At 46.1% G+C, this 252,463-nt stretch overlaps 2 protein-coding genes across 4 annotated transcripts; one reads left to right on the top strand and one right to left on the bottom strand.

The window, feature by feature from the left end:
- The first annotated feature begins 13,759 nt into the window (after positions 1–13,759).
- GJD3 (gap junction protein delta 3) lies at positions 13,760–24,197 on the top strand. Its single transcript, XM_084804626.1, has 2 exons — positions 13,760–13,834; positions 20,388–24,197. The coding sequence occupies exon 2, from the start codon at positions 20,393–20,395 to the stop codon at positions 21,308–21,310; it is 918 nt and encodes a 305-aa protein (XP_084660752.1). The 5' UTR covers positions 13,760–13,834; positions 20,388–20,392; the 3' UTR covers positions 21,311–24,197.
- A 20,219-nt stretch (positions 24,198–44,416) lies between these two features.
- Positions 44,417–219,663, bottom strand: RARA (retinoic acid receptor alpha). 3 transcript variants are annotated; one of them, XM_084804624.1, is made up of 9 exons: positions 219,364–219,663; positions 170,862–171,362; positions 62,863–63,011; positions 60,095–60,236; positions 53,011–53,171; positions 50,635–50,811; positions 50,209–50,413; positions 45,868–46,026; positions 44,417–45,411 (listed from the first exon to the last, which is right to left on the bottom strand). In XM_084804624.1, exons 2-9 carry the CDS (start codon positions 171,037–171,039, stop codon positions 45,197–45,199), a joined length of 1,386 nt encoding a protein of 461 aa, XP_084660750.1. In that variant the 5' UTR covers positions 171,040–171,362; positions 219,364–219,663; the 3' UTR covers positions 44,417–45,196. The 3 variants fall into 3 exon arrangements, with proteins under 3 accessions (XP_084660750.1, XP_084660749.1, XP_084660751.1); XM_084804623.1 differs by lacking the exon at positions 170,862–171,362 and having other exon boundaries at positions 219,364–219,649; XM_084804625.1 differs by lacking the exons at positions 170,862–171,362; positions 219,364–219,663 and adding an exon at positions 102,421–103,112.
- Positions 219,664–252,463: the final 32,800 nt, after the last annotated feature.

Raw genomic sequence — 252,463 nt, 5'->3', positions numbered from 1 at the left:
AGTCTGGACTTTCATAGGAAGTGATCCAAACCATATGGACATCATGCAAGACATCAACAAATAAAATGGATGAGATGACGTAGAAGGTTTTCCAGTGGTAGTATAAAGTGGCTTATAGGACCAGCATTAGCCAGTGGGTGAGGAACTGTATTTCCTTGGTATGTTCACCCCAATCCCATTCTCCAGTGGGTATCACAGCTGCATCAACAGCCATACATACTAATGCACCTTTGGGGGGCATCTGTAGGGAAACCACATGGGCAGCTCCTTTGACATTCATAGGGCACTATAATTTGTGCCTGCACAGGCTTCCTTTAGCTGAACAGTTTTGCAGTAGGTTCTATAATATTTCTGGTGCCACTCCAGACAGGTATACTGCTATGGGACATCCCATTCCTGCTTGATCCATTCCCTCACTGACCAAGAATAGACAGTTGGACTTCCTATGAGGTGGTGTTCTGATCAGCGATGAGTGAGTCAGGCAGCCGCAACCAGATATGATTAGGATGTTCTTCTTTGAATTGGCCTGGGGAAGGACAATATTTATTTAGTTAGTTACCATGTTTATATATCTCTCCACATCAAAGATTTTGGAGCGGTGAACAAGATAAAACTTTAGCAGGAAGTTCTGCAGGAGGTTCTCAACTTCTAGTTCCAAAGAGGCTTCCTGAAAGCCCCTCCATGGGACAACTACTTCTGTAAATTCCAGTTGTTCATGATGTCATCCTGATCATGACTGAGAGCTCCTATCTTTCTAATGAGAAAAAATATAGTGGACGTTTAGAGTTTATTGAAGGAGTTTATTCCTGGGGAGGAAGTCATTGCACTCTTGCCCAAGAGAGGGGGTTCCCGGTACTTCAGATGCCCCTGTTCCTGACTATAACAAAGCATTACAGGTAAGAGAACAATTTTCTGGCTTTTATTGGTGGTTCCAGTTCTGGAGATTGGAAAGGGGCTGTGTTGAGGAATGAGTACTTGTATGATACTTTTTTGGTTCCCTTGAAATAGGATTGTGTCCAGATGCATGTATGCTACGCATATAGCAAGTCTATGAAAAGACACACATGGTATTATTAGATATATTGATTTAACTGACAATGATAGAGCATTATCATATTGTGCAATAAAACATAAATTGCAAGGTCTAAATCCCCTTAGGTTTGGAGTTATTTTAAATTATATCTTATCAATATTTTTCTGAGGACAAGTCTTCAATCTAGAAATATAAAGGTTTTGAGATCTCTTATAGTCTATGAAAAGCAGATTGTCAATTTTTAAAAAAATCCTCAGAGTATGATTGTGAACTGGAAAAAGTAAAAGAAATGGTAAAATGAGCTCAGGGTGTTGGAGGTAGCATACTTGTGCAGGTATAGCAACATCTTTGGGCAATCAGACATTATTTTTCCTCAAACATGGAAAGTAGAGGAGATTGTTAGAAGATGATTCCTAGATGGTATGTTACTCCCCTACTAATAAGTAGAATAAATAGAAATATAGTTAAAATGTCAGGGCTTGAAAGATGATTTTGACCATCTGTGTTTGAGTTGCTCGTGAGCCAACAAATACTGGAAAAAAATAAAAATTATAATAGAAAAGAGTTGGGATATACTATATAATTAAACCTGCTATTGGTGGTAGTTCTGTATCTTTAGGTATACTGCATATCTTACATGGTTGTGGCAATGAGGACTACGTATGCCAAATATTAAAGGCAATACCATCTATTAGAGACCAGCTAAGCAAGTTGTGGGAATATGCAAAAATCACCAATTACATTAAGTATCAAGGGAAAAAATATATAACATTTCATATATGTAGAAATAATTGGACACCTTTTAATAAATGTTTGTAGAACCAGCCAATTATATATACATGGGAGCCTCTCTCGATATTGGCCTGCCCGTGCTTTAAGATAGTCACAACAACGGAGAAAGCCCTGTCTGTTGTGGTGCCCTGATTGTGGAACCCCATGGTGGTGTGACTGGTTCCAACACACATTTGTTTTGGTGCCAGGTCAAAACCTATTTGATTGGCCAGGCATTTTAAGGTGGTTTATCTTGAGCTGGTTCATGTGAGCTGTCTATTTTATGTGTTTCAATACTAAAACATATTTCAGATATGTGTTCCTTAAATTGTGCTTATCCTGCAGTGACTTACTATCTAATGTGGAATTTTCAAGGAGCTACTGAGGTTGAAGGGAAAAAAGAGAGGTCTTGAAAGTGGTGGGAGGAGCACTCTGGAAAGGAGGTCATCAGGGATGCACAAATCCAGACTCTCAGTCGCTACCTCAAACAAGGTTTGTGGTCCTTTCAGACTGATGCAGGTTCGAAATCCATGTAGCTAGAATTCTGTTCTCCAGTGACAGATGGTATCGGAGAGCTTCAGCTATTGGGCGGTACAGAAATGAAAGGAAATAAATAAATGAAATAAATTCTGCCCATACACATTGACTTTGAACAGTTGTTTCCTAAATGTCTGATAGCTGAGGCACACGTCACGCTCACACTCTAAAAGTAGAACATCGAGGGAAGAGTATGAACGATTTACCCACTCTGAGGAACCCTTCCCTATGCCACCAAACATTTCTGCATGCCACACATGTCAGCGCACCTCCTGATTGGAAGGAAGCAAGCCCAGACAGCAGTGATGCATGTAAATATACAACAGGTAACCCGGAGGGTGCATAGTTCTGCCACACTGCTGCATTGTGAGTGACTGATCATCACACCTGATGCTATGACCTGGCAGAATTACTCCGCCTGCTGAAGCTGATTGGAAGCCAGCCAGCCAGCCACCCCAGAGCAGTGAATTGTGCATTGATAGGGCAGGCACCCTCCCTCCCAAAGTGACTATGTCAGGCTCATGGGAGCATTTGATTAATGTGTTTCTCATATTAATGCATGCAGTTTGGGAATTCCTGGGCTGGAACATGTCTCCATTGGGGAACAGGGAAAACATGGGAAAGGGGAAAGCTTTCACTCCTCTTCAGGGTTTAAAAGAAGAAGAAGCAGGGCATGCACCTTTTGGGGTAAAAAGCAGGGTGTGCATCTTTGGGGATAAAAAGCAGGGCATGCACCTTTGGGGGTAAAAGGCAGGTCTTTGGGGTAAAAAGCAGGGTGTGCACCTTTTAATTCTGATTTCTTTTCCGCTTGTATAAATCTTTCACCATTTAAACTGTATGGATGCAGAGTGTGATGCTGCCTGACAAGGCCCGTTGGTGTGGCCCCCTTCCCCTCCACCCAACGCTGATCATCAAAATGACATTCCAGGGCCCTGTATCAGTAAGGCCAAAGTGTTTATTGGAAAGCAGTCAAGTGCCGAAAGAGCTGTCAGATTTTCCACTGGGGTGGCGGGTGGAGAGGGATGACTCTGCATAGGCTCAACTGACACTTTAGTCTCCCTGGCCTGGCCTGGCCTGTGCTATTTAAAGGCTTTCAGATTGCTATGAAAAATCCCAGTGAACGAGCCTGCCTCAGATTTGAATACAATTTATGGAGCTGGTAGTTGTAAAAATTCAGTGTGTGAGTAGCTGTGTTACCCTGCTGTAGTTAACCCTATGAACGCTCTGTAGAACTCGGTGAATAACACTTGTTGGCTCTGAATGTTGCGTTTGTGTGGCGGGGTAGAGTCCCACGGAAGGGAGTTGTTAAGCGTAATGCAAGAAAATAGCCATGTTTGAAACAGGTCCTGAAGAATATGCTTCTTTGCGCAAGCAGGCATCATATTAAAATGTACACAATCAGTTGCTCATGGACACTCTTGCCACAAGAATGCATCTCAAAGTTGTGAGAAGTTGACACCAAATTAGGGCGCAATTCTATCTGGATGCCTGTCAGCCTCTAAGCTCGGGCTGATGGGCAGCCTACTCGGAGCAGGTGGAGCGTAGAGGCGATTGTCACCTCTGCGCTTCTCCCCCTCTGCATTTTTGCTAGATGGGCATTTTTGCCCATCTAGCTGGGGCTCTGTGTGGGGGGAGGGAAGAAAGGTAGGGGAGAGCTGGGGAGAGCTCATATCCCTGCTTCCCCAGTACCCTCCCCTCCCCGCCCACAAAACAGGAGTTGGGTCCACGACTCCTGGGTCTGAGGTCGGAGAGCTGCCTTCAGCCTCAGATCCAGGAATCCAAACTATCCTATGGCCCCCAAGATGCTGTCTAGCATTGGTCTCCCCATCATCTTTTGTAAAAGTACTACGCACACCATTTTTAAAGAATTTTAGATGTTTGCAGAGCTAATTTTCTCTAAGCCCAACGATCTTAAAATGTTGTCTTCCAAGATTTCGCATGGACATTAAAGAAGTGTTGTCAGCCAGATGCACAAATGATTTGTACATCCACCTGGCAAGATTTCTTGAAGGAAAATTCATATAGGGTGTGGACAAGCTGCCCCAGCATCTAAAGCTTACTTCAGTCGCCACATTAAATTTCAAATTTGCACAGGACTCTTCTTCAGGTGTTGTTGTTGTTGTTGTTCAGTCATTAAGTCGTGTCCGACTCTTCGGGTCCCCATGAACCACAGCATGCCAGGCCCTCCTGTCCTCTGCTGTCTCCCCGAGTGTGCTCAGGTTCATATTCATTGCATCGGTGATGCTATCTAGCCATCTCATCCTCTGCTGTCCCCTTCTCCTTTGGCCTCAATCTTTCCCAGCATCAGGGTCTTTTCCAGTGAGTTTTCTCATGGTTCAAAGTAAAAATCTGGAAACTCAGATCCCTGCTCAACAATGAAACCTTCATGAAATGTCATTCAGCTTAATATGCATCTTAGAAGGCAAGCAAAGAATATATTGTTATCTTCAGGTTAGGTAGAAGGAGGAAAAGTGCTTACTATAACACAAAAGCATTAAGAGAAAGAAGACGAAAACATGAGCTTGGAGTGAGTGTGTGGGGTAGCAATATAAGCGTTAGTCTCCGCTTTCAAAGGGATTGGCAGTTTTCCTCAGTCCATTTGAGGGTCAAGTCCTTTACCACCTATGACAGAACTTTTTATCTGTTCTAGCCCTTTTGAGCCACAGGTGAGTCCTACAGGGAGTTCTTTGTGCCGCCTCCAGTCTAATTTTAGTCTGAGCTGGGCTGGCTTTGTTTCTCTTTTTAAACTGCCTCCCTTTGGCACTCACTGACCGGGTTTGGATGCCATGCCACAACTCATGGTGAGTTATCTAACCGCTCCCCAGGGTTAAACAACTTTTGTGTAACCCTAAAACAGACCACGGGGTATGCAAGGGTTGTTTAACACTCGCATACCCATGCTTGCTGGGTTCACACAACACAACAACCCCGAAGTGGGGGTTGTATATTCATAATGGTGGCCGCATGCACCTCACACACGCTGCAGGCTCACCATGGGTGACATAATCCACAGTGGGCTGTCGTGTCATCCAAACAGCCCCTCTGTCTCCTCCTCTGCACCTCACCACACCCTTTATCCACAGTAGCAGTCAGGGGTGCTGAAACTCTAAAAGGTTAATGTTTTTCTTAGAAGTCATGGTGCTCCCCTCCCACCCGGCCACTGTCCTTGCTGCACTGCTGCCGCGCAACCCTCCCAACACTGTCAGGGAGAGAGGGATGTTGGCGTGGTAGCAGCGGCGGCAGGAACTTTTTTCTTTTCTTTTTTCTTCCGTAAATGCAATCTCAAACTATGGACGTAATTTGTGGAACATCGCATTTACAGGGGGGAAAAGAAAAGAAAACAAGTTCCTGGACTTTGGGATCAAACCCCTTGCTCGGCTCGCAAAGGCCAGCCGAGGCGTGTTGCAGGAATCTGTTGGGCCCTAAAAGGGCCAGATTTTTCCTGCAACAGGCATCCCTAGCCAAAACCCAGGAAGAACATACTGCAGTCCAAGGTCAGGGACAGAATGGCTGAGGCCTTGGAGAGACTCAAATGCAAACAGTCTACGCTTAGAACACTGACAACTGAACTGTTGCAAAAAATAGAATGTGGATTGAACAAACTTAAACTTAATGCAGATGTATAAATGCTTAAAGGAAGTTTGAGTCAGCTTGCAGCAAAGGAAAAGATTCTAGAAGAGCTTGATCAGGACATTGAAATTATGATGACTGAGCTGGTTGATTTAGAGAGAGGCAGAGGCCACACAGAATTATAAAGGTTGCATTGTCGCATGGAAGACTCGCGTGACAAAAGCAACTCGTGAAAAGGCAGAAAGCATCTTCTCATATTCTTCAGGAATAAGAGAGGTAAACTGCCAAAAATTCTGATTGACAGATTTTATGGTGATACGAGCTGCTGGCAAGGGTTTTGGAGCCAATTTGAAATCTCAATTCATGAGAATACCTGACTAACAACGGTAGATAAATTTAATTACCTAAAATCCTATCTGAGTGGGTCAGCAGTGGCAGCACTCCCAATATTAGAAGCAAATTATGAGGCAGCAGTGAAGATTTTGAAGGACGGATTTGGGAGGAAGGACTTAGTTATCACTGCTTACAGAGGGTGAGGCTTCAAGCAAGCTGGCCTCACAAGGTGGGTGATCACACATGAGAGGGCCTTCTCTGCAGTGGCCTCACACCTTTGGAACAAGTTGCCATTGGAGATCCGCTGTGCTCCATCATTGCAGGCTTTTCAGAAGGTCTTGAAAACATATTACTTTACCATGTAATTGACATGACTGCTGTTGTTGCTGTTACTGCTGTTGCTGCTGCTGCCGGTTTTATTGTTTTTATCTTTATGTGTTTATCGCTTTTAATATTATAACTGTTTTTATGTATTTTATTGCTGTAAGCTGGCTTGGGAGGTCTTCTGCCCTGAAAGGCGGCCAAGAAATGTTTTAAATAAAAAAAATTAGGCCGTGTTGATGTTGATTTCCTCTTCTTCTCAGTAAATTGAGAGTGGGACGAGGTCTCGTAGAAGTTATGTGTAGGCCTTCTCTGGCCCAGGCCCTATTGATTCCCCCCCTCACCTTGGTAGCAAGGTGGAACAGAGGACTAAGAGTATGCTAAGAGAGAGTTCAGGCATGGGTCACCCTGGATAAGTTCTTGAAGGCTGCCATTTTGAATTGCCCACTGATGGAATCCTTCTCTCCCATGATATTCTGGTGTTGGCCAGCTCTAAACCTCTCCTTTCGCCAGTTCTCTCGCACTACAGTGTCCCTTAGCTCTTCACACTGGAAATGAATCGCAGCTACGATGGAGAGTGTCAAACAGGGGACACAGAAGAGAGCAAGCTGAAAAAATGGTAATGGCCCCAAGACCTACAGATGGCCCTATCATAGAATCATAGAATCGTAGGGTTGGAAGGGGCCTATAAGACCATCAAGTCCAACCCTCTGCTTAATGCAGAAATCCAAGTCAGAGCATTCCTGACAGATGGCTGCCCAGCCTCATCTTGAAGGCTGTGGGAGAGCCCACTACCTCCCTAGGGAATTAGTTCCATGGTTGCATTGCTCTAACAGTCAGGAAGGTTTTCCTGATGTTCAGCTGGAATCTGGCTTCTTGTAACGAGAGCCCATTATTCCGTGTCCTGCCCTCTGGGATGATCGAGAAGAGATCTTGGCCTTCCTCTCTGTGACAACCTTTCAAGTCATAGAATCATAGAATAGTAGGGTTGGAAGGGGCCTACAAGGCCATCGAGTCCAACCCCCTGCTCAATGTCCTTGAAGAGTGCCATTCTATCTCCCCTCAGACTTCTCTTCTCAAAGCTAAACATGCCCAGTTCTTTCAGTCTCTCTTCATATATTCGTACACCTCAGTATAGCTGGGAAGACTGCAGCCAGGTGACCTGTGTGCCTTTTGCTCAGTCCTGCCTTGCGGAAGAGCTAGGATAGCCTGATGACCAGCCAAATACCAAAAATCCTGTCATTAAGGCCTCTCCCCAGAACACCCCTTGGAAGAAACTCTGGAAACGGTAAGTGGGCTGTTACGTTGGTAGCCTGAAAAGTAATTCTTACTAATCTGGCATGACTCCGTCATGCTGTCAGTAGTTCAGCCTGTTGTCATGAGCTGCGCCCGAGGCACACTCTCACATTGCTGCCAGAGGCCAGTGGCTACCAGTAGCCCTGTACTGACAACCACATTTCTGTTAATAGCGGACTAATGGCAGCTGCCAGGAGCAACAACCGAAGGTGAAAAAGAGGAGTAGAGCCAGAACCTACACAGAGAGATTTGGCAGATCTCATCTGGCTATAAACCACCTATTGAGGACCAGGGCACTTTGTGGTAGCTGAATGGGAACAGAATCTGGATATCCAGCACCAGAGCTGCTGTTGCTGCAAACCCTGTCCCTGTCCCACTGCCAGCCTTGGGGAGAACCTGTCCTAGTTCCCCCACCTTTCGCTCTTTTTCTTGGCTTCAGGCGGATGGACATGAGGGAAAAACAAGTACCTGCAAACCCTGTCCCTGTCCCACTGCCAGCCTTGGGGAGAACCTGTCCTAGTTCCCCCACCTTTCGCTCTTTTTCTTGGCTTCAGGCGGATGGACATGAGGGAAAAACAAGTACCTGCAAACCCTGTCCCTGTCCCACTGCCAGCCTTGGGGAGAACCTGTCCTAGTCCCCCCACCTTTCGCTCTTTTTCTTGGCTTCAGGCAGATGGACATGAGGGAAAAACAAGTTCAAACATTGTGTTTATGAAAGGAAGCACCATTTTTGCCTCCCAGGTGGGAGGCACAAAAGCTCCTAAAGCTATGCTGTGTGGTTGGAGGGAAGAGCAAAGGGCTAGTTGGCTCATAGATTTATTTTTTTAAACAATAATGTTTTATTTAAAAAGAAAAAAACACAACACAACAGCAACGTAAACACCCAATACAAATACACTAAAATATCTCAAGATTGTAAGATATCTACCTTTGGCTCCCCTTACACAACAAATGCTTATTATTCTCTAGTTCTTAGTTGTATATCATACATTGAGTTCAGAGACATTATCTCATTTCTCTCCTAATTTTAACAACAACAACAACAAAAAAGAGAACCAACCATCTCAAAGTTCAAAATCCGCATACATAGATATCATTTTTCTCTGTTTCTTGTACAAATTCTATAAAAGGTTTCCAATCTAACATAAATTTAGTTGTTGATCCTTCTTTAATTATAATAGCAATTTTTGCCATCTCTGCCAGCTCCATCATTTTCATGATCCACTTGCTCACAGTTGGTCATGTTTCATTCTTCCACTTCTGTGCATACAATAACCTTGCAGCCGTTGTCATGTAGAGAAAGAGGGTTCCCCCCTTCTCTTTTACGTGTTTAACTGTTAGCCCCAATAAAAAAAGTTTCTGGCTTTAATTCTATAGTAGTCTTTAATATTCTTTGAGCTAAAGACTGTATTCGTTTCCAAAATGTTTTAGCTTTTTTACAAGTCCACCATAAATGGTAAAACGTTCCCTCTTGGACTTGCTCATAGATTTATTTGAAGTAATAATTATTTGAAGTATTAATTATTTGAAGTGTTTTTATGCTGCTCCTCAGCCAAAAAGGCTCCCATTGCGGTTTACAAATAATCAATTAAACAAGACAGTCTTTGCCCGCAGGCTTACAATCTAAAAAGATACGATACACAAGGAAAAAGGAATGAGGAGGGAAGAGAAGAAAAATTAATTCTTTCAGCAGTGCTGGTGAAACGGCCCTGCTCTCCCTCTCATCTCCATCAGCTCAGGCTGCTGGAATGGCAGTTGAGGGAGGAGGAGCCTTCATGAGGGAGGCTACGCTGGCTGGGAGTTGTAGGAAATTTCTGTCCAAACATGCATCGGAATTTACCCTAATTGTATTATTTTAATTGATAAAATCTGCATCAATTTGCATATTAATAAAATAATAGTTTTGAGGGGGAAAAGCCATTCTTATTTCCAGAGGGCACATGTATGTGTTTCAGCAGGCATCATCTTTTTTCTTTTCTTTTTTACAGGCATTCCTTTTTAATGTGTGAGAGGGATGGAAGGATGCCGCTTTTAGGATGGTGCTTGGCATTTGCAGTTTTAGAAGAACTTATATTAAAAATTAAAACGTGTTGACCAGTTTATGGGAGTGGGGAGAGCACCTTTTTAGCTGATCAAAAGGTGTTTAATCGATTAATCTAACTGTGACGGTTTGAGGCCTACAGAGGCAAAGGGGAAAAAAGGGCCAGGCTTAGAGGCCTGGTGTTTTCTGTTGGGAGGGGGTAACCCTGAGAGAAGTAATTTTATTTCTCTGGTTAAGTGTCAGTTTAATTTCTGCACTTAAGTTTCATTTCTTCAGGTTTGAAGCAGTACTTTCAGTTTTGAGGGAGGTGGGTATATAAAGACAGTGAGAGAGCCAGTAACAGCAGAGACAGCCAGAGCCTGAAGTGAAAGCAGAGTCTGAAGAGTGAGCAGGAAGAAGCAGCCTAGAAAAGTCTAAGGAAAGCTAGGGTAAAGGAACTTGCATTTCGTAACTTTTATTTTCTTTTAATGCCTTTTGTATCACTCAGCTCTATTACGTAAATACCTTTATTTAAATTTGCGATTTGCTTGTTTTAATTTTCTAGGGGAGTGCTGTGGTTAAACCCTGAGTCTAGAGTGTTAATCACCCCATGTCTACAGCCTAAACCCCACATTACTGGGAAGGGGGGATTTAAAAGATGGAAGGTGGGACTCTTAAGGAGGCAAGAGATCCTTAAGGAGTTGCCCAGGGGGTCCACGTCATAAGTGGAACCTTGACACTAACTGATTCAGTTGCCGAGATATTGCAGCCCTAAATGAATTTAACAGCAGAAATTGATATCCTCTACTGCAAGGCTTAGGCAGAAGGTAGATCCCCAGATGTTTTGGACTTCAACTCCAAGAAGCCCCTGCTAGCCTGGTTAATGGTTAAGAATGCTGGGAGTTGAAGATACTTTTTTGGGGATACTTTTTGCCCATCCCTGCTCTACAGCAGGGATGTGGAACCTACTGCAGCCAATGGAGGTTCCACATCTAGCCCACGGAACCTCCTTGGTTTCCTTCAGCAGTGTGGCTTGGCCTCCAGCAGGGCCGACCCTGCCATGAGGCAGAGTGAGGCAGTCACCTCTGGCAGCAAATTATGGATGCTCTAAAAGGGTGGCAAAGTATTAGTTATTTACCTTGTTGTTATTGTATTCCTACTGCCATGGAGGGGGAGAGGTGCTTATGGCATTTTCTGCCACACGTGCCAAAATAATTCAGCTAACACTGCATACTATGCACCTTGACTTGTGCAGGTGGGGGCACCATTTGCTGCTCTGCCTCGGGCAGCAAAATGTCTTGGGCTGGCCCAGGCCTCCAAGCCTCACCTCCCCCGCCGGGAGGAATCCCTCTCTGATTTCAGATAGCAGGGATTCCTCAGGGGCGATTTGGCCGGCGTAGTTGGGTCCTTTAGGAGGGTGCATGCCGCCTGAAGTCAGGGGTGTGGCCAGCACTGGCTGAGTTCTTTTGTGAGGCATGCAGCCCCAGCCGGCACTAGGAGGAATAGCCTCTCTTCCAATTCTGTGCCTCTCCCAGCCTGGAGAAAGGCAAAATGGTTGAGGGTGGGGCAATGACATCAGTGGACGTGCCCACAGCCACTGACATCATCCAACTACGGATGTCAGAGAATTCCGCCACGGATCTTGGTGAGGCTGAATGCCAGTGCATTCCGCCCCCTGAAATCCGTGGCGGAACGAAGCCCTCCGCCCCCCCCCCCGAAATGGGCCCGGAACGGAGCACCTACCTGCTGCCATCCGCTTCTTCCATATAGCTGTGATAGGCTACGTAAATACTTAGGTAGCCTATCACACCATTTGCGTCCCTGCAGAAGCTGTGATAGGCTACGTAAGTATTTATGTACCCTATCACGGTAAAACTAAGGGAACACAAGTGGTGGAGGCTATGGCGGCCGCCATTTGCGTTCCCTTTTTTTTGCCGTGTGATAGGTTATGTAAATATTTACATAGCCTATTACGACAAAAGAGAGAGGCGCAAATGGGGCCGCCATTTGCGTTCCTTTTTTTTTGCCGTAATAGGCTACATAAATATTTATCACGCCAAAAAAAAAACCCCAACAGCGAACACAAATGGCGGCAGCTACGGCGGCCGCCATTTGCGTTCCTTTTTTTTTGCCGTGATAGGCTACGTAAATATTTACGTAGCCTATCACGGCAAAATACAGGGACGCAAATGGCAGCTATGGCAGCTGCCATTTGCGTCCCTATGCAGGCTGCCCAGCGGCTGGATGTCTGGCTGCGGGCGGCCCTGGCCAGCGGCTCCGCGGAATCTCCGCAGAGCGGAGTCAGCCGGAGAGAATTTCGGGGGGAGGGACAGAGCGCTTCCCCCCCACTGTGAATGTCACCCTTCAAAACGGTAAGTGACTTTCGTACATCCCTACATCCAACCCGCAGAGGTGGGGGACAGTTTAGCCCTTCACTTGAAAATGGTTCTGCACCCCTGCTCTACAGGAAATCAGGCGTTTATTTGCCGTTTTGGCCCAGCAAAAACACATAACCTCTACAGGAATTCCATTTTCAGTGCTTGCTGTTGGACAGCACTCCATGGGTGCCCTTTTAAGTCTCTTTTTATGCTGGAGGACTTCCTTCCCTTTGTAGATCTTCAATCTTAAGATATCTGATGGGCTGTCGCATAGATGACAGAGCAAATTTGTTTTCAGTTTCTTCACAGAGCAGAGCCTGCACTGGTGGGTTCAAATGATAATTTTAGAAATGTGATATTTTTAATGTTGAATTTTATTGTATGAACTATTTTTATTGTTGTACATCGCCCAGAGTGGCTGGGTGACCAGCCAGATGGGTGATTAATAAAATAAAGAAAGAAAGAAAGAAAGAAAGAAAGAGGAATTCAACTAAACTTTGGGGAGAACAGACTTCCTTGGAAGACGGTGGGTGTTCCTTCATAGAGGTTTGCAAGGAGAGGTTGAATAGCCATTTATTGGGGATGGTGTAGTAGTGGATTTCATGGGGGTTGGAGTAGATGACCTTTGAGGTCCCTTCCAACTCTATTGTTCTAGTGTTAGGGAAATCCCAGGATGGATTTCATGATTCAGGGGGTTGGATCCAGACTTAGTCAGGCATAGAGTAGAACCACTGAAATTAATGGGAGTTAAGGGTGCAATCCTATGCATGTTTAGACGGAAAAAAAGTCCTACAACTCCCAGCATTCCCCAGCCAGCCATGCTGGGAGCTATAGGACTTTCTTTCTGTCTAAACCTGCATAGGATTGTTAGACAGAGGTAAAGTACCTGCTCTGCATGCCTAAGGTGTTCAGTTCTTGACATCTCTAGTTCGAAGGATCTTGATTAGCAAGGCTAGGAAAGATTTGTCTTTGAGGCTTTGGGGACCAAGCAACTCATCGTAGCAGCTTCATAAGTGCATGTGAGGGAGAAGAAAAGCAAGCAACTCTGAGAAGTAGGAAGAGCCCAATTCCTCCTGAGACACACTGCTCTGGTCCACTTCTAAATGGTGAGGAGAGGAGTCTCAAAGCAGAGGAGGGTAAGAAGGAAAAGAGGACAATTGATGTTGTTTTTCTTAGCTCTGTCCTGGGGTCTGTAGCTGTTCTGCTTTATTGTAAGCCACTTCTTTTTTAAACAGCGCGTTTGGTTTGTGTTTAAAGTGGGATTAAAATTAGGTGGACATAACTCTTGCCTGTTGCCCCTGGAGCCTGAGACGGTGCCTGTTGCTGGCTCTCCTCCTGGATCGAGTGGGATGGGACTGGCGATCCACTTGGGCCCAGGGGAATGCCACGCCGCCCTGTCACTTTAAAAGCTGCCAGACAGAGCTAAAGGGAAAGCCCTGCCTCTCTCTCTCTCTCTCTGTCTGTCTGTCTGTCTCTCTCGTGCGCCACTGTCCTGGCCAGAGCTGGAGCAAGGGCAGAACAAAAGAGATGCTGCTCTAGAAGAGACGGCAAAGTTGGCAGGAACACAGGCAGCAGGTAATGGGTGGGCATCTGGTGCCTCTGGGGGGAGACTCTGGGGGAGCGCAAGAGTCGCATTCGCCCTTTGGCATTCTGCTTCTGCACATGCATCGCGCACTTTGGGGCTGGGGAGAGGAGCCCTTCAGCGTCTACAGGTGAAGCACAACCTCACGGAGGGAGGGAGCGCATCGCCCCGCTTCAAAGCCATGTGCCCCTTCTGCATCTCTTCTTGCAGTGGGGATGATCCGAGGCACAGGTATCCTGAAACGAAGGGGCGGGGGAAGAGCCGTCCCCCTAACCCTACAATGAATGTCAGGCAATTATTCTTGCCACAGGGACGCCTCCAATGCTCCGCTCTAGAGTCGATGGCATGCGGGGCAGTGGGGCAGGCAAACAGGGGATCTGGATAGTGGGGAGGGTGATAAGATCGGAAGGGAACACCACGAAGGTGCCACCAGCATGGGAGCGAAATGTATACCCTGCGATGGTAGCATCATCGCTAAGGGCTGGGCAGCAGGGGAACGGTAGCTAAACAAGGGCGCAATCCTACGCAGGTTTAGGCAGAATAAAGTCCTACAACTCCCAGCATTCCCCAGCCAGCTATGCCTGTCTAAACCTGCGTAGGACTGCGCCCCAAGAAAGGAACTGTAAATGATTATGTGCACCAAAAACTGCTGTAGAAATTTAGTAATAACCATGTTATAATCAGCCTTAGAAGAACCAATTTCATTTAGAAGTTTATACAGCTGGTTAAAAATAACTCTCTGCCAGAAACGTCTTTAAACACACACACACACACACTTATTTTTAAAAAGATTTATATAGTAAATATGTAATTGCTGTATTATTTATAATGAGAACATTTTAACCTAAGAAAATAAGACTGTATGAGTTGAAATAGACCTTTGTGCTGTGCACTGTGAACTAACCGTAGCTAGATATAAAATTATACATCAGGGCTGTCAGATGAAGAGTTTTAGCTGATATAACAGTTGAGTGCTCTACATGTCTACTCAGAAGTAAGTCCCATTGTGTACAATGGGGCTTGCTCCTAGGTAAGTGGGCATAGGACTATACTCTAAGAATCTGACTTAAATTAATCAATAATTACATCTGAATAAAATATAGATGCTTTTTGAAACTGATAGAAGGGCATAATTTCTCCATTGAGAGAAATAATGTGCAATTTAATGAACAAAAGCAACCCTTCATTAGGGGAAATGGCTCTTGTTTAATATATGCAGTTTTCATCCATTTAAGCATCGTGGGTATAGAATATTCCCTGTTATAATAACGCAGCAGAGTGAAATGGCAAATAAAGAGGAATATGATAGTGATGTACAAAAGTATGCATGGTGTGAAGAAAGTAGAGAAAGCCTCTCTCAGAATTCTAGAATTTGGAGTCATCCAGTGAAGCTGACTGGTGGGAGAGTCAGGCCAGAAAAAGGAAATACTTCTACACACAGCGCATAGTTAAACTATGGAATTTGCTAGCACATGATGTGTTGATAGCCACCAACGCAGATAGGCTTTGGCCTGACCCAGCAAGGCTCTTAACATTTTTATGACTTAAAACATTTTCAAATTCAGCAGTAGTGTGGGATACTGAAGACCCAGGTTTAAAAGGTATATTTACACTGATTTCAGCTAACTGCTGTCACCTTTAGTTGCCTGTGACTTTATTGCTAGAAGGGAAGCCCTGGTTCCTTGTTTGCTTGTTTTTTGTTTTTATCCCATCTTTCCTCCAAGCAGCCCAAAACAGCATACATGGTTCCTGCCTTCCCATTTTAACCTCGCAACAACCCTGTGAGGTAGGTTAGGGATGGTGACAGGCTCAAAGTCACCCAGTGAGCTTCATGGCTGAATGGGGATTTGAACCTAGCTCTTGGAGCCATCTTTAAGGGGTTTGTTGTTGTTGTTTTGAGCAGGGGCGGGGGGGTATAACAGTAATTTGGGTTTGGGAAGAGGAACTGTCTGTGCTGTCTACATGGCAACCCAGCCAGCCATGGCAGCCCCTCTAATGACTAGGTGGTGGTAGATTTTGATCTGCAACTAACACTGACCAGTCTACTGATTTTAAATCGCTAACAGCGTGCAGCCTTCATATTGCAAAGCATGTTGAAGGGGTTTTGTGTTCTTCCAGTGTTGCGTTACACCAAACCCAAGTAGAATTATTTTCTAAAAAGGAAGTGGGAGAAGGAAGCAGGAAGGGGAATCAAGAACACATTTTTATTTCTACCAGGATGGGACAAAATTTTGTAGGAAGGTGTGCCCCTTCCCTCTCCCTTGTTTAGGGACACCTTTAAAAATGGATGACAGCAACACAACAAATGAAGCATTCTCCTTCATCACATCCCCATGCTGAGAAAAGCTGGATCGGCTGAGTTTGTGTCTCTCATACAGCAGTTAAAGGTCCAGCAGTGCAACCAGAAAGCAGCTACCTTCTCCCCATCGCACACAACTTTTCCCCATCCCTGCCTCTATGATACCTCCCCTATTTACAGTCTAGCCTACTTATAAAATATAAGCTGCACTATATAGTACTGTCTCAGTAATTCCCAAACTGCGGGTCAGTATGCATTGCTGTGCAGTAACAGAACTGATAGTGTGCGTCATGAGAAAATAATTGATTAAAGGCTTTTGTGAGCTCAAACTTGCCAATTCAAAGAACGGTTGTCTGCTGAATCTCTGCATGAATTACTGCTCTGGCCTTTGCTCCTTCTACTCTGCCTCTGTTGTGGATGGGCAGTTTTGCTGTGGTGCTGCATCCAAGGTGATCCCAGCATCCCATCACTCCTGATGCAAAGACATAGCAGAATCACTTGCTCTCAGAAGAAGCTGCCTGTTCTATATCTCTGCATGAGGTACTGTTCCAGGCTTTCTTTTTGCCAGTCAGGAGGCATGCCCAGATGAGCGGCTCATGCAGAAACCCAAGGGGTAAACTCTTTAGTGGTTAATCCTTATTATCACATGCTCTGAAAGTAACCCTGTTCAGGTACAAGAGTGCAACATGCCTCTAGGTTATTTATTTTTATTTACTTATTACATTCTGGTTAAATTCTGAAGATAAGTGTGCCTCAGTTATCAGACATTTGGCAGGCACTGCTATATATTATACGCATTCATTTTCTCCAAGGAAGAAGAATGAATGTCCATTTTCTGCCCAGTCCTCAGTGGAACGCACCCTTCCCCGTCTGGTACACCAAGCTGTCCGCAGCAACAGTTCACGCACTCAGCCAGCCTGAACTGGTTTGAGCTGTCTGATTTTATCTTCCCCCTCTCCAGATAACTTGGCAACAGACATAAAACATCCACCAGCACCCCCAACCTCTCTTGGTGTTGCCAAGGTCATACCCTTTGCACCTCCTATTCAGAATTAAAATGTTCTTGCTTAGAGGGGCGGGGGGGGGGGCTCTCCAGTGTAAAGTGTTTTCTGGTTGAGACTCTGAGCATCTCTACACCAGCCTAAAATCCTGCATTTAAAACGGGGCTTTCTGCTTCCGTTTCAAATGCAGGATCACAACTGACTCCCTTTACACGTGCTTCCTTTCCCCCCTCCCCTTCCCCCTCCTTCTCCCCACATCTGAGTCTTCCATTGTCTTTCATTGATCTTGCTCCTCTTCTTGCCGTTTTTCCTCTTTTCACGGAGGAAACTGAAGCGGAACACAGCAGAGTAATTTGATAGCTCATTATCTGCGATCTATTTAAAAACGGAACAAAGGGCATTTCGTGCAGGAGACACCTTGAATGATCACGGCGACATGTAAGGAGCCCGCAAACTTCTGTGAAGGAGCCATCTCAACAGCAGGATAAAAGCTCCGTGTGAAGGAGCCCTCACAGCACCTTAGAGAGAAAAACAGAACTCTTGCCCCATAACTGCATGTACCGACCCTCAGTAGACTCCCGAATCTACTGCTCCTTTATGACTAGTGTCCTGTCCTAGCAACTTTCACTGTGGCGACAACTCAGTGTGCAGTTGCTGTGAAAAAGGCAAACTCCATGTTAGGCATAATTAGAAAAGGAACTGAGAATAAAACTGCCAATATCATACTGCCCCTATACAAACCTATGGTGCAACCACACTTCAAATACTGTGTCCAGGTCTGGTTACCACACTTAAAAACGATATTGTAGAGCTGGAAAAAGTGCAGAAAAGGGCAACTAAAATGATCATGGGACTGGAGCATCTCCCCTATGAGGGAAGGTTACAGCAGCTGGGATTGTTTAGCTTGGAATAAAGGACGGTAAGGGGAGACATAATAGAGGTGTACAAATTATGTGTGGTGTGGAGAATGTGGATAGGGAGACATTTTTCTCCCTCTCTCGGAATACTAGAACCTGGGAGTCATCCCATGAAGCTGATTGGTGGGAGATTCAGGACAGATAAAAGGAAGGACTTCTTCACACAGCACAGAGTTAAACTATGGAACTCACTACCACAGGATGTAGTGATGGCCACCAATTTGAATGGCTTTAAAAGGGGGCTGGACAAATTCCTGGAGGAGAAGGCTATCAATGGCTACTAGTCCTGATGGCTATGTGCTACCTCCAGGACCAGAGGCAGTGAGCCTATGTACACCAGTTGCTGGGGAACATGGGTGAGAGGGTGCTGTTGCACTCATGCCCTGCTTGTGGGTTCCTGGTCAACAGCTAGTTGGCCACTGTGTGAACAGAATGCTGGACTAGCTGGACCCTTGATCTGATCCAGCAGGGCTCTTCTTATGTTCTTATGACAGCTAAACCTTTTGACAAGGATGGCACAAGTCTCATCTAAAGCAGAAGATATAGTGCCACTCTGTTGTGCAACACATGCACACAGCTGGTTTTCATGCCAGTGCTCAAATTTGAAACGTGTAGTAAAATATATGAAGCAGCACCTAGGCAGGTGCAGAGTGCATTTCCCTCACCTGCCCAGGGGCACTTCCAGCTAGAAAGAGAGAGAGAGAGAGAGAGAGAGAGAGCAAGCAGGGTTTTGATCCAGGCAGCATGCAAGGTCCCCCTCTTTTATCCTCACCACAACCCTGTGATGACATTTAGGCTGAGAGAGAGTGAGTGACTGGCCCAAGGTCACCCAGCTGGCTTCATGGCTAAGAGGAGATTTGAACACAGGTCTCTCTTGTCATAGTCCAATGTTCTAGGCACCATACCACATTGGCTCTTTAGTAGGAGAGGCTTCCTTGGTAAGAGAGTCATCTGTCGAAACATACTCCAGACATAGAACCCCTCTTTCACTTGGCAAGTGAAACCACAGTTTTACTGTATGTTTGGGATCGTAACCAGGGTTAAGAGAACACACCATGGATAGCGCTAGTAAGTCACTTTTACCTCCTTGTTTCCAGAAGGGTCCTCCCCCGTAGCGTATGCATTTTGTTAATGTAATTTAAGGAGCAGTCTTCCATAAGCTCCTGGGGAGGGCACTGGAGGGGCCTTTGGATGCTGCAGACCTCCCTCGCCATGGTCAGAGGGGGAGATCTGCTGCCAAAGGCCTCCCGGTGCTGCAGCAGAAACCTCTGCTGTTGTTGCAGTACCACCTGGTGTTGCAGTGCTCTGCAGGTGGTGGGGCCAAAATGTAGGTTCCAGGGGAGGCCCTGTACCCACCAGACCCACAGACCTCACCCACATTCCCTTGACATGCCCCCAGAACAGCTGAAGGGGTCCACCAGCCCAGTTGGAGTGCCACCACTGAGAAGGCCCTTTCTCCTGTAGACCCTTGCTGAACCTCCAGTGGCAGAGGTCCACCAGCCCAGCTGGAGTGCCACCACTGAGAAGGCCCTTTCTCCTGTAGACCCTTGCTGAACCTCCAGTGGCAGAGGTCCACCAGCCCAGCTGGAGTGCCACCACTGAGAAGGCCCTTTCTCCTGTAGACCCTTGCTGAACCTCCAGTGGCAGAGGTCCACCAGCCCAGCTGGAGTGCCACCACTGAGAAGGCCCTTTCTCCTGTAGACACTTGCTGAACCTCCAGTGGCAGTGGTCCACCAGCCCAGCTGGAGTGCCACCACTGAGAAGGCCCTTTCTCCTGTAGGCCCTTGCTGAACCTCCAGTGGCAGAGGTCCACCAGCCCAGCTGGAGTGCCACCACTGAGAAGGCCCTTTCTCCTGTAGACCCTTGCTGAACCTCCAGTGGCAGAGGTCCACCAGCCCAGCTGGAGTGCCACCACTGAGAAGGCCCTTTCTCCTGTAGACCCTTGCTGAACCTCCAGTGGCAGAGGTCCACCAGCCCAGCTGGAGTGCCACCACTGAGAAGGCCCTTTCTCCTGTAGACCCTTGCTGAACCTCCAGTGGCAGAGGCACATGAAGAAGGACCTCCATTAAAGGTTTTAATCCTTTGGCAGCCAAAATTTGCATTAATGATTAGCAAGACTGCTGTCATTCTCAGTACTTCACTTTGAGCATAGGTACGTAAAGCTTCCCAAACGTCCATTGCTTAACAGCTGGCCTTTGAAAGTGAGCCCTTTGGCTGCCCTCCCCCTCCCCGCTGCAGTCACGGCACACGCTGGCCTTTTGCGAAGTCACTTGCTCTGGAAGAGAACCCCAGTGAAGCTGACCTCTCTGCTTTCCCTTTCCCCCTGCAGCAGCCATGGGCGAGTGGGGGTTCCTGAGCTCCCTTCTGGATGCGGTGCAGGAGCACTCGCCCATGGTGGGACGCTTCTGGCTGGTGGTAATGCTCATCTTCCGCATTCTAATCTTGGCCACGGTGGGCAGCGACGTCTTCGATGATGAGCAGGAGGAGTTCGAGTGCAACACGAAGCAGGTTGGGTGCAAACAGATTTGCTACGACTTGGCTTTCCCCATCTCCCACTACCGCTTCTGGGTTTTCCACATTGTGGTGCTCTCGGCCCCAGCTGTCCTCTTTGTCATCTACTCCATGCATCAGACCACAAAAATCAACCGTGGCCTGAAGGAAATGGAAGTGGGAGAGGAGGAAGCCAAAAGGGCAGGGAGGAAGGCCCAAGCCCAGTTTGGGCTCCAGCCCAGCCAACGCACCCAAAACATCCAGACCTTCTACATAGTCAATGTTGTGATGAGGATCTTGGCTGAGATAGGCTTTCTTGTGGGACAGTGGATGCTGTACGGCTTCCAGGTGGGATATCAGTACATCTGCAAGCATCATCTGTGCCCTCACCTCATCGATTGCTTTGTCTCTCGGCCAACTGAGAAGACCATCTTCATCCAATTCTACTTCATGGTGGGGCTGGTTTCGGCTTTGCTCAGCCTGGTGGAGCTGGCCCATCTTTTATTCAAGGACCGATGCAGGAGGCGCCGCACGATCTCCCCTCCCACCACGGCGTCTTATGAACAGCAGGACAATTGGTCCAATCAGAAACAGGAGAAATCGCAGCACTTTCTGGCCCCAGCCGATGGGGCTGCCAACGGGGTGCCCTCTCAGGGTGGGATTCCCAACCATTATGAACCCAAGGCCCACTTCCACCATAAAAGCTCCACCAAGAGCAGCCGGTCTTCCCGCTCTTCCGCCAGAGCTGACCTGACAGTGTGACGGCTGGGAACTGCTCCTCATCCCCCTGTTTGGTGGTTCCCTGGATGAGCTGGATTCCTCCAGGGCGGGAATAATCATGGACATAGGCTGTGCCTGTTCTCATCCACTGTCAAATAACACAGATCCGATATCTGATGGTCCCTTTTAGCTTGTAACGGGAACTACTCCCACCCTTGGTAATTCATGCTTTGCTTTCATGTATGGCAGGCAGCTATGCGGGAGGCTGTTAGATCTTATGAACAGGGTGTCTCAAAGGATGGCATTCATAGACGTGTAACCTATAAGAAATGGGTTGGTAAGCTATGGACATCAAATATTTGGAATAAAAGGAGTGGAAAGTAGGCGACGACTTTTCCAGCAATACAGGATACTCCTGCCTAGGTGAGCAATTCCCACTTGAATTACCAAACACATTGGATCTTACCTGGCTATACAGGAGCATGAATGTTAGATGAAAAGCAGAATGTTAGATGAAAAGCAGATGTTTAACACCTTCCTTGGGCTAGTACTGATTAGATTTGTTAAGAGCAGAAAGTCTGCAATAAAAGGAACGACTTTTCTTTTTAAGGCAAAGAGGCGCAGAGCCTATTTTGGCTCGAGGGCTGAATTCCATTTTGGAGAAACTCCTAGGGATGGTGGGCAAGACTGCAGGCAAAAGGCGCGGGACCTCAAACCAAAAAATGCCGGCGTGTTTTAGCTTCAAGCTCTTACAGCCAGTAATGAAGCCTTAGGAGAGGCATTTCAACCTTTTAGAATGGGGGGAAAAACTGCTCAAAAGTCAGGAAGCACCAAAGAACTGGTGTTTGGGGGGAAGAGGGCATGGCCTCCTGGGACCGCCAGAGGGCCGGACTGGGACCTCTAGAGGACTGGATTTGGCCCCCAGGCCTGGGGTTCTGCACCCCTGTTTTGAGATGATGCACAATGGAGCTGAAAGATGTCATGACAGAGAAAATCCAGTTTTAGTGAATTAAACATGATCAGACAAATTTTAGACAACTTTGGCTAGAGGAAGGGAGCAGAACCAGTTTTGGGTGGGGGGCCAGATGACCCCCCCACCCAGCCCTCTGTGGGCCATATGACATCAGGTGGGTGTGGCCACAGCCCCCTGATGTCACTTGCTTCCTGGCCCAAGCACTGAGTGGATCTTCCAGGTGGCTCTTTGGCCAGGGCCTAGGTTTTGCTGCGTGTGGCTTTCTGCTGGAGGAGTGATGGGGACTAGGCCAGCTCTGCCCATGACTCACAGCGCAGGGACATTATGCCTTCCAGGAAAGTGGAGACTTGTCTGTTGGTGCTGGATGCATTTGGACCCTCTGCTGTGCCAAAGCAAAGGGCCATGGGGCTGAGAACTCCTCCTTGTCTTAAGCAAACCATACCTGCCTAGGCTGTGTCTCGGTCTTCTGGGGGCTGGCCTACATTACTGTCTCCCACTGTACAAACTCCCATGGCATTCGGTTTCAAAGACAGAGCCAGCCCTACACTGTCTCTTTCCTCCTTCGTAAAGTCAAATCACAGCCAGACTTGTGTTTACACAGCTATTCCAGGTCAGATATGGCAGGAACTGGCTGGCCTTCCTTGAAGGGAGCGGCTCCTGACCCAAGCCTCTTAGGGGGTCAAGCTTCCCGGAACCAGCCGTCAGAGAGATGGAAGAGCTAACAGACAAGGAGCCTGTACATGTGGGTGTGTGGTCTAGAAGGAGATTTTTTTTTTTTAAAGAAAATTGCCGTCCTCAAAGGAGACATTGAGGAATGCAGAATATACTTCCAGACAGATATTTATATCTTGCTAATGGACTTTCACTGGGTTTTCCCTCGCTTTCTACAGCATATATCCGAAAGAGGCCTGGAGTCCGAGGCATCTGCTTTTAGTCTGCTACGATGTCTGTGCCTCCTCCCTTGGTCCATGAGCCCCATGTCAAAGAGAGACAAATGCGCCAGCCGTAAACCAGTGTGTTCACGGCGACTTCGTGTTAAATGAACATTTCATCTCTGAAAAGTAACTCAGAGTTGTCTTTCCATAAGAGCCCATTTTCCTAAATCAGATGAGGCGCTCCTAGTTATGTCAACCATTTTCAGTGATGCTAGCTTTAATTCACCAGCTTCATATTAATCTGGGCTCACATGCTACATCCTGTACCAAAAGCAGATAATTTCGGGGCTTGCCAATGCCCACGCCTTCCTCCATCCTGATGCTCTGCTACCCTTTTTCCATGCCAAATGCTCACAGGGAAATCACACAGAAATACACAATTGTAGAAAAGACCTGATCTGAAGAAGGGGGAAAGAAACCCAATCCTCGACAGCATACCGGGTGAAAGGAGAAATGGGCTTCCTGGGTTCAAGAGAACTTTTTGTGCCAAGTGGAATTGGACAAAGATGTTGGTGAGACATAAATGAGAGGGCGTAAACAGCAGACTGTCTTGGCCAATAAACAGCAGCTAGGACAGCCTTAGGTGGGTTATTTTGGCTGTGTCTCTGCACGTTGTGTTTTCCTTTTAACTTAAGTCTTAGTGGGAATATTTTCCCTTTCTTTAAAGAGGGGCACCTTGAGCCAAGTGAACATATCTTCCACTGACCTTTCCCAGATTTTTTTGGTGTAGGTGCTACAGATCAGCCGCTCTGTAAACCTATTTCAACTTGACGCTAACCAGGTATAAATTCATGATGTAAACAAGCTCTAAGTATATTCAAAAAGATTTTTTTTCCACTGACTATACAACTGGGGGACTTCAATGTTTAAACTGTCATTTTCTTTTTACTTTGTGTGTGTGTGTGTGTGTGTACATTTCAGTTGGCACAAGGAGGAGAGAGGCAGCTGTTCGTTTTCTTCTCTGCAAAGATGCATAATCAGCTATGGAGATTTTAAATATGGGAATGTTAATTTTTTTGTAAATGGTAATAAGAAAAAGTGTGTGCACTTTGTTTTGTTTGTCAGAACATTTTCACTCTTGGACTGAAGGTCGTCTCAGTCAGGGAGGTTTCTCTGGAGGTAGTCTAGCCAAACTCTTGGTATGTTGCCCCAAAACGCTCTGCCTTTCCAGGAAGATATTTATCCAGAGTATTTTTAACATTTCCAGTGACAAATGGTTCTCGTCCTCCTCCCTTGGGAACATATTTCCCTGTGCAACTGTTATTACATTGAGAGAGTTTTTCCTACCATATTAGCCACTCCTTAGCAGATTCAGTATACCTTTTGTTTGCTCTGACTGTGACAAGAGTTAACAATTGTCTTCATTCTTCTAGAGGAGAATACTTCACCTATTGTGGAGTGGTCAAATGTTCAGATGTACATCTGCGTGAACAAGAGGCGTTGGGTTGGAGCCAGGTTTAGGTGCCTGCAATGGGGTTGGCGGAAGCAGACTTCTCCACCCCCTCCTCCCTATGGGAGCCTCTCTAAACTCCTGAAAATGCTACACAGAGGGCTTGGGGAACTGCAGAATGGGGTGAGCTGTGGCGGTGGTGGGGAGATCTCTGAAAATCGGGCAGAGGCAGTTTCCACAAGCGAAGCCCTTTGGTCCACAGAAGGCTGATCCTGGATCCAGCCCATCTTGTTGCTTAATCAGTTTACTTCCAGACTGAGAAGGAATTACATAGCAATGCAGGAGCCAACCCAAGCCACAGTGAGCACAGAGGCTCCCGAATTTACTCGCTCATTCTAGGAAGCTTCTCTCTTTTTAACATCTCTCAGAAGTATGAAGTTTGTTTTAAATTTTAATTATCCAGATTGTTTCCAGCCTTCAAGTGATGAATCTATGACTTCCTCTCTTCCAAAAAAGAAGCTAGGAGCATGTAGACGGGTCTGGGAGAGTGCCTGCTTGCACATCTCTACACCAGCCTAAAATCCTGCATTTAAAACGGGTCTTTCTGCTTCTGTTTTCAATGCAGGATCACGACGGACTCCCTTTACACGCACTTCCTCCCCCCGCCCTTTCCCCCCTTATCTGAGTCTTCCATATGTTTCACTATACAGCCACTAGATGACGCTGTGTCTAGCTCCTCGTATTGCGGCCTTTCTTTTTTCACGAGGGAACTTAAGTGGAACTCCAGCGCTGTAATTCGATAGCTCATCATCTCAGATCTTTTTAGAAAATGGGATAAAGGTCATTTAGCGTGGGAGATGCCCTGGAGGTTGACCACGTCATCTAAAGGACCCACAAACATCCGTGAGTAACCAATCTCAATACCAGGGTAAAAGCTCTGTGTGAAGAAGCCCTCTGTCTCATTCTCTGACTCTGACTTCCAACTGCAACAAAGAGAGTTAGGGTGCAATCCTATGCATGTTTAGAAAGAGAAAAGCCCTACCATTCCCAGCACTGCTTCTTGGGGGATGCAGGCAGCTCTAGGCCTTTTATCTGTCTCATGTTGTATAGGGTTGCACCTTTAGGCTCATTTTTATATGCACAGAACTGTTCGGCCCATTTTTATTGGGATGACTTAGAATTCATTGCTCTGAGTGGCTGCTGTGGAGTTGCCTGTGTCTGAGCAAGAATGACTTGCAAGGCTTAATTTGGATCCAGAGCTCAGCTTTGGAATATGTGAACGTATACAAGAGAAGAGATTCCCCCGAGCATATCCCTCTGGCATATCCCATATCCCTCTGGCATATTCCCCCTGAGATTCCCTCTGAGCATATTCCCGCTGGCCATGGAATTGTATCCAGCTGTAATGCCTGCTTTTGAAAAGAAATAAAAGGCGCTCAACCCTGGCTCAAAGCTACCACCCCTTGAGGAAGGAGCTTTTCTCTGTGGTGAGAGGAGGAATGCTGCACATGCTCAGAGGCTCTCCTGTCTTACAGCTTCATATTTTCATGTCTGATCCTTAACTAAAAGTGGGTTCCAGGGGTGAGCCCTGGCACAACTTCAGCCCCCAGCCATCTGCCATGCTTTTGAGGTCAGAGGGAAGAACTCCCGGGTTAGAGCTGATAATTACTGGATAGGTTTAAACCCGGGTGGCACGCTACGTTTTTAAAAAATGAAATGCCGATTATTTGTATCTAGTAATCTAGACACATGCCTTGTATAAACCTTGGGTCTTGTCGCTTTTATCCCATTTTGCCTGATGAAAGGAGAGGTTGTAGGTAAAGCTCAGATGGTTGTGGACCTCAGTTTGCAGAGCAGAGGAAGCGGCAGCATTCGCAATAACAAACAGCTTCCCTTCTTTGTTTCTCTTCTTCTTTTGCTGTAGGACCTGCTCGTGTGGGTGCCATGTGGGGCTGCCGCAGTGCCCACCAGAGCAGGCGGGGAGAGGCTGGTGGCCGGGGGCCAAGCGGGGTTGTTATCACCTGCTTCCTGTTGCGGATGGGATGGGACCCTCACCAGTGAGGTGGCTGGAAAAAAACGAAGAGAAAGAAAAACAAACAGGGAGGGATGTGGAGCCTCTTCCCATCCTCCTTCTGCCTCTCCCGTTAACCCCTTCTTACTTGACACGGGTACCATGTGTGATTTGAACAGGAGGCTTGGAGGGCCAGCTTGGGTATCGTGGTCTCAGCTGTAACCAAAGAGGGCGCTGGATTTTTTGATGTGTTTTATCAAATCAGGATGTGACCTTACTCCCTCTGCACTTTCTTGGCCTCCATTCTCCCCCGTCGCTCTGCCTCTCTGATCTCATTCCCATCAACAGCTCACATCCCTGGCTGCCCTTAAATCCTCTCAGTAAGAATTGTCTTAACAACCATTAGCATCTAACAGTGCAATCCTATGCATGTCTATTCAGAGTCAGAGCTGTGCGCAAATGGCCTCTTGACATTCTCCACCGTATTTGTGGGCAGAGAAATTTGGGAGACAATTTATCTGAATTTCTCCAGGGGGAGGAGAAATCCCAAACAGTTCCTTCCAGGGAGGGCTCCCCACTGGCAGGGGTCATAGCACAGCTTCCTTCTTTTTCGTGAGGATTGGGGGGGGGGTTGTGTTGCAACAGCATCAACTGTCTTGGCGGGCTGCCCACCCCCACCTGGTTTGCATCCCCCACAAGGCAGGTGGGGGCAGTGTTGGGTCCAGCTCCAGGGATGAGGGGGAGTTCGTGCTCTATCAAAATTTATTTATTTATTTATTAAATTTATTAATCGCCCATCTGACTGGTCACCCAGCCACTCTGGGCGATGTACAACCCACCATAAACAATTTAAAACAATAAAATTTTACCAAATTTTTTTTTTTAAAAAAAATACCCTAACCCACCCCAAATGCCTGCCTGAACAACCACGTTTTTAATGCACGACGGAAGCTCATTAAAGAGGGGGCATGACGGAGTTCCCTAGGGAGGGAGTTCCACAGAGTGGGGGCCACCACAGAGAAGGCCCTCTCCCTCGTCCCCACCAGTCTAGCTGTCCTGGCTGATGGGACAGAGAGAAGGCCATCCGAGGCTGATCTTGTTAAGCGGCCTGTCTGGTGTTGCTGGAGGCGCTCCTTAAGATAGGCTGGGCCGGAACCATATAGGGTTTTAAAGGTCAAAACCAACACCTTGAATTTGGCCTGGAAAACAACTGGTAACCAGTGCAACTCCTTCAGCACTGGAGTGATGTGATCTCGCCGGCGGCTGCCTTTAATCAGGCGAGCCGCCGCGTTCTGTACCAGCTGCAGTTTCCGAACCATCTTCAAGGGTAACCCCACGTAGAGCGCATTACAGTAGTCTAAACGAGAGGAGACCAGGGCATGTACTACCGATGGGAGCAGATGGTCGGGAAGGTAGGGGCACAGCCGCCGTATCAGATGGAGTTGATACAGCGCTGTCCGGCTCACAGCTGACACCTGAGCCTCCATGGACAGCTGGGAGTCCAAAATGACCCCCAGGCTGCGGACCTGGTCTTTCAAGGGTAGCTGTACCCCATTCAACACCAGGTCAACATCCCCCAGCCTCCTCTTGTCTCCCACCAAAAGTACCTCGGTCTTGTCAGGGTTGAGCTTCAGCTTATTCCTCCCCATCCAGCCACTCACCGTCTCCAGACATTTGGACAGGGATTCTACGGCCAACCTTGGTGAAGATTTGAAAGAGAGGTAGAGCTGAGTGTCATCCGCATATTGATGACACTGCACCCCAAACCTCCTGATGATAGCCCCCAGTGGCTTCACATAGATGTTAAATAGCATCGGGGAGAGGATGGAACCCTGTGGCACCCCACAAGTAAGTGGCCACGGGTCCGAAACCTCCTCTCCCAGTGCTACCCTCTGGTACCTGCCAGAGAGGAAGGACTGGAACCACCGCAATACAGTGTTTCCAATGCCCAACCCCTCCAGGCGATCCAGGAAGATACCGTGGTCAACGGTATCAAAAGCCGCTGAGAGGTCGAGGAGAACAAGGAAGGAGCATTCACCCCTATCCAGAGCCCTCCTCATATCATCCACCAAGGCGACCAAGGCCGTTTCTGTCCCATGCACAGGCCTGAAGCCCGACTGAAATGGCTCTAGATAATCAGTTTCTTCCAAGTGTGCCTTCAACTGCACCGCCACCACCCGCTCAATCACCTTGCCCAAAAATGGCAGATTTGAGACTGGGCGAAAGTTGTTCAGAACTTGAGGATCCAAGGAGGGCTTCTTTAAGAGCGGTCTTATCACTGCCTCCTTGAGGGCTGATGGCATCACTCCCTCCTCAAGGGAGGCGTTCACCACCGCCTTGATCCCCTCACCCAGTCTCTCTCTGCAGCTCATAATGAGCCAAGATGGGCAAGGATCAAGTAAGCAGGTGGTCGGCCTTACAGATGAAAGCACCTTGTCCACTTCATCAGGAGGAAGAAGCTGGAACCGATCCCACAAAACCGGTTTGCCACAGGCCGCCTCTTGCTCACTAACTGTATCCACAGTGTGCAGAGTAACACACCTAATCTGATCAATTTTATCTGCAAAGTGCCTTGCCAAAGCTTCACAGGAGGCCTTAGAATGCTCCAGTGGTTCCGGAGCCACAGGACCGACCAGGCTCCGGACCACTTGGAACAGCCTCCTGGGGCAGCACTCTGCAGACGCGATGGAGGCAGCATAATATTCCTTTTTTGCTGCCTTCACCGCCACGTGATAGGCTGAAGATATAGCTCTAGCCCGTGTCTGATCGTCTTTGGAGCAAGACTTCCGCCACCGGCGTTCTAGCCGTCTCACCTCCTGTTTCAGAGCTCGTAACCGCAGATTGAACCATGGTGCAGTCTGAGCCCTGTTCAGGGGGAGAGGGCGTTTCGGAGCCACCCGATCTAATGCCCCAGTGATTGCGGCATTCCAGCCACCCACCAGGGTCTCGACCGAGTGGCCGTTGGCATGCCCCAGAGAATCCCCAAGCGCGTTCAGGAATCCATTTGGATCCATAAGACGCCTGGGGCGGACCATTTTAATGGGTCCTCCACCCCTGCGGAGGGGTTGTGGAACCGAGAAGTCCAACATCACCAGATAGTGATCTGACCATGACAAGGGGGTGGTGGATATACCCCCGACTTCCAGATCACTCCCCGCTTCTCCAGAAACAAACACAAGGTCTAGTGCATGACCGGCTACATGGGTGGGCCCAGTTAGAATATGGTGCAGCTCCCAGGAGGCCATGGTCTCCATGACGTCCCGAGGTGCTCCTGTGAGGATGGCCTCCGAATGTACGTTGAAGTCCCCCAACACCAGTAAGTTAGGGGACTGTACACGCACATCAGAGACCACCTCAAGCACCTCGGCCAGGGAGTCAGTCGTGCAGCGGGGTGGACGGTACATGAGCAGAATCCCCAGACTGCCCTTCGGGCCCAACCTCCAGTACATGCACTCAGCAACCTTGGTCTCCCGGAGAGGGGGTCTGGTGAAGACCAAGGACTCTCGGTAGATAACAGCCACTCCCCCTCCCCGATCCCCAGCCCTCGGCTGCTGTGCATACGAAAATCCAGCTGGACACATGGCCACCAGAGTTGGAGCAGCAGCCTCGGCCAGCCAGGTCTCCGTAATACATGCCAGGTCTGCACCCTCATCCAGGATCATGTCATCTGTCCTTCAGTTTCCTGAAAGTTTTCTTCCCCCATGGAAGGGGCTTCCCTTGTTCTGCCCCATTCGGGATGTTTCATCATGTATTTTTGTGGTGTTTGGGGGCTTCTCTAATCACAGCGAGCCTCCCAGGCTGCCTGCACATCCCAAACTGAAAAAGCTCCATGGGAGGAATTACCTCATGGTGCCTTTGATTGAAGTGTAGGAAGCTGTGGAGGCCACAGGCTGCCAGAGAGATGATGGTGCAATGCAAAACAGGACCCTTGCGCTCACTCCTCGGCCAACTCCTAAGGAAGGTAAGTCCAAGAAACCCAAACCCAACCCAGGAGAATTTCTCCAAATTTTTTTCACCATTGAATTTCTTTTCTATCTCTTCTATCATATTGAATGAGAACAGTCGGAAAAAATGTGGGAGAAATTTTTGGCACTACGCTAATTCAGATGTAAGTCTAAATGATTTAAATGGGGCTTACTCCCAGGTAACTGTGTGCAGGATTGCAGCCTTAGAGGTCAAAAACACCCTGGGTTGGATCAAGATGTAGGTGTATGCAGCTGGGCTGGCAGAAACATCTTCCCCGCATCATCCTCATCCCCAAAGCAGACCCCCCTGAAAATGCTACACAGCAGGTCCGGAGACCCTGCTGAATAGGGTGAGCTATGGGCGGGGGGGGGAGTGGATCCCCCTAAAATGGGCAGATGCACCTTCTGTGAGCAGAGCCCTTCTGTCCACAGAACACAGATCCTGGATGCAACCCCCTTTTTTTCCCGAGTGCCCCCATACTGCCACTTTTAGCACTACCCATGCATTGCTCTTCTGATGTGAGCTAATGCAGAATTGAAATTCACTTCCCACTCTTCAACAGGTAGAGCCCCTTTTTGGTGTATGCCTGCATTACATTCCATCCATGCTGGTGGGTGTAACATAGCCCTGCAAGCAAGCTGGGGCAATGTACCCTGAGCACAGCTTTTCAGCGGTATGGGTTTTTGTAATCCGTCTGTACATTTGCACTAAATCCTTTGTTCACCTACATTTTAAAAATTAGTGCGTTGTTCACCTGATAACACGTAATTGTAATTGTTCATAGGTTTGTTTGGGGGCTGGGCCGAACCCCCCACTCTGATAGGCTGATTTGTCTGCAAAGAAAACACAGGGAGGATATTATTCTGAGACTTTGGGGGATAGGTAAATTTGAAGAACGTTAGTCTCATTTTAAATAAGAGGTGGCCAAGGTTTTTCTTTTCCTTTTGTTTCTTTTAAGCGATAAAGCGATCCCACCGGTACAAGGGGCGGCCTGGCTGCTCCGGCTGTGTTCCTAAACCAAGTTCCCCTGGAAATGAATTGACTTCATGATGTCGTGGCATCTTTCCCAGAGACGTTCTGTCCCAGAAGCATGGCCAGAGCAGCCCAGCGGCGGCGATGCTTTTTGTCTGCCTGCATGCGCTCTCGTGCGCTCTTTCCTTGTGTCAGCCAGTGTGGCTCTTCAGAGAGTCACAGAATTTGAAATGCCTGGCTCTAAGGTGACTCTTCCTCGGAGCCAGGCATTGACTGGAGGGGTGACCAATGAGATTGCCTTTCCTGCAGTCCAGCTCTGGCTAAACAAAAGACTGGGTGCCTGCTCCAGAGAAGGGATGTCCTGGGAGATCTCCTGCAGCACGGGCGATCTCCTTGGACACCTCTTATTTATTTATTTATTTATTTAGCGCCAGCCAGGCAATGCCTCACTCTGAAATAGGGCCCCCTCAGAGCCAGGCATTGAGGCCTAGCTGGCGCTCTGGAGAGCCATGCCGACCACTTTCTCCACCTGACGTGGCTCTTCACAGAGCAGCCCCACCAGCTGCTGTCCTGCTGTGGCTTTTGTGGCAGCAGGCACAATGACCTGCTAGTGTCATTGTCTCGCTCCACTCTGCTGTTCCACCACCTGAGGCAGGGGATTTACCCAACTCATGGGAGGGCCGGCCCGGATTCCCAACCTCCTCTTCCCATTCCCTTAAATCTTACTTTTCATCTACTCTTCCTTCACGTGTCTGTTCCTCAGTCTGCTGCCTACTCTGCATCCTTCCTTCAGCCTCCATGCCTTTACGTTCCCTGTCCTTTAGATTCCTTAGGTCCCAGCACTTCTTCCCATTGCTCAGTAATCCCTGTGGGAGATTTTAGTCTCAGCCAAACTGACCCTTGTTCCTTTCCTAACAGAAACTGCATTGCTTCATACTCTATGCAACTGAATATTCCAAACCACCACAACTTCTCAGCCGATCAGTATCAGAGGCTTCAGTACTATAGGCACTATACTGGGGTGGGGGGAAGATTTGAGGTTTCTGGGATCTACTTTGCTTTTACTAGAACCTGAAGGTGCAAAATAGTGGCTCAGGGCAAATATACGCTGGGGCAGATTGCATGACCTAACAGCCTACAATGGGTTATCTAACCCAAGGTGAGGCTGAGTCATGCCCACACTGGAGGATTCCTACTCTGTGGAGGAGCTAGAGCTCCCAGAGGCAGACAATGCCAAGGAGGCACTCATGTCAGGAGCCATGTCCTCGCAAGAAGAAGGGAGCTCCATCTTTGAGGCAGAGGCTGGGTGACCACTTAGCCCCAGACAGGATTGTCGCCTCAAGAGGCAGGCCAATAGGACTCCTTTGAGAAGAAGTGTTCGACTAGAAAGGAGGGCTTCTCAAGAGGAAAGGACTCCTCATGAGTAAGACCCTCCTCCAGAGTAGGGCTATTGCCAGAGGGCCTGTAGTGCACTGCAGCTGAACCCTGGGTGGGATCGGGAAGCTCTGGTTATATAAGCCTTCAGTTTCAGCCTAGCTCCAGTGCCTTGTTTCCCAGACCTTGTCTTGTGATTGAACCTCTGTGCTACTGACCCTTGGACTCCTGCCTGACTCTGCTTCCTGAACGACATATTCTATCTGACTGCTTATCTGTGTTTTGACCTCAGATCTCTCTCCTGGAAACCACTTACTTGCCTGGTAACACTGTGCTTGACCATTTACCTGCTTTCTTGACTTGCCTTTTGGATTGCCCTGTAATTTGCCAGAACACTCAGTCTGATGCAGCCGCAGTGAGACAGGCTGCGGTGTGTGTGGCTGCCATTTTGAATATGCAACCCCTGCTTGTGGGTTGTTGAGTTCTGTGAACCCCGTGGGTTATGCAAGGGTGAACCTGCCCTCACCGAGCCACAGGGTGTTGTCCGAACCCAGTCACTAAGTAGAATTCAAGAATGGTGCTGCTGAGCACAATGTGTTCTCGGTATCAGAACTGAGCTTGCAGCCCTTTCACACAAAAATCCGCTCCTGGTTATTCCCAAAGCGCGCTCCATTTCAGCGGCCTAATTTAGGTGAAGTCATTTTGTTGTTACTATTGTTAAACAGTTTGGAGTCAGAAACCCTTGTCAATCTACTGCCAGGAGATCGAAATCTGGATCCTAACCTACCTTTGTTGTCCTGCCCTCTGCCTCACAAACACTATACAATTCAGTTTTAAAAGAAAGAGATTTTTCATTACTTGCCACGTCTGACCTTCAAGCGGAATGGGAGAAAGCCCAAAAGATAGCCTAGCCATTCAGGGGAAATTGGCTGTGCTGCTGAGGAAATCTGGAAGGGGTGGCATGGAGAACTGATAGCTACACTCAGTGTGACAATGGAGATGCGTGAGTAGCTCTGTAGCGTGTTTAAATGTGTGCAAGCACGAGCCAGCGCGTGATCTGGATGAGGGCTGCAGTGCTGGGGGAGGGTTTAAATCGCCCCACTCGCCTACATTTTCCCAGTAACCCCCCAGCTGCTCCACACCCCATTAGGAAAAGCATGCATGCATCCTCTTCCGCTGTGCTGCGGTCCCAGTCCAGATGCCACTCCCTCCCACAGCGCTTGTTGTGGGGATCTTCTGCCCTATCCCGTTCGGCCCTCTAGAGCACCTCTTTGCAACTCCTGCTACAAAATTCTAGGGATGGATGAATGTCCCTTACCTGGTCCCGCAGCTTGCTTCGCGGTGGGGGGGGGGAGGCACTCTGTCCCTCCCCCTGAAATTCTGGGCGGGGGGGAGGCGCCCCATCCTTCCCTGCCGAAATTCTGGCCGGGGGGGAGGTGCCCCGTCCCTCCAGCCGAAATTCTGGCCGGGGGGGAGGTGCCCCATCCCTCCGGCTGCGAAACCTCTTCTCCTGCCGGGACGCAAATGGCGGCAGCCATAGCCGCCGCCGTTTGCATCCCTGCAGTCAGCCATGATAGGCTACGTAAATGTTTACGTAGCCTATCACGGCTGACTTTGGAAAAGAAAAAAGAAAAGCCCATGGGCGCCGCTATTTGGGTTGCCCTTATTTTCGCCGTAGTCTACGTAAATGTCTACATAGACTACACGTGTCCAAATAAGGAACGCAAATGGTGGCACCCATGGGCGCCGCCATTTGCGTACGCGCTTTTTTTTTTCCCCCAAAGTCAGCTGTGATAGGTTACGTAAACATTACGTAAACGTGAATATCTAGCCATGATAGGCTACGTAAATCTTTACGTAGCCTATCACATTTGTTGGTTGTTGTTGTTTTCACTTGGAAATGGTGGCGGCCGCGGCGGCCGCGGCGGCAGCCGGTCAGAAGACCAGCCGCCACCGCCACTGAAACGCTGCCGGGAGCCACCGCCACGAGGGACATTCGCACAAGGTAAGTCCCATCCCGGGGGGGTGGCGGACCGTTTCTCCACCAATTTCGGGGGGCCGAATGCATTGGCATTCGGCCTCCCGGAGATTCGTGGAGAAATTCTCCGACATCCCTACAAAATTCTAGGGATGTCAGAGAATTTCTCCACAAATCTCCAGGGGGCAGAATGCCAACGCATTCGGCCCCCTGAAATTGGTGGAGAAATGGTCTGCCCCCCCGCCCCCCCCCCGGGATGGGACTTAACTTCGGCGAATGTCCCTCACGGCGGTGTGGCGGCGGTGTGGCCGCGGCGTGGTGGCGGTGGCAGCCGGTCTTCTGACCGGCTGCCACCGCTGCCATTTCCAAGTGAAAAAAACAACAACCAACAAACGTGATAGGCTACGTAAAGATTTACGTAGCCTATCATGGCTGACTTTGAAAAAAAAAAGAAAAGCGTGTATGCAAATGGCGGCGCCCATGGGTATTTTTGCACGGGTAGTCTACGTAAATATTTACGTAGACTAGACGTGCCAAAATAAGGAACGCAAATGGCGGTGCCCATGGGCGCCGCCATTTGCGTACGCGTTTTGTTTTTTTTCCCTCAAAGTCAGCTGTGATAGGCTACGTAAACTTTTACGTAGCCTATCACAGTGTTTTTTGAAAATCTAGCCATGATAGGCTACGTAAATCTTTACATAGCCTATCACTTCTTCTTTTTTTTTTACTTCTTCCTGGCAGAAGAACTTTCATGGCCGGAGAGGCGGGGCACTCCGCCCCGGCCAGAATTCCGGCGGGGAGGGATGGGGCGCCTCCCCCCCGCCCCGAATTTCGGAGGGGAGGGACGGGGCGCCTCCCCCCCTGCCCAGAATTTCAGGGGGAGGGACGGAGCGCCTCCCCCCCACCGCGAAGCAAGCATTGGGATTAGGTAAGTGACTTTCGTCCATCCCTACAAAATTCATTGTTTGGAACTGGCTCTTTGCTGACTCCCAGTGGCCAGAAGTGAACTCAGCTGCGAGAAACCCTCATTTGCCTGAGCTTGCTGCGTACTGGGTTGGTTGCAAACATGAAACACGGGCCGTTTAGGACTAAACTGCATGTTCCCTTAAATGCCTGCATGCATTTAACACATCTTCGTAAAAAAAAAAAAAGCACTGCACAGAAGTTAGCATGAATAAGATCCCAGGTTTGTGCTGCAGCCTCTCCTTTTGCAAGGATTTGTGTAGTGGGGCTGAGAAACATCTCAGCCTGAGATGTGGGAGAGCCACCACCAGGCATAGCAGACTTCACTGGACCAATATGGACCGGCTCAGTATAAAGCAGCTACAAATGCTTCATCACACAGTCTTTTAGCTTGTAGTACCAAAAGCAACAAAACGTCTTCTGGCGCTCTGTTAAATAACATTATTATGCAGCACCTTGGGCAATTTAGGTGGAAAGGCAGTATAGATTTTTTTTTTAACTCTAGTAAATGTCTAGCAGATTTATTGCTTCTATATACCAGAGCCTACTGCTGCAGATGCATGGAGTGAAAAGTTTTGGAAAGTTGGTAGGCACATGCACACACGTTCAGAAGTGTCCCTGTGCTGAAGCAAGAGAGGATGCTGCCTCAGACAGCGCCTTTTTGACACTAGTAAGGGTGGCAATTCTTCTGCACAAGTCCCATGGAAGAGAACTGGTGCCGTGCAAGAGCACGTGATTGCGCTCTTGTACATTTCTCAAGCATCTGAATGAAGCCTGCTCAGGAGAACATCTCGGGGGATTGTGCCCTGAGTTAATTTGTGAGAGGATAAGCTGCTTGGCTCTCCCATCTCAAGCCCCCCCCACACACACACGAAACTATACTGTCCAGCAATACCCTTCCTCATGGCCAAGATCTTTCTGTAACATTTGCTCAGAAATAAAGCCCACTCAGTAAAGGTCTTTCTCAATGATAATTGAAGTTTCCTGTTTGCAGGTTCTGCGCATTTTATTCCTTTCTGTTCAGAACATAAGAGCCCTGCTGGATCAGACCAAGGGGCCATCTAGTCCAGCATTCTGTTCACACAGTGGCCAACCAGCTGTCGACTGAGAACCCACAAGCAGAGCATGAGTGCAACAGCACTTTCCTGCCCATGTTCCCCAGCAACTGGTGTACATAGGCTCACTGCCTCTGGTACCAGAGCCATCAGAACTAGTAGCCCGTTGATTGTGGCTGCGGGGTAACTGATGGAGATCTTCATAATTGCCCCTTGAATTGCCCCTCTTAATTGCCTCAGTGTTGGTTTCTGTGCCTACACTTAGGGGAGGGGGAAGATTAATTACTAGTCTCCTTGCACTGTGTTCTTTTCATTTTTTATAGAGTGAAATAGCATTTTTTTTCACGGTAAACATTAAAAGAACTGGAAAGAAACTAATAATTAATGCCCCACCCCCTCCCCAATGTTGATGCAGAAACTGACACAGAGGCAATTCAGAGAAATTACTCAAGCGGCCATTGATAGGATATTCAACAGTAATAAGAAGCAATGACATGGTCAGGACTTGCAAACAGGAAACCTTTAGTTAAAGGAAATGTTGAAAAGCCCCACAGGACATCGTGCTGCTGCAGTCGTGTTTTGCTGCTGCAGCAACAATATATTCACAAGACTGAAAAACATGGGAGGATAAACACAGGCAACAGTGACCTGCAATGATTTGGCAATGATGTTATCTGGATTCTCATTAAGAAGTGACGGAGCAAAGGATGGCAATTCCAGGGAAAAGAGCTAGTGAGGAACCAAAGACAAAGTGTTTGTTACACAGCAAGGCTTAAAAAATATAAATTATGCATTTCTTTCTGCTTTTTTGCCACTTAGCCTCCCAACCTTTCCCTCAATTATATGTTTTCTTTCTGTATATCCAGCCATCCTTGTGTTTACTTTAAACACTTACCTGGTAGCCATAGGTGATCAGGAATTCCATGCAAGTGAATGCTCCATCCCATCTCTGTGCCCAGCACAGCTTTCTGTCCTTCCTCTGTCAGTCCCCAGCAGGGTCATTTTTTAAAATGTAGGCTAGTAACTTGTGGGCTAATTTACAAGGCCGAATCACATGCTAAGCAAAGAGAGCAGTTGCTTTGGGCACATACACAGGATGCAAGATGGCTGCATAGTAAAAAGGGATACTCAAGAGCCATGTTGCTTGCCCAGTAGCTCCGATGTGAGGATGCTTGTGAACATGGCCTCAGATGATTTGGGACTGATGCCAACAAGAAATTCTTGGAAAAAACAGAAACACACCAACACTTCACACTCTTGGCTCAGGAATGGCACACACAGAATGCCTAGGCAGCACACAACACATCAACAGTAAGCGAGTGTAGCTGGCAGCTAGGAAGTCCCTGGTTCAAACATTGCCACTGCCACCACCTACCCAGGCTGCCTTGTGCCTCTGAGAAACTCGGCTTACGAACGTTCAGGCCACAATACATGTGCTAGCTTTTAAGATGCCGTGGGGATCTTTGCGATCTTCTGGAAAAGCCCTGACAGACTTCTCAATCTCTTCTCCATACTAAAGGGAGTCATCTGCCCACTCCTCCCCCAGCCAGGTCCAATTAGCCTGGTGATCTGTGGCAGCTCCAGCGCTCCACAGTTGGGCAACCCAAACACAGATCTCACAAAACACCTTGCCTTTCCAAGGCAAACACAACTCTTGCCACATTGCGTCCTCACAGACAACCTCCCCATTCCACATGTCCACAAATAACTGTTTCTGAGGTGGCAATAATTTCCCCAAGAGTTACCCACCCGCTGCAATCATTTCCATCATCCCATGTTTTCCTTTGTTTTCCGCCCTTCTGCGGAAAACGAGCTTCCATCTGCCTCAGCTCATCTACCCCCTCCTTCTTCTTGCGACCCATTTCTTCCTGAGCCACCATTATCTTCCTTGTGCTTCTTCCATGGCTTGCTTGCCCTCAGATTCCACATGGGGGCTGAATCTGCCATTCCAAGAATCTAAAGGCCAAACTTCGTGTCATGTAACATTAGCGCTATGGCTGCTTTTACACGGCAATGCTTCATTGGGAGCGGGAGCGGGACGGGGGGATACAGCTTGCAACACACACACCCTCTGCTGCTTTTACTCTAGCCAGGGTTCTAGTAAGCAAGTCTAAGAAGGTGAGAAGAGCTGAAAAGGTGGGCTTGAAAGCTAACATCTGGTTTCTTTACTAGTGGTGAAAGGTGCGCAGGATTCAGCTTGCCTTCTGACCTGGGAGCTCCGCCCATAGTCCCAAATGTATACCATGGGCCCTTGCTGCACAATCTCAAGATACATGCTTTTTACATTGCCTCTTCCAGTGTGGAGCTGAAGCATGCTATCAGTTTACAGAGAAGAGCCTTGACTCAAATGTAGCCCCATAAACAAAGATTAAAGGAAGAGAACTCAATGACAGCTTCCTGGCTATCATTGTTGCTATGTCCCAGCAGACTTTCCATGACCTAGCAGTAATTCTTCCCATGCCCGCCACATAGCCCAGATACGACTCCTATTTGTCACCTTGACTTATAGGAGCAGAGTCTACGTTCTCACTGCTAATTTCAGTTCTGGCAAACCCTAAATGCTATGTGGCAATGGTAAGGGATGTGTTTTTTTTAACGAGTGGCACATAGCTCCTCTCTGAACGTGGTAGGGTGGGTGTGTTCCCATGTTTGCCAGCAGATCATCAGATAGGAGCACTCTTGGCCACTTCCCCCCCATGCCACTGAGTAGGTGGCCACACCATCGCATCCTGGACTTGTTTCTTGCGGGAGAACAGAGGTGGCCTAATAGAACTGTCCCATGAAGAGGCGGCAAAGTGGTAGATCTGATCCACAAGCCACAATTCACCATGTTCCAGCTACTCTGAAATGAATGGGAACTGCGCAATAGTATATGTATTGTGCCACGTTAACACGCACGTGTGCGTGTGTGTCCATCCATGCACGCACCAAGCATGACACTGATGGAAGGGGGAAGGTATTATCAGAAATTATCGTGGAGTTCTGGGATACATACGCACCCAGAATTTCAGAAATATTAATCCTCTTAGTGACTGAAAAGAGGGGCAAATATCCCGTGTGTGTGAAGCTCATGTGAACGATGTACGAGTGTTGATCTTTTTTTCTCCACCTTTTCGGTTTGCCATTTTTTGCAGGACAACTATCCATATGCCATCAGCAGCTACACAGCAGGCAGACCCTTCAACAGATGAAATATTCCCCATCACATACCTTCTACACTGGGGAAAGCTACGCTCATTGAATTTCTGACTGCGACGCAGTCCCTAAAGGCCCAGGGAAGCAGGCCACAACATCATGGCCACACAGCCTTATCCCCTTTACAGATCCATATGAAGGAAGCCAGCAGCAGCATTTAAGAACACAGCCTGATTCTTGATTGTATGATCAACCCCTTGAGTGACAGTGGAGTATACTCTGCTGTGTTCAACAGGTTCCTTGGGGTGAATGTTTTTCTATGAATTTCTTCATCAGATTTCAGCTGTTTCTGGAAGTGAGAACACAAAGCTACCAAATTCCCTGTAGTTTTAAGGCAGTTGTTTTTTGTCCTATGATGGAAGCGTCAATAAATTTGTTTTTCTTTGGAGAGCTTTTTAAATATTTGAAAAATGTTTGCATCTCTTCTCCCCCTAGGGCTTCTTTCCTCTAGGCTAAATATGCTTAGCTCCTTCAGGTTTTCCTTCAGAGATTTGCTTCTCAGCCCCTTGTCTTAAGGTAGCTGGTCAGACTAGCCCCGAAGGACAGAAGATGTGTCTTTAGAACAATCTAAGTGGGCTGTGCAAACCTCGGGGCGTCATAGAAACCTTCATCAGGCAGAATCTGATAAAAATTGTCTTGCTTAGCAATAGGCAAAGTCCTTCTACGGCCAGGCAAATGTTCCAGGGAGTTGCAAGCGTGGCATGGAGGTGGCCTCCCAGCACCTGGTAATCAGAGGTATAAGACCTGTGGATGTGCTACCCTTTTCTATCATGGCTAAAGCGATCAGTAGACCTCTCCTCTAGGACTTCAGCTAATTCTTTGGAAAAGCCAGCTAAGCTACTGGCTATCATGACATATTGCACATATCAATTCCGTAAGTTGTGTGTAAAAAAGTATTTTCCCCGTCACTCAACTTTGTTGAATGGCACTGAGTTTTCATGTGTTTAGAGAACCTTCTGTTCATTCCATTTATAATTCTTAAGACTTTTTTCTAAATTAAAAATCATACCATTTTCAGTCCCATTCCGGATGTTGAATTTGCCTTCTTCACTCTCCAAAAGCATAAAACCAGGCAGCTGCTGCCTGTGAGCTTTTTACTATGATCCTTCTTTCTCTACAGCAGTTACAGCCAATTGAGAACCGACTAATGTATATGTAAGCCCTGATATTTATGTTTTGCCCCAACATACATCACTTTGCATTTACTTCTAATGAATCTCCAGCACAGAAGATGCCAGAAAATAAACGAAAAGTGTACAGTGCAATCATATACAATAGAACGTACTCCCAGGGAAGTGGGTATAGAACTGCAGCCTTAACTTCTCCCCCAGGGCCGCATGAGGAGATGGATGGATCTGGAGAAACCTCATGCAGCATATATAATCTCCTGCTTTGCATCTTCTGTCCTTTCCTGTGTGTCAACATCCTTCTTGAACTGTGGTGTCAAGAACACAGGATTCCAGATGTGGTCTTAGCAGTGCTGAGCAGGCTGGTACATTACTTTCTAAGTCTTTGAATGGAGGTTTGGGTCAAAAGGCCTGTGTGCGCCACACTACATATTGGAGTTTATCGCATAGGATACATATATGAAGTACCTCACGGGCTTGCAACAAGATCAATCTAGTTCTGCATTCTGTTTTCGCAGGAGCCAGCCATATACCTTCATAAGCACAATGTGACAGCAATAGCCTGTGTTTGCTGTTTCTTCCTGTACTCTATACATGGAGGTTCCACTAAATTACTATGGCTAGCAACTGACTTGACTTATCCTTCCATGAATGTGTCTAATCCCTTTTCAAAGCCATTTAAGCAGCTGACCATCACCACAGCATGGTGTTTAAAATTTTAAAACCCACAACAAACCTCACAACCTACCCACCCAATGCAGCAATTATGGGAGGATTTGAACTCACCAGTATCTTTTTATATGAAATAACAACAGCTTTATATACATATCTGATGTGGAGCACATGCCCTCCAAACTGAGGGAGGAGTGTCTGGGGGAAAAAATGTTCTGGCTTCCCCCCACCCCCTGCCTCACTTGCAATTTTGTTTTAAGTTTTATGTTGTAGATTCTAAGACACTAAAATCTCAAGAGAAAAATAAAATCAATAAGAAATTGTGTGTGGAAACACCCTCCCCCTAACCCCCCACCCCAGTCTTGGAGCTGGTCACATTTTTTTCTTCTAAGTGTGGTGGATAGTTTTTGTTTTAATCTACAGATACATCAGCAATATTCTTTGCAGTTGTTTTGAAAATTCTGGGCCAGGAGCCAAAGAACCTTGGAACTATTTAGTTCTAAGAACCAAGAGGGCTGAAGGTTGCAATCGTATACCCACTTATCTGGGGAACAAGCCCCATTGACTTACTTCTGAGTAGACATGTATAGGATTGCACTGTTAGAGAACAATCCTCTACATGTCTACTCAGAAGTAAATCAACGTGGGTTACTCCCTGGTAAGTGAGAAAAGGAATACAGCCTAATGGTGCAATCTCATGCATGTTTACTTAAAAGTCCTATTGTGTTCTAGAGGAACTAATCTTGTTCTTCTTGAAAACCAGCCTCCACCCCGCCACCAACCCCCAGCTCCCAATTCTCTCCATGTCGCACAACAAGCAGTTTATAATACAGTATAGGGGTGAGGGCGAGCTGTAAAAAGAGAACAAGTAAAAATTTCTATTGGACCAGTGCAAGCCCCCAGCCCTGGCTCTTTAGATCCTGGCCCGTATTTTCCTGCCCTCAGAAAAGGCACAAACTATTATGTCCAGGAAACAGTGATATGAAAAAGGCCAAAGAATTGAGGGGGGGGGGAGCCATTTTCCCACTCAGATTTCTGTGAATTACAAAACCAAGTCTCACTTCTAAAATATTTAAAAATGAGAATCAAAGTTGGGGGGGGGTTGTTTTTTTGTTAGTCAAAACATGAATCAGTGCAGAGGGTTTTTTGACATATACCCTCCAGAAAATTGGAAGCTTTTTGCTCAAAAGAACACTTTTCTCCCAGCAAACCTACCTGAATTCTCAAATTTTCATCTGCACCAAAACAAAAAACAAAGCTTGGGTACTGCCACATTTTAGCTCTGTATCCGAGATTGATCCAACAAGATCTGCTATCAATAACAGCAGCCAACAACCAAAGGACACAAATCCAGCTAGCACCGGGCATCTTTAAGTCACACTGTCTGCGTTTGAACAAAATGCCACACCAGAATTGTTTAGAATTCTGGCTTATCGGTGGTGCTGGTACACACTCCCCAGTCACTCCCACTTGGCTCCTCCTGCAAGCTGGAGTGGCTAAAGCAGCCAGAAACTTACCAGGGCAGAAAAGCTGAGCATTTCATCTGAATTCAGACTCTGACTTATTGCTCCGCTAACAGGGCTGGCCCAACCGTGACACAGGCTCATGCGCCCGCACCAGGCAATGGAGCTGGAAGGCAGGAAACTGCACTGCTCCCCATCCCCACTGCCCCAGCCAGGAGGGTCTGTGTCTACCACCTCCAGCGGGTGACTCGGAGAGCCCTGCCAGTCGCTCTCCCCGTGCAGCATTTGCCGCAGCTGGCAGGACTGTCTGGAGCAGCCTCTGGCTGTCTATTACTCTGAGCGAGAACCACGCAGCCAGAAGAAGCCATCTCAAGAGAAACCCCCCAAGAGCCCAGCTGGGCCTCACAGTATCACACGGGAGCCCGGTCGGATCTTGTGAGATACCACAAGAGCTTGGCCAAGTCTCCCGAGACCAGGGAGGCAGCTTCCTCCAGCTGCAGGGTACGACAACAAAGGGGCGGGGGACACGGCGGCGAGACAGAGGGCAGTGAAGGGAGGTGGTGCAAGCCTGCCCACTAACAAATCTGGATCTATAAACCAACTTCAAGCCTTGGTTTCAAACTCTGGCTTGTCATAACAGAGAGAAGCCAGGAGTCCAGGTTTGGATATAACACAAAGCTTTTACACCCCGGTAAGTTTCTGGTCTTTAGAATCTAAAGTTTAGATGCTCCTGCTTGCAAGAAGAGCCAAGCAGGAGTGTTTGAAAATCAGGCACCAGCATGCTGCTCATTACCAGTATACCAGAATTCTCAGCAATTCTGGCTTCGCATTTTGTGCTAACGCAGCCACTGAATTTAAAAGTGCTTAACTCTGGCTAGATTATAGGTTTTGCATTTAAAAAGAAAAGTGTGACCAACCCCATACAAGAATCTTGTTTGTTCTGGATTTCTCCTTGCCAACCGCTTCCTAGAAACCCTCCAAATTCCAAACTTTTACAAATTTTTCTTTTAAAATGTATTTATATATATTTATATATATATCTATATATATTTATATATATTTTTCTTCTTTCTTAAATGAATCCTTCCCTCCTTGTTCTATGTGTACTTTCTTTTCTTTCTTTACCTGAAGAACTAATTTTACTTTTATTATTTGCTGGTGATGTTTTTAGGCATGTGTAAATGGACAAGGAGTGGTGGGAGGCAGGGGAAGGAGAGAAAGGTAACTTTGAGGACAAAAACGGGGTTTGAGCAATAAAAAACCCTAACAGAAAACATTACACCCTTTCCCCTGAAACATTTGAAATGCAAACTCAACCGAAAAAAACACCACTTCATTTTCACTGCAACAAGAAGCAGGCAACCCCTTCGTGGAGGTGTGTGTATGTGTGCACAACAGGATGAAGGGAAGAGTGCGGGGTGCGTGCCGCATAGGAGGTGATTTTCTTTTGTAATCGGTTGGGTTTTTTTAATATATATATATGTTGTGTGTGTGTGTAAAGTCTTGCTCCTAGTTTTGAGCATGTCCTGCAGATCTGCTTGCTGCAGAGAGTTCAGAACTTCCTGTATACGAACGGTGACTCCCCGGTGGGAAAATGGGTCTGCGCGCTGGAACAGTTGAATGAAAGAGAGTGTGCTGGTATGGAACAGTACGCGGAGGCCACCCTCTGGAGCCCGACCTTGGCTCATGGGGCCTGGGGCGGGGCGGGGGGGCATGCTTGCAGCAGCACCCTGTCCCATGGCTTCCCCCTTACCCCACCCCTGCTCCTCAGGCATTGTCCAGGCAGACCCAGGGCACAAAAGACCAATGTGTGCAGGAGGGGGATCAAGCAGCTTGTCCTGGCAGCCGGCGTGGTCACGGTGAATGTGTGGCAGGGCTGCTTCTGTTGGAACTGGGTGAGAGGCTGGGGCTGCAGCTGCCTGGAGGTGGGGCTAGGCTGCCTATGCGGGAGGGGGCTCCCGTTGGGGCCCCCAAAGTGTCCATGCCTTCAGAGTTCTCCAGCATCTCCTGGATGAGCGGTGGCATAGATCCAGGGATCTCCATTTTCAACGTGATCACTCTTTCAGCACCTGCAGAAAGGAAGACAGGCAACTTACAGGGTGCGGTATGGAACCTGAGCACACACCCCCCCCCGCTAAGCCTCAGCTCAAGCCCTCCCCTCCCCACCCAATACAGGGTGAAGGCAAATGCCCAATATCGGTCTCTTTGGGGTTGATACAGGGCCATTTCACACATTACTGCAGCTGCAAGCCCAGGGGTTGCCACCACATGTAAGCTCATCAGGGAGCTGCAAATGATCTCTGACAAGCGTAGCTGTGTGATTACGTGTTTTCAAATACCTGTCCTTTGCATTCACAATGCTGCATTCATTGGTATACATTTTACATCTATGCCTCAAAATGGTCCTGTGTGAGACACAGCCCTTAGTGTCCGAGTTTCTTCTCCAGACTATGCCTTGCCACCTACAGATGGTCTTAAAGGACAAGAAGAGACTCTCTATGCACCACCGGGAGCCCAGCCCTCACCCTTGGCGCTGATGCTTCGCAGGTCTGTGATCTTCATCAGCATTTTGGGGAACATATGGGGTTTGCTAGGCCTCCTCTTCCTCACGTAGATTTTCAGGGCCTCCAGAAGCGGCTCCTGCAATTTATCCACTCGGTCCGGCTGTTCCAGGTCTTGTCGATCTGGGGAGAAGGGGGCAGTCAGAAAAGCAGAGGGGTCAGCTGGCACAAAGTGGCCTAAGCAGAATGATGCACACTCAGCACAAGCACAAACGCTGTGCCAAATCAGAGCCTGTTTCCATGAGGCCAACACGCGTCTTAATTATGCATGTATTTATTTATTATAATTTTAACCTGTCCAATAACAAAAACCTTTCCACATGGATTAACGTGAAGCTCTATCTTATCTCTGCAGTCTGCACAGAGACATCCACAGAAACACTTTGTGTCAAGGGGACTGTTTTGTATTTGTTGAAGGGTGTCAGCCACCTTGAGCATCTCTTCTGAGACAAAGCGTGGGCTATAGATTATCAAAATAAGCAAAGAGATATGTACCACACCTCCCTGTAGTAAGAGTCCTTTTTGTGCTTTTTGAAAGTGACATGGAGACACATCAGGAATGAGCTCGTGAATGACATGGAAGTAGACTGATCCGTCCATCTCTACTTTATAAAGAGTAGGGATGCTGGAGAAATTCGAGACGGATGAAAATGAGCTCGGATTTCTAAGAATCCAACCTGCAGAATCCGCTGTGGAGTGATCCCCTTAGGCCCTGCAGAGTCCGTGGACTTTCCGACGATTTTCTTACTTTCCCGAAATTTACGCATGTAAATCCGTAGAAAATAATGTAAGTTTCTGCTGAGGAATCGTAGAATGGAATAGGGGACAATGCACTAAATGTTATGCACTGGGGTAAATTATGTAAATACTTACGTAAATTTCCACACGATGAAATATTTCTGTATTTTTCTGCATGATGAAAAAAAAATATTCACATCCGTCTGCGGGCGGATGATGGAACGAAAGGCGCCTGACAATCCACAAAACACAGGCGGAGCGGATTTTACACAGTCTGTACACCCCTACTTTAGAGTTAGGGTTACTTCACACCCCGTGGCTGCTTCAGACCATAATAGGTTTCCTACAGCAAAATCACTGCTGTGTGGGAAATGTTTTGAGAACCACACATGCAATTGCCTCACGTAAACTATCACACCACAGGTCTATTTTTGAAAAATGTTCTCCTAGGGAAGCTGTGATTGTTAGCGGCTTTTCAGTGCCTGTACACCATCTGCACACAGCAAAACAGACGCTGTGTGCAACAGACGCATTTATAAACAACTACCCATGAGCCTCGTGTGGCGCAGAGTGGTAGGCGGCAGTACTGCACCCGAAACTCTCCCCACGACCTGAGTTCGATCCCAGCAGAAGCCGGGTCTCGGGTAGCCGGCTCAGGTCGACTCAGCCCTCCATCCTTCCAAGGTCCGTAAAATGAGTACCCAGCTTGCTGGGGGAAAGGTGGTCACGACTGGGGAAGGCAATGGCAAACCACCCCGCTATAGTCTGCCACGGAAATGCCAGCGCAAGCAGTGTCCCTCTAGGGGTCAGTAATGACCCGGTACTTGCACACACACCCAATGACAACTGCACCTGTGGTTTTCACACTCTTTCCTATAAAGTAAATTCTTAGTATGTGATGCTTAAGGACAGCATTGTCACCAAAATGGAGATTCGTTTTCTTCTAACCCTTTAGTCAGAAATAGGACTACTTGAAATTATTTCGGATCCCCCACTCCCCGCCATTGTGCACACCACCACCATGGCTTTCTCATTCATTAAAAGCTTTTAAAAGCACAAACTTTCATGCCACCCACCAAAAGAATGTCCTGCCACTTGGTGGTGCTATTGAACAAGGATGCAGCACATGAGAGGCACTCCCCGGCACGCTTTCTCTAGCATTAAGAGACATGTATAAAAAACAGAGATAATCACGCTGGTCCATTTGAATAAAACAACCCACAATCCATAATTGGGCAATACCGACATTAAGTCTAACTAAACTGCCACAGAAGAGTGTGCAAATTTTTGAGTTCTGCAGAACTCTTCAGCAGGTACAAAAAGCAAGGAAAAAAAGCAAAAAAAGTTAGGCCAGGTCTTGTGGCCATGTGGCCTGTAGTTTAAATTCAGTCTCAAGATGTGCAGACTGAATGAATTAGTCCCTTATAGGTGCTACAGTTATCAAATTTAGTCAACAAACAAGCAAAAATGTTTCTAGGTCATATGATTGGAGAGGAAAAGCTTAAAAGTATGTGGACAATAGCTGGTGATGGCTGAAGGAATATCTCACTACACAAAAACCCTACTCTGGTTCAACCGTTTTGGGTTCCTTCTCTTCTTGCTTCCAAGGCCCCCTGGAAACTGCCATTTGTGTGAAAGAGCACAGGACTGTCATGCAGAGAATTCTCAGAACCTTCATAAAGTTAAAATGTCTTGGGCTGAGGAGAGAAGCCTGATCAATTAAAGAAGTGGCGTGGGTCTGCAGAGTCAATGTAATCTTAGCAAACAGAAGGACCGAGTGGATTTGTGGCTTCTAGAGTTTCCCGCGTGTGTGTGTGTGTGTGTGTGTGTGTGTGTAAGAGAGGGAGAGAAGTGGGGAAGAACGAAATACTTTGCCCCAAACTTTGTTATTTTATGTGTCTTAAATATAACATTAGCCATGTATATAACCTGTGAAATTGGTCAGGCTAACCACTATCCCATTCATCTGGCTACTATTCGGCCTTGGGAGAATCAAAATTAAGGCCAGGTTTGAATGATCAGCAGGGAAAACAATGCAGCGTCAGTTGTTTCCCCCACCCCAGCATGTGCTGATCGCACAACCGGAATTACCTAATTATCCACGCCACATTGCAGGTTGCCGTGTCGTCCGAACCTGGCACACAGTGTGTGTAGTAACTTTTCGCCCACTCTACAACCCCTACTGGAAGCCATGGGCTGTAGGTGGGTGAAAGTCACTACACCCATGCCGTGTGCCAGGTTCAGATGATATGGCAACCCGCAACGCAGCGTGGGTGCATGACCAGTATGCTTGGGGGTGGGGGAAACAACTGACACTGCACTGTTTCCCCCGCTGATTGTCCGAACTTGGCCACTATCTCAGGGTGAGGTATTTAACATTCAGTAGCTTCAAGTGGCAAAGCTTTTCCTGGTATGTACCACTTCATGCTGCAGGAGAGGAAACGGTTCCATGCTTCAATGTTCCCTTACAAAAATAAAATAAAATCCGTGTACGTGAACAAATGGCATGTCCGAGAGAACTAAGCTGAACCCTTCTTGATGCACTTGGTCTATACATACAGGGAGTTACCAAAAAAAAAAAAGACCTGGGAGAGCATTCAAACACTGACATTTTAGGCAGAAGAGTCCAGGAGAAGTTTTACCACTTGATTCTACTGAATGTATAAACTGACCCCCATTGTATCTTCCATAAACCATTTTTATTTAAAGCGAGCAATTTGGGCCGCTTCCATCATTTCAAATGTTCACTTCAGGGAACACTCGCAGAATGAAGATAACAAAAAAAACCCAACCAAACAATGGGCCAGTTTGCACATCATGGTGGCAAATTTGCCTGGACAGTGCCCTGCAGAAGTTGCTTCCGCTTTCTGTAAACAAGCTCTGATCAGACTAGTCAGAGGTTATGAGCATGACATGAGAACCCGGATCACTGGGTTGTTAAGGGGCTAACCAACCCAGCAGTTAACCCAACAACTAGGTCTCAACCCCTAAACAAACCAGCAGTCTGGGTTCACATGTCACATTCACAACCTCCAACCAGACCAATTCAAGGTAGTTTGCAAAAAGTGGAATTGGCTCACACGCATCCCTGCAAATCATGGGTTAAATACCCCACGATTTGACGCTGTGATGTGCAAACCCCATCATTGTTGGGGGATAAGGTTTATGCTTCCGCAATCAAGTTTGACAAGGAAGATCTGATCAGTTCCCTCCCTATCTGCTCTCCAATTCCAGGTCAAGATGCTGTTATTATTTCAGCATGCTTTTGGCCTGGCCAGTAACAGATGCTGTTTTGTCCTCTTAGCATGGGCTTGTTTCTTGTTTTGCTGCAGATCTTTATAAATTTAGCTGGGATTTTCTTTGTCATATGGTTGATGTATATTTATCTGTTGGTTGTTTTCATTTTTATGACTGACTTAGATGCCTTGAGGGTCTGCACAAACAGAAAGGCAAAAAACTATTTTAATGAAGAAATAACGGTGCGCCCAAAATTTGGCAGTAGCTTGGCAGATTCTTAACCTCCCTGAGAAGGTAAAACCCGTGTTTTCTCCCTGTGACGGTGCTCACCTCCGCATATGAGACAGATCGCACTGAGGAGCCCTGTTTCGGCATCATCCATCTCAAGTGGCAGTAGCTGGTTGGCAAAGGCGAAGACGAGGTCTGTGAGGGGCCCGAAGCCTGCATTGTGCATCTGCGTGCGGTTGAGCGTCAGGCCATCTGAGAAAGTCATGGTGTCCTGATCCGGGGTGTAGCGTGTACATATCCGCAGGATCTAGCAGGGGAGAGGCATGCATCACATTTGCTCCCATTCCACGTTCTACCTGCACCATGCTATGAGTGGAGTGGTACGGGTTACTGTGTGGTGCAAATGTGGGTTGTGTGACTTCTCAGAGGGCAAGAACCAGACGTCCTAAGACTCCTCCAGCCCCCACAACTCAAATGATTCCAAAGACGTCCTGATTCGTCTCACTTTGGCCCTGGATCCCAACTCACCAGGATGTCTAGACAGGCGGCTTTGAGGAGCGTGATCTGGTCAGCAATTGTGAGCGTGGTGAAACCCGGCAGCTGCTTGGCGAATTCGACCGTCTTGATGATACACTTCGTAGACAGTTCACTGAACTTGTCCCACAGGTCAATGTCAAGGGAGACCCGCTGATCTGAACTGTTGTTCTGTGAAGAGTTGCAAGAGCAGTGGGGGAAAGGACACCAGTAACTTAGGGTGAGAAGATGGCATTTGAGACTCAGGAAAAAAGGGGTGTACCTGAGCCCTGGGAAGAATTTCCTCTCTTGGAAGACTGAGTGAGGGAATTTTGGTTCACATTCGGAATTCTAACAATTTATTGAAGAGGCTGTTAAGAAGATGTTGTTCCCAAGCCACGTGGACTGGTCACCTTGGGAACATTTGCTTTCCCACAGAGCAGGGGAGGGTAACTCCCAGCCTGCACTAGGGCCCAGTCCAGCCCACGGAGGGCTGAGCACTCTCCCAGATCCCACCTCCTGGGGAGAGGAATCCCCATGCTATCTCTGACTGGAGATAACAAAGGGATTCCCCTTTCAGCTGCCCACCTTCCATCAGAGGGCAAGAGGCACGAAGGGGATCCCTTTGTCATCTCCAAGCAGAAACTGGAGATGAACTGGGGATTCCCCCGCACCACACACCCTCTGATCGGGGCACAAGCAGCAGCTGAGCCCCTTCTTGCCCCACTCAAGCCCCGCTTGGAGCATGAGCAGGGTAGGAAGGGGGCACTCAGTCGGCACTGGCAGGAGCTGGCTCCGTAAGAAATCAAAACAGTCACAGAACATCTTTTCTAATGTGAGAACAGTAAAGTCAAGGCTGGCAAACAGAACTAAGGGGCTTCTCTTGAGAAACTCAGTTTACTTTAAAACAACAGCCGTGCTGGAAGCTGCTTTGTGAGGAGATCATACTAAAAGTTGGGACATAATTATCTACAGTAAAAACCCCAACCCAAACCAAGAAGCCAAGCAGGTTTCTCGCCCCCATGGCTGAAGAGATGAGCTTAGAAAAAGTTGGCGTGTGTCTGGCGTAGCCAAAGGAAGCAAGTGGAGTGGATCTGCCTAGCCCAGCCAGCAAGAGGAGAAGGAGCCACAGCTCAGTGGTAGAGCCCTTTCTTTCATGCAGAAAGTCCCAGGTTCAAGCCCTGCGACCTCTGGTTAAATGGATCAGGGAACACGTGATGGGAGAGATTATGAATAATAGTAATATCTGCCAGAGATCCTGGAGGGCTGGTGACCATCAGAGTAGATGATTCAGGGCTAGATGGGCAAAAAGTCTGACTGCTGGAGTGCTTGCTTAATAGTGAACATTGACACTTATATGGATTACCAATATCACAGTACCACCTGTGATATTGGTAATCCATATAAGCGCAAACCAAGCCATGTTGCTTACCCGTTCTTCATGGAGCCTGTGTCTATAGTAGTGCCCCTTTGCAACTGGGGTAGGTTTGGGGGTATTATGGTTGTTATTTTTCCCTTCCTGAGAACCACAGTATGTTTTTGTAACACATCTGTAAACACTTCCACTAGGTATGTGGATTTGTACAAGCACAGGTTTTCAACTGCTTGTCACCTATGTCCTTGTTGAGGGGATTATACTGCTTTTTAATGGCTGGTCTTGTTTTGAAAATATTGCATACGTTTACATTTTTATAACTTTTAACCGTTTGTAATCATTAATTTTTCTTTATTTTGCAGACACTACTGATATACTAGTGTTGGTATATTAAACTTGGCAAATTGGGCTGAAATGCATTGCCCTTGATGTGGTATGTGAAACTGGGATCATTAAGCCTTTATTAGACTACTAAGGAAGACCGAATATAGTCAAACCACATTTGGTTGTTTGTTATATCTCGAGTGATCCATATTCATCTGCCCAAGAGTAGCTATTAGTGGGAGGTTTTGTTTTATATGAAGGGATTTATGCATTACTTGCCTTAAAAGTTGCCATTAGGCTGTCTGTTTTTAATTTTTACCGTTATAAAATGTATGAAGTGAATTTGTGGACTTCGTAGTTCTTCACATTTTGAATATCCCAACTTGTTCAGTATATGGCAGCTTCATAAGAATACCTTCCACAAGTGTGGGCAAATGTGACCACTTAGCAAAATTTATCCACCGGGCTTCTGTTTGGGGGCAGAATTTGAGGGGCTTGTTAGCACAGGGTACTCATGACAGCGGTCACAGTCTTTCCACAGATCAATGGATGCCTCCCAATTACAACTTATAGCCCCTGGACCAATCACCGCTTTGGCCACCTGCCATTCTACCAATTCCAGCAGCACAGTCTGTTCAGCTTTCCCACCCCTCCCTTGCCCTTGCCCTTTGTCCATCTTGGCTGCCACTCACCGTGGTATACTTGCCCAACTGGCAGAGGGCAGGGAAGGTCTCCTGGTGGGCCTTGCGCACTTTCTCGATGAGATCCTCCACCTCAGGTGTGATGATGTAGCTCTCTGAACATTCCTGCTTGGGGGCATCTTTCTTCTTTTTGTTCCTGTCGTTCCGGACGGCTGGATGGGCAAGCAAACGAGGGCACGAAATGAGTGGGGCTCTCTGAGACAGTGAGAAACCAACAGCCCTGAACCCAGAGCCCCTCCCCTGACCACTGCCACTCTTCATTGTTTATCGTTACTTCGTAGTAGTAGCAGTACTTTAAAAAATGGAATTGATGGAGTTAGCAAGGGCCAAAGAGTTGTTTAGGGAGTAAACAAAGGCAGTCCGATAAAGGGACAGAACAGAGGTGGTCTGATTTTAAAAAATCCCCCATGGATCTGAAGCATTTTGCAGCTGCAGTTGGAGTGAACCCAGAAAACCACAAAATCATTTTCCTTTTCGGAAGCAGTTATATATTTCTCACCTCACTGCCTGCTACCTATCTGCTTGCCCCATTCTCCCTTAGTTAACAGAGACAGAAAAAGTATAGGCTGCAGTCCTTGCTGGCATTTCCAGTCTCAAATGGAACTGGTTTTCCAATCTAACTTTGAATGCAAAGTATCTAGGATTTCACTACAGAGATGCCAAGGGATGGAGAAACACCACTCTGGGCCGACGGAGAACTGTGATCAATGGTGGCTTTCGGTGTCAGACTGAGGCCCAGTTTGGATGTAACAGTGACGTTCGGTAGCAATTTGTGGGTTAACATGGTTTGTTCTTGGGTTAACTTGGGGTTGTTTAACCCGTGAACACCCCCAAGTGCCCAGGTTTGGACGTCATAGAAACAACCTAGGAACATCACATTCATAGCTTGCCGCTGGAAACTGGAAGCAGCTCATGCGCAATGTGCATTCCTGCAAACCATAGGTTAATTAACCTATGAATTGCCAATGAACGTCGCCGTTAAGTCTGAACAAGGTCTGTGTGTCGCTCTTTTTCTCTCGCTCTGTGCCCTAGCTATGGGCTTAGGTAATGTGCTGTGATGGACTGCATGCAAAACCCCCAAATGCTGGAATGTATGTGTCTGCACTAGAATGGTCACAAACAGTGCTGCTTCTGTGAGGGAACTGAATGATTAGTGTGGCTGGGGAAACCTCAACAGGGCTGGGGAACTGAGGGCCACCTACCAGAAGGACAGGACAGAGGTGGGACAGATGAGAAATTGGAGTGCTGGAATACAGAATAGGAAGACTATCTAGGAAGTAGGGAAGCTAAGAGACAGAGAGGTCAAATGTTGGTTGACGAAAGAGGGAAAACTAGGCACAGCGCTGAGAAACTAAAACATGAGAAAAAGTGGAAGAAGCAGGGGGCTGAGGGAAGGGAGGACAGCAGAGATTACAAGCTGAGAAAAGGAAGGACCAGTGAGAAAGGCAGGTTGGGAAGGAACTCGGCAAGGGTCAGGAGACAGAAGAAGCTATTTGGAAGAGAGCGGAATGGGGGGGAAAGGAAATGTGCTCTTAAAAGGGAACATGGAAGCCAGAGCTACAAAAATCCCAGACAACTCTTTGCCCAGGCCCCTAGAACTGGGATGGTGGCACCTAGAAAATGTGAAACACTTTTCTGAAGTTGTGCTGAAGAAGCAAGTGTAGAACAGCAAAGTGCTCTCTAAAGAAAGGAGAATCAGAACCCAGGACAAAATGTGACTGGGTTATTTTGCAGTGTGCTTACACAACCCAGCTGAAAGGATGTCTGCACAGCAGATGTGGCATTCAGCCATGGAACCAGAAATCCAACATGGGGAATACACAGCAGGTGCTGATCAGTAATGTCTCTGATTCACCTCAATACTGTGGTCATCCAAGAACCAAATGCCAGTGCCAAGATGGCTCTGGGTTTACACAGCAACACACTCGACCACCGTTGCACCTCTTATCTCTACGTTCTGCTACTGAGCTAGAAGAGGACCAAAATGCTCTCCAGCTCCATTTCAAAGGCAGAACTGTCCACTCTACTCTAGATCCCATGACAGCTCAAGCTTTCCAGCCTGGGCCACCGTGTACCATCACGGAGGGTAAGCATGTTACAGAAGGGTGCTGTGCAGCAAATGGCTCCAGAACTCTCAAGCAAGCAAGCCCAACTACATTTGCTTCTTCAACACAACACAACCTGCCTTTCTCACTGGTCCTTCTTTTTCTCAGCTTGTAATCTCGGCTGCCTTCCCTTCCCTCAGCCCTCTGCTTCTTCCACTTTTTCTCATGTTTTAGTTTCTCAGCGCTGTGCCTAGTTTTCCCTCTTTCTTCAACCAACATTTGACCTCTCTGTCTCTTAGCTTCCCTACTTCCTAGATAGTCTTCCTATTCTGTATTCCAGCACTTCAATTTCTCATCTGTCCCACCTCTGTCCTGTCCTTCTGGTAGGCGGCCCTCAGTTCCCCAGCCCTGTTGAGGTTTCCCCAGCCACACTAATCACTCAGTTCCCTCACAGAAGCAGCACTGTTTGTGACCATTCTAGTGCAGACACATACACTCCTGCACTTGGGGTTTTTGCATGCAGTCCATCACATCTCCCCTGCCTGCATCTGTAGCCAATCAAATTCCTTCTCAATCCCACATATGTCGATTAGTCAGACCTAGAATGCAAGCAAAACCTATTCACCCCCCAAATGATTTTACTGGGTGTCAACACATGATGCCGTACATCTTTTCTCTACATGGTAGACATTAATGCCCATGGGGAAGCTGGGAAAACACAATCTGATCTTATGATGGACATGTGTGTGTGTGTGTATGTGTGTGTGAGCGCGTGCGTGTGCCCCTTCCTGACCCCAGTGAGCTGCAGCTGAGGCAACAGAATAGAAGCCATAAGATAAACGTCATACGTTTATCTAGCTAAAGGAGGCTCTTTGTTCTCACAAATATTTCAGAATTCTGTCCATTTCCAATCTGAGTTTATTTATTAATTTTAGCACTTCTATACCGTTTCCCTACTGCCAAAAGCAGCACCTGAAGAATAATGAAAACTGTCACATTAAACAAGTTAAAAATCTATTCTAAGATCAAAGAAATACACGTAAAACGACAAAGCCTGAAAAAGCATCCTCAAAATATCAGTATAAAAGCCATCAGCCGTCATTAAAGGCCTTCCTGAACAATGAAACTTTAAGCAGCTCCTGAAATGCCAAGGGGGAAGCAATATAATGTGCGTCCAGTCAAGGCACATATCCCAGGGCGCCACCACAGAGAAGGCCTAGTGACTCTGCGCCCTTGTAGATCTCGTCAATAAGACACTGGAGCACGGAGCAGAAACCTCCATTCAAGTACTAAGGGATGATGAGAGAGGAACACATGGAGGGAGATCTGTGGTTCCTGAAAGTACAGATGCCACAGACCTTGAAGGATCATGCTTTGAACTGGACCTGAAAGCATATAAGTTGCCAATACCGTTGGGCCAGAATAGGTGCAGCAATCAGCACTAGCTGCAGCTGTCAAGCCAATCTTCAAAGGTTACCTCAAGTAGCGTATGTCACAGTAGTCAATACATGAGGTTATCATGGATGGCTTAGGCCAGATATGTACGTATTTATTTATTGATAACATTTGTATACTGCTCAACATCTAAACAGATTCTGGAGTGGTGAACAACAAGAGATAAAATGAGTGAAAGATAAAAAGAAGAATGAAACATATTAAAACTATTCTTAAAAAATAAAAATAGAATGCCAATAAAACCAAGGCTGGTCAACCAAGGAAGGCTTCCTGGAAAAGAGCTGTTTTCAGGAGGTGCCGAAATCAACGCAAAGTTGGTGCCTGCTTGACCTCTGGAGGCAGGGAGTTCCATAGGAAGGGAGCCACCACACTGAAGGCTCTTCTCCGAGTGGACTCCAGGCAGGCCATAAGTCCATGTGGAACCACCAGGAGCAAGCCCTCTGATGACCTCAGTGATCGGGCAGGTTGGTAAGGTAGAAGACACCCTCTCAGGTATCCTGGTCCCAAGTTGTTTACGACTTTGTACACTAGTACCAAAATCTTAAACCTGGCCTGGTAGCGAACAGCTCACCGGTCCAAGCTAGTGAAATGCATCCCTAGCCACTGCTGCACCTGAGAATGCAGCAAAGGAGGGCCCAGGAAAAGCACCAGATGGCATTCCTTTTCCTTCAGGGGAAGTGTAACCCCATCCAGGATAGGGAGAACCCACAAACCCCCATGCCTGTGTTGGTATCATAAGCACTGCCTTATTTGTTACTGTTCTGACGACAACTACCAATTCTTGTTTTCTCCACTACATTAATGTGCTCTAGCACTACCCAAGGGCTGCCCTCTCATGTGGACCACCTATTCACCAAGCTAGGACAGCAAGAGCAAGCTGGGAGGGAAGTCTTAGAGCTGCAGAACTCCCTTCCATTTGAGACTCACCAGTGCCTGAACATCTTCAGGAAATGTTGCAAAACCACTACAACGTGAGCTCTTTATTGGTGTGTGGGGGTATGTTAGCAAAGGGAGTAGAGTTTCAACATGTATTGTGCTGTATCCATTTTCATTTGAAAATTGACATTTTAAATGAGCCTTCATTGTATTTTTAAAAAAACTTACTAGAAATCTTATGAATGAGACAGGCTTCAAATTCAAATAGACAAAAGAAATGCAAACAACAGCCCCTTAACAAATTGGAATGTACTTAATTAACCTACAGAGAACAAAACGGACACAAATTACAATATTAAGGCCCACAGGCCACAAAAAGACAGGGGCACTCATGTCAGATTTGTGGTGCTGCCTCTCTGCATATGGGATTTATTGAGGCAGCACAAAGCCTTGTGTATGTTTTTGTCTTGGTTGTGGTATATCATTGCACAGAACCCGAATGAAGGCATCCCGGAGGAGGAAGGCAGGCTTTTGGGACTACAAGGTTCCTGGGTCCTTTTTGGGATTTATTCTTTAGGATAATCCTTCCTTTACAAAAACAAAAAAACAAGTCATGAGGCGGTGGCAACGCCAGATGCGCCTTTTGCTCGCAGTGGGCTGGTACATTTCACCGCCCTGCCTGAGGGAGGAGGTGGGGGATAATTCGGAAATCAGTCATGTCTGCCTGGCAAATTCAATAAAGCGCAGTCCAGACAGGCAGTTAGGGAGGGGGGAATACTGCATCCATCATCACATAGAGGTTGGGGGGAGAAAAAGCAGCTGGCAAGAGGGGAGGCAAAAGACGCCAAGAGAAATGGTGAGAGAGGGATTCAAAAGCGTTGTGGGGTGTGGGGCGCATCTTAAAAGCAGGTTTGGGAAAGGTGGCCCACAGTCTCCATTTGTTTCCTACTACACACACACCCCACACTCATATTCCAGTTTGGCTTACGCATGAACGTCTCCCATCCCACTCTCCACCCTAACTCCTGGCCAAAGGGTGGTTATCTCCACCCCATGTAGGTCCTCTAGCTTCCCAAAACAAACTTCACGAGGTCCTCGGTTACTGTAATGCCTTAGCCCTGTATTCCGCTTGCTCAGTACACTTGCTTGTTAATATTTGGGTGGCAAAGTCAACTTTTCTCTCCCGCTTCTTCTCTCCACAGCATCTTTAGATCTGACAGGACACCCTGCTCTTTTCTTAGAGGTTTCCAGCCTCCTGGATCCTGTACCGCAACTCAGCTCAAATGGGTGGAGAAACAGGGCCAGGGCTGGGCCAGAATCGTGCTTGATCTGCTGCTTCCCCACCCCAAGGGTTTATTAATCTAACCCTTGGAGTTGTCATGGCAAAGTGGGGGTCCCTCCCCCACCCCGTTACAGTCGGGAGCCATGACAACTAAGCACTGCAGACGCCACGCCAGGAGGGCCCTGTCTGCGTCATTTATCTCTGACATCATCAATCACCGGTTGCCGGGGAAACACCCTCAAAATTAGAACAAAGCAGAGGGGGTGAGCCCCACACGTCACCTCTTTTGGGCGAAAACTGGAAAAATCCCTGTGTATCGACAGTGACTGAATTTTGTTTTTTGGGGGGGGGGGTGTTGTTCGGCAGAAGAGGTTAACGCTGTTATCTGCAGCACAGTTCCTCCAAGTACCGACCGGAGAGAGAGAAAACTCTCCTGAAATCTGTTAAGACAAAACCTCTAAATACTGACACAGAAGTAACACCAGACATTTTTGTTCGTCACGTTTCTTTTCTTTTTTGCAGAAGCCGCCATTCCTTTTTTTTCACAAGAGGTGTGAGGCAGGATGAAAGATACGTGTAAATGGAAGCAGAGGATTTATCGGTAGGAAAACAATGAACATCACCTGAAACTGCAAGGATGGACAGGTAGAGCTGCATGGCAAAGATCAGTCTTCTCCAAACTGGTGCCCTCCAGAGGTGTGAGACTACAACTCCCATCATTCCCAGCTAGCATGGCTGCTTGTAGTCCAACAATCTAGAGAGCACCAGGCTGGAGAAAGCTGGCCTGCTTGCTAAATAAACAGCAGAACCTTTTGCAAACTTAAATATATACCATCACAATCATGAGGACTAGAAATTTGCTTTTCATAAAACAGAAGCTGGACTATACTGGTTCTTTCATTTCCTCTTATTCCCCTTTTTGCACTCTCTGCATAAGTGAATCTGCTGATAGCCCAATTTCATTGCACAGAACCACAGAAAAGTAGGGTTGGAAAGGGCCTACAAGGCCATCGAGTCCAACCCCCTGCTCAATGCTCAATTCTTCAACCTGCATCAGCTTCTCCCTCTCTGCTGATCCTGTCTTATTCCTCTTGTCCTCACCACTTTCCAGGACCGCAGTAGCCCTCACCTTTTGACCTCTGTATCACAGGGGACTTTCTGTGGCACTCTGGTTTGAATTATTATATGAAATTGCTTTATGATGCTTAGGTGAGACAGAGTTTGTGACTTGATCAAACAGGCTGGCCGGTGACCTTCGTAGACGAATGAAGATTTAAACCAGATCCCAAATCCACTGTACCACCAACTGGCGCTTGTGAGTTTCTAATAAGGGATTTGGGATCTGCTACTGTGAGAAGATGCTGGTAGCCAGAAACCGCCCTTCCCCATCTTCTTTCTCCTCCTCCCCTTCACTCACATTCCTTGGACATGCCAACTTCAAAGCACTTCTGCAGACGGCAGTACTGACAACGGTTTCGCGTCACCTTGTTGATGATGCAGTTCTTGTCACGGTGACAGGTGTACACCATGTTCTTCTGGATGCTGCGGCGGAAAAAACCCTGTAGAGGAGAAAAAGTGGCATGAGCAAGTCAACCCTTTCTCCCCTCCTTCGCAGCGAAGCATGGCTTGGCTTGCGCACTTGGATGGCCTGCCGCTTCATCGTGGCGTGCTTGCTCTCCAAGAGCAGATGTCGTGAGCGCTGGCGAAAAGTGAAGCTGTCCTCAGTTCAAGCCCCAGCCACAACGTCTGGCCTCAGATACTGGGTTGTATCCAGATTTAGTTATACTTAAAGTAGACCCATAGAAATCAATGGGATTTAGTCATGACTAACTTAAATCCCATTAATTTCTATAGTCACGACTAACTTTAAATCCCACTGATTTCTCTGGATCTACTCTAAGTATGACTAGATCTGGATACAACCCACTGTCTCTTTTCTCAGCCTCATACAGGGATAGTAAGACAGGTCTACTGCACAAGGTTGTTGTAAAGGCTTTTGAGATCATGAACATGACGCACTTTGAACATATGGAAGTGCTGTATCAATAGTGACAGCTGCTTGTGGTGCTGTGTTGCTGTTGTGGGGAGGGGGTCTGGTTTTTCAGTTCCTTTCAAGTCTGTAAGTCCTTCTTCCAGCCACCACCAAGCCCCTGGTTTCCAGCATTCTTGTGCAGATTTGGCCAATGCTACATATAAATGTCAAACCAGCCAGGTTTAAAAACTGGGTACGCTGCCTGTCATGAGACCTTGAGAATCAAGGGTGGTGTTAAGAATTAATAATAAGGATATCTTTCTTTCTTTCTTTCTTTCTTTCTTTCTTTCTTTCTTTCTTTCTTTCTTTCTTTCTTTCATGGAGGGCACAATCCAGTGGAGATAGTCAGCCACCTCCAAACTCAGAGGCAACCGACTATTGAATGCAGGGCGGGTGGAGCGCAGAGGGGAGCTTCTCCTCCATGCTCCGGCCACCCTGCATTTGTGGCTAGATGGCCGATTTCAGCTGTCTAGCCGGGGCAGGGGGGAAGGAGGCCATACGGTGCTTCTGCCGTCGCCTCCCCTCCCCCAGGAATGCCCCCTTTCCCCCCACTCCGCACTGCTCTTCCGAGCGCGGAGCTGAGTACAAACCACACTGCCTATAAGGCAGCAGGGGAGACAGTTTTCTGGGAACTGACTTCGGAGCACTGGCTCCAAGGCTGGTTCGGGGAAAACGAAAAATCCTATGGCTGTCTAGCCACTCTCTAGTGGCCATAGGATTGCACCCCAGGTATGTCTACATTCTACCTTTCTTCCATCATGGAACTCAAGGGGGCATACATGGGGGCTCCTAGGTGATTCCCCATCCAGGTGCTGACCAGACACAGACCTGCTTAGCTTTAGCATCATGTGAAGGTAAAAAATAATAAATTGGGATAAGTCTCTTTCCTAGCATCTCGAGTTTTTCCCTCTTGTTTGCTTGCTAGTAGTGCTTTCCTAGATTGTGTTTGTTTTGCATCATGTGAAGGCCAAACCTTTTTCTGCATATGAGGGTTAAAAACTTTTTCTTTAGTTATAAAGTTCAGAAAATGCAAGCTGTTTGAAACTGCAAGCCCCCCCCCCCCCGTGCAGAATACATTTATATATGGCCCTACTTATAAGTACCTTTTACCTCATTTTCAACACTCAAAAGAACAACACATCAACGGCTCTCTTTTTCTAAACCAAATTAAGGCTGCTGTTGCAACAGACTGGGTAGGGATATAGTTAGGAGAAGTAGAGGGTCATTGGTTTGGGGGTGGCCAAGGGAGAGGCCACGCTGTTCAACTGCACAGGGGAGCGAGGACAACATCACCACGTCCCCCTAATGAGATTACGGGACTCCTGGCGGGGAAGGAGAAAAGCCTTTCTTCTAGGCAACCAGAGGCACAAAGGGCCTCGTGTTAATGAGCCAGAGGGAAGGGATTTGCTGTGGGGACCAAGTCGGCTTGCCCAGGCGGGTGATCTCTGCCAACCCACAAGGTCACGCTGCCAGCCTGGTGCAAGTGGGGGCATGTGCACGAACAGGTATAGCAACAGCAGCATAGATGCACGAGGGAGGAATAAATGGATTAAAAAATAAATAAATGAGAGAGTTTATAATCAGGTGGAAGAAGGTATAATTAACTGCATACAAAGGCTGAATATGCTCTTGTGTATATACTAACACACACACACACACTTGTGCCCTCGCCAGCTGCCCCCATCCTTAGAGTACAACCAGAGCAATGGGCGGGCGGGGGGGGCACAAAGTGCACCACTATTTCCTGCTGGGGTGGAAGCATCAAGAGTTTGGCATCCCTCCTACATCCTTCCAGCTGTGTGTGAATACTGTGCTGCCACTCCGCACCTTTATGCTCATGGGACATGTGCAAAACCCGAAGTGAAAGTCCCAGATGATTGATTATAGGACACTGCAGCAGTACCAGTTCTGAAGCAGATGGGAAAAGGGTCCTGCTTGCAGGAAAAACACACAAAGTTGATAGCAGAAGGAGTGAAATTGTGCGCTGTCTTTTGTTGTCCCCACTGCATCACAGTACCTCTCTCAGAGTTCCACATTCATTGTGCCTCTTTTTTTAACTACCTTGGATCTCTCTCACTGGCTAAAAATGGTGCCCCAACAATTTCCCTGCAGTGTGGGTCTCCTCTGTTCCTTGCTGCCATTTCCACTCTCACCTTGCATCCTTCACAGGCGCTGACACCATAGTGATAGCCGGACGATTTATCCTGGCACACAAAACAGGGCTTGTAGATTCGGGGCAGTGGGGGTGGTGAAGGAGGGCTGGGCACGATCTCTTCAGAGCTGGTACTCTGCGTTTCAATGGCTGCAGGGAAAGAGAGACAGAGAGAAAGAATATAAGCCAAAGGGGACATTTTAGGGCTAAATATGTAAACTGAAGAGGTGGCGAGGTTTTGCGTTTGCCTCGAATCTGTGTGAGGAAGTCACTTGACCAATTCACTTTAATTATGACACCTCTGGGCCTGGTACACATATACACATCACTTGATTCCCCTATTTATTTATTGCACTTATTTACTACATTTCTATCCCACCTTTTTTCCTCTTGCAAGGAACTCAAGACAGCTTACATTATCCTCCTTCTCTCCATTTTATCCTCACAACAATCCTGTGAGATAGGTTGGGCTGAGAATCTGTGACTGGCTTAAGGTCACCCAGTGAGCTTCCATGGCTGAGTGGGGACTAGAACCCGGATCTCCCAGCTCCCAGTCTAACACTCTCGCCACTACACCACACTGGCTCTCGGTGCATCCTGACTGCAAACCTGACTGGCAACTGAATGTGTGAATTGACTCTATCTAGAGGCATTACGTTTGAGGTGCTGTGAAGAGAAATCCAAGCCACGCTCTTCGATCTGCGATGGCCCATTCACACATGTAGGTTTGTCACCTGACGACCTGCATGTGTCCCTGGTCTCTTGCAAAGTGGACATAAAATGAGGAAGGACCTGGAGCAGGGGGATGTGCTCTTCAATTATTTGCATCCCAAAAGAGCTTACTTCACCAATACCACTTTATGATCTCAGGTTATTTTAAAAATGATTCTCCAAATTCTCTGCAAAGGAACAGTAGCAGACATGACACAAGCAGGATAAAATTATGAGATGTTGCAGTTTGTAATTCAAAGGTACTATTTGCGATGAACCTGGGGTTTCTGGAATGAACTTGGGAATTGAGGGGTTGGGGGAGGCCCTGCAGAGCATAGAAAGGTTATTGATCAAAGGCAATCTTGACAAAAATGCCGGCTGGCCTCTTGGAAGAACCATTCTGAAGTTTTAACGGCATTATTGGCAGGCGAGCCGCCCCAGCACTTTGTCCTGGGGGGCTGTTCTTCAGCAACTTAGATTTTGGTTGGACAGATTTTGCAACCAAAATGCCTTTACATAAGACACTCTCCATAAGAAACATTGAGAAGGGGGGAATGGAGCCGCCCAGGAAGGAAGAATAACCTCAAATCGGTAAGCCCAAAGGCCTCAAAGCTTTGGAAGCCGCCTCCAGCATGCTCTCTGCAAGGGTGGGATGGCACCGCTGCGAGATGCAATTTGACATTTTCAGGCCAGAGAAATAAAATGTGGGATTGAGCCAGACACAACCAATCCCAGGAGCGTTACATGCTGGCGCTGCAGCTCAGCTGAAGTGGGGGGGGGGAGGGAAGGAGGGGAAAAGTCAGGCAGCGCATCAGTTACTGACACTGCTGGATTCCCAGCTCTGGGAGGGTAAGGGTTTGCTTTTGGGTGTGGGAAAAATAATGCTACCCAGACTCAAGGCTTAAAAAAAACCCTGATATGCACATTAGTCATTGAAAAGGAAGTGCCTCTGAGCTTGTACAGAATGCATTTGCCCCTCAACAATGGGGTAAACAAAAAGGCCCGGAGTTTCTAGGTCAAAAGGACTGTTTACAGTTACTCCATGGTTATTACATGACAGTGTAGTATTCTGTGTGTGAGACAGTTAGGGGACCATCCATAAAGGGGGAGGGAAGGAAAAGATAGTAAAGTTGTGAAAAAGGAGACATTTAGTATTAGTTAGAAATGGGACAGAAGTGTGGCAAGCAGAGGGAAAGAGGGTTTTAAAAAAAGTCTTTAAATTGTGATATATATCCTATGGAAACTCTCTCTCTCTCTCTCTCTCTCTCTCTCTCTCTGCTCTGTCTTTCCTAAAGAGAATCCTAGAGAATATATATCCTAGATACAGTGATATATCCTAGAGAAAAATGGGCTAGGAACCTAGATTCCTGTCTTCACATGCAGAAGAAAGCACATCCAGGCTGGTTAAAACAGAATGTGGCTAAAGAACCTGGAAGTCTGGGTACTATCCCCACCTCAGAGAATCATAGACTCATAGGGTTGGAAGGGGCCTACAAGACCATCGAGTCCAACCCCTTGCTCAACGCAGGAAGCCTGATTCCCAAGCGGTCTCCCATCCAAGTACTAACCAGGGCTGACCCTGCTTAGCTTCGGAAGTGGGGTCTTAAAGGGTTACAGCAAATGGGATGGGAAGCCAAAATCCTGAGGTCTAAATTTGCAGGATTAGGTAAGGGGTGGGTTCTACCAGTTAAAACAGGAGTGAGATTAATTTCATTAATTAATTAACGCGAGATTAATTTCACTGAATCAAAATTTGTGGGTGTAAAGACATGTCCCAGAACGCTCAAATGGTGGCTGTGATGAGGGATGATATTTCTGTACAGCTTCAGCCGGTTAGTCGGTGTGGTGCAGTGGTTACAAGTACTGGACTAGGACCAGGGTTCAAATCTCCATTCAGCGATGAAGCTCACTGGATGGCTTTGGGCGCCTCTCTCTCTCTCTCTCTCTCTCTCTGACTAACCCACCTCACAGGGATGCTGTGAGGATAAAGAAAGAGGCAGCGAGCTCTGTTCGCCACTCTGAGCTCCTTCAAGGAAAGGTGGGGATAAGAATGTCATAAGCAAGCAAACTGCAGCCCTTCCTGAAGAAGGAGGCCTGGCCACTGTCACGTATGCTTTGGTCATATCCAGGTTAGACTACAGCAACGAGATCTACGTGGGGCTGCCTTTAAGGTGCATTCGGATAATACAACTGCCACAAAATGTTGGTGCTGGGGGTTCATTACCTGGAGCATATTACGCTCATACTTTTGGAACTGCATTGGCTCCCAGTTTGTTTCCAAGCCCAATTCAAAGTGCTGGTTTTGGCCTTTAAAGCTGTAAGCGGCCTGGGCCCAGGGCATCCATGACACTGCCAACTTCTTGACAACTTTGAAGGGGGCTCTACTCTGTCTCCTGCCACTGTCTGTGGCAAGGCTGGTTGAACGGGGCTTTCTCCCTTGGAACTCCCTCCCTAGGGAGGCATGTTTAGCCTGGCATGATCCTCTCTCCAACAGATGGAAAAGACCCTCTTTTCCATTAGGCACTTTATGACAACTGAGTTTCTTGCTCCAGCTCCTTGCTTTTGTGCTTCGACAGTTTTTTCAAACGTTTACAGGATATACAGCTCTTTTTACAAATTCAGTTTGTATTGTAATTCATATTACCTGTTTTATGTTGTAGTTTTAACTTTTGTGTGTACTGCTTTGGGGGACTTTCTGAACAAAAAGTGACATAAAAAGAAACTTTAACCTAAAATAACGTACCTGCAGGCACCTAAATGCCCCCTTCAACTTGTGTACCACAGAATGGAGCCATATGCAATCTTTTAAGGGAAATCATTCCCAACAGAGATCTGGGCTCAGACTACCCTACAAACTTCTAGGCTGTCATCAGGCCTATGAAATGCACACACACACCCGCCCCAGTTTATTGACAGACCCTCCTCTCTGGCACAACCGGTTTCAAAAGGTTTGGTTCCCACAAGTCATGGATTTGAGACACAGTTCTGGAGAGTGGGGCACGGAGACAATTTTTAGAGAGGACCAGCCTTACTTTTCCAGCTTGGAAAAGTAGATCCCTGCTGTGATCTAGAGGATCGGAGCAGGGAGCAGGGGAGACCAGGAACCAAGATGTTTGGGGTTTCACAACGGTTTTCAAAACGTAGTGTGGGTTTCGGTGGCTTGCTAATAAAAACACAAAACAAGAAACTGCCTTGGGTGAATTTGGAGGTTCATTTAGACATGCGTGCACTGCAGCAAAACATGGATAACAACAACAAAACTACACAGCCTGCACATGTGTGATGTGTTTTCCGCTCCCCCAGGCATGAAAAGGTTAAGGCGCCTGGCTGCACACCCATGGCCCCTTTCCTGTAGGATGTCTGCCGATGTTTTTCTTCAAGCCAAAGTCCGGAGTAAACCAGTCAGACAGGATATTAAAAGGCCTGGCCCCGAACAGGGTGAACGGGCCTTCAGATGGGAAAGGCCTCTAGGCCAGTCCCCCAAGGATGGGTTTGATTAGCTCCCCCTTCTTCAGCAAAAACCACACACACACACACACACAAACACACACACTATTCGCAGGGAAAAGAGCCAGGATGTGGCCCGGCAAACAAAAGGGCTGGCAAACAAAAGGGCTGGCGCATGCCAGGAGATTAGACATGAAAGGGGTTTCGTTGAGTGGGGCCTCTGCTCAGGAAGAGGCTCACAGCCGGGGAATGCACCCTGAGGACTTTGCACCAAGTCACGGCCCATGACGTCCCCGCCCTGACAGCGCAAAACACAGGGCCTCACTAGGATGATCCCTCCCCCACCACTACACACACACACACTCACTCTGGTGTGGCCCAAAGCCAACGGCAGGGGAGACACAGAGGCATATGGCTATGCAACAGAGCAAGGCAGGCGCCTGTGTGACTGGAGTCCTGGATCCTTTTCCTAATTTCAGGAAGGGCAGCAGTGCCTAGTGGGTTGGAGCCAGTGTTTAACTGTTAAAGGGAGAGATGCTAGAGCTTGTCTGATCTGGGAGCCCCTTATGCGCAATCCCAGATGTGTAGGGAATTTGCTGTAGTGAAACCAGTGATGAGGTAAAAGTGCTCTACGTATGCTCGGAAGCACTCTTCTCTATTGTTTCAGATGTTCTGCTGCTTAACTACGGAATTAAAGCAGGTTCTGGGACTAAGTTCTTGCTCAAAATAACTAGCTTGTTAGGAACCATTATTACAGCAAATGTAACCTGATTCCTGGGTTGTTTTCTCAAGTCTGGAAAGAGACTGTTGGATGGGGCTAGTGAATAAAACAGGAAACTAGGCTGGAAGCCAAGATGGGATAAAATGAGGGCCAAGTTATACATTTCACAGAATCAAATTGTAAAGCTTTTCCTGGATTATGCAACTTCAGGCGGAAGAGTATGTCCATGTGTGGTATGTTAGAATGTTCCCTCCCTGCACATAGAAAGGTAGCGTGTCAGGGAACAGGGCAAACAACCATTTGCTCTAACATGTTTGTTTGTATGTGCAATGTTTTTTTTTTTTTTACCTTGTTTTCATTTAAAGCCAGGAGAGCATTGAAATATGTGATTCCCCCGCCCTCAGTCTGAAGTAGTGGGAAAGCTTTACCATTTATCCTGCTGAAGTATAGATTAGGCCTTGGTTGGTTGAAGGGCGCTGGGGCCTGTTTCTAACTTTGGAAAGGGAGCTGGTTGAGGGTTGGATGGAGGACAATGAGGCCTCTGAGGTTTAAGACGGCAATGGTGCATTCTAGTTTAGAGAAAGCAGGGCTTTGGGGGAGCTAAGATAGCTGGGTCCTGGTTCTAGTTTTGGGAGAGTTGACTCTGTGAAGTTGCAGTGCAGGTGGAAGGAAGGCAGGGGAGTGGGCCCAACAGCTAAGCTCCGAGGATCCTGTCTTTACCCATCCTTTGTGCTTTCACCTGAGTCCTGGTTGCCAGCTCTCTCTCAGCTGGTAAAAGAACCTAAGAATCTTGAGGTGAACATGGAACACTCTAAAACAAGAGCCCCCAACCTTTTTTCTGTCAAGCGGTGCATTCCCTTGGGGGTAATTTGTCAGGACCCACTTGCTGGCAACAAGCAGAGCGAGAAGTGGGTGGGGGCAGCCGTTTTCTCTCTGACCTGGTTCGCACAACACGGTAAGGCACTATGGGTTAATCCATCCGCAAGGGCTCTGTGCCTACTGCCATTTTGCATGTATGTTCCATATGTCTCCCAGGCCAGCAGTCTATGTCTGTGGATTAAAGCCAATTTGGGCATTTTATGCCTCCCACCACTCTGGACTGTCCTCAGTCTCTCCCTCTCTCTCTCTCTCTCTCTCTCTCATTCATATGTCCTGAATTGCCAGGGATGTTCGCCACTTGAACGCAATATATACTTAAGCCATCCCTCATTTCCTTTATAATGTCTGCAATTTTGCCATGTGCACTGCATCTCTGGTGCTGGCAAAGTAATCATGAAACCCCTTTCGACATAACAAGTTCATTTCTGAAGGTGTTTTAAAAAGTACAATGTAGAGGTAAAATCCAACATAAGCCCTATTTAGAGTAGAGTCGAATGAATAAACTTAAATCACGTTCATATCAATGAGTCTACTTTAAGTAGGATTTACAGTGGATTTTACTCTTTTTATTTAAAATATTTTTTTTTTAAAAAGCTACAAGCTATCATCCCCTTTAGGGAACAGTGCCTGATCCTTACGATGTGTACAACCTATGTTTTACATGAGCACATTCCTGTTCTACAGACCCCCACAGAGACCTAAGGAAGAGACACTCGGTTCTTACCAACTTCCTTCTCTTTCAAAGCTGACCTCATCTCACCAAAAGACCCACCACCTGCTATAAAATCTCAATTCTTTTCAGTTTCCTGCAGAAATTTTTGACGTCCTTCATTCCAAGATGTTTTTGTCCCTAAGTTTAAGAGCCAACAGCTGCCCCCCAGCTTGCCCCATATTTGCAGGATCTTATTCCTCAAAACGGGGCAGTTGCTGTAAAAGCAAAACCCACCCCAGCACCTCACAAGCAGGCCTGGGCATCGGAACAGGGAATGTACAGTTCACAATGGATTGTTCCCAGCCCCCCATCGCCTGGGGCAAAGACAAAAGGGAAAGCCAGTAGCTAGAACAAGGAGTGACTGTTCCCCTTGCCAACAGGACGGCTGCCGGGTCGCCCAATTATGCCCACAGAGGCGCAAATTAACTCCTCTCCAACATGCCCTCACTGGGCCAGAGCCCAGCATGCCCACCTCCCACCCGAAGGCGGCAAACAGAGGTCGTATTCTTTGGTGAAATCTGCAGGTGGGGGCGGGAGGTCAGTGCTTCTGGACTCTCTCTGTAAAGACTGGGAAGGAAAAGGGGGCATCACTCCCCCCCCGCCCCGCCTCACACACGGTCACACTCTGACTCCTCCCTTAACTAGCAGAATTTAGAAGAAAAAATGGTTCCACGCAAAGTTTTCATGATTCCCCCACCCACACTGCAAAAAGTATTGCCACCATGAGCACACACAGCATTTTTTTAGTGTACCATGGCAGTGGCGAGATAAATAGAATAACCCTTTTGCAGATGCTGTCCATCTTGGCCTCTTCCGTTAGCCACATCCATTTAGCCCCACCTGCTCCCATTTCCGTCATGCCCTTTCATTAAAGAAACATATTAATAAAAAGAGTAATTCTGAGCATGTACAAACTGCCCTTTCCTCCTCACTGAAGCCTGATCCTAAACACTTAGAATTAAGGACCAAGGCTTCCTTCCAGAGCAGAAGGCAGAGCCCCAATACATTTAGGATTGCCCACATACTCCTTGACAGCATTTGGAGAACACTTTAAAAGTTTCAAAGTGTTTCCAAGAAACCTTTGAAACTTTTAAAGCTGATGTTGGTACTCCCACACCACTGTTAAAATTTATGCTCACCCTCCAGGCCACACACACACGGTTTCACTATGGGGGTGGGTGGCAGGGAGACCAAAAGTCACAAAAGGTCACTTCTCTTAAAGAAAAGGCCCTAGAAAACAACAGAAGAGAAAGTGGGGAAGAGATAGGAAGAAAATGCCCTGGAGGCTTGGAGGTGTTTCCCATCCAGCAGGAAAATCCAGCAGTAGTTTCCGGTACCCCAGTTAAGGCAGCATTCAAACAGCACAGCTCTTGGGTGCTTCCAGACAGAGGGTTCCTAGCACTGCCAAGCAAAAGACACAGTGGTGCTATTCCATTTTCCCCTGTTAACAGAAGTTCTTTTAACTTCTGCAGTGCAGACGGGGAATAACATCATTGTGCAAAAAGAAACAAAGGAGACACCACGGACGTTAGTACAGGGGTGGAATCAGGACGATGGCCATCACATCATCTTGCAGTAGTGAGTTCCATCAGTTAATTAGACACTGTGTGAAGGGGGACTGCCTTTTGTCAGTCCTGACATAATCCCAGCCAGTTTCATTGGATGAGGCCAAGTTCTTCCCTCGGGAAGGAGAAACATTTCCCTGTCTCCACACCATTTGTAAGTACACCAGACATACAGTGGAGAAGTGATCTCTCCTGGCTGACTCACCCCTGCAAAGTAGCCAGGACTAGACTAGGACGAGGGAGGTGGAGGTGATCAGCAAAGCTGCCTGGAAGCCAGGAGTAGGGGAGTGGAGGCATTAAAAAGGGCACTTGACAAAAGACGCAAACTGCCAGCAGCACAAAGGCATTCATTGTGGGACCAGTGGGTCTCGACAAGGGACAAACTAGAGGGGAGAGGGGGTCCTGGCAGCAGTGTCAAGGGGAGCCGGGCTGGGCTTATTATCTCCCTCAGCCAGAAATGCCTGATAATCCAAGGATTGCCTAGTCTCACCCATCTTCTGTACACGTAATATTTGAGCCACATAAGCACAGCCCTTTGCAACACCCAACTCACTGAAAAGATAACACACACAAACCATGATCTACTCCAGCACACGGACACACCAAGGCAGAGTGATATTCAAAACACACTCTCCAGAGAAAGATCCGTGCAAAATGTTGCCCTTTTGTTTCACTTGCTATGGGAGAGTAGAATTATGCAAGAGTTGTATAATGAACAGGATTTCATCTGCATTAATATGCATTTAAAAGTCCACAATGAGTGCAGCACCTGTGCCTGGACGGATCCTTGGAGGGTTTAACACAGCTTTGCACCAGCCTTATATGGGAAGGAGAGGCTTGTGTGTGCCTCCCCATATCAGAGCTCACGTTCCTTCACCAAGGGGAGTGGAGAGAACTGGGCAGGATTCAGGAACAGGGGAAGTGGCCTTCCATTCTCTGGCCAGGCCTGACTACCCATGTGCACCCACTGATGAGGGAGAGAATGGGCCATCTTGCATCCCATGGGGGTTCCATGCGTGGGTACTGTGCCTGCTGTGGGAAAAATAGAACCCGGTATATTTATTTATGGCACATTCCAGCAAAAACATCTCCTGTACATCTTTCATTCATTTAAAGGACACTTGCACAAGAGAACTTCATGGTGGTTGTGCATTTAAATATTTTTAACCCCTCACCCCACCCTTTGCAAACCAATTGCTCAAGGCCGCTTATCATGAGTACATATTAAAATGTCAATATCTCTACAAAAAACATCTCTATGAAAAATCTAACATCAGTTTTTTCAGTCTATCACAAACAAAATAACATAGGAAGCTGTCTTAGTATACTAGGTCAGATTATTTGTCCATCTAACCCAGTATTGTCTACTCTTGACCAGCAGAATATCTCCAAGAATCTTCCCTGCCCTGCCCCCTGCTCCTTTGAACTGGAGATGCTGAGGACTGAACCTGGAGTCTTCTGCCGGCAAAGCAAGTGTTCTACCACTGAGCTAAAGTACCACATTTTCATAAAAGGCCTTCAAAAGCCTGGGTGAACAAACTGTTTCACAGACCATTCCACTGAACCCTTACATTATTGGTTTGGGGAACAATGCATCATGTTATTCTTTAAATATATCAGATGCAGGAAACCAGCTAGGGAGGCAGTTGGACCACTGGATAATCATGCAGTTAAAGGAAGATAAGGAGATTGCTGAGAAGCTGAATGAATTCTTTTCATCTGTCTTCACTGCAGAAGATATAGGACAGATACCTGTGCCTGAACAAATGTTTTCAGGAAGGAAGTCTGAGGAACTGAGGCAAATAGTGGTGACAAAAGAAGTTCTCAACCTTACTGAGAAATTAAAAGTAAAGACATCATCAGGCCCAGATGGTACCCATCCTAGAGTTCTTAAAGAACTCAGATATGAAATTGCTGATCTTCTAAAAACATATGCAACATGTCCCTAAGATCAGCCTCTGTATCAAAGGACTGGAGAATAGCCAAAGTAACAGCAATTTTTAAAAGAGGATCCAGGGGGGATTAAGGAAATTACAGGCCAGTAAGCTTAAAGTTTGTTCCAGGAAAATTGGTTGAAAGTATTATTAAAGATAAAATTAATAAGCATATAAAAGGACAAGCTCTGCTGAAAAAGAATCAACACAGCTTCCGCAGAGGTAAGTCCTGTCTCACTAACTTTTTAGAGTTCTTTGAGAGTGTCAATAAACATGTGGACAGGGGTGATCCAATGGACACTGTTTACTTCCAAAAGGCTTTTGACAAAGTCCCTCACCAAAGACTTCCTGAGCAAACTTAGCCTTCATGGAATAAGAGAAGAGGTCCTCTTATGGATCAGTAAATGGTTAAAGAACAGGAAGCAGAGAATAGGAATAAATGGTCAATTCTACCAATGAAGGGATGTAAACCGTAGGGTCCCACAGGGATCTGTATTGGGATGAATGCTTTTCAACCTATTCATAAATGGTCTGGAATTAGGAGTGAGCAGTGAAGTGGTCAGGTTTGCTGACGACACCACATTATTTCAGGTAGTTAAAACAAAACAGGATTGTGAGGAGCTCCAAAAAGATCTCTCCAAACTGGGAGAATGGGCAACAAAATGGCAAAAGCGGTTCAATGTAAGCAAGTGTAAAGTGATGCAAAAAATCCCAACTTCAAGTAAGCTGATGAGATCTGAGCTAGTGGTGACTGCTCAAGAAAGAGATCTGGAGGTTGTGGTCGACAGCTCGATGAAAATGTCAATGCAGTGTGCAGCAGCTGTGAAAAAGGCAAATACCATGTTAGGTACAATTAAGAAAGGAATTGAGAATAAAATGCCAAGATCATATTCCCCTTATGCAAATCTATGGTACAACCACACTTAGAATACTGTGTACAGTTCTGGGCACCGCACCTAAAAAAGGGATATTGTAGAGTTGGAAAAAGTGCAGAAAAGGGCAACTAAAATGATCAAGGGGCTGGAGCATCTCCCCTGTGAGAGAAGGTTACAGCAGCTGGGATTGTTTAGCTTGGAAAAAAGGCAAGTAAGGATGTACAAAATTATGCATGGTGAGGACAAAGTGGATAGGGAGACATTGTTCTCCCTCTCTCATAATACTAGAACCTGGGGTCATCCCATGAAGCTGACAGGTGGGAGATTCGGGACAGATAAAAGGAAGGACTTCTTCACCGAGTATATAGTCAAACTATGGAATTTGCTACCATAAGATATAGTGATGGCTACTAGTTTGGATGGCCTTAAAAGGGGATCGGAAAAATTCACGGAGGATAAGACTATCAATGGCTACTAGTCCTGATGGCTATATCTAGTATCGGAGGCAGTTGCCTATGTACACCAGTTGTTGTGGAACATGGGCAGGAGGGTGCTGTTACACTCATGTCCTGCTTGGGAGTTTCCCCGTGGTCAGCTGGTTGGCTACTGTGTGAGCAGAATGCTGGAGTAGATGGACCCTTGGTCTGATCCAGCAGGGCTCCTCTGATGTTCTTATGTTATTCTGAAAACAGGTAAAGAACTGGAATCAAGTTTGATGTTTGATCTTCTCTTTCTTTCACTGGCTAAATTCCTATTTACAAAATATTGGAAAAACAATAAAACATCAATAGAAGACAGCCTGACAAAGTTACAAGAAATATGGGTTATAACTGATATAACGTAAAGTAAATGTCAAGATAATGTGTTTAAGGGTAACTGGTCTGTACTGGGGTGTTTCTGGAGCTTGAAAGAAAATATTAACTGTTTCAGATTACTTAAGGTCCTTGATTTAAGCTGCAGCTTATTTGTAATTTTAAAGTCTTGTAACGACTATAGAGTTGGTAAAAAAAGTAAGCAGATGACTCCTGTTATTACAGTCACAATGAATATTTTCAATATTCAGAAAGATGTGTTTATCCCATGTACCTATGAAATTTGCTTTCTCCCAACACATACACAGAGAGAGAAACATTTACATACACCACTACAAAATAATCTACTTTAAACTATGACACACAGCATACAGCTCACAAAATGTACACAGACAAGGAGGCACCGACAGATCAAAAGGACACACCTCAAAACATACATGATATGCAAACAAATAGCCACGCTCATAGAAGAGTTAGACTGAATGCTGAGGGGAGAGAGAATATCCCCAACCATTATGCAGACGTGATACAATCTACCACATAGTATACCTTACCCACACCCCAATTTATACCAACAATATGATGGTAAATGTGTTTCTTTGGGAGTCAGCCTCTCCTGAACTGTATTTCCTACTAAATGTGCTTAGGATTGCCACCTTAGACCCAAAGTGATATGTATGTAACAACAAAACAATGCATTCCACAGAAACATTGACAAAAACATAAGCCCACCAACAGACACGACTCTCATCTTCAAGTCTCTGTTGTCGGCATTGTTAAGTGTAATTCTAGGACTGTGTTTGTGCTTTTGTATATCAAGCATGTTTTATGGTGTGTTCCTTTGATCCGCTGTGCAGCCATGGATACAGACATTGGTTCTCCTCTTACCTACATTTTGGCAAAAACATGACTAGAAATATGTACATGCACACATCTATTGATACAAACAGAGCCTTATACTGGCTCAGACCCTTGGTCCATCTAGGCCAGTATTGCCAACACTGACCGGCAGCAGCAGCTGTCCAGGGTTTCAGGCAGGAATATGTCCAGCCCTGCTTGGAGATGTTGGTGATTGAACCTGGATCCTCCTGCATGCAAAGCATGTGCTGTACCACTGAGCTATGGCCCTCCCCAACCAATATGCTCATCTATGTATTTTATCTATCTAAAATTATTTCTACGTCGCCTTTAAGGGTGGAACCCCCTCAAGGTAGCGTACAAAATAAAGACCACACAAAGTGGATACAATAAAAAAGTTCTCATTCACCACACACACACACACACACACACACACAGCAGACCCAAGCCGACACATAACCATGCAAACTCAGACACACAAGGGCACCCACATACACACACACACAAACAAACCCACAAAGTATGCCCGCTTTTATATACTCATCATCCAGATAAGGTATTCCAGAGGGGTAGTAGTACAAGCCTGTTGTAGCAAAAACAGCACAGTCTTTTTGTGACACCTTAAAAGACTGACAACTGTATTGTGCCATACGTTCTCATGGATGAGATTCACATTTACAGGCACACAGAGGTGGGGGACTTATGGAGAATCACCTCACCTGCACTTCCTCCAACAAATATGCTCCATGAGCAGGCCTCTGCATCTTTCTAAGTTGCTATTCACCAGCATGCCTTCTTACCAAGATGTGGAGGAAAAAGAGATTCTGCTATAATAGACAGACCAAAAAGGTAACAACTTTGTAGACAGACAACACAAATGGCGCGCTCCCCAGTCAAGACCCTCTATTTCAGCTGCTGAGCTCCAGATGATTTAGATGACAACTCCCAGCATTCCTGACTACTGGTCATGCTGGCTGCAGCTGAAGGGAGTTGAAGTCCAAAACATCTGGAGGACACCAGGTTGGGGAAGACTGCTGTATTCCAAGCCCCTCCCTTTAAGGCAACTCCCTTCACATAGTAAAACCACACTCACATTATAGACCAAAACCCCTACCATGAACACCCCACAAGAATAAACACAGCTCATTTGGATTGCTGGTTTTGCAGTAAAGCGGGAGCAGGCATAAACAAGGCATTCACAAAGCAGACAGTCTCAGATAACTCAATAACTCAATAAAATGAGCCAAGCCACATGCTACAGAGCAAGGCAAAACATTCAAGGGTTAGCAGCCAATTTGAAGAAAATTCCTTCCTGATCACAAACACAGAGCATCTCTATACCAGCCTAAAATCCTGCATTTAAAAACAGGGCTTTCTGCTTCCATTTTAAAAGCAGGATCACAACAGACTCCCTTTACATGTGCTTCCTTCCCCCATTTCCCCCCCCTTTCCCCCCTTATCTGAGTCTTCCATATGTTTCATTATACAGCCACTAGATGGTGCTGTGGTCCAGCGCCTCTTATTTCTGGATTTCCTCTTTCCACGAGGAAACTCAAGCGGAACTCAAACGCTGTCATTTGATAGCTCATTGTCTCCAATCTTTTAAAAAATGGAATAAAGGTCATTTAGTGTAGGAGATGCCCTGGAGGTTGACGACGTCATCTAAAGAGTAAGTAACCGATCTCAATACCAGGATAAAAGCTCCATGTGAAGAAGCCCAGCGTCAATTCATGGGACCAAACTAACATGGCGAAGTGAGCAGCAAATCCACACAGAAGCTACCTATAGTGCAACAAGGCTGAATTTTTGATGGTGGCACAATTCTATCAGGGAGAGCCACTGCTGCCAGTCAGTGTAGACAATACTGAGCTAGATGGACTTGGTATAAGGCAGTGTCCTAGGTTTCTAAAAGTGCTTGTTTACCCAGGATCCTAAAAACGGAACACTGACTGTTAGGGACAGGACACATTTTTCCAGCCCTGCCTTTGGAGAATTGTTTTCTTGCAGAAAACAAATGCCTGACTCCCACTCCCAAATCTCTACTTTCCTTGCTTCAGGAGGGTAAGACCTGACCTTGAAATGACAAAGCTCAGGCCGAAACTGCTAAGGGAGGTGGTTATTCTCCCTCTGCACAAAGGATTCTGGGAGCCCTCAAGTAAGGCTTTTACCTTTGTTTATAGAGTACACCTTTGTTTGACAAAGTGAGTCAACAGGGATTCTTCCCCAGGCTTGTTTGGCCTCCAGCTTACAGAGGAATGAAATAGAAATTTATTGGGGGAAGGGAGAGAAAGAGGAGTGTTTTTTAGGGATGGGGCAGCAAAACATTTTACAAGGCAAGACTGTTGTCTTTAAATCTAGTGTATATTTGTTGGTTTTTAGGACTGTTTTCTCAAGGCGCTCAACAGGGTCATGCTACTTTTCTTCCTCAAAGGCTTGAGCATGCATTATGCTGCTACTGATCAAGTGTTGTATTTGCACACATTTCAACATTTGGCAGAGGAAAATAGGCGCACCAGGAGTTCATGATACAATCATAGCTTGGACAAATGAGTTGGTTGTTTCTACGAGGTCTGGCTGGCATTTTCTGAAAAGATCTTTGAAAAAGAGGGCTGTTGACCAATTTAATTTTTTAATTGATTAATGATCTGTAGTTTTACAAATCAGTCAATTAAATTAGTTGATTAAGTACTTGTGCATATTACCAAAACATTAATAAAAGTTATTTTTTTGCAATACCAAAGGAAGAGTGAGAGAGCCTATATTAAAAAACACACACAATGACCATCCACTGTTAAAAAGGGGAGCCATCCTTAATGGTTTTTCATGCCCTTTTACAGCAACACAGCAGATGCAAAATTACTTCAGACAGGTGTCTTGTATTTTCAGCCCCGTCAATTAAAATTTGCCTTCACAGTATTAAAATTGCCCCCCCCCCCGCCCCAACAAATCAACCAACTATAACCTTTGAGGATTAACCTTCTGATTAAATCTTAAAGCCCCACTAGAATACACACATCGCCCTACAATCCACGATGCTTATTCGCACATGTAAAGTAATGTGCTTTTATATTCCGCTGGCCATTCAGCCTTTGATTGCTTTTTTAGGAGAGAGGTACAGTGACTCCAGTCTGTCTGAAAGGTATGGAAGATGGCTGTAGTTATGCAGTTATGAGGGAGAGACCCCTTCCTTCTCTTTTCTTAATCATCACTTCACATTATTCCAGAGCTAAGCTCTGGTACTGAAAATCGGTTCTAGGGTTCAGCCATGTCTCTACTTACAACTGCAGGGGTATCTGCAGTTCTTCTTTACGTAAGGAGGGGGATTGTTTTTAGAAGCACCTTTGTTCAGAAAAATCTAGTAGCATGTGCAGAGTGTGGAGAATCTAAGACTGTATTGTGCCCACATCTGAGGCCTTAACTACATGTTATGAGACTACTGTCTCACAACGCTAATGCAGGGGTGGTTGCAGGGGAGAACTATTTATTTACAACATTTATGTACCGCTCCACATCTAAACAGATTCTGGAGAGGTGAACAACAAGAGATAAAATGAACAAAAGATACAAAGAATGCAACATGATATTAAAATTATTCTTTAAAAAACAGAGTGCCAATAAAACGAAGGCTGGTTAGCCAAGGAAGGCTTCCTGGAAAAGAGCTGTTTTCAGGAGGCGCTGAAAACAACCCAGTGTTGGCGTCTGCCTGACCTCCAGAGGCAGGGAGTTCCATAAGATGGGAGCCACCACACTGAAGGCTCTTCTCTGGGTGGACTCCAGTTGGTCCACGTGGAACCACCAGGAGCATGATTCTGATGACCTCAGTGATCGGGCAGGTTGGTAAGGCAGGGTAGAAAGGAAGATGCGTCACACTCCAGTTGGAAAACTCACTCTGAAGGGCAGGATATAAATCCCTTCAAACTAACCAACTAAATAACTAAATAACCCTTCCCCTGGTCTGCTGATACCCTCCTGTAAATCCTGCCCTGCAAATGCTAGCTGTGTTATGGTAGCTCTGAAATGAAGCTTGGGGGGGGGGGGGATTTGGGTGTGGCATGGGCAGAGAATTGGTGGGCACAGGAAGGGTTAAGCACCTACCTCTCCCATCCACTGATTCCTCCCTGCAAATACCTCCCCCACATTACCTCAGCAAATACAGGTTTGGGAACACATTTGCTGAGGTAACGTGTAGTGATGCCTTGGGAACAGGGGGGGAAAAGAGAAGGGTAGCACCCTACATCCTTTGCACAGCAGAGGCTTCCACTCAGCACAACCCCAACTAAGGTGCAACTGAGGTAAGGGAGCTGGGAGATCCTTGCCAAGACTCAACAGAGTTCACTCCAATTCCCAAGACAACTCAGGGTTGAAAATATTGGCTTCAAGGGGCCATTGGCTTGTGTCTGTCCACACGAGAAGACTCCTCATATCCTAAAACAGCATTCATGGAAAACTCATTATTTCTTTAGCCAGGGGGCCTCCCCATCTATCTCACTGCCTCCCCTTCTCTGCCCACACCCTGCACAGCAACGAAGCTTGCGCTCTTTAAGGAAGCATCTATTGGCTCCAATGGGAGTTTTCCCCCCAAGCTTAATTGCAGTGCAGATGTGTGTGAGAGCGTGACTGAATGTGTATGTGGTGTGTGAGAATGTGCATGCGTGTGATGTATGGAGATGCATGAATGGGAATGGTAGTGTGTGTGTGCATACCCATATGTGTGAGAATGGGGCTGCCCACTTTTGCTTTTATGCCATCACTTTTTGATTTTGCTGTCCACCACTGGCACATGGCCCCTGGCAGGGTAGCCATGAGGGGATGGCTAAAAGGCTCCCCACCCCTCGCTTAGAAGCTTTCTCAGGGGTTCTTCAGAGAGCATTGGCAATGAACATAGGGGAATAAGTAGAGATCTACTAGATCATGCCAAAGACCCATTTAGTCCAGCATCCTGCCTCCAACAGTGGCCAACCAGATGCCAATGGGAAGCCCACAAGCAGGACATAAGAGAATAGGCATTTTCCACTGATGTTCTCCAGCAACTGGTATGCAGAGTCATACTGTCCCTGCTACTGGAGGCAGCATGTAGCCATCATGACTAAGAGCCATTGAGAATGTTATCCTCCAGGAATTGGTCTAATCCTGGAGGATTAAATTAGCCCAACAGGATTGGTCTAATTTAATTGGTCATCAAAGTTGGTGACCATCACTACATCTTGTGGTAGCAAATTCCAGTTTAACTATGCACTGTGTGAAGACATACTTCCTTTTGTGTGTCCTGAATCACCCACTGTTCAGCTTCCAGGTAGACAGACTGCCTTGAAATACAGCTTGCCCGCCATTATGAAATGTTTGACCTACCTTAGCACACCCACCTGCTCAAACTGTCTGAGGATACCTCCATACTCTATCCATCCAGTACACATTTCATTTGGAATAGAGGCTGGGGACTGTGCTTCCATGGCAAGGGTAGGAGCCATTTTCTATGCGCAGCAAAGCCAAACGTGCAGCACTTCCTTTGAACACCCTCCCACACTCCTCCAGGCCTGTACACTGAATAAATCACAGCTCCCATTTGAGCAAGCGGATCCATTAAAGTGACGGAGAGAGAGGTGTCAATAATTTATCGCCTCTTTTATATAATTTAAGAACTTCCACAGCGGAGAGCAAGCACTGGCAAAGTACGGACTTGACAAGATTTTGATGCGTGATGGTGTGCTGCTGGAGGGGGGTGAGTGGGGAGAGGAAGGATCTCCTTTAAACGGGGGGGGGGAAGAGAAAAGAATAAGTATTTTGTTTGCATATTTGGCATGGCTGCTTGCAGAAAGAAGAGGGATGTTGGGACATTCCCTCCGCCAAACAGCGGCACAGAGATATTATAGAGAGTTGCAGGCCAAGTATTGTGCACAGTGGAATTTGGACCAAAATGCACAAATGCTGTTATCAGAAAGGCCTTTTATTTGAAATTGCCATGTAAGAACACAAGAACAGTCCAGCTTGATCAGACCACAGGTCCATCTAGGCCACTATTCTGCTTCTAACAGTGACCAGCCAGATGCCTCTCAGAAGTGTACAAGCAAGGCATGAAGGTGCAGTCATGTCCCCCGCGCGTGCACACACACACACACACCATTATTTGACCACCACCACTATCCGGCACCCAGCGGTATACCCCTCCTGGAGGTCCCATGTGGGTATCATGTACCCCACTCTTCCATCTCGGCCCCATATATCGGGGCTCATTCATTTGTACTTCTAAAGTGATCTACCCAAATATACAACTTCTCTTCCTCACCCAAATGTCCTTGCAGGATTTACAGAAGGTAGCTAAAGGGTAAAAGGAACAGGTAACCTCACACACGCCTTGCTCAGACATTGGTTTCATGGTAGGGAGTAAGCAAAACTATGACTGGGTTTTGTGTACTTTGTGCTTAAAATAACAATGTAATTCTGAACCAAGGTAATCAACATACTTCTGTCACTTGTATAAATTTATGTAGATGTACAGGTACTGGCTTATTTTTGCATAAAGAGATCTTGGGGTTGTGGTGGACAGCTTGATGAAAATGTCGACCCAGTGTGCAGCTGCTGTAAAAAAGGCAAACTCCATGTTAGGCATAATTAGGAAAGGAATTGAGAATAAAAATGCCAAGATCATATTGCCCTTATATAAATCTATGGTGCAACCACACTTAGAATACTGTGTTCAGTTCTGGTCACTACACCTAAAAAAAGATCTTGTAGAGCTGCAAAAAGTGCAGAAAGGGGAAACTAAAATGATTAAGGGACTGGAGCAACTCCTCTATGAGGCAAGATTACAACAGCTGGGATTGTTTAGTTTGGAAAAACGGCAAGTAAGGGGAGACATGATAGAGGTGTACCAAATTATGCGTGGTGTGGATAATGTGGCTAGGGAGACATTTTTCTCCCTCTCTCATAATACTAGAATTGGGGGTCATACCGTGAAGCTGATTGGTGGGAGATTCAGGACATATAAAAAGAAGGGCTTCTTCACACAGCACAGAGTTAAACTATGGAATTCGCTACCACAAGATGTAAGTGATGGCCACCAAGAGGTGAATTCCTACCTCACTTTCAATGTTCACATGTATGTAGGGGCAATGGGACTTGTCATCTGCCTAAGGAAACAGTAATAGTTAGACATTTTGGACTAATTTAATGCATAGTATAAATGTGCAGGTCATGTGTGTGTGCATTTGAGAGCGGATATGACTAACTGGCAGTGAATTGGATCTGGGAGATTTCCTTGGCAGAAACTCATTCTGTGGCCTATGAGGCTCAGCCTCATAGAATCACAGAGTTGGAAAAGATCTTGGAAGTCATTGTGCTCAATGCAGGGTACAACTACAGCATCCCTGACAGATGCCTCTCCAGCTTGTGCTTATAACTTCAAGCTAAGGAGAGCCCACCATCTCCCAAGGCAGGCTTTCCACTGTCAAACAGCTCTTCTAACTGTCAGGAAGTTTCTCCTAATATTTAGCCGAAATCAACTTCCCTGAAATCTTCTCTACCGATTGGTTCTAGTCCTCTTGACATCTGGAGCAACAGAGAACAAGTCTTCTCCATCTTCTTAACGAGAGCCTTTCAGATACTTGAAAATCGCTATCATGTCCCCCCTAATCTTCTCTTCTCCGGGCTAAACATACCCAGCTCTTTTGGCTATTCCTCACGCTGGTTTCCAGACCTCTCGCCATCCTGGTCACCCTCAATTTCTCTCTCTCTCTCTCTCTCTCTCTGTCAAAGGGGGACAGGCAGTGGCCTACCTCTGTCAAAGAGGCACACACTGAAAGACTATACCTGCACTTTGCCAGTCCAACGGGAGACTGGAATAAGTAGAGTAGAACCCAACACGACAAGGGCTATTAAAAGGTGCATTCCCTCTTCACTGCTTGATAAGGACCCTTATCTGCCTCAGCACTTGCAAATGTGGAACCAGGTGCAAGATATGTGCAGATTACATAATCAGGAGTGAACGAGGGACTTTGGTGTATGTGTGAGATGTTTGTCCCTGGAGGATCCCCACATTCTCCGCTTTTACCCACTGGGCTGCTGCTTCTCATCTTTCTGCCCCCCAGCAGGTAAGTGGAAACAGAAGCCCGGCTGTGAATCAGATGTTAATGCAACATTTGAGGGAACCCTCCCTTCCTTCCAAGGTAATGGCCATCTCATTCAACTGCCTGGAATCCACACTGCTTTGCTTTTGTTGAGCCTTTCGCACAGGAAACCTGGTCAAACACACTCCAGACATCCCCACAGGAGGAGGGCTCCTGCTGAGCTGCACACTCCTTCTCCCACCCACCTCCCCAAAACACCCACCTCTTGAGCCAGCAGGATGCCACTGAATAAATAGGAAACTTCCCTACTGGGACTCTACATCTCCCAGCTGGGTCAACAGATGCCTCTCTTCGCAGCAGTCTGCACGGCCCGTCTCAACTTGCAGTCCCTGCACTTAATCCATACCCAGTGGCAGGCTTGGAGCTAGGCCAGAGGAAAGGCAAACAGCTTGCTTAGATCCAGTGCTTAATGTAATAGAAGTTATTATTTATTAAAGCACCTATAAATTAAGGGGGGTGTTCTCCACTCTTGCTCGCCACCTCTATAGCCTGGCAAAGCAACCCATGAACAATCCACAGTTCTGGGTCCACATGTAACAATAATCCATAGTTTAAACAACCCAGAGTTCACAACCCAAAAACAAAAAATGGGTTCTCTTTCTGGGTTGTTGGTGGTTAGCAAACCATGGCTTCTTAATATGGCTGGGTTTGCACATCACCCCTAAATCCCAGCAGTGAGAGAGCTGGCTATGATTAATCAGTAGTAAAGGAACTTTGCCCAGGCTCTAAGGAACTCAGTGGTAAAGGCACTTTGCCTAGGCTCTATGACACTCACGTCTTCACTGTTGCTGTTTTGAGCATTCCAGGTCGACTCCTAGGACTGAAAAAAGGTTCTTGGGCTATGCCCAGATCAAACTGAGCCTAAATTGCACAAAAGAGAAACCGAGACAGAAGCACAGAGTCTGGACTCCCATATTCCTTAACTGTAACTCAGCCTTGCAAATAAGCCCACACAAATTCAATGTATTTAAAGTATTTATAGGCCCTTTTTCTGTCCAAACAATACTCAGTGTAGCTTACAAAAGATAAAGACAACATTCTAACCAATAATATGCAGCAGCAAAGCTACTAACCTGCACACATTTTTACTGCCTTCACATACTGTTTGGACCTGAAAAAGGAGAGGGGGAGTACCACACATTCCAATTTATGGGGGGTGGGGAGAATCCCTACTTGATTGCCTGGAGGCAATCCTTATTTACAAGCCTGCTGTAACTCACTAACCCACAAAACACGCACAGGCACCTCTCCCCCACCCCCCACCCCTGGGCTGACAGTAGAATGGGGAGCTTCTACTTCCTTGATACAACTCCACTAAGCCCCCCATTCAAGACAAAAAATTCAGGCGCCCCGGTTCCTTTAATTAGCTTATGCTCCCCTCTCAGAACACAATTCAGACATCTCCAAACCCTCTTGAGAGCAGGGCACAAAACCCAGGAGTCCTGGTTCCTAATTTTGCTCTAATCCACTAGATTAGAAGCCCTGTATTATAAAGCCCTACATTTTAGATATAAACAAAACACACACAGCTACTTTGCAAGGTTTATTTTCTTTTTAAAAAATCACAGGTGCTTGGGTTCAAGTGGACCCCCTTTAGCCTTCCAACACCACAGAGAGGAAAAGCTTATGCTTACTCAGTGGGGAAGTGGAAAGCTCTCGATTACTACTTCAGGCTGAGTTCTGGCATTTGAAAATAGATTCTGCATCCATAAAACCAAGGGTCAAATTCCACTTATCTTTTTTCAGAAGATACTGCGAAGAGAACCCAGGAGCCCAGGCTTCTCTACTCCTACCCAACCCATGTATCTCTACTAATCATTTATTTATACTACTTTTAATTTGCGAATTGATTAAAAAAAAAAAACCCTCTCATGCACGCTCAGCAACTCTGCAAGTATCCTGCTTTTCAACTGAAGTCTTCGGAGTGGCTCACACTATTAATAAAATGCAATAAATACATTATAATCCATACATTTAACATAAAACAAAACACTATAGATTTCCTTTCTCTATATAGGAATTGATACTGAGAGACGGTGGCCACAGCAGGACTTGAATCCTCAAGGCCAACCCTTTTAAAACTTTGGACTATATGGTTGCTCGCTAGATTTTTAAATCAGTACTATGTTCGCCTAGTCCACCCAAGTCCTTTCCCAAAGAACCCAGCCAGAAGGATCAAGAAGCAGAACCTAGAGATGGAGGACAAAAGTCCTTGTTTTGGGTTAGGGGGAGGAAGGCAGGATTCCTGGGTCTCTTCCCTCCATTTCTGGCTCCTGTCAGCTACATCTCAGGGTGTGGCTGGGAGGCAGCGGCTGTGTGCAGCTTCCTGAAGATAAGATCTCGGCAGTGAAGGGCCCCACCATGCTTTGAATTCCTGAGCTGGCTGGAAAGAGAGCGAGAGAGCAGCACTCTCTTCGACAAACAGCAGTGAACAGATAACACAAGCAGGAGAGGCTGGAAAGATCTTTTCATGCAGTGCCTTTATAAGCCACCACCCACAGGACTAAGTACCATCCCTCTAAGACTTTGATCTGAGCCAGCGGTTCAGCCCAGAGTTCATTTCAATGCTTGGGCTCAGTCCGAGAGCATGTGAAATAAATGCCTCTGAGCAAGTGCAGAGAGAACTTCTATTATACATGTGGGATTAGGGGGCATAATTTCCAAGCCTACAGCTGCAGCTTCCAGACAGGCTGGAACCCCAGCACCTCTCTTATTAGAAACTAACAGATGTACCTGGTAATTAAGGTTTTCCACCAATGTGACCCCTCCCCGCGCCACTTCTTCAGCAACTGTATTTATTACGAAAAACTTTTATTTTCTAATTGTTTACTTGTGACACAAAATCCTCTGTTCCATGATTAGGTGACCCAATATACGTAATATTTATTTCATTTTATTTAATATCTACTCCCCACCCTTCTTCTACAGAGGTTACAGCAGTCATTTCTTCCATTTTATCCTCACAACAAACCTGTGATGAGTTAGGATGGCAGAGAACAAGGGTGAGTTCATACGTAACTCAACATAATCCAGTGTTACAGGCACGGGCAGGAATAAGCCTGCCAAAAACGCCAGGCTCACGTGCCCCTCCTCCCACGTGACCAGGAGTAAACCAGAATTTAGTTTCACTTTAGCAAATTCCTAGTTTCTTGTTACATTTGCACCAGGAGTTGTAGTTTACAAAAGAAACTCTAGTTTGCTAAACAAACCAGAAGAACAATCCAGGATTTGAGGACGGCTTGTTTAGCAATTGACTAGACAATGACCTGGTTTGCAAGTAAGGGCAATGCATGGGTTGTTTAACCAATGAATTGCCGTGCCTGCGCTAGAGCCATTCTGCGGTTGTTTGATGCGATGCATGAACCCAAAACTCTGGGTTGTTGAGAGATGCACAACCCAGAGGTTTAACCTAAAAACAAACCACAGGTTGTTCCTGGGTTGTTGATGAAACCAGATGCAAAGCAGAAGTGGCAAGCACGTACAAGGCAGCGCGCTCACTCTTGTATAACCCATAATTAGTTGTTACATGTGAACTGGGCCTTACTTTTAAACCAGAATTCCTGCCTCACAGGTCACAACAACTTAGCAATATGTTCAAGTGAAACAAAATCGTTATTTATTCCTCATCCTGGGTGCTGAGCTTACTGAGCTTCACCATCACCCGATGTAAATAGCGTGTACCCTGGAGCACACATCAAACTCCCCATGCTTGCATACTGCAGGGAAACATAGGTAGCGATGGTGGGCAAGTTGTTTTTCATGGAGGATTGTCTGCCATTACTGATCTTCTTATTGAGAAACTCCCAAATTCCACAGAGTACCATTTGAAATCTACCGGTCTAGAGAGTATTGTAGCTTCCCAAGAGCTTCCAGGTCAACAATTCAAGTGTCTGCTCCACATTAAAAACAAACAAATGCTCAAGAAAAGTCTAATCCCACAACATCATACCTTATACAAATTAAAGCATACATTTGCTTAGGGTGCAAACTCTATCCTGGTTCTGCTATGAGACAAAGAGCTATGCAGGGTAGTGCTATGCACTACTAGTGCTATGCACTACTATGCATTACTGCTAGCTATGCACTACTAGAAATTCTGCTCTGCCTTCAGAGATCTTACCACATATTGCCTATCGATTTTCAGTCTATCTTATTCTATTTAAAAACAAACAAACAGAATCTGAGATCCATGGGACACTTTAATTTTGCATCGAACAGGACTTCAGAATTGCGACATACCCACAATCTTGCCTACCGACCCACTAAATGTCCCAGGCAATACATTTCTTAGGCAGCAATCCTAAGCACACTTACATGGGAGCAAATCCTATTTAACACAGTGAGGCTTATTTTTCAGTAAACACGCATAGGTTTGATATCCTACTACAGTCCCATGTGCACCTTCCTAATGATACCATCCACACACCACCTGAATAGGAGTCCTTGGTAGCCTGCTCCACAATGATAAAACACCCTTGAGCTGCCAGAGTTTCTATTTTCCATTTGGGTGGGCAGCTGAAGGAGAACCATTATTTACATTGTGCCACAGTGTGTTTATTCTTGCTATTTCTTCCTTTAAAAATACACACCATTCTATTACAAGAAATATTTCAGTACACACCTTGCTCTATTATGAGAAAATCAGTCAACAATGAGATATGGCCCCTTTTAAACGAGCAAAAAGAGAGAGAGAGAGATAGAGAGAGAGAGAGATGCAAATGAACAAAAGAAGGAACATCTTCAAAATTAACACATGTGCCAGGTCAGGATAGAAAACTAAGGCCTCAACCCTAAACACACTTACTTGGGGGTAATTCCTGTTCAAATCAATTTAACGATGGGGCGTGGGGAGCCCTCTTCTATTTCAAGCCCTTTATGTCTCAGCTTTAAATCACCTTCCCAATAGCTCTGTACTAGTCTCCCAACTGATCAAGCTGCATCACACCTATTGCCCACCATATACATAAGAGTGTTTGTAAGGAGGGTCTAGGCACTAGCAACCTTATTAGATCTCATCAATTTGGTGAACAGCTTCCTCCCAATTCTCCACCGAGAGTCATCCAACATGCAAACAAGCTGCATTGCTTTAATAGCCAGTGCACAGGTCCCAAGGAGAGAATTTGTTTTCTCACAAATAGCACTTTTAATTTCCTCTTAATTAAATGGTGTGGGGTCTTTTTGCCTGGTCACCATCCAGCTAGACCAGGCCCAAAATACACATACACACACACACACACACACACACACACACAGATAACATGTTTCAGTATTTGTGTTTTATCTTTACAACCTCTCCTGTGTAGTACCAAATATTCCTAGTTAACAGATTAAGAACTGAGGCTGGCAGACAGATCTGGGGCAGTTCACACAATCAAACAGCCCACCATGAATTATTTAAGCCATGGTGAGCTGCTGCACGTGCTGATGCATGCTCTTCGACATTTTGCATTCTCACCTGGCCCCCCCCACCATGGGTTGTTGGGTCTTGTGAACCTGGCCAGCTGGGGATATACTAAGATTAAACATACATGGTCTGTTGCAGGGTTATGCGAGGGTTGTTTAACCCTCGCATAACCCCCAATGGCCTGGTTCGCATGACACGACAATCCATGGTCAGGGGCTGAATATGCAAAGTGCCAGCTGGCATGCACCAGGGCCCACCGGGGCTTAACCAACCGACAGTAGGCTGTTTTATCATGCAAACCAGGTAATTAACTTGAGTCCATGCCATGAGCCTACAGCAGAGGTGAGCAAGGCTTTTGAATGACGCTGTCTTTCCCCTGGCATGGAACCCATTCTTCAGAACTCTGTGCCCACATAACTCCGTCATATCATCATAACACAGTCCCGTCACTATACTTCCTGTATCCCTCCCTATCCAAAATCCAGTGCAAACCTAACCTCATGTTTACGTCTTTCTACGTATATGTTGCTACAGCTTCTATATTTTTAAGGTTCATGAAGGACCAGTATGATAAGAACTAGAAAAGAGCAAAGAAGCAATGTGATCCCTGTCCACTGCACTTTATCAAGACTTTTTAGAAGGTAGATCAGGTTCTACTGGTAGCTCTCTGGCCAATTTGCAGTGGATCTCTGAGGGTTTCTGAATCACAATAGTTTAAAAGTAGTAAGTAAAACTGCTATATCTATATCTGTCTCATGGCTGACATACTAATCACTTGTCTTTCTGCCTCAGTGTACTTCATCTGAAATATGAGTATCAGTTGGTTGCTGTCCAGTTTTAGTTTGTGTCTAAATCTGATTACCTCCCCCTACCCCCTATTTTACTTGTCTCTGACTGGAGAACATCTAGGTTCTAGTAAAAAAATAAAGTAGACCCCTTGAAGTCTGGCCACTCCGGTCTATATTAGATGGACAAGGCCCAGCAGGTCTTGAACCTTCCCCAACCTGGTGCCCTTCAGATGTTTTGGCCTACAACTCCCATCATCCCTCACCATTGGCTATGCTGACTAGAGGCTAGTGAGAGTTGTAGGCCAAAACATCTGGAGGGCCACAAGTTGTCCACTCCTGCTCCAAAGCAATATGTTGCACTATTTCCTCTTTAAAAAGCAATGGAGAAATCTGGGAAATCCTCACTCCCCTTTCCACTTACAGAGAGTAAAGATTGTGCTTCCGCATGTAAAACGTGTGCGAACCATCAGTGCTTAAATTTCAGGGAGGCCAAAATAGGCCTAGTTTTCTTACCTTTTGTTCTGGCTCCCGAAGCTACTGGTTTTAGAAGGCCACATGAGCAGGCTTGATTTGGATAAAACTGGGTGGCGGTGGAAGAGTCAGAAGGTGGGTCTTTTGGCTATCATTCAGGTCCCACTCCTGCATTTTCACTCATAATTTGAACGCTATTAACAGTACAGGTATTCTCCTCGCTCCCAAATACTAAAAGGTTTTCCTTATGGTGAATGCAACAGCTCTAGATTTCAAGAAAGACCATGGAATAGACATTCAATTTGCACACTGGCATTTCATCAAGAAGCCATGGGTTTAAATGTGGTGGGGGCAGGGGTGTTAAATTTGAGAGAGATCAACCCAGTGCAAGTTCAAACCATTTACAGGGGGGAAAACATAATGGTATATGGGATAGATCAGATAGAAGGGGGTCCAGTCTTAGAAGGCCAAACTAGAAAGGCTCAGAGGATCCCTTCCTTTTCAGCTATTATGTTTTTCATGTGGAACTGCCTCATTTTATCTTAACAAGAATCCTGTGAGGTAAGTTAGGCAGAGAGACCAGGGCTTCCCCAAGGCTGCACAGCATTATGGCCCCAGTGGGGAGGGGAGTTTGAATCTGAGGCTTAATTCTTACTGAGGTGATACATTTGTGGCATCTGGCTCATTTCAGACAGCAGGTGGGGCTCGAGTGACTGCAGTCTCCTCCATACAAAAATAAACAAAATTTCTTGCACACCTGAAAACTAGATTTCAGGGATAAAGATTCTAGCCTAGCCTTTCCCCTAACATGCTATTTTTCCACGTTCAGGGAATCTTTTGTCTGGAGGACTATTCAGGAATGTAAACCCCCACTTGTAGTCTGAAATAGTACAACTAAGACAAAGGTTTATCTTTTTAACAGTGAGAACCTGGCCCAGGTTTACAAAATACAAACTCAACACTCAAGCCTGGTCACTGCACAATACCAGTTCTTTGGTTATACATGCCCTGTCCCCTCCTAACTTTGACAGAAAACAGAATCTATGAGATCTATTGACCATTTCCAGCAGACCCTCCCTTTGCAAGAAAAGTACAGAATAGCTCAAAATAAAATTTAAAAATACACACACACACACACACACACACAGAAAAGTCCCTAATTACTTCAAAGTAGTACAAAGCTACTGTGGTGCATTTGCTGTTTCTTCCTACATCACCCCTGAAATATGACAGTTAATATTTTACAGAAGGAGGCAGGAAGGGCTGGAGTGGTACCAGATGTCCACGCATCGCCTGCCCCCTGAGAAAACTAGTCTCCAAATTATTAAAAGGCGGGTATTTAGAACATTGCCTTAGGCAGTGAAGTGATGTTTTTGTTAAACCTCAGGTGGATAAGAACAAAAAATTAACCCCAGAGACAATGGGGTTTGTGTTGATTATCAAAATGAGGATTTGCCTTGGGTTACAGGAGATGGCCTTGAGGGATAGGACACCACTTGGAGAGCCATGTGATTTGCATACTTTCGGTATTCCACAAACCCGCCCCCTACCACACTGATTTGCCTGTAGAGGATTCCCTAGTTGATGCAGAGGATTCTGGGAGATCCACAAAAGGCGCTGGCCAGTTCTCTTGGGTTCATTGTAAGGTGTACTCTTTGTTCATGTTCAGCAAGATAAAGCCCAACACTGTTTGCAATTCTGGATCGCAGTCAAATATTAATATTAATGGAGAAGGAAACTTTTATTTTATTTACTTGGTTTATATAGCTGACCTATAATGTAAGTTCTCTGGGTGGCTCACAAAGCAAATACAGCAACTATTAAAACCAATACACAATTAAAACACCTTATTTATAAGGCCTGGGTAAAGTAAAAAGGGTTTCACCTGGTACAGAAAAGACCATAAAGATGCCACCAAACAAACCTCTGTGGAGAGACTGTTCCATAAGCAGGGTGCCTCTACCAAAAAGGCCTTCTCCCTAGCTGTTACCTGCCTCACTTCATTTGGCGGGGGCACTTCATTATGGAAGCTTGTTCAACATTACTAAGCTTTCAGTGAAGAATCCCAATAGGCTTCTAAGGAAGCGCAGTTTCCCAAGAACACATTTTGAAAACTACTACACATGTCGGGCCGGGGAGGGGGGGAGGAATCTTGCCTTGTTATTTGCATATATCATTGCTACAAATACTATTTTAACCTGTCTTTGATTGACTTTGATACTTACAAACAAATTGTTCTGTTAACAGCCGCAGCAAGCCTCTCTATTACCTAATTAAGAATGAAGACAATGGACAGACCTGCCTAGTCACATATGTTAATCTGAATTTGTTTGAAAGGATAACATTAACAATAACTCTTGCAGTGGGGGCCTTGTAAATTAGTTTGATTCATTTACTTAGACATGGTCCAATATTGACCGAGGTCAATGCCTCAGATAAAAATGCCCATTCTGCCTCATCAAACGCCTTTTCAGCATCAATGAAATATAATACAGCTTTATTATTTATTATTATTTGCAATAATTAATAATGTTAAATATCCTTCTAATGTTATGGGCTAGTTTCCTGCCCTTTAAAGAGACTGATTGGTCTCTATGTGTATTCTTAGATATAATTTCATTGAGCCATTTAACCAATATTAATATTTCATAAATCAAGAAGGAACAAGGACATAAGCTGGTATGAGTCAACTGATGACGTGTTTTTTCCATACCTAAGAAAAACAAACTCTACAATATTCTATCCTTTGTAATACACTCTGGGGAAAACATCTGTTAATTTATAGGCTAATCTATCAGAACACATTTTATATAATTCTGATATTATGCAAGACCTGATGGTTTATTAATATTCAAAATTTTAACAGCTTCAAATGCTTCTTGTTCAGAAACTGCATGATCAAGTTCTTATTTATCATTTTCTCATGTTTTTTGGCAATTCTATTTACTCATGGTTGTATTCAATGAGAAATTCCCATTGTGCGAATGGAAATCTGCTCACGTAATGTTAGATTGAATTCAGCTGTTTTAATAAATTGGAATAATATTCCATAAATTGATTTAAATTTTCTTTAGCCATTTGTATATATTGATCTCCAGACTACTTTACTTGAGGTGTCATCTGTTCCATAACCTGCTTTAATTTTACTTGCTTTGTTTCTCTTCTAAAAATATTGTTATTAATAACAATAAATTAAACAAACTGTTAAATAACAATAGTTTTTAAAACTCTAGAGCTCTTTCTTGCTAATATGCATCTATAATTCTGTCTCTGCCTCACATTTTGCAACCCATACTATATTTCCTCTTCACCTATGTCTCTGATGAATGTCTAATTTCTCTATTCCTGTAATAATTTCTTGTCTTTTCTCAAAAACGTGCCTTAATTTAAATTTATATAGCACTCTCTCAAAAAAGCTTTTAAAATTTTGAATACTAATATACCTGATATCCTGAGCTGGTTTTAAAATACAACAATCTGTTGAGATCTTTCATTTACTGTACAATCCTATGTATATTTACTCAAAAGTAAATCTAACAATTTTTAATGAAGCCTACTTCCTAGTAAGTATGTTTTAACTTATTCACTATTTTATGACTGTATAACAAGAAACTATTAAATCATCAGCTTGTTAATGGGATTTTGTGGATCCCATTGCTTCTTATAAGTTATCTATTTAAAGCTCAAACAGTAAGGTTGGCATATACTGCTATATATTCTTGTTTACATCAGCTGAACATTTAAACAGGAGATACATCTACATGCAAATATGGCTGATGTGTATCTGAGTCAACTGTATAGTACTTGATCCTTTTGATTCCACTCAGGAATTCTCCTGAAGTTGTTCCTTTAAAAAAATTAACACATCTATTTATATCCTTCATATCTTATCTTTCATTTTGTACTGTTTATTTATATAGGACTGACTATAAAAAGAACTAAGCTCAATGACCTTGTTTGCCCATAATGCTAGCCCATGGTTTATTTAACCCATGGTTTACCCATGGTTTGTTACCCTACTCTTATCTGGCAGATGATTGAACAAACCATGGTTTGTTTTCTCAATGCCTGGGTTGTTTCCCTCTTCCTTTGCCTACTCCCTCCCTGTATCCTTACTAAGTTGTAGCAAGGCATGCAGAGTGTCTGGTTGTTGTTTTTTTATCGGTCTTGCCTGCCACCTCTGTAGTCTGGCAAACCAACCCATGAACAATCCACAGTTCTGGGTCCACATGTAACAATAACCCATAGTTTAAAAAACCCGCAGTTCACAACGCACCAACAAACCATGGGTTCTCTTTCTGGGTTGTTGCTGGTTAATTCGGCTGAGTTCACACATCACAACAACCCAGAATTCAGCAACCCATGGGTTAGCGTTTTGTGTGAACTGTTTTTGGTACTGAAGGTAACATCTAGCCATTATGACTAATAAGCATTTATTTATTTATTTATTTATTTATTCATTCATTCATTCATTCATTTCATTTCTATACTGCCCAATAGCCGAAGCTCTCTGGGCGGTTCACAAAAATTAAATCCAAACAACACACAATAAAACAATTTAAAATATACAGAACATTAAAACCACAATATAACAATACAACCACAATAAAACTTAGCAGCAGTGCAGAAGTTTAGAATACAGATTTAAAACAGCAAAGATAAAAATTTAGAAGGCTAAAATGCTAAAATGCCTGGGAAAATAAAAAGGTCTTCACCTGGCGCCGAAAGGAATACAATGTAGGCGCCAGGCGAACCTCACTAGGGAACTCATTCCAGAGCCAGGGTGCCACCGATAGCCTTGTCCTCCATGAATTTGTCGAGTCCCCTCTTAAAGCAGTCCAAGCTGGCGGCCATTGCTACATCTTGTGCTAGTAAATTTCACAGTTTAACTATAAGCTGGGTTGTTGTGAAGTACACATCACGACAACCCAAAATTCAAAAACCCATGGGTTAAATAAACCATGAGTTAGTGTTACGTGCAAACCAGATCACTATATGGAGCTCAGTTACACTGAAAGCAATGGGGCTTGCTCCTATGTAATATATTTTAAGATCAATTGCCATGTTTATCTTAGTCCATCTCTCACAACAATACAATGAAGTGGGTTATTCAATACGTCAGTTTTAATAGTGGAAGGAACTAAGGCTGAGATCATTATACGTTATGATGAATTTGTATGAAATATTTTGTCAGAACGCCATATCTATTTGCTCCTATCTGATCTTACCACTGGTTGTGATTTCCCCCCATCCTCAACTAGTGCGTTCATGGTGCAGCTATGATTTGAACGTCTCCTAGTCATATTGTCAAAGCTCATCCAATGAGTTCTAGCTGGAGACACAATTGCTTGTTAGGCAAGCAAACTGGTTTCAGTCAGTCCCACCCCTTAGTAACTACAAACTGTTAATACACAGTGGGAAATACCGTTTTCCAACTCCATCCTTACAGATCAGTTACTACCAAGAGAAGGGATTTAAACCCATGTTTTCAGAACTGGAAGAGTACTCTGGGTGTAATCAGTGTGCATTACATATGCCCATACGAAGACTGCAAAAATTACAGAACCTGGAATGTAGAACTAGATTTAGCTCAGCTTCCTTTAAAAGAAGAAAACAAGTTTCTAGTCCTTTTCTTTGGAAATAAGCTTGAAAATCTCAGAAGATGGGATTGGACAAAGCTTCCTGAGGTCAGGAGAGTGTGCACTGATTACCTGTGTGCCTCTTTTGCCCCACAGCTGCTATTACCTGGCCCTACAAGTCCTAGACCTCCACACCTTTCTCCCCTATTGCTGCCCAGTTCTTGCCTGAAAATTCCAAGCCTGCACCTTTCTAAGCAGAATATGTTATGCAAAATTCACTTAAAACACAGTTTATTTCAGTTGCAGAATTCTGCTCTTTTGGGGGTAGAAATAGGGTTATCTTCTTCCATGATTTGGACAGTCCCAAATATGATTCTATTTTTAGGGGATCTGGATCTAAAATACTACAGTGAGGGGTGTCCAAATGAGCTTTGTACATGTGTGAAGGTGCCGGGGGGAGAGGATGACAAAGGAGGGTCTCTACTATTCAAATTTAATTGTTGGGTTGGGGAGCTGGGGTAGCAAAATCCGGGAGTCAAGGTTGCCTGTATGCACAGAAAAATAGATGCTGGCTCTTTAAATATCTCACATGCTTCCTAACCCCAACTGCACATTTTCTTAACAAAGTGCCCCATTGCAAAAAAACAGAAAAATCAGGGCCAGTCTGGAAACCATGTTTGCAATACTTGCTATAAAGCCCTGCTGTCTCTTTTGGTGATACAGGGCTCCCTCTCCCATTTAAATCTACGCCAAAAGGATTTCCCTTGCGAGCCATACGGAACTGCTGGAGATTTCCCTTCTGCGCCACGCAAAGCTCCAGGAAAGGCAGCCTTGGCTATAAATAACCCCTTTGCAGACATCCCTGACTTCCGGTTCTGCAGCTCTCCCCTGCTGCCCGTCCCATCCTCCCTCCTCTTCCCCCCCACCGCTCCTCAAAGGCAGGGACTAAAATTACCAATGAAAGCAAGCGTGCAAATTCCCCAGAGGAAGCAGCCAGAAATGGGGCTTCTGTATTCTCCTCTCCCCAATTTTCTCATGGGAAACACTTAAGTCAGGCTAGCCTTCACACTTGGCAGGGGAAGGAGCGTGGAGCGGAGGGGGAGAAAGATATCTCCCACACACACACACATACCCTGAGCCTGAGATTCTATGGACCATCTCTGGAATCGATCCAAACACCCTACAATAGTAGAGATTCCGGAGCGGGTGTTTTTTTCCATGCAGAACAGCAGGCACACTTGCAATGCAGGGGGACACCTCCGTGGAAACCAGCAAAGCAACGTATCCCATGGGGGTAACCCTCTTGCTTCATTCTCTTCTCTACTCACAAGAGAAGGGAACTAAATTACCAGCGGCAAAGAGGAGAAATAACAATAGCCCAGAAAACAAACCTGAATGCCGAAGAAGACATGTGGGGTGGAAAGAGAATTCCCCTACTGATCCAAGGGAGGACTGAGGGGGCGCCAGGCATTAAGGGGAAGGGGTTTCCCAAAGCTGGCTGGAGAGAGAGGAGATTCACAACATTTAATGAGCACACTTGTGGATTAAAGACCAAAGGGAATCTCTAGGGAAACTGTTAGATGCAGGATTTGCTTGAAATACTGTTAGACCAGGTTGTGTGAAGAATGTGGCCCTTTGGAGAACTACAGGAGTTGGTTTGATTTGGGGGGTTGGGGGCATTTGGGAAAAGGAAGAAGGGGAGAGAGAAGAGAGGAAAAAAGCCAGCTAGGAATTTCAGACACTGATGGTAAACAGCAGCCGGATATTGTGCCTTAAATTCCTCTTCCCCGCCTCTCCCCCACAAAAGAAGAAGAAAAAAGCAATGTTATGCATGTGAATTTTCTCTGTTCCTCCATGCTCTGCCTGGAGGGGGAGGGGGGAGAAGAGGAGAGTTGTGCAGCAGCAGATGTTTTTCTCACTTGTGTTGGTACACCATTAGTTGCGTACATGTTTGTGTTGAACCATCAAGGCAGATATGACTGTGTTTCAGCATGCTGGATTCCACATTTTATTGTCACTCTGTTTCTAAGCTTAGCTGCATATCAAGCTGCTTGAGGGTGTGGCTTTTTAGCTATAGGTTCTTATACAGACATATGTTACTCTCAACTTGCACACTTCTCATTATGTTCTCTCCCTCCAATGCTATGTGTGTGTTTTTTAGGTGCTTGGGTCCCTTTGAATGCACTCCCTTAATTCTCTTTCTGTGTGTGCGTGCACATTTGCTCCAATTTCCTCTCAAAGCCTGCAGGAATATGAGTTTCAGAAATGCTGGCTGAAATAAAGGGAGTTCTGTGCATTCTATGGAAGCATGGAATGTATTAATATGAGAGTTCCATTACTTCTATGGGATGGTACTGGCCTGGAGTTGGAAGGACAGGCCTTTTAAAACAGGGAAGATAAAAGCAGCTACTGCACTGCAAGAGTTCTCTGTGAGAGATGGGCCTTTTACGGAAGCATGAGCTGGGGAGGATTCTTCTTGGATTAAACCTCTACATTTTCTCAACTTTGCAGTGGGACAGGAAAGAGTACATGGACGGATCACTCAGTATAAACATGAGAGCCAGTGGTTAGTCTGTTGGCAAACTGGGTTCAAGCCCCAGCTCTGCCAAAGCTTTGGGGGAACCAATTCTTAGCTTTGCCCAAGTTATTCAGTATAAAATGCAAACAGAGACTTTCCTCAGAGGGTTGATGAAAGGGGAGGGGCTGCAGCAAAATTATTTATTATTTTCACATGTTGTCTGCTGCCCTTCTACCAAGGACTTCTGGGTGGCTCACAGGGGATTATGCCATTTTATCCTCCTGTCAACCTTGTTTTGATCCTGTGTTATCTAACGCGCTTTTAAACACTATCACATCCCTGTCTTGATGATTCAATACAAATTCAGCTACTGGCCTAAGCACATAAGCTGAGGGGGGGGAACGTACTAACCTGCGAAATAGAATGACAGTGACTTGGGCCCACAACAGCCTACTGGGAGTTGTGGAGATCTGAACTCTTCCATCCCCCGTCGAATCTCAGAAGCCACGACATCATCCTGGCTCTCATCATTCCCATTTTAGCTGGCAGTAGGATTAGAACTCCAGCTTCTCACTCCCTACCAAAAAAATTCCACAACCCTCTTCCCCATTATGCAAAACTGGTAATTTCTCCACGCTTTTTGCCACGTGTGTCTACCCAGACATGTGCTGCTACATCTGCATGCCAGCTGTCCCCCGGAAAGTGCAGTGATGCCCTGAAATGTGCATACATTTCACCAGAGTCCACAAGAAGCTTTCTGAGGTTGCTGCTCTGCACAGAATGGGGAGGAGATCATCTGGCAATAATGTTTGAGCGGAGTCAGTATTAATATGGCACCCAGCAGAACAAGGTACATCCAGACTGGTTTTGCTGAGGGCCAATAAAAATGCCTACATTTTGAAAAGGAGTTATCTTTCCTGGAGACATTACACTAACCAATGGACATATACGCAGCTTTGCTCTCTCCCTTTCCCATTTCCACTGGGCCCAGTAGAATCTGCTAGCCACATTCTTGTTTTACCTTAGGCTGTATTCACATGAACAGAGGTATAAATCCAAGTGCGTTATAGTAACCTGTAGTAGTTATTCAGGGGGATGTGCCTTACATCTGTGATGCAGTACCTAAGGATCAGTGGCTGGAACGTTCCTAGTTGGAATCTCACCTGAGCCATAAACCCACTGGCTGGTCTTTCTCATGGTATGAAGGAAGTGGTTAAGAAGTCTCTCTCTCTCTCTCTCTCTCTCTCTCTCTCTCCCCCCACTAGAAGCCAAGGTCATCCAATGAAGCTGTGGTGGGAGACTTAGATCAGATAAAAGAAAGTACTTCTTCACACAGCAGAGTTAAACTATGGAATCTACTACCTCAAGATGTGGCGATGGCCACCAACTTCGATGGCTGGAAAAGTGGATTAGACAAATTCATGGAGGATAAGGCTAGCAATGGCTACTATTCATGATGGATATATATTCCCTCTGTATGCCAGTTGCTGAGTGGACCATGAATGGGAGGGTGCTATTGTGCTCAGGTCCTGCTATGGGCTTCCCACAGGCATCTGGATGGCCGCTGTGGGAACAAAATCCTGGACTAGACAGGCCCTTGGCCTGATTTATCAGGGCTCTTATGTTCTTAGGCAAGCTGCTATCTCTTATTTTCAGAATTTGCATCTGTAATATGGGGATAATAATATTGGTCGGCATTTCATGGTTTCTGTTTGTATTGCTGGGAGTTGATTTAAACACTCAGCAGAATCAAATAGTCAAAGTTTCTCTGGACTGTTCCACTACAGCAGGAGAGTTGCATACATGAATGCTCTCTATGCGGGGAGGACGAGTGGAATCCATCTTCCTCCACCCAGCAAAATAGCGTATCAGGGAGAAAATTAAGCTAGAATTCATCTCTCCCAGACATGCTGGTTTTCTATGTGCAGAAAGGCATCCTCCCCCCTACAGGAAAGCATTACAAAATGCAAGACCTCACCTTCAGCTTGAACTGGAATAGTCCAGGAAAATCTTTACCACTCAGTTCTGTTGACTGTAAAAACTGCCCCCACTTCATGTGCATGAAGTGCTTTGAATGCACAAAATGTTGTTGATCTTTTCTGTTCATTTATTCTCCACTTTCAAGAAGAAGCATATTCTTAAAGAGATTTCCCAGTTTTCCTCTGCCCATCTTTCCAGACCTGAAGGCACTCGGGGAAAGAACGGAGTGGACCCTATTCTGTTAACATCCATGTAGGAAGAAAAAAAAAGCTAGGTGCAGGGTGTATGTTTTTAAAATGGAATCCGAGTTCCTAGTCCTTCCTTGATTTGTGCCATCTCCAGATGAGAACAGGAGGGTTTGTTAAATCAGAGTAACCATTTATGTGAAAAAGGCAATAGTGGTGTTCGAGAAAGTATTTCCTCCTCAACTTTAGTGGGTGGCTCTCTATGGGAAAGTTGAGATATGTTACCATTCAATGCCAGACAACCATTTCTGATATTTAGATTTAGTTACCAAATCGACAGACCAGTATATCTAAGTATGTAATTCATAATTAAAAAAAATCATTTCAAACTCCACCGTCAGCGCTGCTTCCCAGAGGAGAGTGGAAATTTGGTTCAATCATGGGTCCCCCACCCTGCTCCGCTGACCCTTTGCAGAAGTAATTACGGTTCAAAACCAACACTTCTGTGCTACATCCCTCCCTGGGAAAGAGCTAAAGGAAGAAAAATGGGAAGGGGGGAGGGAACACACATAACTCAAATCCAGATCACAGACGGATTAACAACCCACACGCTCCAGGAAGGGCCTGGGATAGCAATTAGGGAGGAGTTTAGGAAGAACAATAAGGTTTACTTGGACAAGAAAGAGATTTGGAAGGAAATCACACAAGGAATTGAGGGGGTTTTGGATAGAAAGACCTGTGCTTTTAGTAAGCCTTGTTCATTCCACGGGTGGGGAGGTGCAACACTTAAAAAAATTATTCTGCAAAAGGTCGTGAAGGATCCACACCCAACATTCACTCTCCCCCCCCCCCCGCCACCACTATTCCCCTCGGCTCATTCACCCACCCACTCACCCACAGAGAGACCGTTCGCATATGTATATATAGAAAGATTAAAAGCTTGGTGTACTATTTAGTTAATTGGATTTTGTCAGAGACCTTATCAGGAACTGGGAACTGAACACCCAGCTGGAAGGGGGGTGGGTTACTTGGCACAGAAAACCTCTCCTGAGTTTTCTTCCCCAGAATTGGCTCAAATTTACAAAAACAAAAACACCCCCCTCGAAATGCAGCTCCAAACTGTTACCTAGAAACAGTGGCTTAACAACAGATAGAAGAAATTAAATAGGCCGTGGGGCTATGTGTCCACCCCTGGGGAGTTGAAAGGGGGAGGTGAAGAAGAGGAGAAAGCAATGACATGTTTATATGGAGCAAAGACATATTAGAAGTTTGCCTTGTTACGAACATGCATGAGTGTATATTTGATTTCAAAAGTGATGGTGCCAGAGGATTTCACAAGAATGAGGAAGGAGAGGCCAACCAATGTATACTGGGGTTAAACACCCCAGGACTGTTCAGAAGTCCCCTCACTAACCCAAATGTAAAAGTCACTCTTCCCCCCACTGTGGATTTTGGAATTTGTCTGATAGACCAAAACTGCTTCCTTTGCTTTTCATAGAATGGAAGCACAACCAACTAACCAATGAAAAATTAGATATATTTACCAACATCAACAGATTAACGGGAAAGCCAAAGAAAGGTGAGAATTCTCACAGAGAATTCTAAAGCATTTACAGGAGTAAATGGAGTGGGAAGTCCTGTGTCTTGGTTCCCTCGAGAAGAAAAAGAGGCAACTTGCAACACAAAAACCCAGCGAGCGAGCGAGCGCACGCATACACATACACACACACACACACACAAATAAAAGCACCGCAGACCTTGATCCTAAGCCCCCATCCCCGCCCATCTGTATCACAACAGGGTAGGTTTTCAATGTCCATAAACCAACCAAGGCTTTCAAATCCCAAAGATGACAGTTCCCATACTATCAACCACCACCACCCAACCACTGTACAGCTTTCTTAATAAGGTCGCCTTAAAAGCTGGCAACAGAGGAGGAGGGCAGTGGGGTGTCACCCCAGCTGGGTCAGGCGCAAAGGAGATCACATTATACGTACAGTGGTTGGAACTGTTCCAGTGCTGGTTGCGGACAGGGATGCTGTAAGGGTTGGGGTTCCCGGGTCCTTTGTCCTGGATCAAGCACGCACGGTTCTGGTTGTAAAAATCCATCATGAAGAAGGGGTTAGGACTGCTGTTTAAACCAGCTACATCCACACTTTCGTACATCTTCTCCAGGCAGAACAAGGGGAAAGAGGGTTGGGGGCTAATGGGGGAAGGGAAGGAGGGAGGAAGAGCAAAAGTTTGCTTTACGAAGGGCCACAGAGCAAGATCCTACAGCGGTGACGAATCCAGAGGGATGAGGGGGACGACTGTCTGGTTGTTTTCTGATCTCTCTCTCTCTCCCCCCGTTTCTTGATCCCTAGTGGGGAGGTATTTAGGGAATCCAAAAGTGGCTGGGGAATCCGCCAAACAGACCGGGCTGGCCACCAGTGTTTTTGCTTAAAGTAAAAAAACATCCAATTTGAGTCTTCAATCTTCTATTCCAGATGTGTCCCTTGGGAAGCAGGCCGGCCAATCCAGGCTGAGATGCTTCTCCCGTTTCAAGACCAAAACATATTTATAAATCCAAAAAGGGGGGGGGGGGGGAATGGAATTCTTACTTAAAAAAAAAAAAAAGAATAAAATCCAAGCCACTCAGCCTTTCCAAAAGCAGAATTCTCTGTAGAAGTAGGTTTCCTGGTATTTAGATAGCATTTTGGTCACATTTCCGCCTCTTGTTCAGTTCCATGATTCTCTCTCCTTCTCTCAAACTAACAAGAGGAAAGAAGGGAAAGGGAGGGGAGTATTCTTTTGCAGCAACTCTTTCCAGAAAAAGGGGAGAAAAAGTTTCACACACACACATACAAAATTCCTGCTAAAATTCAAGAGCTTTTCCTGTCTGGCAGATGACTGAATGCTACACGCAGAAACTGTGCTCATGAGTTATATATACATATATTAAATTTACGTCTCTGTCCCCCGCCACAGAAAGGGGAAGAAAGGGGAGGGTGGGGGAAGAATAGAATTGTACAAATGTGTTGTCAGGTTCTCAATGCTTGGGAAGATGCCAGAGGCCTGGAACCCTTGGAGTCTCCTTGGATGCAGAAGGATTTTTCTCCGGCTGCTTGGTCCTTCTCACCCTGGGAAAGAGAGAGTACGCGAGCGTGTGTGTGTGTGTGCGTGCGCCTGCGTGCGTGTTTGTGTGTTTGCGAGAGAGAGAGAGAGAGAGAGAGAGAGAGAGGGAGAGAGCGTGTGTGTGTGTGTGTGTGTGTGTGTGTGATGTACAGGACTGATAGATTAAAGGCAGCACAAAATCTTTCCTGACACGAAAAGTCGGCTCTCAACTGGCTTAACTCTTTCCTTACCTGCCGCTGCTGTGTCTTGCGCAGCCCCAACCAACTGCGGAAAAGCACAGACTGGGGGAGGAGGAGAGAAAGAGAGAGAGAGAAATGAATGAACGAAATAAAGAAAGGGGAGGAGGAATGGAAGGGAGGGAAAAATGACAGGCATAAAAACAAATGCCACTCCAACAGCTGTCTCCAGCTACAAAGCTGCGGACACTGCATCATCCTGTGCTTTCTCCATCCCTGGAGCGCCGCAAGGAGAGAAAGCAGGAGGGCCCCTCTTTTTTGTTGTTTGAAGGAACCGGCCAGTGCGGGCCCTTCTGCCTGCATCACCCCTCTCCGAAAGGGAGGTTTCTGCTGCTCCTCCAGCCGCCCCTCATTTGCCTAATGTTATGCAGCTGAACTCCGCCTGAACTCTCCTTGCAAAAAAGCTTCACCTCCAAATGACCCACTCACAGGCCTTCTCCTTCCCAGTGACATCACAGGGGCGCTCCCCTCCTCCTCCTCGTCTGCCAAGGGCTGCCACTGGCATGCCGCCGCCGCCAGGGCTCAGCCCAAACCAGACCCACCACTAACCGATGCAGAGATGCCCAGTTACAGAGGACCACTGAGGAAGAGAAGCCTGTGCATGTTTAAAAAAAGGAAGGGAAAAAAAGGAATGCAACCAAGGCATAAAGGCCAGCGCCCGCGCACGCACCCTTCCTGCCAAAGGCTGTGGCTTTGAATCCCAGCGGGCCCAATGCACCTGCCAGCTAACTGAGGGTTGAGGAAACCAAGAAGTACTGCAGACTTTTGGATACCTGAAATATTTTCAATATGTTAGCAGCCACTTTGGGCCCTGCAAAGTAAGAAACACGAAAACACACACGATTCAATCCCTTCAGCTATCCTGACTAATGTTTGAAGTGCAGGATGAAAGCTTTCAAGCCATACAGGACTCTTAATCAAGCTGATGTTTGAGAAATAAATACCCTCATAAATTTTGTGAATTATGAGTTATAACTCAAATTATGAGTTATGAACCTCGTATTTCATAAATACTGAAAAAAACCTCATAAATACTGAAGAATTTATATAATTATTTTAATGTGCTCGAGCCATTTACATACATTATCCCAGTGATTCTAAGAACCATACTGTAAGGCAAAGCAGAATTATTATCCCCATAGTATAGAATTCAGGGGTGGGCTTGGGGGGAGGGGTGATATTTGCTTAGGCCACCTAGTTGATTTGTAGCTGACCAGAAATCACAGCTGGAGACTTCCACCTCACAGATCATGCTCTTAGTTACTATGCTACATCAGCTCATCTGTTTTGTGGAACTGGGCTTGGTTTTTGGAACAAACAAGACTTTAAAATGATACATAACTCTCTCTCAGGGCAAAAGAGTTGTTCTAAGGAAAAGAAACTAGTGAATTGGAAGGAATCTAAGAACCTAAATGACAGAGGGCAGAGGGCAAAATATGTCCTCCATTATAACATCTAGTTGCTCCCATGGAGTTATAGTTGTCATTTAAAAGGTAGAGCAAGTTTCTAGTCCTTGGAGTTGTAGAGTTGTATGGACACAATTATTAGTAACACACCCAGGGCACATTCCAGCAAGATGTTTGTCCTCTACAGAGCAATATCAAGTGGAACAATGTATGTAAGCACATACCCTCCAATATTTCATAAACAAATGCATGGACACTCATGTATACTTTTAACACATTTATTCTCACATGAGGAAACACTGCCTGGTCCACACAGAGAGACATTACATATTGCTGAAAGTCCTCTGCCTGTTAGATTCATTTATTTTGCAATAGCATGTCCTGCATTGGCTTCTGAAGCAGGGGGTGCTAATAAAGTGACAATAAAATGTCATTAAAAAACTTGAATGTTTAATAGAAATGCTTAATCTGCCCATACCCCCTATACTACAGGGCCTAAAAAATAGTTACCACTCAAAATGCATTTAGCAACTTTTAGTATCTTGACAGGAAATTATCAAGAGAGGAAGCAGTGTACAGTTATCTAGTGTTTAGGCAACCAACAAATAATTAACCTAGTCACAGCTTGGATCCGGTCATATGCCTTAAAGCAAAAAGAGTGATGTTCTAGAAAAACATAGCTCTTCCAATAATATATTATCATATAATTTAAAATGAGCCTTGCCAGCTGCAAAGTGTGAAATGGCAGGCCATCTTCTGCCATAGCGTTCATGCTATGGCATTTACGTGCCTGCACATTAGTGAAAAGTACATTTGCTCCCAGCTTTGAGATTTAACTTCTAGAGACCAGGTGAAGGAAGATGAAACTTCTATAATCGCAATTCTAGTGCATATGTGCTAAAAAAAATTAAAATAAAGGCAGTTCCAAAATATCCTCAAAGGGCAAAAATAGAGACAGTGGTTTATCATAGGAACATCGAAAGCTGCATCGGTCCATCTAAGCCCAGTACGGTAAGCACTGACTGGCAGCCGTGGCTCTCCAGGGTTTCAGGCAGGAATTTTTCCAGCCCTACCTGGAGGTCCTGGGAGCCTTCTGCATACAAAGCAGGTGCTCTTCCAGTGAGCTATGGCTCCTCCCATATTAAGCTGTCTTATACTGCCTCAGACCACTGGTCCATCTTGTTCAGTATTGTCTACGCCGACTGGTGGCGCCTCTCCAGGGTTTCAGATAGGCCTTTCCTGACTAGCGATGGGAGAAATTCCACCACGGACCCCAATGAGGCCAGATTCCAAGAATCCGGCCCCATCCGGGCCTGTGGCAGAACGGAGCACTCACCTCCACCTCCCCTCAGAATCCATCCAGGTCAGATCCATCTCTGCATCAATCCTGCAGAGCCGGTCACCTGCTCTGCATCACTGGCAGCCATTGCTGTGCTGTATCGCTGTGCTAAGTCTCTGGACGCAAATGGCATGGTGGGCGCCATTTGAGGCTGTAAAGCTGGTAGATTAACCTAAATGCAGACGTAAATGGCTGCATTTAGGCTAATCTGCCAGCTTTATGGCCGCAAATGGCGCCCACTACGCCATTTGCATCCGGAGACTTAGCACAGCGATACGGCACAGCAATGGCTGCCGGCCATACCGCCATTCATCAGCGATGCAGAGCTGGTGGCCGGCTCCACAGGATTAACGCGGAGCGGAGCCGGCCTGGACGGATTCCGGGGGGAGGGACGGATCGCCTCCCTCCACAGGCGGATTCCCCCCCGGAATGACAGGTAGGGAATCCGTCCATCCCTATTCCTGACACTACCAGGCTATGCTGGGGATTGAGCCTGGGACCTCCTGCTTACCAGGCATGTGCTCTTATGAGCCCTCGCCGAGATTTCCAAACTCCCAATGTGTTTAAAATATATCTCAATTAAGGGAACATAGGAAGCAGCCTTCTACCGCGTCAGAGCACTGGTCCTTATAGCTCAGGATTACCTACACCAGGATTTCAGACAGGAGTCTTTCCCAGCCTTAGCTGGAGATTAAACCTGGGGCTTTTTGCACGCAAAGCATGGCCTCTACCATTGAGTTACAGCCCTTCCCCAATCAGGAACAGATATCTCTACAATAGGGAGCATATAGACAGCAGTATTTGTAGCCACCACTATGCCTACTTTGGAATTCTGCCTAGGAATTCTGTCTAATGGCAGAATTGGATATTGGTCTTAACAATCATCCTGAGGTTCTCTGGTTTCATTTAAAAAAAAAAAAAATAAAAGCAACGTTGGAACCCTTAAGTTTGATAAGCTGAAAGTAAGTGGGCAATGCTGAGTGAAGCCAGAGTGGTTGCTGAACATAATTTTCAGCATTCAAGAGATGGGGCATCCGTTTTCTACCTACTACTTGCTCCCACCCATGATCAGCCTAGTTAAAATAAATTACAGAAAGTAAGTAATTGAAATAATTTCCTCATTTTGAACAATGTTAGACAGGTTATCTTTGCATTCAGATATACTGGGTGGAGACTTTTGCAATCCTGTGTATACTTGGCATGGATTTTGCAGGAAATATCTGCAAGTAGAACAAGTCAAGGATCTAGTCTTCCGCTCTTCTTGGATTGTTCTCACAACAACAGCAACAACAACAACAACAACAACAATCCATTATCAGTTTTGCATTCCAGGGTCACGGCTGAACCCTAGAAATTAAGAGCAGTGTGGTCAGAGGGGGAGCGGCTTCTGGAATGAAAAATGCGTACACTGCCTTTACTCTGCATGCGTTTCATTGCTTGCCTGCCCATTACTTTACTCCTCAGCTTCTACACACATAGAAAATGCCTCAAATGCCATGAAAGACAAGCCTCCTTCCCTTATTACTTGCTAGGCAAGATCTTTCACATATCAGCCACATAATTCGGACCACATAAAGTGGCAGAAGCAGAAATCAAGAGTAACACCGAATGCAAAACAGCTCTAGGTTACTTAAGAAAGTGAGCCAAGCCATATGCTCTGGAAAATCTCTTCTGTGTTGCTCTCTTTCCTCCACGTTTTCTTAGCCAATCTCACTCAAAGAACAACTCATTGCCTATGCTAAATATTATCCCTCAGGTTCTGAGCAAAAGCAAGAGTTACATCACCCCCCTCTACAAACCTTTCACTGAGGTAGATATCTGGGGTGGTGGGGGTCACACGTGTGTGCACGCAAACATGCTGACATGGCAGGACATGCACACTTTAAGACCTCCCACAAATAACTGACTGCACATCTCCGGGCAATGTTATATGCAGGATTTAAATTGAGTCACACTCACCGTGGGTCAGCCTGGCATCTATTTGCAATGCTAGGGTGCTATCCAGGGTCACAGGAAATAAGAACAAATGAAAATGCCCCTGAACAGGTGCAGAATAGACTTCCTTCACCACTAAGTAAAAAGACAATGCCCACGTATCAGGGAATGGAGAGGATGGGTTGCTAGACAGACAGATTAGAACCAGCGCATATATATTTCTTCTAAAAATTAAACACTTAGTATATAGGTGTATGGCTGTTAAACCATCCTGTCAGGATTCAGGGATACAGAAGAAGAGACAGGCTGCAAAGTACAGGATCACACTTTCACTTTCAAAAGAAATCTAGAGTTGGGAGGTAAAAAACAATCAAAGCCACAAACACAACCAGAAAATTTTAAAAATCATTGCACATCATCTAGTAAGGAGACTCCTTGTGGCTTTTTGTCAAAAGCTACTTGATACAACGTGGAAACACTTTTATAAACACCTACACGCACGTGCACGCACGTGCACACACGAGCGCGCGCGCCAAAACCTTTCTATTTTTCAAGCCCTCAGGGGATGAGATCTCTGCAAAGGTACACAGTAAAGAAGAAACACACAACAGCACACTCTACACCCCATTCTCCTTTCAAAAGAGAAGTGCTTGCATGAAATATACATCCTGAAAAGGGGGGGGGTGTTTATGGCAGAGAACTGCTTAGAAAATGCCTGGGAGGGGGCACTTTGGTGGTATTTTCTCTGACAGGACAATGCCATTCTGGTAAAACAGTAACTGGTAAATAAATAGAGAGCAATTCGGGTCTTTGAAAGTTCTGTCATCCCTTCTTTAAAAAAAAACTTTAAAAGGTGATAAGGTCAGGGATCAAGCCTCCCCCCGCACACACACACATTTACCTCCCCCCATAAAATCATTCAAACCCCTCTCTTTCTTCCAGCTCTGTTTTTTGCCCCTGAATGTGTCAAAAGGCCTTCTCACCCATATTTTAGCACTGGTAACACTGAAATAACCAAATATTCTGACCACCAAAGGCGTTTATCTTCAAGGAAGTCTGAATGGTTCCACTGGACCTTGGACTTTCACATCAACACATTAATTTCAGATGAGGGGCTAAGGCCATGTTCACCATGGGGGCAGGGACATTTCTGATTAATGAACATGTTTAATCAGTGTTTTAATGTCTCATCTTTTCAGGACCTAAAGTGAAAAGGAGCAGGAAAACAAGTCTCTCTTTTTTATTATTTTAAAATTAACAGCAGAAAAAAAATTCAAAAGTACAAACTATACAAAACTAATGTCCAAGATATCTGTTAAATCCAGTACCAAAAAGAGAGAGAGAGAAGAGGGGATGGATTAATAAGGTTGATTACATTAATCAAATTGATGATAATATACGCAATTCTACAATATGATTTAGAAATCTATTATACTAGTATATTAAAAAAGGTTCTTAGCTGTCATAAAAAAGTCATTAGTTTAAACCCTTAATGTAGACAATTAAAATACTTCAATTTGTTCATTTCCATCGCAAGTTCTATTGAGCCATGGAATAATTGCCTTTTACCCACAGCCACACACACACACAGTTAATACGGGGTGGGGGCTCTTTCATGAGGAATACACACCCCTTCACCTTAACAGATCATATGAACGTAGAATAAGGCCCTTAGTGGTCTTTCACAGGAGACACAAATTCACCAGAGCCACAAATCTGCCAGACACGCAACCTTCTCTAAAAAGGAGAGCAGAGGAAGAAGGACTTGATTAAATGCAAACTTCCATTTTTGGAGAGAGTGGGTTAATGTACTTACAACACACATAAGAGAGCAGAAGACACTTGCTTTTAAATAACCTAAACAGAAGCACCTCACCACATTCATCTGAATGCAGCCTTAAGCCAGTTATGTGAGCCCAAGTAGTGCTGATTTCAAACGAATAACAAAGTAAACATATAATCTACATGTGCAGGATTGCAGCCTGAGACTCTCCCCTAGTTTCTCTTCTCTGGACCTTCAAAATGTGTATAATCCGATACCCTCTTTGTCTCCCTGCCACTAACGAAAAAGTTTGGTAGGACTGCAACTATTATTTTAAGAGATTGAGTTTTCAAACCTGCCCCCCACCCTGCAAAAATTGGCAGTTTGTGTGCGCAATGTGTGTGCGCCATGCCAGTTCAAGAGAAAAAGCTCAGTGGGGCCTGTTTAAATAATAATAGAAAGTCAGAGGCTCTGCTTAGCCAGCAGCTTTTCGAACAAAAGCCCCCATACTTCCTGTAGGGAACATGACAAATGTCTGTTTTGACTCATTTAGTAAAAGACTGTGATGAAAGAGAGAGGGGAAAACAGACAAAGAAAGAAAAAAAGAGCATAAGAAAGAAAATAGAGCATAAGTCAGAGGCAGAAAGAAAGATTAAATATGGGAAGAGAGGGAAGAAATGCATGAGAAAAAAAGCAAAGCACAACATATATGAGAATGGGGGGGGAGGCGAGTAAAAGAAGAAAAACAAAAGAAAGAGAAGTGTACCCTAAAGAAGAACAGAAGAAGGTAGATGAAGGGGGGAAAGGTAAATAATAGCAAAATGAAAACAAAACAAAATGACAAATTATAAGAAAGGAGAAGAAAAAGAGAAGATGATATCTCAGAAATGTAGAGCAGAGAGAAGACATAAATATGGAAGAAAAGAAAGCAAAGAAAGAAGGCTGAGAAACCTACTAACCGTGGGCCCTGTTTTTAAAACTATCGGCACAATCCAATCAAAGTTAAGCGCTTTCAAACCCCTTGATTACAATGGAAGAGAATTAAGCTCATGCTTTCCCACTAAAATTAATGGAAATTCAAAGTGCCTAACTCTTTCTGTGTGAAAGGACTTGAGAGCTCGGTTCTGGTGCAGATCTCAAATTCCTGGGCTGAGCATGCGCTCAGAGACACTTGTTCATAAGATCATAAAAGCAGCCCTGCTGGATCAGAGCAAGGGTCCATCTAGTCCAGCATTCTGTTCACACAGTGGCCAACCAGCTGCCCACGGGAGACCCACAAGCAGGACAGGAGTGCAAGAGCACTCTTCCACCCATGTTCCCCAGCAACTGGTGTACATAGGCATTGTTGTTGTTGTTGTTGTTCAGTCGTTCAGTCGTGTCTGACTCTTTGTGACCCCATGGACCATAGCACGCCAGGCCTTCCTGTCCTGCGCTCTCTCCCGGAGCATGCTCAAGTCCATATTCATTGCATCAGTGATGCTATCTAGCCATCTCATCCTCTGCCATCCCCTTCTCCTTTTGCCTTCAGTCTTTCCCAGCATCAGGGTCTTTTCCAGAGAGTTTTCTTTTTGCATTAGGTGGCCAAAATATTTGAGCTTCAGCTTCAGTATCTGTCCTTCCAATGAGCAGTCAGGGTTGATTTCCTTTAGGATGGACTGATTTGACGTCCTTGCAGTCCAGGGGACTTGTAAGAGCCTTCTCCAGCACCACAGTTCGAAAGCATCGATTCTTCGGTGCTCAGACTTCCTTATAGTCCAGCTCTCACAAACATACGTTACTACTGGGAAAACCATAGCTTTGATTATGTGGACCTTTGTTGGCAAGGTGATGTCTCTGCTTCTTACTATGCTGTCTAGGTTTGCCATAGCTTTCCTCCCAAGGAGCAAGCGTCTTTTAATTTCATGGCTACAGTCACCGACTGCAGTGATCTTGGAGCCCAAGAAAATAAAATCTGTCACTGCTTCCATTTCTTCCCCTTCTATATGCCAGGAAGTGATGGGGCCAGATGCCATGATCTTCATTTTTTTGATGTTCAGTTTCAAACCAGCTTTTGCACTCTCCTCTTTCACCCTCAACAAGAGGCTCTTGAGATCCTCTTCACTTTCTGCCATTAGGGTGGTATCGTCTGCATATCTGAGGTTGCTGATAATTCTCCCGGCAATCTTAATTCCGACCTGTGATTCATCCAACCTGGCGTTTCTCATGATGTACTCTGCATATAAGTTAAATAAGCAGGGCGACAATATGCAGCCTTGTCGTACTCCTTTCCTTTGATAACAGAGGTGGCATATAGCCATCAGGACTAGTAGCCATCAATAGCTCTCTCCTCCAGGAATTTATCCAGTCCCCTTGGCCATCACTACATCATGTGGAAGTGAATTCCATAGTTTTAACTATCCACTGTCTTCCTTAATTCTTAAGATATGTCTGCCCACTCATACCATGATTTTGCACTTGAGCTGGGCAATCTCAGGGTTCTAACAAAATAAAACAAAGTAGATCCTGCAAGCCCACCCCAGATTACTTAAGACAGATCCCTCTCTCCAAGAATGAGTGAATACAAACTCCTCACTTGGAAATGAATTTCAGATGCTGTCTCCAGTGATTCTAGCCTTCCTTCGACTATGGAAAACATAATACAGAAAGTGGTTGCGAGTGAAAAGCAGGAATAGACTAGGCTCCCCCACACACATCTGCCCCCCCCAATCCGCCCCTGTGTGAGACTGTTAAGACATATGGATGTGTGAACACACCCCAGCCCAGCATGAATCCAGGGATGCATTAGTAGATGTATTCTGTAATCACAGCACCAACGGAGAAAAAAAGGATTTCTCCGCTTGGCTGCAGTCAGGGACTGAGAGTAATTTTGGCTGCCCTCATTCTAAACAGGCATCTAGACAAATGAGAAGGAAAAGCACACACATATACAAGATCACGTAGCATGCATTTGTTTACACACTCTTAACTACCCCTTTGCACTTGCCATCAGGACAGCTGATGCAGGAGTGCAAAAAGCAACTTGCTTAGTTCTGTGGGCTGAGAAGCAGTTGCCTCTGGCCAAGTAGACAAATTAGGATGATCTTTCGGATCGGGGGATAGAGAATACTGTCTTTAGGAAATGGATCACTGGGCTAGGAGAATGTGTTCTCCAGCCCTGGGTTTGAGGTCAGTTGCTTGAACTGGAGTTGGGGGCTTGAGCTGGAGTCTGAACTGCAGCAGGCAGAAGTCACTCCGCTACTGACCCTGCAAGAACAGAAGGCCGTGTCCCTAGTATTTATACCTAGCCAGTCCAATCCTGAAGATTCCTACTGCCTGCCAGCTACAGGGTCCAATTCCAAATGGCCCTATAAAACTTCCTTCTGTGCCGGATGGGTGCTCTGAAGCTGAGAACACACAGCCCCTGGCAGCTAAACCAGCAAGTATAAAAGTAGCACAGCTAGGCTAGAACCTCTGTCCTTGATACATTTGCTTTCTACTTGCAGAGATGTGGGATGTGTTGTTGTTGTTTTAATGCAGGGATGCATTAAAAATTGTACCTCCACCTGCAGATTCAACTGGAGCAGTTGACTCTACCACAATGTTCTGCTGCCAATGGAGACCAGGCCTCACTCTGGCTGGGAAAGATAGTGCATGCAGCTGCAATACCACCACAGCATCCTTCATACAGGACAGTAAGATGATTGCGCAACACTGCTGCAGCCATCTCTCTGCTGGACCGTTAGTCCCTACGAATGGCTGGTTCCATTCACTGCTCAAAAGAGTGGGCTGATATGGTTAGTTAAGTCATGGGTTTGAACACTGGAGAGCTAGCTTCGAATCTCTCCTTAACCATATGGCTCTCTCATAGGGTATCTCGTTAGTCAGTGTCCCTCAGCCTAACCTGAGAGAAGAGGGTGAATATATACATAAAGTTTTATCTATATAAGACTTTGTTAGTGTAATACTTATTACTAGAGATCTACCAGGCCGATTTTGCTCATTTTTTAAAAAAACCTGAAGCTTGAGCAGTGTAGACATGCAGAAAATTTTGTAAGTTCAAAAAAGTTCAAAGCTTGAATTTCAGTAGCCAAATGGTATGTTTCCACACCCTGTCCAGGAGCCTGAAGTAGTCAGGGAACTACAGTGGCCAGGAGCCTGAAGTAGTCAGGGAACTACAGCTCCCAGGTAGCTGTGCACCGTGCAGGGAGAAAAACACAAAGGTGGGGATGGAGGGAGGGCCTTGGACTTTCCAAGTTGAGCCCACTCTAGGAGCAGCCATATTGGTGGCAAGGATGGTGGTGGAGGTGGCGGCAAATGCTCTGGAGGAGGAGGAGGAAAAGAAGCAGCCCTAGGAAAAGCTGGGTTTCAAAATGTGGGGGAAGTGGGAAGGAGGTGGGCTTGAGTCCAGAGGGGAAGAAGCAAATATCATTCAGCGGTGACAGGTGTGAGGAAGTGAGGGTCAAAAGTCTTCAGTTGCATTGAAGGAAAATAACCTCCATACAGCTTTTGGAGGGCTGACATAGCGGCAGTCAAGGAACAGTATGTTTTGCTCTCAGACTACTAGTGCCCATGGCGACATGGGCTTTACACTTGCATTGAAAGAAGGCTGTAGAAATCTTAAAAAAAGAAAAGAAAAAAACGTAATGATAATGGAGTTGGATATCAAGACAGTTTTCCAAATGGTAAGAGACAGAGCCATTTTCACACAAGAAGTTACTTTAGTCTAACAAACCCTTAATGCATTTCAAGGGCATTTTTACACATGACACTAAATGCACCTTTAAGCTTCTCTCACGCTATTTGTGCATACATGTGAATATTTTTAACAGAATTTTAAAAATGAAGAGAGAATTTTTTTTTTATATCAGATGCACATCCTAGCTAATGCGGATATTAACAATAACATTATGGCTGCACGAAATGCAAAAACCAACTAAGTTTCACTTGGGGGAAAAAACAGCCTAGCTCTGTATTGTGTTAACTGATAGAGGAGTTAAAGTGAGGCCTGCACAGGAATATGCATCTCGACTCCTACATTATTTGCGGATGTGAACACTGCATGTTCGACCCCTTCGCAAGATTCCTCTGCCCAAGGAAGAAGACAATTTCATCTCCAGAAACAAAATACAGAAGTCTGGCACAACCTCCCGTGAGTTCACCGGACGTGGATCACCACTGAAATGGGAGAATCTACTCCTGTCCATAAAGAACAGAAGGTCCACCCTTCAGAATTATCCCCTACAAGGGTATCAAATGGGGTTTGCTTTTGTTTCAGGCAAAAGCAGGGTCAACTGAGCAAGGAACACAAAGTTCCAAGCAGAGACTCTCCTTCCCCAGGTGATGTTAGAGAGAGGCTGGGAAAACATGTCAAGCGTGGCTAAGTTCCAACAAAGACACCTTCTGGGCTAGGGCAAGTATTAGGGGCTGGCCGGGGCTGGCCCTAATGAGGCCACAGCTCTCCTGGAGGATTCACCGGTGACCCCAGCCCATAATCACAGGAGGAGGAGGACTCTCTGCTACCTGCCTTTGGTCTCTGGCCAGCAGAGAAGATTCAGCCTGCAGTGGGAGCCGCCCATCCAGCTCCTCAGCATTGTACCCTGCCTGTGGCTGGGTGGCTCCGACTCCTTCCTGACCACTGAGAACAGGGAGAGGCCAGGTGGCGACGGCTGCTTACCCCGCCTGGCCCAACTGATGGGAGAGCAAGGAGTAGCAACAGCTGCCATCTCATCTCCCTAACGGTGCCAGGAGGATGGAGAGGAATCCTCACTGCTGCCTGGGACAGAGGGTAGGCGAGCGAGCAGGTGGTGGCAGCTCCTTGTGGCCATCCCAGCTCACTCACCTGTCCATCTGGGGACCTGGGGGGACCGCCAGAAGGTATCTTGCTGTGGAACCCCCCTAACTTGGAGCCAGCCCTGCTTTGAGCAAGGGAAAGCATTAACTTTATTTAAAAGCCTTCCAAAACAGGACTTTTTATATCAGGAGCGGGCGAGTTCCAGAAGTTTGTGGGTCTGCATTGCCCCTCGGAAACCCAGCGGCTGGACCCATGCTGGCGTGAGCTGCAAATGAAAAAAAGCCCCTTTAATAGCAAAATTGGTGGTGTGGCAGCAGCAGCAAAAAGGGGCTATTTCGCTTTACTTACAATTTAATTTTGCTTTAATTCCACCAATTTTCCTGTTAAAGGGTGTTTTTCCCCTGCTGTCACACCGCCAAATTTCAGCAGCGGGGGAAGTGAGGGTCGCAAAAAAGGCACGTGGGGCCCACAGTTTGCATGTTGCCAACCCCTGGTTAGAAGCAGAAACATCAACTCCATCAGACAAGAACTAGATCGTGTGTATTCCATACTGAGCACAGAATTCAACATTCTGTTAGCCCCAGCCTGACTGGAAGAGGAGAGTGGAAGAGATAAGATAGCTAAAACAAGTTTCTAGTCCTTACTGCTGGAAACAACAGCTTGAAAGTCTGCAACCCATGCCTGGTGAGATCTCAGAAGTCAGAGAAAGGGCAAAGAAAATGTCTAGTAGTCAGAGGGTGGGGCTTCAGAATCCTCTAGATGCCTTATCATTCCTTTCCATGGCTAGGATAAAACTGAAATTAATTATTTAAAGCAAACAGATATATGCAGATTTGTGTGATGTACATAATTTATGCCAGACTTGCAAATAAACCCTAGGACACGCTGCCCCCCAGTACATCAGTCTTTTGTGTCTGGTGAAAAGCCACAAGAAACAGAAAAAAGCAGTTGTATTCCAAGCTAAAAAAAACCTTCCTTGCTTGGTTGCAATTTTACTTGTCACAGGCAACCAGGCAATTGAGTATTTATAAGCCTGATTTAGGTATCACAGAATTGGTCTTCTCTTGGTGCAGAATTCCTCTTTGTTTATTTAAAGCGCAGAGCATATACGTACTTAAGTACACACATACACTATTTAAAGCACACAGTACATACGTGTGCACACACACTCACACACACCAGTCAGTGCTTCACTATTCTGCAAAAATGCCTTGTTTATTTCATTCAAACATCCACAGACTTCCTTTTCTAAAGAGCTGTTCTCTGAGGCTCTTAAAATATGAAGCACTCTAAAAGCATTTTTATAGTTCACTTCCTAGGGAGAGAAAAATGAAATGGAGCCCCTTATTATCGGGCAAAACAATGCGAAGATGAAAATTGGTATAGGGAAAAAAACCTGGATAATCAGAGAGAACACCACAAGCCAAACTGCATTTTGATCTTGTCAATTTCAAAGCAGTCTCTTGAAGCTAATTTTTAGAGGATGGGAGCCAAAGGCCTCTTACTCACACTGGATAAAACAAACCCACACTTGCCATGCCAGGTGTGATAGGAAAGCACTGTAATAGATGTTATACTGAGCTATACAAAGGAAAACAGAGTGATTAAAATAAAATTAAAAACCCTGCTGGCCCCTAAAAGTTCCAGCTGGGTACAAACACTAACTTCAGCCCTTAAGACTCAAGAGCGGAGAACGTCCTCTTAAATTGTCGGTGCACCAAGCCCTTATCACAAGGGTAGATTCAGGAAACCAGAAGCTACTGAATAGCTTACTGCAGACAAGATAGGTGTCTATAGTCTACAGTCATGTGGGTCAGCCCAGCATTAGTGCTCATCAAAGCCAGTCTGGGCTTGTACCTGACTCCAGACCTGGATCTATAACCCAGGATCCCGGAGATAAATTGCTGGCGACAGAAGTACATCTTTGTTGAACAGGCAAGGGCCTGTTCAACAGAGTAGCTGGCTAGGTTCCTAATATTTATATCAGGTCTGGCTAATCCAAGGACCTCATGGCGCTTGCCAGTCACAAAGGCTGATATTGCACAATGCTATTTGGTGCCTGACACACAGTCCCCAGGGAGCTGACTAGGCCAGCCTCACGCCCCAAGGCACTGTCTCTGCTCCCTCCACTCCCTGGCGTTTCCGAGCCACTGTGGAAGAAAGGGTGGCCAGTACCCACCCAAGTATTGAAAGCACACACATGCCAGTGTAACTGAGCCATGCGAAGGGAGCGCATGCACAGAGGGCTCCTGTACACAAGGGGGAAGCCTGAGTAGCGCAATATGGAGGGGCCCTACATGTGTATGTATGTTGGTATGCGTGTACGGCCCTTTCGCATGGCTGCTGAATGAATGGCTGGTGTCAAAACCCTGCAACCCCCTCGTGCTTGCCTTCAATCTGCAAGAGGGTTCATCTGAACACTCCTAATGCTGGGCTTTGCCACACGGTCCCAAGCAGGCTACAGCTGGCAAGTCTCTGATAGGAACATAAGACGCTGCCTTATGCTAAGTCAGAACCTTGGCCCATCCAGCCTATTACTGTCGACACTGACAGGCAGCAATGGCACTCCAGGGTTTCAGGCAGGGATTTCTTCTACCCCACCTGGAGATGTTGGGGATAGAACCTGGGACCTTTTGCATACAAAGCATGTGCTCTACAACTGAGCCATGGCCAGAAAGAGGCATGGAAGATGGTTTCTTTAAAGGCATACTGTGTGATTCTTCTGAATCTACCCACAGAAAAACACTCTTGGAGGCTGAGATAACTTCTTGCTCAAGCAAGAATGAGGAAACATGTAATTGTTTTTACACTTAACTGGGTGAACTGGACTGTTATTGGTGCTGCTGCCTGGTCCAAGACCTCAAGCTAGGGCATTTATGAAATGCGAAAATAAGGGGATGAGGTATTTCTCACAGGATTGAGCAAATGGGGTTTGGGAGAATCCCATCTTTTATTCCCAAGAAAGGGTGGCAATGACTTGAGTTGGAGATTTCTACAAAAAGCACATGCTGTGCATGCTCAGAGGCACTCTTGCCCTCCAGAGAGCCTGTATGTTGAGAATAATCAGGATATAATATGGAAGAAATCAATATTTTGAGGCCTCTTAAACAATGCATGCATATGTCCCGAGCACTTTACCCAAATATCATCCCCTCCCCTTGTGAAAATAACAAGTATTCTAACCTGTTTTCTCCACTCACACAGTTGTGAAGTAAGAAAATGCCTGACTGACGAGCTACTGGTTTGGAGTTGGGGGAACTGGGGAATCCCTTCAGTTTTACTAATCTGCCATCAGTTAGATTACCACAAAACCCTGTAACGCTCAGCTAAGCCCAGCTGCAGGAATTCAGTTCCCAGGATCTCAGCTGCCCTACATCTGCTCAGAACCCCCTTTTCATGTTGTCATTTAATCACTGTGGAATCCATATAAAGCGTCTGGAGGAATTTGTATGCATTTTTTTCCAACCTATAAAGCTTGGGAACCTGGAGAGAGTTGGGAGGGGATCTGTCCAGCCCCACCACCCTCCTCTTCATCTCCCCACTGCACAAAACACAACACCCCCCAAGCTTGCAACAATCCCACATCCCCAGGAGCCAGCCACACACACACACACACACACACACACACACCAGTCCAAAGATAAAAGTCTTCCAAGCTTTCCATTTAAGACTTAAAACTAGGGCAAAGTCAAAATCCTGACCCCAGATGTGTGAAATGTAGGAGGGGAGGGGAGCTTTGCTCCAATTTGCTCTGGGCTTTTAGTCAACCAAGGTCGTTGCAGAAAAAATAAAAGCATGAAAGGGGAGAAGCATGAGGAAAGGAAGAAGAGCATCAGAGAGAAGGGAGGGTTGAGGATCTCTCTCATACATTGCCTAGCAATCTTACAAGCTAAGCTTGTATTGCCAGTTCACGTGCATGACTGCCAAAGATCTCAATCCGGTGTCAGTACTGGGGCGTGTGCACCCACTGGGAGAAAGAGAGCAGCAGTGGAGAAAGGACCAAACAAAATACAGGTAAAATTTACTTCCTGAAGATTTCCTAACCCAATCAGAGTTCTGTGCTAGATGCAGTGTCTTGAGGACAATCAATGCGACACCACCATGCCGGTGTCACATTGATTGTCCTCAAGCCTAGAAGGTGCTCCAGTCTATGGGATGGTTCATCCACACGTGGCTATAGTCTGATGACTGCAACATCAAGCACAGGCCTGCATGAGTGAATGGGCCATCACAGATCACAACACACCACAGAGACAGCTTTCATACTACTGGTAGCACAGTGCTTTTCAATAGCGTCAGATCAAACATTCAACTGTTGGTCATCAGGTGTACAGAAATCAAGTGATGAGCATGCATGTGTCCACCAGGCCTGTGATTCTGTAAACATTTTTCCAGAAACATTTTCCATAAAAATCTCATTAGCTATCTTTTAAGTATCAAACTGTTTTTTTCTCCAGAGCATCTCCAAAGAATGTGCTATTTAAACAACTCCAATATAAATTCCTTCAGAGGACAGCTTCCTTCCTTCTGTCTAACGTAATAACCTTAGAAGGGGTGTGCTGGATCAGACCAAAGATCAATCTAGTCCAGCGTTCTGTCCCCACAATGGCCAACCAGATTCCTACGGGAAGCCAACTAACAGGGCATAAGAGGATAGCCCTCTCCTGCTTGTGTTCCCCAACAACTGGTATTCAGAGGCATACAGACCTGGTTTGCACATACCACTACGCCATGGTTCTTTTAACCCATGGTTTGTTATCCTACCCAGGATTTGTCTGGAAGATAATTGAATAAATCATGGCTTGTTTTCTCTATCTGGGTTTATTTATTTATTACATTTATATTCCGCCTTTTTTCCTCCTTAAGGAACCCAAGGCGGTGTACATAACCCTTCTCCTCTCCATTTTATCCTCACAACAACCCTGTGAGGAGGTTGGGCTGAGAGTTAGTGACTGGCCCAAAGTCACCCAGTGAGCTTCCATGGCCGAGTGGAGACTAGAACCCAGATCTCCCGACTCCTAGTCCAACACTCTCACCACTACACTACACTGGGTTGTTTGTTTCCCTCCTTCACCTGCTTCTTCCCTGTATCCCAAATGCCTTTGTGATGCTGTAGTATTGGCATGTCAAGGGGCTGTATTTTTTTTTTTTAAACAACTCCTGCCCACCACCTCTGTGGCCTGGGAAAACAACCCATGAACAACCGACAGTTCTGGGTTCACATTTAACAACAACTCATGGTTTCAACAGCGCAGAGTTTACACCCAACAACAAATAGTTCTCTTTCTGGTTTGTTCATGGTTAACAAACCATGGTTTGTTAATATGGCTGGGTTCGCACACCACAACAACCCAGAATTCAACAACCCATGGGTTAGTGTTATGTGTGAATTGTCTCTGATACTGAAGATAGCATGTAGCCATTATGACAAGTAACCATTCATAGCCTTATCATCACTGGATTTGTCGAATCCCCTTTTAAAGTTGTCCAAGCTGGCAGCCACCACGAGCTCTTGTGGTAGCAAATTCCATAGTTTATGTTTATAGTTTAGTTCTGATCCAGAGTTCTAATATTATGGGAGGGAGAAAAACCTCTCCCTACGCACTTTCTCCAGACCACACATTATTTTATACACTTCTATCATGTTCTCTTCAACCACCACCCAAATAATTACCCTTTTTTCTAAGCTAAAAAGATCCTTATAGGGGAGTTTGTGATATAATTTGTGATCCAGCTTGTGATATAGCTCCCCCGAAAATGCCTAAGAAATGCCTTCTTAGACAATATCATCTCTGGGAGATATAGTTCTGTCAAGGATTTCTTGTGTGGCATTGAGGAAGTCGCCCTCCCTCAAATCTGTAAAATGGGGTTTTGGCAGGCACTGAAAACCTTGTTCCCAACAAGTAGGATCATGGACAAGTTTTTGACCCCTGAGTCAAAACTTCATTTTACGGTTTTGGAGCGAACAATAGCCTGAAACCATAAGCAGGAGACACACTACACCTCACTTACATTTCACGTGCACATCATGTCTTAAGCTTTGTACCGCTCGGACTCCCATTAGTTATTTATTGCATTTATACCCCACCTTTTTTTCTCTCTAGGAACCCAAGGCGGCGTACATTATCCTCCTCCTCTCCATTTTATCCTCACAACAACAACCCTGTGAGGTGGGCTGGGCTGAGAGTCTGTGACCGGCCCAAAGTCACCCAGTGAGCTTCCATGGCTGAGTGGGGACTAGAACCCGGATCTCCCAGCTCCTAGTCCAACACTCTTGCCACTACACCACACTGGCTCTCATGACATTCTCATGACATTCCCATGACATTCTGGTTTGAATTGTACAGAACTGAAGATGCACAAAGTGCTTTTCCGTCCCTGTCTCCCCACCCCCACCCGGTGGCATCTTGCTGGACCACACACACACCCTACCACAGGTCAATACACATAATCCACCAATACATACAAGCAGAGAGCAAACAAAATCAAACTGCATGCCTCCGCCCGCCCCCCAGTATTTACACAGCATAAGGATCACTTGAGTAATAGGGAACTATCACAATTCCCATTTTACAGATAAAGGAACTGAGGCAGAACTTGCAACTGCACTAGGCTAATGCCGATTTAGGGAGAATGTTGAGCTGGTGTGCTGGAAAAGAATGCCCAGTGAACAAAGCTTGTAACTCCTCCTTGAATGCTTTGAGTGGGATTTCCAGATTCATCCGTTTCAGACATCATGAATTTATTTATATGTATGTGTGTATATACAGAGAGAGAGAGAGGGAGAGGGGGAGAGAGAGAGCCCTTGCTAGTGAGCTCTATAGAGCCCTTGGGTTGGCTTGATGTCTGAATTTCAGATCCTAACACACATGCCTCTGGGCTGTATTGACCCCAAGAATTCTAGAGACTTCCTCAAGGCATCTTTGCATTGTTCCAAATAGGGAAGAAAATTCCAGGCACCGTTTACCCCAAAACAGCTAACCTTGCAAAACTGAGGACCTCTGTCACCACATTTCACCCCCAAGAAGAGGCCACACCAATTATCTCATACATACACACCAAGAGTGAAAATAAAAGATGATGCTCTTTGTCCAGATCTACAGGAAGTGTTTCCCATCCAGAGAAATCCACTCACAACAAGTGGATTGTGACTTAAGTGTTGTGACTTAAGTGGATTAAGTCACAACACTTAAGCCTCCCACCCTGCCTACAATAAATATTTAACTCAAAGCAGGAATTGGTCAGCAAATGCATGGTGGTACCCTTCCAACAATGCCTGCTGGGGACTATTGTCATGTACCACTCATCTCCTCCTCTTTCTTTCTGCTATGCTTAAAAAAAAAAAAAAAGAATGGTCTCTGATGAAATATTTTGGCTTTTGTTCCAGGGACTCCCCACTCCTGCCTGCTGCTTTCGTCAGCTTCCCCTCTCTCCCTCCCTTTGCACCCCCTCCCAAAAGAGAAACTCATTTATCCAATTCAGCAAGCCCCCTTTTAAAGGCGGGCAAATTCCAAGCTGAGAATAGGGAGGTCGTCCTGTACCACCAGCCGCTGACAGAATGATAAAAAGCCATCCTTCTATTAATGGGTATTTCCCATCCGCTCAGCAACCCAGCTGGGGAAGACCAGCTATAATTAATCTTTAACTCTGCGTCAAAAGGCAGAAAAGCAGGTGAAGGGGGGCGGCAGCAGAGGAGAAAAGGGTAGAAAACAGAGCAGGGGAGAATCCACCACTTATTCTCACCAGCTTTCGCAAAAAAATTAACAACAACATGGAATATTATTTTCCTACCTATAGTCTCATCATCCAGCAAAGCCTACAACAAAAAGGCATGGGGGGGGGGGATATGCTTGGTTTTTTCTTTTCTTTTTCAGGATTTAAAAAAAAAATTAGTATACTACAATACCAGCTTACACACAAATCAGCTTGTCAGATAGTCTTCAGAGATAAGGCCCATTTAGATTTGGTCAGAAGTCCAAGTCTTGGGAGTAGTATACAAAATGAAGATAGCTTTTGCACAAAAAAAGATGCTGGGCCCGTTCACACAATCAAAATAAGTTTATTTAAATTGCAGTGCATGCCGGGCGTGATTTCCATAATCGCTGCCAGGGCATGGCTTGTCATGTCATCCGAACCCATGCAGCTTTTTACGTTCTTAGTGTCTTCACTGTGACATCACACCAGCCCGCAAATGTTAACTCTCTCACGGTCTAAGAAACGTCAACCATTTTTTAAGTGTGGGAAGTGCCATACGCCTCCTCTTTCCTGCCCAACCACCCACCAAACACAAATATGGCTGCCGCATTTTTCTATGGTCAAAATGGCAATCATTGGTTGATGATGCTCGCCTTTACGGTCTTATCTGTTCACGGAACAAGGAACACGTGCTGCCACTGGATCATCTGGATTAAAACAGGCACATTTAGGGCGCAATCCTTCACATGTTTAGGCAGAAAAAATGTCTTAGAACTCCCAGCATTACCCAGCCAGCATGGCTTGGTAGGGAATGCTGGGAGTTGTAGGACTTTTTTCTGTCTAAACATGCATAGGATTGCACCTTTAATCAGTCAACTTCAAAATGGCCATCTCTGAGTCATGTACCAACTCAGCCAAACTGGAAAAACTAAGGAAGTTAGCTAGAGCCAGAGTCTGGAAGCCTTTTAAAATGATCAGTTTTAAAAAGAGATTATCTGAGTACATTTTTCTTCTTGTTGTTGTTACTTGACTGCCTGGCTTTAAGATCTTATTGGTTTAAGGATGTATAATGAGAGGATATTAATATGCTTTACTTATTGTTAATAATGTTTACTGTTGAGAAAATAAGAACATATGAAGAGCCCTGCTGTATCAGACCAAAGGTCCATTTAGTCCAGCATTCTGTTCACACAGTGGCCAACTAGCTGTCAACCAGGAACCCACAAGCAGGACATGAGCTTAACAGCACCCTCTTACCCATGTTCCCCAGCAACTGGTGTACATAGGCTCACTGCCTCTGGTACTGGAGGTAGCACAGAGCCATCAAGACTAGTAGCCATCGATAGCCTTCTCCTCCAGGAATTTGTCCAACTCCCTTTTAAAGCCATCCACATTGGTGGCCATCACTACAACCTGTGGTAGAGATTTCCATAGTTTAACTATGCGCTGTGCAAAGAAGTCCTTCCTTTTATCTGTCCTGAATCTCCCACCAATCAGCTTCATGGGATGAGCCCAGGTTCTAGTATTTTGAGAGAGGGAGAAAAAGTTCTCCCTGTCCACATTCTCCACACCATGCATAATTTTGTACACCTCTATCATGTCTCCCCTTACCCTCCTTTATTCCAAGCTAAACCATCCCAGCTGTTGTAACCTTCTTTCACAGGGGAGATGCTCCAGCCTCTTGATCATTTTAATTGCCCCTTTCTGCACTTTTTCCAGCTCTACAATATCTTTTTTTAAGTGTGGTGTTGTCAGCAAGGAGCTTAGCTACCTTGGATTTCTAAAAGGGCAAGGTATACTCACTCACACATTTCAAGTGAAATAATCACTCCCAACTCTGGATGTGTTCTTTGTATCACTTGTAAACACAACTCCAGTGCCACACAGCCGAGGCCCTGGGGTTGGGGAACCTTTTTCCTATCAAGTGCTGTTGTCCCACAGGAAAGGTGGATCACAGCAGGCAGCTGATGGTGGGCGGAGAAGGGGCCCAAAATGGGCACAGCTTGCAGCATTGCATTGCTGCTTCTCTCTGTCCTGTCCCATCTTTTCTCGACCTACCTCTCTTTTGCACATGCACGCACACGCACACACCAAGCAGAAAAGGAAGCAATCCCCAAAGGGATGGTTGGAAAGGCACGGGTAGCTCCTAGTGCTACCAATCAAAGACATGGTGCAGCAATTTCACCTCTTCCTCCTTAATGGATTCTCTGTGAGAAGACAAACTGTGGAGGAAGCTGTGGGAAAACACAGGAGGGTTACAAATGGGAGATCTGAACCCCTGTAAAATTCTGTGAATGAGGCAAGGGACTGCACAATAAAGGCCTCGTCAAGAAGCACCCTAAGAGTGGGCCTGCAGCAGCTGCAGAACCAGCCATCAGTCCACATGTTTCCCACCCCAGTCCTAAGGGAAGGGAGATCAAGAGCATCACCACATAATTCAAACACTACCGGATCTATGAGAGATAAACCTTTTTTGCTTTAAAATTAGAACAAGTTTTTAGACCAATGTTTGCCATAGACAGCCCTGCTCAAATGACTGTGTGCCTGGACTCTGAGACTCGTCCTGGGAGGGCTCAGTTGTGGTTCAAACTCCACTAGTGCCCACGTATGGAACCAAGAGTCCTGGATTCCCTCCTGAGAACCTGGAGAACATGAGGGTATTAGCAGCCGAAGGGACATGAGCCTGGAAGCGCAAAAGCTGGATCTCGCTCTCTCCATAGCTACGTAGATGGGGAGAGGGGCTGGGAAGAGAGCTGTATTTACTGAGGGTGCAGGGGACTAGAGAGTGGTGAAAGGCAAGGAACCACAACATTCGGAGGACCACAAAACGTCTAAGAATGTGCATGGAATGCCTGCGAAAGTGAGAGGAGGGGGTTAAGCAGTGCTGGGGGGTAGCCGGATGGTATCCTCGCAGGCAGTTAAGCCCTTCACTCTTGCTTCTTTCTTCCACAGCTGGACTGGGAAGACAGCAGCTGGCACCACTGCGGCTTGGGGGGGGGAGTTTGCAAGTGCTGGCAGTAAGTGTGAAAGGAGAGGGGAAGGGTGTTGACAGCAAAAAAATCAGGGGTGCGGACAGGAGGCGTTAATGGACTATGCTGCTGTTGACCCCCAGGAAACAGGAGCGTGTGTGCGTGTTGATGGGGATGGCAGCAAAAGGAGAGAGCAAAACAACCACTAGGAAGGACTTATTTGCCATCTTTTCTTTCCCGTTATCTATTTTGGGGGCAAAGAAGTTAAGAGACCAAGAAGTGGCCAAGGTTATATATGCTGTGATTCTAAAATTGCACTAGGTACTCACGGAATGTGATTTTTTGTGTGCAAACATCACCATCCTGAGAATCTCAGCTTTCTTTTCCTTGTTTTTTCTTAGTAGCAAGCACAACACACACAACTGGATAGCCAGGACTATGGCTGGCTATGGGCTTGCATCTATTCACTATATTTATTTATTTATTTATTTATTTATTTATTTATTTCTATACCGCCCAATAGCTGAAGCTCTCTGGGCAGTTCACAAAAATTAAAACCAAACAACACACAATAAAACAATTTAAAATATACAGAACATTAAAACCACAATATAACAATACAACCACAATAAAACCCAGCAGCAGTGCAGGAGTTTAAAATACAGATTTAAATACACTAGTCTCTACTCCACCACCAGGGCTTTGAACAAGTGAATGTGCACAGAATTCTAGGTGCACTTTTGAGAATATCAGTTCTGTGATGCTGCTGCACCCAGAAGCCTAATGGTTAGACTCTATCAAGCGTGGGATAAGTGCCCTCAAAAGGCCTCCTTTACTTCTTCCATGGCAGTTCCACAAATGTTCCCCATGTATCTCTCACCCAACTCCATCCTTAATTAAGAGGCAAACATCCTCCCCCCCCCTCTTCATTTCTCTTTGCCCAGCAACAATCACGCAATGCATGGGAGGTCCTGAATAATGGACGCTCAGTTCGAAGCACTCTCTAAGCCTTGTAAGAGAGCGAGAGAGATGAATATTTTATCGGTCACGCTTGGCTGGACCCCTTCTGCCGTGGCAAGAAAATAGCCCTGGCAGGGAACAGAGGGGGAAAGCATGGGGGGGGGGGGAATTACATGTAATCCAGTTGGAGGAGGGAGACATGCTACCTACTTTCTAAGCAGAAGCTGGAAGTATTCTGGGCTTGATGAGGTGGGGTTCTCTCTCTCTTTCTTACTCAGACGTACACACCCACATACACACGACCCGTCCTACCGACCAGTCCTACCGTAAGGACGCAGAGCATGGTGGCCGCCTCAGGTGACAGACATTAAGAGCACAAGAACAGCCACACTGGATCAGACCAAAAGATCCATCTATTACAGCATCTTGTCTCCCTGCAGCAGCCAACCAAATTCCTCTAGGGAAACCCGCAAGCCACTGTATGCAATTAAGGGATGACAAATCACCAGCTATTAAATTATTATATTTTTACTACTGGCAGTAAGAAGAGATACTATTTGACTTTCTGTATCAAGTAGCAGCCGTGCAACCATTCTGAAGTTGGAGGGACTTAGCATGACAGAGTAAAGGATTATGGGAGTTTGGATTCTTCAGTTCCAACACCAGTCCTGGAAGGGGATTGAGGTTTAAATGAATATAAAAGCTAAGAAACCGACAGCCAAGACTTCCAAGTCTGTAGGATCTATTGAATTATTACTGCAGGGCTCCAGGGTTCATTCAGCCTTCCACGAACTGGCACTCTCCAGATGTTTTGGACTACAACTCCCATCAGCTGAAGCCAGGTTGGCCAATTATTGGGGATGGTGGGAGTTGTAGTCCAAAACACCTGGTAGGCACTAGGCTGGGGACAGCCAATGGATAGAAAGATTAAGAGAACCAATGCTTTTGTTTTCTCTTTCAGTTGTCTCCTATTTTGTTTATTTCAACATTTAACCCGAGTTCCTATGATAAAATTAAACTCAAGGCAGTTTATAAATAAAAATATTGATTACAAAAAAGTCCCAATCCTAACAAAGTAAACAAAGATCAATAACAATATCATCATAAAAATCATATCGGCAACAGCAGACTAACAATGTATCATCAGAGGCTCTGGCTAAAAAAATACTCTTCTTCTGTGCACCAGAAGAAGAGTATTAAGAGCCCATTCAAAAGTGCTCAAAGAGAGGTTCAAACCTCTCTTGGGAGGCAAATCCACAATTCAAGTGCCACAGCTGAAAAGGCCCTGTTCTATTGGCCTCACCAATCACATTTCTGAAACTAGGTTCATACAGCCAGTTCTCAGATATGGTTTTCTTTAAAAATAAAACTAAAAATAGAGTGGCGGCACTCCCATCCCCCTCTTCACTCCCTGCCATATAGCTATAAAATGCTCAGGTTTGGGATTGGCAACCTTCTAGGACTATATAGCACCGCAGGAAAAGGCTGGCCGAGAAGGCGGGTGGGGGGTGCGGAGAGAAAAAGGTGTCCTTTATTTCCTTCCTGACTTCCAAAACTCCTCCCCCCATGCCTTAGTTGGGGCTGGAGAGGAAAATGTGTATTTTATTCCCTTCCCCACTTCTGAAATTCCCCCCCATATGCCTGAACACCACTACTGGATGGAGCCCTGAACAGGAGCACTCCTCTCTTAGCGGTTGGAGCTATACTGCAACATTGTGTTGCAGATCCCACTGGTGTCTTCTAAATGCTTCATTATGTAATAAATATGCTGCATGTATGGGTATTATGAGCCCTACTCAGACATTACTCGCGTGTAGGTCAGCTCTGTGGTGAAGCAGCTGTGGGACCCTCTTCCTGACATCATGCTCCCACGCGAGCCTCGCCCTCCTGCAAAAGAACCCAAACATCACATGCAGGGGCTCCATGCGACCAAGAAGTCTGTGCAACCGGGTGCTTCCATCACGTGCAGCCCCTACACATGAGCAGCTGTCCGTGTGCGGGGCCTCCTTTGCAGACAACCACACTCCTCCCACAGGCAGCGGGTGGGGCTAGCGTGGGGACAGGACTCCAGAGACAGAGCCAGGAGCACAGCCCCATTCCTGCTTCAAACCATGAGTGAACACAAGCACAATGCGAACAGGTCTATATACATGCCTTCATTCAGCCTTCCCCAACCAGGTGCCCTCCAGATGTTTTGGACTACAAGACCCAGCATTCCTCACCATTGACCATGCTGGTGGGGCTGATGGGAGCTGCAGTCCAAAACATCTGGGCAGCCCAGGTTGGGGAAGGCTGTGTAATCTGCAGCTGGGCTCCTCTGTTTGAATTATGCACATTTAGTTCTTGCTTTGTGCTGGTGATTCCATTGGGGCGTGTACAGTCTTGGGTTGATCTGTGCTGGCTTGGCGTGGTGTATGGATGTATTGCTTGGTGACAGGGGACTTATTATTTATTTATTACATTTATATCCTGCCTTTTTTCCTCCTTAAGGAACCCAAGACAGCATACATAATCCTCCTCCTCTCCATTTTATCCTCACAACAACCCTGTGAAGTGGGTTGGGCTGAGAGTCTGTGACTGGCCCAAAGTCACCCAGTGAGCTTCTATGGCCAAGTGGGGACTAGAACCTGGATCTCTCGACTCCCAGCCCAACACTCTAACTATTCCACCACACTGGCTCTCACTTGCAAACACATGCAATAGCAGTAGGCCTTAGATCATGGACAGGGAACTTGTGGCCCTCCAGATGTTGTCGGATTCCTACTCCCATCATCCCTGACTACTGGGTGAGCTGTTGCTCATGCTGGTTGGGGCTGATGGGAGTTGGTGTACGACACCTAGAGGGCCGCAGGTTCCCTACCACTGCCTTAGATGAACACAGCATTTAATGCTGGGCTCTGCCCTGGAGAGCATAGCTCCACCCGGGCAGGATTGGGTCTCTCAGGAGTTGGCAGTTCCACTCATAAGCTATGCGTGAACACTACAAAAGTTAAAGCATCCTCTCCAGAGTCATCTAATGCTGGACGTGTAAATGACAGCTGGGGATAAATCCCCGTTTGCATATATTCATGTGAGCAGGCCTCTTGTCCCATGGCTACTGCCTGGCAGCAGCTCGACAAGGTCTCAGGCAGAAGTCTTTCCCTACGTTGTTACCTGATCTTTTTCACTGGCGATGACAGGGATTAAACCTGAGACCTTTGGCGTGCAAAGCAGGTGATCTACCACTGAGCTAGGCCCCTTCCCCAACGAAGCAGCCTTTGCGTCCATGCTGGTTACTTAAGGCTGCTGCACAGGCACATAGCAACCGGGCAGCTGGTTTGCACTGCAACAGTCTGCTCCCCCTCCCTGCTACCACCACCCAGCAGCACCCACCAGCTCATAAGGGAGAGGGCCTTTTTGGAGGTGGCCCCTAAATTATGGAATGATCTCCCCAACGAGGCCCGCCTGGCGCCAACATTGTTATCTTTTCGGTGTCAGGTTAATACCTTTCTCTTCTCCCAGGCATTCGGCAGTGGATGATAAGTATTTAATCGATCCTGGAATGTCTTATGGTTATGTTGTTTGCTTTTGAGATTGTTTGTTTGAAGTTGTTTTAGCTATATGTTTCTTTTGTGTATATTGTCTGTTCGTGTGTTTTTTATGTAAATGGTTTTTAATCTCTGTATATTGTATATTTAATGTTTTTAATCTTTGTAAACTGCCCAGAGAGCTCCGGCTATTGGGTGGTATAGAAATGTAATAAATAATATATGAACCTGTACCCCTTGATTGCTGTGCAGTGGTGGTGGTTACATGGTCAAGCCCTGCTTGGTCACAGCCCCACACTCGCTGCCACAGGGAACCACTGTGGTGCTCCCCATACTACCAGTAAAACACTTTCATGTACCCCGGGCAGTGCTATCACTTCTTGAAAATGCACCCTTACTGCAGAACATTGCCACTTAATCCAGAGAAAGTGCTACATGGGCACTGGCTATGTCTGGTGGGGAAACAAGATCACACCAGCCTGCAAGCCAGGTCTGCTTGTCCTGCCAGAAGAACACACACAGACTTAATGTTGTACATAGATTCAATGCACATATGCCTAAACTACATGGTTCTTAACCCACAAAAATTCTGAGAACTGTCTTATAGGCCCCTTCCAACCCTACTATTCTATGATAGGCCTCAGTTTCTAGATATCCAGCAGTCTTGGAAGCAGGACAGGCATGCTCAGTGGCAGGGTAGGGGACTGCATTCCTCCATCCATAAAATGGGCAGCCATAAGGAGCCTCTTATGGTTGTCTCCGCAAGTTCTCTGCCCGCCAATAAGGTGGAAAATTTGAAGAGGTCATTTGTGCACAGCTCTAGAAGTAAGGCACTAAAGTCCTCTAAATGCAGAGCAAGGTAGTTTGGATTTGATGGGCATAAAATGCTTTAGACACTCTAGACCCTATGAATACCCATATATCCTCCAAAGACAACCCCTCTGCCCACCCATCTCAAAGACTCAGTTCCCCATGAAGGATAGCTGAATTTAAATGTTTAAGTCAAGCATTCAGTGGTGCAGAGCTAGATAATTTTAGACCCTCAACTTATTGTTCTCGGGGGGGCGGGGGGGGGGGCTTTAGACAGCCATGTGTATTACTTTAGTGGTGAAGTGCACAGCTGACATTTCTCCCCTTACTGCCATTCCATGCTTCACAACTGCTTCTATGCTCTACACGTGTGGTGTAGTAGCTAGAACGTTGGACTGGGAGCCGGGAGATCTGGGTTCTAGTCCCCACTCGGCCATGGAAGCTCACTGGGTGACTTTGGGCCAGTCGCAGACTCTCAGCCCAACCTACCTCACAGGGTTGTTGATAAAATGGAGAGGGGGAGGAGAATGTAAGCTGCCTTGGGTTCCTTGCAAGAAGAAAAAAGGCGGGATATAAATGAAATAAATAAATAAATAAAATACATGTAAGAGCAAAAAACCCCTCTATAACTATTGTTTGCCAACCCTGTAAAAAAGAAATACTCCAAGCATGTGCACTGTTTTATTTTAAACCCACTTAAATCATAGCAGCCCTGGTTAGTACTTGGATGGGAGACCGCCTGGGAATCAGGCTTCCTGCACTGAGCAGGGGGTTGGGCTCGATGGTCTTGTAGGCCCCTTCCAACCCTATGATTCTTTGTCTATATCCTGATGCTGAACACATTTACTTGGGAATAAGCACGTTTTTGTTGTAAAAAAAGATAGTATCTTTCCAAACTAAAAATAACAAAATGAGCATCGGTAACTCTATACACGCACAGCTGGCCACCCCGACTATAAAACATTTTTTTTAAAATAAGGAGGAAGGGAGGACGCTGCAGTAACCAGCGTCATCCCCACTGGGCCTGTTTGCGACAGCCTCCATCACCTGCCATCCTCTGGATGGTCATTTGGAGGCGCCTGGGCTGTGAGGGCCCTGAGCAACCACGGCAAGCATTTTATGCCCATCAAATCCAAACTACCTTGTTCTGCATTTAGAGGACTTTAGTGCCTTATTTCTAGGGCTGTGCGCAAATGACCTCTTCAAATTTTCCACCTTATTGGTGGGCAGAGAAATTGGGGAGACAACCTCACCGCGTTTCTCCAATGGGAGGAGACAATTCCCAACAATTTCTCATAGGTAGGGCTCACCGTTGGCAAGGATTGTAGCACAGCTTCTTTCTTCTTCTTCTTCTTTTGCAAGGGTTTTTTGCACTGCCACTGCAAGTGGCCACAGCACCATCTGTGTGGGCAGCCTGGCCTCCATTTTGCATTCTCCACAATACCCCATACCTAGCACTGTTCCAGGGCACTGGGTGGGGGGCCAGAGTCAAGGTGAAACCCGCCAAAAAATGAGGAAGAAAATTTGGGGAAGTTCTACAAAGCGGCCTTTTATCTCTAGTGGGGTACGAAAAGAAAAATCTCAGGGCATTTCTGAGAAAAATGTCTTCTGAGAAATTTTGGCTCAGCCCTAGGTGTCATTCTTTAGGGCTCAGCAGCTTCCGCAGGATCTTCCAAACGAATAACATTTCTGAGGATTGTGGATACATCTTGTCTCCAACCCAGATGCAGAGAGATGATTGTACAATGGAAGACAGGACACTCGTACACACTCCTCAGCCACCTCATAAGTAAGTTAAGCACAAGAACCCCAAACCCAACCCATGAGCATTTCTCTGAAATTTCTTCCCCTTTGAATTTCTTTTCAAAAGCCATTTCTTTTCTGTCAAATTGAATGAGAATAGTCAAAAAAGATGTAGGAGACATGGCACAGCACTACTTATTTCACTGTTCAGAGAGGCATACACGCAACTCCTTGTCATATTTTTCCCCTCCAATTCCTGCCCCCACTGCCTCACATTTCAAGCCGTTCTTTTCCACCACTGCAGCCCGATAAGCCCCTGACCTACTTTCCCATGCCAGACCGGTGCCACACTCCCCCTCCCTCCCCTTCGTGGTTGCGGCATCAGCCTTCCTCTCATCCCCCCCACCCCCAAAGTCATTTTCTTGGGCTGGTGGAGGAAGTAACTCTACCAAGACATCCACACAGAGTCCCGGTCCCCAAATACCAGACGACGTCTCCGTCATGCACCGTGGCCTGCCCCATGCCCAAGCTTCGCCCAGCCACACCCCTACGACAACACGTCACGGTGCCCAGTTCAACACACAAAAGAGGAGGAGAGACAGCTGTAGATTCAGTGGCGAGATGGAAGTAGATGGAAAGACTGCTGCGGCATAATATCCCGAGAGCCAGTGTGGTGCAGTGGCAAGAGTATTGGACTGGGAGCCGGGAGATCTGGGTTCTAGTCCCCACTCAGCCATGGAGTGACTTTGGGCCAGTCACAGACTCTCAGCCCAACCTACCTCACAGGGTTGTTGTTGTGAGGATAAAATGGAGAGGAAGATGATAATGTAAGCTGCCTTGAGTTCCTTGCAACAGGAAAAAGGTGGATATAAATGCAATAAATAAATATGCCTTCCTATTACATGATAACTATTTGACAAAATGCCTCACCACCGCCACCACCAACTTCTCTCCCTCTTCCCATTTCTCACCTTGCGAACATAGTTTGCAAACTTTCTGGACAAAGATCATATCGCTTATGGAATGCCTTGCCATAAGATCTGGCAATGGGCATATTCATAGGCAAATTCATGGAGAACAAGCCTATTGGAACTATTGACCTTAACACCTGAATGGAACCTCCATGTCTAAAGGAAGTATACCTCTGAATACCAGATGTTGGAGACAAACTGACAAAGGAGGGCTGTTACTTTCATACCCTGCTCAGGAGCTTCCCTGAAACATCTGGCTTTTAGAAGCAGAATGCAGGACTAAACGGACATGTGATCTAACCCAGCAGGGCGGTTCTTGCATTCTTATTGCATACAACACCTGGCACATCATTAATGGAGCTAAATACATTTAAGCAGCAGTAGAAATAGGCTGTTCTGGGGGACTCTGATGCCCCCTCTGTCTTGTCTACATTTATCCCCACCCTCACCCTGGTCAGACCACATGGGGAAGAGATGAGAGGGAGATATACCCAGGTTGTGGGCCTTTAGGGAACCATATGTTGCCAATAGGCCCATTTTCTGGCTTCTGCCCAGGGGGAGGGAGGGAGGAAGTAAGATAAAAATAGAGCCAGCTGCCAATGCCCATCCCACCCACACATGCATACTGCAGTCTGTCTAGCCCCCCGCCCCTTGCCGGCAGCCAATTCCACCAACCCCGCACATTCCCATGCAGCGCCCACACTCTGGCCAGCCCAAGAGATTCACTAATAACGCCCCCTGAATGCAGCTGACAGCTTGGATCATGTCAGATGTTCAACTGGCGACACTGAAGTGTCGCTGACCTGGAAGGGCGGATGGAACCAGAGAATTAACTCAATTCCAGGCCGTGTGGTGGGGGTGGAGGGGGAGAAGGGATGGCAAGAGGGTGAGCTAAGATGGGATGGGTGAAGAACAGGGTTCTAAGAATTTACTAGCTGAGTTTCTCCACCTCCCTGAAAACTACGATTTCTCCCAATATGTTAGACCTCTGAACCCACTCGCCACCCACCAAAACCACCACCACCATCCCACACACACACAAAATTACACACACACAGAGAAAGTAACAGTGCCACCACATAACCTTTTCTCCCTAGCACAGCTACGGTGTTTCCCCCAAAGCCTCATATCTCCATCACTCATGCAGTCATCTCCCATCTAAGCTCCAAATCCCCCAGATTTTAAAGACACATATATACAACCTTGACCCTGCATCCCCAAGAGAATAGCCTCAACTTTGCTGTCAGAGCCTTCTTCTTTCTAGGACAGCAGCGTTTACTCCCTTTTTGCCCCAGCCACTGACTCATCCCCTGTCCCACCAAAAACACAAAAGAGGCAAGGCTGAGAGGTACAGCAGTTCTATAACAAGTAAATCCCAATGGGTTGCACATATGTTCGTGAGGAGAATCTATAGGCCATACATAAACAAATGTACATTAAACACCAACCACAACTTTAAAAATTCAAAATCATGATTTGAATCCACAGAATAGCCTTACTGTGCTTCTCACATCCCTGTATTGATACAATTATATGATAAGGCCCAAAGAGTTGCTAAAGGGCAAAAAAGCCCATTTCCCCAGTAAAATCTACAACAAGCAGGGTAAAGGCAGATTACTGGTGCACTCACAGCCATTTTTGTTTGTTCACCAAAAAAACCCCCAGTCACACCATTACCCTCCTCTCTTGCCCCTGCAGATGCTCAAGGAATTTCCCCGGGACTCTGGCTGTTTAGTGCTCAGGTTGACTCACAACCTGAGCAATCCAGGTTGTGAGGTGTTTCTCCCGAAGTTGACAAATGGTGGGGCAAGGGGGTGGGTGCAAAGAAACGTGCACACGTGCTCAGAAATACCATCCATGCAGTGAGAATGCACTATCCTGGTTCCCTCTTCTCTCTTTTAGGGCTTTGTGAAGACAGGTCACACTTGTCAAAAGACAGACAATGGTCATCAGCTGGACAGGCACAAGGCAGGGGTTCTGCCTGGTGTGGCCTCTGCAAAATTTAATTCAATCCAAAGTTTTGGCTTGGACTTTCTTGGCACGGCACAGCATAGCAACACAGGCGTTTTGAGGGCCAATGAAAAGGGCAAGGGAGGAGGAGTTAGGCAGGCCTAGGGCTCAATTCCACAGCATGCACCTGTGAGATTGTGCATAAAACTCAGAATCTTGAGAAACTCAGCTTTATCATCATCAGATGCATCATTACCATCATCCTGATTTTAAAAAAAAGCTTCTCGTCCTTAAGGCTGGTTCTTAAGGCTAAGAATTTGGGCTTGAAATTGCTTGGGTAGCGCCTGGTGAAATCGCAGAAGTTTAGGGAGGGAACTGAGGGTGGGCTGGACAGTGCATTAGTTCACTGTATAGCCCTTTGCTCTTTCCTATGACTAACAAAAGCAAAGTAAAATATAGACACCATAATTCATACACATCGAATACAACTTGTTTTAGCACAGAATTTATTTTACCATAGTGTGGAAAAGCGATTTTAGTGCATACTTCTATGCCATCAAAGACATGTCTGAAGGGGACACACCAGTGCTTAAATCTCATTGCTTCCCACAAAAACAGCCAAGCTCAAGGTTCTTGTGAATGGAGCAAAGATACCTCAAGCTATTCTGGGTCACTGCCAAGGAAGCACCTGCAGGGGCTCAGACCCCTCAGAGATATTCCAGAAACCTTCCTTGAATTTTCAGCTTTCATTTAAAAATAAGAAAAACTCTAGCCCTTTTACTCCCAGAATTACAAGGGGAAAGATGAAAGCAGTGGTTTTCAAACTGCTTTCCATGGAACCCAGGGGGGTCTCCCAACGAGAAGATCAGTGACAGTCAATAGGTTTGCCCACTGCTATCCATTTACAAGGGTCACACTTTCAATTCATGAGGCAAATAAGTGATACCCAATAGGTCTGGGCGTGTCCTGCACAAACTGAGCATATGCCACAGAATGCACACCAGAAGCTTTGCAACGAGTTGGGGTTCCGTGATAAGGCAGATGAGCCTGTGATGGAATACGTTCTCTGAAGGTATACGGTTTGAAAGCCTCTGGAGAGTAAACCTGCTTCTACTTTATGTGAGTGTGTTCTGGCCAACCATAAAAGAGCATGGGATGGGGGATGACCGACACGCTGTTTGCACTATTTTTTCTTAAACAGCATTTTATTTAATTTAGTACATAACTTACACTGACGTGTATGTGACTGTATATAAATTTCTGCTCTGTATTTGCTTATGATGCACCCTTCTCCTGAGCCCCCCGCCCCACCAAACATTCTGGCTACAGGCCCGAAAGTATCTGGACGTGGTATATATGCCCCAATACAAGCACACAGCGCTTGTGAACCCACCAGACATCTACTTTGTGGCCTGCTTGGGACTGCTACAAAATAAAGGGGCAGGGACTGCCCAAACCTGGCAGGCCCCAATTAACAGCTGGTGGGCTACTTTGACTTGGTGAATCACAGGATGTACGGGCCTGGTTTGGGATTATTTATTTATTAAGGCCTACTCTGAGATTATTGATTGATTGATTGATTGATTGATTGCACTTATATCCCACCTTTTTTTTCCTCTTACAAGGAACCCAAGGCAGCTTACATTATCCTCCTCCTCTCCATTTTATCCTCACAACAACCACCCTGTGAAGTAGGTTGGGCTAAGTGTCTGTGACTGGCTCAAAGTCACCCAGTGAGCTCCCAAGTGGAGACTATAACACGGATCTCCCAGCTCCCAGTCCAACACTCTAACCACTACACCACACTGGCTCTCAGTGGGTTGGATATAGGCTTAGTCATATTCACAGTATGACTAAGTAGACCCACTGAAATCAGTAGGACTTAAGTTAGTCACTTAACCCACTTAAGCCAATGGGTTTTGCTTATATACAAGGTCCAACTGATCGCCATATTGGGGGGGGGGGATAATTTGTATCCTGGGTGAGATTGGCTGGTGACCCCCCACCCTAGGATTCGAGGGTGAGGCTTCAGAGTTGTTTCACATGCCTGGAGTAATGTGTTCTGCAAGCACACTGGTAGGGAGCCTAAACTTTGTTCCTGGCCTCTGCACATGGCATAATGTGGCTTGAATCATATGAGCATAATCTCAGGTGGGGTGGCATGGCCGGCCGAAGACACTGTGCTGTCTGAGGCAAAGGACAAGAAAGGCCCCCCTCCCATTCCATATACAAAAGCTGACAGGACTGGCAGATGGTTCTGTCTTAACACTGATGATAAGACAGCATCCTCCACTGTACCTGACACCATCAGGCCAATTTAGGAGGCACAGAGCAGAACACATGACACACAGGTCTCCCCTCCAACACCTTGCTGCCACCTCCCAGCATCTGCCGCCTGAGGCAACTGCTTCACTATGCCTAATGGTAGGGCAGGCCATGTGGGATGGAAGATCCTGCCATGCAGCAGGAAGCTGGAGTGAGCGTCTCTGCATTCCCCACACACACACACACACACACACACACACAGCCACTTCACACCAAAGACACTTACACAGGCATATATAAGCGCTACAGACTCATACCCATCTTAGAATAACAATGCTGAACTGTCATGACTGCCCCAAAGAATTCTGGGAATTATACTTTGTTAAAAAAGGAAATTCTCAAGGCACAATTACAAACATTTCCAACAAGACAAAAAAGCAGAAGACAACAGAAGAAGCCAATGTGGCTTCACAAAAAGCTTAGAGATGACCTGAAAACAAAAAAGGACACATATAGGAAGTGGAAGGAAGGCCAAGCAACAAAGGAAGGGTAGAGGCAGGTAGCACAGAATTGCAGGGATGGCGTCAGGAAGGCTAAAGCTGAGAACGAGCTGAGGTTAGTGAGGGAGGCTAAAAGCAACAAAAAGGCTTTCTTCAGCTACGTGCATAGTAAAAGGCAGAGGAAATAAATGGTGTTATTAAATAAAAGGATGGCAGAATGATAACAGATGACAAAGAAAAGGCAGAGGTGCTCAATTCCTACTTTGGCTCAGTCTTCTCCCAAAAGAGGGTCTATGAGCCCCCTGGCAAAGGCGAAGTACAGGCTGAAGGGGCAGGATTGCAGCTTGAGATCGATAAGCATATGGACAAGGAGCACCTAATTTCTTTGAATGAGTTCGAATCTCCAGGGCCAGATGAACTGCATCCTAGAGTAATAAAGGAACTGGCAGAAGAACTCTCAGAACTGCTGTCTATTCTCTTTGAGAAATCACGGAGGACGGGGGAAGTGCCAGATGACTGGAGGAGGGCAAATGTTCTCCCTATCTTCAAAAAGGGTAAAAAGGAAGAACCTGGGAACTACAGACCAGTCAGTCTGACATCAACCTCTGAGAAAATTCTGCAGCAGATGATAAAGCAATCCATCTGTAAGCACCTTCAAAACAATGGAGTGATTACACAAAGCCAACATGGATTTGTCAAGAACAAATCCTGCCAGATGAATCTGATCTCATTTTTTGGTCAGGTCACCTCCCTTGTGGACTGTGGGAATGCTGGGGACAACATATACCTTGACTTCAGCAAAGCTTTCAACAAAGTGCCCCATGATATCCTGATGAGCAAACTAGCTCAAAGTAGGCTAGATGAAACAACGATCAGGTGGATCCACCGTTGGCTACAGGATCGGACTCAGAGTGCTTATCAATGGGATCTTCTCAAACTGGAGGGAGGTAATGAGCAGGGCACCGCAGGGCTCAGTCCTGGGCCCAGTGCTCTTCAACATTTTTATTAATGACTTGGAGGAGGAGGTGCAGGGAATGCTGATCAAATTTGCAGAGGACACAAGAGTGGGCAGGATAGCTAATACCCTGGAAGACAGCAACAAAATTCAAAGTGATCTCGATAGGCTGGAGCTCTGGGCAGAAAACAACATTTTATTAATGCCAAGTTCTGCACCTAGGAAAAAGAAGCCAAATGCATAGTTACAAGATGGGGGATACTTGGCTCAATAATATTATGAGAGAGAAGGATCTTGGAATTGTTGTAGATCACAAGCTGAATATGAGCCAACAATGTGATATGGCTGCAAAAAAGGCAAATACTCTTTTAGGCTGCATTAACAGAAGCATGGCTTCCAACCAGGAAGTACTAGTTTCCCTCTACTCAGCACTGGTTAGTCCTAATCTGGAGTACTGTGTCCAGTTCTGGGAGCCGCACTTTAAGAAGGATGAAGACACGCTGGAGAGGGTTCAGAGGAGGGCAACGAAGATGATCAGGAGACTGGAAATAAAGCCCTATGAGGAGAGACTGAGAGAACTGGGCATGTTTAGCCTTGAGAAGAGAAGACTGAGGGGAGATAGGATAGCGCTCTTCAAGGCCTTGAAAGGTTGTCACAGAGAGGAAGGCCAGGATCTCTTCTCCATCATCCCAGAGTGCAGGACATGGAATAATGGGCTCAAGTGACAGGAAGCCAGATTCCAGCTGAACATCAGGAGAAACTTCCTGACTGTTAGAGCAATGTGACAATGGAACCAATTGCCTAGGGAGGTGGTGGGCTCTCCCACACTGGAGGCATTCAAGACGAGGCTAGACAGCCATCTGTCAGGGATGCTTTGACTTAGATTCCTGCAATGAGCAGGGGGTTGGACCCTTCCAACCCTACTATTCTATGATTCTATGAGACAGACTTTTTAACAAACAAACAAAAATTAAGCCCTAAAATTTGACAGCATGCAAACTTGCTTCTCTGCAAGAGACCTGTGGCCCTCTATCCTCACACAAGTTCCCAGGTTTCCCTAGGGAGAGGGAATGAGGGTTAAACCAGTTTAAGTCTGCATTGCAAATATGCCCTTAGAGGTCAATCTGACACTTGGGTTTTTCCACTATGTGGTCTGCTCAAGTTTATATATGCTGCTGGACAGCCAGAATCAACCAAAGCTTCACACCATAAGTAAGTATACAGTCCCAAAAGGCTGCCTGTAAGCTCTTCTGATGGGATGGATCTACAGAGTTTTTGTCCTAGTTCCAGTGTTATAACATGTAGTGACCCACAGTTGTTGGGAGAGGCTCACATCAAGGGATGCAAATCTCAGTTGCCAAGTGATTAAAGGCTTAATCAATGAATCGGTTTGCCATCAACTGATCAATTAAATTAACTGGGGGGGATTAATACTACAAGTATTCAGTGCATGTAATATTTCTTGCAGCTGGTTAATTAAGAATAAGATCAGTTTTTCTGAACTGAACACCACAAGCAAAGAAGTTCAATCTCTGGATGATACGATAAACAAAGTACTTGAAACCCAGAAATGTCCATAAGTTGCAAATAAGGATCTCTTTTCTTTAACCTATTTCTGTTGTTACAGAAGCAAGTTAGTTAAAACAGAGTTTTCATCAGGTACGATGAAAACGTTTTAAAAAAGGTATGTGCTGCCCTTCAATACAAAATATTCCCAGAGCAGCTTACAGATAAAAAATAATAAAATAGAAAAACAGTAGAACAGCTACAAAAAAATTAAAAACAGCAGTTAAAACAGTCCGAATATAACTAAAATGAAAAGACCTGGAAAAAGAAAAAGGTCTTCATCTAGCACTGAAAAGACTCCAAACAAGGCACCAAGTGAGTCTCCCTAGGGAAACCATTCCATAAACGGGGGCCATTACCAAGTAGGCCCTCTCCAAAGTTGCCACTTCCTCTCCTTAAACATGTACACATGAGTAGGTGATTCCGCTCAGGAGCTGCGGTTGCCTTAAGGGAGCTAGTTTAAGTTACTACTTTGCCTGCCTCCGAACATCTGCACCTCACTCTCATTTCAATTGTTTAAACAGACTATGAAAGCATACACTTTCTATTGAGCCTTTGACCTCTGATCTCTCCTCCATTCCCCTTCTTTATTTAACCCCTTCCCCTTCCATTATGGTCTTTTCTTGCCTTGAGTAAGGCCGTAGCAGCCAGGTAGGGCTTGTTTTTCTCCCCAGTTAATTACTGTACAACGCCTAGTCTCTATTTTACTTTCACTGTGTAACTACAGATGGTATGTATATACACTAAGGTGTAAAGCTGGATTCATAGTCTTTTCCTTTCCCCACTTTTCTTTTTCCTTTCCCCTATTAGTCTGTGATGGGAAGGGGTGGAAGAAGTTGCCTATTAGGGATCACTACCAGAATTCTCAGCACCCCCATCAAACTACAACTCTAAGGGTACTAGAGGAGAAGCCATGGCAGTGAAACTTGTTTAAAACAGCTAGTGGTTTGTAGTGTGGATAACACCCAAAGTCTTCATGCTTCAGGGATTTAAGGGGGGGGACAGGAAATACTTTCAGCTCAGAAGTCAGTCGTATTCTTTTGATCCAAAGCATCTCTTTTGCTAGGAATTAAAGACTACATATTTTAAGCAGTTTTTAAAAAATAAAAATCAATTATTATAAAAAAAAATTCTTCATTGCACTGATTAAGAAAAAAACAAAAAATGCGGGGGGGGGGCTTCTTATCAAATAAAAATAATGTATTGTTTAAGTAAACAGTCATTACGATACAAATAAAACAGGGATTGGCATTCCAGGAGAGGCTGGGGTCTTTTTTCCATCGCCTGGTAGTAGGAGGTACAGCTACTCCCACAGTGTCTTTGGAAATACAGTACGAGCACAAGGGGGGGGGGGAGAATCCAGCAAATGATATGGCAGAGATCCAATTCCCATCACTCAGCCAAAAGGACAAAGAGAAGCAATCTCATCGGCCCTTCAACCCCCCTGCCACCCCGAAATACATCTCAGAAATGGGGAGGGGGGTTGAAAAAATGAAGGGAGCAAGGGGAATCAAGCTCACTTCAAGACAGTCAGGGTGTAAGTGGCTGCACTGGGCTATGTAACTTACTTCTACAGCCAAAATAAATCGTGCAAAGCAAGGTGATTTGAATATATGCATGATTGTTTTGAATAATTGATTCTGCTTCTGCTAGCAAGGGGGGCACCAAAGCCCCACCCAGTGGAGGCGGTGAATCCGTTCCGGGTTTCAGTCCCAACTCTTCACACCTTGGACAGCTCTTTTAGCGTTCTGACTTTGGTTCTGACTGAAACCTGGAGTGGATTTACCGTCCACTGACACTGGAGCCACCAGCTTCCAGTGGCCCGACAACCAGAAATCCTGCTCAGCCCACTTTCAACAGGCATGGCCCCACAAACCTTTAAACTCATCTTTACAGCGGTAAGGGCTAGAAACATTCTTAATTTACAAGAGAAAACTGTGGCACCAGATTCACCGCTCCATGTTTGCAGTGCGCGAGTACAAAAGCATATGACTTGCTCTGCTTGAACAATCTAAGGCCAACGCCATGCCCCATATCTAATGCTGAACCTGGCTAGCAGCAAAGTTTCAAACCCCTGAGTTCTCTTGGGGAATCTCAGGCTAGGACCTTCGCCACTGAAAAACCATGTGCTTTCGAGGTGATGCCAGGTGACATGAAACCTCTGTCTGTAGAGTTTGATCTGCGATGGCTCATTCACACACAAAAGTCACCACTTGATGGCTGCCATCACTAGATTCATTCAGAGGATCACTGAAAACATGGGAGGTTGGGAGAGTGTCTAATGCTCCCATACATCAACCAACAGAGCCTGAGCATGAGGACATGGGCACCTTCCTCACCCACCCTCTAAATGAATTCAGTGATCACCTGATGAGGGCTATTAGAACTAATGACTAGCAAGCATGAATCAAGAGCTTTCTCTTCAAAGGCTTCAGTCCCTCTTTTTGAAGTGAATCTTTCCGATACACAGGGGAATGGCTGTTCTTTCATAATTAGAACTACATGGATTCGACTATTACACTGCAGGGGCACAGAATTCTGTATTGGAATCAGAAGCTGGCATCCTCAAATCTTCCAGTCCCCCCACCCCCGCCAAGACAAGTTTCTAGCCCTCAAGGTTCTAAAAGCATAAGCTTGAAAGTACATAAGTGACAGGTAGTGAAAGTGGGTGGGGGACAAGCTTCCAGCCTCCTGCTTAACTCTTGATCCCTTTCCATCACTAGCAGAAGCAGAATGTCTTTATACACATTAATGCAAGTGTATGCAAATATGCAACATTTATACCGAGTGCAGAATTCAACTATTTCTTGATGCAGAATATGGGTAAGTTTACTGCTTAACTATTGTTTGTTTGTTTGAAGCATTAATTATACATGCCCTCTCCTAATGCCTCATTTCACAATAGGGAGTTGTTCCCCTCCTCCCCTTGCACTGGATAAATGGAGTGGAGGGAGAGCTTTTCAAACCACTTGCCAAGACAAGCAAAATCCAAAAGGCAGCTGCAGCCTCATCTGGCCGCAGCTGGAGTGCTTGGGGGGAAGGAGGAGGGAAGCTAATGACTTAAGTGACACTAAAAACCAGAACAACGAGACACATCAAGTTTCTCCAAGCAATAAGTTGCTTATCTCCAGTGCCAAACATAAACACCCCCATTTGACCAAAAAAAAGAAGTTTACTAACTCTACGCATTATTTGCTTAGTCCTTTTCTTCCCCAAGTGCTCAGAATACTTCACATACATTATCTCAGTAATCATTACAAAAACCCTATAAGGTAGGCCAGAATTACCTCCATGTTGCAAATATTAGGACTGAGTGAATGACTTGCCTAACACCATCCTTGTTGAGGGAAGATTTGAACAAGGGGCTTGCCAACTCGTAATTTATGCTCTTATCCATATGTGCTACATGGTTATGTGAAATTCATGCTACGTTATATTCTGCATTAATTCCTTTGTCAAGAGTAACTAATATCCCCCTGGTTCTGCTCCTACAAACACTAGCAGAGATTAAAATCCCTGTTCCCCATATTAGGTCCCATCTTCCTATCATCTGTGCAGGCAGATTAGTCAAAGAGTGTTTAAGCCAAATCTAGTCCCTTCTTGTTCATACAATCACCTTACTTAAAGTGAGGTAGAAGGAATTGTTTACCTCCCTATATCTGCTCTCAGAAATTTGCCACAAAAAATCTTACTGCACAGAGCAGGCATTTATTGATTTATACTTTGATTTTTTTTTCCATTTTCTTTTTTAATAAATGGAGGAAGCGTCCAGTTTACTCCAACCCCCAGTCCTCAATCTAAGTTCAAGCATCCGTGAGGATTATTAAAAGGCCGTTATGTCAGTGGTGGCAAGGTGGGCACTCCATCCAATGCGCCTATCAATAATTGAGGATCTTAATGAACGAATCTGGCGAAGAAGAGAGTCTCCGTCAGCATGGAGACAGCTGGGATCATTTGCTCACCAGTCACCACTGGTGACAACGCGCTGAAAGATTTCTCCAGGCCCACTGGAACCTCCCCGCACTTCAGTAGGTATACAGAGGGGTTACAGCTGCTGTCACCCACCCAGCCTGGCCAAAGGATCCTGTTTGCAAACCCAGCATTGAATATCCAGGACTTCCTAAGTGGCATATGAATATTGTATTGGCAGGTGACACCGTGCTTTGGTGGAGAAACAGCTTTCAGCGTAATGAGTTTAAAGAAATTAACTCCCCCACTACGTATCGCTCTCCCCGCCTCTGAAGCACGGCTCATTCTGCATCCCTGTGGCTGGGCTCAGAAAGTGTCCACAGTGGCAAATTCCCACTGGATAGGGTTAGAGAAACTGCAGTTCCAGAGGACGAGAAACTGGACCAGACTGCTGCAAATGCATGTTTGCATCTCTGTGTGTGTATGTTTGTGTGCAGGCATGTATACAAGGGTGTGCTGTGGAAATATCAGCTGTAGAAAGGCCCCAATCCTGATTAGGACCATGGTGCAGGTGGGAGGAGGAAGTTAACTCCCCCTCCCACTCCCCACTCCGCGCACATGTAAAATATGGCAAAGGGAACAAGAAGAAAATCCAAGATGACCCCAAAAGAGCCACCCATGAGTTAGCCACAGAAAACAATACCAGCTTTCTAGACCCCCTCACTCCAGAGAAAAGTCTGAAAACGTGCAGGTCATATGTGGCAAACCAGTGGAAACTAGAGACGTTAAAGGGGGGCAGGGGGTTTGTAGGAAATTTAGTTCAATCCTTTGCTTGATGCAGAAAATCCAGAGCTGGAGCTTTCCCAACAGATGGCTGTCCAGTCTCTGCATGAAGGCCTCCACTAAGGCAGAGTAATCCACACACATTCACAGGTAATTGATTCCATTGGCAACTTGCTGGCTGGACTTTTTGTTGCATAGAGGGGGACGGGCTTGCGTGCCTAGGATAGCAGTCCTGACCTTCACCAGGGGGTGCTGACTTCAGTCCCTTCCCATGCCACACGACTGCTTCACCATCCTCTACGTTGCCAAGATCAAACAAAAAAATATATTTAGAATCCCGCGTGAGTGTGCACACGCCCTCCCCCGCAACACCCCCAACACCTATTGATAGAAGAAGCTACTCACCAAATTAGCTAACTTGCATCCATTACAAATGTTCCAAATCTACAGAATTTAAATGTCCTTGGCAAATCCAGGGTGAATTTTCCTCTTTTCTTTTCATGCATTGTGTAAAGTGTTACTTATCTATTACTGTTCTTCACTGTTTATTGGGGGGGCGGGGTTGGGTCAATGCTGTATTGTTTTACTATATTTTATCGCTCGTACTCTGTTTTGGGATTATTTTATAATGAAAAGTGGGTAAGACATTTCTTAAAGAAATAATAAAATGGCAGTGATAGGGAACAGACAGACTGGGTGGGTGATAGGGAAAAGGAAGAGGGAATGGGTTAGGGGTTGCAGGATGCATTTACATTTGCACCCATCTTTGCATCCTAACCTCTAGAAACCCATTCAAGTGTTCTCTTGATTCCTGTTCCTTCAGACAGCCAATGGCCTTAGGTTTTCTACCTCTCACACCCACACAGAACGATGAGGTCTGTTAACTTGTTCTTCAGGTTTTGATCAAATATGTCATTAGGGCCATGCCATTTTCCAGGCCTCCCAACAGCAATCAACCAAGATCCTTTTCCTTACTCTTTAGGCAACCTACAGCAAAAATCCTAAGAGCCTAGAAAACTGAGGCAGACATCTAGGAACTTGAAATATCTTTTTTCCAGTCCTGATACTGTGCTCTCCCCTCCCCCAGAACACCCCAATTCAATAAATAGCATTATCCAAATGACAGCTACTTCATAGATTAGCTTTGCATAATTTATTCTGCCCCCAAGGTTCAGGTTTTCAGATGATTTAGAATTCCTTTCTACAAGGACTGAGATGAGAGAGGAGAAGGAAAAGAAAGGGGAGATGACAAGTGGGGAAGAGGGACAAACCGGACTAGGGATGTAGCAAATTATTCATCTACAGAAGAGGAAGTGATCTTTTGCCAACAGGCTCTGGGTTTAAAAGACTGTCACAAGTAAAGGCCAGGAAGAAATTTCCACCCAGGTCAGATTGGTGTGGCACAGAGTGATAGGTGGCAGTATTGCAACTGAAACTCTCCCCACGACCTGAGTTCGATCCCAGCAGAAGCTGGGTCCCAGGTAGCCGGCTCAGGTCGACTCAGCCTTCCATCCTTCCGAGGTTGGTAAAATGAGTACCCAGCTTGCTGGGGGAAAGGTAGTCACGACTGGGGAAGGCAATGGCAAACCACCCCGCTACAGTCTGCCATGAAAACGCCAGCAAAAGCGGCGTCCCTCTAGGAGTCAGCAATGACTCGGTGCTTGCACAGGAGGAACCTTTCCTTTCCAGATTGGTTAGGAAACGCTGTGAATTTTTTTTTAGAAATATATTATTTTTAGTATTCATTTATGTGCGGGGGGGGGGGTTGCCCTCTAACATAAGAAGAGGCCTTCTGGATCAGATCAAAGGCCTATCTATCCACCGTTATGTTGCCGACAGCAGCCAGCCAGATGACTCCAGAAAGGGAAAACATGGATATCTGCTGTTGTATCAGGTGTTGGGAACAAACAACAAGGTATGTTGCCTCTGAACACGGAGGCTCCTTTAGGTATGATGGCCAAGGGGGACCAGCAACAAATGTTGGGTGCTTTTGTTCAGGGTTCCAGATGCTGCTTTACATCCTCCCCTCCCACCCACAACATTAAGTTACCATTCTGTGCCTACTGAGCCTGTTCAGTCCTTACTTGGCTGCTTTGGGTTTGTTTGTTTTAAGATTTTTTTTTTAAAAAAAATCCAAATGTCAGGGTTCGTAGGTGGTACCATTTTGGCTACATAAGGACCTCTACTTGGAGCACTGAAATTGATATTGGTATATATGATAAGATGTATATCCTCCATTGGGGCCGCGGTGGCTTATGGGTTAAGACGCTGAACTGCAGACTGGAAGGTCGGCAGGACAGCAGTTTGAGACCCGAGTGCCGCGTGATGGAGTGAGCTCCCGTCTTCAGTCCCAGCTCCTGCCAACCTAGCAGTTCGAAAGCAAGAAATTGCGAAGTAGATAAATAGGTACCGCCTCAGCGGGAAAGGTAACAGCGTTCCGTGCACCTCGGTGTTCAGTCATGCCAGCCACATGACCACGGAAGCGTCTTCGGACAGCGCTGGCTCTTCGGCTTAGAAATGGAGATGAGCACCACAGCCTAGAGTCGGGCACGACTGGTCGGGGACACCTTTACCTTTTTTTTTTTTATATCCTCCATTAACTTTTCTCATCCATTTTAAAAGCCATCTATGCCAGTGGTCATCCACCTATCTTCCATCAGTAAACTAAGCCTTATGTGAAGAAGCATTTCCTTCTCTGTCTTGAAGCTACTACAGTTGGTTTCGCTGGGTGACGGAGAGCTGAGTGTCACATCAAAGGGTGAAAAATGTATCTTCCCCGCTGCGCGCAGTTTGGGTCACTTGCTCAAGTTCAGTGGGGAACACACTAGGTGTCCTAGTGTCAGACCTGCGTCTTCAAATGCAGGCCTGCCCCTATCCATCTGAAAAGGAGGCCCCAACTTAAGGAACACAAGGGGCGCATAACAAGTGCGCTAACCCTTCCGCTGACCAACACTTACCTCCCTATAGCCTCTCATTCCAGACGCTTTTCTCCCCAAAGTGAGCCAAGCTGAGAAAAACAAAACATTGGGCGGCGGGATGCAAGGAAGTAAGTGGCAGGTGTCGCAGGTTCAGCACAAAAACACGCTTTTGCTTAAATGGGGTTTTGCCGCCGCCGCCAACGCTCTCCATAAAGGCAGTCGCGCGTGAGTGTGAAGAGGCAAGGCCTGCCACTGTCATCTCTAGCTTAGCCCTGGAGCTATTTGCTCCTCAGGCACCTCTGTGCAGAACAGCTGCGCTCTGTTTGTGGCACGCTGAGACCAGGGGGCTACGAGAGGGAAGGCTCTGCTTTCCCAGCCCCACCCCGTGTGTGTGTGTGTGTGTGTGTGTGTGTGTGTGTGTGAGAGAGAGCGCGAGAGAGCGAGAGAGACACTCACACAGAGAGACAGAGAGACCTTTGAGTCTACATTTCTAAACAGCCAATTTACACTTACGAGACAAGTGAGTCTGGTGTAGTGGCTATCTGGAGATGTGAGTTTCCCTTTCCATTGCAAACACAGGTGTACATGTGGCAAGTATATGTGAGCCAGCTCCCACCCGAAAGGGGGATCCGTCTGCCTAAAGAACTCAATCACCCCGGCTCAGCAAGCTGTCTCCTCTGCCCTAGACTGCTGGACTGTGACCACCACACCAGCCCTAATTTCTCCCCCCACCCCAGTGGAGGCTGGTGGCACCGGTGACAGTGGCACGGTGAATCCAGTCCGGGTTGAATCCGCTCTGGGTTTCAGTCAGAACCAGTCAGGACTCTAAAGGAGCTAGAGTTCTGACTGAAACCTGGAGCGGATTCAACCTGGACTGGATTCGCTGCCCCACTGATGTCGGAGCCACCAGCCAGCCTCCACTGCTCCACCCCGAACCACAATTCCTCGGGTCACCCCAGTGTCCCTTGCACAGGAAGGCACGGAATGGCCCACCAGCTCGCCCTCTCATTCTCACCTCTACCCTCATTTGCTCAAAAAGCAGAGGCAGCCTGCCCCCCCATATCCTCCTGTTTCTCCCCACACACTCACATACATACACACTTTGCAGACCCTTCGCAGCGTGTTTGTGATTATCCCAGCCTCTTGTGATAAACGATGCTGTCAGGAATAAATTTAATCAGAAGCAGACAAGATTATTGTATTTATCACTTTTTACCGATCGCGGCTTCCAGGGGCCCAGAGGCGAGCAGACGCTGGAGTGTGGGGGGAGGTGCTAAGTGAGGGGGGGCACTATAGGTTGAACAAAAGACACCATTAATAACCACCGAAGTCCTGGGGCATCATTGGGAGGGGAGAAGAAAGAGAACGTTACATTTTTTATTCGCGGGAGTGGGGGTTCTGTTTTGTCCATCTCTGTCATTTGTGCAGGGCATGGAGTTTTTATCAAAGAGTTTTATCATCCCAACGTTACTTGCTCTGGGCTAAATTTATTTTACACATTGATTTAAAGGCATAATTAAGGTTTTGGGGTCTCCCTCACTCCTCTATGTACAAGGCTTGGTGGCATTACTTCTTCTTCTTCTTCGCCTCCCCACTCAATTTAAATAACGGAAAACAACAATAGCAGAGGAGAAATGGCCTGTGGATTTTTCTCCCCCATCTCAGGCAGAGAAACACACACATACATGTGTGCAAATTCTGAAATTGCCATCAAAACAGAAGCATGATGGGAGAAGATAAAGCAGAGGAGGAGGGGAGAAAGGAAATCCATCAAATTATTTTAAAAAGAGGACTTCATCAGAACTTTAGGGGAAATACAAGCAAGAGAAATAAGCTCCAAGTTAGGTGGAAATAAGGGGAACAGTGATTCTTTTGAACAACCTTCCGGTGTGTCATGTTCATCAGCATCAACATTTAAATCACTGCTGATTTAGACTGCTTTTTATTCGATAATCTTTAAATAGTTCTTTGCCTGCTCAACAATCCTGTAAGGCAGGGGTCCCCAACCTTTTTGGGTTGATGGGGACATCTGGACTTTTGAGTGTCGTGGGCACTCTCATAAAATGGCTGCCACGGTGGGCACAGCTGATCACAAAACACTTGTTTCCCAGAAGGAAAACTGGTCAGACTGAAAGAAACGTAACTTGTCCGAGAACCTACGTATAAGGCAAAGGTGGGGGGCTGAGCTCCATAAAACAAAACCTCTCTTTTGAACCCAAATAAAGATGGTACTGGAGGGCAGCCCTTTGCTTTGCAGCATGCCTGCCTGTCTCCCAGGAACTTTTTGTTTTAAAATCTTAAGAAGTAAAATAAAAAACAGGACAACAGGGAGCCTGGTAGGTGCCCAGGGAGATGTCTGCAGGCACAGTGGTGGCTGTAATGCATCTGAAGGAACAGGCAGTATCCTACAACAGTTTGCGCCACCCACCACAGATATGCTAGACATTAAAGTGGCATAAGCCTCTTTATGGCTTTCCCTGTTTGGAATTCTGTGATAATTCCCATTTCACATACAGAGAAAACTACAGACAGGACATGCCCATATGAATATCTAGCCAATTCACAGATGAGCAAGAATTTAAACCTGGATTTCTTACATTTAAATCTCTGAACCATACTGAGTAGGTTTTCATACATTACAGCAGGGGCAGGCAGAAGGCAGATCGGGATCTATCTCTGGATGACATGCAGGAGCTCAGCCCCCAAGAGCTTCTCCAAGATGCATCCCGGCCCTTGAGCTGAAAGAGGTTCTGCACTCCTGCCCCACACCGTTGTCCACCAGCTGCACCCCAGCCCTGCCCACCTTCAGAACATCAGAGGAGCCCTGCCGGAATGGATCAGGGTGGGTGTAGCCAGCCTGCCTTTCCTTCTCCAGCTGTGACCAGCCATGGGGGTGCAATGGCAACAGCCCTGGGCTGTGGTTTGCCCCAGTTCCACGCGCCTGCTGCTGGTCTGTCTGTCCTCCCTGAACTGATCCGGCCCTTTCTCTTTTTAATGAATGATCGTCACCCTACCATGGTAGCAGCCAATGGCATGAATTATTTGTTGCATGAAGCGGTGCTTTCTTTTGCTGGCCCAAGCCGTTTCTCTTCAATACTCCGCATGTGGAAAAGGGGTAACTCCACCTCTTAAGGAAATGCCGGGCCAGGCAGTTCCACAGAGAGAGGAAGCCCTGGGATGGTGTTGGGATGTGGAGGCTGGTTTGCCAAACAGGTTCTCTCTCCAAGCTCCACATTTTGTCCTGGTTTGCCAAGGATGTATGAGAAATTTGTTTCAGTTCATTTTCGATCAGGATTTACCCAGTGCGTGCCTGCCAGATCGGACATAATCTGCGGTTGAAGCTGATACATTTCCATGCTGGCAATGTGATTCAGGGATCCCAAAAATATGGAAGCCAGATTCCAGCTGAACATCAGGAAAAACTTCCTGACTGTTAGAGCAATACGACAATGGAACCCATTCCCTAGGGACGTGGTGGGCTCTCTCACACTGGAGGCAGTCAAGACAAGGCTGGACAGCCATCTGTCGGGGATGCTCTGACTTGGATTCCTGCACTGAGCAGGGGGTTGGACTCAATGGTCTTGTAGGCCTCTTCCAACCCTACTATTCTATGATTCTATGATTCTATGATTCTAGACCAACAAGGGTTTCCAGCTCCCAATGGTTTAATAATAGACACAATAAAACACCTTATTTTCCTCCTAAATTAGGTTGTTCAAATCAAGAAAGCTTGGAGGGGGGAAGGAAATAGGAGCAGATATTTGTGTAGAAGGACTTGGCATGCAAGCTCCAATTCTGGTGCTACTGAAAACAAGTTTGTGGGCTGAATTTGTGCTCCAAGATACCTTGTTCTGCAAACCTATGTCCACCTTCTTGAGCTACTATTTTGTGCCTGGGATTGGTGCACCTCATGGCTCTGCCAGTGAAAAACAAGTGAGGTCCCACAAGCCTAAAATCTGCCTATCCTGGCATCACAGTTTCTAGATATGCATCTATGATTTGTTTTAATTGCACATCTAAAGATACAAAGCATGAATGCAACAAACGGATGTGTGGTGGAGTGGGTGCTTTGCATGATGAAGATCCCAGGTTCAATCCCCAGGAATTCCAGTTAAAAGGACCTCCAACAGCAGGGCTAGGAAAGACCACTGCTGGACACCTTGAAGAGCCATTGTCTGGCAGAACAGACTATAGTGGGCTAGATGGACTACCATGCCCAATTCAGGATACAGCAGCTTCATAAAAAGGTAAAATGGTAAAAAGATAAAGGTGTCCCCAACCAGTTGTGTCCGACTCTAGGGGGTGGTGCTCATCTCCATTTCTAAGCCGAAGAGCCAGCGCTGTCCGAAGACGCTTCCGTGGTCATGTGGCCGGCATGACTGAACACCGAGGTGCACGGAACGCTGTTACCTTTCCCGCCGAAGCGGCACCTATTTATCTACTTGCAATTTCTTGCTTTTGAACTGCTAGGTTGGCAGAAGCTGGGACTGAAGACGGGAGCTCACTCTGTCATGCAGCACTCGGGTCTTGAACTGCTGTCCTGCCGACCTTCCGGTCTGCAATTTAGCGTCTTAACCACTGTGCATCATACAGGTACAATCATGAGAGAGACAGGATTCGCCAAAGCTTGCTGTCAAGTGCACACTCTACATCCAGGCAATAAACCTGGATTTGCCATAACATGTGAAACGGCCCTGCTGTTCACCTGTTGCTGGTTTCTTCCTCTCCCTGTCCCCATAAAATTGGAAGTCCTATTCAAGTCCCCATGCAGCCATGAAGATCACAGGGTGACCCTGGAGGAAGGATGGGATAAAAACATTGCCAGGTTTTTCCTCCTTAAATAAAGAAAAACCTGGCCTACAGTATTTTAATAACTTTGATTGATACCCCTCCCTATGCAAAGGTGTCATGGGAGAAAGCAATCAACAACCCCAGGGCTGTTTAACATGTTAAGTATGTCCCTACATACTGGGTAATTGAACACATGTGTATTTCACGACATACAGACACACACACACACTACGAATGCTGAGATAATATACGGATGGTGTAACCTGTTTTCACCATCAGAGGTCTGGCCTAGAATGTATCGTTCTCTGCTGCCCCGGAGGGCAAGACTAGATCTAATGGGCTTAAGTTTTAGGGGGGTAGATTTTGACTGAACATTAGGAGAAACTTTTTAACAGTAAGAGCAGTTCGACAATGGAACCAGTTACCTAGAGGGGTGGATAGACTCTCCACTCTCGAGTTCTTCAAGAAGAGTCTCGAAAGCTATCTCTTGAAGATGCTGTAGTTCTGTGTTTCTTGCACTGAACAGGAGAGTGGACAAGCCCCCTCCCACTCTATGAGTCTATATGGAACAGTGTGTTTCTGACACATGCATAGTGCATTTCTTACGCCTCCTCCACCTCTCTGGAATTTAAGGTGGCCAGAGCTTGTTAAGATTATTTCTCACAAATAACCAGTTTCTGGGCTGTGCCACTTCAGTTTGCAGATAAACAGTTTCACATGGTTAAATGTTCCCGCACGCACAAAGAGAAAAAAGCCAAGCTCTACCAGTCAAGGTTGGTGCGCCCCGGTGACATTGGAGCCACCAGCCTCCACTGAACTCTACACATAGAAAACTGGATCTCAGAACAAAGGAGTCTAGTCCACTTTCCCGGTGCAGGGAACTGTTTTGCATGACAAGCGGATCTCTACTTGCAATCTGAGGTGGTACTCTTATGAGACAGGTTTATCGCCCCACCTGCAGTTTGAGAGAGCTAGGCCTGAGTCAGAAGATGCAGCTTTCAGGCAGCCAAGAGCCCAACACCTCTCTGTTAAGAAAGCAACCACTGGGTTCATTTACATACATTTGTACATAACACCTAACATCTTACAAGCTGCTTGTTCACATTATAATCCCGTGGAATGATTGGGTCTTTTACATAAGTAGCTTTGAAATGTAACTCTGTACCTTGCTCATTCCTCTTCTGGTTTCTGTTAATTCCCAAAGATTCTTTCAACTCAAAGTATGTTGAATTGCTAGATGCCAGATTTTTGTATTTGTTTTTTAAAAGTCTCTCTCCCACCCCCCACTTCTTCTTTGATTCTTCTGCTGTGTGTTTCACTGGCAGCTCTCTTTAGTTTTTGCTGGACCTTCTTTATTCTCCTGACCCATTACCGTCTCTCAGCTCACTTATAACGAAGTGATGGGAGGCCGAATCTGAGGCAGGGCTCAATTGCAACATTCGAAACAATAACAAACCTGCAGTTGCTTCAAAGAGCTGCTGCCAGACTGTTGACTGGGGCTGGTTACAGGAGGCATACAACTCCCTTGTTAAAACAGCTTCACTAGCTTCCAGTCTGTTTCCGGGCACAATTCAGGGTGCTGGCTATGACCTATAAAGCCTGATATGGCTCTGGTCCAGGTTATCTGAAAGACTGTATCCTCCCTTATAAACCTGCCCGTGTCCTAAGATCTTCTGGGGAGGCCCTTCTCTCAGTCCCATCACTGTCACTGGCACGTTTGATGGGAACCTGGGAGAAGGCCTTCTCAGTGGCTGCCCCACGGCTGTGGAATACCCTTCCCAAGAAGGCTAGGATGGCTCCCTCCTTGATGCGTTTCCGGAGGCTAAAACATTCTTGTTCCAGCAGGCCTTTGGGACATAGTTGGAACCTGGGGGTAAGATGCTAAAATGCTGTTTCAAAATGCTGTTTTAATGTTTTAATATAATTTTAATTGTATTGTTGTTTAGTTTATACTGCAATACTCCGCATGTGGAAAAGGCATAACTCCACCTCTTAAGGAAACGCCGGGCCAGGCAGTTAACTTTTGTATATTTTCATATGTTTTAATTGTATATGTTTTAATTTTTGTAAGCCGCCTTGTGTCCCAGTACTGGAAAAAAGGCGGGGTATAAAAAAATAACAACAACAACAAGAAGAGGGCCTCTGGGTATGTGCAGAGTGCCTCCCTCTCATCCACCACACAGCTATAGTCTCTCCTCAGGGTGCAAAAAGGCCCCCAAGGCAGGCTGAGGCTCCAGCACCTCTTTTTAGAATTTGACCAGTGTCTCCATACAGCTTGGAATGGGCCCCACTGGCAAGATGTGGGGAGAGGGGGAGATAGGTCATGAAGGAGGACAGCTCTGGCTCATGAAAGAGACTTGAAGGGCGGGAGGGAGAAAGAGGTGCTTTTGCGAAGACAGGACTGAGCTAATCACAATGTTGTGATGGTGGTGGTGGAGGTGGAGGTGGAACAGGAGGAAACCACTCTGAGGAATGTTTGTGAGGTGGGACAAGAGACACTGAATAAGGCCCACGTGCTTTTAGTCAGCTCTATGGTCCTCCAAGCTATGACCCCAGAGTTTGCATCAACGGCCAACTCTGGTCTAGGCAGAGGGAGTATGTACAGGGGGAAGGAGCTGGAGGGGGAAGAAGAGAAGGGAGCCAGAGGAACTAGACTTAGCGATTTATAGGAGCAAAGGGAAAAACCCTTTTGTTGTGCAACATCAGGTTCTCAGCGATTGGAACAGGAGACAGTAGCTCAGCTAAAAAAAAACACCTCGAAAATTACCAGGCCCAGATCCAAGGAGAGAGCTAGAGAGAGAGAGTTACAACCCTTGGCATCCTGCTGTTCCTCCTCAAGACACCAGCCTCCACCCTTCTCTCCTTCCCAGGAACCCATGGGAATTGGTTCCCATCCATTCCCCCACCACCTTTTTCAGCAAAGCTAATTCATATCCCTGGGTCTAAGCAAAGAAAATCAGTAAGCCCAGCAGTATCTTTCCACTAACTATCAAACCCTTCCCAACCCCACAACCCCCAAATAAGGGACAGAGCCTAGGAAACTGGATTCTATCCTTTATAACAGCCTTCCCCCACCTGGTGCCCCCCAGATATTTTTGACTTCAACTCCCATCAGGCTAGCATGGCCAATGGTCAGGAATTCTGGGAGTTGTAGTCCAAAACATCAGGAGGACACCAGGCTGCAGAAGGCTGCTTTATGACAATCCCAGCATTGGAAGCAACCTCACACTTCCCCTAGAACAGGCTGTCCTATAGCAAAAGCCAGCACTCACAGATGCCCCCCCACACACACACACACCATTTCTTGAGATCGTTTAAGGAAAAGGATACCACGGGGGTTTTTAATCTGCTCATTCCCTTGCTAAACTGCTACAAATTCTTCCGCATGTACAAGCTAAATCTACCGCCCTGTAGTTTAAACCCAGGGCTTCATGGACAAGTCTTAGTAATGTTGGCCTTTTAGACAAAAGGATAAAAAAGAAAATCACATGTTACTCTTCATACTTCACTAGTGCCAGCCCAGAAGCAGCAAACCATACACCCACGTGGGTTCTGAGGCCATGTGGGGAGGGGGGCAACTTTGCAGGGGGAAACCTCTTCTGTTACTTTTTAAGTGGACAGGGCACAATATGTTCTGCCCTCCATTTTCTAAAAGCAATAAATGTTTTTTTAAAGACATTTAGTACAAAATGTTGTACAAAATGTTGTAGACATTTCCAAACTCACTTGTACAACATACATACATACATATATATATATATAATATTATATACTTCTGTATATTATTTTTTAAGCAATGTTATTTTAAGCTGTGTTTTTATTTAAACAAATTGTTTTTAGTTCAAAAGTTTTTTTACTTATATGTTGTTCGTCCGTATGATTTATGTAAATGGTTTTTAAACTTTGTATATTGTATTGTAATGTTTTAACCTTTGTAAACCACCCAGAGAGCTTCGACTATGGGGCAGTATAGAAATATAATAAACAAACAAACAAACAAATTAATTAATTAAAATAAATTATACACTCACTATGAGGTTGCCAACATTTTTCCCCTGGCAATGCTCCTGTGACTTCAATAACAGCCTTACAAACATAAATTAAGCATCTCCTGAATGGAGGGGGAGTGAAAGAAAAAAGCTTCACCAGCAAGTATAAGAAGCACAGGAGACAAAAAATAAATGTAGGTAACCCTGGGGTGAGGAGAAAAGAGTGCCACCCTTTCCCAGCATGCAATCTGAGTGCAATTCCCCCACAGCAAAAGGCACTTCCCTGAGGAAAATGATCTGTTTTGAACAAAGTGACAATTGCACCATGCATCATTAATGAAACAAAACAAAAAACACAGCGCATACACAGCTGTCTGGAAAATACCCTATTAGAGAGGGGCAATTTTTCTCCTGAAAAGCCTTGCTTCTATTAAAAAATTGTCAATGCATTGATCTTTTCTGTAGGTATGATCTCTCTTCCTCCTCAAAGTTGACAGGAGAGCCCAGGTGGTTTCCTGCAAGTTAGATCTAACAAACACCCCTTCTGTCCCCCATGACTGGTGAGAAAACCCATGAGTCCTGCCACTCCACGGGCACACATGTTACCCCACCCAGACGTGTCTCAAAAGCATCTATAGTTATCTCTCACTGGGGAAAAAATGGAATTCATGGCAAAGCCACTTTGGAAGAACGTTCTGCTCTGCTTCCCAGACTTAATACGTCGTTCCCCCCGCACCCCACTCTCTGATCTCAATCGCTACCAATGGCTGCACCCTGCTAGACCAGACCCTCTCCCCACCCACCCCCATTTCATTTCTACATGTTGTGCCCTATTCAAAGCTAATTGAAGCAAGACCTACTTCACTGATCCCGTATTAACTGGATCCAGCCGGGCTGTTAATGTGGCAGAGGCATAAACACTGCAATTATCAAATAAAGGCAGGTTTGGAAAAGTGGGGGCGGGAGGTCTGTATCAGATGCTTCCCTTAAAAATTACATCTACTTTCCCTTTAACGCCCCCACCCTCATTAAAGAAAAAAAACACCTCACTTTCTTTCTGGATATGCCATAAATACAAGCCAGGCAAGTCTAGGTCTAATGTGACACAGAATAAGAAAGTCTCCTCAGATGAGCAGATATCAGGGACCATGGAAGTATAACAAAAAGTCAGATTTTTTTTTTAAAAGCACTCAACGTTTTAAAAGTCTATATCCCCTTTGTGTATGCGCTCTTGAAGTCTGTTCTGTAAAATGTACTGATTCTTGATTCTAAAGCTGATTTTGGGTGCCATGGGAAGAGAAAGTGCACACAACATAAAGAAATGACTTTAAGGGTTAGCTTTATTCCAGTATCGGCAACATCTGGATTTGTGTACAGCACCACTAGGAACCATATCCGAGGCTTTTCTCTGAGTGCCCCCACCTAATGAGGTATGGGAAGTAGCTATGAGGGGAAAGGCCTTTTTCAGTGGTGCTCCTCAGTTATGGAATGCCCTTCCCACAGAGGCCTACCTGGCACCTACGTCAATGTTTTTTTGGTGCCAGGCAACAACGTTTGCATTTTCCCAGGTCTTTAAAATCATGAACAGTTTTATGCTGTCCTACTTCTGTGGATTTTACTCCTCTGTCCTCAGTTTTAAATTGCTTTGTTGCTGCAAAGTTTTTCTTTGTTCAATGTTTTAAAGTGATTTGTGTTTTTACAGCGTTGTTGGTCTTAATCCCTGTAAACCATCCAAACAGCCTCAGGAATCCCAAACCCACACTCTGTTTTCAATGCTAAGGTTCTGAAAGAATTAAAGACAGTGCCTCTTGAGCATGTGCTGACGGTCTTGCCTTCATCATGCAACCCAGGCACTTGCAGCTTCCACAGGAGAAAGTGTTAATTTGTGACACCTCTCATTTCAAAAACAGAAACAATGTCCCCAGCGTATTCGCATGCATCCTGGACCCCAGAAGACACGAACACAATGCCAAAGCAAGTCAGGGCCTGAGGCAAAAGGAACCCATCTCATTAGCTCTGGGAAAGCTTAGGTGGGTGAACTTTGCCCCACCGAGTAAATGCTAAGAATGTGCCAGTCAGAGCAGGCAAGTAGGTGGGGAGAAGGGCCAGCAGCCAGGAGTCAGACAGAACTCCCTGACCTGGGAGGAGGGGAGAAGAATGGCATTTGTGGGGTGACAGGGAGCAGCTAGGAAGCAGAACTCCTGCAAATTCCAGGGAGGCACACGAACCACGGCCCTTTGTAGCAGGCTGGCCTTAATTCAGGCACTGTTTTCCAAGGTTATGCATTGATTTTTTGTGGACTTTTGGTGCTGCAGTCTAATTCTGTATTTCAGCAACCTACAGAATCTGAGCCTTTGCCTATTGTCAATTGTATTTCTAGGAGAACCAGTTACTTTTGGACTAATATCCATTCCATGCAGTATTATTCTAAATGTAAATTTTAATAATGAGAATACATGGATTGATTCATTATCTCCAGTGGTTCACTTTTTGCCTCTCAGGGCTTAATTTGAACCACAGCTTAGTGGTTAAGACGCTGAACTGCAGACCAGAAGGTCGGCAGGACAGCAGTTGGAGACCCGAGTGCCGCGTGACGCAGTGGGCTCCCGTCTTCAGTCCCAGCTCCTGCCAACCTAGCAGTATGAAAGCAAGAAATTGCGAAGTAGATAAATACGTGCCGCTTCGGCGGGAAAGGTAACAGCGTTCCGTGCACCTCAGTGTTCAGTCATGCCGGCCACATGACCACGGAAACGTCTTCGGACAGTGCTGGCTCTTCGGCTTAGAAATGGAGATGAGCACCACCCCCTAGAGTCGGACACGACTGGCTGGGGACACCTTTACCTTTACATCAACATCAAACCCTACAACATGTGATATAATAGAGAAGTTCAGAGCATGTGCAGAGTGCATCCTACACGCAGTACTGAATAGCCAAAATTTCCTTCCCTGAGAAAGAGACGTGAAATCCAGACGCAGGCAGCCTCGGTTAGGTCCTACAGGGCTCACGGACATTAGCCATTACAATTCACACATTCCCAGTCTGGAGCCCCTTACCTATTTAAGACAGGTCTCCTTGAGGTTCAGCCCTACAACCTATTTTGAAGATTTGTGCTGGGCTTGCAGCTCCTACTATGATGTCCGAAGACTTGAGCATCCTAAGGTGCCCAGTGGCAAGCAGAAAGGTCAAGAGAACTGGGAAGCAATTGGCTTCCACACCCCATGCCAGCAGGAAGGAGTTTAAATGTCAGCTGTTAACATAGAGGCCTCAAAGAACCTAGCATTAACACATAACAGGGGGAAAGTCAGGTTCCAGTTTCAGCATTGCTAACTGGATATGGATCAAGGACTGGCTACAGTTCATTCAGGAGGGAATCTGTATGAAATGTGTGTTTGAAATTTGTGCCCGCTTTTACCCTTTATATTTTCACTTTACATCTTAAGAGACGCACACCTAGAAAAACCTACACACACGCAAATTTACCTCTTTATTGAGTATGCCAGAGATCAGGATCACAACCTGAAAAATACATAACACCTATTCTGTATTGTAGGTGCACCTATTAGGACCTTAAGATACAGCCCCTTAAAGCACAATCCTATGCATTTTAGGTAGAAAAACACCCTACAAAGGGCTGGCTGAGGCATGGTGGGAAATGTAGGTCTTTTTTTTCTGTCTAAAAATGCATAGGATTGTGCCCTTAACCAATTTTTAGATTTGGCTTTGTTAGGGAATGTGCTTGCAGTTTTGCAGTGTTCTCATTCTTGGTCTTTAATTTGCTTGAATGTATCAATTTGATACTGATGTTTTGATGGCCAATTTTGTTTTCGTTTCAAAAGTTTAACTAATGGCTATGATTGTACTCATTGTTTTGTCCATGCCCAAGTTTGTATTTGTTTTAAACTGTACCGGTTTTTCTAACAATTTGGGGTTTTTTTAAGGACTTCCGGTTCAAATATATAAATAATATATTCCAGCAGTTTCCCATCACCCCCAGTACTTCACCCTGCCTGCAAGCTGCACCTGATACCGTACCCTGTCAGCAAACAAGCCATAGGCTAACATTCAAAGTCAAAGGTGGAAAGAACACACTCGATCAGGGCACACAGGACCCAGGAGTCCTGGCTCCCTGCCTTACTCACTCTCTCTGCCCCTTCCTCTCCACAGCTGGGGACAGAACCCAGGCATCTTGAAGCCCAAGGGAGAGAGGCAGAAGTAAGTGATCAATGCAGGCTCGCTCAACCTATGCAGTCCCCACTCAACACCCCCCCCCAACTGTGCCTCCTTGGCCTCAGTGTATGTCAAGAGGTTTGTTTATTCCTTTTAAACCTTTGTTTCCTGTTATTCAAGCTATTTATAAAAAGGCCCCTCTTGCCTGGAGAGCTGGGAGGAGAGGAGACAGAGAAAAATAAAAGAGAAGGAAAAATAAACAAGATGAGGCATGATGCTCGAGCTTTTCTTCCAAGGCTGTCTTTCAGACATCCCTTTCTACACAATCCACCTTGTGTGACAGGGAGATAGGAGGACTACTGGTTAAAGAACGTGATACAGGCATTTGCCGTCATGGATGCAGATACTAAAGGTTCCCCAACAAGCAGCAAACAAGATATGTGCTCAAACAGACTTCTCTTCCTGACCCTGGTATAAGTGAGCTTGTGCTCAAAGATGTTAATATTCCCCTACAATATAATATCCACATATTAGCGATATGACATAAAATGAGTTACCAACTTTCCGTCACATTCTAGCATGACCAACAAACAGAATCCAGAATCTGTATATGCAAACAGGAGCAAGACTTGATTCTTATGGGCTGGGGTCTCCAGGGATATGTAGCCTCCAGCCGTACGATGTCCACAAGCACAACATTTTATGCTCTCCTATGCACACGAACGAACAGCGGCCAAGCGCTCCAACAGGGAGCAGGAAAGCATTTCATTTGAGGGATGTCTGTGGCTACAGCAAAACCTCCCTCAAACACCCTGACCAGGATCCTGCAAAGAGGGAAGGGCAAGGTGTGGCTGCATACAGCATATAGAACGATTTCTTGCACTTGGTCATGATCCTTGCAATGTACAAGCCCAACAGACAAGCCTTTCATTAGGTGTGTGTTCTCTCTCTCTCTCTCTCTCTATATATATATATATATATGAAAGATAGAAAGACTAAAAACAGAGTATTCAAAAAAGATACTTAAGCTAAATGCTTTGGTTTCTGCCCTCATCAGTAGCTGTGCTGTTAAATGGATATCAGGAGTGGCAGTTCCTGAAGAGGAAAGAAAACCAGAGCTATGATTGGTGTAATGCTTACGAATTGTCCTCCAGATTTACGCCCCTGGGACTAAGAGTTCTGTCTATAGATCCAGAAATTTTCCCTTTTGTCAAGCATGCCATTGTCTTTTGTTTGTTCCGTTGGAGGCAACTGTAAATCTGAGAGACTATGTGAAGATTCAATTAAAATGTCTTGCAACAGGCTGCTCCAGTTTTTTGGTAAGAATCGCAGATTTGTGGTTACATAATCGTGTTCTTTGTTCCATTGTAGTTTTCCCTACACACCAGTGTGTGTGTATATATATAAGCGCACACAAACACCATACTTCAAATGTTCCTATCATTTTACCTGTGCTACCTCAATAAACCTTATATCGACTCTATAAAGTAGGACAGTATTACACACATATTGAAGACAGAATAGTGGCTAGCACAATGCCACTAAACAAATTTGTGGCTGTGATGAATTTTGAATTGGAGACTTTCTGTTCAGGGCTCATGCTCTTAGCTACGACACAACAGCAGCTCTCAACCCCCAAACTCCTGATTACTTCCAGGGTTTGGGTAAGCCATCCTCCCTACAGACCTAGGGTGTGTTTCCACTAGCAATTTAAACTAACTTAAACTAGGGTGTGTTTCCACCAGCAATTTACTCCAGCCTGGCTGCGTGTTGAGGTCACACAGTTTACATGATGTCGTGGCCATCCGGCAGGCATCCTGGAGTTTACTGTGGAAAAAATGGTTCTTCTGAGACTGGTTATAGTCCGACTTTTCCTTTTTCCTTTGGCTCAGTTATGGTCCTGTTGGGGTGTGTTCCATCACCTGCACTTGCGTTGGTATCAGAGTCCTGCCCATGGGGGCATGTAACCCTGCCCATGGGGGCGTTTTTCTCACCTGCCCATGACTTCACTGACCCAACCCTTTCCCTTCCTGTTTTCCGGAAGTTTCAATGCCGTTTTGGAGCAGGATGCCAAGAGACCAACTTTTAAAAATACACTGAAAATAAGCGCAAGGTCACTAGTGTGTATAAGCGTGCTATCGTGGGCTAGCAAGTACTCCCACTGCAGCCTGAAAATAAGTTTTATCTCAGGTCGCTTCCTCAGAATTACATGTGGGGGGGATCCACGGCTAATATTCCTGTGTGTCCTTTGGTCCCCTTTCGCAAGCTTCATAATTCAGCTTTCGTGTATTACATGCTAAGGCGCATACCCTCCATGTCAGTATCTCTCTATCACGAAATGGCACTAACACGCATTTGTGCTATCGCACGACAGCACATTTATCAGGGGTACCTGCTAATGCAGTAGCCTGGTATTTACAGGGAAAGGGGAAACTGGTCTGGAAAGTCTACTCAGAAGTCAATCCCATTGTGGCCAATGAGACTTGTTCCCAAGATTGCCATTAAGGCCAGTAGAGCCTGGATGGGGGAGCCTTTCTGATTGGTTGAGCAGCCCCTGCCAGTCTGGTGACGTTCACTTCCAATCCCCCCACCCCACCCAGAAGTTTGTTTCCGTCAGGGATTTATAATGGTTCAGTGCAGTCCTTCGTGGAGCCATGCACGGAGCCATGCCGATTTCATGAAAACACTGGGATTCCTTCATTTGCTTCGCCCTTCCATTTTCGTGGAAACATGGCACCAGTTATTCTGGAGAGAGCTCCCCAACAAACAGGAGTGATTCAAACTTAATGAGTGTCCATCTGCTTCAATTTAAAGTCCCCTTAAGAAATGAGCCTGCATGAATTGAAATAATCTGTGGAAGTGGGAAGCAAGAGCCCAGTCCCCAATATTACTGCACCTCATCACACACAGGTTCCCCCTTCAGACCTTCCACTAAACACATGAAGTATGGAGTTGGCAGGGACAGTGATGTGGGGGGACAGGGCTGGGCCAGTGTGAAGAGCTCCCCTTCTTGAGTTTTTGGAACGCATAGGGGCTAATTTCTGAAGAGGCCTAAAGTGCCTTTGGAATCTAGCCATATATACACACCAAGATCTTCTTCATAGGACCTCCTCTGGGTATCTCTGCCAACTGAAGCAATGGGGGAGAGGACTTTTTAAGTCGTAGCGTCCCAGTTTTTGAACTCTCCCCCTAAGGAGGCTCCTCTGGCATTTAATGTGAATGTCTTTTAGGCACCAGGTAACTGCTTTGCACTCAGGTTTCCCTGGCACCTCCGGATAAGTCTAGGAAAGACCCCTCCCTAAAAACTGGGAGAGCTTCTACCAGTCAGTGTAGTGAAATGACCCAGACAGATCAATGATCTGACTTAGTTTAAGGCAAAGACCCTTTTATTTTCCCACACTATTAATCTCTGATGAATTTATTTTGCAGCAATTGTTTTTAGTGCCGCCTTGTACTGTTCTCAATTGTTATATTGATTATCACTGTTCTATTGTGTTTTATTAGCCATTATAAACCACCCTAGAACAGTTTAATGGAAGGACAGTAAATAAACGCTTGAAGTTGATACACTCATAGATATCGCGCTGAAGTCACATGCAAGTTTTCTTCTCTCTTTCTCTCCCCCCCCCCCCCCAAATCTGGCTAATGGTGGACGGAAGAAATTATGGGATCTGACTGTGTTGATCTTCCTCCGAGATTGCGGGATGCTGGGCCTCCAACAATTCTGTGTTGGGTGCATCCTTAAGATTCCTTCATAGCCCGCAAACCAAGATTTTTACAAGACAACCAAAAGCACATAGTACGTGCTGGCACCTCTCCAAAGGAAGCCAACTTTACAAAGCCTTGAACTTTACACTGCTTGGAAAGTAAAAAAAAAGCCCAGTGCCTGCAAAAGCATGAATTTTCACTTGTAATAATCACAGCTCTCCATGTTTCAGAAAGGTTTCTAGTCCTTATGGCTGCAGAGATAGGCTTGAAAAGGTTTGGGCAATGCCTGGTGATATCTTAAGGGCTAGGGAGAGGGCCTGAGCAGGATTTCCAACCTTTCAGGAGGTGGAATTCCAATGTCCCACATAGCTCCTTGTTCCCATCCTATGACTGGATGCAACAGACAAAAATGATGCAAAGCAAGCAAATACACAAATTTGCAGATTTGGCAGAATTTATACAGGTTTTCAGAATTCCCCTTTCATTTGTGCAAGACTTGCATTGTTTTGTAGCTTAAAGTATTCAGCTATCCTGAATATATCCTTAGTGCAGAATCTGGAAGGTGGAGAATGAAGAAAAAGTTAAGGTATACATGAAACAGAGGGGCCAGCATGGCTCCATGTTCTAACTCTACCATAAGCCTGTGACGTGGCATTGGGCAATTCCCTTTCTTGCAGTTCCCCGTCTATAAATGGGAGTCACCAACCCCACCTCCTCACAGGACTGCTGTGAGGAAGAATTAGGTTAGAGTGTAACGCATACTGTTGTACTATTATGTATTTCTCAGTTACTAATACTAATAGTTTGGAGCAACAGATGTACAGACGAATGGGTCCACAGACTTGAAGGGGACAGGGAATTTCAGGGAACACTGTAGAGTGCTAAAACAATCCATGCAAAAAAAATGGTTAACCTTTTCTTCATCCAAAATGCTGAGAGTCAGGATTCTATGCAAACACAGATTCCAGAAGACAATTTGTGGTACTGAAAAACAAGCATCTCTGCAAACTGGAGAGGCTCACCAAATGAGAGGTAGCATGATACAGCAGTTACAGCACAGCAGATGTATGGAGGCAGATGGTAGCCAATTCCAAATTTATTCTGAATGAAGGCTCCTTACAACAAAGTTTTTCTTTAAAAGTTAAGAGAAAAACCAAGAGTCAAGAGCAAATCTCAGGAGCTTCCTTAATGCATATCAATAATGGGGGGGGGCACCCTTCATTGCATCTTTATCCGCTGGAAAGGCAGCAGGTCACTCAACCCTTATTTTTTAATTTCCTGCCTCGTTGCAAAACGATGTTCCTTACCCTCCGGCACTATGCTTCTCTCAGTTGCATCATAGACTGTATTAAAGAGATGTAGCTTGAGCCAAAATCAAGAGGGCTGGAAGGGGTGGGGGGAGGGGCCAGTGGGTGCATCTTGAAGGGAAGAGCTGTTTTGTTAAATAAATTGAACCCACATGCTGCACAAGATACCATTAAGACTAGTTGTCCACAGGTCTCCATGGCAGAACCACAAGGAAATCTATTACCTTGCCTTTTAGACTGGAGGGAGGTCCTAATCCACTGTGCTTTTGGGGTAATGTTTGCAAAAAATGGTGTGATTTAGACATATGCAATATATGATCCCCATGGCATTTACATAAGATCTAAGTTTCTAGATCTGATGGTTATAGAAATAAGGTGGGAAAATTTGACAAAGAAAACAGCCGTCAGACACAAGGAAACAATTAAGCAGAGGGCAGAAATATTTTCATAACTCTAATGTTCATTCTTCGAGAGCTGACTTGAGTTTCCCATGTTCAAGGATAAGGATTTCAGAATTAAGTTGTCAGTCTTGAAAGGGTACAAAACCAGGGACCTTGGAAGTGTTTTTAACATTGGGGGAAAGGGCCTTGTGGCAGTCCAATATTACATTAAAAAGCCCCATGCAGCAGCCATGGCAAAAGCTTGCATACCAGAAAATGTGTATCCACAGCGCTCTGAATCAGGGCATTTCAAAACTTCTGGACAGGGTTAATGCCAAATGCAACTCAGGAACCAGCTATTTTTAATTCAAGTGATAGTCCCTGGGAAGAAATGATCTGGTGAACGGGCGTTTTCTATTTCCCATGAACAGACTCAGCCTTGACGCACATTTTTGCCCCAGAGAAGCATAATGTTCAGGCTCTCGCTGGAGGAGAAAATGGTGGGTGCAGCAAGAACAAAAAAGTTTTAGGATTTTAAATGCACCTAAATAGTCATCCAGTCTGCCCAACACAGCTGGGAAACACTTCTCAGTAATGTGCAGGCTCACACGCGTGAGAGAGACCTGAAATTAATTTACCCAAAATAACTCAAATTCCATAGCTGTATGTAAAGCAGGAACAGGGAACCTGCAGCCCTCCAGATGTTGCTGGACTGCAACTCCCATCACCTCTGACCATTGGCCATGCAGGCTGAGGCCAATGAGAACTTGAGTCCAACAGCATCTGGAAGGTCACAGGTTTCCCACCCCTGATACAAAGGTTATTTTAATAAGTTTCCAAGGTCAGATTCAAGCTGACTTCTCTTGCTGTGTTTTCTCCTTTCTATAGGCCTTTCAATTTGCGAAGTGCTACGCCATCTTGGTTGCGTTTGTCCTAATACCCTGTGTGGCAAGTCACCATTACTTCCATTTTAGAGAGGAACCAAGGACAAGAGACAATGATTCGCCCAAGGTTGCTCCACTAGTCTGTGGCTAAGCTGAGAGTTCAAGTCAAGGTCATAAGCTCCCAAATTCAACATGGTCTCCTCTGGATCAACATGGGCTGAACCCACTGAGCTAGTGTTGTGTATATATAACGGCTTACATCTGTCTTCCTCAACTCAGTGTGCGCCAGATTTGTTGGACTACAACTTCTATCATTCCCAGCCAGCCTGGGGAAAGCTGGCTTTCAGCATTCAGTTCAGACATGGGCACCCAAGTTCAAATACTTTCTCAGGCACAAAGCTAATTGGGTGGCCTTGGGAAAATCACTGACTCTCAGCCTAACCTATCTCACGGTGTGTTGCAAGTTCATAACAGCTCTCCAGGCTCCCAGGAGAAAAGGTGGGATAACAACACAGAATAGATACACATTTATGAAGCGGAGCAAGAATGCCAAGATGTTTAGCGGTGGTGCCTGCTCACACATATGTATATATACGCACATTAGCGCTCACACATATGAGCAATTAGTGCTCACACACATGTATATGTATACATACCAATTATTGTATCTCAGTGATAAAACTTGGATGGCAGCCCAAAGAGTCTGGTTTTCAAAACGCAATGGAATAATCACACTAGAGAGTCAAAATAAGAAATTCCTAAACTTCTTACAAGACCCCGGGCATGTGTCAAGCCACGTGACTGTAGACTTCATCAGCAAGCTGGCAAAGTTTGCTGTGATTTAATTTGGAATGGTGGAATAGTAGCCCATTATTATAATTCCAATATTTAGTTAAACATTAAACTGAAAAAAGAGTAACACTAAAAAAGAATTTAAAGTTTTCATTTCAGCATTTAGGGAGCACATCAAGGTTGTTTAAAAAATGTGCACACATCTTCATGCCAACTTTAGCAGAGTCAAAATGATGTCAAGATGCAACTTCATGGGATCTCTGGAGGAAGAGGAACACTCCTGTGCACTAAACAAAAGAAATGGCACAGAAAGGGCTCATCCATGATGGGTAAAGGCTTACATAAGAATTTGGGAGCGAGTTCTTGAACTGCAGCACGAGTCCTACTTTGTCACTTGCATTATAGGCAGACATCCCAGCCAGCTGAACACTGGTCTTGCTCTTGCTCATCTCCTAGCCTTCCCTAACCTGGTGCACTCAAGATGTGTTGGACAACAGCTCCCATCATCCCCAACCAGCAGAGACATTGGCCTTGCTGGCTGGGCGTGAGGAGAGTTGTGGCCCCATAAAGCTGGAAGGCTCCAACTTGGGGAAGGCAATGCATGTTGCTTTCTGCGTTTCTTTTTCAACAGCTTTGAAGCAGCGCACACCCTTATTCAGTTGCACATCCACCCTTCAATCTCCCTGCCACCCACCGCCACCCCAAGATCACAAACACTTCTTTAAAAGTTGCAGAAGCGCTGCAAGGACTGGGGAGGGAGAGGTCTCCCCGCAAGCTTCCTTACGTTTGTCCATCGTCTAGCCCCAGTATTGGCTACTCCAACCTTCCCCAACTTGGCCCCGCCGGATGTGTTGGACTACAACTCCCACCATCCTTCAGCCAGCTGTGCCATGCTGGATAGGGATGCTGGGATTTCTAGTCCTGGGGGCACCAGGTTGAGGAAGGCTGGGCTATTCTGACTGCAGCAGCACTCCGGCATCACAGGCAGCAGATTTTCCAGTCACACGCTGCCCACTTCATTTCCTGGGAGATCCAAGGGACTAAACCGGGATCTTCTACACATAAAGCAGGTGCATACGTTGCTGACAACCGAAGACACTCAAGCGCATATGCTGGTGGCACCTCAGCCGATAGGGACGTTGCACAGCCTTGCTTCCTCGAGCTCCCCGTATCCTGCAAATCAAGCTGACCGCACCAGGTGCCTTCGCATCAAATGTGGCACAAGCTCTTTCAAAGCTGGCTGCGCTGCTCTAACCATGTGGGATCCACTCTCCCCTCAAGGGCGTTTCCCTGTTCACACCCACCTGCCCCCAAAGCTTGAACCCAGGGTACTTACTGGCTGGCGATGGCGTGCTGTACCCGCTGACTGGCAGCTGGTGCTGCATCCCTGGCATTGCTCCTGGAGGCGACAGACCCCCAATCATGTGCGGAAAGAAGAAAGCGTAGTGAGGCACCGGGTAGCTGTTCAGATGCCCACTCCCTGGCGTGGGACAGGAGCTGCTGTTGCTCGCCATCGCCGGCACTATCCGCAGGCCTGACTCTTGGCAACGTGACTCACATAGGGGCTGAATGCGGTGCACTTGCCACGGAACACTGATCCACTGCCACCAAAGCTGGACTCAAGAGTCAGTGCAGCTTGCCCTTTCCTCGGGGCTAGGGAGCGAGCGTGCGGGATATATAGCCACAGGTGTGTCCGTCCCCTGGAAAGTTCCCCAGGCGAGTGGAAGGGCTCCTCAAGGTTTCAAATTATTTCAAGCAGCTCCCTCTTGGATCGGCCCCTCCAAAGAAAGCATATGAGGGAGGCAGCAAGGCCCACTGCACCAGGTGGTTGACAGAGCTGTAGAGACAGAAGGGCAGACAGTAAGCAAAGGGGCGTGGAGCTGGCACTGTACACTCAGACTGTAGGTGAACGTTTGGCAGTTGTGAAGAAGCGATTCTCCAGACAGGACTTTAGCCAGAGGTTTGGGGGGTCTAAGGCCAGGACTGCTATGCACACCAACTATGCCTCCCCTACTGCAAAGCTCCTAAAGAGAAAAGCAAATCATCATAATTCTAAGTATCTTGAGTTGCATTTCCCTTTAGATACCTACAGTAGTTGAGACATTGTCTTGTGGACATATGTAACCCTCATGCTTTAATTAACACAACACACATACATATATACCAACTTAAGATGACACTTCTTGCCCCTGAGGGGCTCCTGAAAACACATGCCTTAATAAATCTTAGTCTTCGTCTCTTTAGTCTTTAAGGCACCACAGGACTCTTTGTTGTATATCTTGTAAGTCAGTTTTATATCTGAGATTGTCTTCATGGTGGGTTGTGTTCTTATGATGTTCTAGCACAAAGTATCACATTGTCTACCTTTAAAAAAACCCCACCCATAACTGTTCTTGCATGTTGCTAACAGGTGCTGTTTTAGCAATATGTGGGCACTTCACAGTAATCAATGTTAAATTTACAAGTTAGTATGTATGTTCAGGGCATCTGAAGGCACATGAGGCAGACACTTTGCTGAAGCTAAGCAGGTCTGGGTCTGGTAAGTGCTTGGAGGGGAGACCACCTGGGAACCACATGTAGCCACCCTGAGTTCCATGAGGGTAGAAAGGTGGGATATAAATGTAATAATAAATAAAATAAATATATTTTGTTAAAAGGCTTTTTAGAAAGGACCTAAGGTATGCATAGCCCAACAGGAAAATACACGTACGGAATCCTTACAGTGGGGCAGACGTTCGTCAAAGGCCAATATGCCTCACTTTACCCATCTTGTATGATGATTTAGGGCAACAGGGGGTGCATTTTATGCTGCTACATGCAAAATAAAAATAAAAAGGACAAGCCCCAATTTAAAGAGCTATGACTAATGTATGCCCCATTGCTCTGTCAAGACATTTTTATTTTATTTTTTTGCCCTCTGTCATTTTTCTGCTCTGTGGTGCTTTTACTCCAGCTCTATTACTCCAGAATAATGATCATTCCCTCAATACATATCACTGTGACTTATGGGGTCCTACAGCCTGAAGCAAGAGGATTACTTTCAGATGAGCACACAGAATTCTGCCCTACTATACTCCTTCATTCGACCCATGCAGACCTCCAGCAGCATCTGTGGAACGGAGAATGCCCCCACCTACAGACATACTGGGGGGAGAAGTTCCCTTCCACTCCGCCGTTCTTCAACCCCATCCGACAGCAGTGCGTATGTGTTGTGCGTATGGTGAAAAACAGCAAGAGGACCACAGACCGGGGCAAGACTGCAAGCAAGGGCCACTTTTAGAGGGCCGGGATCCTGGCACACCAAAGATTACTTACTTCCCTCCTGCACCCCATGCCAGGTCTGGACATAATTTCTGCCTTTGTTGCCAGCCAGTCCGGCTACCACCACCACCACCACCACCACATCCCCCCCCCCCACCCCCGGTGGGTAATTACCACAGGAGACCATTTATCCCTCTTCCCTTGACAGGAGGTGACAGGTAGCCCAGCCCCTCTAGACAAATGAGTTGGAGGTCGGCTACCTGCTGCCCCTGCCTCACCATAAATCATGGAGTGGGGAAGAGAATAGAGTGCAGACCACTAAGGGAAATGCTGATTAATGAAAAACAAAATAAAAGGCCTCCCCACCTTCCCCCTCCTCAAGGAAGCAGATGGAGGAAACTAATTCCTATGGAAGTCTTTGAACAAAAAGCGGGGGGATTTTCTCACTGCCCTAGCTGTAGGTCTACCGCATGCACACTTGGTCAGGGCCAGGCCATGACGTTCTGGTGCCTGAGGTGAAAAATATAAAACGGCCTCCTCCCAGAAGAGCACAACACAAAATCCACTAGGAAGTCCTCTTCCTCAAGACCCAGCCGAAATGAACAAGAGCTCTTGCACAGCTCCCATCGCTTCAATGGGGCCCGTGAATAAGACCATCCCAGAGGGTCACACCGTACTGGTCAGGCTGTCCCTCTCCCACTCTGCCCTTCCAAGTACAATGCCTGAGGTGGCCACCTCATGTTGCCTCCATGGTCACAAGTGCACCCCCATCCCAAATTTGCCTATTCACATGAACTCTCCACCCTGAACCCAGCTTCGTCTACACACCCTCTTCCTCACACCCCAGCTACTGGCCCTGCATGAGCCTAGAGCCCAATCCCTCCTTCAATCTGGATTTTTAAAAATACTCAAACAAAACGGAACAAGCAGGGAAGGAGCTGTTAGGAGCAATCTGCATATTTTGGGTTTCATAACAGAGTGCCTCTGAGCACGTGCAGACTACCTTCCTTCTGAGTAACTTGCAACAATCCTCCCACACATCTGGAGTTTGAAGGGGGAGACAAAAACTGTGTTTCAGAAATGGAGGACATGGCTACATTCCAAGCAGAATTCAGCTCCAGCACTTAAAAAAAGAAACTAAAGTAATTAAATATTTAGCCATACAGCTAAAACAACTTATATAAAAAGAGTGGACCCAGAGAGGTTCCAAGGGGTGGGTAGGACTGTGCTTCCAGTTAAACAGGGATAGGGTGCATTTTCACAAGGTTGGATCGTGCACTGGAAACGCAAGGACTGTTTCCATACGAGTAACTCTTCCCTTTCCTAGGGTGTAAAAGGTTTACATTTTGGCCTGGGGCAGAAGTGCTGCTGCAAGACAAGACTTTTCCTCCTCTTGGCCAAGCAGTACTGTTGGCTGGAGTATATCTTTCGCCTGGCACCAAAAAGCGGAGTCCGGGCCAATCTGGAAAACAGGAGACGCCCCAATTGGGGCCAAGTAACTGCAAAGACATTTCGTTGGGGCACGAGGCCATAAGAGCGACCACTGGGAGAGGGCTGTGGGCTTAAGGAGAAGAGACTCCCCCTCCCCATTCATGAATTCTCCTAGGACACTTTAGTATTTCTTCTCAAAATGCTGAACACACACCACTCCCAAACTATTGCCCCTGGGTCATTCCACTGGATGAGAGTTGTTGATGTTGGCATGAGACTTTCCAGAGGCGGGAAATGTGTGGCCACATTCGACACATTGGTAGCCACTTCAAAATTTTCCATGTGGCAGCTCAAATGGCAGAGACAACCAGCCTGTAGGCACTGGTGCTCTCCAAATGTTTTGGGAACAAATCCCATAATTCCCAATCACTGGGCACGCTGGCTGAGGCTGATACGAGTTGTAGTCCAAAACGTCTGGAGGGCACCAGGGCCAAGGTCTCCTAGCACTACCAATCAAAAGGCATGGTTTAGCTAGTCCAACTTTTCCTCAACTCATTTTCTATGTAAATAAAAAAGATGGATGTAGTGGTGGGAAAATAGGGGAGGGTTATGAGAGTAAGACATTTTCTGGGCCTCTGTAAAAGTCAGTGAATGGGGCAGGGTGATTGTAGGACAAAAGCCTCATCTGGAAGCCCGTCATGTTGCCTACGCCATCTATCTCTGACCATGTAGTGGGCCTGGCATTATCGCCCCCATCACTGCTTTCTTTGGCTTCCGTGTGGTTGTACTTCTGCTGGCTATGTGGGTCTAGCTGCCATACAGGATGTTTTACCACTGCAAGTTTTACCTGTGGTAAGTGGCCATGTGATTCCACCAATTATTCATTTAATTTTACCCCACCACATGACCAAGCGGACACTCAGAGTGACTGGGTTTGGGCAACATGCCATGAGCCAGGCCCACGCAGGCACCAGGTTGCATATGCCATCGCTGCTCAGGAGTTCTTTTGTTGTGCGAACCCAGTGAGCATGGGTTATGAGACGGTTAAACAACCCTCACAGAACCCTAAAACAGACCATAGATTATGTGAGGGTTGTTTAACCCTCACATAACCCACACTCACCAGGTTCGCAGGACACAACAATCCCTGAATGGGGATTGCACATTCAGAATGGTGGCCACACACTCCCTGCACGCACCACAGCCTCACCGTGGGTTAAATAACTCACGGTGAGGCTGTGGCATGTGTTGGTGCCATTTTGAATAACCCACAGTGGGCTGTCGTGTCATGTGAACAGCCCCACTGACTTGCTTCTAAAAACAACCACTATATAAAATTAGTTAGAATACAAACTCCAATCAGCTCAACAAAAAGACCAGGATCACTTCTCAATGGCCTTTGCCAGCCTTCTAAATGCCATGAGAGAACTTACGGTGAACTTCACAGTTCAGGGGCCAGCAATGAAGAGGCCCTGCTCCTTGTCACCAACTTTTCACATCAGCATGACCAGGTACTCTGATAGGTATTCATGTGAGAATTATTACATTGCCATATCGCCCCAGAGCTTTGGCTGTGGGGTGGTAAAGAAATGTAATAATGATGATGATGATGATGCCCATCAAATCCAGTAGCACCTTCTCCATTGTGTGAGGTGCACACTGCCACTGGAAGCTGAAATCTCCTTTGGCAGCTACCCATGTCTCCTTAGGGGAAGCCCATCTCACATTCCATAATTGTGATCCTTGAGCCAGGGCACTTTCAGAGGAGGCTTTTCACATGCAATTCCCTTGCATCATTCATGGAATTTCACAGGGGATCCAGACAGTGGGTCTGTCCTTGTCCTCTCCCTCCACCACCAGACTTGCAGAGTGAGGAGGGATAGGATACGCAGAGAGGCAATTGTTACCTGAGCAAACCAGGGAAAGGGATGAGTGCAAAAGACTGAGATTTGTATTGCATGGACTACCACCGCCCCATAACGTAAGCTTGAAAAGAAATCGTTACTCACCTTTGGTGAGGATGAAATGCCTCCAAGGAACCAGGCAGAGAAGCTTTTGTGAGAATTGTTTCTCTTTTTCCTGGCCATGTGTGTGCCACAAATTACTTGCACTAGTACACAGGGGCGGTCAGACAACTAAAAGTCTTGTGGAAGTTATCTGTAAGGCTGCTGTTGCTATTTGAAGACTCACTTCCTTCAGTTTGTAAACATTTTACAGAAAACTACCCACAGGTTTTCAAGCTTCTCTACACTTATAAGATCTAGAAAACAACTTTAATAACTTTATTAGAAAAGGGGGAGGGGGCTGTCAGAGAACCAGACGTTCACCATGGTCCTTTGCTGTACATGCAGTTTAAAGATGACTGATACCTATACAACCACCTTCTCCAACCTGGTACCAGCCAATGGCCATGATGGCTGGGAACTATGGGAGTTGTAGTCCAACACATCACATACGGAAGGCACCAGGTTAGGAAAGGCTGCTATAAAACACTTAAACTTTTGGACACTTTCCTTGCAACAGGAAAACTGACCACCATCCTGCCATAGTTTTGGAGCGGAGTCAAATATAAAGCATGGGGTCTTTCTTTGGTCCTTTAGGGATGCCCATTGTAACCATGGGCACAGCGCTCTCACACTGCACAAAAAATACTGAATCATCGTCAGGGCTAGGAAGCCCGTGTCCTCAGTAGAGCGGAGTGGCTAACTTACTACTGCATACCCTGGGGGCCAGCATCATCTTCTTTCAGATCTTTGGGGAGGGGGGATAATACTGACATCCCAATTTGTATGGTTTTTACCGGCAGGAATGACTGCTTGCTCCTCTGGTCTTGAGAACACATCAAGTGCATGCACTTTTGTTTTCAAGCTCCAGGCATTTCAGGATAGACAAGTTGCCAGAGCTGCATAAAACAACCCTTCCCTAACCCCATTATTGAGGAGAAATTGAAAGATTGGTGTTGAATTCAGACAGAATCAGCATTTTGGTGAAAAAATATGGATGCAGCCTTTAAGCTCCAGCAGGATAAGGAATCTGACACCACCATGTTAAGGGTTCCCCATCCCCTTTGAGGATGCAACCTGTTTTTACCCTCTAGATAGCAACAAATTCACAGACAGCTGACACCAAAATCAGCATGCCAGGATCTGGTGCTTTTGCAGAAAAACTACAACATAGTAAGGGGGGGGGAAATTACACCCCACCCCAATTGGCAACAGCACGAGATTGCCCAGTGCTTGGCTCATCCTGGTGAGTGTTTTGCCACCCTTGTAATGGATGAGAGACTAGAAATGGGAACAAGGCTGCAGCCAAGCATGAAGGATGCAATAATTCACCAGTGGGATTTCTGCATGCCCAAAGAGAAAGGAGAGAGAAAAGGGAGGGGGAGTGGGGGGAAAGGAAATCAGTGTTTTTGTCCCCAGGTATTTGGGAAAACATAGCAAGAGGAACTAAAGTGCAAAGAAAATGGCTGCTTCTTGGCTTCCCACTCTTACAAAGGCAGACTTCATATTGCTCTCCAAAAAAAAGTAAGAGTGGTTTAAATCAGTGATTTTTAAACTTCCTACCAAGAGAATGCAGATGTCTGCGGAGGAGGCCTGATTCCTCTACCACAGAACTGCTGTGTGATGCAAAGCATTCTGGGACACAGGCACTTCTCTTGGGCCTCAGTGTCACCCTGTGTGAACTGCGAGCATGACATGACACACCCAACATGCCCTTGCCAATGGACATTGCCAAGAACAGTATAACAGTATATATAATAGTGTGAATGTATACATGCACACACCACCATTTCATCTCCTGAGGACCAAACACTCAAAACAACGTATTTCAAGTTATTAGATGCCAGCATCACATGTTTAGGTGCATGAATGCTGAGGGGTTCCTTCTCCACCCTAGAAACAGTGTCCGATCAAAGTACCTTTCATATGTTTATCCAATTCTGCCTTGAACCCAGCGAGGTCCTTTGCCCTAGCAACTGTTCCAGGGAGACTATTCCGGAATGACATCCCTCTGTTGATTAAGAGACTTGTTCTAGGTCTTGCAACCATTGGGAAAAACTGCAGTTCTCCATGCACAGTATCAAGAAGCACAATAACCTAGGAACCAAGGACATTTTTCCTTCTGAGATCTGAAAAACTGGCATCCTTGAGCCAGAGAGGGGAGCAGCCCAGCACAACTGACCCATGGAATGGGCAGGGCCCCCAAACCTAGAATCCCCACTTCCTCAACCTGGGCAGCCCTCCTGCCTTGGCAACCCACCTATTCTCTCCGAACTAAATGTGCTGGCACCTTCTAGTCCTCCTGGCCATGGTATTTTCTAAGGGATAAGGCTGGGTGATAGCCAGTCAATGCCGCTTTCAGCTGTAAACTGGCAATAAAGCACAAGTCCCCTCCCACATATACAAATATGGAATGAGCGACGGCAAGAGGGCAGGAAGCCAGGATCTATGTGGGCTGGAAATTAAACAGTAGAATAGAAGAACAAGGCCAAGCTGGGCATCATGATGGCTCCTGGTCTTTTAAATGGGGGGTGGGGAGGGTGGTGGTGAGGTCTTGATGAAGATATATCCCCCAATTGCCTTGTGGATGAGCATAAGCATCAAGTAGGTTGGGTACAGCTGGTCTGGCACCTGGCACACACACTGACAATCTGAGGTACTCATGCTTACTGAACAATGGCACTTGCAGTGGGCAGGAAACAGACAAACATGTGGCTGGATAGGAAGAGGAAGCCTACTGGAAGGGTGTATGTGCATGCATGTTTTAATAAGGGAATGGCACCCATGTGGTGGAGGGAGAAAGCTGATGGTATTACTCACTGTCCAGAGAACTAAAGGAAAGGAAATCGTAGCTCGCTATGGAGTTTCTTCTAAGTATGAGTGTCTAGGATTCAGCTATAGGTGCTTAAAAAGCTCAGGGATGAATGAAGAATGTTTACATCTGGCTCATGAACATTGGGAGCATCAGTAATAAAAATGGCAAAAGCTGGACAATGTGATCAGGAAGTTTACATAGATGCTTCCTTACTGCCGTTTGGAAAGAATAGTTTGCTTCCATTAGTGGGCTGTTAAAATCAATCCACGGGTCTTCCTGAGGCCAACACAGTAAATTAGAGGTTCACTACAGAATTGTACAATGAAACCCACCACCACCACCACGCTCCCTTGTAAGTCCAAGCGTTCCATGGCAGAGTTCTATAGTACAGCTTCATGGCCTTGCAAATGGAAGATGTAAAATAAAGCTACATCATAGGCGCGGGTACATTTTACAGCATGTACCAAACTGCACACTAGGCCTGTGGACCCTGAAAATGGCTGCCAGACAAACTGGCTGCCACCATCACCCACCCCGGCACACCCCAGGCACGATGCCAACCAAGGACTTCCTGCCAGGCTTGCAACCAGAGTGTGCCCTCCCACAACTTCCCTGTCACGGATTTCGATTCCCAGTGTAGCCCAGTTTCACTTCTCCTCACAAACCAAAGAGAGGTTTGTTCCAAGGCCTCCATCCACTGTCTGTGGTCCAACAGACATCTCTTTGGTGATAAGCTGGATGACAGGAGGGCTGCATTAGCCAGTCCAGGTGGAGACAGGGCTGCAAGCACAGAGCAAAAGTACAACCCAGAGCCAAACAACAGCTCTCTATCTTGGTATTTAAACAACACTGGTGTTAAGCCCCAGAACGTTTTGCCAATGCCAGGATTCAGCACTCTGGAACTTGAAATATTAGAAGAACACATCAGATCTGTCTGGAGCTCCTTTTCCTCCCTGTTGAATAACCACACTCGGGGCCCTCCCACATATCTGAGGTTAAGAGGCAGATCTTCCAAGTCAAAAGCCTGGCTAGCGTGTGCTACGGCATCTCCCCTTTGAGCAACCAGCCACGGTCTTCCATTGCCTCCATCTACTTCAATGAGCTAAGATCAGGGGGTTTAAAAAAGAAGTCTTAGAAACCAAGTGCATTCCAACCCCATCATCCGGCAAAGAAGAAATGGATTTTTCATTCTGAAAACCCGAATAAAGCTAATTTCCAAACAACATACCTTTTAAATCTGCATACAACTGATGTGGTTAGGCACTCTCTACCCTCTCAAAAGCATTCTTGCTACTTCCTTTGTTTTACACTGGAAAATGAGTTCTGAGGCTAATGCCAGCAGCCCTGGGGACCCATGCACTCAGGGGCTGAAGAGGCAATTTGACGAGTGAGCATTAGTTGGTCGAATATAGGATAGACGGGCATAACAGGGCAACAATTATTATGAACTGGTTGCTATGACAGTGCCATCCTCTCTCTACCCCCTCGCTTCCCCAGTGAGTGTGAACTGGGGACAAAGCAGGAAGTATGATGACAATCTGAGATGTGGTCACAGCTTTGCGGTTTCCCTCCTTGCTCTTGGTATTGGGCTCACACGCGACAGCCACCAGTATCAGGGAAGTGGGGTGGGGGTGGAGAGAAGAAGAGGAACAGCCACAGTTCCAAGGACCCAGAGAATAATACACACAAACTCCCTGCCTCCCCGCAGATGGGGCTATGGCTGGATTAAGAGACACCCCAGGCAGGTTTGGGAGTAGCGGATACAAATACGCAAATAGCATATGGTTCAGGAAAATGAGTTTACTGCAAGTGCCCCATGGCCCTGTGGCATTTCAAACTGCAACTTTTGAGTCATAGTCATTCCCCTGAAAGGTGGGGGGGAGAATAGGGCATGAATCACTCCAAATTCCCCCCCCCCGGCACTCGCTAAGGTCTTTGCACACGGCTCTTGCAGCTGGCACACAGCAGGGTGGGGAAGGAAAGGGGAACCTAGCTTCAATGGGTGTCCCCAGAGGGCAGAGTAAGTTGGCACCGCCATGGGAGACAGAGACACATGCTTTGGAGCAAGATGACTTGATTCAGCTTGTCCAGTCTCTAGGACAGGAAAGAACATAAGAATATGAGCCCTGCGGGATCAGACCAAGGATCCATCTAGCCCAACTTTCTGTTCACATAGTGGCCAACCAGCTGCCCACAGGAAACCCACGAGCAGGACTTGAGTGCAACAGCACCCTCCTGAAAGAGGGGCGCAACCTTCCCTCCCCCTAGTTCTATATTTTAGCCAGGCATAAAATGGTCCAAGATTGTGTGCACAGAGGGAAGTGTGTGAGACACACACACGCAACAGAGAGAGAGAAAGAGAATGAATCTAATCATTTCTCAGGAGAAAACATCAGAACTGGGGTGGGAGGGAACCCAAGAAATTATTTGAAAAGCAACTTTTCAAGCTCCTTCCAAACTGTGTTATAGCATTACTTTTCCATTTTCCTTGGCAAAGTGTTCTGTGCAACTCTCAAGCTTGCTTATCTTTATGCTTTTATGCTTACCTTTATGCCTTTATACACGCACAGACTCTAAAACAATAGGAGGCATCCGTTTGTCAGTTTTGGCTTTCATATTCTCTAGTGCCAGAGTGGAAGCAGATGCATATTCCTAGACAGAATCCTCAGAATCCTCACCCCTCTTCCCACAGCATCCATCGTGTAAAAGCAGACAGGTCTCTTCTCCCCACCCCAAAAAAAGCCACCCAGGTTCACCTCGAGCAGCAGAAGCACCTTTAGGTGCACTACTTTCCCATTCCTTTACAACTAATCATGCCAGGATTTGATGCAAGTAATACGGCCAGAGCACAGTTTAATCCATCCTGCTCCCCTAAGGTGGCAACCCCACAACTGCCAAGGGCAATATTCTTGTCAGTTCTGGACACTTTATAAAAACCATCAACAGCATCCATATCTCTGATTCAAGTTTTACAGAAGCTGTCCCAACCACTAAGCCTTGGGACGTGCTGAATTTAAGCGTCAGTCTCCAGGCATAAGAACATGGTGAGAAAGGAGCAGGATCTGCCCTTTGTTACCTTTGCCATCTTCTCCTCTCATGTCAACATATAAACTGTAATCTCCTGAGGGCAAGGATTGCTTATGTTACTCTATAAAGCACCATTTATATATATTTTTATAGCATCATCAACCTTACAACCTCAAAGGAAAAACTAGGGCTCCTGCTGATATTCTTCTCCCCATCCCACTAGTGGGTACAACTCAATGCTGAAGGTGGTTACTAGTTTCTCTGCTACTATTGGCCTCTGGGCACCATGCTTAACTCTGCCCTGTGCCCAAAGGAAGTCTTGGGCGGGGCATGATTCAATTCCATCTCATAGTTGAACAGTCCTGGAGACGGGAGTGCATCATTTGGGGTGGTCAGAAGCCTATTGGAGGGTTCCTACCTCCAGCTCCTTATTTGTAAATGTCATCTGAAGTCATCATACATTATTGTGAGTTGCACAAAAATGACAGTTTTGGCTGGAAACAGTAATTGTTTATCTTGAAGAGGAAAGTCTCTCAATCAGAGAAGTATGTGGTATGGGGTAGACCAAAGGTTTTTTGGAGTGGGTGCAGGGGCATATAAACTTTAGGCCCTTATTCAGCTTACTGATGGAGCTCCGTTTCAAACCTTTGCACAAACAAGAAACTAGGAACCAACTTCATCATCTTGCCTTCAAGAAGGAATGCCCCGGAAGACAGAACAACACGTGTGTGAGCGACTACTAGAAGGCCATGCATATTCCTAGGTGTATGGATTGGTGAAGATATAAAAGTGAGGCGCAGGGGAAAGGTGGGCCTGCCTTTTCATCCTCAAACTCTCTCCTTCACACAAAAACCTTTAGGGACCGTGTTAAAACGATCTTATCTTCCCATACACTTGATGAATAACTTGGTCTGTTGTTGCCATTTCTAAATGTTGGATTTTGTGTTTTTATATTGTTTATATACATTTTACTGTTAATTGCTTTATATTGCAAGCTGCATTGAGGAATGGAGTAGGAGAGCAGGATAGAACTATTTTAATATAAGTAAATAACTAAGATCTTTGCTGAATCCAACTGGTGTCTTTTTAAAATATATGGGCTGGATCCAGAATTAGTCATACTTAAGAGTAGATCCACTGAAACAGATGTTAAGTTAATCATTACTAAAGCCCTGTTACTTCAATGGGTCTGCTCTAAGTATGACTACACCTGGATCCAACCCCCTAAATTAAAAGTCCTAACAGATTTTAGGCTTGGCAAAGAAAAAAATTTACAAAGGAGAAAGGGACTGGAGAATGAACCTGCTTCCAGTGTGGGTAAGAACTATTGTTTGCTTACATGTTACAAGACTATACAAATGTTTGATAAGAATAATAGAAGTTAAGTCTGTCATTTAGTTAAAGAAATCTTACAGCTCAATCCTATGCATGCTTACTCAGATGTCCCACTGAGTTCAGTAGAACTTCTTCTTCTTCTTGTTGTTGTTGTTGTTGTTCAGTCGTTCCATCGTGTCCGACTCTTCATGACCCCATGGACCATAGCACGCCAGGCCTTCCTGTCCTGTGCTCTCTCCTGGAGTGTGCTCAAGTTCATATTATTGCATCGGTGATGCTATCTAGCCATCTCATCCTCTGCCGTCCCCTTCTCCTTTTGCCTTCAGTCTTTCCCAGCATCAGGGTCTTTTCCAGGGAGTTTTCTCTTCGCATTAGGTGGCCAAAATATTGGAGCTTCAGCTTCAGGATCTGTCCTTCCAATGAGAACTCAGGGTTGATTTCCTTTAGGATGGACTGATTTGACCTCCTGGCAGTCCAGGGCACTCGTAAGAGTCTTCTCCAGCACCACAGTTCGAAAGCATCAATTCTTCGGCGCTCAGCCTTCCTTATAGTCCAGCTCTCACAGCCATACATTACTACTGGGAAAACCATAGCTTTGATTAGACGGACCTTTGTCGGCAAGGTGATGTCTCTGCTTCTTACTATGCTGTCTAGGTTTGCCATAGCTTTCCTCCCAAGGAGCAAGCGTCTTTTAATTTCATGGCTACAGTCACCGTCTGCGGTGATCTTGGAGCCCAAGAAAATAAAATCTGTCACAGCTTCCATTTCTTCCCCTTCTATATGCCAGGAAGTGATGGGGCCAGATGCCATGATCTTCGTTTTTTTAATGCTGAGTTTCAAACCAGGTTTTGCACTCTCCTCTTTCACCCTCAACAAGAGGCTCTTTAGATCCTCTTCGCTTTCTGCCATTAGGGTGGTATCGTCTGCATATCGGAGGTTGTTGATAATTCTCCCGGCAATCTTAATTCCGACCTGTGATTCATCCAACCCGGCGTTTCTCATGATGTACTCTGCATATAAGTTAAATAAGCAGGGCGACAATATGCAGCCTTGTCGTACTCCTTTCCCAATTTTGAACCAATCGGTTGTTCCATCTCTGGTTCTTACTGTTGCTTCTTGACCCTCGTACAGGTTTCTCAGGAGACAGGTAAGGTGGTCTGGTACTCCCATCACTTTAAGAATTTGCCACAGTTTGTTGTGATCCACACAATCAAAGGCTTTAGCGTAGTCAATGAAGCAGAAATAGGCGTTTTTCTGGAATTCTCGTGCTTTCTCCATGATCCAACGACTGTTGGCGATTTGATCTCTAGTTTCTCTGCCTCTTCAAAACCCAGCTTCTACTTCCGGTAGTTCTCGGTTCGCATACTGCTGAAGCCTAACTTGTAGGATTTTGAGCATCACCTTGCTGGCATGTGAAACGAGCGCAATTGTGCGGTAGTTTGAACACTCTTTGGCGTTGCCCTTCTTTGGAATTGGAATGTAAACTGACCTTTTCCAGTCTTGTGGCCACTGTTGAGTGTTCCAAATTTGTTGGCATATTGAGTGCAGCACTTTAACAGCATCATCTTTTAGGATCTTAAATAGCTCAGCTGGAATACTGTCATCTCCGCTAGCTTTGTTGTTACTAATGCTTCCTAAGGCCCACTTGACTTCACTCTCTAGGATGTCCGGCTCAAGTTCAGTGACCGCACTATCATGGCTATCAGGGACATTCAGATCTTTCCTGTATAGTTCTTCTGTGTATTCTTGCCACCTCTTCTTAATCTCATCTGCTTCTGTTAGGTCCCTGCCTTCTTTGTCCTTTATCATGCCCGTCTTTGCACAAAACGTTCCCTTGAGATCTCCAATTTTCTTGAAGAGATCTCTAGTCTTTCCCATTCTGTTGTTTTCCTCGATTTCTTTGCATTGTTCATTTAAGAAGGCCTTCTTGTCTCTCCTTGCTATTCTCTGGAACTCTGCATTCAGTTGGATATCTCTTCCCCTTTCTCCCTTGCTTTTCGCTTCCCTTCTTTCCTCAGCTACTTGTAAAGCTTCATCAGACAGCCACTTTGCTTTCTTGCATTTCTTTTTCTTTGGGATGGATTTAGTTGCTGCCTCCTGAACAATGTTACGGACCTCCGTCCATAGTTCCTCAGGCACTCTGTCTATCAGGTCTAATCCCTGAAATCTATTCCTCACCTCCACTGTATATTCAACAGGGATATGATTTAGGTCATACCTGAACGGTTTAGTGGTTTTCCCGACGTTCTTCAATTTCAGCCGAAATTTTGCAACAAGAAGCAGCTCATGATCTGAGCCACAGTCAGCTCCAGGTCTTGTTTTTACTGACTGTATGGAGCTTCTCCATCTTTGGCTGCAAAGGACATAATCAATCTGATTTCGATACTGACCATCTGGTGATGTCCATGTGTAGAGTTGTCTCTTGTGCTGTTGGAAAAGAGTGTTTGCTATGATCAGCGTGTTCTCTTGGCAAAACTCTTGGCAAAACTCTTGGCAAAATAGCTTTTGTCCTGCTTCATTTTGTACACCAAGGACATGCCTGCCTGTTATCCCGGTGATTTCTTGACTTCCTACTTTAGCATTCCAATCCCCTATGATGAAGAGGACATCTTTTTTTGGTGTTAGTTCTAGAAGGTGTTGTAGGTCTTCATAGAACCGATCAACCTCAGCTTCTTCGGCATCAGTGGTTGGGGCATAGACTTGAATTACTGTGATGTTGAATGGTTTGCCTTGGATTCGTACTGAGATCATTCTATCGTTTTTAAGATTGTACCCCAGTACTGCTTTTCCCACCCTTTTGTTGACGATGAGTGCTACTCCATTTCTTCTAAGGGATTCTTGCCCACAATAGTAGATATGATGGTCACCTGAATTAAATTCGCCCATGCCTGTCCATTTTAGTTCGCTGATTCCCAAGATGTCGATGTTCAGTCTTGCCATCTCATGTTTGACCACCTCCAGCTTACCTTGATTCATTGATCTGACATTCCAGGTTCCTAAACAATATTGTTCTTTACAGCATCGGATTTTCTTTTCACCACCAGACACATCCACAGCTGAGTGTCCTTTTGGCTTTGGCCCAGCCGCTTCACTCTTTCTGGCGCTACTTGGAAATACCCTCTGCTCTTCCCCAGTAGTATATTGGACACCTTCCGACCTGAGGGGCTCATCTTCTGGCGTCATACCTTTTAGCCTTGTGATACGTTCCATGGGGTTTTCTGGGCAAGAATACTGGAGTGGGTTGCCATTTCCTTCTCCAGTGGACCACATTTTGTCAGAACTCTGTGCCATGACCTGTCCGTCTTGGGTGGCCCTGCACGGCATAGCTTATGGCTTCACTGAGTTACGCAAGCCCCTTCGCCACAACAAGGCAGTAATCCATGAAGGGGCAATAGAACTTACTCCTAAGTAAATAAGCATAAGCACTATTTGTTGTTGTTTATTCAGTCAGTCGCTTCAGACTCTTCGTGACATCATGGACCAGCCCACGCCAGAGCTTCCTGTCGGCCGTCGCCACCCCCAGCTCCCCCAAGGTCAAGTCCGTCACCTCCAGAATATCTTCCATCCATCTTGCCCTTGGTCGGCCCCTCTTCCTTTTGCCTTCCACTTTCCCTAGCATCAGCATCTTCTCCAGGGTACCCTGTCTTCTCATGATGTGGCCAAAGTACTTCAGTTTTGCCTTGAATATCATTCCCTCAAGTGAGCAGTCTGGCTTTATTTCCTGGAATATGGACTGGTTTGATCTTCTTGCAGTCCAAGGCACTCTCAGCATTTTCCTCCAGCACCACAGTTCAAAAGCATCTATCTTCCTTCGCTCAGCCTTCCTTATGGTCCAGCTCTCGCAGCCATAGGTTACTACGGGGAATACCATTGCTTTAACTATGCAGACCTTTGTTGTCAGTGTGATGTCTCTGCTCTTCACTATTTTATCAAGATTTGTCATTGCTGTCCTCCCAAGAAGTAAACATCTTCTGATTTCCTGGCTGCAGTCAGTGTCTGCAGTAATCTTTGCACCTAGAAAGACAAAGTCTGTCACTGCCTCCACGTTTTCTCCCGCTATTTGTCAGTTCTCAATCAAGCTGGTTGCCATCATCTTGGTTTTTTTGAGGTTTAACTGCAACCCAGCTTTTGCACTTTCTTCTTTCACCTTCGTCATGAGGTTCCTCAGCTCCTCCTCGCTTTCAGCCAACAAAGTGGTATCATCTGCGTATCTGAGACCGTTAATGTTTCTCCCAGCGATTTTAACTCCAGCCTCGGCTTCATCAAGCCCAGCACGTCGCATGATGTGTTCTGCGTACAGGTTGAATTGGTAGGGTGAGAGTATACAACCCTGACGTACTCCTTTCCCAATCTTAAACCAGTCCATTGTTCCATGGTCTGTTCTTACTGTTGCTACTTGGTCGTTATACAGATTCCTCAGGAGGCAGACAAGATGATTTGGTATCCCCATCCCACCAAGAACTTGCCACAATTTGTTATGATCCACACAGTCAAAGGTTTTAGAATAATCAACAAAACAGAAATAGATGTTTTTCTGAAACTCCCTGGCTTTCTCCATTATCTAGCAGATGTTAGCAATTTGGTCTCTAGTTCCTCTGCCTTTTCTAAACCCAGCTTGTACATCTGGCAATTCTCGTTCCATGAATTGCTGGAGTCTACCTTGCAAGATCTTGAGCATTACCTTACTGGCATGTGAAATAAGTGCCACTGTTCGATAGTTTGAACATTCTTTGGTGCTTCCCTTTTTTGGTATGGGGATATAAGTTGATCTTTTCCAATCTGTTGGCCATTCTTGTGTTTTCCAAATTTGCTGGCATATGGCATGCATCACCTTGACAGCATCATCTTGCAAGATTTTAAACAGTTCATCTGGGATACCGTCATCTCCTGCTGCCTTGTTATTAGCAATGCTTCTTAAGGCCCATTCAACCTCAGTCTTCAGGATGTCTGGCTCTAGCTCACTGACCGCACTGTCAAATCTATTCCCAATATTATTATCCTTCCTATACAGATCTTCCGTATATTCTTGCCACCCTTTTTTGATCTCTTCTGCTTCTGTTAGGTCCTTGCCATCTTTGTTTTTGATCATACCCATTTTTGCCTGGAATTTACCTCCAATGTTTCTAATTTTCTGGAAGAGGTCTCTTGTCCTTCCTATTCTATTATTTTCTTCCGCTTCCACGCATTGCTTGTTGAAAAATAATTCCTTATCTCTTCTGGCTAACCTCTGGAATTTTGCATTTAATTGGGCATATCTCCCCCTATCACTGTTGCCTTTTGCTTTCCTTCTTTCTTGGGCTGCTTCCAGTGTCTCAGCAGACAGCCATCTTGCCTTCTTGGTTTTCTTTTTCTTTGGGACGTTTTTTGTTGCTGCCTCCTGAACAATGTTGCAAACTTCTGTCCATAGTTCTTCCGGGACCCTATCTACTAAATCTAGTCCCTTAAATCTATTAGATCTACATACACCTGCATTTGAATGAAACAATAATTTTGAAGGAGAAGGCACTATTTATTTTTAGATGTTGCCCACACCTCGCAACAGACCCAGTCCAGAGGAGACATTTCCTCCTCCTCCTCCTCCATGTGAGAGAAGGGGGAAGATGGTGCCCTATATTAAAGTATTTATATTAAAACTCTAATTGTTGCAAGAATTGCTGGCCAATTAATTAAAGGCAACTTTATACCATATAAAAGAAGTAAAACAGTCAACTAGCCTAGTAAAAGTATTTTATTTTATTAATGATATTTTATGTGCCACCCAATAATACAAGTTCTCTGGGCGTTACAATAAATTATGTATGCATTCTCCTATCTTTGGGTTATGCCCACCTTCTTCAGTTTAAGAAGAAAAAATCTCCTTCCCACACTTCCCAATCATACCATAGTTGTTACATTTCTAGGAAACTCTGAAGAGAGGCAAGGGGTTGGGTGCCATCGTGCCACAGAAGAACAGCCAGGCAATTCTGCTTCCCCCCCCACCCCCAGTTTTAAAATCAAGAATATATTGCAAATCTTTCTTCCTCTCCCCCCACCCCACACACACAGAGCATGCATACAGACAGACACATGCTCCCCCTCCTCCCAACAACAGGCCTTTCAAGAGCAAAATGAAATTCCACCTGTTAAACCAGCTCAGCCCAAGCAGCTAAAATTACCGCCAAGAATGCGCCACTCCGGTTACCCCAGCGGAGGCCCAGACGCGCCATCCTGCCCCAGCGACAGGTGGCAGGGCCCCACCCATCCTCCCACATCTCTGGAAACAGGCTATGGGTATTTGGAGGCGGGGGGGAGATTATAATAGCACTTATCTTAAAAATCAACTGAGCAGTGTGAAAGACTGGAGGAATTCAGGTGGGGTGGGCAGAGAAAAGAGGAGAAAGTGGTCTTCATGGGGGTTGTCCATTCCATTTACTTTTTCCCACTCTCCTATTACCCCCGCCGCCCCAAAATAAATCAACAGCCAGGGTATATTGTGTGGCTTCCATGAGGGACAAGTCCAGGATTGGTACATGTCTACAATACAAGCTTGACCCAGTTTCAAACTGATGCAGCTATCCTTACCGAGAGAACCCCAAGGATTGCAGGACCAGTAGGACACCAAGAGCTCTCTGTTAAGAAACACCCTGAACCCTCTCATCCCCTTCACAGAGCAGCCATTTCCAACTGCCCTTCAGAACGATGCCACGGAAGTTAGCCACTTTTTATCTGCCACGTAGCCATGCCCAAGAATGCTTTTCTATCTCAAGTAGAAACAGCTGCTCAGGTAAAGGTAACCCAGAAATGCATTGGGGAAGAAGAGAAACAAACACATAATCAGCGTAGCGCAACAAATAAAAAGCAAGGATGGACAACGTCAAGATTTTCAGGGGCAGTTCTATGGCAACAGCGGTCCAGGGGCCAGGAGCATATTTGGTCACAAACACTGACACTCTTGTAAGTGATCCATAGTTGTAAAATGTTGGTCTCATCCGATAATAAGCCTTTCCCAGTTATGGAAAAGTCTTCCGACAAATATGCAGTATTCGTATACATGGCATATAAAATCTTCTGTTGGTGAGCTCTTGAACGATTGTTCTTCTCTTTGCCTGTGAAGCGTGGTGTTTACCAAGTGCTGCCAGGGCCAAAAAGGATGGCCTTTGAGGCTTCCTGTTGGCCATCCCTGAATAAGAGCAATTGCCCACTCTATCTACTTGAGCAGAACGCGCTTGCTGCCAGCCTTGGTTCTCCATAAGTAAGATGGGAATAAGAAGCGAAGTACCACTCATGGGTTCTACAAGGACAAACAGCATGGCCCCACATTAAAAAAAATGCTACGGTACTGATCCAGCCTTGCAAATAATTCCACCCAAATTACCAGCCCACAAAAATGGTTCCTAGCACACCTATTTTAGTCATTTATGGGTTTAGAAGAATGAACATTCAAAAATGTCCAAGATCAGAGGACCCAACCCAGGAGACCAAACCACAAGGGGGCCAAGCCTGGAAAAAACACATTTTAATAGGGAAACAGCAGAAGCCGCTGACCCAAATAGCACCCAGATGAAGTAGAGTTCTCGCTATAGCCAAGAACAGGTGAATTTGGCAACTGGAATAAATTATGCAAACTAATGTTAGACATGTTTGTATATTTTGCATAATTTATTTTACTTCCTTTAGCCATGGAGGGGAGGGGGGAAACGGAGAGCTATGCCCCATCCTTCAACACTCATTGGAAATCCTGCTTGGCCCCAAGAAAAGTCACCAGGCACTGACTACACGTTTTCAAATGGATCTTCACAAGCATGGCAGCCTAGAACAGTGGTGGGGAACAACAACAGTCAGGGATGTGGTCTAACAACACCTCGAGGGCCACCAGTTCCCCAATCCTGGGCTAGAAAGTTGCTTTCAGGGGTGTCAAATCTTGCACCCACTTCCAAATATGTACAGTGCAACTGCAGAAGGAAAGCTGCACAGCCTTAATGCCCAACTAATTTTATTTGCAGCAACAGACTAATTCAGTTGAGCAATAGCCAGCTTCTCAACTCCACCCCTAAACCCACAGTACAGTAGGCATAGGCACAGGTGAGAGAAGGACATCTGCTTGCCTGTGGCCTCAGTCCTAGTGGACAGGTCCCTTGCCGACAGGTATGCTTCCTTCCCTGCAAACACACAGGCTAGATATATGAATGGGTGGCAACAGGCCGGCTGTCTGGCGCTATTAACAACGTGCTCGGAGGGACAGGGGAGAAGAGTTAACATCCCAACACACGCCCCAAACATGCCCCCCCAACGCATAGCGCAGCCTTCCTCAACCTGCTGCCCTCCAGGTATTTTGGACTACAACTCCCAGGAAGGCTGACATGCTGGCTGAGGCTGATGGGAAATGAAGTCCAAAACACCAAGCTGAGGAAAGCTGTTGTACAGAGCTCAGTTTCCACGAGGATTTTTCCTTGGGGAAAAATGTACACGGACGAGAGGTGGGAATTTCTGCCCCACATGCATGCAATCACACAGGAAGGCACAGGGACCAAGCCAAGGCCACAGCCGAAGTCAGCCCATTTGACCTTTCCAGGTCAACCCAGCCTCTCCAAAGCATCCCCCCCACCCCCCACCCCCCTTGTCTGCCCTGCCATACCAGGGGGGTTAATGAAGCTGTCCGTGCACTCACTGGGCTCCATCCTCACCCACAATGCCTGCCCCCTTCGATACTGGGAGGAAGCCCCCTCCCCTTCTCCATCCCCACTAAGCCCCCTCCAGCTGCGGGAGGCGGATTAACCCATTTTCTTTAATAACCACATTTGTCATCGTAAATGTGATTACAGCTCGCTACCCAACTGGGTGTGCAGTGGCCAGTCGGGGAGGGGATGAACACATGCAGGGAGAGGGGAGGTGCAGCAGAGGAGTGGACAGGTAATTACTCCTGTCCTCCCTGGGGACCGCTGGGCTGCCCACGTCTCGTTAATGTGGTCACTTTATTCACTCAGTTCTCATTTACTTCAAGAGCACACCCAGAAAAAACATTCCAACGCCAAGGGCTGTAGCTGGGGAAATATGAAGATGAAGCAAGATCGATGCAACTCCCCCTGCCCCACATACACAGGACACAAAGAACCGAGGCTCCACCCACCCCAAATTGACAGATCAGTTAAGAGCAGCTCAGTTCCATGAGAGCCTGGTTGCTGTGAGGCTCTTTGGTTATGCCCATGGAATTACAATGCTTAAGGCAGAAAACCAATAGTAACTTTCACAGGATTATTGAGAATTTCCTTTCATCCATTTATTTATTTATCTTGATGTGCAAGTTTCTAGTCCTTGTGACTACAGAGAAATTCCTACGGGGGGGTGGAGTGAGGGAGGGGCTTCTGTTTAAGACCCAATGCCTAAAAGAAATGGAAGGGAGAGGAGAGGAGAGGAGAGGAGAGGAGAGGAGAGGAGAGGAGAGGCAGGAAGTATATCGCTTCTCTCAAACTAGGTCCCTAGTCCTCCACATGCCTTGCCCCCAAGTCCCTGATCTGCCTTCTTCTACACAACAGTTCAAGGGCTGCTTCCCACTTCTCCAGAGAAAAGTGCACGCAGCCTGTGTGTACGCAGGGAACAGCCAGTGCAGTATAGCAGTTAAGTGTTGAACTTTTACTGGAGAGAGACACAGGTTCAAATCCCCACTCAGTCACAAAGGTTACTAGGGCCAGTCGCTGTGTCTCAGCCTAACCTACATCACAGAATTGTTGCGAGGATTAGGGGGAAAACCATGTACACCACCCAGAGCTCCTTGAAGGAAGGGCTGTCACACATGGTGAATGCATCGGCCCATTTGGCCCCAAACAGGAGCGTCTCCCTGCCACATGAAAGACATGCATCCATCACACACAATGTAGGTCCCATTTCCCACATGGAAGCTATTTATTTATTTATTTTAAATTCTTGGCAAGAAGCCCTCCCAAGGCGGCTCACCACAATAAAAGACATAAAAACTGTTAAAATATTAAAAGTGATACACATACACACAATACACATGCGTATTTAAAAAAAACAAACACCACACTGCTACTGTGTAGTACGGGCCTAAAATTTCAGCTCGTTCAAGCACAACAGCTCCGACTACTACTAAATACACTGGCCTAGCGTTTTCAGTACTGACAGTACTGGGTTCAAATCCCAGATTGGCCTCAGATTCACTGAGTGGAATCTGTTCATTCTAGCAGCCTCTGTTCCTCCATCTGCAAAAATGAGGGAAATGGATGGCTCCTACATCATGTGCTCATGCAAGAGTGAATGAGTCACAGAAAGTTTGCCACTTGCCCCAGTCTTTCAAACAATAAAAGCTATAAAGCTTTCTCTCTCTCTCTCTCTCTCTCTCTCTCTGTTTTTTTTAAATCACTCAAGAACAAAAGGTGTGAAAGGTATTTCCACAAACTAGTGGAAAAACTTTATAAGACTCCGAGTTTAAAAAAATAAGAAATTTGTACTGGATGACAGGCGTTTCCTGTGGGGTGTGATAAAGACATGGGGGCAGGAGGCAGGGTTGCAACGAAGGACAACACCCAACAACGGATGGTTTTGATCCAACATCAACTAAACCCCACTCCCACCCGCCCCCCACCTCGCTAACAAGGCGATCCAGGAGTCCTGGTTGCCAAATCCCTTCTCTTCTCACCGCCTCCTTAAAAATCCACTCCCCCTCCTTCCAGCTAGGGAGAGAACCCAGGAGTCCTGGCACCCAGCCACCTCTTAAATCACCGCTGACATTTCCACCACCAGTTTGTTGTCAATGGGGCGGGGGGGGGGGTGGAAGAGAAAGGGATAGGAATATCAGTTTTCTGGCTGGATTCCGGGGGCGGGGAAACAATTTCCCATCCACAGCAGCGGTGGTGCTGGGAGAGCCTGGAAGGCATGCGGAGGACGGATCCTCGGCGGAGCAGTCTGCCTGGGAGAAAAGCAGCAACATGGCAACATAAGCAGCTTCCTAGTTATAAATAGAGACGCGGAGAGATGGAGAGCAGAAGGATAAAGGTCCGTAAATACCAGCGCTTGGGGCCACATAGGAAGGCAGCGGGCGGCGTGCCACTCCGAATCCGTGCCCTTTTCGATTACGGGAACCCCTGGCGCTCGGGCAAGCCTTGGCTTTCTCCCCACCCACTCACGCGGGCTCGCCTGCCCCCCCCCCCCAGCATGGCTGTAATTTCATTTCATCACTGAAATGATGGCTGCAAGAACAACAGGGATTTCCCCCCCTCCATCCCTTTTACCGTTTTTTTTGCAGATTGGGGGAGGGGACACAAGCAAACCTGACAGCATCTCTCTCGCCTCTTCCCTGCCCTCGGTGGGAAAAGGGGGGCAGCCTTGAAATACTCTCCCTCTCCAAAAAAGAAATAAACATGGAGAGTTGCATGAGAGGACAGGGGGGTGGGGTGGAGATGAAATGTGCATTTAAATTAATTATTATTATTTAATTATTATTAATAATAATACTCCCAGAGCACAGGACACGGAATAATGGGCTCAAGTGACAGGAAGCCAGATTCCGGCTGAACATCAGGAAAAACTTCCTGACTGTTAGAGCAACACAGCAATGGAACCAGTGACCTAGGGAGCTGGTGGGCTCTCCCACACTGGAGGTCTTCAAGACGAGGCTGGACAGCCACCTGTCAGGGATGCTCTGACATGGATTCCTGCATTGAACAGGGGGTTGGACTCGATGGCCTTGTAGGCCCTTTCCAACCCTATTCTATGATTCTACTAGTTGGAGCAGCAACAATATCTAATTTCTTGCTGTTTGCCTCCGGATGTGTGAGGGTACCCCTTCATGGATCACTGCCTTGTTGTGGCGAAGGGGCTTGCGTAACTCAGTGAAGCCATAAGCTATGCCGTGCAGGGCCACCCAAGACGGACAGGTCATGGCAGAGAGTTCTGACAAAATGTGGTCCACTGGAGAAGGAAATGGCAACCCACTCCAGTATTCTTGCCAAGAAAACCCCATGGAACGTATCACAAGGCCAAAAGAGATGACGCCGGAAGATAAGCCCCTCAGGTCGGAAGGTGTCCAATATACTACTGGGGAAGAGCAGAGGGTATTTCCAAGTAGCGCCAGAAAGAGTGAAGCGGCTGGGCCAAAGCCAAAAGGACACTCAGCTGTGGATGTGTCTGGTGGTGAAAAGAAAATCCGATGCTGTAAAGAACAATATTGTTTAGGAACCTGGAATGTCAGATCAATGAATCAAGGTAAGCTGGAGGTGGTCAAACATGAGATGGCAAGATTGAACATCGACATCTTGGGAATCAGCAAACTAAAATGGACAGGCATGGGCGAATTTAATTCAGGTGACCATCATATCTACTATTGTGGGCAAGAATCCTTTAGAAGAAATGGAGTAGCACTCATCGTCAACAAAAGGGTGGGAAAAGCAGTACTGGGGTACAATCTTAAAAAAGATAGAATGATCTCAGTACGAATCCAAGGCAAACCATTCAACATCACAGTAATTCAAGTCTATGCCCCAACCACTGAGGCCGAAGAAGCTGAAGTTGATCGGTTCTATGAAGACCTACAACACCTTCTAGAACTAACACCAAAAAAAGATGTCCTCTTCATCATAGGGGATTGGAATGCTAAAGTAGGAAGTCAAGAAATCACCGGGATAACAGGCAGGCATGTCCTTGGTGTACAAAATGAAGCAGGACAAAAGCTAATAGAGTTTTGCCAAGAGAACACGCTGATCATAGCAAACACTCTTTTCCAACAGCACAAGAGGCGACTCTACACATGGACATCACCAGATGGTCAATATCGAAATCAGATTGATTATGTCCTTTGCAGCCAAAGATGGAGAAGCTCCATACAGTCAGTAAAAACAAGACCTGGAGCTGACTGTGGCTCAGATCATGAGCTGCTTCTTGTTGCAAAATTTCGGCTGAAATTGAAGAACGTCGGGAAAACCACTAAACCGTTCAGGTATGACCTAAATCATATCCCTGTTGAATATACAGTGGAGGTAAGGAATAGATTTAAGGGATCAGACCTGATAGACAGAGTGCCTGAGGAACTATGGACGGAGGTCCGTAACATTGTTCAGGAGGCAGCAACGAAATCCATCCCAAAGAAAAAGAAATGCAAGAAAGCCAAGTGGCTGTCTGATGAGGCTTTACAAGTAGCTCACGAAAGAAGGGAAGCGAAAAGCAAGGGAGAAAGGGGAAGATATACCCAACTGAATGCAGATTTCCAGAGAATAGCAAGGAGAGACAAGAAGGCCTTCTTAAATGAACAATGCAAAGAAATCGAGGAAAACAACAGAATGGGAAAGACTAGAGATCTCTTCAAGAAAATTGGAGATCTCAAGGGAACGTTTTGTGCAAAGACGGGCATGATAAAGGACAAAGAAGGCAGGGACCTAACAGAAGCAGATGAGTTTAAGAAGAGGTGGAAAGAATACACAGAAGAACTATACGGGAAAGATCTGAATGTCCCTGATAGCCATGATAGTGCAGTCACTGAACTTGAGCCGGACATCCTAGAGAGTGAAGTCAAGTGGGCCTTAGGAAGCATTAGTAACAACAAACCTAGCGGAGATGACAGTATTCCAGCTGAGCTATTTAAAATCCTAAAAGATGATGCTGTTAAAGTGCTGCATTCAATATGCCAACAAATCTGGAACACTCAACAGTGGCCACAAGACTGGAAAAGGTCAGTTTACATTGCAATTCCAAAGAAGGGCAACGCCAAAGAGTGTTCAAACTACCGCACAATTGCGCTCATTTCACATGCCAGCAAGGTGATGCTCAAAATCCTACAAGCTAGGCTTTAGCAGTATGCGAACTGAGAACTACCGGAAGTACAATTTGGGTTTCGAAAAGGCAGAGGAACTAGAGATCAAATCGCCAACATTCGCTGCATCATGGAGAAAGCAAGAGAATTCCAGAAAAACGCCTATTTCTGCTTCATTGACTATGCTAAAGCCTTTGATTGTGTGGATCACAACAAACTGTGGCAAATTCTTAAAGTGATGGGAGTACCAGACCACCTTACCTGTCTCCTGAGAAACCTGTACGAGGGTCAAGAAGCAACAGTAAGAACCAGAGATGGAACAACCGATTGGTTCAAAATTGGGAAAGGAGTACGACAAGGCTGCATATTGTCACCCTGCTTATTTAACTTATATGCAGAGTACATCATGAGAAATGCCGGGTTGGATGAATCAGAGGTCGGAATTAAGACTGCTGGGAGAATTATCAACAACCTCCGATATGCAGACGATACCACCCTAATGGCAGAAAGCGAAGAGGATCTCAAGAGCCTCTTGTTGAGGGTGAAAGAGGAGAGTGCGAAAGCTGGTTTGAAACTCAACATTAAAAAAACTAAGATCATGGCATCTGGCCCTATCACTTCCTGGCATATAGAAGGGGAAGAAATGGAAGCAGTGACAGATTTTATTTTCTTGGGCTCCAAGATCACCGCAGACGGTGACTGTAGCCATGAAATAAAAAGACGCTTGCTCCTTGGGAGGAAAGCTATGGCAAACCTAGACAGCATAGTAAGAAGGAGAGACATCACCTTGCCGACAAAGGTCCGTCTAATCAAAGCTATGGTTTTCCCAGTAGTAATGTATGGCTGTGAGAGCTGGACTATAAGGAAGGCTGAGCGCCGAAGAATTGATGCTTTCGAACTGTGGTGCTGGAGAAGACTCTTACGAGTCCCCTGGACTGCAAGGAGGTCAAATCAGTCCATCCTAAAGGAAATCAACCCTGAGTGCTCATTGGAAGGACAGATCCTGAAGCTGAAGCTCCAATATTTTGGCCACCTAATGCGAAGAGAAAACTCCCTGGAAAAGACCCTGATGCTGGGAAAGACTGAAGGCAAAAGGAGAAGGGGACGGCAGAGGATGAGATGGCTAGATAGCATCACTGATGGAATGAATATGAACTTGAGCACGCTCCGGGAGAGAGTGCAGGACAGGAAGGCCTGGCGTGCTATGGTCCATGGGGTCACGAAGAGTCGGACACGACTGAACGACTGAACAACAACAACAACGTGTGAGGGTAGGTGTGGGCGGGGAAGTGGGGGGATGACCATTGTGGTTTCAAATTTTGTATGGGGCCTTTGGAAAGTTTTCCCTAACAGGCAGCTTTTAAATCTTTTAAATAAATAAGTAAAATAAAAGCATGAGGGTCAGGGGACGAGAACTAATATTTCCATTTTAAAGGCACAATGTTTTCAAAGGACACTGTTTCAGGATTTGTGAAAGAGGAGAAATGTCTTGAAATCCAATGTATGTTTCTAAAAATTTAAATCTTAGAATGATCAGGGTCTCCTGCATTTTCTAATCCTCGCTATTAGCAAAAAAATTATCAGGCTGAGCTACAGCAGCAATGACAGACCTTCTAGCTACCAAGTCATCACTTCCGAGGCTATCGGTCTATGTACACGATTAACACTTTTCAAGTGTACTTCCCAAGCTTGCAGAACTCCCTGCTACTAAACACAACACAAATGGTCTTAAGAACCCAAACAGCAGAAAAACAAAAACAGACCAACAAAAAAGGACAGAAAAGCACCCTGAGAAAGAGAAGGTTTTAGAAATGTATGGGTAATGGCTATTCCTAATATGAACAGTATTCCCCAACAATAAAACTGGGGGGGAGGGGGGAGCAAGAAGCAAACCAGTGTAATATAACAGTGCAAAATTTGGGAAGATAATATGCAATTTCAGGGACAGAGAGAAGTCTCCAAATGGCAGAGCAGGAACTTTCCATGGCAAACTGAGCATTTTGGGGAGGAGATGCGTCCGGCTTTTTGCCTTTCCTCATAGTGCATTCTCAGTGCTAATTTGGGAGACAATAACATTCACCTCAGTTTCTCTTCTCCTCATCTATATGGTAGAATTGTCTTGCAAAAGAGCTTTACCATGATAAAAAAACACATCTTCAAATAATTCAGGAGGGGGGGTAGTAGGAGAAAAATAATTATTTCTCTTGCCAGAGTAATCTGTGATCTCACTGTATAGAGGGGCCTTTCACACAAACATTTTAACATATGGAACTTGAGTGGGAAAGTCACCACATGGGAATGCTTCTTACTCTGATACCTTTCATGTGAATTGGTGCCCAGTGACAAAGTCAGGGCTGGGCATACCTTATGACAAAGCCATCTGAAATCTGCTCCATATGAAGCTGAATTTTGCAAGCTGTATATAAGCTTCTCCAACAAGGAAATTGGCATGTATAACCCTATTTTGCATAATTCATTCTTCCCCTTCACCAGACTATGCAACCCACTGAAACTCCACCCAGTGACCACTGGAAACCCCAGTCTCACCAAACAACCCCCTCAGCTTTCACCAGGTATTTCCCCACACACTTTCAAGTATACTTTGGCATCCTTAGAAGCTTGAAATGTGCTTTCCACCCTAACCAAAGGCTTTCTCCAGGTACTGAATTCTGTGTCCAGTATCGGTTTTTTGCACAAAACAAATATGTCCCAAGAAATGGCGGCCCCAAAATAACACCAGTGTCAAGTTCCTTTAACACACAGGGTAAGGCCTCAACTGTGCTGTAGTGCTCAGATCCAGCTCATCACATCCTTACCCATAACCCAAAGGCTAATTTTGCTTGCTCCACACCCCATCTAATTACGCTATTTGGATCCAACCAAGCAAAGCTGTGCCTGGAGATGCAAACAGAGACATCTCGCCCAGTGGCAGGAAGGACAGATTTTGAGAGGGGGGGGGGACGACAAACAGCTGGGTGGAGAAATAACTCCCCCACACCCTGCTCAAGCCTTCAGCTCTAACTATCATTAGGTTAAAGTCTTTATCTCCAAGCAAATCTCACCCAGATAGGGAGATTAACAGGACACTGTTTGCAACCAAGCTGATGAGGTTGGGAGGCAAGGGTGTGTTAGAAATGTCTGTTCGGAAGATAAATGTGAAGAAGGCACCCCAGACAGAATATGGAAGGGGGGGATTTTCAGAAGAGATGAGGTACATCCCTTCCCATCCCAATATTGCTACACCAGTTCTGCAGAAAGACCTGCACACACACTCCCCTCACCCCAACAGAACTTGCCAGACAAGACATACCTGCATCAAGGACAGCAGCCCAGTTAACTTGGGGAAGACGCCTAGGTGACATATGGTGCAAACTGGTCTTAATTCTGGCAGGTTGGAAGAAGGCCACCTCTCCCAACTCCAAAATGCATTCGAAATTAGCTATTATTAATTACAGAAAACACTGGTCTCTTTCTTTCTCTCTCTCGGGATCATACGCACATATGGTGTAGTGGCTAGAGTGCTGGACTGGGAGTCGGGAGATCCGGGTTCTAGTCCCCACTCGGCCATGGAAGCTCACTGGGTGACTTTGGGCCAGTCACATACTCTCAGCCCAACCTACCTCACAGGGTTGTTGTTGTGAGGATAAAATGGAGGAGGAGGAGGATTATGTACGCCACCTTGAGTTCCTTGGAGGAAAAAAGGCGGGATATAAATGTAATAAATAAATAAATAATAAATAAATAAATATACATACAAAGAAGAAACATCTTCAGCCCCCAGAAACATATAAAACTGAAATAGCACTAACCCTCAAGGGGGAAATCCCAATACCAGCTACAAGTCTCTCAAAGGCATACATGGATTTGTAACAGTTTGCAACCTCTCCTACTTGATCCCCCACCCCTTCCAGTTTTGATGGTACTCAAATAGATCTTCAGCAGTATTGTCAACACATATAGGTGTTGTTGTTTTTAAAGAGAACATAAATAAATGCTTTGGATTTCCTTTACTTTCTGAAGAAAAATAAGAAGGAACAAAGTAAAACCATGGACCCGGAAATAAACAATCTGGATTAGTATGTTGCCCCAAACTTTTATTATTAAGACCACTTCCCCAAATGTTAACACGTTAATACACACCTATTCCAACATCACTCTTTTTTGTGGGGGGAGGGGGGAATCACAGTTCAGTGTTTGGAGAATAGTGCAATAAGTACTTGGCAGTTTACCTCATGGTCTGACCAACTGCCACCATTTCGGTGGAGTCAGGAAACAACCCACCCATCCCAATTTAAACCAGGAAGTGAGGGTTGGGGTTATTTTTATTATTCTGGTTACTCTCTACTCTGCAGCATGTCGCTTGACTCATTTGCGTAAATTTCCTGGAGTTATCCAATCTCCAGGTTCCTTGTTCTGTGCTCCCCACATCTCACCAGCTCTTTCTCTGTGATAAAATGTGGGGCAGATTACATATCTTCATGTTGACAGGAAGAAGTCTTAGAAAGATGGTTTAGACATGATGGCCTTCTGGCCCCATCCAATCTTATCAGTTCTATAAGGTACAACCTTGCAACATTCCACATTCTCTTAGGCGTCCCCCAAGTGCGTGAGGAGTAGAGTTTACTCCTACCTATCTAAAGGTCACACTGGCCAAGTGGTGGAAGGGAAAGTGGGAGAAGAGCTGCTCAGCTCCATAACCATGTCAAGCTGCATTAGGATACTGACCCTGCATCCCCTTCGGTGAGAAACAACAGCAAGGAAGGGAACTGTCTGGACTCCACTGCACTCCTCTCCTGCTGTGCTGGGGGCAGAGATCTGTCCAACCAGCCTGCCATACTCTCATGCTAGCACTCAACTGCTATTTTACAAGAGGAGGAAAAGACAGGGCAATATATCACTCTGAAGCCCCCCCCCCCTCAAAATCAACATTCCATATATCCCCCAAGTTACCAACCATATTCCCAAAATGCCTTGGCCCAAGGATGCTTCCTTAAACTAGCATCAACAGTGAGGGGATCTCTTTTTGGTTTGCGAGAATCCCCCTAACCAAAAGGGGGCACGTCGATGAATTTTGCTTCTGCTCATGAGAACGTGTTTTAGTTCAACACCATCACGCCAAGTTAGAATCCTTTTTGCTTTTCTAGTCCCACAACTCACTTAGGGCAATGGAGCAATCCACATGCAAGCCCAGAGAAACCACCATCTTGGAATAAAAATCAGTCCAAAGTCCCTCTTGCAAAGCTGTGACATTGAATGAAGACAAGTAGTCCCTTAACATCCTTTAGCCATAATTTCAATCATAATAATGTTAGTCCAAGAGTGGTAAAAGGGTGGAACCCTTTCTCCTAGCGTTTGCAATCCTTTTTCTTAGTATTTGGATACTTAGAGATGAAGTAAAGGATTCCAGGGTGGTCATACTTTACAAGGTAATCTTCAGCCATCACTCACAAGAACTTCCTGTTCCCTTCCCCTTTGAATACAATTTCCCAAAATTCATGTCCTACCCTAACCTATCTTGTAACAAAAGAAATTAGCCGATGCAGGGGGTGAGCTTTGTTTCAGGTGAACTAACACTAAATCAACGGTTTTGTGAATGCTCTCTCTCTCTCTCACACACACACACACACACACACCAAAATTGTTTAACTGTACTATATATTATATTTTATTTTAAATTGCAGTTATTACTGTTATTATTGTTTTCAAATTGCAATTATTATTTTAGTTTTTGCTAGCGAACTTGAGCTTTTTAGTATGAAATGGAAAAGCAGGATACAAATACTAAAATAAAAATAATATGGGGCATTAAGAGAAGGGAGAAAAGATAGCAATGTACCCACACCAGAGAAACAAAATGGACCCAGTAAAATAACGACTTCGATGAGAATCCCCCCAGCTCAGACTTTTTTCTACCAACAGCAGTCAGCAAAGTACCACAGAAGGTCTACAGACAGCAAAGTACCATAGGAATAGCCATCCTTACCAAGTCAGTCATTATCCAATCATCTTAAATACCCCACCACTGAAAATCTTCCAGCTATCATCTAAGCTCTTGTTTTAAAATGCTAGTGACCATCACAGCATCTTGTGGCAAAGAGTTCTACAGGTGAATGCACTGTATTTTCGTTTCCTTGAGCACACACACACATTCTCTTAAAGCTCCAGCAAATGACAGCCCAATCAAATATGCCGTTTCCAAAACCACTTTACCTTGAATTTCCACACCAGTCACCAATGTGGGCAAAGTGTACCATAGCAATGTCCCCACAATTTGTATAACAAATTCCTGATTTAAACACACACGCACACACACACCACAACAAACCAGCAGCCCAATTTTCCCAGGGAAACTCAAGTTCCCTTTTTAAAAGAAGAAACAATCGGGTGACGAGAATCAGCCATCAGTCTTGACGCAACATTTCCTGATGTCACCCACATGTGCAGTTTCATTCCAGCTAAAGAGGAACATCTATCGGCAGGCTGACAGGGCAGTGGGTACAACAGGGAAAGAGAAAAGAAACTCAACCTGGCTGTTTCTTTATCAGCTCCTTTGCCAGCCCTTGCAGTAGCCATGGTAAATAGCTACCCAATAAGGGAAAAGGTGAGTACGAAAAACTTACAAGAAAAGGGAATCTTAAATACACACACACACACACACACACACACCCCTCCAACTCCTACCAAATAAATCCCACTTCTCTTGCATGTTACTCCTCGCTGCATGTTAAACAGCTACCGCCACGGTACTGAAGATCCGAGCCCACTGTGGGAAACTGGTGGAGTTATAACGAAAAGATATACTGCAACGAAATATAACGAAAGATATACTGCAGATATAAGTATAACGAAAGATATACTGCAATGCTATCAGAAGCCAATGTGAAAGGGAAAAATACAAATTGCCCGTTGTCTTTAAAAGTGAATGACGTCAACAAAATATACACTGATAAAATTTCTAAGGAAGTGTTCAAGTGTTTGTCAATTGTCCCAATGCCTTTGCACTCATACCAAAAGAACTAACAGGTTTACTTCTTACTAGGCGTTGGATGCACATTTTTTCTTATATTCCTACGAAGAAAAAAAAGAGACTTTAGCTTTCTTACATTAGAAAAGGAAGTTAAAAATTCAGAGGGGGAGACCTGGAATACCCCTGTGAGGTTCATGCCCCACAGCTGACATGGAATGGCTATAGTTCTGTGACTATCCACACACCTAATCTCTCTTTGCTACAACTCCAACTGTGACCCAATTTGCATCAATACCCATCACTCAGCTTTCAACCCATGAGAGCCGATAATATAGGCTGAAACCTTTTCAGGGCAGAAACTGCAAGATTTCTACATTCTGTACAGAGGGTGGGGCATACTCATGGCCGTGTGTCCTCTGTACCAAGAAATGCAAGATTATGCAGCCAGGAAAGCCAAATTCTGTGCCAAGAAAAGCTTAGATCTGGATTCTATATAAATGCATACATTTGCTCAATTCTGCAGCATTTACTCTGGCTTTGCTAGTCACAGGGCGGGGCAATGTGCTATGCAGGGCACCGAAACCCCATCTCCAATACCTGGAAATCTTATACAACCTTCCTTCTGACTTCTGATATTTCAACAAACATATCTTTGCAGCTTTAGGGGCTAGAAGCTTGCTTAAAAAGAGAAAAAGGAGGTGTTTCAGGTTGCTGGATTCTGAGCTTATGCAGTGCAATGGCAGAACCTATTCAATCCTACCTGATGCCACTAAATCAAAATGATAAAACAGCAAAAAAAAAAAAAACCCAACAACACCCCAGCCTGCTGGGCAACAGCCACTTCCTTTTGAGTATAGCACCTTAGCACACCAAGACTGAAATCCTATACACACTTAAGTGGGAATAAGTCTCACTGAACTCAATGGGGTTTACTTCTGAATTAGACATACAGGGTTGTCCTAAGTAAATCTTAAGCTCTGGTGGGGCCCCCCCATCCCCTCTCTTCCACGATCATTTAAGATAACACATTAAAGCTACCAACTCTGTTAGGAAACCCTCTGAACTCTCCCATAATTCTAGTATTCAGAATAATCCAAAGCCAATTAATTGGCATTTAAATTCTGGACTGATAAAAAGAAACTTCATTGGATAACACATGGTTAACTTACAGAAACCACTCCCACTATGAGATGTAGCTCTGACCAGCTTCTTAGATGGCTGGTTCAAAAGACACCTCCAGAAACCAGGGCAAAATTCCTCTCAATGCCAGCCAGCTATTAGGGACAACCAGGGGAGGACCATTACCTTCAGGCCCTGCTTTTGAGTAGCCATGCTGGACAAGACAGACCTTGGTCTGATCCATTAAGGCAGCCTTTCCCAACCTGGTGCCCTCCAGATGTGTTGGACTACAATACCCATCATGCCCAGGCAGCATGGCAAATTTATTCTGGCATAAACTTTCATGGATTATAGCCCACTTCATCAGATGCACAGACTTTTACCAAGAGTTTCAGGTATATATTGGGGTGCATATTGGGGTGGAAGGATTGTAAACAGTGAGGTCAGAAGGAAATGAAATGCAGGAAGTACCGACAGTGACAATCAGATGATTAACAGACTTTAATCACATTATTAAACAGTCTTTAAGTCTGCCACAAGACTTTTTGTTGTTCTCTCTGCCATAGAATAACACAGCTACCCTCTGAACATTGTTCCAAAATAGGACCGTCAATGGATTCTGAAAGAAAGCTGCCTCTCATCCCACAGCCCCTCTCCAATGGATTCCTAGAGAGAAATCAATATAGCTGCATATACACAGTCACCAACATCTGCCACAGACCTAGGTGTAAAACTCCCAGGGGGAACTACAGGGTGGAAAGTCTATTCCAGTTGGTACATATTAATCTCCAGGTGAGACTTCTGTGCCAAGGACCAAGCAGGGATGCCACTATACTGAGAATACTGGAGGGAAGTCTCACAAACTCCAGACTGGAGATGCGATGGAAGAGAAGAGATTCATTCTCAGACCATAGCAAATTGGCCCATAAACTCCCCATAAACAATATTTTCTCTTCCCATTTCCTCCTCCCTCCCTTTTCCTTTTTTTAAAAAAACACAGGCAGAAAAGAGGCAGATAAAGTTTGGGAGTAAACCTTATTTAAAAGCAAAAAAATACAAACAAGCCAAAACCAAAAACCAACAGAAGTAAAATGGAGTAAAAACAAGAGAAGAATAAACCAAAAAAAAACCCTTGTCTATTGATCTAGGAAAGCAGTTAGATTATTTTACTCGATAAGGTTTAGGAGTAAACCTTATCGAGTAAAATAATCTAACTACTTTCCTAGACCAAGAGACTTTTTTTGTCCACTGAAATTTTTTCTTTTTCTTTAACACAGGGTTTTATTTTGAGCTAAGCTTAAAAATACAGACAACAAAAAGGAAGAAAACAAATAACAATACAAGGTAACTAAGTGAAAAAGGGAAGCCCAGTGATTACTCAGCATTTCTTTTCTTTTTTTTTAATCAAAACATTGGGCAGTTCACACAAATCAATACGTTATTTTTGGTAACAATTCTGAGACTTCGCCTTTCCTCTCCTGGTTTGTTACTTGTGTGAATGTGAAAACTAATAAGCTGTATCGCACGAGGTTCTTTAGCCAGGGTTATCTGAGTGCAAGTGTCTTACTTGTGGACTTACCTCACACGCTATGTGGAGGAGAAAACTCCCTTCAGTGCTCAGCCACAGACATTTCTGTGGGGATTCCCAAAGTTCCTTTTAGAACACAGAGCAGAGAGGAAGTTACCTTCTCAAGAATTGGGCAGCCTGCACTTGGGGGTCGGAGGGATGATTAACACCCTGTTCCCACAGCAAGGAAACTTTTGTCTGTCTGCATGTAAGTGGTTGGCCAAAGGACAAAATCCCATTCCTCTCTTTTTCTGCCTTTCTGGGGATGACGGGAGTTGTAGTCCAACACATTTTCACCATGGGGACCCTTGCAGTGGCACAAGTTTGTCCAGAGCACAATCTAACCAGGTATATGTAAGCTTGCATTATCTAATTAGGTATATGTAAGCTCCGCAGAGCACAGCTGGTGACTCAAATGCACCCCAGAGTCTCCTGTGATGGAACAGGAGACTCTGGGGCACTCCTAATTTCCCTCCACCACCACCATCAGTTACAGGGGCTCTCCTAGGCCACGTTGCCCAAGTCCTCAACCCTACAAACCAGGGGGAATCCACAGGGCAAATTCACCCTAGATTGGGTTTTCACCACATCTCCACTAGTTCACAGTCGTGTGCCACAAGTCAAACTAAAAACAGGGCATATTCCTAAACCCAAGCCAAAGGGCATGGGCAGAGGTGTCTGTTACATCAGGGCAGGCAATAGTTTTTTCCCAGCTCTGCCACATGCGAAAACTGGTGGCATACAACACCGAGCATGTTAAGATTCAAAGAAGTACTAGCAGGCATGAGTTTTATTAGACCCAAAGAGCTGATAGTTGCGACCTGAAGACCTCCTAAAAGGTCCAGGGTCCCCTGAGCGGGGACTGGTAAGATGTAACAGTTAATGCTTCCTGCACCACCAGGGGCCCTTAAAAGGGTCGTGGAGCACCCTTTTAAACTCCCTCCCTGCCCATCAGCCCTGGAAGTGCCAGACTGGTACCCAGCCAAGGGTTGGGAAAGGCCCCAATTCAAGAGACAAGGACGTCAGGACTCGGCTATTCTTAGCTTGCCTCTTGTGCAAAACGCCGCAGATGCGACCTTCAGCCCTAGTTCCCGATGCCAGCCATTTTTCCTTGCCTGCTCTCTCCCTCTTCTTAGAGTGCTTTGAGAGTCCTCGGGCCAGAAAACCCCAGATGTATCAGAATTGTTCTGGTTACAGCCCCAACTCCCAGGGACTCAGGAAAACAATGCTTTTTCCCAACTGAAAGAGGGGTGGGCTCCCCATGACTGACACTGGGGAGAAAACTCTGGAGTCCTAGTCCCAGTTGAAGGGCTCTATAATCCCACCTGCCAAGCCCAGTGCTCTTTTTCTCCTACCAACCTGATCCCACTGTTCTCAGCGGCATCCAAATTACTCCTCCGCTGTCAACTGCTAGAAACCATACCCCTTTCAGGGAGGTGTAACACAACAAAACCTTTTCCGCCAATTCTCTCTCTCATGGTTGCATAAGACCGGTTACACAACAAGGTTTGAATCCCCCGTCTTGGCCTCCGCTGACCCGCTTAGAACTCAGGGTAGAGTTGAGTAGGTTGTAGAGCTGGGACATTGAAAAGGCCACTGAAAACACTAGTGACTGAATTAAGTGCCAACCTACTTAACAGTCAGCGGGGAGGGTCAGGCCTTTCTGCTCCTCTGCCTCCTCTTCAGATGCAGCCCGTGGCCCAGTCAAACCCACTCCCTGAAGGCACACAACAATATCCCTTTTAATTTTTTTGCAACTCATCAGCAGACAGCTGCAAAAGTAATCAGTTGTTTTGTTTTTCAAAACCGGAAGTAACCGGTTGCTCTCCATGTTGAAATGGTTAATGCAGTTCAAAAACCTCCTGAATCCCCAGTTCTACAATAGGATCTAGAGAAAGCAAGTTATACATTTGAGGGAGAGGTATGCAGTACAACAGGAAAGCTAAGGGGCAGCAGAATTCTTAGGCTGAATCTACGCATAGCAGTTAATACTGTTACCATACTGCAGTGATAACCACTGGTGCCCACTGGTGTCATGTGCAGCAAGAGTTATCACTGCAGTATGACAAGGGTAAAACTGCTATGTGTAGATTCAGCCTTAGGGCTTCTTCACACTGAGCTTTTATCCTGTGACTGAGATGGCTCTCTCACAGAAGTTTGCGGGCTCTTTACATGACGCCGTGACCCTCTAGGGCGCCTCCTGCACTAAATGCCCTTTGTTCCGTTTTTAAATAGATCACAGACAATGAGCTATCAAATTACCCCGCTGTGTTCCGCTTGAGTTCCCTCCGTGAAAAGAGGAAAAGCGGCAAGAAGAGGAGAGAGATCAATGAAAGACAGTGGAAGAATCAGATAAAGGGAGAAGGAAGGGGAAAGGGGAGGGGGGGAAAGGAAGCATGTGAAAAAGGGAATAGTGATCCTGCATTTAAAATGGAAGCAGAAAGCCCCATTTTAAATGCAGGATTTTCAGCTGGTGTAGAGATGCCCTTAGTTTTAAGCCCCAAGGAGATGCTGGGGGGGGGGGGGGGATGGATGGAATGTCCAAATGTAGGAAGCAGAGTACAATTGGTTTAAAGGACGCAGGAAGTCTAGATTCTTTCCATACCTATGGCATACACCATTGGGGAGGCAGGAGGTGGGGGCTTTGGAATGGCCTGGACCAATCTGCTTTCACTTACCACCACATAAAACAGGCTTGCTCTTCCAGAAAACAACCCCAAGGTGGCTTGGGGAGTTCTCAAGTTTTACAACAAGCACACTGAATGCGTCTAGTTCTAGCGCAATGATTATGAGAGGGCAACATCACTGACGTTCATGTCGAAGGTGGTGCTCACATGCTTCGGAGAGCATGTACCAGGGTACGGCAAGCAGGGAGAGAAAGATGCTGAGAGCAACGCAGAGCGTCCTTTTCAATTAACACACATGTGCATATATACACACATTTGTTTATTCATTCATTCATTCATTCCTATACCGCCCAATAGCCAAAGCTCTCTGGGTGGTTCACAAAAATTAAAACCAAAAAGCACAGGATAAAACAATATAAATTATATATATGCGCACGCGTGCACACGCACGCACACACACACGAAGAGGTCACCAACAAGCCTCGCTATTCAAAATGCCCACCAAGCAAGCAGCATCAGTGGCCAACACCTCGGTCAAACCAAACAGAAGAATTTATTTATTTATTTATTTATTTATTGCATTTATACCCCGCCTTTCTCCCTCTCGCAAGGAACTCAAGGCGGCTTACATTATCCTCCTCCTCACCGTTGTATCCTCACAACAACAACCCTGTGAGGTAGGTTGGGCTGAGAGTCTGTGACTGGCCCAAAGTCACCCAGTGAGCTTCCATGGCCAAGTGGGGACTAGAACCCGGATCTCCCGGCTCCCAATCCGTCACTCTCACCACTACACTACACTGGCTCTCTAAGAACAGCTAACTCAGCTGATTTATAGACACCCTCCCGTAATCACTAACCACTGCCCTTGCTGGCTGGGGCTGGTGGAAATTGTAGTCCAAAACATTCGGAGGGCACCAGGTTGCCGACCCACAGGAACCAAATCAAGACTGACAAGAGGGCAAGAGAATCAGTTCCCATGAGGCTGAATGGTCGGAGATTCAGGACAAAAGGAAGAATTTCTCCACATAGCACATATTCAAACTATGGAATCTACTTCCACAAAATGTATTCATAGCCACCAATTTGGAGGACTTTAAAAGGAGATTAGACAAACTCAGGGAGAATAAGGCTATCGATGGCTACTAGTCATGACAGCTATAACTTACCTCCAGTATGAGAGGCAGTATGCCTCCCTATACCAGTTGCTGGGGAACATGGGTGGGAGGGTGGTGTTGCCCTCCTGTCCTGCTTGTGGGTTCCTGGTGGACAGCTGGTTGGCCACTGTGTGAACAGAACGCTGGATTAGATGGACCCTTGATCTGATGCAGCAGGGCTCTTCTTTTATTCTTATTTCCAAGGAGGAATGCAGAACTGAAATTTCATTCCATCAAATCCCTCGAAGTGGATTCAGACCAACATTCCTTACCTAGACCCCAAATGCACAAAAACCTATAAAATGGAACAGCACTAACCTCTTGCAGAGTTGCTGGTGGTGAACACATAAGAACATAAGAGCCATGCTGGATCAATCCAAGGGTCCATCTAGTCCAACAGGTACCAGCCAGCTGCCCATGGGAAACCCACAAGCAGGACACAAGTGCAAACAGAACCCTCCCACCCATGTTCCCCAGCAACTAATATACACAGGCCTCTCCCTCTGTTACTCCCTCTGTTACTGGAGGTAGCATAGAGCCATCAGGACTAGGAGCCATGGATAGCCTTGTCCTCCATGAATTTGCCCAATCCCATTTTAAAGTCATCCAAATTGTTTGGTAGTTTGCTGGCTTTTGTGCAGTTTTTCCCCTATTCTAAAAGGTTGAAATGCTTCTCCTAGGCATACTTACTGGCAGTAAGAGCTTTAAGCTAAAATACGCTGGCGTTTTTGCTGTTCTGGCCCTGCCCGCCACTGGAAAGCAGCCCCCGAGAAATTCTCTGGAATGGAATTTGGCCCTTGGGATTCTACACCCCTGGTGTAGTGATTGCAGAGTCTGCAACACTGCCAAGAGGGACCAGAAAAAACAGCTGTAAGACTAGAAACCAAAGTCAAAAAAGAAACAGCTGCACCAATTAAATTCCCAACTCATTTCGACACTTGGTCTTTATCAAGGGAAAAACTTGGAGATTTGAAGAAGCAAGGGAGAGGGAATCCTCCAAAAGAATCTCCAAAAGTTTTTCCCTTGATAAAGACCAAGTGTCGAAATGAGTTGGGAATTTAATTGGTGCAGCTGTTTCTTTTTTGACTTTGGTTGCAGAGTCTACATTGTTTTGGACCCTTCAGACAACTTCAAGTTAGCCTATGTTACCTTGGGATCAGTTTCAATCAATAATAAATAAATTTTCCACACTCAGAGAGAATTCTCCATTCGCATGAGAAACATGCCATGTGACCCAGAAGGTCACAGAACTCAAGCTGGCAGCTACAGTGAGCTCAGACATAAATTTCAGAGCTTTGAGAACCGCAGGAACTGCTGCCAGCCAAGATCCATAAGCTGCTGGCTCTCAATGTGAGCCAGCAGCTTACAATTGAAACTTATTGAAACCCTGTTATTATTGAAATAATTATTGAAACCCTTTCAACATTTCAATTATTGAAACCCTGTTGCACAATGTGCGAACAGGGTTTCAATAGATCCTCCTTTTTCAAAAACTGAAAAGAAGATTTCTGTGAATTCTTGGGGAAGTCACATACATGGTTGCCCAAATCTATCTTGAGGGAGCTAATGTCATGATGTTTCAGATCGCAAACCTCTCACACTTTCGGAGTCGGGGGAGTGGGGGCTGAATGTGGTTGTGTGAATCAAGCCTTCAGTCATTTGACTGAAGCTCTTCCATACCTTCCACCACCCGCCACAAAACCCTCCGCATAGACAACTAGCATGCCAGGGGAAAGGGCTCAAGGCAAGCCTTCTTGCTGGGTTGCTACTTTTCCTGTGCAAAGCAATTCTTTCTTCCTGAAGAAACATTCTTTCGTGTGGGGCCTCCCCAAGCCCACCTGCAGACTGGTCTTTATCAAGGGAAAAACTTGGAGATTCGAAGATTTGAAGTACAAACTAGACACTGGTTTACTGCCTGAATGAGGACTAGGCCTCAGGCACTGTGTGAGAGTTTGCAGCTCAGACCAGCAAGTCCTAGCTATCTGTCTATCTATATATAGTGCCCGTCATCATATTTCATGGCAATGTGCAAAACATAACAATGAGCAATACAATAAACACATCGACCAAAGTAAAAGCTGCAGATAAAACCTTAAAAACAAACTAATAACAGTTTGACTGACAAGATTAAGGTGCCTGGATAACTTAAAAGGATAATTCTGTTGGCAGCAGGAACATTTCTTTGGGAAACAATCCATAGCTGAGGCACCACTGCCAACCCCCCCCCTCACTGATGCCCACCTTACCTCAGACAGGAGCATACGAAGCTGCCTTATAATGACCCTGTTCGGCTGTGATGCTGGTGTCCGGCAGCAATTCATGGGTCAATTAACCCACGAATTGTGGAGGCTTACGCGTGCCGCGCCTGAGCCGCTTCCTGATTCCAGTAACAACTGTCAAATGCTGCAATCAAGGGTTGTTACCGTGATGTCCAGACCTGGGAGCTTGGGGTTTTTCATGGGTTAAACAACCCCAAGTTAACCCATGGCCACTGTTACATCTGAACAGGGTCATTGAGTCAGAACAGTGGTCCCAGTATTGTCGACACTGACTGGCAGTGGCTCTCCAGGGTTTCAGGGAGGAATTTTTCTTGCCCTACCTGGAGATGCCGGGGATCAAACCTGAGACCTTCTGCATGCAAAGCAGGTGCTCTACCACTGAGCTAAGGCCCCTCCGCAAGACAGAAGAACATGGAGAAGGACTTCCACAGATGATATTACGTGCCGACAGGCTGATATACGAGTAGGTGCCTTCTAGACCAGCTTTCCTCAACCTGGTACCTTCCAGATGTGGTAGACGACAACTCACACCATCCCCAGCCAGCATGGCTATTAGCCAAGCTGGTTGCGGATGGTGGAAATTGTAGTCCGCCACATCTGGAGGGCACCAGGTTAGGGAAAGCCGGTCTGGACCTTCCCAACTCTCAGAAGAATTATTCTCCCTTAAACCAGCCACTTAGCTGGACAGACACACAGTGCATACTCAACACAACTCCTTCCTTAAAGAAAAGCCTCATGCTAAGTTTCCCCCTCTCGCCAGTCCTGCCTCACAGATTCTTTCTCAGGCTCTCCGCCTCCTCCTTCAGCAGGGACACACGAGATACCTTCCTGACCTGCAAATGGACAGGACTGTGGCAGAAGACTTCCAGAGAGACAGTTTGGAACAGAGTCCATACTGAGTTGAGTCCAATTGTCTCTGCATGTGGGATTTGCCCATGCAAGCAGTACTGGGGCAGCACCACGAAAAAGGGGCAGATTTCTGAATGTGGAACAGTGATTCCTACAGCATACACAGGTCTACACTTGTGTGGAGCGATGAGCAAATTTTTCTTTTAATTAATGCAGTAATGGCCACATCCCTGTATTTCTGAATTCTGACACACACATTGGGAAGTAGCAGGATGCAACAGCTTCCTAATGCATTAAAGTGGGGTCAAAATAACTCAATGCACACAATGTAATGTCATAATCATTCTCACATTACAAAAATAAAACACACACATTCCCACAGACCCATACATATAAAAACATTAATGTGGTATTCACTAGGCTCTGGCCCATGTGAGCCATAGGACAGAATGCCTCAACCCCAGAGCTGCCATCGCATGGTGGACTTGCACATGGGAAATCAAGGTTCAGATCTCCACTCCACTACCACGTGCACTGGGTGGCATGCCATCACCTCCGCCCAACCTATCTCACAGGATTGAGCTGCAAGGATAAGAATATCGCCCTGAGCTCTTTGGAGAGTGGGCATGAATTTTAAAAGAAACATCAATATTAAATTCAACAAATGCAAATGGGCCTGAGGAACTGAAGAGAGGAGTGGTGGAGAAAGGCTACATCCTGCAACCTGGCAGTGCATGCATGCTAGGCACAGTTTGGCCATGGGTGCTGCAACCTGCATGCCATCTCCTGCTGTTCCTACATTTTTCTGGACAGCGGCTGCAGCAGCTTTTCCCAACCTGGTGCCCTCCAGATGTGTTAGACTAGAACTCCCAGCATCCCCATAGCTAGCTGGGGAATGCTGAGAGTTGTCCAACACATCGTGAGAGCACCAGGCTGGGAAAGGCTGGGCTACAGGTTTTAACATTGGTTGCATCATGAGAACAAACTCAAGAACACACATTGGAAGAACACACAGAAAAGTTGCCTCCCCTCGGGTACAGCTTTCTTACCTACATGAACAAGAAGGTAAAAGTTAAGCAATTTTTTTTACCCTTTTATACTTCTAGGACTGTGAAAAAAGAAACCTATAAATCAGGCTTGCCAAGAGCCACTTGTCTACTCACCTGTGGCAAGTAAGAATCGCATTTAAGTGACCAGGCAAGAAAACTTTACAAATATTATTACAGAGCACAGCGGTCAGGAAACCTTTTCCTGTTGAGGTCTGCATTACCCCAGTTGAAACCCCATCAGTGTCTGTATTCCAGCTGTGGCTAAAGACAAAAATGGGAAGAGTTACGGATGAGGCTCTTAGCTTTGTTCAGTACGTAATGGGGGGGAAAGGCATCTACCTCCATGCATTCTGCTTCCCTGTCTTGTGCAAGGTTCCTTCCATCAGCTTTGCTGTTAGGGGACAGAGCAGGATGCCGTAAACTAGAAATCAATAACCTGGAGCAGAGGCAGTGAGGAGACGTGGCCTGGGTTGAGGGGGGGTGTCCCAGGGAGAGTCTGAACTTGGCCTAAAGCCAGACATTCCCCATCCTTGTTGTAGGGGGTCCTCCTTCCCCACCCCCAATTAGGCCATATATGACTAATACAGGTCTGGGTGCACAAGCCAGCTAGCAAATGTATTAATGAGCAAGGAGGTTTTGCAGACCCATGGCTGGGTTTGCTCTAAAATATCCACTCAAGATACAAAATACCAGACTTAAAACTGTCAAGCCACTAGGTTCAGTACTTTGGTTCAGTCCCTCGTATCTCCATGTATAGGATCTCAAGTAGCAAAGAGGGGAAACTCCCACCCACCCAGAATATCCTGGCTGGGGGATTCTGGGAGTTGTAGTCCAACACAGGTTGGAGAAGGATGCCCCACATACAATGAAACTGATGAGACAAACAGGAAACATTTCTTCACTCAGCATATAATTAAATTATGGAATTCATTGCCACAAGATATGATGGCCTGTAGTTTACATGGCTTTTTTTAAAAAAGTGGGGGAGATTAGACAAACTCATGGAAGACCACAGATCAGTGGCCTTCAAGATGTTGCCAACTTGGTCTGGATTTCTTGCAGAGTCTGAGCAGCCCTGTGAGTCTGTATTTTTATGCCACACTCCTATGGCTCCTATTATCGCTCAAAAGGAAACCTCTATATTCAGAGGCAAAATGGAACATCCATGTTCAGAAGCACCACACTTTCAACCAACAGGCAGTGGGGACAAAGAAGAATGGCTGCCTCCATCTCGCACTCCTTGCGAGCTCCCAGGAGTATCTGGCACGCCACCACTGGAGGCAGATCTTTGTACGGAATCTGCAAAGCCATTTTTATATTCTCATGTTCTCTGCATGCACTTATGATGGTATGAGCTGAGTACATAGATGGCATAATTGAGAGCATTTAACTCAACTGATCCTGCAAGGTCACCGTAGAACACAGAAGGAGCTGGTTTCTTTTACAATCTTAGAAAGGATTACAAGGACGGAAACCCCACTGATTGAAAGGTACTTGTTTCCCAGTTGAAGACTACAGCCCTGCAAATTCAAGATTTCCAAATACAGACCCCTGATTTGTAGCCAGAAGGTTATAGTGGGTCAGTTAATGAGCCTAAGGGTTCTAATTTAATATGCACTACACAGCTAAGTTGTTAAGTGTTTTATTATGAGCCTCATTGAGCATTCTTATTTTAAAAGCAAGATATAAATACTAAATACATACATTTGCAAGACTAGAATTTATTCCTGTCTGGAGATCTGTGCAATCCAGAACTTGCTACTTTATTTATTAATTGTTTGTTTTTGACATTTATATACTGTCTTAGCTGTTAAAAAGACATCAAGGTGGTGTACAACAATCTAAAACAATAAAAACACTAAAACTTTATCCTACATAAAGTTATCTTATCCGCATAAGATAAAAACGTTATCTCCTCAAACTGTTCTGGATCCTATCAAACTGTCAGAAAAGAACTAGAGGGCTTTAAAACAACACTTATTGAAAAAAATGCTTAGAACTGTGTAACAAAATGGCTAAGACTATGAGAAGTCCCTAATTCAAATTTCACCATAGCCATAGGCACATAATTCTCACAGCCTCCCATCTGCAAAATGGGTACAATACTGAAATAATGTACTTGAAACACTTTGGGCACTCTAAAGTTTTACATAAAGTATTGTCATTATTAATAATCCAAAATAAGTAAACCATGATAAAGAATGTATGGGGTTGGGTGGGAAGGGGAACGCCACCTTCAGAGAACTTGGATTTCCACGGATGCACTGAAGTTGATGACCAAGTTGAATAAAGTTGCAAAACAAAACCAAAAAAGGCACAGACCCGTACACACATGAGACATGCTTTTCCCTTTCCTCCCTGATGTTTGAAGTCAGGCCAGCTGATAATTCCTCTCAATGGACGACTACTTCCTTCCTGAAGGATTTACCTTTTCATCAGTGACAGCTAATCACCCACCCACAGGCTGGATTCTTTTTTTCCCCCTTTTTTAAAAAAAGCAGCAGCCAGTATCAGCCACAGACTTCCACATGACCACTGACCACCTCAAGAGAAAAGCCCTATTCACGCACAGGGCTGCCCTTGCTCTAACACTTCTCCCTACTCATTTCCACAGCTGCCTTGCAAGCTCTTTGCGAGCCACGCACAATCCCACGTGTCAGCATCAGACTAGTACAAAAATTACTAGCTGAACCGCTGCCAAGTCCAAAAGCACCAAAGGACTGGATATCCCAGCTAGGAGAGCCGGGGAACAAAAAATGTGAGAGCCACGGCTCCAATTTCACACCCACAAGACTGCTCAGACACTGCAAAAACACAGACCGAGTTGGAAACGTCCCCTTGAAAGCTAAGCCACGGTCTTGTTTTTCCACCCACGGGTCGACCAACCGCTGGCAAGACGGACGTGCTGGCTCTGCCTTCTATTTTGACTCTGAGATTCCCCACATAAGACAGATACTGCAGCCGTGCTGAGGGAGGTGGGACAACCAGAGGCATTTCAACAGAATTTTTATTTTTTTTTATTTTTTTTAAGGGGGAGTAAAGAATCACAAAAAGCCTACAAGAGGGATGAAACTAAAAAATGTTACAAACCATCGGCCAATAATATGAAGCTAACTACACAACTGTCTTTTAAAAGCACCAGCCACACCCACATGTGGCCCTGAAAACACGTTAGCCTTTTCTTCAAAGATCTGGAAAGACAGAAAGAAATGGGTCCTGCTCATGGATAAGTGGAGGAAGAAGAAAGCGATTCCACACGCAGCCTGGACGTTGCGTGTGTCCTCCCCTCAAACAGTCAAGTAGGATAAACTTTGCTGCAAAAACGTTTACCGAGCAATCCTTTGTATGTCTACTCAGAAGTAAGTCCCACTGAGTTCAATAGCTTGTACTCCCAGGTAAGTGCGTGCATAGGATTGCAGTTTGATGATGGAGAAAGGTCGAACCTTCAGCCTAATCCTTGGGATGCCTCTTTGTAGGGTCTCGCCATGTATACACACATTTATTTATTTATTTACTGCATTTATATCCCACCTTTTTTCCTCTTGCAAGGAACCCAAGGCGGCTTACATGATCCTCCTCCTTCTCTCCATTTTATCCTCACAACAACAACCCTGTGAGGTGGGTTGGGCTGAGAGTCTGTGACTGGCCCAAAGTCCCCCAGTGAGCTTCCATGGCCGAGTGGGGACTAGAACCCGGATCTCCCGGCTCCCAGTCCAGCACTCTCACCACTACACCACACACAAGATTTCCTCCAGAAAGTAAGGAGGAGAGGTGGAAATGCAAAATAAGTGTGTGTGTGTGGGGGGGTATCCCTGTGCAGAAGAACATTGGATTTTGTAGGACAAGAGGGAGACCCACCTTCTTCCAGCTGGCTAGAATAACCCTTATAGCGGGGGGGGGGGAGCGGTTGGGGGTGTGGACAGTCCCCAGTGACAGCTGGACAGGACTACTGGAAGCAACAGTTGGGTTTTATTAAGAAGGCTCATGGAGAGGAGAAGGGGGAGGTGGGATTGGAATTGAAAAGTTCATTCCCTGCCACCCACCCCAAAACTGGCACCCCACATTACCAGCTGTGCTGACCGCGAGGCGTCCGTAATTCCAAATTTAGTAAGGTACCAGTACTTTGCACCAGGAGAATCTTCCTGAAACGTACTTGGGGGAGCGCGCAAAAAGCTCCCTTGATTTCAAGGCAGTTTCTGCAAGACGGTTAGCGGCAAGAGAGGCTGAGAGATGTCATTCACGAGTGCGGGGGCAGAGAAGAGAAAGGCAGGCAATCGCCTCCAAATCAAAACACAACTTTGGAATGGAAGCGGGGGGGGGGGGGGAGAGAGAGAGAGAGAGACAGAGAGAGAGAGAGAGAGAGAGGGAGGAGGAGGAGGAGAAAAGCGGCTGGGGTTTTGCAGTGTAATCCTAGCCTTCGATCGGAATCTAGCAAGAACAAAACAAGACAAAAAGGGGAGACGGACTTTTCCCCTCCTCCCGCAACTCAATGCGCAGAAGACGAAATAAGACGCAACATCGCCCCCTCTCCCGCCCGCCCGCCTCCTCCCACACACGCCCGGAGCAAAGTTTGCGAAAGAGAGGGCGGCGGGTGTCCCACGCGGACCTCTTCCTTACCTGGGAGCGGGTCCCTTTCGTTTCTCTGCCCCGGGGCTGCCGGGGCACGCACAGAAACTCTGCCCGTGCCCGCGGGAGACGACAAAGCAAGGCTCCCTCCGGCGCGAGGCCGAGGGAGAGGCACACGCGCGCTCGGCCCCCGCGCGCGTGCGGGTCCAGCTTCGCGGAGTCGCCCCGCGCGGCTCGCTAGCCCGCCCGGGACAGCGGGGCGGAGGGGACGGGACGCGGTGCGGGCCAGCGCGCGCCCCAGCGCTCCGCAGCCATTAAAGCCAGTCATGTGCTCGGGTGAAACTTTACCCTGGAGCGCGGCGGGGGGGGAGGCGGAGACGGGGCGGGGACGGGGGCGGGCCGGCCCCCGCCCATTTCGCTTCCCCCAGCCAATGGCACTGCCGCGAGGGGCGAGGACGGGGAAGCGGCCCGCGGCGGGCGCAGCGCGGACCCTCTCGCGGCGCTGGCCGCTGGGGCCGGAGCGCGTGCCGCCCACCCTGCGCGCGCCCCGGCGCGAGCAGCGCTGACGGGCCAGGAACATGAGAAGCGCCGTGCTGGGTCCCACCCACCCTGCAAGCTGCTGTCCTGCCGGCCGGGGTCCGGGTCCGGGTCCGAACATGCTGTCTCTTCGATGCGTGGGCGCTGACTGGAATGGTTTCGTTGCCATTGTGCCGTGTTTTCAGTTGTGGTCTATTATAATGCTCGGTTTTATTGTTGGCCAGCTTGGATGCCTGATATCTGGCGAAAAGGCTGAATATAGATACATGAAATAGTTGCTGTGAACCGCCCGGAGAGCTTCAGCTGTTGGGCGGTACAGAAATGACACAAGTACATAAAGAGGTTAGTGCCGTACCCATTTTATAGGGTTTTGTGCATTTCAGGTCTAGGTAAGGAATGCTGGTCTGAGTCCACTTCGAGGGATCAGATGGAATTAAGCTTCAGTTCTGCATTCCTCCTTGGAATTAAGAACATAAGAAGAGCCCTGCTGGATCAGAGCAAGGGTCCATCTAGTCCAGCATTCCGTTCGCACAGTGGCCAACCAGCTGTCCGCCAGGAACCCACAAGCAGGACAGGAGGGCAACACCACCCTCCCGCCCATGTTCCCCAGCAACTGGTGTGCACAGGCTCATTGCCTCTGGTGCTGGAGGTAGCACATAGCCATCAAACCTAGTAGCCATTGGTAGCCCTTTCCTCCTTCAACAGAGCTGCCTCCTTAAGGCTGCCATGTATGCCCACTCAAGAGTAAGTCTCACTGAAAGCAATGCAGCTCTTTTTCTGAGTAGACATGCAATGGATTGCACTGTGGACTGTTCCAACTACACATGCATAGGATCAGCTGCTATTCTGTTTATGTTTGCAGCAGTGTAGCGCAGTCCTAGGCTTGTTGACTCAGAACAAAACCCCAAGCTTATTTGCAGGTAAGCGTGCATAAGATTGCAGCCGTAAAGAGCAAGATGCAGTTACTTGGAAGGACATGCAGAATTTCTAAAAAGGGTGCTGGGGCGCCAAAGTTGAGGTTGTTAAGAGACTGGGCCATGAACCAGAAAATTCCCTGTTCCAATCTCAGACTTGCATCTGCAGTATGGAACATAACAAAGCAACACATTGCCTGCCTTACAGGGGTAGTGTAAGGAATATTGAGCTAATGTATGTGAAGCACTTTGAACACTAACAGTGGAATTCTGTACCTGCTTCCAGGCAAGGCTGTATTGCCTCACCATACACGGAATTTTCCCCTTCATGGATCACCGCCTTGTTGTGGCGAAGGGGCTTGCGTAACGCAATGAAGCCATAAGCTATGCTGTGCAGGGCCACCCAAGACGGACAGGTCATGGCAGAGAGTTCTGACAAAATGTGGTCCACTGGAGAAGGAAATGGCAACCCACTCCAGTATTCTTGCCCAGAAAACCCCATGGAACGTATCACAAGGCTAAAAGATATGACACTAGAAGATGAGCCCCTCAGGTCGGAAGGTGTCCAATCTACTACTGGGGAAGAGCTGAGGGAATTTCCAAGTACCGCCAGCAAGAGTGAAGCGGCTGGGCCAAAGCCGAAAGGACACTCAGCTGTGGCTGTGTCTGGTGGTGAAAAGAATCCAGTGCAATATTGTTTAGGAACCTGGAATGTAAGATCAATGAATCAAGGTAAACTGGAGGTGGTCAAACATGAGATGGCAAGATTGAACATCGACATCTTGGGAATCAGCAAACTAAAATGGACAAGCATGGGCGAATTTAATTCAGGTGACCATCATATCTACTACTGTGGGCAAGAATCCCTTAGAAGAAATAGAGTAGCACTCATAGTCAACAAAAGGGTGGGAAAAGCAGTACTGGGGTACAATCTCAAAAATGATAGAATGATCTCAGTACGACTCCAAGGCAAACCATTCAACATCACAGTAATTCAAGTCTATGCCCCAACCACTGAGGCCGAAGAAGCTGAGGTTGATCAGTTCTATGAAGACCTACAACACCTTCTAGAACTAACACCAAAAAAAGATGTCCTTTTCATCATAGGGGATTGGAATGCTAAAGTAGGAAGTCAAGAAATCACCGGGATAACAGGCAAGCATGGCCTTGGTGTACAAAATGAAGCAGGACAAAGGCTAATAGAGTTTTGCCAAGAGAACACGCTGATCATAGCAAACACTCTTTTCCAACAGCACAAGAGGCGACTCTACACATGGACATCACCAGATGGTCAATATCGAAACCAGATTGATTATGTACTTTGCAGCCAAAGATGGAGAAGCTCTATACAGGCAGTAAAAACAAGACCTGGAGCTGACTGTGGCTCAGATCATGAGCTTCTCATGATCATGGGCAGAGGTCCGTAACACTGTTCAGGAGATAGCAACTCAATCCATCCCAAAGAAAAAGAAATGCAAGAAAGCAAAGTGGCTCTCTGATAAGGCTTTACAAGAAGCTGAGGAAAGAAAGGAAGCAAGAAGCAAGGGAGAAAGGGGAAGATATACCCAACTGAATGCAGATTTCCAGAGAATAGCAAGGAGAGATAAGAAGGCCTTCTTAAATGAACAATGCAAAGAAATCGAAGAAAACAATAGGATGGGAAAGACTAGAGATCTCTTCAAGAAAATCGGAGATATCAAGGGAACGTTTTGTGCAAAGACGGGCATGATAAAGGACAAAGAAGGCAGGGACCTAACAGAAGCAGATGAGATTAAGAAGAGGTGGCAAGAATACACAGAAGAACTATACAGGAAAGATTTTAATGTCCCTGATAGCCATGATAGTGTGGTCACTGAACTTGAGCCGGACATCCTCGAGAGTGAAATCAAGTGGGCCTTAGGAAGCATTACTAACAACAAAGCTAGTGGAGATGTCTGTATTCCAGCTGAGCTATTTAAGATCCTAAAAGATGATGCTGTTAAAGTGCTGCGCTCAATATGCCAACAAATTTGGAACACTCAACAGTGGCCACAAAACTGGAAAAGGTCAGTTTACATTCCAATTCCAAAGAAGGGCAATGCCAAAGAGTGTTCAAACTACCGCACAATTGCGCTCATTTCACATGCCAGCAAGGCAATGCTCAAAATCCTACAACCTAGGCTTCAGCAGTATGTGAACCGAGAACTACCGGAAGTACAAGCTGGGTTTCGAAGAGGCAGAGGAACTAGAGATCAAATCGCCAACATTCGCTGGATCATGGAGAAAGCACGAGAATTCCAGAAAAACGTCTATTTCTGCTTCATTGACTACGCTAAAGCCTTTGATTGTGTGGATCACAACAAACTGTGGCAAATTCTTAAAGAGATGGGTGTACCAGACCACCTTACCTGTCTCCTGAGAAACCTGTACGAGGGTCAAGAAGCAACAGTAAGAACCGGACATGGAACAACCGATTGGTTCAAAATTGGGAAAGGAGTACGACAAGGCTGCATATTGTCGCCCTGCTAATTTAATTTATATGCAGAGTGCATCATGAGAAACGCCAGGTTGGATGAATCACAGGTCAGAATTAAGATTGCCGGGAGAATTATCAACTACCTCAGATACGCAGACGATACCACCCTAATGGCAGAAAGCGAAGAGGATCTAAAGAGCCTCTTGTTGAGGGTGAAAGTGGAGAGTGCAAAAGCTGGTTTGAAACTCAACATTAAAAAAAATAAGATCATGTCATCTGGCCCTATCATTTCCTGGCATATAGAAGGGGAAGAAATGGAAGCAGTGACAGATTTTACTTTCTTGGGCTCCAAGATCACCGCAGATGGTGACTGTAGCCATGAAATTAAAAGACGCTTGCTCCTTGGGAGGAAAGCTATGGCAAACCTAGACAGCATAGGAAGAAGCAGAGACATCACCTTGCCGACAAAGGTTCATATAATCAAAGCTATGGTTTTCCCAGTAGTAACGTATGGCTGTGAGAGCTGGACTATAAGGAAGGCTGAGCGCCGAAGAATTGATGCCTTCGAACTGTGGTGCTGGAGAAGACTCTTATGAGTCCCCTGGACTGCAAGGAGGTCAAATCAGTCCATCCTAAAGGAAATCAACCCTGAGTGCTCATTGGAAGGACAGATACTGAAGCTGAAGCTCAAATATTTTGGCCACCTAATGCGAAGAGAAAACTCTCTGGAAAAGACCCTGATGCTGGGAAAGACTGAAGGCAAAAGGAGAAGGGGACGGCAGAGGATGAGATGGCTAGATAGCATCACCGATGCAATGGATATGAACTTGAGCACGCTCCGGGAGAGAGCGCAGGACAGGAAGGCCTGGCGTGCTGTGGTCCATGGGGAGACGAAGAGTCAGACACGACTGAACAACAACAACACACGGAATTTTACAGGGGGTCCAGAGGACGGTGACGACTTTTCCAGTTCGTAACCCTCCCACGTTTTTTCACCACTTCTTTAGTCTTACCAGGAAAAAAGTCCATCGAGGGAAGGACGGAATAGGACCACGATGCCTTTGGGTTGGAACCACCCCATGTCTACTTAGAAGTAAACCCCATTAAATTCAATTAGACTTACTCCCAGGTACTGAAGGCAGCACAGTGTATAGGATGGCAGTTTAAAAGCACTGTTTTAAGTGCTATTTACTACCAGCCAGTAGGGCTTGTGTGGGAGACATTGGGTGCTTCCAGATGGAGGGTTCCTAGCGTTACCACGCAGAAGGCGCTGTGCAACAACGCCATCTTTTTTTTCCTTAACAGATTTTCTGCAGTTAGAGAAAAGACAGAAGAAATGGTGTGAAAACATTGAAAGTTTATGAGTGGAAGATGACATTGTCTGGACCCCATATAAAATTCCATGAACAAGGTGGGGCAGTGATGCCATAAAGCCTCGTCTGGAAGCACCCATCATCTGGCCTGAGCTGTCTCTCTTAACCCAATAGATAGCAAGAGTGCTGGATTTGAATCTGTGAGGGCTAGAATTGAGCCCTATCTCTGCTGTGGACTTGGGCAAACCATTCTCTCTCTGTCTCAGTCATCCCCATCTCTAAAACAGCAGTATTAGTAATATTTGTTCGCCAGCGTTGTTTTGAGGAGGCTGACAACGTTATTAAATGTAAAGTGCTTGATCATACTAAAAAGTGCTATAAAAATGAGAAATAGCCATTGCAGTACCATGGGTGGGACCATAGCTCAGTGGGTGGAGCACATGCTTTGCATGCAGAAGGTCACGGATTCAATCCCCAACATCTCTAGGTAGGACTGGAAAAATTCCTGTCTGAAACCCTGGAGAGCTGCTGCCATCCAGTGTTGACATTTCTGGGCTAGATGGACCAATCGTCTGACTCAGTATAAGGCAGCTTCCTATGTTCCTGTGATATACACTCTATGGTGTCATGCAGTGGTGATGAGGAAAGCATGCTACTATGCTCAGAGGAACTATGACATTGCATGTTTCAAGACTGACAGTGCAATCCTTTACTTGTCTATTCAAAAATAAACCCCACTGAGTTCAATAGGACTTACTCCCGGTAAGTCCCATTGTAAAGGATTGCAGCCTGAGTGGCATTTTTTCCACTGCTGAGTCTTGCTGCAGAGTAGCTGTGAAGAGAATATGCAGTGCTGGAAATCAAGGCTATTCTGATAGGTGTGCGCATGAAGGGGAAAGTACAAGGAGTACATTTGCACCTTTTTTTAATTACTAAAGAATTTGCAACACCAAGTGGTCCAGAATGGGACAGTTCAAGATTATTGTTTTTTTAAGTATATTTTAACTGTGGTATTAGCTACAGCTCGCAGAAAAATTAAAATAAAACCCAGCAGTTAAAAACCAGAACATAATACCAACCAAGAAGCACACATAACCAAGTATCATAAATCTGTAAATAAAAGACCCAACTTCATTGGTATCTTTGATTAAGATAGTAATTAAAAGGAAATCGAAATGTTTGCAACTTGTTTCCGTAAACTACATGAATTTTGAAGTCCAACTCTCCTACGCCATATATCTGTAGAACAGGTACCTGCTCGCCTGCTTGCTTACTGCTTTATTGGGAAACAGCTGTAGGTTCACAATTGTGCCGGAACATCAAGAGATTTATTAAGCCCAGTTGGAGTCATTGTGCACAGGCTTAAAATTCATGTGGCTTCTTTTTCTAAGAAAATTGCATCAGTTTCTTTTAAGCATTTCTGTACAGCCCCTAAAGTCTCTTACACCAAAGATGGGCCAACTTTTATTACTGTCTTTGTTGTAATATTTTAATTATATGTTACTTATACTGTTTTTACATTGGTTTTATACTGTATTATATGTGTATTGTGAACCAATAAAGAAATAAACTTCAGTCTTATGTGATCCTCTTTTTAAAAATAAAATCTCCAAGGTCCACCAATGTTTTTTACATTTACAAAGCAAGAGTGCATAATCAGGATCTCTTCCCACTTTAGACATACTGAATCTGTGTTAAGCGACCCTGAATTATGCACTCGCTTAAGATCCGAAGGTGAACCTTTCTGGAGCAGAACAATATCCACTTAGTCCAGCATTCTTTGCAAGAATCTTGGCAGCCAGCAGGTTCTTAGGCATCTACCCAAAACTGGCCAAAGAGCCACTGGTAGACCATACTTGTCTTTTGCCCATACCTGTCTTATACCTACATTCCTAAACTATGGGCGCTTCCAGACAGAGGGCTCCTAGCACTAACACTCAAAACCTATTGCGCAGCAATTCCATCTTTTTTTCTCTTAACAGATTTTTTTCTGTAGCCCTCCCAGGTGGGAAAACCCAGAAGGATTCACATGGTTCACACAGACACAGGTGGTTAATAAGGCACCGTGGCTTATTAACCGCCCCCACTCGTGCCAAGCATGTGCCACCTGATTTCCCTAACTGCCCTCGCTGTGCACAGTTTGTCATTACATGTGACCCCAGTGAGAGTGGCTGGCTGCAGTGGTTAACACACCACCCAGAACCCATGCTCTGTTGCAGGGTTGCTGCATGGTCTGTTAACCACCCCAGCCACCCATCCTTGCTAGGTTCGCACATAACGACAAGCCATGCCTGGCAAGGGTAATTAGGGAAATGAACTGGCATGTGTAGGGGTGGTTAATAAGCCACCATGGCTTATTAAGCACCCTTTTGTCGTGCATACCAGGCCACTATCTGGATCTCCTGTAAAAATATTTATTTATTTAAAACATTTGTATCCCGCCCTATAACTTTAAAATCTCAGGGCGGCGTACAGATAAAATCAATTTCAGCAGTATAAAACAACGAATAATTTAAACACTTAAAAACATATTAAACCATTAAACAAGCTAATACCAATTAAAATCTAAAACAATAAAACAGTTAAAACAGTGTGCTACTTTAGGTAATGCATTTAGCCCTCAAAGGCTTTGGTAAAAAGCCATGTTTTTACTTGGTGCCAAAAAGAGACCAACGTCTGCGCCAATCAGGTCTCCAAGGGAAGGGCATTCCACAACCAGGGTGCCACAGCAGAGAAGTCCTTCTCCCAGGTCCCACCATAGTGTATGTCTTGCACTGGTGGGACGCAGAGGAGGGCCCCTCCAACAGATCTCAGTCCTCGGGCAGGCATATATAGGGAGGCACTCCCTCAAATATTGAGGTCCCAAACTGCTTGGGCTTTAAATGTCATTACTAAAACCTTGAATTCTGACCAGAAGTGTATTGGCAGCCAGTGCAATTCCTTTAAAACTGGTGTTATATGATTTTATAGGATGTTCAAGTCAGTAGTCTAGCTGCTGCATTTTGCACTAGCTGCAACTTCTGAGTCGTCTTCAAGGGCAGCCCCATGTACAGTGCATTGCAGTAGTCTAATCAGGAAGTTACCATTCATTATGTGAATGAGGCAGTGCAGTTGCACAGTAAAAGCCTCTTTTGAAAGCACCCTATGTCTCAGAAGGATTCTGGTGTGCTATAAGAGAACTGGTGTGCCACAAGAAATTAATTTATGGAGAGAGCAATCCCATGGCCTCTAGTCAGCAGCTAGATGGCCATAGGATATATTGTTTTCCGGGAATTGACCTCGGAGCCTGTGCCTCCCAGAGAACCGACCTCCCTCCACTTCTGCGCTGCCTCCGAGGCAATTCTGCCTCCATAGAATCATAGAATCATAGAATAGTAGGGCTGGAAGGGGCCCACAAGGCCATCGAGTCCAACCCCCTGCTCAATGCAGGAATCCAAGTCAGAGCATCCCTGACAAATGGCTGTCCAGCCTTGTCTTAAAGGCCTCCAGTGTGGGAGAGCCCACCACCTCCCTGGGTAATTGGTTCCATTGTCGTATTGCTCTTACAGTCAGGAAGTTTTTCCTGATGTTCAGCTGGAATCTGGCTTCCTGTAACTTGAGCCCATTATTCCGTGTCCTGCACTCTGGGATGATCAAGAAGAGATCCTGGCCTTCTTCTCTGTGACAACCTTTCAAGTACTTAAAGAGTGCTATCATATCTCCCCTCAGTCTTTTCTTCTCAAGGCTAAACATGCCCAGTTCTTTCAGTCTCTCTTCATAGGGCTTTGTTTCCAGTCCCCTGATCATCTTTGTTGCCCTCCTCTGAACCCTCTCCAGTTTGTCTGCATCCTTCTTAAAGTGTGGTGCCCAGAACTGGACACAGTACTCCAGATGAGGCCTAACCAGTGCTGAGTAGAGTGGAACTAGTACTTCCCGGGATTTGGAAGCGATGCTTCTATTAATGCAGCCCAAAATAGCATTTGCCTTTTTTGCAGCCACATCACATTGTTGGCTCATATTCAGCTTGTGATCGACGACAATTCCAAGATCCTTCTCGCTCGTAGTGTGGTTGAGCCACGTATCCCCCATCTTGTAACTGTGCATTTGGTTTCTTTTTCCTAGGTGCAGAACTTGGCATTTGTCCCTATTAAATGCCATTCTGTTGTTTTCTGCCCAGCACTCCAGTCTATCCAGATCACTTTGAATTTTGTTTCTGTCTTCCAAAGTATTAGCTATCCCTCCCAATTTTGTGTCATCTGCAAATTTGATCAGCATTCCCTGCACCTCGTCCTCCAAGTCATTAATACAAATGTTGAAGAGCACTGGGCCCAGGACTGAGCCCTGCGGTACCCCACTCGTTACCTCTTCCCAGCTTGAGAAGGTCCCATTGATAAGCACTCTTTGAGTCCGATTCTGTAGCCAACTGTGGATCCACCGGATCGTTGTTTCATCTAGCCCACTTTGAGCTAGTTTGCTCATCAGGATATCATGGGGCACTTTGTCGAAAGCTTTGCTGAAGTCGAGGTATATGATGTCTACAGCATTCCCACGGTCTACAAGGGAGGTTACTTGATCAAGAAATGAGATCAGATTTGTCTGGCAGGACTTGTTTTTGACAAATCCATGTTGGCTTCGAGTAATCACGGCATTGTTGTCAAGGTGCTTCCAGATGGATTGCTTTATGATCTGCTCCAGAATTTTCCCAGGGATTGATGTCAGACTGACTGGTCTGTAGTTCCCAGGTTCCTCCTTTTTAGGATCAATCACTTCCAAAGCAGAGATGCAGCTGAATTGGCTGCCTGCAGAGAATTGCATCTCTGTGTGAGTCACTGCTCTGGACTCGCTTCTTCCAATCACCTGGATTAAGTGGCTCATGCAGAAACGCAGGAGGTCGCCTCCAGTGACAGTTGGCAATTATTCTATACACTCCAAGAGTAAACCTTTCAGATGTAAAAGTTAAATCTCCCTATTCTCAAAAGCTTTGAAAATGCGGCACTATGAGACTGACACTTCACCTGAGGCTCAGACACCTCATAAACCAGGGGGGTGGCGCCTAAGTGAATCCTCATGGGGACAGAGGATGGTGCCTGGCAGCTCAGAGGGTAGAGCCTGATCAACGTGGGGCTAGCGCTGATAGCAAACGTTCCCAAGCCAGGCAGAAAACAGCCTCACTCTCAGAGGCCATTTCAATTTGCAGCACAAGGTTCCAGGGAAGAGTCCTGATGCATCTAGCTCAAAAGTAGTGTGTGTGTGTGTGTGTGTGTGTGTGTGTGAGAGAGAGAGAGAGAGAGAGAGAATGGGACTTAATGGGGATAATCCCAGGTTCAGAAGCAAGCACATTATTATTTCTTCTTTACTTGTTTATAAGTATCGGAAATCAATGCTGTTGGGTCTTCATCCCTGAAACTATCCCAAAGGCAAGACTTCGCTTGCATGGGACACTGTCTAACGGGTGGATCTGGCTCTCCAAGCAAGGAGCAACTCTCACTCCCACCCAAAACTCCAGTTAGCCACACACACACGCACTCTCTGGCAAAGGCTGCGCTTCCCTTGCCAAGTTCGTTGTTGTCCATTTATATTAATTGCCCGAAAGGGACCGGAAACGGATCTGAGGGGGAGGAGAGGCAGGAGGGGAAATTCTCCCCCCCATCAGTCCAGGCCTGATTTACGGCCTGACGTCCAGGCTGGAGTTTCTGGGCGTCAAGACTGGGTGAGGGGAGGAAGGAGAGATGAGCTGGTTGAAATTGATGTCTTGTGTTTAGATGAGGACAGCGAGGCTTTTTCGGGGGGTGGGGGGAGAGTTCCACTAGATCCATTTGGCTGCTGTTCCAGCGCACTGGAGGGAGCCCACCTGTGTTCCAGTAATGGGGGGCTGGAAGCTGGGATTCCTAGTTTCTTTCCCCAAGTTCTGGGAAGAAATAAAGGGCTAGCGTAATGGTTTTCAAAGTGCACAAGAGGAATCCCTAGGGAGGCATAGATCTTTGCTAGGAAAGGCTCAAGACCCTTCCCAATGTGTATTTTGATCCAACTAGGAGGCAGTGGCAACCCGGGGGGTACGCCCTCCAAACTTTGTTCTGGGTAGTTAACGCAAACAACCCTGTATTCCCCTTTTTACATTTGGCTTCCCTCCGTTTACTCCACAAAGCAACCTAAAGCATACTGTAGGGTGCATGTAACCCCAGTCTTTCCTCTCCTCTTTGGGTCCAACTCAAAAGCATGTGCTCCTTGTCTCTTCCAGCCCTGCACCATGAAGACAGCAGCGACATTAATATAACCTACATGCTACTTGAAGTTGGTTGCTTTTTCTTCTCCGGATCACATCTAACAATCACCTTCCACAAACACTGTGTGTGTTATTGTTGTTGTTTTTAAATGCCACTGCACGCTAGCCAAATGCAAACGGAAAGGTGGTGTACAAGAAGGCAGTTAGTGTTTATGGTGATCTACTCAGGTAGCCAGTTTGCCCACAAACATGATTTGCCACAACGGGGTTGCAATAGCCAGCCATATGCTCACAGTGGCCATGTCAATGAGCCCGCCTCAATCTGAGGAAGCTTTGGACAGTTTTAATTCATTAGCAAGGTTCACTATGATGAATATTAATAAGTGTGGGCACTAGAAGGCCACCCTTGGCAATATTGATTACAGTGTATTATTTTTATTTAGAATGAGCAAAGAGATGGGGAAGGAAAGACTGGTTGCTCACTTTGATTACCAGCTGTTATAAAATGGTTATATCACATTAAAACAAAAAGACTATCTTAAACAATATCAAAAATCTATGCTATCTAATCAGATGTAAGAGGCTGATGGTTCTTTGCTATTAAGGATACAGCACTCATACATTCAGAATATTATTTTTTTATGAACTAAGAAGTTCATAGTTCAAATCTTCAGTTACAAAGAGGGCAGGTGGCAGTCAGGCCATCACGTGCTGTACTCAAAATATGCAAATAAATGTAAATGTTCTTTTCATAACTGTGTTCAGTGTGCCTGTAGAATCTGGGAATTCTTTATGTGGTAAAGTGGTGATATAGCAGAAGAAAGAAGGGAAAGTTGTGGGGGGGGGATACAGAAAAGGAAACATGATATATCTAGCCACATGGGTCTCAGATGTTGAATTATCTTTCAAGAGCATTTTGCTGATACTGCTCGCACTTTGTCACAGGGGCTAGAAAACACCTTTCAGTTCAACTTTCTTAGAGCTGAAATCCTGAGGTTTAGATATTCTGTAACATATTCCAGATTCTGTGTGAAATTCCACAACCAGGGAAATCACCCTCAGGGAGACACCAATAGCTTCAACAACAATTGCTATAGCAATGCTATTAAACTGTGGCTCCTTTGCCCCAGGAACAGATACACCGGCTTATCTGCCAGAGGAACATGGATGGGCAATTTTCATCTGCCCTTTCAAAAAGTCCTTCCATCATCCCCTTAGTTCTCCTCCAAATCCTTCTAGGATGGCATCCAGTCTTCGATTGTAAGGAGCAATTCCTAAAGAATCCACTCTGCCCCTAAAGCATACTGTTGTCCCAGTTGTTAATTAAACCCAGTGCGGTTCCTTGTGTCCAATACTGATTTGTCCAGCTTTAACTTGAACCCTTTTGCTTGATTTCACAGGCACCCTCAGGTCCAAAGCTGCAGCTCTGACCTCATCCCACAAGCCACTGCCTGAGCCTTCATGCATCTCAGCAGAGGGGACACTCTTCCCTCGGCAAATGAAAAGACCCTGCTAGACCCACCCCAGCAAGCGGGCTGTCAGTCTTGATAGAGCCCAGCCTTCAACTTTTCCCCCCACCAGGCCAGGGGAGAGTGGCAGATTTATCTTTTCCTACAAAGCGAAAGGCCTCCGGGACCCTTTGAAGCCAGCAGTGGGGCCCAGGCAGAGGGCAGCTGGTTGGAGAGCAGACCCTGCTGGAGCACCCCCTGCATATCCTCCCTATCCAGATCACAAAGAATTCCTCCTTTCAGAAAGCCCTTGTTATAATATTCAAAAACCTACCACCCAAACCTTGTAGCAAAAACAATAAAGAATGAGTAATAGTTTTTTTTTCATTTGTTTAAACCACACAGCAATACACTAGCTGGTGCAAGAGAAGGAAAAGAACTGTTTGAAACATAAGCGGAAGAACCCCAGATTCCTGGCTCCAAGTCAGTCGTCCTTTCGAGAGGCAGAAATAGAACTCATGCCCATCACCACCACCATCACTGCCCCATGTAACATGCTATGCACTTCACTGCAAAAGAACTCCAGTCCTTGCTCTCACTTCTACGGGTTCCTCCTCCTGAAGCTCACTGAGCAGGTATTTGTTATCTCTTACACCTTTTAATTTCTCTCCTACTCCCAAATCAGGGTGAGCAAAAGGTATGACAAGAGCACTGACATGTTGATGCATGTTTATCACAGTGAATGGTGAATAAGTCCACAAAAGTTACTAGCCCACAACGTTTTTTACTAGCCTGCTTGCTCACACATACCTGTTGGGCTGAAGGAAAAAAAGATCCAATTCTCTTCCAGTTAAGTAAAACATGTCTGCTCTCCTAGAGTGCCTACTCTGGAATTGCCACTCTTTCTTCACTCACTTTTTATAGATCAGCTACATATCATCATCCTATTTGTGTTTTCACTGCGGTTCTTCTGACTCTTGATTCCATACAAAATGCAACTTTATTTTAGGAAAGAACAGAACAGTAGGACAATCTCTGCAAATGTAAATCACCTTAACGCTACTCTTCCATCTTTTTTTTAAGGAGCCATGCTTTCCATGTGTGCAGTGGCATTTCAGGTGGTTGAGTCCACCACCACACACCTTATGCTTCAGCACACAGTCAATACCATTTCAGCCCTGTGTTTTTATCTGTCTTTTTAATTTGTATCAAAACACTTTTTCACCTACATTAAAATAAGTGCAACAGCACTTAAATTGTGTTTTAGTGCAAATGTTAAAATAAACACTCTGCTAAAACAACGTGCCACTCTCCTGTCCAAGCGTCTATTTCACACCCATTCGTCTTGGTAGAACACAACAGGGTGTACACACACAACCAGTGCTATACCCCTTCCTACACAAAGTATGGAAATTCATTCACAGGTCCCACATGAAGCTTATTGAGCAATCACTGGGTAGCACTAAAAGTCACTGGTCCGGAAGCACCCCTTCTTGCAAGATTCTTACCTTGCAGCAGGTGACCAGGAGAGTGGCTATTTGCATGCCTGATCTATGGCATTTGTGGATTCAAACTATGGTACTGATGAGTACAGAACCAGAGTGGGTTAGCTATTTTGGACTGGCTAGCATCTGTATAAGACTATGAACCTGTGTTGTTTCCATTTTATTGGGAAGGCTAATGGAGAGAATACAAGAATCCAAACTGCTGTGTTCTAAAACAGCTCCCTTTGCAGAGAAAAGGATTCTCCCTCTGTGTTGCTCTAGAACAAGCACAGGCAACCTGGTACTCTCCAGATGTTTTGGGCTATAACCCCCATCGGGCCCAGCCATTGTAATCAGTGGTCAGGGATGATGGGAGTTGTAGTTCAAAAAATCTGGAGGGCACCAGGTTGCCTACCCCTTTTTTCTAAAACGTAGCCCCCCACTGAAAAAGATGAAAGCCCCCATTTCTTTCTAGGATCCCAGGAGTCCTACTTACCAGGTCATGGTACTTTGAAACACACCTTACTAGGCTGAAATAGTATCCAGAAAGGAAACGGATGTCCAAGTTCCCCAAGAGATTGTATCCTCCATATTTTTGCATTGGTTCCTGGGATGTGAGACAGCTGGGGAAAAGTAGGAAGCTGGGAAAGCTACCCCAAATGAACATGTAGGCAAGCAGAGACAGATACACTCTATCCCTTCTGCAATGCAGCCGCCTCCCCAGGCCCATCCATCCATCAACACCATGTGCTCAGCAGCCAAGAATGGTCCAAATGTTTGCCAGATGTGTGCGCTATTGCCCCTTCCCCACCCTGCCAGCAATAACGCTGTGGCAAGCACATCCCTGTCATCTAGATTGGACAGAGACACAGGTGAAGGGTAGAGTAAATTAGGATTTTTTTAAAGGCTTTTCTCAGAAAACATCAGCTGTTATAAGGTATAAGGTGCACACAGTAACTGTCTGGACAGAGTCTGACCCTCACCACATGGCGTGCTACTTTCCTGGGGGTCATTGGAAGTAGGCAGCTCTGGGGTCCCAATCAATGCTCTTTCTCCCCCTGCTCCAACCTTACTCCAGCAGCAGAAATCCCAAATTCTTGATTAGGAACAGACATGCAGTGCTTACATTTCCAAAAACTCAAGTGGGGTAGTGGTGGTGGAGGGGGGGGGGAACCAAAAGCTCTCTAAAAGCCATGACCTTTGATTTGGAAGCTCTTCCTCCTAACCTCAGATATGGGGGGCCTGCCTGTGGATACTTAGCTGCACTCTTCACATTCTCAGAAGCCCTCTTTTCTTTATGATTACTTCTCATTTTCTGATCCTTAGCACTCCAAACATTTTCCCGGTTCAGCCCGCTCTCAAATTAAGGCCCAAGAACACACAGCTGGCATAATTACCCCATAATATAGTGATTCCCCCTCAGAGAGGCATGCAAGAGCCACAGATATCCAATTGGCTGCAGCTCATCCTCTTCCTAGCTTCATGATGGGAAATTGAAGCCAGCAAAAACTGGCAAGGGGGGCTCCTCTGGGGGGTACAGGGCTGCATCGATCCCAAAATATTATCTGCTTCTCCTACTCCCAGCCAGCCAGCAGGGGAACATAGCCTCCAGACTTCCACCAGCAACTGGCACTCCTGGTTCCATCTGGAGCCCAAACACCATTTGCCCAGCTGGAATAGATTTGCTGGGACAAGGAGTGAACATATATGAGAGAGAGAGAGAGAATATGAGACTATATGTCGGGATGGAGAGCCTCAAAAGTACTCCACACCCACCACTGGCCCTTTTGTAGCCCTTGGCCCAGCTGGGAGTGATATGGGGAGAAATATAACCCTCCTCCCATCCCCATCCTAAACATAGCAAACCAAACTGTGATGGCTGAGAAGCCATCCATCAAAGATGGGAATGGGGGAGTCTGTTGTCTAAAAATACCCACAACCCTGGATGGCACTTTCAGCACCCGTTGTTTTGGACCCACAGGCCTGTTCCAATCAGGTCCTGTCCCCCCGATCCCACCCCAGTTTGGGTATCACCATATCACAGGAAGAAAAACAAACACACGCATCACTTGGGAGCAAAAGAAAACACAGATACAGCCGCCTGTCCCCCCCTTCATGGCCTGAGGGATCAGCTCCCCACTGGAGAACACAGACAGCAAGGTGTGGGGGCTAGATTCTCCTTTCGGGGAGGGGTGTTACTTGGGGTCCCCATCCCCCACCACCACTCCTCCAGCAGCAGCACTAGCTCAGCCATGTGGAAAACACTTGCTGTCAGAAGAAATCTGGGCCAAGCTGGTGACATCACCACGTGCGACTTATGTAAGGGGAGGGCAGGGGAGGACAGGATGCGGGGGAGGCGGCTGACACAGGTGGGATGATGGGGGGGCACTCTGGAAACTGGGGGGTTGGCAAAAAGGCGGGGATCCCGCCACACAAGGCATATGGGGCAGGGCTTGTCATGCCACTGAACACACCACTTGCCTGTTTTGTGCTCCCACAGAATACAGCGAGGTGCATGCAGGTTGGCTTGGTGCAGATGCTGTCCTGATTACAGCTGTGTGCAAATGGCCTCCACCTTAGTCATGGGCAGAGAAACCTGGAAGCCAATTTCACCTAATTTCTCCAGGGGGAGGAGAAATTCGCCACCCATTTCTCCCAGGTTGGCAGGGCTTGTAGCACAGCTTCTTCCTTTTTTCCTAAGGGTTGGGGGGGGGGTTCATGCTGCAAGAGCATCAGCTGTCTTGGCAGGCCGGCCCCCAGTTTGCATCTACCGCAAGACAGGTGGGGGCAGTGTTGTGTCCAGCTCCAGGGATGAGGTGGAGTTTGTGCTCTGCCAAAAGCTGTCCTCCAATTTCCTGAACGTTTTCTTCCCATATGAAAGAGGCTTCCCTTGTTCTGCCTCATTCGGGATGTTTCATCATGTATTTCTGTGGTGTTTCTGAGCTTCCCTAATCACAGCGAGTCCTGATCTGAAAAGGCCCCATGGGAGGAATTACCTCTTGGTGCCTTAAACTGGGCTTTAGCTGAAGTGTAGGAAGCTGAGGAGGCTACAGGCGGCCAGAGAGATGATGGTGCAATGAAAATAGGACCCTTGTGCTCACTCCTCAGCCACCTCTTAAGTAAGATGAGCTCAAGAAACCCAAACCCAACCCAGGAGAATTTCTCTGAAATTTCTTCACCATTGAATTTCTTTTCAGAAGCAATTTCTCTTCTATCAAATTGAATGAGGATGGTTGAAAAAAATGTGGGAGAATTTTTCAGCACAGCACTAGTCCTGTTTGCTGAAATGGGGAGTCCAGATAAGGGATTTATGGGATGTAGGATGAGAGAGAGAGAGAGAGAGAGACTGCTATGTGGAGCCAAATCTGCAGTTTGGTGGGGAAAGATTAACATGGCTTCTGTCCAGGGCCCAAGTATGGGGGAATGAGAAAAGGGTGCACTTTACATGTCCTCAGAGAGCCAGGGGTGGCAGCCCAGGCTGCAATCCCATTATCATGAGAGAGGGGGAAAACTGAGGCTGAGATCACACTGGAGGATATCTATGGAGATTTGTCTCCCTGTATCTATGTACCTCTTACCCAGATCTTTTGAGATCTGCTGGAACCAAGCAGAAACCACGTTCTAGCAGAACAAGGAACATTTTGAAGAGTGTGTTGCTGACCCAGGCCCTTGTGCTTGCCTATGCTACATGTCTTGTCAAGAATTACTAGTCCCAGAGTTCCCTTTGCATAGGTAGAATGGAGGGTTAGCTGGTGGGTGGGAAAAAGCACCATAAGAATCAGGTTCCACAGAGATAACTATGTTAAGTCTGTGGCAGCAAAACCAATAAAGAATCTTGTGGCACCTTAAAGACTAACAAACTTAATACGGCACAAGCTTTTGTGGACTGGAATCTATTCTGTCAGATGCATAGTGTAATCGTCAGGTGGCAGATGTAGCCTGAGATGGATAGATTCCTGCCCTGTCCAACTAAATCTAGTCCCATAGACTCAAAATGTATGCGAGTAAATGTCTAGCTCACATACATACGTACTTGTGCACACACACACGCACACACACACACACACACACACTATACTGCCATGTTTGGGGCACTGCAAAGAGCTTCAGTGTGGTCCATGGTGTAATTTCAGAAATGTAGAAAATATAGTTTCAGAATTAAAACAGAAACTTTTCTTTCACGATTGTATGTATGGGATGGGGTCTTGGTATGTGTGTGGGAAGGAGCCCATGTTGAAAGTTTGTATTGAGGCCCCACCCTCAATAACCACCTGGGCCCTGCTTCTTCCTGGCCTAGCAACCCTTGCTAGAGGGGGACATGGTGGCCTGCCAACTGCCCTTGAAGAGAACTGGAGCACCACACGTTATGCATCAACCACAGCTAGAGGGAGGCAGTGCCATGGCCAGCAACCACCATTAGAGGGGCACAGAGGGCCATGGTCACTGTGTGGCCTACCAACCACGTGATAGAGGGCAACAGAGTGGCACAGCTTCCCTGTCGCCTAGCAAAAGCTGCTAGAGAAGACTTTGGTAGTAGTAGCCACTGGATTTTTGTTTTTGCTAGGCCTAGGCCTAGGCCCCAGGACTAGCGACACACATTTTGCTAGGCTGAGGCCCCAGGACCAGAAGGGGAAAGAGACGCACATTTTGCTAGGCCGAGGCCCCATGGCTTGAAGGGGGCAGCGACACACATTTTGCTAGGCTGAGGCCCCAGGACCAGAAGGGGAAAGAGACGCACATTTTGCTAGGCCGAGGCCCCATGGCTTGAAGGGGGCAGCGACACACATTTTGCTAGGCCGAGGCCACATGACTGGAAGGGGACAGAGACGCCTATTTTGCCAGGCCTAGGCCCCAGGACTAGAAGGGGACAGAGACGCCCATTTTTTAGCCCAGCGGTGGTCAACCTTTGGGGCAAGTATGCCCCATCAATACAGTGTACAAAATATTGTCTAGTGTGCAAGACAGGTACATATGTGGCTCCCCTGTGCCGTGGCATGGCTTTGCCTCTAGTCTTCTGAGTTGAGGAGTGGGCAGCAGCACAGCGCGGAAAAGGGAGGCAGAAATTCAGGCCTATGCACAGCCAGGCCTGTTGACAGCCCTTCCCAGCTTCTATTAAAGTTTGCCACGAACCCCCTGCTTCCTTCGCCACTCGTGGCACTAGTACCAAAGGGCCTAGCCGCCCAGGACGTAGCATCCTGCAAGAGAATAGTAGGGGACTTGTTTTGTTTTTCGTTTTGGCTGGGCCATGTGGCCCGGCAACACTCATCTGGAGAGAAAGGCACTGGCTGTTGTTGTTTTTATAGTCCTGGCAATCACTGCTAGGTGGGAGACCAAGGTGTGGTGCCCTGTGACCTAGCCACTAACTCCGGGGGTGCAGGACCTGACGGCTTCCATGATGCCTAGCAGCCTTCACAAGAGAGGAGCAGAGCAGTGTGGTAACTGCCAGCCCCTCATGCCAGCCCTGTACCAGTCCCCAGACCTTCCTGCCCTTCTCATCACACTGCACCCCACCTGGGACTTCACCTGTGATACAGACTAGATCTCCCTTGCCATGCACTGAGGTCCCCTTTCCGCTCCCCTTCCCTAGAGTCAGTCTGTTCTACATTTGAGGTGACTGAATAGGAAGAGGATCATGTAAGCCGCCGTGGGTTCCTTGGAGGAAAAAAGGCAGGATATAAATGTAATCATAAATAGGGGAAATAAACCACATGGAAGGCTCCTTTGGGTATGCCCCTACCATGCACATTCAGGCACTGCCTAAAGATATCCATCCGTTCCACCATGGACAATCCCCCATTGTTTCTGCATTGCTTCCTCAGTTAGGCTCATCGCGCCCTACAATTGAAACCAGCCACCCCCCTTGTTGTCTCAGTCCGCATGCAATTTGTGGGGCAAGGGTCTCTTTTCTCCACAGCCTGCTCCCCCTCCCGTCTGCAATCCCAAACCCCAACCTATCCCTTCAGGGAGCAGTTGTTTATGAGCTTCTGGTGAGGGAATTGATTAACGGTTCCCGTGGGAAGTGGGGGTGGGGTGGTTTTTTTCGCTGCCAGCAGAAGTGAATCAATTTGCGCCATCGATTTTTCACGCACTGCGGCAGAAACGGGAGCCGAGGGGATGGCGGGAAGATGAATTCCCCTGCGGTCAGTCAGCGTGCACCAGGCTTGGCCACAAAGAGAGCCCCTCCGCAAAACACACTCCTCCAGCACTTACACCATAGCTGTGTATGCATTATCAGTAGATACTCCATACAGTTTTCCAAATGTTGGGCTGCTGGGAACTATGCGGAAAGAGAAAGAGAGAGGCCTGTCCCAAATATTAATAGCGGGTGGGATTTTTTTTAAAAAACCAAGGAAAAAAGGAGTGTGTACATTGAATTAAAAGCTAAAACTCCTGGGGAGAGGAGAGTGGGGTATAAACTGCAAGTCAGGGGTTAAGCATTCTCTCGTCAACTGTATCAGGAATGAGATCTAAATTTTGGAGTGGGAGATCAACTCTGGGCTCTAGGAGCAGGGTTAAGTGGGCTGAATTGGGGAAGCAGCAAACCACCAAGGTGCATGCTGGCTTCTATTCAGCCATCTGCTTCATATTCTGTGCGTAGCTAGGCCCATCGTCTTGATTTTATTTCATTTATTTTAAACTACAGATCAGCCCACTATCTCCTGAGAGCTTGGGCTTTGGAGTGAGTGACCATGGCTGAGAAAGATCAGGCCCTGCCTAGACACAGGAGAGGGGCAGGAATGTTCCTTATTGCTGAGAGGAAGCTGAACTTGAATTGTAGTCAGGGTTAGGAACAAGATATTCCTAATTTGAACTGTGGTGCTGGAGAAGACTCTTACGAGCCCCCTGGACTGCAAGGAGGTCAAATCAGTCAATCCTAAAGGAAATCAACCCTGAGTGCTCATTGGAAGGACAGATACTGAAGCTGAAGCTCAAATATTTTGGCCACCTAATGCGAAGAGAAAACTCACTGGAAAAGACCCAGATGCTGGGAAAGACTGAAGGCAAAAGGAGAAGGGGACAGCAGAGGATGAGATGGCTAGACAGCATCACCGATGCAATGAATATGGACTTGAGCACGCTCCGGGAGAGAGTGGAGGACAGGAAGGCCTGGCGTGCTCTGATCCATGGGGTCACGAAGAGTCGGACACGACTGAACGACTGAACAACAACAACAAATTCCTAATTTGGGACAAGTTGGCCAACATGGAGGAAGAGGACTTGGGAGAACCATACATAGAACTCAGGAGTGGAGGAGGGGCGGGAGGGTGATGAATATATGAGGCTCAGATCTAACCATGCCGTAGAAAAAGAAGTGGATGCAAGCCAGTGTGTTGTAATGGGCAAGGATCAGCTGGGCCTTTGACAATCTGTGCTAAAACCCCTACTCTGCTACAGAGTCACAGGACTGCTTTGTACACAGCACTGCTTCCTAGTCACACTTTTTTGCTCTCTTTAAAATAGAAAATAAGGCCTACCTCACAGGGTAGTTGCAAAGAACAACAAAATAAAGATTAGAGAGCACTTCATATGCTCCATAAATAACCAGCAGTATGCTTTCCTTTCCCCCACTGCAAAACTGGACTTGCTTGATAAAGCCAGCCCTGGGGTGCAAAGGTTGCATGGAACTGACTGAGGGGCTGAGAGCAAAGTCGGAAAGAGAGCATGTCAGGAAGGCATGGAGTGCTTTACAGTCTGATAAAGGGCACAAAGAAGGGGAGAAGGACACATAGAAAGGTGGATTTAGTACAAGTGAAACCTGTGAGTGGCATCACCTCTCAACAATGTTACTGTTCCTTGGCTCAGTTTTCTTTCTCATAGTAAGTTGGCCTATTCATTATTTATTTATTTTAAATATTTATACACTGCCTTTCCACCAGACGGCCTTCAAGACATGTTATGTACCAACTCTAAAAGACAGTTCAAAATGAACAATTAAAACGGATTCAGTTAAAAACAAACAAAATAGATTAAAACTCAGCTAAAAAACACAACGCACAATAAAGGTCTAGCAGCAGCAGCAGAGTAAACAGCAAGGAAAATAGCAAGATGCCAAATTCTACGTTAACAACTCATCAAAAGCTCAAGAGAATAAACAGTTTTGAACCAGTACCCAAAAGACCCAAAGAATAAGTTCCAAGCAATTTTTTTCTGGGGAGGGTGTTGCACCATCAAGGGTCTGTCCCTGATGGCCATACTTCTGTCAGTGGATGTACCAAGAACACAGCTTCCTATGATGACCTCAGCAGACCAAGTTCATATGAAATAAATTGGTCCTTGAGATACCTTGGTCCCAGACTATTTGGGACTTCGCAGGTCAAAGACCTCCATTTTTAATTACACCCAGAAACAAACTGGGAGCCAATTAAGGTAATTAAGCACTGGTAGAATATGTTCAGTCTGGCAGTCCCAGTTAACAATCTGGCCACCCTAGTCTGAACCTGCTGAGTTTCTGAACCAATCCACAACACGTTACAGTAACACAACCTGGACCTTACCGAGACATGGATAATTGTGGCAAGATCCCCCCCCCCGCCCCGCCCGCCTCCAGTAGTGCCGTTTTGTTTTTTGTGGGGTGGGGGAAGGAATGATTAGATTATGACAACCCCCAAAAAGCTGGGAGGGAGGGGGTCAGCACTGCATTCAGAAACATGTGAAGCAGCCTTATAATACCAAGCAAAATCAGTACACTTCGGTAGTGTCTCTCCAAGATCTTGGGAAGGGGCAAGCTGAGATCCCTGTTTAACCAGAGATGGCTTGGAGTAAACCTGGAGTCTTGTGCATGCAAAGCACTGACTTATCCGCACTTGAACCTGTTGGCTAAAACCAGGCAGTGGGATGGCAAAATGTACTGCCATCAAGAGTGCTATATAGCCTGCTTCCCATAACAAGCATCGTTATGTTGTTCGGTTCAGAAACAACCTTTCTTACTGCCCCAACTTAGTACTGCACTTTGGGGCTTCCCTGCCCCGCCTCTCCAGTTCTGCTAATTCTCAGGGCCAGGTATTATTTCAAATAATGGCTATGGCAGAACCTCTAGACTTGGTTTTAGATTAAAGGAAATACACACAGAGAATGTCTCTCCACCCCCCCCCCGCCACTCCCGCATCTTGCCTCATCATTTTCCCCTACAGGAGGCGCGGTGCTGTCAGGGGGCTGCCCAGGGCAACAAATGGAGAATGGTGGGATGTGTCAAGCAGCTGGCAGAAGCCACATTCCCTGAAGAGGCCAGAATCCTGATCTGAACCTGGCACACATCTCCCTCCCTCCATGCCGCCTCTTATGCTGCTAAGCACGTACCACACACACACTAGGGACCATGTGCTATAAATAGCCCACTGGGGGAAGTTATCTGCTTGGGGGTTGAGGGAACGTAGCTCATCCAAGGAGGGAAGGAGCAGCCAGGACTCCTGGGTTCTCTCTCAGCAGCTCTGGCAGAGGGGTGAGATGGGTTATAGCAGGGAATGCGAGAGCCACGATTCTGGAGTTCTCTAGAGTAGGGGTGGAACAGATAAAAACAAAGGATGCTGAGAGCCAAAACCCCTGGGTTCTTTTGGGCATGCAAGTCCATTGGGTCTGAGCAAAGGATTCTGGGAACAATAATCTTGGTTTCTTGAGGAGAAAAGCAGAGTCTAGAGGGAATTGCGGAAACAGCTCTGGAGAACTGAAATTTCAGGATGCTAGGGGGATCTAATGGGATATGGTAATGGCCTTGTCCTGGATCTTCTGGAAAGCAAGGCCCCATCTACATGGCACCGCTTTCACTCCCCCACCCCATCGCAACTGTGCACCATTGCAGCTTTGAATTGGCTTCTGCTGGGACACACTCACGATTTACTGCGTGCTCCCTAACAGATTCCGCCTTGCCGTTTTTTTTGCCATTACTTTGATGCGCAGCTGAGCAGTCCCATGAGCGTGGGCATGCAACACTTCAGTGGCTGTTTTGTATTTTAGGGGTTCTGTTGTGTCTTTCCATCCCTCCTTAGGTAAAAAGTGGGTGTTCTGTGTCCCTACATTTCCACACCCTCTGTTTGTCAGTTCCCCAGCCTGAGACTCACGCGATGGCTCGCACTCACAAGGCGTGAGCAGTACGTGCCTACCCATTGCTCCAAAATGGTGGCTGGAGAGAAGTTGGTCCTCCACCAAGACCCTCCCCCAGCCCTTTGGCACTGAGTCCAAAACAACCATTGCGAAGATACAAAACTGCAAAACTGCAAAAGTGTGATTAAATAAATGAAAACGCCTCTCTGTGTCTCCGTAACTGCGCAGCTGCAAAGGGACGGGGGGAGTAAAGGGGCATCATAGAATGGCACAAGCACTATGCACGCCTACAACATGCCCACCGCAAAATGTGAAGTCGGTCTGGGGAAGGGACAAACAGCTCGCAACCGTGGGAAACCCACAGCAAATGAAAAACATCACAGCAAAACGCCTCCTTGGAAATCCGCATTTTCCAGGAGAAAACCATGGATGGCTGCGAAGGGGCGACTATGTCATCTATCCTGACGGACCTTGACTCGTAGCCACCCCGGAGTAAAATGCTCATGTAGATGGGCCCCGAGTGCCATCTATTGGGTAGAGCAAAGGCTGGCTTTTCTGGAAGAAGAGTGAGGTGAAAGTGGGTTAAAGACAAAATATTCTGAAAGCCAACAAGTGATGGCCATCAATATGGATGGGTTTAAAAGGGGGTTAGACAAATTCCTGGAGGAGAAGGCTATCAATGGCTACTAGTCCTGATGGCTATGTGCTACCTCCAGTACCAGACGCAGTGAGTCTACGTACACCAATTGCTGGGGAACATGGGTGGGAAGGTGCTGTTGCACTCGTGTCCTACTTGTGGGTTACTGGTTGACAGCTGGTTGGCCACTGTGTAAACTAGATGGACCCTTGGTCTGATCCAGCAGGGCTCTTGTTATGTTCTTACGTTCTCCTGTATACTGTAGTGACGTCTGATGGGCGAGAGAGGAAGCGCCACATTCCTGGAAAGAGGTGTTATACTGACTCTGCAGTGGCCCCATTTGGAAAAGGGCTTGCTGGACAGTCATTAGTTAATGCTTGGCTGGGAATCCTCCCCCCCCCTCAGCTCTCCTCCCTCCAAACATCAGGCTCCAAGCCACAACCTTCGCTCATTGCCAAGTTGGCGAAAGGTCAGCACACCACAGCAGCTAGCTGGCAGGAAGGGAGGGAGGGGTGCTGGTGCTGGGGCACGAGGCCAGGAGAGCTGGGCCTGGGTTTCAGTCCAGTACGACCTGAGGAGGCTGGGAGTCCCGAAAGACCCTCGGGGAATGCTCGTCAGACACAGAGATACATGCAGTTGGCGCTCTACTTTCTGGCAAAAGGGAGATTCCGCATTACGGGAATTGGTGAAATAGGCAAGGAGCCGCTTAAAATCCATCTGTTGCATCACACTTGGGTTGATAGCTAATGGAGGTGTCAGACACACTCCCATTCTCACTCACACACCCACCCACTCCCAGAGTCCCCTGGCCCAAAGCCATTCTCTTTTATACTGAACAACGGTGACACCTGGTGGCCACATCGCTTTATCACAGCATCAATCAACGCCCCCCCCCCCCCAGTCCCATCCTCATTTCAAGCCACCTGCTGGGTTCTTTTTATTTCATTTTGTAAGGTGCTGGGGCTACATCCTGCTAGCAAACTCCACTCCCAAAACCAGAAGTCCAGCCTAGATGTCAGCAAGCCCCTAGTGTGCTGACTCAAGGCAAGAACATTCCAGATATGCTCAGAGATACTCTGTTAAAAAAAGGTTAAAAGGTAAAGGTGTCCCCAACCAGTCGTGTCCGACTCTAGGGTGCGGTGCTCATCCCCGTTTCTAAGCCGAAGAGCCAGCACTGTCTGAAGACTCTTCCGTGGTCATGCGGCCGGCATGACTGAACACCGAGGTGCACGGAACGCTGTTACCTTTCCCGCCGAGGCGGTACCTATTTATCTACTTGCAATTTCTTGCTTTTGAACTGCTAGGTTGGCAGGAGCTGGGACTGAAGACGGGAGCTCACTCCGTCACGCAGCACTCGGGTCTTGAACTGCTGACCCGCCGACCTTCCAGTCTGCAGTTCAGCGTCCTATGCACAGTTTTGGAGGCTCACAGTTTCAAAGCCTGATTTCTGGAAAAGCTTACTGGGCCAGTCAATTCACTGGCAAGGCTTGGCCAAAATGAAGCACTGAAGCAGATTCTTCCAGTTGCCTAAGCAAACCTTGTTAGAAGGCATTATTTTCTTCTTGGCCTGGAACAACCCATAAAATAAGTAAACCTCCTTTATTATATTTATGTCTAATAAAAGGAGACAGAGACAGTTTCTAGCAGGAGGTAGGAGTTGTCTTGCTCAAGAAGACCCAGTGCAAAATATTCTGTGGCAGTTCACATTTTCTGGAATTTAGCTCTTGCACTGAAGCAAAGTCAGGCTCAAATTAAACCATCCAGTTCAGCCCACAGATTCTATTGGTCAAGTCACAGCCTTTCAGCCTCATTTTTGCCGCATCTGAAAAATGGAAAACGTATAGCCATCAGCAATCATCAGAGCTTATTGTGAGGGTTAAGCAAACTACCATTAGAAAGTGTCCATCAGTCTAGGACTTGGCTGCAGGGGCCTTTTTCTGGGGATGGTGAGTGCTCGACCAGGGCATTTGATCCTGCAGCTCCTGCTCTGTGGGGTGCAGCTTGTCAGCAGATCCATACATGCCTTCCAATCAGGGCTGGAGGAGCTGGAACTCCGCACCACCGGGGACGGAAGGGGCAAAGTCTGCAAAGAGGATCATGCCACCCCATGGCCACTTTTAGCATGGAAAAGGATCCCCCACCCCCCACCCCCGGCACAACCACCGTGGGAAATGCTGCAGGATCTTCCAGCACCTCCAGTTTAGCAACAGGACAGAGGGAGCTCTTGTGGGGACACTGCAAATCCACAAAGTTGGGCAAAGAGGAGTGGTTTCGGTGCCAAGGGCAGATCCCCATTTTAGCTTTGCCCCAGCATGTACCATTAGGCAGAGTGAGGCAGCCACCTTGGGTGGTATATGCAGTGTGTGACGGGGTGAGGGCATGGTGCTGGGAGGTGGAGCTGTATGTGCTGCATGGCCTGCCGTGCGCCCCCTGGGCAGGCCTGCTGCCCTCAAGTGTGGCGGAGGACGTTATCCTGTGGCCAGTGCTGAAGTAAGATTCAGTGGCCAGTCCAGTCGGCTTGTGTACACAGAATGGAGGGACACCGTCTTCGCCTTTGCTGAAGGCAGCAGAACGCCTGGGGCTGGCTCTGTTGATAGACAACCAACCTGTGCAAGCCAGATGCAGCCAGATGCAGTTTTATGTAGTGATGAACAAAATTGCCCCAAGTGAGTTTGTTATTTACTCTGTAAGTACAGAATCATAGGGTTGGAAGGGGCCTACAAGGCCATCACGTCCAACCTCCTGCGCAATGCAGGAATCCAAGTCAGAGCATCGATTTGATTCCCAGGCAGTCATCCATCCAAGTACATCTGTGACCCTGGTTAGCTTCCAAGATCAGATGAGATCAGGCACATCCAGCCCTTTCAGTAACAAGTAATGAAGTACTAGTTCACATGAAGTACTAGTTCCCCTCTACTCAGCACTGGTTAGGCCTCATCTGGAGTACTGTGTCCAGTTCTGGGCACCGCACTTTAAGAAGGATGCAGACAAGCTGGAGAGGGTTCAGAGGAGGGCAGCGAAGATGATCAGGGGACTAGAAACAAAGCCCTATGAGGAGAGACTGAGAGAACTGGGCATGTTTAGCCTTGAGAAGAGGAGACTGAGGGGAGATAGGACAGCACTCTTCAAGTGCTTGAAAGGTTGTCACAGAGAGGAAGGCCAGGATCTCTTCTTGATCATCCCAGAGTGCAGGACACGGAATCATGGGTTCAAGTGACAGGAAGCCAGATTCCAGCTGAACATCAGGAAAAACTTCCTGACTGCTAGAGCAATATGACAATGGAACCAATCACCTAGGGAAGTGGTGGGCTCTCCCACACTGGAGGCCTTCAAGATGAGGCTGGAGAGCCACCTGTCAGGGATGCTTTGACTTGGATTCCTGCACTGAGCAGGGGGTTGGACTCGATGGTCTTATAGGCCCCTTCCAACCCTACTATTCTGTGATTCTATGATTCGTCCATGTGAGCTTGGACAAGAATTCCCCTTTTGTACGAACTCTTGTTCCGTGTATATGCGTTTTTGTACATGCCACCTGATCCCTTCTCTACTCCCACACCTCTTTTCTCTGTCTCTCTCTCACACACGCGTACACAGAGTTTTCTGCCACTGAATGCAGGCCTGCGGGGCTAATTTCCACTGCAGCCTCTCAGTTCCTCCACTCCCCCTGGATCTTTCTACTTATTGACACACCACATTCTCCCACCAATTGCCTGAAATCATGGCACGGGAGTGAGAGGGAACGCTTCTCTGGCAAACCAGTGGGACTCCTGCTACAGGAAGCCACGATGAACAGCAGCAGCAGCCTTTCTGGCTCAGAAACCATGCCGAATCTTAGCTTTGAGCATCTAACACCCCCACACACACCGCTTTTCCTTCAAATATCTCGTACAGCCTTTCCCAAATGAGCCCCCCCCGATGTTGTTGAACTACAACTTCCATCATTGTAGTTGATGGGAATTGTACAATTCCCATGATAGTGTAACTCCCATCATCTCCCTGATTTTGACCTCTCTTCAAAACTAGTTCATACCCATTGCTTGATGGCTACAACATCAGACGGTGACTCGCATGTGTGAATGACCTGTTGCACAGCCAGAACCACAGCCAGAGCTTTCATAGGGCCTCAGACACAACGTTTTTCAACAGAGCCAGCTCAGACATTCAGCTGTGAGGCACATCCAGCCAGCTGGAACCCGGCTTCAGCTTCAGAATGTGTGAAATAACTAGGACAGATCTTCTGAGGATGTGGAGATTTCTTGCACCACAGCTAATCCTTCATAGCTGCAGCCATATGCAGACACACCTGGGAGCCTGGCGAAGGGTTTCAAGGCAGAGGGTTGGCGTCCTCTCACACTTTTGCCCAGACCTCTTTCCTTAGAAATCAGCTCTGCCCTACTTTCTCACAGGAACAATTACCGTGCCTGCCATTTTTGTTGAGTTGCTCTCCTATAAATTAGTGACATGCAACACAACAGAAAAGCAATCATTCAGCTTAAAACCCACAGCACTGAGAGTTTGGTTAAAATAGATTCAACTGCAGTATGGTGTACAGACTTACACTTCTAAGTTATTCAGAACAAAGCACATTTCACCAGTGGTTGCAAGTTCTTCAATTTGTTTTCAATATGCTCAATAAATGGACAGCATTTTTGTTGTTCAGTCATTAAGTCGTGTCCGACTGTTCGTGACCCCATGGACCATAGCACGCCAGGCCTTCCTGTCCTCCACTCTCTCCCGGAGTGTGCTCAATTTCATATTCATTGCATCGGTGATGCTATCTAGCCATCCCATCCTCTGCCGTCCCCTTCTCCTTTTGCCTTCAATCTTTCCCAGCATCAGGGTCTTTTCCAGCGAGTCTTCTCTTCGCATTTGGTGGCCAAAATATTTGAGCTTCAGCTTCAGTATCTGTCCTTCCAATGAGCACTCAGGGTTGATTTCCTTTAGGATGGACTGATTTGACCTCCTTGCAGTCCAGGGGACTCGTAAGAGTCTTCTCCAGCACCACAGGTCAAAAGCATCAATTCCTCGGCGCACAGCCTTCCTTATAGTCTAGCTCTCAAAGCCATACGTTGCTACTGGGAAAACCATAGCTTTGATTACACGAACCTTTGTCGGCAAGGTGATGTCTCTGCTTCTTACTACACTGTCTAGGTTTGCCATAGCTTTCCTCCCAAGGAGCAAGCGTCTTTTAATTTCATGGCTACAGTCACCATCTGCGGTGATCTTGGAGCCCAAGAAAATAAAATCTGTCACTGCTTCCATTTCTTCCCCTTCTATATGCCAGGAAGTGATGGGGCCAGATGCCATGATCTTAGTTTTTTTAATGTTCAGTTTCAAACCAGCTTTTGCACTCTCCACTTTCTCCACTTAGGGTGGTATCGTCTGCATATCCGAGGTTGTTAATTCTCCCGGCAATCTTAATTCCGACCTGTGATTCATCCAACCCGGCGTTTCTCATGATGTACTCTGCATATAAGTTAAATAAGCAGGGCGACAGTATACAGCCTTGTCATACTCCTTTCCCAGTTTTGAACCAATCGGTTGTTCCATGTCCGGTTCTTACTGTTGCTTCTTGACCCTCGTACAGGTTTCTCAGGAGACAGGTAAGGTGGTCTGGTACACCCATCTCTTTAAGAATTTGCCACAGTTTGTTGTGATCCACACAATCAAAGGCTTTAGCGTAGTCAATGAAGCAGAAATAGACATTTTTCTGGAATTCTCGTGCTTTCTCCATGATCCAGCGAATGTTGGTGATTTGATCTCTAGTTCCTCTGCCTCTTCCAAACCCAGCTTGTACTTCCGGTAGTTCTCGGTTAGCATACTGCTGAAGCCTAGCTTGTAGGATTTTGAGCATAACCTTGCCGGCATGTGAAATGAGCACAATGGTACAGTAGTTTGAACACTCTTTGGCATTGCCCTTCTTTGGAACTGGAATGTAAACTGACCTTTTCCAGTCTTGTGGCCACTGCTGAGTGTTCCAAATTTGCTGGCATGTTGAGTGCAGCACTTTAACAGCATCGTCTTTTAGGATCTTAAATAGCTCAGCTGGAATACTGTCATCTCCGCTAGCTTTGTTGTTAGTAATGCTTCCTAAGGCCCACTTGACTTCACTCTTTAGGATGTCTGGCTCAAGTTCAGTGACCGCACTATCATGGCTATCAGGGACATTAAGATCTTTCCCGTATAGTTCTTCTGTGTATTCTTTCCACCTCTTCTTAATCTCATCTGCTTCTGTTAGGTCCCTGCCTTCTTTGTCCTTTATCATGCCCGTCTTTGCACAAAACGTTCCCTTGATATCTCCGATTTTCTTGAAAAGATCTTTAGTCTTTCCCATTCTACTGTTTTCCTCGATTTCTTCGCATTGTTCATTTAAGAAAGCCTTCTTGTCTCTCCTTGCTATTCTCTGGAAATCTGCATTCAGTTGGATATCTCTTCCCCTTTCTCCCTTGCTTTTCGCTTCCCTTCGTTCCTCAGCTACTTGTAAAGCCTCATCAGACAGCCACTTTGCTTTCTTGCGTTTCTTTTTCTTTGGGATGGATTTAGTTGCTGCCTCCTGAACAATGTCCATAGTTCCTCAGGCACTCTGTCTATCAGGTCTAATTCCTTAAATCTATTCATCACCTCCACTGTATATTCATAAGGGATATGATTTAGGTCATACCTGAATGGTTTAGTGGTTTCCCCTACGTTCTTCAATTTAAGCCGAAATTTTGCAAAAGGAAGCTCATGATCTGAGCCACAGTCAGCTCCTCTTGCCCCTTCATGGATCACTGACTTGTTGTGGCGAAGGGCCTTGCGTAACTCAGTGAAGCCATAAGCTATGCCGTGCAGGGCCACCCAGGACGGACAGGTCATGGCACATAGTTCTGACAAAATGTGGTCCACTGGAAAAGGAAATGGCAACCCACTCCAGTATTCTTGCCCAGAAAACCCCATGGAACGTATCACAAGGATAAAAGATATGTCGCCGGAAGATGAGCCCCTCAGGTCGGAAGGTGTCCAATATACAAAAATCCAATGCTGTAAAGAACAATATTGTTTAGGAACCTGGAATGTAAGATCAATGAATCAAGGTAAGCTGGAGGTGGTCAAACATGAGATGGCAAGATTGAACATTGACATTTTGGGAATCAGCGAACTAAAATGGACAGGCATGGGCGAATTTACTTCAGGTGACCATTATATCTACTACTGTGGGCAAGAATCCCTTAGAAGAAATGGAGTAGCACTCATAGTCAACAAAAGGGTGGGAAAAGCAGTACTGGGGTACAATCTCAAAAACGACAGAATGATCTCAGTACGAATCCAAGGCAAACCATTCAACATCACAGTAATTCAAGTCTATGCCCCAACCACTGAGGCCGAAGAAGCTGAGGTTGATTGGTTCTATGAAGACCTACAATGCCTTCTAGAACTAACACCAAAAAAAGATGTCCTCTTCATCATAGGGGATTGGAATGCTAAAGTAGGAAGTCAAGAAATCACCGGGATAACAGGCAAGCATGGCCTTGGTGTACAAAATGAAGCAGGACAAAGGCTAATAGAGTTCTGCCAAGAGAACACGCTGATCATACCAAACACTCTTTTCCAACAGCACAAGAGGCGACTCTACACATGGACATCACCAGATGGTCAATATCGAAACCAGATTGATTATGTCCTTTGTAGCCAAAGATGGAGAAGCTCTATACAGTCAGTAAAAACAAGACCTGGAGCTGACTGTGGCTCAGATCATGAGCTTCTTATTGACTTAAATTTTGGCTGAAATTGAAGAACGTAGGGAAAACCACTAAACCATTCAGGTATGACCTCAATCATATCCCTTATGAATATACAGTGGAGGTGAGGAATAGATTTCAGGGATTAGACCTGGTAGACAGAGTGCCTGAGGAACTATGGGCGGAGGTCCGTAACACTGTTCAGGAGGCAGCAACTCAATCCATCCAAAAGAAAAAGAAATGGAAGAAAGCAAAGTGGCTCTCTGATGAGGCTTTACAAGTAGCTGAGGAAAGAAGGGAAGCAAAAAGCAAGGGAGAAAGGGGAAGAGATATCCAACTGAATGCAGAGTTCCAGAGAATAGCAAGGAGAGACAAGAAGGCCTTCTTAAATGAACAATGGAAAGA

Source organism: Heloderma suspectum, chromosome 6 (assembly GCF_057233095.1).
Source record: "Heloderma suspectum isolate Gila_16-S chromosome 6, 16-S_ref, whole genome shotgun sequence".
NCBI classification, from domain to species: Eukaryota; Metazoa; Chordata; class Lepidosauria; order Squamata; family Helodermatidae; genus Heloderma; species Heloderma suspectum.
Note: the sequence above shows the minus strand (reverse complement) of the source record. Positions and strands in the feature narration are given on the sequence as shown.

Coding starts and splice junctions, on each gene's coding strand:
- GJD3 (XM_084804626.1), top strand. CDS start 20,393: ATGGGCGAGTGGGGGTTCCTGAGCTCCCTTCTGGATGCGGTGCAGGAG.
- RARA (XM_084804623.1), bottom strand. CDS start 219,640: ATGACTGGCTTTAATGGCTGCGGAGCGCTGGGGCGCGCGCTGGCCCGC. Junction 50,414..50,634: donor CCGCCTGTCTAGACATCCTG/GTGAGTTGGGAT, acceptor CTCCCCTGCTAG/ATCCTGCGGATATGTACACG. Junction 46,027..50,208: donor GATCTGTCTCATATGCGGAG/GTGAGCACCGTC, acceptor CCTTCTCCCCAG/ATCGACAAGACCTGGAACAG.